The sequence below is a fragment of the Odontesthes bonariensis genome, chromosome 6 (assembly GCF_027942865.1).
Source record: "Odontesthes bonariensis isolate fOdoBon6 chromosome 6, fOdoBon6.hap1, whole genome shotgun sequence".
Lineage (NCBI taxonomy): Eukaryota > Metazoa > Chordata > Actinopteri > Atheriniformes > Atherinopsidae > Odontesthes > Odontesthes bonariensis.
In genome coordinates this window covers 20,524,180-20,812,537 of record NC_134511.1, presented here as the reverse complement: position 1 = coordinate 20,812,537, position 288,358 = coordinate 20,524,180, and the positions used below count along the sequence as shown (strand labels likewise).

At 41.1% G+C, this 288,358-nt stretch overlaps 11 protein-coding genes across 24 annotated transcripts; 4 read left to right on the top strand and 7 right to left on the bottom strand.

Moving 5' to 3' along the window:
• Positions 1-42,469: 42,469 nt before the first annotated feature.
• On the bottom strand, positions 42,470-53,636 carry LOC142382225 (melanopsin-A-like). Of its 2 annotated transcripts, none has more exons than XM_075467850.1 (9): positions 52,870-53,636; positions 49,815-49,948; positions 49,489-49,692; positions 49,146-49,317; positions 48,810-48,971; positions 47,235-47,342; positions 46,913-47,084; positions 45,721-45,867; positions 42,470-45,621 (listed from the first exon to the last, which is right to left on the bottom strand). In XM_075467850.1, exons 1-9 carry the CDS (start codon positions 53,034-53,036, stop codon positions 45,214-45,216), a joined length of 1,674 nt encoding a protein of 557 aa, XP_075323965.1. In that variant the 5' UTR covers positions 53,037-53,636; the 3' UTR covers positions 42,470-45,213. The 2 variants fall into 2 exon arrangements, with proteins under 2 accessions (XP_075323965.1, XP_075323966.1); XM_075467851.1 differs by having other exon boundaries at positions 42,470-45,618.
• A 3,779-nt stretch (positions 53,637-57,415) lies between these two features.
• Positions 57,416-58,647, bottom strand: LOC142382693 (putative defense protein 3). Its single transcript, XM_075468814.1, has 5 exons — positions 58,461-58,647; positions 58,145-58,257; positions 57,812-57,921; positions 57,613-57,677; positions 57,416-57,525 (listed from the first exon to the last, which is right to left on the bottom strand). Exons 1-5 carry the CDS (start codon positions 58,645-58,647, stop codon positions 57,416-57,418), a joined length of 585 nt encoding a protein of 194 aa, XP_075324929.1.
• A 5,075-nt stretch (positions 58,648-63,722) lies between these two features.
• On the bottom strand, positions 63,723-92,277 carry egflam (EGF-like, fibronectin type III and laminin G domains). Of its 3 annotated transcripts, XM_075467846.1 has the most exons (25): positions 91,678-92,277; positions 82,107-82,216; positions 80,947-81,033; positions 79,837-79,863; positions 79,585-79,702; positions 79,337-79,472; positions 75,542-75,708; positions 73,158-73,270; positions 72,774-73,009; positions 71,927-72,114; positions 71,125-71,229; positions 70,899-70,995; positions 69,785-69,929; positions 69,372-69,561; positions 68,710-68,835; positions 68,046-68,289; positions 67,828-67,939; positions 67,400-67,516; positions 67,022-67,202; positions 66,609-66,632; positions 66,334-66,412; positions 65,908-66,051; positions 65,485-65,568; positions 65,152-65,255; positions 63,723-65,030 (listed from the first exon to the last, which is right to left on the bottom strand). In XM_075467846.1, the coding sequence occupies exons 1-25, from the start codon at positions 91,781-91,783 to the stop codon at positions 64,879-64,881; spliced, it is 3,192 nt and encodes a 1,063-aa protein (XP_075323961.1). In that variant the 5' UTR covers positions 91,784-92,277; the 3' UTR covers positions 63,723-64,878. The 3 variants fall into 3 exon arrangements, with proteins under 3 accessions (XP_075323961.1, XP_075323963.1, XP_075323964.1); XM_075467848.1 differs by lacking the exon at positions 66,609-66,632; XM_075467849.1 differs by lacking the exon at positions 79,837-79,863.
• Positions 92,278-99,692: 7,415 nt separating this feature from the next.
• Positions 99,693-102,559, top strand: LOC142382893 (glial cell line-derived neurotrophic factor-like). The gene is made up of 2 exons (XM_075469024.1): positions 99,693-100,357; positions 101,402-102,559. Exons 1-2 carry the CDS (start codon positions 100,141-100,143, stop codon positions 101,971-101,973), a joined length of 789 nt encoding a protein of 262 aa, XP_075325139.1. The 5' UTR covers positions 99,693-100,140; the 3' UTR covers positions 101,974-102,559.
• A 17,335-nt stretch (positions 102,560-119,894) lies between these two features.
• Positions 119,895-127,931, bottom strand: ndc80 (NDC80 kinetochore complex component). The gene is made up of 17 exons (XM_075469023.1): positions 127,809-127,931; positions 127,250-127,348; positions 126,834-126,917; positions 126,284-126,410; positions 125,647-125,819; positions 125,195-125,297; positions 125,004-125,093; positions 124,695-124,788; positions 124,398-124,498; positions 124,031-124,175; positions 122,272-122,477; positions 121,846-121,995; positions 121,522-121,611; positions 121,325-121,417; positions 121,114-121,244; positions 120,449-120,551; positions 119,895-120,225 (listed from the first exon to the last, which is right to left on the bottom strand). The coding sequence occupies exons 1-17, from the start codon at positions 127,814-127,816 to the stop codon at positions 120,097-120,099; spliced, it is 1,926 nt and encodes a 641-aa protein (XP_075325138.1). The 5' UTR covers positions 127,817-127,931; the 3' UTR covers positions 119,895-120,096.
• Positions 127,932-128,444: 513 nt separating this feature from the next.
• Positions 128,445-163,437, bottom strand: nipbla (NIPBL cohesin loading factor a). 3 transcript variants are annotated; one of them, XM_075467853.1, is made up of 49 exons: positions 163,071-163,437; positions 161,527-161,598; positions 160,039-160,182; positions 159,621-159,786; positions 158,072-158,172; positions 157,835-157,937; positions 157,479-157,642; positions 155,849-155,997; positions 155,591-155,681; positions 155,143-155,364; positions 154,699-154,956; positions 153,847-154,598; positions 150,926-151,139; positions 150,626-150,802; positions 149,273-149,446; positions 148,857-149,018; positions 148,647-148,750; positions 148,462-148,548; positions 148,043-148,274; positions 146,856-147,007; positions 146,675-146,755; positions 146,364-146,464; positions 146,007-146,136; positions 145,808-145,890; positions 145,287-145,419; positions 145,002-145,145; positions 141,723-141,809; positions 139,846-140,066; positions 139,564-139,666; positions 139,294-139,392; positions 138,971-139,117; positions 137,903-138,037; positions 137,656-137,754; positions 137,440-137,493; positions 137,252-137,360; positions 136,944-137,074; positions 136,151-136,291; positions 135,964-136,057; positions 135,565-135,719; positions 135,285-135,375; positions 134,528-134,701; positions 133,519-133,709; positions 133,254-133,361; positions 132,701-132,901; positions 132,233-132,379; positions 130,609-130,985; positions 130,305-130,479; positions 129,860-130,057; positions 128,445-129,726 (listed from the first exon to the last, which is right to left on the bottom strand). In XM_075467853.1, the coding sequence occupies exons 3-49, from the start codon at positions 160,100-160,102 to the stop codon at positions 129,364-129,366; spliced, it is 7,644 nt and encodes a 2,547-aa protein (XP_075323968.1). In that variant the 5' UTR covers positions 160,103-160,182; positions 161,527-161,598; positions 163,071-163,437; the 3' UTR covers positions 128,445-129,363. The 3 variants fall into 3 exon arrangements, with proteins under 3 accessions (XP_075323968.1, XP_075323967.1, XP_075323969.1); XM_075467852.1 differs by lacking the exon at positions 161,527-161,598; XM_075467854.1 differs by lacking the exon at positions 161,527-161,598 and having other exon boundaries at positions 154,423-154,598.
• A 1,620-nt stretch (positions 163,438-165,057) lies between these two features.
• On the bottom strand, positions 165,058-177,696 carry slc1a3a (solute carrier family 1 member 3a). Of its 2 annotated transcripts, XM_075467844.1 has the most exons (10): positions 177,373-177,690; positions 176,560-176,896; positions 175,705-175,842; positions 170,482-170,686; positions 170,132-170,174; positions 168,982-169,250; positions 168,671-168,904; positions 168,185-168,379; positions 167,772-167,906; positions 165,058-167,179 (listed from the first exon to the last, which is right to left on the bottom strand). In XM_075467844.1, the coding sequence occupies exons 2-10, from the start codon at positions 176,741-176,743 to the stop codon at positions 166,972-166,974; spliced, it is 1,611 nt and encodes a 536-aa protein (XP_075323959.1). In that variant the 5' UTR covers positions 176,744-176,896; positions 177,373-177,690; the 3' UTR covers positions 165,058-166,971. The 2 variants fall into 2 exon arrangements, with proteins under 2 accessions (XP_075323959.1, XP_075323960.1); XM_075467845.1 differs by lacking the exons at positions 165,058-167,179; positions 167,772-167,906; positions 168,185-168,379; ... (1 more) ...; positions 168,982-169,250; positions 170,132-170,174 and adding an exon at positions 170,184-170,365 and having other exon boundaries at positions 177,373-177,696.
• Positions 177,697-188,006: 10,310 nt separating this feature from the next.
• Positions 188,007-196,712, top strand: LOC142382891 (G-protein coupled receptor-associated protein LMBRD2B-like). Its single transcript, XM_075469022.1, has 18 exons — positions 188,007-188,096; positions 188,750-188,972; positions 189,169-189,278; positions 190,440-190,538; positions 190,687-190,854; positions 190,977-191,187; positions 191,367-191,441; positions 191,576-191,680; positions 191,789-191,969; positions 192,568-192,749; positions 192,871-193,004; positions 193,253-193,358; positions 193,516-193,613; positions 194,051-194,154; positions 194,942-194,988; positions 195,120-195,228; positions 195,849-195,933; positions 196,066-196,712. The coding sequence occupies exons 2-18, from the start codon at positions 188,799-188,801 to the stop codon at positions 196,127-196,129; spliced, it is 2,052 nt and encodes a 683-aa protein (XP_075325137.1). The 5' UTR covers positions 188,007-188,096; positions 188,750-188,798; the 3' UTR covers positions 196,130-196,712.
• Positions 196,713-199,681: 2,969 nt separating this feature from the next.
• golm1 (golgi membrane protein 1) lies at positions 199,682-209,210 on the top strand. 2 transcript variants are annotated; one of them, XM_075467843.1, is made up of 11 exons: positions 199,682-199,858; positions 201,071-201,212; positions 202,504-202,683; positions 202,916-202,970; positions 203,121-203,223; positions 203,453-203,576; positions 204,235-204,388; positions 204,529-204,756; positions 205,931-206,095; positions 206,295-206,393; positions 206,750-209,210. In XM_075467843.1, exons 2-10 carry the CDS (start codon positions 201,084-201,086, stop codon positions 206,390-206,392), a joined length of 1,236 nt encoding a protein of 411 aa, XP_075323958.1. In that variant the 5' UTR covers positions 199,682-199,858; positions 201,071-201,083; the 3' UTR covers position 206,393; positions 206,750-209,210. The 2 variants fall into 2 exon arrangements, with proteins under 2 accessions (XP_075323958.1, XP_075323957.1); XM_075467842.1 differs by having other exon boundaries at positions 204,232-204,388.
• A 4,392-nt stretch (positions 209,211-213,602) lies between these two features.
• Positions 213,603-224,459, bottom strand: naa35 (N-alpha-acetyltransferase 35, NatC auxiliary subunit). Of its 3 annotated transcripts, XM_075467840.1 has the most exons (24): positions 224,362-224,454; positions 223,451-223,571; positions 221,940-222,065; positions 221,815-221,848; positions 221,470-221,584; positions 221,233-221,307; positions 220,760-220,927; positions 220,212-220,278; positions 220,027-220,070; positions 219,863-219,913; positions 219,309-219,392; positions 218,945-219,059; positions 218,431-218,609; positions 218,120-218,179; positions 217,881-217,987; positions 217,610-217,676; positions 216,554-216,652; positions 215,558-215,736; positions 215,246-215,382; positions 215,041-215,108; positions 214,815-214,955; positions 214,576-214,698; positions 214,183-214,263; positions 213,603-214,036 (listed from the first exon to the last, which is right to left on the bottom strand). In XM_075467840.1, the coding sequence occupies exons 3-24, from the start codon at positions 222,058-222,060 to the stop codon at positions 213,977-213,979; spliced, it is 2,175 nt and encodes a 724-aa protein (XP_075323955.1). In that variant the 5' UTR covers positions 222,061-222,065; positions 223,451-223,571; positions 224,362-224,454; the 3' UTR covers positions 213,603-213,976. The 3 variants fall into 3 exon arrangements, with proteins under 3 accessions (XP_075323955.1, XP_075323953.1, XP_075323956.1); XM_075467838.1 differs by lacking the exon at positions 223,451-223,571 and having other exon boundaries at positions 224,362-224,459; XM_075467841.1 differs by lacking the exons at positions 223,451-223,571; positions 224,362-224,454 and adding an exon at positions 223,308-223,424.
• A 211-nt stretch (positions 224,460-224,670) lies between these two features.
• On the top strand, positions 224,671-264,246 carry agtpbp1 (ATP/GTP binding carboxypeptidase 1). 5 transcript variants are annotated; one of them, XM_075467835.1, is made up of 26 exons: positions 224,671-224,798; positions 226,309-226,367; positions 227,197-227,327; positions 234,138-234,205; positions 234,613-234,676; positions 234,959-235,105; positions 235,447-235,578; positions 235,777-235,870; positions 236,044-236,081; positions 236,402-236,610; positions 236,712-236,889; positions 237,945-238,033; positions 238,373-238,489; positions 239,309-240,078; positions 240,221-240,304; positions 241,308-241,397; positions 241,644-241,792; positions 241,957-242,044; positions 242,495-242,639; positions 242,788-242,938; positions 245,495-245,675; positions 245,881-246,010; positions 246,514-246,645; positions 247,588-247,764; positions 248,708-248,859; positions 262,330-264,246. In XM_075467835.1, exons 2-26 carry the CDS (start codon positions 226,336-226,338, stop codon positions 262,496-262,498), a joined length of 3,717 nt encoding a protein of 1,238 aa, XP_075323950.1. In that variant the 5' UTR covers positions 224,671-224,798; positions 226,309-226,335; the 3' UTR covers positions 262,499-264,246. The 5 variants fall into 5 exon arrangements, with proteins under 5 accessions (XP_075323950.1, XP_075323948.1, XP_075323949.1 ...); XM_075467833.1 differs by having other exon boundaries at positions 224,672-224,798; positions 262,327-264,246; XM_075467834.1 differs by lacking the exon at positions 224,671-224,798 and adding an exon at positions 224,834-226,222 and having other exon boundaries at positions 262,327-264,246.
• The last annotated feature ends 24,112 nt before the right edge of the window (positions 264,247-288,358 follow it).

Sequence of the window (288,358 nt, the reverse complement as noted above, 5' to 3'; positions counted from 1 at the left end):
CGTCACAAAGTCTCCGTCCTCCTGCTTCACGACTGCAAAACCTGCATGATTACCCAAATGATCTCTGAAACATGAACCATCCACAAAGTATGTGACATCAGCCCGCCCAAGCGGAGTTGCTTCTAAATCCGGTCTCAATTTGGTATATCTCATAGTTTCTGCTACACACTCATGTGGTTCTCCTTCAAACTCGAGTGGAATGACATCCGCCGGATTCAATGTAGTACACTTCTGTATTCTCACATCCGGATATGTCAACAGATGCATAAACTGCAAACACCTCGCCTGAGTCACAACATACTTTCCCTGATTAATTAGTTCTGAGATGTTATGGTGTGTCATGATGTTGACTGGATACCCCATTGTTATTGTGGATGCTTTCTCATAAGCATACTGCACTGCGGCCAACCCTTGATAACACGGTGGCCAGCCTTGTACAACATTATCCAATTTTGTACTGTAATACGCAATGGCTTGTTTTCTTCGACCACTACACGTTTCCTGCATCAGCACTGCAGAAGCATACATGTTGTGTCTGTTCGAGACATATAAGAAAAATGGCTTCTCATAGTCTGGTATTGCCAGTGTTGGTGCTTTTTGCAAATCCTGTTTCAAACTTTCGAAGGCTAACTTAGCCTCGCTGGTCCACTCCAGTGGTGCTTTCAACCTTTGGTCTTTGGATTGTTTCATGATCCCTCTCAAGGGAGCGCATTTAATTGCATAATCTTCTATCCAATCTGCACTGAAACCTGTCATCCCCAAAAAGATCATCATTTCCTCGATTGTTTTTGGACATGGTGCTTTACTCACTCCCTCCAAGTGTGTTGGGGAAATAGCAATCGTTCCCTGCGAGATTACCCTCCCCAGATAATCTACTTTAGGTTGACAATACTGCAGTTTTGATTTAGAAACTTTGTACCCTCCCTCTGCTAGCCTCTCAAGGATCTTCATAGAGTCCTGATGACATGCCTCAAGTGTTGGTGCGCACAGCAAGAGATCATCAACATAGCGTAGTAGGGTACCGTTCAATGCGAGGCCCTCTAGGTCCTGTCCAAGGAGCTGGTTAAACACATGAGGGCTGTGTTTAAACCCTTGAGGAAGTCTGGTGTAGGTGTACTTCTTACCTCTGTATGTGAATGCGAACAAATACTGGGATTCCTCAGCTAGAGGAACGCTGAAAAATGCAGAACATAAATCGATTACTGTGAAAAATTTTGCGTCAGGAGGCACGTTGGTGAGGAGTGTGTATGGATTTGGCACCTCTGCTGGCCAATCTTCCACAATCGCGTTTATCATGCGCAAGTCATGTGCTAACCTGTATTTAGATTTGTCTGCCTTCAGTACTGGAAATATTGGAGTATTACACACACTGACTGTCTCAACCAACACTCCTTTTCCAACAAAACCTTCTACTGTCCCACTTACCCCCTCCTCTGCTTCTGGCTTGAGTGGATACTGAGGACGATTAGGAAGTTTGACATTAGGTCTTAACTCTACTTTCACTGGGTTAGCAGATTTCACCAAACCAACATCGGCCTCATTCTTAGACCACACTTGGTTTGGGACATGAGCTATCATTTCTTTCAACAAATCATTCTCAACACTTTGTGTCTCACTTTGCTTAGCTGTCTGGACTGATTGGTTCGCCAATGCCATAACAGCCTGCGGTTTCGCCAATGCTGCCACGCTGCATAGGATTTTAATCATCGTGGCATCCTGTGATTGGAAAATTAACGGATTCTCTGTTCGCTCCCACTTTACTCCTAACGCTGTTTTCATCATGGGCCCCACATCCTTTGCTTTGAAATTCTCATTCACCAACAAAGTAACATGTGGAGCAGATTCTGGCACATTGTACCATTTTGAAATAAATGCATTTGATTCCACATTCATGGCTGCCCCTTGTTTTCCAATGATAATGTATTGAGTTGTCAAATTTATCTCAGAGTGTTCCGTTTGTTTGTCCCATGGCTCTTCGAACTCTCCACTTTTTGAAACATCATAATACATTGTACAATGATAATCCAGCGTAGGTTTCCTTGCTTTAGGGCACTGGGCTTGAATGTATTTTTCCCATTTGTTCCAAGCCACTGTTACTGGCTCAGAAATGTCTCCCAACCAATAGATTCTTGCTGTGTCTGCCTGTGTTGACTCTGGAAACTCCAGACCTCTTTTATCCAAGATTATGCCTTGCGGTGAACACCAAATCTTAATTTTTAATTTGCACAGAGCATCCCTCCCCAGCAAGTTAAGGGGAGTCTGAAAAGATACCCCGATTGGCATCCTGATTTCATTTTCCCCTGTGGAGATGCGCACGGGGGCGGTCATTTGTACTAGCTGCTTAATTCCCGAGAATCCTATTGTCTCAATAAATTTATTTGACATGGGGAGGTGTGTGGCATAATGTTGACTTACACAAGTGTAGGTGGCTCCAGTGTCCACCAACATTGGAGTTGGCTCATCCTCAATTAGAACCTGCAGCATCGGTTCTTCATCAGCTCCCACCATTACGACTGGAAACTGACCCTCCCCTCTAGGACTCTGTGGGCACCCCTAATAACCAAAGTTTGGACTCACCCATGGGCCTGCCGGGCCACTTGATCCACCCCGCGGGGACTGGCCGCGGTCCTGCCGCACATTCTGGTTCCCTGGTGCTCGCGGACACCTGTCAGCAAAGTGTCCCAACTCGCCGCAGGCCCAACATGCCCCCGAGGATCTTCGTCTTACGGCTGTGCCTCTCCTGTACCCTCGGTAAGGTCGAGGTTGGCTTTGTCCTCCTGCCCGTGGTGTGTATGGTGGTTGCGTGTAGGCCTGAGGTGTGCCGGGTTGAAAGGGTGCAGAGGGTGCAGAGGGTGTAGAGGGTGTAGAGGGTGCAAAGGGTGGAGGTACCTGTTCAGTGGTCCCCGGTGTCATCAGGGCCTGGCCTCCCACCTTTGGTCCTTCCAACTGCATCTGTGTGAGTTTCCTCTGCAAGTTCCTATCCTGCTCCTTCCGTTTCCGTTCACTTTGCCTGTATTTGTCAATAGCATGCACAACATTATCCCGGAATGCCGCATGTGTCATTGATTTCAACTCTACCACATCCTCCAGCCTCGCTCGAACTGGGTCGGGCATGGCTTCTAGGATAGAGTCTCTGAACACAGAGTTGAGCACTGTGTTAGGTTCAATGTCTTGTTCCAGTTCTTGTTTCCATCTTTCCAACTGGCGTGCAACGTACGCCGCTGGATTATCTGTATCCAACAGTGTATCGCTCTTTAACGCTTTTGGATCCGTTTTCGTAGGATACTCAGCTCGCAGAGCTCCCCACAGTGCAGGTCGATGTGCATCGAACCCAATTCCATCTGCTCGATGGCCCACCATCCAGCCATTCATACTGTTTCTCAAAATGCCCTCCATGGTAGTAGTTCCAAAACACCTTGCCCACACTGCCTTGATGTCTCCCACAGCCAACAGTTTGCCCACAGTTTCTTGTTCAAAAGCTCTTATCCATTTGCTTGCACCTGTGTGAATGTCCGGCAGTCTGGCAACCAGCCCCGCTAGGTCGAGCATCTGCCACGGCACATACTGTCCCTGCATCCCATTCACCAAAATCGGAAAATTACCCGCAGGATATCTCTCTGGTGCATGAATACCTGGTCGGTATCTTAAATTAAACTCTCTGTCCCTGCCGTTTCCCTGCTGGCCGGGTGGATTCTGTTCCTGAACCTGCTCTTCTGCTTGGTTTATCTCTTGCTGTAAATCAACCATGGGATGAGTATGCTCTATCCAATATGAATCTTCTGCCAGTTTCCCCTCATATTCTGCATAACAGTCTAAAACCTGTGGTGTCTTCCTGGCCGTACTACAATGTTTGGGAGGCCTTTCATGTACCATGGATTTTTCTTGTGACGTCCTTTCCTGTAGTATAGACTTTTCTACTATGGGAGTGGTGGTACGATCTAGGTGTAGTGCTTTTTGGTGATCTGAGGCCTGTTCCGTTGCTGAAGCTGAGGCTGTTGGACTCCTAACCTCTACAACAGATAGTGGTTTCGGATAACCTAAGGCCTGGGCTGATGTTGAAGCCGTTGGACTGTTGTGTTCCGTGCAAGATGAACATTGATCACATGATGGTTTTTGATCTGACGCTGCCTGATATTGTGGGGGGTTTCCCCTTGCAACCTGATCTGAACCACCGACAGCGCCTGGCTCAGGAGCTCCCTGACTGCTCGAAGCCGCTGTTTGTGGTTCAGGGCGTACATAAGGTACTTCCTGATTTTTCATCTCAAAGTCTCCTTTTATGTTCATCACCCCTGACAGTGTTGGATATAGTCCTGCAGACTCATGCTGCTTGACCTTCTCCACTACCGGCTGTTCCCCCCTCAGTATGGCTACACCTTCCTTCAAATTCCTTCTGTAACGACGACCTTCAGTTTCAAAGAAGTGCAAAATTTCTAATTCAAGCTCCCTCTTTTTCTGTCTCTTTTTGCTTTTGTTTTTTGATTTGTGGTCGTTGATTCTTTGTTCCATAACTTCACAGACAGCTACGTCGAAAGTGCCATCCTTTGGCCAGGGTGGGAACATATTTTTGGTTCTTTTTTCCCATTTTTGAGATAACTTTTGAATGTCTTTGTAACGTCCTGGATGCCTAGCGCTAACGATTATTGTTGGTGTTACATCCATCGTCTCACCTAGTTAGTTCCCTAGAACCGGGAATAATAATTACAAGAACTGCAAGCAGTGATAACGGCCCTCGCAGCCAAGCGCAGCTCCGGCCTTGCGACCGCCTGACCGCCTGCACCGCCGACCCGACGTGGTCGTCGACGCTATCCCGCGTCTCCCGCGCCCGTCCACCAGGCGGAACGTGCGACGAATCTCCCAAATCGCCTTCAGTCCACGATAGTATGACACCAGTGGCACGTGTTCAAAGTTGGAGCGATATCTCACCTTCCAGACAGGAGTTACCGTCACTTCCTGTTTTGTGAGGGCGGGGTTTAACGACTTCAGAAATGTACCACGCCAACGTGTGAAGCGCTGCTCCGTAATGATGCACAAAGAATATGGTGCAAATCGGATGATGTCTCAAGGAGATATAGCAGTTTACATGATATAGGGGGCGCACTGGAGTCACACTCCAATATAATCCTATTGGGCTCTTTAGAGGTTAACAAAGGTCATTCATATCTAGTTTGGTGCAAATCGGATGATGCTTGTGAGATTTAGAGCCGAACGTATGCAAACGGCGAGGGATTGGAATGTGCCATTAAGCCACGCCCACACTATTTTTTAGGTCCTGACAAGACGCACAGGTGTGCTGAGTTTCATGATTGTCGGTGAAAGCATGGCTTGGGGCTGATGTTTTTAGTTGTTCTAGGGGGCGCTGTGGAGTCATTAGGCCACGCCCATCAAATATTGGACTGCACACCTGTTGGGGGGTGGATTAGGATCGATCCCAGTGAGTTTGGTGCATCTCGGCTAAAAACTGTAGAATTTAGAGCCAAACGTATGGTAACGGCGTGATGTCTGACTTCACCAAGCAGCCATAGCCACGCCTTCAACTGAAAACTTTTGGTGCTTAAAAGCAAGTTAGACCAACTTGTTATCTGTATTCTGACACAAGATCATGTTGATTAGGTGAAGGGGGCCAGAAATGGAGCTTTCCAAGTAAAAAAAGTGACTTCCTGTTCTGAGGGGGCGGGGCTTAGATGATGTCAGCATATGACCACATAGGATTGACATGCATCCAACATGGATGACTCATACCAAGTTTGGTGCAGATTTAACTCTTTACGTGAAAGTTATAGCGTTTCGTTTACACTGGCGAGTACGTCAAGTTCGCCGCTTGGCCAAGCCCCCTAAACATGCTCAAAAACTCAAGTCTTCTGATAACTTTTGTGCCCCCATCCCTTAACTGCATACCGACCAAAGATGAAGTCCGTAGCTCAAAATCCCTGGGGCGTGAAAATTTTCCTGCGAGGTGTGTAAATATGAAAAATGGCCAAAATTTGCCCTTTGACCCAAAATGGCCGCCTCCTTGTACGTTTTAGAGCATACCTCCAAGAGACTTTTGTTCTTGATGTGAGGCGATCTACATACGTACCGAGTTTCAGATCTCTACGACGTACGGTTCGGGCTATCTCACGTTAGGTGGCGCTATAGAGCAGTTTGGCCACGCCCACTTTCGACTCCATTAAAATCATGCAGTTTCACGCGGGGGACAATTTTGGGCAAAGTTACGGGAGTTTTCGAATACGTTCAGGCGTCCCAATTCGCGATTCCGCGCGGAAAAGAAAAAGAATCATAAGAACAAGAACTGCAAGCAGTGATAACGGCCCTCGCAGCCAAGCGCCGCTCCGGCCTTGCGACCGCCTGACCGCCGGCACCGCCGCCCCGACGTGGACACCGACGCCGTCACGCGTCTCCCGCGCCCGTCCACCAGGCGGAGCATGCGACGAATCTCCCAAATCGCCTTCAGTCCACGACAGTACGACACCAGTGACATGTGTTCAAAGTTGGAGCGATATGCCACCTACCAGACAGGAGTTACCGTCACTTCCTGTTTTGTGGGGGCGGGGTTTAGCGACGTCAGAAATATAAAATGCCAACGTGTGAAGCGCTGCTCCGTAATGATGCACAAAAAATATGGTGCAGATCGGATGATGTCTCAAGGAGATATAGCAGTTTACATGATATAGGGGGCGCACTGGAGTCAAACTCCAATATAATCCTATTGGGCTCTTTAGAGGTTAACAAAGGTCATTCATATCTAGTTTGGTGTAAATCGGATGATGCATGTGAGATTTAGAGCCGAACGTATGCAAACGGCGAGGGATTGGAATGTGCCATTAAGCCACGCCCACACTATTTTGTAGGTCCTGACAAGACGCACAGGTGTGCTGAGTTTCATCATTGTCGGTGAAAGCATGGCTTGGGGCTGATGTTTTTAGATTTTCTAGGGGGCGCTGTGGAGGCATTAGGCCACGCCCATCAAATATTGGACCGCACACCTGTTGGGGGGCGGATTAGGATTGATCCCAGTGAGTTTGGTGCATCTGGGCTCAAAACTGTAGAATTTAGAGCCAAACGTATGGTAACGGCGTGATGTCTGACTTCACCAAGCCGCCATAGCCACGCCTTCAACTGAACACTGTTGGTGCTTTAAAGCAAGTGAGACCAACTTGTTATCTGTATTCTGACACAAGATCATGTTGATTAGGTGAAGGGGGCCAGAAATGGAGCTTTCCAAGTAAAAAAAGTGACTTCTTGTTCTGAGGGGGCGGGGCTTAGATGACGTCAGCATATGACCACATAGGATTGACATGCATCCAACATGGATGACTCATACCAAGTTTGGTGCAGATTAAGCTTTTTAGGTGAAAGTTATAGCGTTTCGTTTACACTGGCGAGTACGCCAAGTTCGCCGCTTGGCCAAGCCCCCTAAACATGCTCAAAAACTCAAGTCTTCTGATAACTTTTGTGCCCCCATCCCTTAACTGCATACTGACCAAAAATGAAGTCCGTAGCTCAAAATCCCTGGGGCGTGAAAATTTTCCTGCGAGGTGTGTAAATATGAAAAATGGCCAAAATTTGCCCTTTGACCCAAAATGGCCGCCTCCTTGTACGTTTTAGAGCATACCTCCAAGAGACTTTTGTTCTTGATTTGAGGCGATCTACATACATACCGAGTTTCAGATCTCTACGACGTACGGTTCGGTCTATCTCACGTTAGGTGGCGCTATAGAGCAGTTTGGCGACGCCCACTTTCGACTCCATTAAAAACCTTTGATTTCACGCGGGGGACAATTTTGGGTAAAGTTTCAGGAGTTTTCGAATACGTTAAGGCATCCCCATTTGCGATTCCGTGCGGAAAAGAAAAAGAATCATAATAATAAGAATAGTGAAATCCTACAGATACAATAGGCCTTCGCAGCGCTTAGCTGCTCGGGCCTAACAAGAACTGCAAGCAGTGATAACGGCCCTCGCAGCCAAGCGCAGCTCCGGCCTTGCGACCGCCTGACCGCCGGCACCGCCGCCCCGACGTGGTCATCGACGCCGTCCCGCGTCTCCCGCGCCCGTCCATCGGGCGGAGCGTGCGACGAATCTCTCAAATCGCCTTCAGTCCACGTTAGTACGACACCAGTGGCACGTGTTCAAAGTTGGACCGATATCTCACCTTCCTGACAGGAGTTACCGTCACTTCCTGTTTTGTGGGGGCGGGGTTTAGCGACGTCAGAAACATACCACGCCAACGTGTCAAGCGCTGCTCCGTAATGATGCACAAAAAATATGGTGCAGATCGGATGATGTCTCAGGGAGATATAGCTGTTTATATTATCTAGGGGGCGCACTGGAGTCACACTCCAATATAATCCTATTGGGCTCTTTAGAGGTTAACAAAGGTCATTCATATCTAGTTTGGTGCAAATCGGATGATGCATGTGAGATTTAGAGCCGAACGTATGCAAACGGCGAGGGATTGGAATGTGCCGTTAAGCCACGCCCACACTATTTTGTAGGTCCTGACAAGACGCACAGGTGTGCTGAGTTTCATGATTGTCGGTGAAAGCATGGCTTGGGGGTGATGTTTTTAGTTTTTCTAGGGGGCGCTGTGGAGGCATTAGGCCACGCCCATCAAATATTGGACTGCACACCTGTTGGGGGGTGGATTAGGATCGATCCCGGTGAGTTTGGTGCATCTCGGCTCAAAACTTTAGAATTTAGAGCCAAACGTATGGTAACGGCGTGATGTCTGACTTCACCAAGCAGCCATAGCCACGCCTTCAACTGAAAACTGTTGGTGCTTTAAAGCAAGTGAGACCAACTTGTTATCTGTATTCTGACACAAGATCATGTTGATTAGGTGAAGGGGGCCAGAGATGGAGCTTTCCAAGGAAAAAAAGTGACTTCCTGTTCTGAGGGGGCGGGGCTTAGATGACGTCAGCATATGACCACATAGGATTGACATGCATCCAACATGGATGACTCATACCAAGTTTGGTGCAGATTAAACTTTTTACGTGAAAGTTATAGCGTTTCGTTTACACTGGCGAGTACGCCAAGTTCGCCGCTTGGCCAAGCCCCCTAAACATGCTCAAAAACTCAAGTCTTCTGATAACTTTTGTTCCCCCATCCCTTAACTGCATACCGACCAAAGATGAAGTCCGTAGCTCAAAATCCCTGGGGCGTGAAAATTTTCCTGCGAGGTGTGTAAATATGAAAAATGGCCAAAATTTGCCCTTTGACCCAAGATGGCCACCTCCTTGTACGTTTTAGAGCATACCTCCAAGAGACTTTTGTTCTTGATTTGAGGCGATCTACTTATGTACCGAGTTTCAGATCTCTACGACGTACGGTTCGGGCTATCTCACGTTAGGTGGCGCTATAGAGCAGTTTGGCGACGCCCACTTTCGACTCTATTAAAATCATGCAGTTTCACGCGGGGGACAATTTTGGGCAAAGTTTGGTGAGTTTTCGAATACGTTCAGGCATCCCAATTCGCGATTCCCGACGGAGAAGAAAAAGAATCATAAGAACAAGAACTGCAAGCAGTGATAACGGCCCTCGCAGCCAAGCGCAGCTCCGGCCTTGCGACCGCCTGACCGCCGGCACCGCCGCCCCGACGTGGTCACCGACGCCGTCCCGCGTCTCCAGCGCCCGTCCACCGGGCGGAACGTGCGACGAATCTCTCAAATCGCCTTCAGTCCACGACAGTACGACACCAGTGGCACGTGTTCAAAGTTGGAGCGATATCTCACCTTCCAGACAGGAGTTACCGTCACTTCCTGTTTTGTGGGGGCGGGGTTTAGCGACGTCAGAAATATACAACCCCAACGTGTCAAGCGCTGCTCCGTAATGATGCACAAAAAATATGGTGCAAATCGGATGATGTCTCAAGGAGATATAGCAGTTTACATGATATAGGGGGCGCACTGGAGTCACACTCCAATATAATCCTATTGAGCTCTTTAGAGGTTAACAAAGGTCATTTATATCTAGTTTGGTGCAAATCGCATGATGCTTGTGAGATTTAGAGCCGAACGTATGAGAAACGGCGAGGGATTGGAATGTGCCATTCTCGCCACGCCCACACTATTTTGTAGGTCCTGACAAGATGCACAGGTGTGCTGAGTTTCATGATTTTCGGTGAAAGCATGGCTTGCGGCTAATGTTTTTAGTTGTTCTAGGGGGCGCTGTGGAGGCATTAGGCCACGCCCATCAAATATTGGACTGCATACCTGTTGGGGGGCGGATTAGGATCGATCCCAGTGAGTTTGGTGCATCTCGGCTCAAAACTGTAGAATTTAGAGCCAAACGTATGGTAACGGCGTGATGTCTGACTTCACCAAGCAGCCATAGCCACGCCTTCAACTGAAAACTTTTGGTGCTTTAAAGCAAGTTAGACCAACTTGTTATCTGTATTCTGACACAAGATCATGTTGATTAGGTGAAGGGGGCCAGAAATGGAACTTTCCAAGTAAAAAAAGTGACTTCCTGTTCTGAGGGGGCGGGGCTTAGATGACGTCAGCATATGACCACATAGGATCGAAATGCATCCAACATGGATGACTCATACCAAGTTTGGTGCAGTTTAAACTTTTTAGGTGAAAGATATAGCGTTTCGTTTACACTGGCGAGTACGCCAAGTTCGCCGCTTGGCCAAGCCCCCTAAACATGCTCAAAAACTCAAGTCTTCTGATAACTTTTGTTCCCCCATCCCTTAACTGCATACTGACCAAAAATGAAGTCTGTAGCTCAAAATCCCTGGGGCGTGAAAATTTTCCTGCGAGGTGTGTAAATATGAAAAATGGCCAAAATTTGCCCTTTGACCCAAGATGGCCGTCTCCTTGTACGTTTTAGAGCATACCTCCAAGAGACTTTTGTTCTTGATTTGAGGCAATCTATGTACATACCGAGTTTCAGATCTCTACGACGTACGGTTCGGTCTATCTCACGTTAGGTGGCGCTGTAGAGCAGTTTGGCGACGCCCACTTTCGAGTACATTAAAAACATGTGATTTCACGCGGGGGACAATTTTGGGTAAAGTTTGGGGAGTTTTCGAATACGTTCAGGCATCCCCATTCGCGATTCCGCGCGGAAAAGATGAAGAAGATGAATAACAAGAACTGCAAGCAGTGATAACGGCCCTCGCAGCCAAGCGCAGCTCCGGCCTTGCGACCGCCTGACTGCCGGCACCGCCGCCCCGACGTGGTCATCGACGCCGTCACACGTCTCACGCGCCGGTCCACCGGACGGAGCGTGCAACGAATCTCCCAAATCGCCTTCAGTCCACGACAGTACGACACCAGTGGCACATGTTCAAAGTTGGAGCAATATCTCACCTTTCAGACAGGAGTTACTGTCACTTCCTGTTTTGTGGGGGCGGGGTTTAGCGACGTCAGAAATATACCACGCCAACGTGTCAAGCGTCGCTCCGTAATGATGCAGAAAAAATATGGTGCAGATCGGATGATGTCTCAAGGAGATATAGCTGTTGACATGATATAGGGGGCGCAGTGGAGTCACACTCCAATATAATCCTATTGGGCTCTTTAGATGTTAACAAAGGTCATTCATATCTAGTTTGGTGCAAATCGGATGATGCGTGTGAGATTTAGAGCCGAACGTATGCAAACGGCGAGGGATTGGAATGTGCCATTAAGCCACGCCCACACTATTTTGTAGGTCCTGACAAGACGCACAGGTGTGCTGAGTTTCAAGATTGTCGGTGAAAGCATGGCTTGGGGCTGATGTTTTTAGATGTTCTAGGGGGCGCTGTGGAGGCATTATGCCACGCCCATCAAATATTGGACCTCACACCTGTTGGGGGGCGGATTAGGATCGATCCCAGTGAGTTTGGTGCATCTCGGCTCAAAACTGTAGAATTTAGAGCCAAACGTATGGTAACGGCGTGATGTCTGACTTCACCAAGTCGCCATAGCCACGCCTTCAACTGAACACTGTTGGTGCTATAAAGCAAGTGAGACCAACTTGTTTTCTGTATTCTGACACAAGATCATGTTGATTAGGTGAAGGGGGCCAGGGATGGAGCTTTCCAAGTAAAAAAAGTGACTTCCTGTTCTGAGGGGGCGGGGCTTAGATGACGTCAGCATATGACCACATAGGATTGACATGCATCCAACATGGATGACTCATACCAAGTTTGGTGCAGATTGAACTTTTTAGGTGAAAGTTATAGTGTTTCGTTTACACTGGCGAGTACGCCAAGTTCGCCGCTTGGCCAAGCCCCCTAAACATGCTCAAAAACTCAAGTCTTCTGATAACTTTTGTGCCCCCATCCCTTAACTGCGTACCAACCAAAGATGAAGGCCGTAGCTCAAAATCCCTGGGGCGTGAAAATTTTCCTGCGAGGTGTGTAAATATGAAAAATGGCCAAAATTTGCCCTTTGACCCAAAATGGCCGCCTCCTTGTACGTTTTAGAGCATACCTCCAAGAGACTTTTGTTCTTGATTTGAGAAGATCTACGTACATACCGATTTTCAGATCTCTACGACGTACGGTTCGGGCTATCTCACGTTAGGTGGCGCTGTAGAGCAGTTTGGCCACGCCCACTTTCGAGTACATTAAAAACATGTGATTTCACGCGGGGGACAATTTTGGGTAAAGTTTCGGGAGTTTTCGAATACGTTCAGGCATCCCCATTCGCGATTCCGCGCGGAAAAGAAACGAGAATAAGAAGAACAAGAACTGCAAGCAGTGATAACGGCCCTCGCAGCCAAGCGCAGCTCCGGCCTTGCGACCGCCTGACCGCCGGCACCGCCGCCCCGACGTGGTCATCAACGCCGTCGCGCGTCTCCCGCGCCCGTCCACCGGGCAGAGCGTGCGACGAATCTCTCAAATCGCCTTCAGTCCACGTCAGTACGACACCAGTGGCACGTGTTCAAAGTTGGAACGATATGTCACCTTCCAGACAGGAGTTACCGTCACTTCCTGTTTTGTGGGGGCGGGGTTTAATGACGTCAGAAATATACCACGCCAACGTGTCAAGCACTGCTCTGTAATAATGCACAAAAAATATGGTGCAGATCGGATGATTTCTCAAGGAGATATAGCTGTTTATATTATCTAGGGGGCGCACTGGAGTCAAACTCCAATATAATCCTATTGGGCTCTTTAGAGGTTAACAAAGGTCATTCATATCTAGTTTGGTGTAAATCGAATTATGCGTGTGAGATTTAGAGCCGAACGTATGCAAACGGCGAGGGATTGGAATGTGCCATTTTGCCACGCCCACACAATTTTGTAGGTCCTGACTAGACGCACAGGTGTGCTGAGTTTCATCATTGTCGTTCAAAGCATGGCTTGGGGCTGATATTTTTAGATGTTCTAGGGGGCGCTGTGGAGGCATTAGGCCACGCCCATCAAATATTGGACCGCACACCTGTTGGGGGGCGGATTAGGATCGATCCCAGTGAGTTTGGTGCATCTCGGCTCAAAACTGTAGAATTTAGAGCCAAACGTATGGTAACGGCGTGATGTCTGACTTCAACAAGCCGCCATAGCCACGCCTTCAACTAAAAACTGTTGGTGCTTTAAAGCAAGTGAGACCAACTTATTATCTGTATTCTGACACAAGATCATGTTGATTAGGTGAAGGGGGCCAGAAATGGAGCTTTCCAAGTAAAAAAAGTGACTTCCTGTTCTGAGGGGGCGGGGCTTAGATGACGTCAGCATATGACCACGTAGGATTGACAAGCATCCAACATGGATGACTCATACCAAGTTTGGTGCAGTTTAAACTTTTTAGGTGAAAGATATAGCGTTTCGTTTACACTGGCGAGTACGCCAAGTTCGCCGCTTGGCCAAGCCCCCTAAACATGCTCAAAAACTCAAGTCTTCTGATAACTTTTGTTCCCCCATCCCTTAACTGCATACTGACCAAAAATGAAGTCTGTAGCTCAAAATCCCTGGGGCGTGAAAATTTTCCTGCGAGGTGTGTAAATATGAAAAATGGCCAAAATTTGCCCTTTGACCCAAAATGGCCGCCTCCTTGTACGTTTTAGAGCATACCTCCAAGAGACTTTTGTTCTAGATTTGAGGCGATCTACATACATACCGAGTTTCAGATCTCTACGACGTACGGTTCGGTCTATCTCACGTTAGGTGGCGCTGTAGAGCAGTTTGGCGACGCCCACTTTCGACTCCATTAAAAACATGCAGTTTCACGCGGGGGACAATTTTGGGCAAAGTTTCAGGAGTTTTCGAATACGTTAAGGCGTCCCCATTTGCGATTCCGCGCGGAAAAGAAAAAGAATCATAAGAATAAAAAAAATAATAATAGTGAAATCCTTCAGTTACAATAGGCCTTCGCAGCGCTTAGCTGCTCGGGCCTAACAAGAACTGCAAGCAGTGATAACGGCCCTCGCAGCCAAGCGCAGCTCCGGCCTTGCGACCGCCTGACCGCCTGCACCGCCGACCCGACGTGGTCGTCGACGCTATCCCGCGTCTCCCGCGCCCGTCCACCAGGCGGAACGTGCAAAGAATCTCCCAAATCGCCTTCAGTCCACGATAGTATGACACCAGTGGCACGTGTTCAAAGTTGGAGCGATATCTCACCTTCCAGACAGGAGTTACCGTCACTTCCTGTTTTGTGAGGGCGGGGTTTAACGACTTCAGAAATGTACCACGCCAACGTGTGAAGCGCTGCTCCGTAATGATGCACAAAAAATATGGTGCAAATCGGATGATGTCTCAAGGAGATATAGCAGTTTACATGATATAGGGGGCGCACTGGAGTCACACTCCAATATAATCCTATTGGGCTCTTTAGATGTTAACAAAGGTCATTCATATCTAGTTTGGTGCAAATCGGATGATGCTTGTGAGATTTAGAGCCGAACGTATGCAAACGGCGAGGGATTGGAATGTGCCATTAAGCCACGCCCACACTATTTTTTAGGTCCTGACAAGACGCACAGGTGTGCTGAGTTTCACGATTGTCGGTGAAAGCATGGCTTGGGGCTGATGTTTTTAGTTGTTCTAGGGGGCGCTGTGGAGGCATTAGGCCACGCCCATCAAATATTGGATTGCACACCTGTTGGGGGGTGGATTAGGATCGATCCCAGTGAGTTTGGTGCATCTCGGCTAAAAACTGTAGAATTTAGAGCCAAACGTATGGTAACGGCGTGATGTCTGACTTCACCAAGCAGCCATAGCCACGCCTTCAACTGAAAACTTTTGGTGCTTTAAAGCAAGTTAGACCAACTTGTTATCTGTATTCTGACACAAGATCATGTTGATTAGGTGAAGGGGGCCAGAAATGGAGCTTTCCAAGTAAAAAAAGTGACTTCCTGTTCTGAGGGGGCGGGGCTTAGATGACGTCAGCATATGACCACATAGGATTGACATGCATCCAACATGGATGACTCATACCAAGTTTGGTGCAGATTAAACTTTTTAGGTGAAAGATATAGCGTTTCGTTTACACTGGCGAGTAGGCCAAGTTCGCCGCTTGGCCAAGCCCCCTAAACATGCTCAAAAACTCAAGTCTTCTGATAACTTTTGTTCCCCCATCCCTTAACTGCATACTGACCAAAAATGAAGTCCGTAGCTCAAAATCCCTGGGGCGTGAAAATTTTCCTGCGAGGTGTGTAAATATGAAAAATGGCCAAAATTTGCCCTTTGACCCAAAATGGCCGCCTCCTTGTACGTTTTAGAGCATACCTCCAAGAGACTTTTGTTCTTGATTTGAGAAGATCTACGTACATACCGAGTTTCAGATCTGTACGACGTACGGTTCGGGCTATCTCACGTTAGGTGGCGCTGTAGAGCAGTTTGGCGACGCCCACTTTCGAGTACATTAAAAACATGTGATTTCACGCGGGGGACAATTTTGGGTAAAGTTTCAGGAGTTTTCGAATACGTTCAGGCATCCCCATTCGCGATTTCGCGCGGAAAAGAAAAAGAATAAGAATAAAAAAAAAAATAGTGAAATCCTTCAGTTACAATAGGCCTTCGCAGCGCTTAGCTGCTCGGGCCTAACAAGAACTGCAAGCAGTGATAACGGCCCTCGCAGCCAAGCGCCGCTCCGGCCTTGCGACCGCCTGACCGCCGGCACCGCCGCCCCGACGTGGTCACCGACGCCGTCACGCGTCTCCCGCGCCCGTCCACCAGGCGAAGCGTGCGACGCATCTCCCAAATCGTTTTCAGTCCACGTCAGTACGACACCAGTGGCACGTGTTCAAAGTTGGAGCGATATGCCACCTACCAGACAGGAGTTACCGTCACTTCCTGTTTTGTGGGGGCGGGGTTTAGCGACGTCAGAAATCTACAATGCCAATGTGTGAAGCGCTGCTCCGTAATGATGCACAAAAAATATGGTGCAGATCGGAGGATGTCTCAAGGAGCTTTAGCTTTTTAAATGATCTAGGGGGCGCACTAGAGTCACACTCCAATATAATCCTATTGGGCTCTTTAGATGTTAACAAAGGTCATTTATATCTAGTTTGGTGCAAATCGGATGATGCATGTGAGATTTAGAGCCGAACGTATGCAAACGGCGAGGGATTGGAATGTGCCATTCTCGCCACGCCCACACTATTTTGTAGGTCCTGACAAGACGCACAGGTGTGCTGAGTTTCATGATTGTCGGTGAAAGCATGGCTTGGATCTGATATTTTTAGATGTTCTAGGGGGCGCTGTGGAGGCATTAGGCCACGCCCATCAAATATTGGACTGCACACCTGTTGGGGGGTAGATTAGGATCAATCCCAGTGAGTTTGGTGCATCTGGGCTCAAAACTGTAGAATTTAGAGCCAAACGTATGGTAACGGCGTGATGTCTGACTTCACCAAGCCGCCAGAGCCACGCCTTCAACTGAAAACTTTTGGTGCTTTAAAGCAAGTTAGACCAACTTGTTTTCTGTATTCTGACACAAGATCATGTTGATTAGGTGAAGGGGGCCAGAAATGGAGCTTTCCAAGTAAAAAAAGTAACTTCCTGTTCTGAGGGGGCGGGGCTTAGATGACGTCAGCATATGACCACATAGGATTGACATGCATCCAACATGGATGACTCATACCAAGTTTGGTGCAGATTGAACTTTTTAGGTGAAAGATATAGCGTTTCGTTTACACTGGCGAGTACGCCAAGTTCGCCGCTTGGCCAAGCCCCCTAAACATGCTCAAAAACTCAAGTCTTCTGATAACTTTTGTTCCCCCATCCCTTAACTGCATACTGACCAAAAATGAAGTCTGTAGCTCAAAATCCCTGGGGCGTGAAAATTTTCCTGCGAGGTGTGTAAATATGAAAAATGGCCAAAATTTGCCCTTTGACCCAAAATGGCCGCCTCCTTGTACGTTTTAGAGCATACCTTCAAGAGACTTTTGTTCTTGATTTGAGGCGATCTACATACATACCGATTTTCAGATCTCTACGACGTACGGTTCGGTCTATCTCACGTTAGGTGGCGCTGTAGAGCAGTTTGGCCACGCCCACTTTCGACTCCATTAAAAACATGCAGTTTCACGCGGGGGACAATTTTGGGTAAAGTTTGGTGAGTTTTCGAATACGTTCAGGCATCCCCATTTGCGATTCCGCGCGGAAAAGAAAAAGAAGCCGGAATAATAATAATAACAAGAACTGCAAGCAGTGATAACGGCCCTCGCAGCCAAGCGCAGCTCCGGCCTTGCGACCGCCTGACCGCCTGCACCGCCGACCCGACGTGGTCACCGACGCCGTCACGCGTCTCGCGCCGGTCCACCGGACGGAGCGTGCGACGAATCTCCCAAATCGCCTTCAGTCCACGACAGTACGACACCAGTGGCACGTGTCCAAAGTTGGAGCAATATCTCACGTTCCAGACAGGAGTTACCATCACTTCCTGTTTTGTGGGGGCGGGGATTAGCGATGTCAGAAATATACCACGCAAACTTGTCAAGCGCTGCTCCGTAATGATGCACAAAAAATACGATGCAGATCGGATGATGTCTCAAGGAGTTATAGTTGTTGACATGACATAGGGGGCGCACTGGAGTCACACTCCAATATAATCCTATCGGGCTCTTTAGATGTTAACAAAGGTCATTCATATCTAGTTTGGTGCAAATCGGATGATGCATGTGAGATTTAGAGCCGAACGTATGCAAACGGCGAGGGATTGGAATGTGATATTCTCGCCACGCCCACACTATTTTGTAGGACCTGACAAGACGCAGAGGTGTGCTGAGTTTCATGATTGTCGGTGAAAGCATGGCTTGGGGCTGATGTTTTTAGTTGTTCTAGGGGGCGCTGTGGAGGTATTAGGCCACGCCCATCAAATATTGGACTGCACACCTGTTGGGGGGCGGATTAGGATCGATCCCAGTGAGTTTGGTGCATCTCGGCTAAAAACTGTAGAATTTAGAGCCAAAAGTATGGTAACGGCGTGATGTCTGACTTCGCCAAGCCGCAATAGCCACGCCTTCAACTGAAAACTTTTGGTGCTTTAAAGCAAGTTAGACCAACTTGTTATCTGTATTCTGACACAAGATCATGTTGATTAGGTGAAGGGGGCCAGAAATGGAGCTTTCCAAGTAAAAAAAGTGACTTCCTGTTCTGAGGGGGCGGGGCTTAGATGACGTCAGCATATGACCACGTAGGATTGACATGCATCCAACATGGATGACTCATACTAAGTTTGGTGCAGTTTAAACTTTTTAGGTGAAAGATATAGCGTTTCGTTTACACTGGCGAGTACGCCAAGTTCGCCGCTTGGCCAAGCCCCCTAAACATGCTCAAAAACTCAAGTCTTCTGATAACTTTTGTTCCCCCATCCCTTAACTGCATACTGACCAAAAATGAAGTCTGTAGCTCAAAATCCCTGGGGCGTGAAAATTTTCCTGCGAGGTGTGTAAATATGAAAAATGGCCAAAATTTGCCCTTTGACCCAAAATGGCCGCCTCCTTGTACGTTTTAGAGCATACCTCCAAGAGACTTTTGTTCTAGATTTGAGGCGATCTACATACATACCGAGTTTCAGATCTCTACGACGTACGGTTCGGGCTATCTCACGTTAGGTGGCGCTGTAGAGCAGTTTGGCCACGCCCACTTTCGACTCCATTAAAAACATGCAGTTTCACGCGGGGGACAATTTTGGGCAAAGTTTCGGGAGTTTTCGAATACGTTCAGGCATCCCCATTTGCGATTCCGCGCGGAAAAGAAACTGGAATAATAATAATAATAATAGTGAAATCCTACAGATACAATAGGCCTTCGCAGCGCTTAGCTGCTCGGGCCTAATAACAAGAACTGCAAGCAGTGATAACGGCCCTCGCAGCCAAGCGCAGCTCCGGCCTTGCGACCGCCTGACCGCCGGCACCGCCACCCCGACGTGGTCACCGACGCCGTCACACGTCTCCCGCGCCCGTCCACCGGGCGGAGCGTGCGACGAATCTCCCAAATCGTTTTCAGTCCACGTCAGTACGACACCAGTGGCACGTGTTCAAAGTTGGAGCGATATGCCACCTACCAGACAGGAGTTACAGTCACTTCCTGTTTTGTGGGGGCGGGGTTTAGCGACGTCAGAAATGTAACACGCCAACGTGTGAAGCGCTGCTCCGTAATGATGCACAGAAAATATGGTGCAGATCGGAGGATGTCTCAAGGAGATATAGCTGTTTAAATGATCTAGGGGGCGCACTAGAGTCAAATTCCAATATAATCCTATTGGGCTCTTTAGATGTTAACAAAGGTCATTCATATCTAGTTTGGTGCAAATCGGATGATGCGTGTGAGATTTAGAGCCGAACGTATGCAAACGGCGAGGGATTGGAATGTGCCATTAAGCCACGCCCACACTATTTTGTAGGTCCTGACAAGACGCACAGGTGTGCTGAGTTTCATGATTGTCGGTGAAAGCATGGCTTGGGACTGATGTTTTTAGTTGTTCTAGGGGGCGCTGTGGAGGCATTAGGCCACGCCCATCAAATATTGGACTGCACACCTGTTGGGGGGTGGATTAGGATCGATCCCAGTGAGTTTGGTGTATCTCGGCTAAAAACTGTAGAATTTAGAGCCAAACGTATGGTAACGGCGTGATGTCTGACTTCACCAAGCAGCCATAGCCACGCCTTCAACTGAAAACTTTTGGTGCTTTAAAGCTAGTTAGACCAACTTGTTTTCTGTATTCTGACACAAGATCATGTTGATTAGGTGAAGGGGGCCAGAAATGGAGCTTTCCAAGTAAAAAAAGTGACTTCCTGTTCTGAGGGGGCGGGGCTTAGATGACGTCAGCATATGACCACATAGGATTGACATGCATCCAACATGGATGACTCATACCAAGTTTGGTGCAGTTTAAACTTTTTAGGTGAAAGATATAGCGTTTCGTTTACACTGGCGAGTACGTCAAGTTCGCCGCTTGGCCAAGCCCCCTAAAAATGCTCAAAAACTCAAGTCTTCTGATAACTTTTGTTCCCCCATCCCTTAACTGCATACTGACCAAAAATGAAGTCCGTAGCTCAAAATCCCTGGGGCGTGAAAATTTTCCTGCGAGGTGTGTAAATATGAAAAATGGCCAAAATTTGCCCTTTGACCCAAGATGGCCGCCTCCTTGTACGTTTTAGAGCATACCTCCAAGAGACTTTTGTTCTTGATTTGAGGCAATCTACGTACATACCGAGTTTCAGATCTCTACGACGTACGGTTCGGGCTATCTCACGTTAGGTGGCGCTATAGAGCAGTTTGGCGACGCCCACTTTCGACTCTATTAAAATCATGCAGTTTCACGCGGGGGACAATTTTGGGCAAAGTTTGGTGAGTTTTCGAATACGTTCAGGCATCCCAATTCGCGATTCCCGACGGAGAAGAAAAAGAATCATAAGAATAAGAAGAATAGTGAAATCCTACAGATACAATAGGCCTTCGCAGCGCTTAGCTGCTCGGGCCTAATAATAATAGTGAAATCCTACAGATACAATAGGCCTTCGCAGCGCTTAGCTGCTCGGGCCTAACAAGAACTGCAAGCAGTGATAACGGCCCTCGCAGCCAAGCGCAGCTCCGGCCTTGCGACCGCCTGAGTGCCGGCACCGCCGTCCCGACGTGGTCATCGACGCAGTCACGCGTCTCCCGCGCCCGTCCATCGGGCGGAGCGTGCGACGAATCTCCCAAATCGCCTTCAGTCCACGACAGTACGACACAAGTGGCGCGTGTTCAAAGTTGGAGCGATATCTCACCTTCCAGACAGGAGTTACCGCCACTTCCAGTTTTGTGGGGGCGGGGTTTAGTGACGTCAGAAATGTACCACGCCAACGTGTCAAGCGCCGCTGCGTAATGATGCAGAAAAAATATGGTGCAGATCGGATGATATCTCAAGGAGATATAGCTGTTTAAATGATATAGGGGGCGCACTGGAGTCACAGTACAATATAATCCTATTGGGCTCTTTAGATGTTAACAAAGGTCATTCATATCTAGTTTGGTGCAAATCGGATGATGCATGTGAGATTTAGAGCCGAACGTATGCAAACGAAAACTGTTGGTGCTTTAAACCAAGTGAGACCAACTTGTTATCTGTATTCTGACACAAGATCATGTTGATTAGGTGAAAGGGGCCAGAGATGGAGCTTTCCAAGTAAAAAAAGTGACTTCCTGTTCTGAGGGGGCGGGGCTTAGATGACGTCAGCATATGACCACATAGGATTGACATGCATCCAACATGGATGACTCATACCAAGTTTGGTGCAGATTCAACTTTTTACGTGAAAGTTATAGCGTTTCGTTTACACTGGCGAGTACGCCAAGTTCGCCGCTTGGCCAAGCCCCCTAAACATGCTCAAAAACTCAAGTCTTCTGATAACTTTTGTGCCCCCATCCCTTAACTGCATACTGACCAAAGATGAAGGCCGTAGCTCAAAGTCCCTGGGGCGTGAAAATTTTCCTGCGAGGTGTGTAAATATGAAAAATGGCCAAAATTTGCCCTTTGACCCAAAATGGCCGCCTCCTTGTACGTTTTAGAGCATACCTCCAAGAGACTTTTGTTCTTGATTTGAGGCGATCTACATACATACCGAGTTTCAGATCTCTACGACGTACGGTTCGGTCTATCTCACGTTAGGTGGCGCTGTAGAGTAGTTTGGCCACGCCCACTTTCGACTCCATTAAAAACATGCAGTTTCACGCGGGGGACAATTTTGGGCAAAGTTTGGTGAGTTTTCGAATACGTTCAGGTGTCCCCATTTGCGATTCCCGACGGAGAAGAAAAAGAACTAGGGGGCGCTGTGGAGGAATTAGGCCACGCCCATCAAATATTGGACTGCACACCTGTTGGGGGGTGGATTAGGATCGATCCCAGTGAGTTTGGTGCATCTCGGCTAAAAACTGTAGAATTTAGAGCCAAACGTATGGTAACGGCGTGATGTCTGACTTCACCAAGCAGCCATAGCCACGCCTTCAACTGAAAACTTTTGGTGCTTTAAAGCAAGTTAGACCAACTTGTTATCTGTATTCTGACACAAGATCATGGTGATTAGGTGAAGGGGGCCAGAAATGGAGCTTTCCAAGTAAAAAAAGTGACTTCCTGTTCTGAGGGGGCGGGGCTTAGATGACGTCAGCATATGACCACATAGGATTGACATGCATCCAACATGGATGACTCATACCAAGTTTGGTGCAGTTTAAACTTTTTAGGTGAAAGATATAGCGTTTCGTTTACACTGGCGAGTACGCCAAGTTCACCGCTTGGCCAAGCCCCCTAAACATGCTCAAAAACTCAAGTCTTCTGATAACTTTTGTGCCCCCATCCCTTAACTGCATACTGACCAAAAATGAAGTCCGTAGCTCAAAATCCCTGGGGCGTGAAAATTTTCCTGCGAGGTGTGTAAATATGAAAAATGGCCAAAATTTGCCCTTTGACCCAAAATGGCCGCCTCCTTGTACGTTTTAGAGCATACCTCCAAGAGACTTTTTTTCTTGATGTGAGGCGATCTACATACATACCGAATTTCAGATCTCTACGACGTACGGTTCGGGCTATCTCACGTTAGGTGGCGCTATAGAGCAGTTTGGCAACGCCCACTTTTGACTCCATTAAAATCCTGCAGTTTCACGCGGGGGACAATTTTGGGCAAAGTTTGGTGAGTTTTCGAATACGTTCAGGCCTCCAAATTTGCGATTCCGCGCGGAAAAGAAGCGAGAAAAAAAAAAAAAAAAATAATAGTGAAATCCTACAGATACAATAGGCCTTCGCAGCGCTTAGCTGCTCGGGCCTAACAAGAACTGCAAGCAGTGATAACGGCCCTCGCAGCCAAGCGCAGCTCCGGCCTTGCGACCGCCTGACCGCCGGCACCGCCACCCCGACGTGGTCACCGACACCGTCACACGTCTCCTGCGCCCGTCCACCAGGCGGAGCGTGCGACGAATCTCCCAAATCGTTTTCAGTCCACGTCAGTACGACACCAGTGGCACGTGTTCAAAGTTGGAGCGATATACCACCTACCAGACAGGAGTTACCGTCACTTCCTGTTTTGTGGGGGCGGGGTTTAGCGACGTCAGAAATATACAATGCCAACGTGTGAAGCGCTGCTCCGTAATGATGCACAAAAAATATGGTGCAGATCGGATGATGTCTCAAGGAGATATAGCTGTTTACATGATATAGGGGGCGCAGTGGAGTCACACTCTAATATAATCCTATTGGGCTCTTTAGATGTTAACAAAGGTCATTCATATCTAGTTTGGTGCAAATCGGATGATGCATGTGAGATTTAGAGCGGAACGTATGCAAACGGCGAGGGATTGGAATGTGCCATTCTCGCCACGCCCACACTATTTTGTAGGTCCTGAAGAGACGCACAGGTGTGCTGAGTTTCATGATTGTCGGTGAAAGCATGGCTTGGGGCTGATGTTTTTAGATGTTCTAGGGGGCGCTGTGGAGGCATTAGGCCACGCCCATCAAATATTGGACTGCACACCTGTTGGGGGGTGGATTAGGATCGATCCCAGTGAGTTTGGTGCATCTCGACTCAAAACTGTAGAATTTAGAGCCAAACGTATGGTAACGGCGTGATGTCTGACTTCACCAAGCCGCCATAGCCACGCCTTCAACTGAAAACTTTTGGTGCTTTAAAGCAAGTTAGACCAACTTGTTATCTGTATTCTGACACAAGATCATGTTGATTAGGTGAAGGGGGCCAGAAATGGAGCTTTCTAAGTAAAAAAAGTGACTTCCTGTTCTGAGGGGGCGGGGCTTCGATGACGTCAGCATATGACCACATAGGATTGACATGCATCCAACATGGATTACTCATACCAAGTTTGGTGCAGTTTAAACTTTTTAGGTGAAAGATATAGCGTTTCGTTTACACTGGCGAGTACGCCAAGTTCGCCGCTTGGCCAAGCCCCCTAAACATGCTCAAAAACTCAAGTCTTCTGATAACTTTTGTTGCCCCATCCCTTAACTGCATACTGACCAAAAATGAAGTCCGTAGCTCAAAATCCCTGGGGCGTGAAAATTTTCCTGCGAGGTGTGTAAATATGAAAAATGGCCAAAATTTGCCCTTTGACCCAAAATGGCCGCCTCCTTGTACGTTTTAGAGCATACCTCCAAGAGACTTTTGTTCTTGATTTGAGGCGATCTACGTACATACCGAGTTTCAGATCTCTACGACGTACGGTTCGGTCTATCTCACGTTAGGTGGCGCTGTAGAGCAGTTTGGCGACGCCCACTTTCGACTCCATTAAAAACATGTGATTTCACGCGGGGGACAATTTTGGGTAAAGTTTCGGGAGTTTTCGAATACGTTAAGGCATCCCCATTTGCGATTCCGCGCGGAAAAGAAGTAAGAAGAGAAATAATAATAACAAGAACTGCAAGCAGTGATAACGGCCCTCGCAGCCAAGCGCAGCTCCGGCCTTGCGACCGCCTGACCGCCGGCACCGCCACCCCGACGTGGTCACCAACGCCGTCACACGTCTCCCGCGCCCGTCCACCAGGCGGAGCATGCGACGAATCTCCCAAATCGCCTTCAGTCCACGACAGTACGACACCAGTGACATGTGTTCAAAGTTGGAGCGATATGCCACCTACCAGACAGGAGTTACCGTCACTTCCTGTTTTGTGGGGGTGGGGTTTAGCGACGTCAGAAATATACAATGCCAACGTGTGAAGCGCTGCTCCGTAATGATGCACAAAAAATATGGTGCAGATCGGATGATGTCTCAAGGAGTTATAGCTGTTGACATGATATAGGGGGCGCACTGGAGTCACACTCCAATATAATCCTATTGGGCTCTTTAGATGTTAACAAAGGTCATTCATATCTAGTTTGGTGCAAATCGGATGATGCATGTGAGATTTAGAGCCGAACGTATGCAAACGGCGAGGGATTGGAATGTGCCATTCTCGCCACGCCCACACTATTTTGTAGGTCCTGACAAGACGCACAGGTGTGCTGAGTTTCATGAATGTCGGTGAAAGCATGGCTTGGGGCTGATGTTTTTAGTTGTTCTAGGGGGCGCTGTGGAGGCATTAGGCCACGCCCATCAAATATTGGACTGCACACCTGTTGGGGGGTGGATTAGGATCGATCCCAGTGAGTTTGGTGCATCTGGGCTCAAAACTGTAGAATTTAGAGCCAAACGTATGGTGACGGCGTGATGTCTGACTTGACCAAGCCGCCATAGCCACGCCTTCAACTGAAAACTGTTGGTGCTTTAAAGCAAGTGAGACCAACTTGTTATCTGTATTCTGACACAAGATCATGTTGATTAGGTGAAGGGAGCCAGAGATGGAGCTTTCCAAGTAAAAAAAAGTGACTTCCTGTTCTGAGGGGGCGGAGCTTATATGACGTCACGATATGACCACGTAGGATCGATATGCATCCGACATGGATGAGTCATACCAAGTTTGGTGCAAATTTAACTCTTTACGTGAAAGTTATATTGTTTCGTTTACAGTGGCGAGTACGCCAAGTTCGCCGCTTGGCCAAGCCCCCTAAACATGCTCAAAAACTCAAGTCTTCTGATAACTTTTGTTCCCCCATCCCTTAATTGCATACTGACCAAAGATGAAGTCCGTAACTTAAACTCCCTGGGGTGTGAAAAGTTTCCTACGAGGTGTGTAAATATGAAAAATGGCCAAAATTTGCCCTTTGACCCAAGATGGCCGCCTCGTTGTACGTTTTAGAGCATACCTCCAAGAGACTTTTGTTCTTGATTTGAGGCGATCTACATACATACCGAGTTTCAGATCTCTACGACGTACGGTTCGGTCTATCTCACGTTAGGTGGCGCTATAGAGCAGTTTGGCGACGCCCAATTTCGACTCCATTAAAAACATGTGATTTCACGCGGGGGACAATTTTGAGCAAAGTTTGGTGAGTTTTCGAATACGTTCAGGCATCCCCATTTGAGATTCTGCGTGGAGAAGAAAAAGAATCATAAGAAAAAAAAAATAATATAATAGTAAAATCCTTCAGTTACAATAGGCCTTCGCAGCGCTTAGCTGCTCGGGCCTAACAAGCGCAGCTCTGGCAATGCGACCGCCGGCACCGCCGCCCCGACGTGGTCATCGACGCCATCAAGCGTCTCCCGCGCCCGTCAACTGGGCGGAGTGTGCGACAAATCTCCCAAATCGCCTTCAGTCCACGTCAGTACGACACCAGTGGCACGTATTCAAAGTTGGAGCGATATCTCACCTTCCAGACAGGAGTTACCGTCACTTCCTGTTTTGTGGGGACGGGGTTTAGCGACGTCAGAAATATACCACGCCAACGTTTTAAGCGCTGCTCCGTATTGATGCACAAAAAATATGGTGCAGATCGGATGATGTCTCAAGGAGATATAGCTGTTTATATTATCTAGGGGGCGCAATGGAGTCACACTCCAATATAATCCTATTGGGCTCTTTAGATGTTAACAAAGGTCATTCATATCTAGTTTGGTGCAAATCGAATGATGCATGTGAGATTTAGAGCCGAACGTATGCAAACAGCGAGGGATTGGAATGTGCCATTCTCGCCATGCCCACACTATTTTGTAGGTCCTGACAAGACGTACAGGTGTAATGAGTTTCACGATTGTCGGTGAAAGCATGGCGTGGGGCTGATGTTTTTAGTTGTTCTAGGGGGCGCTGTGGAGGCATTAGGCCACGCCCATCAAATATTGGACTGCACACCTGTTGGGGGGTGGATTAGGATCGATCCCAGTGAGTTTGGTGCATCTCGGCTAAAAACTGTAGAATTTAGAGCCAAACGTATGGTAACGGCGTGATGTCTGACTTCACCAAGCAGCCATAGCCACGCCTTCAACTGAAAACTTTTGGTGCTTTAAAGCAAGTTAGACCAACTTGTTTTCTGTATTCTGACACAAGATCATGTTGATTAGGTGAAGGGGGCCAGAAATGGAGCTTTCCAAGTAAAAAAAGTGACTTCCTGTTCTGAGGGGGCGGGGCTTAGATGACGTCAGCATATGACCACATAGGATTGACATGCATCCAACATGGATGACTCATACCAAGTTTGGTGCAGATTTAACTTCTTAGGTGTAAGTTATAGAGTTTCGTTTACACTGGCGAGTACGCCAAGTTCGCCGCTTGGCCAAGCCCCCTAAACATGCTCAAAAACTCAAGTCTTCTGATAACTTTTGTTCCCCCATCCCTTAACTGCATACTGACCAAAAATGAAGTCTGTAGCTCAAAATCCCTGGGGCGTGAAAATTTTCCTGCGAGGTGTGTAAATATGAAAAATGGCCAAAATTTGCCCTTTGACCCAAAATGGCCGCCTCCTTGTACGTTTTAGAGCATACCTTCAAGAGACTTTTGTTCTTGATTTGAGGCGATCTACATACATACCGAGTTTCAGATCTCTACGACGTACGGTTCGGTCTATCTCACGTTAGGTGGCGCTATAGAGCAGTTTGGCGACGCCCACTTTCGACTCCATTAAAAACATGTGATTTCACGCGGGGGACAATTTTGGGCAAAGTTTGGTGAGTTTTCGAATACGTTCAGGCCTCCCCATTCGCGATTCCGCGCGGAAAAGAAAAAGAATCATAAGAAGAAGAAGAATAAAAAAAATAGTGAAATCTTGCAGATACAATAGGCCTTCGCAGCGCTTAGCTGCTCGGGCCTAATAATAATAGTGAAATCCTACAGATACAATAGGCCTTCGCAGCGCTTAGCTGCTCGGGCCTAATAATAATAGTGAAATCCTACAGATACAATAGGCCTTCGCAGCGCTTAGCTGCTCGGGCCTAATAAGAATAGTGAAATCTTGCAGATACAATAGGCCTTCGCAGCGCTTAGCTGCTCGGGCCTAATTATTATCCCTCCCCCCCTTTTTTTTTTTTTTTTTTTTTTTTTTTTTTTTTTTTTTTTTTTTCCAAACAAATTTTGAAGACCAATTTCTAAATTTCCTAATTATTCAACTCTACTGCTTATTTAATGCTCGGCTAAATTTAGCTTAGATGCAGCTAATTATTGGATTAGATATTATCAATGCTACTGTTAAGCTAATATAGCTCGTTGCTATTTTGATTCCTAATTGGGAGTTAGGTTCTTATTAGCTTATTGTTAATGCTATTGTTTGCTATCCAATGCCAACTGCTGTTGGTTTCCCAGCTGTTGTTAATGAATGCTAGCTTATTGCCAATTAAGATTTAAACCAATATTTGCCTTATTGCTATTGTTGATCAATGCTAATTGTGTTTCTGATCAATGCTAATTATGGCTAACGAAATGCTAACAAATGCTAACAGATGCTAACAATGCTAACTATTGCTAATCAATACTAGCTTCCTTGTTGACCAATGCTAATCGAATGCTAATTATGCTATTTAATGCTAATTATTGCTAATCAATGCTATCGATTGCTAACCAATGCTAATCAATGCTAATTTATGCTAATTTATTGCTAATTATTGCTAATCAATGCTATCGATTGCTAACCAATGCTAATCAATGCTAATTTATTGCTAAACAATGCTAGTTATTGCTAATCAATGCTAGTTATTGCTTACTCTGTTTAAAGTGACTCAGGCTTGGCGCCGCCCCAACCCTTGCTCACACCCGGATGTTTCTGATCCAATCCACACACAATGTCCTCCACCAATCCAGATGATACAATGCACGTCACAGCTACGTCAATTTCGACCAATGAAATCTGAACACACCTCTAAATCCGACTCCAATGAAACACGTCTACGACACGTAACTTCTAACCAATGAAATATGAACACACCTCTAAGCCCGCCTCCAGCGAACCACAATTGTAACCAATCAAATATGAACACACCACTTAGTCTACCTCCCAGGCTGTTATTAACTCCTCCCAATCATAACAATTGGACCAGACATAACAATTGAACCACACCCAAACTCAAAATGGCGTTTGTCACACTTTGTAACAAGTTAAGAAAAAGGAGGAAATACAAACTTTCAGCTGGACAGAGAAGAAATACAATTTAACACAGAAATAACAGTTGCACTATTCTTCACCTCGAAATGGCATTTGTTAAGAAAGAGAAAGAAATACGATTTAACACGCTGTGGACAGGGAAACTACAATTCTTCGCAATTCTCCTCTAGAATTGCGAAACCCTCATTACTCGACTGATAACAACTCCGCAATTAGCACATTACCTAAAGAAAATTAATAATTATTACAGTTCAACCATAAATTGCCCCTGGAAGACACAAGGAAAGAAAATGTGATCACACACGAACATTTGCAGCAGCAGAGAACTGTCAAGGACAGAGCACGCACCCACACACTAGCCGCGGGAGCGCGCAGCACCCTCTGTCCCCCTGAGAGCCAGAACACATTCACTCGCCTGTTAAGAATAGAACTTTAGAAACTTAACACCAATCACAGCAGTACTCAATAATTCAATAATAACAAGATGCACCCAGTGAAATGAAGCAAATCTGAACTTAACTTAAAATACTACGAATACTCAAAAGTCAAGGGATGATATGAGTCAGAACCTTTTCTTTTTTTCTTCTCTTTCTTGATTCACACAAACATCAGATTTCACACACACATTGACAGACAAACAGAGACCGGTCCCACACACTCAAGTCAGTCGGTCAAAAGTTTTGTATCAGTCACCGTTCAAATCTTCACATTTTTAAATTATCAATTTCTTTCATTTAGACTTTTAATTTTTTCAGGAGATGTTGGTGTCGGCAATATATGGAATACAAAATGTGTTTTCCCTACAAGCCTTGTGATATGGTTTCTGACCAAAGCAACAGATGCTGACGTGTACTTTACCAGCTTCGCTGTGACCTCTCAATAATAATCTCCTGTGGCCAATTTCATAAACGAATTTGAATTTTCTTCTCAAAATATCTTTATACTGAGGTCTCGGATAACTCCAAAGAGTTCTAGGCAGATATATAAAATGATATAACCATATATACTTAAAATGTGCTCCTCATAGAACTGGATTTTTTCATTTCAGAGTTTTTTTTTTGAAAGCCTGATTGATTCAATCGTTGAACTTTAATGTTCGCCAGTCAATCAATTATCAGTATTCGTTTTACTCTTGACTAGTGAAAATAATTTTCACGTATGTTTAATGCGTCTAGTGTACCCCGTACTCCCGTCAGTGTTCCCCCCCCCATGCATTGAAGGATGGCTGATAGAACGCAAGAGGTACTATTGGCGATTGCTCAACAACCTGCCCGCCACTTTACAGCTATTAATTAATCCAGTTTGAATTCATCCGATTCACAATTGGCCGGAGCGCAGCGACTATAGTCCTTCTTAATTACCAACAAAAAAATACAACAACACAATCGCACGACCAACTGCTCACAGCTGTCTGCTTTACAACTCACATAAGCTGCTGTTCACCCAATTTTTATCTCAATTAAAACACTTGGCTCCCCTTGGCCCACAATTTCAACAATTTCAACAGCCCCCCTGCGCAGAGGTAACAATGAGATGCTTACCGAATATACTCGTCCTTCTCCCGTGTTCTTTTAAATTTGTGGAGCTGTCGGAGGCCCGTCACCTGTACACCAGCAACAGACACCGCCGCTTTCAGAAAAAAAAGGAAAAAATATGTCGTACCTGCAGGCTTAACGACTGATCTCGGCTGTCGGCGCACAGAGGACGCGTCCCGTCCGGCTCCAGCTGCCAAAATCTCACGCACTCGGGGTCACCATTACGAAACGATTTGAGGAGGTGTGGATCATGGGTCCTGTGGAGGAGACGACCAAATCACCGCCTCTGGACGCCACGACAAAGGGGCAATCTGGTAAGATCATGTCAGATCGGGTCAGAAGTAGTTGTTCACAATGGTTGTAAGAATAGAAAGATTTTTTTGGGGAAGACTAGGGGGATTTGATACCATTAGCACTACAGGACGGAATAATCATGTTAATCCAAGAACAGACGGAGTGTACATGCACAGGTGGAGTCAGGAAAACAGTGTAACTGTGGAAAATGGGTTAAGGCAGCACAGGATATATGGTATAGATGGGCATGGTACACTACGAGAGAACTGACAGCGACGGAGTGTCTCATATGCGCAGACGCTCCAGGAGCATTGCCTGTTGTTGTTCCAGAGCCACACACCTTCAGGGACTGTGCGGTGGTCCGGCAACGGGAATGCTGAGAAGGTAGGTTCACATCGGAAGAGGATAAATGGTTATTGTTTCCTATGTGTGGTATTAAGTGCAGATTGATGTTTGGGCAAAAATAAATTACATAGTTATTTTCAAAATAAGGGAGGGCCAAAAATTTGAGTCTTCTGGCGCGGAATTTAATCATAGTACATCACAGGAGGGGCCTCCCACTGATTATAGAGTAGATTACGATGGTGAGTTTGTATGCTTTTGGAACTCGCGTAGGTAATACTACTGTTAAATGAAAACAAGATTTATTGGGATTTATTTATTTGGATCAAAAATGTGAAAATATAGAAATGATCATTTTAACTCTATATCTTTTTGGGGATCAGACACACCCAGTAGCTGAGAGTTACTGGATGTGTGGAGATCATGTTTTGTTAAATGTGCTACCCAACAGGGAGATAGGTTTTTGGGCACTGGTGAGGAGGAACACATCAGTTGTGGTAGTGTATGACAAGGTAAACGAGATGCTAGGATTGGATGTGGAAGAAGGGAGAGTTAAAAGATCTAGTGATGGCTACATCAGGGATAAGCACGTTTACTTGGATGCAATAGGGCAGCCGAGAGGGATTCCTTTTGAGCTCAAAGCACGCAGGGAGGTTGCAGCTGGATTTGAGGCTGGGTTGCAGGGAATCATATTTAACAAAATGGGGAATGGACTAATTACATATAATACAACCAACAGGGAATTCTTAGCTACACGAGTGAAGGGTTTGCAGGCTTTGGAGAACAACTACATGAGACGAGTATGATGGCTTGGTAGAACAGACAAGTGTTGGAACGGTTACAACAGCCGTGAAGAAGTTCAGAGAACGGAGAGAGGAGCTGACGTGTGATGCTGGGGGAGGTGAACGGTGGTGGACTGGTCTGTTTGGGATTTTGGGAGAAGGGGGAGCGATGACAGTTAAGGCGGGAATAGCAATATTGTTGATAGTGAGGATGGTTTCCCTATTGGTGTGTTGCATTATACCCATTCTGAGAAGGTGTTTGCTGCAAGTGATGTTCAAACAAACAGCGGAAGGAATCTGGAGGCAGATGACCATGCGAGACCAGGTCTGAGGACCAACGCATGGGAGAGCGGGTCAACGTATGAAGGTTACCAACGGACGGTTCACAAGTTTCTTTCTTCGAGGGTGGAACCAAGTATAGTCTGACAGGGAGAAGAGATGCTGAAGATCTCTTTGATTGGGAGTGACGTACTGGCGACCTCTCCTCCCAGAGTTAGCTTAGCAGTTCCAGACCCAGCCGGACGGATGTTCGGCCAGAAGCAGACGACACCAGAGTACGGGAGATGGGACGGGACTGAAAGAGCTGCATTACATTGCATTTTATTACTATTGTTGCGTGATAATCCATAATTTTATGTATTGTACTTGATACAAAACGGTGATTAACTGATTTGATGGTGGTGTATTCAGTTTATGTGTATTATCAATCAAAACTGATCACTGATATGTCCATTGCCAATTGTGTCAGTCAACTGTTCGGAGTGCGACCTTGGTAAAGTGGTCGGTCGCCAAGTGGGGTGGGGCCGTAGGTGAGTTTTCCCAAGATAAGAACATGAGTTACGAAAGTAGCAGCCGGTGGGTTTTTCGCACCTATGCACTGCGAACAGTGGACAAGTGTGATGGCAATGTAAAACTTGTAGTGTTGTTGGATTCAATATCGTTTAATTTAATTTCTCCCTGCGGGAGTGGACCTCGAAGCATTAAAGGGGGAGCCACTGTCAGGAACAGAGAGTCCGGTTGTGTACATTGCACAACAATTGAAGAAATGGAGACAAGAGTCTGAGGGAGAAATCGAGAAGAGCCCAGCTTGGGTGACATTGTTCAGAGTTTCCATCAAAGAGGCTCTGCCTGCCCCAGTTCAGGGGAGGCTGGAGGATGTGGTGGGGCTGAATTCAATGTCACATGGACAATTCCGAGACCACGTGGTGCATGCAGTAAACAAATACAGAAAAGAACTGAAACGGAAGGATCAGGAGAAGGATATGCAAAGGGAACTTGCACGGTTGCAGTTAGAAGAACTGCAAGCGAAGCAAGAGGTACGAAATGAGGCCATGACAGCGGGGGCCGCTGAACAGCCGTCACAGGGGCAAGTCCATCGTCGACCCTGTCAAAGGTCAAGAAGAGGTGCACCAGGAGGACGAAGGTCCTCGGGGGCATGTTGGGCCTGTGGCGAGAGGGGACACTTTGTTTACAGCTGTCCGAGAGCACCGAGAAACCCGAGTGTTCGGCAGGACCGTGGCCAGTCCCTGGGGGGCGGAGCAAGTGGCCCGGTAGGTCCAAGGCGTTCCTCTGGCAGAGGAATCCCAGTATTGGTTTACATTGACATATAGAGGTAAGAAGTACACTTACATCAGACGTACTCAAAAGGGTTTAAAAACCGCCCTCAGGTGTGTCAGTATTACAAAACAAAACAAAGTTTTTAAGTTAAATGTATCACGACTACTAAGTTTCTAAAACTTGAATTTAAATAGGTCACTGTTACTAGGACACAACAAAACAAAGTTTCTGAATTTAAAATTTAAATGTGCCACTATTACGAAGTTCTAAAATTTGAACGGAACAAAGTTTCTAATTTAAATTTTAGCATTGATAGTCTGAATTAGAGTATCTATTTAGCCCATAGGGAATTACTGATATCTCTCCATCCCACTTGGAGGGAGTAAGAAAAGCGCCATGTCCAAAATAAATAAATAAATAACTAATGAATAATAAGTAAAATTAAAATACAACAAGTATGATCTTCTTTTGGGAAGATTATGCAATAAAATGCGCTTCCTCTGGAAGGAATCATGAAAGATCCAAAGATCAAAGGTTGGAAGTCCAACTGGAGAGGACAACCGAGGCTAAGTTAGCCATTGGAAATTTGAAACGGAATTAGCAAGGGTCATCCAAAACGGCCAACACTAGTCTATGAGAAGCCATTTTTCTTATATGTCTCCAATAAAAACCATAAGATTTCAGAACTAATAAATCAGAGTAGGTATGTTGTGACTCGGACAGGATGTTTGCAGGTTGTGCATCTTTTGACACATCCAGATGTGAATACAGAGGTGTACTACATCGGGATCTGCAGATGTCATTCCATGTGAGTTTGAAGGAGAACCACATGAGCGTGGGGCAGAAGCTGTGAGATACATTAAACTGAGACCTGACATAGGAGCAACTCCACTTGTGCAGGCTGATGTCACTTATGTTGTGCATGGTTCATGTTGTGAGATCATTTGGGTGATCATGCAGGTTTTGCAGTTGTGAAACAGGAAGGTGGAAACTTTGTGACGGTGAAAGCTGAGAAGTGTGAACGGCCATGTTCGGCACAGTTGGCTGAACTGAAGGCACTAACGGAAGCATGTTGACTGGTGAAAGGTAAGGTTACGAATGTGTACACAGATTCTGCATATGCTCATGATATTTGCTATTTGTTTGGAGCAGTTGTGAAGCAGAGAGGGTTCAGGAGGTCAGACGGAAGTCCAGCGCGACAGGAGGTCCAAATGAAGGAGCGGATTGCGGTCATGAAAATTGTAAATTGGCAGTGATACAATGTCAAATAATCATAGAGGTAACAAAATGGTTGGTAAAGGTAATATCGCGGCTGATGAAGCAGCGAAAGTAGCATCAAAGTGCCAGCTTTCTGTTTTGGCACCAATGGTGTCACTGGAGCCAGAGGTCGCGCCATCACAAGGATATTGGTCATACATATTGGATAAATAGTCGTAAATTTTGTTTGGTAAGAGAATTGATTCATCTGTTTGTCATTCCATCAGAGATTAGCTCAAATAATGGTTAAGTGTTTGGTTATAAAAGTGCAAGAGGCATTCTGCAGCAGCTGCGAATCAAGCAGCGCTGTGGGGCCGTTTATCATCCACAAAGTCAAGGGATGCATGAGAGGATCAATGGAACCTGGAAAGTGAAATTGAATTGAATCTGTGCTTCAACTAAACTAACTAGATGCTTTGCCGCTTGCACTAATGAGCTTTCGTATGCAGACTCATAGAGTCACGCACTAACACCGCATAAAATGCTAACGGGTCGACCCAGGCCGCCACCTCAGTTCCCACTTGAGCAGGTGCAAACAGAGTGGACAGCTTACATGAAGCAACTAACTGCAGTCCACAGAACAATCTATCTACAGGAGGAGTTCAGAGACTTGAGTCTCAAACAGCTGGTTGAGAGGCCAGTGGTGCCGGGCGACCAGGTGCACATCGAAGTGTTCTGGAGGAAGTGGCTTGTGCCAAGACGGAAAGGACCGTACACAATGGTGCGAGCAACATCAACAGCAGTTCAAGTGGAAGGTAGCAACACATGGTACCATTTGAATCACTGCACTAAGGTTCGGACTAAAGACACAGACGGAGTTGAGTCCGAGGGAAAGGATTAACAAAAGGAAGAGGTTAAGAGTTCTGACACTGTGAGCATCCAGGTGTGGGTGTTGGCCGACAGCATGGGCTCAGGAGAACGAAGCCTGGAGATGTGGGACGGGATCCCGCAGACAGGAGAGGCTGGAAGGGTCCCGTGATGAAGCCACCCCGCAGGGAAGTAACCAGCCTGGGTCAGATGAGTATGATGCAACAATACACACCCACTCAGACCATGCCACGCCACAAACTTTGCCAGCAATACTCACTAGAGCTAGTCGTGAAAAGGCAGATGTTAAGCTTGAAGTTAAGTACGTGGGAATAAAGGTTGGTGGAAGGATGAGTAAGTATGAGTAAGTAGGGGTAGGTGTGAGGAAGTGTGGATCATGGGTCCGGTGGAGGAGACGACCAAATCACCGCCTCTGGACGCCACGAAAAAGGGGCAATCTGGTAAGATCATGTCAGATCGGGTCAGAAGGAGTTGTTCACAATGGTTGTAAGAATAGAAAGATTTCACGGGAAAATCTAGGGGGATTTGATACCATTAGCACTACAGGACAGAATAATCATGTTAATCCAAGAACAGACGGAGTGTACATGCACAGGTGGAGTCGGGAAAACAGTGTAACTGTGGAAAATGGGTTAAGGCAGCACAGGATACGTGGTATAGATGGGCATGGTACACTACAAGAGAACTAACGGCGACGGAGTGTCTCATATGCGCAGACGCTCCAGGAGCATTGCCTGTTGTGTTCCAGAGCCACACACCTTCAGGGACTGTGCGGTGGTCCAGCAACGGGAATGCAGAGAAGGTAGGTTCACATCGGAGGAGGATAAACGGTTATTGTTTCCTATGTGTGGTATTAAGTGCAGATTGATGTTCGGGCCAAATAAATTACATAGTTATTTTCAAAATAAGGGAGGGCCACAAATTTGAGTCTTCTTGTGCGGAATTTAATCTGAGTACATCACAGGAGGGGCCTCCCACTGATTATAGAGTAGATTACGATGGTGAGTTTGGATGCTTTTGGAACTCGCGTAGGTAGTACTAATGTTAAATGAAAACAAGATTTATTGGGATTTATTTATTTGGATCAAAATGTGAAAATATAGAAATGATCATTTTAACTCTATATCTTTTTGGGGATCAGACACACCCAGTGGCTGAGAGTTACTGGATGTGTGGAGATCATGTTTTGTTAAATGTGCTACCCAACAGGGAGATAGGTTTTTGGGCACTGGTGAGGAGGAACACATCAGTTGTGGTAGTGTATGACAAGGTAAACGAGATGCTAGGATTGGATGTGGAAGAAGGGAGAGTTAAAAGATCGAGTGATGGCTACATCAGGGATAAGCACGTTTACTTGGATGCAATAGGGCAGCCGAGAGGGATTCCTTTGAGCTCAAAGCACGCAGGGAGGTTGCAGCTGGATTTGAGGCTGGTTTGCAGGGAATCATATTTAACAAAATGGGGAGTGGACTAATTACATATAATACAACCAACAGGGAATTCTTAGCTACACGAGTGAAGGGTTTGCAGGCTTTGGAGAACAACTACATGAGACGAGTATGATGGCTTGGTAGAACAGACAAGTTTTAGAAGGTATATTAGAAGGGAAAATGGTGCGTGCCAGATGGTTGGGGAAAATGTTGTACATTTATAACCGGGAACACTGCAGCTGATGGAACGTTTACAACGGCCGTGAAGGAGTTCAGAGAACGGAGAGAGGAGCTGACGTGTGATGCTGGTGGAGGTGAACGGTGGTGGACTGGTCTGTTTGGGATTTTGGGAGAAGGGGGAGCGATGACAGTTAAGGCGGGAATAGCAATATTGTTGATAGTGAGAATGGTTCCCCTGTTGGTGTGTTGCATTATACCCATTCTGAGAAGGTGTTTGCTGCAAGTGATGTTCAAACAAACAGCGGAAGGAATCTGGAGGCAGATGACCATGCGAGACCAGGCCTGAGGACCAACGCATGGGAAGAGCGGGTCAACGAATGAAGGTTATCAACGGGCGGTTCACAAGTTTCTTTCCTCGAGGGTGGAACCAAGTTTAGTCTGACAGGGAGAAGAGATGCTGAAGATCTCTTTGATTGGGAGTGACGTACTGGCGACCTCTCCTCCCAGAGTTAGCTTAGCAGTTCCAGACCCAGCCGGACGGATGTTCGGCCAGAAGCAGACGACACCAGAGCACAGGAGATGGGACGGGACTGGAGGGGCTGCATTACATTGCATTTTATTACTATTGTTGTGTGATAATCCATAATTTTATGTATTGTACTTGATACAAAACGGTGATTAACTGATTTGAAGGTGGTGTATTCAGTCTATGTGTATTATCAATCAAAACTGATCACTGATATGTCCATTGCCAATTGTGTCAGTCAACTGTTCGGAGTGCGACCTTGGTAAAGTGGTCGGTCGCCAGTGGGGGGGGCCGTAGGTGAATTTTCCCAAGATAAGAACATGAGTTACGGAAGTAGCAGCCGGTGGGTTTTTCGCACCTATGCACTGCGAACAGTGGACAAGTGTGATGGCAATGTAAAACTTGTAGTGTTGTTGAAATCAATATCGTGTAATTTAAGTTAATCATTGAATATGATTCGAGTAGACACATATATATATTCCTTTTCATGTATTCAAAATGGTCCCGTTGATTGATATTGTAGAATTATTAGAATAATTTAGTGTTTATTATGGTAATTAATTCTTAATTAACTATGTGGGATGATTTTCTTTTATTTTAGATTATTTCTTTATTAAATCACTGATAAGTGATTTCAGGGGGGACTATGTGGGAGAAGGATGTCATGACATGTTCATGACTTCTGGCCTAGTTACATCCTGGGCCTTGTTGACTGGTTCAGAATATTGTTGATAGTTAGAAGGAGCGTGTTTATGATAAACTGCGAAAGCTAGGCGCCTCCGGAGAGGGCCACGTACACTTGTTATGATAAAACGGTATAAAAGGGTGTCACTAGATGAGCTCGTCGGACATTTTGTACATTCTGTATGCACATTTGCTGTGACGGTTTGTTCAATAAACTCCCCAACGGACGGCTGACCAACGCGGGATTCGACTCTAATTTCTCCACAGTTTGAATTCATCCGATTCACAATTGGCCGGAGCGCAGCGACTAGCCCTTCTTAATTACCACAAAAATACAACGACACCATAGCCCGACCAACTGCTCACAGCTGTCTGCTTTACAACTCACATAAGCTGCTGTTCACCCAATTTTATCCAAATTCACACATACGGCACCTCTTGGCCCACAGTTTCCCAAACAATTTCAGCAGCCCCTCTGCGCAGAAGTAAACAATGGAAGGGCTTACCGTGTGCAGGATCCGTCTCTCTCCTGTGTCCTTTTAAATTTGGGGAAGCCGGAAGAAGCCGTCAGCTGTGCTCCACTAACCGAGATCAACTGCGTAATGGTAGGAACAAAATCCCACCTGCCGGCTTGTAACAGCCGATGTCGGCTGTCGGGGCACAGCGAACACGCTCCGCCGGGATCCAGATGCAAACTCTCACGAATTCGGGGTCACCATTATGTTGTGGAGAAAATAGAGACGAGTACGCGGTCGGTCAGCAGTCCATTGGGGAATTTATTGAACAAACTGTCACAGCAAAACGTGCATACAGAATGTACAAAATGTCCACCGTCTTCATTCTGGGACACCCTTTTATACCGTTTTATCATAACAAGTGTACGTGGCCCTCTCTGGAGGCGCCTAGCTTTCGCAGTTTATCATAAACACGCTCATTCTAACCATCAACAAGGCCCAGGATGTAACTAGGCCAGAAGTCATGAACATGTCATGACATCCTTCTCCCACAATCACTAGTGAGCTAAAGGAACTATTGAACAAGAAAAAAAGAGCCTTTAGGGAGAGAGATAGGGAGTTACTGAGGAGCATACAGAAGCAGCTCAAAGTCAAGATCAGAGAGAGCAAGGAGGTGTATAGAAAGAAGCTTGAGAGTAAACTGCAGAGGAACAATATCAAAGATGTGTGGTCAGGAATGAAGAAGATCACAGGCCTCAAGCAGAGGGAGGATCGGATGGATGGAAGTCTGGACAGAGCAAATGAGCTGAACACATTCTTCAACAGGTTCAGTTCAGGAACAAGCTCACCATCCTCCCCTCCTGTTCCCAGCCAAAGAGACATCCCACCCTCCTCTGACCCACAGCTTTCCAGTAACATCTCCACCTCCACCTCAGTCATGGATTCTTCTGCTTCCACTAGTTTGTCTTCAACCAAATCAGGAGATGCTGCTGTCCCCTTTGCCTCCCCCTCCCACTTTTCTGTTTCTAGAAGTCAGGTGAAGAGGCAGTTGGAGAGACTGAACCGGAACAAGGCTGCAGGTCCATATGGTGTCAGCCCCCGAGTCCTGAAGGCCGGTGCAGAGCAGCTCTGTGGGATTCTGCAACACCTTTTCAACCTTAGCTTGACCCAAGAGAAGGTACCACTGTTGTGGAAGACATCCTGTCTGGTTCCGGTACCAAAGAAAACTCACCCTTCAGTCATCAATGACTACAGACCTGTTGCCCTGACATCCCACATCATGAAGGTCCTGGAGAGACTCCTGTTGACCCACCTGTGTAAGCAAACCAGCACATATCAGGACCCCCTGCAGTTTGCTTATCGCCATGGATACACCTGCTTCAACAAACCCACTGTCATCTGGACAAAGCAGGCAGCACTGTGAGGATCATGTTCTTTGATTTCTCCAGTGCATTTAACACAATTCAGCCTGATCTGCTTCGTCTGAAACTCCAGAAGACTCAGGTGGAGGCCTCAACAATCACCTGGATTAATGACTACCTGACAAATAGACCACAGTTTGTCAGACTGAAGAATTGTGTGTCTAACCAGGTGATCAGCAGCACAGGAGCACCACAGGGGACTGTACTCTCACCATTCCTTTTCACTCTGTACACTTCAGACTTCCAGTACAAGTCAGACTCCTGTCATCTACAGAAATATTCAGATGACTCTGCAGTTGTCGGGTGTATCAGAGATGGACGAGAAGCTGAGTACAGAGAGCTGGTGGACCGCTTTGTGGCATGGTGTGGGAACAATCATCTCATCTTGAATGTTAACAAAACAAAGGAGATGATTGTAGATTTCAGAAGAAACAGGGTCAGATCAAACCCTGTTTCCATCATGGGAGAAGAAGTGGAGGTGGTTGAGGAATATAAATACCTTGGTGTTCATCTGGACAACAGACTGGACTGGAGACACAACAGTGAAGCCATCTACAAGAAAGGACAGAGCAGACTGTACTTCTTGAGGAAGCTAAGGTCCTTCAAGGTTTGCAGCAAGATGTTGCAGATCTTCTACAAGTCTGTTGTTGAGAGCGTAATTTCCTCTGGCGTCATCTGTTGGGGCAGCAGCATCAGAACCAGGGACCTTAAAAGACTCAACAACCTGATAAGGAAGGCTGGTTCTGTTCTGGGGACGACTGTGGAACCTCTGGAGACAATAATGCAAAGAAGGATTTTGCATAAAATCAAGAGAATTATGGATAACCCTGAACATCCTCTCCATGAGACTGTTATCGGAAAACAGAGTCTCTTCAGTCAAAGGCTTCTTCAGTTTGGATGCAAAACGGACCGCTACAGGAAATCTTTCCTGCCCACAGCCATCAGCATCCATAATAACTCCTTGATTTAATTGAGTTACATCAACATTTAATTTCCCTCTGGGATAAATAAAGTATTTTTGAATTTTAATTGAATTGAATTGAATTCACAATGCACAGCCTCTGTTTGCTTCATAAATCCTGCTCATAAAGTCCAACAGCGTGTGCATTAACATGCACGCTTGTCTCTCTGGACGGAGGAAGCTTCTGGCCTTCATCCACTGATTGACAAACTTTTCTGAATAAAAAATAATCTGTTTAGTTAGAGATGGAGAAATGTATGTGATTTATGAAAGGCTGCATCTTCAGTTTCATGTTTGGTTTAGCATGTATTCTTTTCGGTGTTGCCTCTCCTCAAATATTATTTTTCTAATATGATAAATCAGGGTATTCTTTATGTGCTATTTCCATAAATATGCAAGAACTCAAAACCATGTTGACATATCAACCTGAATTTTGACTTGTTTGGTTCACTATATGCATTTACAAAAATGCGTGCCACAAATCCAAAACGTGTGATATCTCTCAGTTGACTGCATAAATTCCCGTAAAAGTCAGTACATTCTACAGTCATGACACAGTCAATCCAGGAAATCTCATTGCTTGAAGTGAGTGTGGCCATTTTCCCCTATCCAACAGAAAAACAATACTGTGTGCATTTCCTTCAAATGCGAGCAGAGGTCACCGGAATGCTTTGAATTTGTTTGAGCCCAAATCATTATTGTTTTTTGACAATATTTAATTATAAAAACCTACTCAGCACTGTTTGCCTTTACAAGAGCTTACAAGTCAATGAGGACATGATTAACCTTCTGCACAAAAATAATTGTGCAAAATAGAGTTCTAAATAGGTTTACTAGACTTAAATATATGATTCTATAACCAAACCCCTGTTAAAAAGAAGTACCATGAACTTATACCACTCTTTAGTTCGCCACATGTGTTGACAGTAACATTACTGAGATATTATTGTAATAGCACAAAGAAAAGAAAGCAGTACATAAAGCAGCAGCAGCAGTTTGGCATTTAAAACACATTACAGAATCCGTCCACAACACGTTCAAGAGATGTAATTATATGAAGCTACTGCAAATAGAACAGTTATATTGCTAATAATCAAATGCTCACTTTGTAGCAGTACAGGGAACAAACAATGCTCTATTGTGATGTAGAGATGATGCTCACTGGGTTGAAAAAAAAAGACGACTTTTTCAATCTGCACAATCACATATATAATACATTAACATACAGTAAATGTGGTGTTTGCACTGATGATGACAAAAGCAGTATGGGAAAAGATACATTATTTAGTTTAATGCGCAAATCATTTCTCTGAAGTAGAAGACTTGCTACTTTAATCATTTCAGTTTACTGTTCTAATGTTTCACAATAGCCCTGTAGTACTGTCAACTTTCTGACTGTTGGCTGTGACGTGAACTCTGGACTGTGGTCCCTTTCTGGTATCAGCTGTCAAAATAATGTAAACGGAAGTGACAGGTGTACATGGGAAAAAAAATTCATTAGCAGTGCAGGAAATCCCTGTGAAGAAAGACGAATGTCAGCCTTAGTTAGAAAATGTCAACCCAGCGTCACTGAAGCTGAGGCAGAACAAGTGATGACTTGACCTCATTCTAAAAGTTTAACTCAAGTTGATTTAGAAGTATTTCTTCAAATTATTAGAGTTTAACACAATGATTGTATATCAACAATAAAAGAAAAATGAAATACCACATTCTTGAAACACCCCGGTACCGGGGGCGAGAGGGGAACATCCGGTTTGGTCTGGCTCTGATGAAGTTTCACAAGTATTAACTTTATTTTGATACCAAGATGGATTACACAGAGTTTGCAATTGCAGAAAAATGCTCAATTCATTTTGGGCAAGTCAGTTTCGAGCAGGAACTTAAATTGGGTGTGTATGAAGTACGCCATAAGGAGCTTTTTTCCCTTTCTCTTGTTATCAGTGTGTTTCTTAAATCCCTGAATTAGCCACAGCAACTGGCATTCACTTATGATTGATATTTGCATCAACTTCAGCTTCACAGTTTAAGGATTTGGAATCATCACACCCTCCCTCATACCCTCAGTACTGTTTTTTTTATGGAACTTGGAAAAAGTAAAGATTTAAAGGAGAGGTACGTCTGAATTAAACATTCAGTTTCATCAATATGATTTTTTTTCTCCCCTTTGATGGCTTGTGTAGCAGGATCTGAAACTTTATATCCACTATGGCATGTGACTAGATAGTCCGGTTTTGTGTGTTTCGCTTCACAGTAATCAAAAAAACAAAAGAAAAAAAAAAAGAAGGCAATAATATATCTTGTTTTGTACTCAAGTATCTTTTAACTGTTAACTGAAGTCATACAGCAAAAAGTTTAGTATGCATGATAATGACCTTTTTCCCATTCATATAGTTGTTACTAGATGTAGATATTGAAAAGCAAGATGCTTAATATTGGCATTGAGTGTGTAGTTCGGTGTTTTGTATAATCCTTCAGTATTGCTATCTTATCTGGTGATACAACTGACCTGTACACTATGAAGACCTAAGAAAACAGAGCATTGTACCGCTGGGTTTATACTGCATCTGTTCTTATACTGAAAAATCAACAGTTCTTCCTCAACATGGCCTCATCTTATGTGCTTATTTCATGGTGTTTATAGTTTTAAACTCAATTATGCACAAGCGTCACATGGCAAAAAAACAAATATCGTCTTTATAACACCATGACACTCTTTATGATTCACTTCACATAAGTCCTTTGCTGTTAGTCTAAGGGAACAGTAGAGCATCTATTACAAAGTGCAGTGTCTGAACAACAAGCAACACAAGTCACAAAAGAGAAAATTCCATTGTTTTCAAGACCCACATAACCTCACATCTGTCTTTGACCAGAAGAAAAAACCTCACTTTTTCATTACACTGCTGCCTTGCTGCCAATGAAAAGTTGGAGAGGTCCGTACTGCCTAAAGGAACAAGCATCACAAAACAAGAAATGAATACATGCACTTAAAGCACATCCTCACATCCTAATGTTATTGCTTTACCGTCCTTCAATTTCTTTGTGATACAAGGGCTCAAAATGGACAAAAAAATCTTCCTTTTTTGAGTGATTTGTCCTTCTTCTCTTGATGTTGTCCATGGTAGCCTATAACATCCTTATAAACATTTTCCATTTTTAAGAGAAATAGCAGACACAAACCACTGTGGTCTAATTGCAGATGCAAATGTCCTTTCTTCATTTCCTGCCAGATAATCCACAATACTGGTTAAATTCTTGAACTTCATGAACTTTTCGATTAAAAAAAAATTACTTTGAATATGGCCTGTTTAGCCCCAAGAACATTGAAAATATATTGTAGCAATTGTAATTTTTGAGTGATTTCACAAAAGCATACAGCAATCAATGATATCCCTTTAGGTTCCCGTTTCCCTGCCTGATCCGACAAATACTGCACACTTCATGCCAGACTCTGGTTATATTGTTTCATTTGCCATGGCAGCTTTTCTTCTGCACTTCAGTGTGAAAAAAAAAGAGGCATAACTTTGATTTTCAGGATGGGTCAACGAGCTGTAAAAAGATGAGCAGATGTCCTCTTTCTCTGGTTTGTGTCTCTTGTAGTCCAAAAAAGAATGATACATTTATGCTTCCAGTTTGTCAAGAGAGTAGTTTCACTGCCTCAAAGACTTCTGATGAGAAGTTTAAACTAACAAAAACGCTGTTCTCCATTGCCTCGATGCTGTCCTCTAAGCAGGGACTGTCATGATTGATGAGGCTGCTCTCAGAGGTGGGGCTGATGACAATTATGCGGGGAATACTCTGAGGCGACCTGGGATCAGCGGATTGTATTGTTCCAAAATTCAGGGAATCAAAAGAGTTGCTCTTTTGGCTGTTCAGCCTTTTGCTGAAGCGTCTTTTCTCATCACGTGCATCTGAAGTTTCATTGGTCAGACTCTCGCTGCGCTTCCTGGTAAGGACTAATAGAGGGACAGTGGCGATGGTTAGAGAGCTGGAAACCAGACTGTGATCACGTGAGGTCATTGGATCACTCATGGTGGATGGCTGCTGGCAATGTTGACAGACAGACAGAGAAAAATTTATAATGACAAAAAAAATTATCCAAATGTTTCCTGATTTAACACCTGCTGAACTGTGTTTTCTCACCTTGTTTGGTCTATGAATATTAAGTGTCTTCTGCTCAAATTGTCTTTTATAAGACCTGTATCTGCTAGACTGGCTGTATGATGACATGCATCTGAAGGAATCACCAGATCCCCTACCCAGGGCCTCCATCTCCACATCCTTAAATATCTGAAAATATGAAAATGAAATAATGAAAATTCAAGTTCAAGCGTAAGGTGCCTGCCTTATAAAAACGATGGAAATTCTTGATCACTCTTTACCTGTAACGAGGTACCAAATAAAAACTAGTCATTATTTCTTTATGTTTGCAGTAAATATTGTAAAGCCCAATAACCTGTGAAGAAAGATCACACACATTTTCTTTTGCATGATTGAGAGGATAGACTGCATTTTTTTTTCAGTTTTTTCTTTTTTGCTTGTTTGCTTTACAGATAAAATTTTAACTGGAAATACATCCCCAATCCCAAAAAGTTGGACTCCTGTGTAAAATGTCATTAAGAACAAGCTCGGGAACACTTCCTGAAATTATTGCCTGCAAACGCACTTCACCATGCCATCCACAAATGCAGGTTAAAGCTTTATCATGTGAAGAAGAAGCCTTATGTGGACATGATCAAAAGACTCCGCCGTTGTCTCTGGAGCAAACCTCATGTCAAATTAACTGAAGCAAAGTGGAAATCTATTCTGTGCTCGGACAAATCAAAATTTTAAATATTTTTTTTAAATGATGCATATAGTGTCTTCTGGACTGAAGGTGAGAGTTCCTGCCCGGCTTTTTAACAGCGCTTACTTCAAAAGACTGCATCTATGATGGTGTGGGGGTTAATTAGTGCCTATGGGATTGGCAAAGCCTTACATATTATTTCACAAGAAAATGCTAAACTGCATACTGAAAACTTTTGGTGCATCATGAAATGCAAAGTATGACAAAGAAGACCCAGGACTGTTGAGCATCTACAATCCTATATCAGGCACAAATGGGACAACATTGCTGCCATCAAATTCAAGTTGAGCTAATGTTTTTCATTAGATATTTAAAAGTCTCACTTTCAACATTTGATATGTTGTGTTGTGAAAAAACATTGGTTTATGATCTTTTGGATGTTGGGTTGTGACTCAAAAGACATTCAGAATGAAAAAGACACATTGCATTGAGAAATCTCATGGTTCAAGACACTTGAACAGCAAATTCAGAATCTGTTGAACTTCATACCGTATTTGTCCGGTTGGGGGAGGCATTAATAAAGTTAGTCCTTGAAGCTGTGGACTGTCTACTGACAATGGAGTCCCTGAAAGAGGACTCACTGATGGAATAAGAGAAGCACTCCTTTCGAGGGGTGGGAGACAGAAACCGTAGGCAGGAAAACTTCTCTGCCAGAGTCATCCTGTTAAGTACAGAACAATACAGCAACTTAGCCTGAATATATTCATTTGTTTATTTTGCTTTAAATTTTCTTAATAATTTTATTTCAAACTTTTTTAAATGTATAAGCGGAAGAAAGAGCTAAACAAAAACATAATTATTAATCAGTTACCTGTATTTGTTATGGATGATAGCGTAGATAATAGGATTGTAGATAGTGGAGGCTTTTGCTATGACTGCAGGGACAGCCTTGGAGTATGGAGACAAGATGTTGGCATAGCTGAGTGGGATGAAAAAAAAACATGTAATGCTTCTTCATTGTAGTTCCAAGAATTCCCATTTATCTAGCCTTTTGTAGTTTGCTTCTATGTTACGTGACGCAGACACACGCAACATACCCGCGACTACTCAAGTACACTTTTTTCCCTCCTTTCCTGTATATGTGTGTTTTGTAACATAATGAAGGGATATATTTCGACAGGGATTAGCATGTGCCAGCTGCTCGAGAGGGTTGGTTAAGTCCATCTGATTGTGTTTGCTCATGTGTGTCCATGTGTGTCCAAGACTACCTTCTCCTGACAATGAGCAGGGGAAAGATGTGATTTCAATATTACATAACTACATGCTAACCTAGAGTATGGCCAGGAGAGACAAGTGTCTTAGTGAATGCTGTGATAAGACAGAGGACAAATGAGTAACTTCACCCTCTATTATATTTTTCTAATCCACTGGCCTCCTACTGACAAAATATTATATAAACGCTCCATTCAACAGTATGTGTCATGGTTTTAGTTTGTGACTGCCAATACTACTCTAAGAGGAAATCGGAGAGGTTAGCACTAAAATCAAAAGGATGGTGTTGAGATTTTTCCTTGACTCTTTTTTGTTTTTTTATTTATGTATGTATTTTTCTACATGTTCAAAAGACAGTAGTGGAGGCTGTTCAGTCTAGAAGGTCTTTAGGCTAAAGAAGTCAGACAGAACATGTGATATATGCTTTCACACACGCATGCAGTAACTGTGAGGTCAGGTGTGTTTTGCACTTCTTCTCATTTTGCTTTCAGGGTAAGACTTTTTTTTTTTACCTTATAGGCACTGTCTAAAACATGTGATGCGACCACACGTGAGATAAAAACATGTAATCAAATAGTGTAAATCATATGGCGGGATGAGTTGTATCTTTGTTGTTGCAGCCATGTTCCCCTACAGTATAGGATTGGAGGAATTGGTGGAAAAGTTAACATAAACTGCCTTAGTAATATATCTTTCTACTATTAACACAACCACCAGATCCCCTCACTTTATATGGATCAGTTATCTGGTCCTCTTGGTAAAATATTTGTTGAGAATACAGTGAAGGATGACATTTTTTTAAGTTTCTATATGTCTAATGAGGGTTTTATGTACTACAGCCCTACATTAATATTCCTCTTCATGTAGCCTGAGCACAACCTGGATCAACATAGCCACCCAAGGAAGTTTCTTCTTTTCCTTTTCTTCTGTGCACAACTGAACAAGCATCATGGCCATCAAATGAATGCAATATTAGTCATATATCCCAAAGCAGATGTTTCTTATTTATTATTTCCATTGAATCACCACCCAGTTGAGTAGAATCTCAATGAATATTTATTCCGATTTTTACCCTGATTCACCAACCATTTGTATGTATCTTAACTATCAATGCTAAAAAAAAAAAAAAAAAGGAACCCAAAGAAATTGCATTAAATACATAAAAAATTCTCACCCAGCCCAGGAAATCAGTGTGACACAGGCATATGGGGACCAAGAGAGGACGTAGACTACAATGACAACAAAGGCGATCTTAGCCAGTTTCCATTCATTCCTGATGGACTTCTGTTGGATAAGAGTGGATTTTCTAACGTGAGTCCCCAGACGTTCGACTTCCCTGAAGTTGAAGTAGAATAGAGGGAGCAGTTAGAAAGACATTGTTCATGTAATACTTGACAAGATTTTTTTGATCCAAACTCACACACTGTTTCTAAGGTGCCTCCCCTTCATATTATAATTACCGGATTGGAAAATCTTTCAAACATTGTACTTAAAGTAAGACTCATTATACCTGCTAGTCTTCCTTATAGACAGGAACATCCGAAGATAGCAGTAAAAGATAATCCCCAGTGGAATAAAGAATACAAAACAACACAGCATCATTGTGTAGCTTCTGTTAGCTGTTGTGTATGTAACATAATCCCATGTGCAAGATGTCATCAGACCTTCGGGGATATAGGAGCCTAGAAGGGCAAAAGAACATCAAATAAATGAAGGTTTAAGTCACAGATGGCAACATTTTAGATCAAATATTAGTGGCAATCAAAGTAGTTGCATATAGGATAAGCTTCTGTTGATATATGCGGATTTTGTTGCTGCAGGAGGATGAATCAATATAAAGTAGGGAAACTCACTCCAGCCAACCAGAGGAGCCAGACTCCAAGCAAAAGAATAAAGCCAGACCAGAAGGATGGCAATAGTGGTTCTTCGTTTGGAGCTCCAGTGTATGGTCTGCAGTGGCTTGGTGATAACCAGATAACGTTCAATCGAGATGGCCAGCAGGTTTATCATGGAGGAAATACCAAACAGGGCACCACAGAATGCATACATCTTACAACCTACAGGACAAACACACACAAACATGCAATCTGCTCAGCAACAGAAATAAATGTTATGCTACGTATTAACAGTCCAAAAGTGAGCACAGTTTATTGTCTGAGAAAGCAAACATGAGAATTACCCATCTCTCCAAACACCCATTCCCTGTAGAGGCTATTGATGAAGAAGATCGGAGACTGTGTAAAAGCCATGAGGAAGTCACTAACTGCCAAGTTCACAATGAAGTAGTTGGCTAGGTTCCGTAGCTTCTTGTTGCTACACACACAAACACAAAAAAAGAGTTACAGACGTATGACCTTGAATAGACACATATTGTAGAGCACAGTTGCAATGATGACGTAAAGTTAATTAACGTTTTCCAGATGAGAAAACACAAATGAGTATTCATGAAGGCCCACCTTCAGTTGCCGGTTTGAGATCTAATTATAGTCTTATGATTTTACCTCTCTGGGTAGCAGACGATGTTATCAGGCTTTCAGAGTGAATGGCAGATAAGGAAAATCTCAGTCAAAACATACCATGCTCAGTTCAAGGCATTGTTTGAATGCAGATACATTTTTGTAAAAGCTAAAAAGACAGTTTAATCAAAAGCAGGTGTTCTCCAGTTTTTCTGGCATATTTTGTGGCTTTGACAAAGGCTTCACCACTTTTGGCATATATCACTTTCTTCTTTGTACCTCTAAAAGAATATGTATACACACCTCGTGCCAAAAAATGTATTTTAATGTCTTGCAACAAAACATGTGGTTTCACTAAAAGCTACCAAATATGATCGTATAGAGGAGAACAAAAATGTATAGTTTTTACTATTCTACTATTGTACTGTGTTTAGCCACCTGTTCATTACATCCCAGTGGAAAAGTCATTTAGTCTTGATTAAAAAAAAGTATAAAAGTCAACAAAAAAAAAACTTTTGTATAGGAAACTTGCTGCTATTTCATTGGATCAGCGTGATATGTTGACATATTCATCAAAAGTGCCAGCAAGGTGGTGGGGAGTGTTCATCACAGTGCTCTTTCTGCATGAAAAAAATGTTACGTGCACACAACCTTTAAGGTCCAATTTGCAGGATATAGTGATCTCTAGCAGATAAATGTCCAAACAATAAACCACTGAGTACCTCTAAAATACTGCCAAACTTAACAAAGGGCCTGCTCTGTATCCAGAGTTTGTTCTAATTCTTTAATTGGTCCAAATATCATGCTCAAGAAAATATCCCCATTTGACATATTTTTGTGACCAGCAGAAAGCAACAAGCATCTCCTCCCCTCTCTTGGTTACTTTGGTGATGTGTCGTGCCCCAGGTGGACATGATGACTGATGGATACTCTACATGTTAATATACATGACAATAGAACATTATTACTGACATTTTCCAGGGAAACTTGAGCTGTCCAAATCACGATCTTATCCTAAACCTTACTTAGGAGTTAGCTGCCAAAAAGTAAAAGCAACTGAATCCAAACTTCCTGACAAAAATTGGAGAAAAAAAACACTCATAGATAAAAGATAATGGTGTTCAACAGGAATCTAAGACAAGTCTTTTGAAAAGTGCATCGCACCAACATTTAAGCCTACACTTAGATGTTAAAGACGTTTACTGGTCTTTTGTTCAAAAGGGGAATTACTTCACTAATTAATCATTTCATTTCAGTTACTCAGTGTCTTTTGGTAGGCAATGTTTGGTCCCTTCTGACCCCCGTCTTTATTCTCATTGAGGATTAAATGATTAAATGGCAGCCAGTGAATCGTGTTTAACCCTAAACCTGATCACTCACTGTGACAGGAGTTTCATTTTACAGGGAGCTCAGTATTAATGAACTCTTAAGTAGGTCAAGATCATTTTAGATATTTCTTTGAGACCGGGTTGATTTTGTTTAAATTCATAACTTGTGTATATAGGGCTGTTTAAGTTTTAGCATTGATGGTATGTAATATATTTGAGTTGGCAAACTCTGTGTAAACTCTGTCTTACAAGCTTGACTGAGCAACACGCTGCCCTCTGCCCCTACGGCTCTTTACTGATTATTACTGTTTCTGTGAATCCTGAATTAAAGCTAGCTGCTCCCTGAGCCAGAGTGTATACTAAACAATCAAGTTTGCTAAGTGAATACGTATTTCTCTGATTTTGGAGATGTTTGGATATATCACAGCTGATTTTTTTTTTTTGCTTCTGCGCAAAACGAGAGCTTTCCCCTTTTCCCCAGAAAATGATCTTACCATTGACATCTTTTCAATTTTCTCAGAACCCATGACATTATGAGGATTTCTGATTCAGCGAACTCAAATTATTAGCAACGCAACGGAGACTCCATCAAATCCCTCTGCAGTGATGGACAGATGGAATATAAGAGCTCCTGACAATCCCCAGAACACACACATCACACATACACACTGACCCAGTTTCTGAGGAACATTTAATGTCAGTAGAGAGATATGAGGTCACAGTTTCTCGATATTACATGACAAATAGCACATGAACTCTCTCCAGAATTTCCAAAACATGGTGTGCTACCAAATTTACCAAATTACCTAAATTAATTGTTTAGGTTATGTTCATGGTATATTGGATTCATACCGAAATGCACATTATCTTTATGCTAGCAACATTCTTGTCAATTTACTATACAATATTGTACTGCAGCTGAAGAGGCAGGGTTGGTTTGTTATTATTCAACAGGGAGTCTGTTACTTTTTATTGTGTAGTTCATGTAGCCGGGTAGCTACTAATACCTTTCACCCAAAATGCTAAAATACAAAAGCTTTTTTGCGTATAATTGACAGCTTTCTGGACACTTATCTTGTTTTCCAGAAAGTAAAATAAAATCTGGTGGGTTTCTGAAAGTTGAAAAATGCAAATACCCTTTTCTTTTTTCCTAAATCAAAAGAAAAAGATATCAATAAAGATCAGAAGCCATGAAAAGAACATTCACAAACATAACATGTTGGCGCAGATATGTTTATCTCTCAGATGTTTATAGTGCCTCAGACATGAAATCATTCAGCAGATTTCATAACTTTTCAACAAGTCTCAGTTTAAATGTGTGATCTGTGAAAAAAGTGTAATGTCAAGATTACAAATGTTTTGAATGATCAAAGTGAAAACCCTACAAAGAGCAAACACACACACGCAAATCATTTTAAAATTAAAAAAAGAAGAAGTCAATGTGACTCACCTGTAGAAGGCAAACATGACCAGGGCATTGCCAGTGATGCCGAGTGCCCCAATTACAAAGACAAATAAAGCAACAATGTAGTGAGCATGGTCTGGCACGTCCACCTTGCTGAACAAGCTGCTCTGGGTTTGTGCTTTCTCTGGCTCCATGCTCTCAGTGGACCACATGATTCAAACACCTCTGCAGGACTTCCAACCTGGCACAATATAATAGTTCAACCACTCTGTAATCCACCTCTTTTTGCCAGTGTCCAGCCTCCATAGATGCAGAATTTCAATAAAAGACACAGTGGAGATATGCAGTGTCAAGATGTCCAGATCTGGTTTGAAGTTTCACTCTATGGATTGTGTCCCTCTCATACTAATCCATCCCTGCAAAACAATTAAATATATCGAACCAGGCAAGATTTACTTTTGAAAATATGTAATGTCAAATCTAACTAATTCCACATGTTTGCCTCTGGAGAAGAAGCTGTAAAAATGAAGGCTGATGAGTGGACAATTATACAGCTTGAAAACCAAGTTGTATGTGGAACAAACAAGATGGCTCCACGTTCACCTCAATGTCCAGTGTTATTAGATTACATCCTCTTCATCTCCATATGTGCACCACCAGTCAGGTCTTCCACCTGTAGTCCTCAAATATTTCCTGTCTTGTTACTTATGGAATTGAGATGACATCCTCTAGTACATTAAATCCTGCACTTATTCCATACTGCGCTGTCAATACACTCAGTCAGTCTTACAAGTGTTTGCACGCAGCCTCTTTATCCATCACATCAGCTGCGCTTCAAGCTCTGAAACAGTAGCTTGTCTCTGGTGATCTTGTGAAGCAGCGACTCCTAACATCTCATCTTTCCCTGCGTGTGCATCTCTCCCTCACTGTCCCACAGATGAGCTGCCTCTCAGGCATCTCTCTATCTCCCACCCCCTACCCACCCTGCATGTAAAATGGCCCAGCCCTAAGCTCTAACCCTTTAACCACCACATTCTTACATAACTGACATGCTGTGCACTACAAGTATCAACAGCCACTTAAGCTCAAAAGTCCATCAGTCACTCCTGCTACTGTGCAAATCCTTACAGTCACTTACACACTGACAAATGTAAAACCTCTTCAATGTACGCCTCAGAAAAACCTAATTTTGTCAGTGGTGCACGAGCTGCTGCAACATACTCAGTGCGCTTAAGTTCACTTATGGAGTAATGGAACATAATCAACTACCCACTCTGTTTATTTGACCACAGCCCAACTCTTAAAGCACTAATCATGATCCAAATACACAAGCATGTCTCTAATATTTCCTACATTCTCTTTAGCAGTAGATACAGATTATTCATGTGAGCAGAGTTCAAATCTCTTTTCTTTTTTTTCTTCTTTTTAAAGCTGTATTACATGATTTGCCACCTGTTTGTGAAAAATTGTGCATTCAGTGCGTACAGCCACAATGAGGAAGGTTTCATTCAATGAGTATTGCGTTGAGTTCATTTGGAAGAATTTTGGGGATCACGTGAAGATGTTGTTCTAAATCATCATTCTAACAACTGTCAGAAGGACAAGGCTCAGCAGAACCCACTGGCTGGCTATTGCTTTTTATGGTGCTGGACATGTTGATAAAAAGAGATGAAGGGAATAGTAGGAAGACAAAAATGCAGAGCTTAGACAGAGATGTTAACTAAGCCCCTGCAGCAAGGGATAGCCTAAATCTGAACACTGTGCATGCATGTGGACGGGTGTTTGATCTGCGTTGAATAAGAACTTCCATGATACTCTATGAACTTGAGCATGTGTTGTGAGCGCATGTGCCTTCTATGTGTCCTCTATGCACGCTCGTCCATTTATGCATGTTTGTGTACTAATATGTACTTGTGGGCTATCTGTCACAGAGTTAATAGATGGGCAGATGTTTCAAAGGATTACTGTTGTCAGTCTTGTTGGCCCAGTCTAAGCTGTGGTGTTTCTGTTTACACATCAGCACAACTGGGAAATATCCATAAAGACATCTGTCACTACAGTACAGAAAGCTAGGTTTACATGGATTTTACATGGATTTCTGATTACGTTAATCTGAAAATATTCACTTGATCTTTCAAAGCTGAAAATAACTTGCTGTGTGTACTGTATGTTAGAAATCTCACACACATAATTTTGGTAGCCTTTTTATTAGGTAACTCAGTTAAGATGCGACTTGCTTTACACGGTAAAAGATGAAGCTCATCAATAACAGCCAAAAGTCTTTGCAAGACACTTCAACCAGGGAGAGATAAGAAAAGAATGAACAAAAGAAGGTCTCTGCCACCTGTGCATGAGAGAGAAAATGCTATTAAATAAAATCTTAGATAATAAACAACCAAAAAATGAGCTTACATGCATTAACAAAATGTTCCACTGCTACATAATGTCATGTTTTTACAATAAAGCAGGCACTAAGATTTTTATCCACTAAAGCGAGTGAAAATGTTTCCCTTCTCTCTGATATGCCATGTTAGTTTCCTCTTATTGCTAGATTTACATTGCTTCTCCTCTCTTTCACTGCATTTAGACAAATGACCTTGTCTTGATGGAAACAACAACAGCATTGTGGGATACATAGAGCCCAACATAGACTGCAGGGTTCACTTTTCCACCAGTCAATGAGTCATTTACTATTGAACTAGCTGGTAACACTGGTGCCTGGGCTTGAATCCCTATTAAGTATATAGCCAGCTTCCAGCATGCAGTAGAGAGGGACTAATTACAATTGAGTGGTACATGCAATCTGACAGGAACTGCAACCTCAGGCCCACGAGTCAGTTGAACATCAATACTTCACCAGATAGGAGCAAATATTTTATGTTGCGGAGCACCATCAAATCATCAAAAAGAGTCATGTGACCTCCCTTGATTATTCGCTCACTCGTTATCCCTCTCAAGATGTGACTTACTTGACCATAAACATCTGATGGCTGTAGAAAGCATATAAAATTGTATTCTTTTTATTTTACTCAAATAAAGAAGAGCCTGAGCTTTCTGTCAAATCTTAATTACGTTGTTACATCTGTTTCTTAAACATTATGCAAACAAATAAACAAGCTTAGACCTTCAGGACGGACAACTTCAAACCCAACATCTATTTTAACATTTGAACAAATAGCATTCATCATAGGATAACATTATAAAAAGCACAAATATATCGACAGCCCCCCTTTGTTTGTTTCAATTATCCCAGGTAAGGGGTTGAAACAGACGAACATCCTTTAAGTGAAATGACTCCTGCATTTTAACTTTAGCTTTATGGTTTGCTGGCATTACTGCCATTTGATTTGTACTGTCACTGAGCTCATGGTTCTATGGCACACTGTGAATGAGGCGGTCATCGACCGGAAAGATTCTTCCATTTCATCTTCCATCTGAACCGTAGTAGTTATTTGTATACATTTATTTGTAATCATTGGAAGTTTGTCACTCGGAACTAGCTGCAGATTTAAAATAATTTTTAAAAAAAGTAAAAAAAAATCCACATATATTTAACAGGAAAACAGGCATCACATCTTTGCACCTGCGCCTTGGGTTTCAGGTGTAAGGTAAAGCTGCAGTCAGAGGTGGAAATTATGTGTATTCTGTCCAGCTTTGAATGTGACATGTGTTGCATGTCTTAAGCCTCTTTGGTTTTTCTGTGCATCATCGCTCTAGGAATCTGGGTTAGAGATCAAACCATGTGGAAAAAGCAGGTCATAACGTGCCCCTCTAAGTGGAATGAAATTTAGTCGATAACAAACCACTGCCGTGGGAAGCTGCATCTGGCACATAATCCTATCCCTTTTTCTTTTTCTATTAATCCATCTTTTTCTCTCTATTCTTCTAACTATCTCTCTGACACTATATTTAATGCATTTTTTCCCCTCATCATTAGGAGGGAGGAGAGTTTAATTTGACCAGCAGAAATGGATGCGAGCACAAAATGCAGCAAAGTTTCACAAGATTTTTCAGATATGTTTTGTTTTTTTTCTTATTTTGAATGTAGTTTTGCTGGGATGTTTTTCCATCCTAAGATTACTGAAGTACTGTACTTTGATAGAAAAAATCAAGGAACAATTAAAGAATCAGAGGGATTTCTAGATATCATACAATTAATCATACTGAACTAAAGTATAAGTATCATAGAAGTTGATGAGTCACATCAGGACAACCATATCTTGTTATATTCATACATTTAATTTGTATTGATAAATCATTTTATTGCTTTCATTGCATTTTATTGAAGTGCTGAAATGCTTTTAAAGATACAACAGGAAATGCATCATAAAAGCTGTGGATGTGAGTGGTGGATCCATTTTAAATTCATATACATTTATCATCTTATGTCTGTGGCAGGTAAATGAACACAGGTGTCTTGTTGTATGATATGAAGCGTGAAGGCTCCATTAACATCTATGTTCTCAAAGTTCTAATGCGCTACATTTGGATCAAAATCTAAAAAAAAAGATGTATACAATGTGTAAAACAAATCAAGTATGATAAAGCAAATTAAAAAAAGTCAGAACCATATGCAGTAAAATGTTTCTCTTCACCCAAGAACCTTTAACACGAATGCACATATCACAAAGAGAAGAAGAGGTTCATTTCTAGCCATTCCTTCACTGGCATCAGTAGCAAGGTGGAGACCATCCAGTTTCCCTGAGAAGCAGAAGACAAGTTTAAATAAACCCCAAAAATTGTCTCAACATATCTTCTTTATTTGTCACTGTGCTGTACTGTACCTACCACTGGTCAGTGTGTTGGACCTCACATTAACCCAGAAGACAGTGCGCTGCTGAGCTACAGTGGCCCTTAAAAGGGAAAGAAAGAAAAAATATTTTCATACTTTGATAGTTTACCAACTAAAAAAGGAACCACCTAATCTATCAATTTAAGCAAATATCTGAAAAACTACAAAGCCCATTTAAACAGATCATTTATTTACATGAAGTAGACAGGACTTGAAGTACTGGGTGGCATCCAGTTGTATACAGTGGAGTTTCCCTTCAGGTTGGTGTTGGCGTGAGTCACAGCCCCATATGGGCTCTCTGAGCACTGTGGACATAAGATATTTACCCATAATACATTATTTTTAAAAAATTTATTTATATTTGCATACATTTTGTAATTTGATTTAGGGATTTTTCAATGCGTCCTGCTTGTAATTTGGGTAAGAGCATGAGCAGCAACTTTTGCAGTAGTTTGAAAGCTTCGAAGCTTCATCAGCATGCACACAACATCCCTTCCGGTTAAACAGTGGATAAAGTCAAAAAGGCACCTGAAGGAATTTTGTGTCTGGAGGAGGGAGCCTCCAGGTCCCAAGTGCATTGGTGTTGCCTTCTGTTCGAGCTTCTAGAAGCACCCCTCTGTATTCAGGTCCAATAATAGTCACTGTCCAAAACACAACAAGCAGTAGTTATCTTGTTCTTGCATCCTATGAGTTTTTGTAAATGTAGCAGTTTTACACGTTCAGTTGTTCTGTGACATCTGCAGACATCGCAGAAAAATCCATTTGTTGAGCTGAGTTTGGTACTTAATGTCTGTCAAACATCTTGACAGAAACACATCTTAAACAGCAGGCTTAGGCATCTCACCTGTGATGGGCTTGCCTGGCTGAAATGTCCCCATGTTGGTGAGAAGAGTATAGGGAGCTGGTGAAGGCTGAGGCAACACTCCAGCGTGGCGAGGCAACATATCCTCACAGGCCCCAGTGGGAGCTCCATTGGGATAGGCATCAACAAAACAGAGCACTTGAAAGATAAATAAACCAGGCAACAACATCTCCATCAGGCTGAAAGGAGAGCTATGAAGAACATGACAGAATTGAGTTGTGAGATGAACTTTTAAAAAAAAAAAAGAACTGTTGCTGAGTCACACAACCAAAACATTAGCATTTTTTCTGGCTATCACATTGTATAACCATGAAATGCGGTTTCTGCATGCTGTTGTGATTTCTAGAAAAGAGGATTGAAGACACACAGTGATTTGAAAGATAACAGGAAATCCGCCTTACAACTGTGTCAACGTGGAAATAGTCAGAAAGCTTCACCATATAAATTCAAGAGATCAGAAAGTCTGATCTCCTCGTCTTGTGACTCTTCCCTTGAAGCAACTCGTCTGCTGATATTGGGATGGATTTTTGCCGCTCATTAAAAGCTTGACAAAAAAGTGATAGCAAATCAACAAAAGATTAATTAATCAAGCTTTATTCACTGAAATAGAAAATCAGCTCATTCAGAAATGCAGAATTGAATAAAGTACAAAAGACTAAGCAGACGTCTACACAAAAGAAGGCTGTTTAAGGTCTTGTGTACAGATAAATCTTAGTTTTAGATTTGTGACAGTGACAGATGGGCATTTGTAAGGAGACAAACCGGATGGAAGTATAAATATATGTACTAGTTGGAATATTCTCAGGGTGTTTTGCCACTCATGAGATACACAAATTGAATTAATTCACTCCTGACAAGGAGGAGTAGTACTCCTCTAAAGTACCCTTCAGTGACATGCTGATCACTGATTTGCATGTTTGAGAAGAAGGATTCATGCTTGATACATCTTTCTTGCTTTCTTGCTCCTGCTATCATCATGGCAGCAAGGGAAATCTATAGGAACAATTTAGTGTATTAGATAATCACTCAAAAAATACTTGCAGTCTCACATACCACAATAGTAAGTACGATGTGAAACCCAGACCATCAAACTACAGTTAAAAAGAATTGATATTAGTTTGTATCTAGTGATATTAGTTTGACCAGCGAGAACTGTTTGTCTCCTCAGGGTTGTTCTTCTCTTATGGATAACCAAGCCTTATGTTAGCAAATGGTGCGATGAGCACCTCTGTATTTTTTCTCAATTTGAAAAATGTGAAAGTAGAGTTGACTTATTGGAACATGCGAGAGCAACAATGCTTTCCAGGGGTTGAAAATATATGTTTCTTACACTTGCATTTCCACAAAAAGAATGAAATTTGTTCTGCCAACAAAATAGGAACTGTTTTCGGTTAACAACAACGCAAATTACAAACTTAGATTTTTTTTTTTTACATATCTTATCTGAGCCTAGGGATGTACTTCTTTTGTAGACTTACTCTCTCTAAGTTAAGCAATGACGTTTTGTTCAACCTGATTATAGAATTATTGAGGGGATGTTACATCAGTCGTAATTGATTTCCTTTAATTTAACAGTGCATGAATGAGCCATTGTTGCAGGGTATCTGGGACTGAAAATAAAAAGCTGGTCGTCGAGACATATCCCATCCCAGCCAGCTGCTACTGCAGTAAGGGGATCACAGGAGAGATCTGAGGAGAAAGGTTTCCTCAACCTGGCATAGAAACACATAGGCTGCTGTCTCTGCAGTCTTTATGGGCCACATGTATGTTTGTGGCTCCATGCACCGCCCTCAACTGCAAAACCTCACAGCACTTTTCTACGCAGAGCCAACACACCATCCCTCTTCAATTCTGACATAACAATCGGTGATATTTTGTTGAGGTGACATCAGAGTGACTCCACACAAAGCTTTGTTTCCAGAGAGGTCTCCTCCACTGAGGAATGGATGAACCAAGATAAAAAAAAAAATCAGACAAAACATCAATGGACTGTCGGGACTGCCTTTCTAAAGAAGAAAAGCAGTCCTCTGGCTGTCTGTTCAATGAGTCTGTTCAGAAAATAACATTTTATAGGAATCAAAGAAGTTGGACGATTGCTGCACACCAACTTCCATCTTGACCATTTTTGCTTTCAAGTAACTTTCATACCAAAATGTTGGTTCAATCACTGTTTCCTTGTGCTCTCACTTGCTGTTCCGTGACTGTTTTACACATTACAAATGGGAAGGATTAGTCAATCAACTTTACTTGTTGATTAAAGTTAGGCATTAAAAACGAGGTGGTTACAGTTAGGAAAACATCATGGTTTGTATTATTTAAAAAAATTTTCCAAAAATTTTTGGAAATTGTTCTAGATCGCATGAAAAAAGTAGAGATTTCAGTATTGACTAATGATCAATAGCCGTTTTAATTATTAATGCTGGAAACAAATCTCTCATTTTGGAATGAATGAATTACCATTCAATTAAACCTAAGAAAATGCTTGAATGATAGCTTATCTTAAGGTTAAATCTCCCTGCTCCTTCTTCATGTTAAATAAATCTAATGAATACAAGGGATAAAAAAACAAAAAAAAGTCTACATAGAAGTGAAAGGTGTCCCTCTGTGATTTAGACTCAACTATTCAAATGTGGTTCTATAATTAGAGCAGCATGGAGTCATAACGTTCCTGGCAAATGTAGTATGATTGTTATGGTATTTGAGTCAATACCAATGTCCTGAGTGATAAAATGGATTAGGATTAGGTAACTGTCTAATAACAGCATTAATAAAAAGGGAACATTCAGAACTACAGTGTAAAGGTGGATACAATCAAATCTTAACCCATCACTTGTCATTTCTTGATCATTATCACAAGTGAAGTGAATTGGACAGACCTGAGCAAATCCCACTACAGTCGCCTTGAACCTTAAACTGTGATAAGATGTGGTTGCCCTCGATATGACTAAATAGCTTGATCTAAATGGAACTACTAAATTCTAGTCGATCTCCGCTAAGTTAATTTGTTGTGCGAATACTATGAAGTATAATGTGAGTCTAGCTTCAAATATAGAGAAGTGTTACCCTGAAATGCCACACTGGAAGCGAGAACACAACTATGCTCAATTTTTGCTGGATTTTACATGACAGGACAGAAAAATAACAACAATGTAGGTAAATCCAATGTGTTATCTGGCCTCCAACAATTCGAAACGAAAAGGCGTTAAGACATGGTAATTTTATTCAAGCTGCAAGGTTATGTAGCTTACATCACACTGATATTTCAAATCAGAAATGCTTATATAGGTAACCAAAATGCATCAAACAGTCGTTTTCAAACCACAACAGAATAAAGTTGAAGTCACAGGGCTGTCACTAAACAACTGGTTTGTTCAGAAAAGTAATGTCAAAACGCATAGCCTTTCTTATGATTGAAAAGACCTCCAGAGAAAACAGTAATGACATAGTTTGAAAACACAATAAGCTTTTGTGTGCTGTGATTTAAAAAGTCTCTATGCAGTGTGGCACAAAGTCCAGCTTCTTGGTCTCAGAGCTGCTGTTTTTCACTTATTTGGTGCGTTTTTACAAGATTTCACAAACGTCACCGTCCAAAATGTAAGTTGGTCACAAGTCTATAGTTAATTACAAGAACATTGCGAGAATAAATCCCTTTATTATTTTTGACAGTATTTTCTCCACTCTCACAGTTTTCATATACTCCAAACAGACCTGAACAAGCACAGAAATTAGTGTTTTACTGCCATCCTTCAACTACTGTGTTTTTCTTGCCACTTGTCAATTGTGATAAATCAGATATGACTCGCAATCCACATATCTATCTGTGCATAAAAATACCCTCAGCTTGAAGAGTAAGGGTGAAAGTGATGGCATCACACAGCTTGTTGTTTTTTTTGGATTCTGTCAAACTGTGGACAAGTGGTTTCCTTTTTTTTGCCACTGAGGCTCGCCGATTACATATTTTTCTGGAGGAAAATAGATTGTGTAATTCAATGTAAAAGGAAAAAAACAGGCAGTAGCTTCCATTTGCTTTGCTGCTTAGAAATGACAAAATAAATACACTGTAATTGAGGGCATAACAAACACAATAACTATAATAAGCTCAAGAACTCAAGAAATTAATCTCATTGAAAAGAGTAAACTAAGCGAGTCGTGCTATTTGACTGTAAGGATGTCCATTCCTTAAATAAAAAAAGTTAAGAGCACTACTGTAGCATTCATGACAAACTATGACAACATTTTGGCAGACGAGTTATTTAATCAGCAGGCTTCAATGTTAGCATTTACTTGCAGAGTCTTGTTTTTGATAGCCTCAGTGTAACTAACACTTACAAATATAGACTACAAATTAAAGGTTATTTTGCAAAGCAGGCTCAACATTATTCAGCTCAGTCTATGTGTTTTACTAACTTAACTGCAACTCTGGAAGAAAAATACTTTCTGAATCAACTATTATCAATCTTTCATCATGGAGGAAAATACATGGTCTTGATAAAACTCCTCAAGAAATGGAAAAGCAAATTTTTCTTTTCAGGGGATTATTTAAGGGGATGTTAAGGCTTGACATATAATGTACTTAGTTTGCACACTCAGTCAGGGAGGACAGTCCCTGTTGGCTCCTCCAATTTCCGAAATGCAGTTAGTTGAAGCAAAAAGTTGAATTTTCTGTCTTCAAAGGTTGACAGTGAGCTAATGCTATAAACAGACCTTCATATACATATGTAATCACACTACAGATACATCATTTTTGTACAGTCAGTGATCACTTATTAAACTTCAAACTCTGTCAAGACTACTTTTATACTAAGACAATAGTAACCCCTGTAATCATACTGAAGTACGTTCACATTTCACAGTTACATGGTGTGTTTTATCAGATGCACCTGTCTTAAAAAGCTTTTCAGACTTGTAGACCAAGGATCAACTATTTCTTTTTAATTCATTCTTGGTTTTGCTATGAATTCAAACTTTAAATGAAACTGGGTGGCTCTCATGGGCTAACCCATTCAGAATGTTTCTTCCAGGAAGTCAGCACTGTCAGACGCCCAGTTTGTAGGATGTAGGTACACCTAGGTACACGGATTGCAAACAATTGAATGCCTCAAACCCCCTCTTCTTCCTCGACACATTTGCAGTGAAGAGCACAAAGGTCCCTGGTAAGAACCAATGATTGGTTTGTCTGTCCTCTTCCACTGTTGTCAGTGCAATAGGACAGACAACAAGGAGAAGGATTGTTCGAAGACGACAAAAACACAAGATCTTTTATTTTCATACTATTCTACACCCATCAATATGTCGTTGTTGTTTTTTCTACACACATCTGTCAATTGATTGCCCTAAATATTACAAGCTATAACTTTGAAATATCAAATACTTCATACAATTTAGATAAGATATTTGCAATATTCTCCATTTAAGGGGTAACACTCAGGCATGGAAAAACAATAATAATTTTGTACTAAAGCATGTAAATACTCAATTAAAAGTAAAAGAGTTTTTCTCGTGTGATGATGAGAAAAAGCAAATAATCTTAAAGGCTTGAGTCCACAGTACTGTGGTTTGTGTCAGATGACAGAAACAAGCCGTCATGCATAGATTTAAAGATTTAGGACGCCCAATATCAGACTTTCATGTGACCAACTACTGAGAGATCCGAATAAAAAAAGCAAGTAAAGAAAAAGAAGGTAAAAAATATTCTGTGCAGCTGACATCTTTATCCTGCAAAACTAGAAACCCTGAAAAAACTGACATCACTCAGAGTTTAGAAACATATCTGTCTATACATTGATAAGACATCACAAACAAGAGTACAAATGTCACAACTAAGAAAACAAAAATCCTCTAAGGTGAAAACCAAAATCCTCTAAAAAAAAGAAGTTGACCTCTGTTAGCTGCTCTAGGTCAGGTTCATGGTGACTTTTGATCTCTTGGATCACTCGGTTCTTCCAGCAATCATAGAAAGGTTCATAGTAGAAAAGATAAAGATAAAATTGGAATCATCCCATGAAAAATAGTCTTTCAAAAGGCTTTTTGCAAATCCCCCCATTATCCATAAAGCTAAGCTTTTTGCTCTCCCTTCAGAGAAAACTTCTGATTTGAAACATCTTCGAATAACTTGAGGTAATTTTTGCTGTTGCCTCGGATCGTAAAATTCAACAACATTAACTTCAGCCTTACAGCTTGGCAGGTCAAAGCTGCATACAAGACAACATAGAAACATTCCAGTGACTTAAAGTGGCAAAATTGTTCTTATATCCAGTTTGACTTTAAACCACATTGGGTCTGGGGTAGTATATTTAACAAAGAAATAAATTCTTTCGTTTTTAATTATTTGGTGCTGGTAAGTTAGATTCAAGATCCAGTTGGAAACACACCCACTCTGAAAATGGACTGGAGACATTCTCTAGTTAGAGCAAGTGTTGATGTTCTTGCCGTCAGCTGCGTCCTCAACCAAAGCTAAGTGGTAGTCAGTGGAGAGGGTGAAGTGGGACACACAGCCCACCAAGCCTCCAATGTACTGTCTGTTTGTGTGAAGAGCTATCTCCTTCATGCCACCTTCAGGTGAAGAACAGAATAACACCAGGAAAAAAGAGGGTGGAGACGGTTAAAATTCCAGAATCAAAGGTTTGTTGAGGTTTTTATCAACAGTACAAACAGCTCAAAGAGTCCCACCCACCGACATATAAGGGTCCATTGATGTTGAGTTGTCTCATCTTGCCAGGTGACCTGCCTGTCTTTGCTCCATAATCATCAACAGTCAGCTTCCCTGATTGGCCATCCCTGAAACGACAAGTAAAGATTGTGAACTTAGTAGTAAACAAAGATTTTGTTATGTATAAAAACAAGATACTGGCTTTCTGTGGCTATTTCGATTTCCATATGGACAGAAAGATGTTGGACAGTCAGAAAGTGTTTCTGAAAGTGTTTCTTTCTCAACAAGGACAAGACATCTCCATCTGACATCTATTTCACAGGATTCTTTGATTAAAAATACTCTTTTTAGGCTTACCTTACAGCCTTGACTCTATGCCACTTTCCATCGCTAAAGGTCCCGTTGATGACAATGTTAGCCACACCACTGCCTAAGTTATAACTATATCAACAGAAATGCACACAAGCAATTTAGTCACACCAGACTCACATGTGTATGGCACAGCCCAAACAACTCCCTTTTAGATATTACTGTGCTTCGATTTTATTTATTTTTTTTAGCTTTGTGTCTTTTGGCTATTTAGTCCCTTCTGTGGTGGGATCAGTCTCCCTTTCAATCAACTTAGTCCCCTTTGGCTCCGAACTATCCTCTTTTGTCAAATCTCACAAACTATGTGACAAGCTTTCTTATAACCTCACAATAATAGAAATGATTTGATACATTTCTGTACTCTTTCTATGACTGCTCATCACGTTTTATGCCAACTCTAGAACAAAACACCTGAAGATAAGAGCCCCATCCTGAAGCCCCATTGAAAGGAAGTCACTGTTGGGTCTTATCGGACTGTCTCCTCTCCAAAGCAACAAGCCATCCTTGGCTGAGCTCTTAAAATGCATGAATAGGTTCGTCCTTGATCCAGACACTCTGAAAACAGAGAAAAAAAGGAAAAATTAACAAGTGATGCAAGAAGATTAAGTTAAACATCAAAGTTGAAAGATTTTTTTTTGGTTTCTGTTTACAATTTTAGCAGAATTAGTGTGAATAGTTTGTTGATGTGCATTCCTTTTTGTACATACAGTAGGTCAAACATGATTAGCTTTTAGTTTTTTGCAGACTATAAAGACTGTAGGGTTTAGGATTTTAAAGAGAGCAAAGCTCCTTGACATAAGGGCTAATAAAGTTATTTAAACACATTTGGCTACCAACCTTTTAAGGATATCTCTGTTGTCATAGGTCAGGTAACTTCTGCCAATAAACTGTGGAATCTCTATGGCTTCAGTCACAGCTGGTCAGAGGAGAAAAGCAATAATTTCATACCATCACAAGGTGGCAGCATCAGCACGTATCAAGTGTCGACAGTTAAGCTGGAAGACTAGATTTGACTATGCGGGGACAAATCAATGAGGGGGAAGAAGTATTGCCAGCTTTTATGTGCAGATCGTTAACGTCTGCTATTTTAATTCACAGGAAACAAAACTTACTGTTTAAACAGTAATTCCCACACTCTGTTCGATGAAAGCATTAAAAAAAAAAAGAGAAGGCATAGACATACTTCAGGGAATGGGTTGTCCAGTTGATCATTTTATATGACATGACATAGTATGAGAAAAACACAGTTGATCCCAGAGAAGAGGAAATATAATGGCTTAAAAACATATGGAATATTACACCCAAACCATCTATGTCTGTTTCTTCATCATAAGGCATAAAAAAAGAACGACATAGAAAAATGAATTAAATGCTCTGCTACTAGAAAGTTTACCTAACCTTTAAATCAATCACATAACTTGCACTGTTTTAAGAAACTAGGACTGTGTTCGCTGACTAAAGCACATGCAATACAACTACAGAAAAGAGAAGGCAGTTTATGTGAATTAGAGAGGCTACCGCTGACCTTTCTGGCAGTGCCTCCCATCATACCCCAGTGGGCAGTCGCACTCATATCCATCCCACTTTGGCCTGCAGGTTCCTCCATTGGCACACGGGCTCTCCACACATGGATGAGCAGAGTTTGCAACATTAACTCCACCAGCAGAGCCAGCTGTGATTGGGATGGTGCGGTCATTAAGAATCAGCTGAGGATGTGAAAAGAGAAGAAACACAGGGAAACAAGAAACTCTGGTACATCGGGAAATATAAACAGATTTATCTGATGCTCAATCTGCATTGTGTGAACCTATATGGCAGTCGCCTGCCTTTAATGTACTAAATCTGTGAATTTCCTAAAATGCAGCTGTGAATGCTGGTGTTAGTCACTGTAAGAAGTATTCACCTTCTGAATAACTCCAGTGAAGGGCTTAATTACACCTGCAGTCCTCTTGGTTTTATCATATCCTGGCACTCCGCCAACATAGAGAGGCGAGCTGCAATTGATCTGAGTAAAAGCGCCCTGAAAAGTAAATAAAACAGAGGGAGATTAGTTATGGATTATTCATATCAAACATTCATAAACTGTTAATTTGATTAGATTTGAATAACAATTATTGAAAGCAACATGCACATATATACTGTATATTCAAGGATATGCTATTCTGGAATTTGTTTTGCTAAAGAATTCACATGTTTGATCAACCTTATTACAATTTTCCAATTGCAATAATGCACATTGCGCTGTGCTTTCTGCCCTAGCAAATGTAGAGTGTTGAAAGTGTATGTTTATCTGTCCATCTGAAAATGTAATACAGTTTTCAGATGACATACCTCAGCGATTCCCTCCATTGGCTTCTGGGTGTCCACTTGCAGGATACCGCTCTTTGCTGTGCGAGACACTCTTAGTTCATGCCATGAGTTCAGACTGATCTGCTCCTGACTCCTACAGTACAAGGCCATCGCACATTTAGTTTTGCACATTCGGTAATAAAACATAAAGGCAGAAGAAAAAGCCACAGAACGAAATAAGAGTGGATCGGTCTCAGTACCTTATAACAGCTCCTCCAGAGCCACAGTCAAATCTGAACTCGACATATCTGTCCACCAAGTTTATAGACAGGAAGTCTCCACTACCCGCATCATCACTGTACAGCAGCACCCCATCAGGCATTGACGGCCGGAATGTCATCTCAAACTCCATAAAGGAGAGGTAGCTCTGAGAGGACTGAGGCCATGGGATGACAGTGTATGAAAACACTGTTTCATTGAAGAGTGGTGAAGTCAACAAGAAACCTGAGGAAATGAGAAGAGGACCATGAGGAAAATAACATGGAGAAATAGGAATGATATGAAACACCACTGGAACGGAAGAGACATAACTATTAAGATGCTTAAGCGTGAGGTGGAGGAAAAAGTTGTCAATGAGAACAGAAGGAAATCAGTAAGGGACGAGATGGGGAAGAAGAAAGTGGCAAGTTATACTGTTGGTCTAATGCAATACATGCAAATCAGTACCTTCAGTATCAGAGATAATTATCTCCATGTTAACCAACTATCTTCATTCTACCCTTCAAGTGTTAAAAAAGAATTACCATAAAAGGTCTATACTAACGACAGCCATTACCTTCTGCTATCAAAGTGGTTAAAAACTGCAAACAAGGCGTGCGTGTTCTTTTTCTGGTTATGATAGAAAGGATAATAAAGTCAACTCACTTTCTTCACAAAGTGCTCCCCTGAAACCAAGAGGGCACAAGCAGATGTAGCCATCAGCACGGTTTGCAAAGCAAGCGCCACCATTGGCGCAGCTGACCTGGTCGCACACACTTTCGCTGCACTCACCTGATACATGAGGACAGATTCAGCAAATTGATCTCTACAGATATCTAAAAACACATGTATGCAAAACTTTATTGTTTCTATAAATGTTCCCTATTCAGTCACCACGTATACAAAGATTATAGGGTCTTTTTTAGTTGTTATTTTAATGTTTTTTTCCTATGTTTTAACAGCTGTTTTTAAAGTGATAATTCCCCCCCCCCAAAAAAAATTCTACCTTCTGCATCAGAGACCAAAATGATCATTTCATACTGTAATCAAAATTCTATGTTTCTGGCTAGTTACTGAAATAATCCAAAGTAGCAAAACCAAATGGATGAAAATGATCATCCTTTTTAAATAATAAGATTTACAGAGGGCAGTATAGTGAGGAAACATTACCATCCTAATTCAACAGTTAAAATATTTTTTGTAAGAAACTTCTGTTCAATTTTTTAAACGCATTATGGATAAGGAGAATAAAAATAACATTATATTACACGTAAAAAAAAACATATACCCATTCATCACATAAAAGTCACGCATCCTGCATGTCTCACCTATATCAGCTCCACTCAGTGCTCTGCCAAGAGGCCATGGTCTGATGTCTGTAGCCTTGTTGTTGATGGTCAGACTCTGAACGCAGCCCACAAAGCCACGATTTGTACCCGTCGCCCTGACCAGCCAGTAAGCATTTGGTGATCCACCCACATACAACGGGGAGCGGAAAGTAATTTTAGTGTACTGACCCTGAAAGAGCAACATTGAAGAGAGCAAAATCTGTGTCATCATCAGTGACGGTAAACACTTTTATTTTCAAACCAGTCTAAATCCTGGGAATCCAAATTTCCAGAAATGGATGACTCATTCTTTTTTTTCCCTTTTACATATGACAGGAAAGCCAAGGTTCATGAGTATGCTATAATATCATCATCACGATTTTTCGTAAAATATTCTAAAATGTTCTTTTTACATGTGAGCGTCCAGATACGGGGGTGTCGTTGTCCATACGGAGCCATCCACTCATGCCATCTCTGAAAACAGTTGCCATGTGCCACTGACCAAGAACGATCCGACTCTCGCTGACTATCTGGGCTGCTCCCGTGCCACAGTTAAACCTGAAGAGGCAAAAGACAGAAAAAGAGAAAAATAGCCTTTACAAATCATAAAGAACACTGTAAATATCTGAAATAATGTGCATCTTCAAAACCTTTTAACACAAATTTGCCCCACAAATGGAAACTAAGGCTCAAGTTACAAAATCTGCAAGTCAGCATCTCTACAGCTGACTAATTGTGTTTTTAACAGTGCAGAAGAACAGCCAACTAGATGGCTCTGAGCAGCATTCATTTGAATAAATTACAATATCAAAGCTTTGAGAATGTGTCTCACTTTATCCCTGATTAAAGGGATGTTGCTTCATAGAGCTGCTATGTCCTACTATGAGTGTGCTGTTAGTCTCTTTTGGTGCTATAAAGTCACCTGATAAGTAACTAATTATTTCCTCTTGCAGGAGATAAAAATGCATGGCATGGCAATGCAAAATGGCATGAAAGCTTGAGGAAAGTGTCAAAAGCCTTGGCTGCCATGCGTTAAACAAATGACACAATTTTATCTAAACTGTATCATTTGTGGCCTAAATTCCATGTTACAACATGTTACCTAGAATATATTATGCCTCTATTATAAATAGAGTCAACTACTGGATCCTGTAACTAACAATGCTGCAAATTAAGTTATGGAGTAGGCCTGTGATGTCATCAATTGTATATACAATTACACTAAAAATAACTTTTTATTGTATGCCACTACAAAAATATGAAGTTACTTTGTGCATAAACTTGGTGGCCGGAATTGAGTGACGTATTACACAAGTTACACCAAAACTGTAATTTATCAATAAATAAGTTCTCTACTGGTTGAAATAAAATAAAAATAAAAACGTGCTGTTGACATTACAAGAAATGTATTACTGTTACAAAGCATAATAATGGGACAAGATGGGCTAAAAGGAAACATCAGACCACTGAAAGAGGAACAAGAAAATCACTACAGATTTTACAGAGCAAAGTCACTACAACCATCACCTGTAGTGAAGCTTTCCTCGAACCAAAGCCAATGAGGTAAAGTCTCCGCGGCCGTGTTCATTCTCCCCGCAATACAGTAGCAAGCCATCTTCAAAGTCTGCCTGTAACAAAGAAAAAAAGTTTCATGTCATTTTTTTTTTTCATTCACAAAGTGAAAAAAACCCTCTAAAACTAAAAGGGGATAACCTGAGTTTTAGAATAAAACCGAGCGAAATAACCGAGCAACTTGCCTTGAATTCCAAAGTTATCTGAAACGTCTGGTAAGAGTTTTTCAGTGGTTCAAAGGTCACATGAGAGTAGCCGTAGAACCTGGGAAAGTTCACTGTTACCACTAAGGAAGAACAAAATAAAATGTCACAATTAAGTTACAGCAACAGTTTGAGTAGAAAGGAAGGTGGATAGTGCCACACATTTGCCTCAGTACGGAGTTTTTGCCTTTTTCTCTGTTAAAGCTTGTGCTTGTTGAATTGTGTACTGGTGTGTGGGCATGAGCACCAACTTCGTGTACCCTCTCAGAAGCAGGCGTGGATGCCTCAGTTTCTCCTGCACACCTGACTATCATCATTCATCCTCTACAGTATTTAACCTGGACGCTCCTTCCACTCATCCCGATTGTTTATCCACTTCACCCAGTGGATAAACAATCAGGCGATAGTGTGATCAAGGCCTCTCAACCATTGCGACTTGCTTTTTAACCTGTCCTTTCCATTTATTCGCGTGTCCTCTTCTCCTCTGCCACAGACCCAACTCCGGTGTGCCTGCAGGCGTACTCGCTGAGAAACCCTGCTGTGCTCTCGCCTTCAAGCAACGCTCAACTACAACCTCGTGTATTCACCCGCACTACCTCCTCGACCTAATCCCCAAGGATGTCTTGCAACATTAAAAGACGCTTTTTACTAAATCCCTCTGTGTGTGTCCCGCAATTGATTCCTTCTTGTGATTGTTAGGCAGCATTTTTGCTTTATCTTTGCTTATGTGGAAAAAATCGAAATCAAGTGAAGCAGATATTCAGCTATTCAACTTCTCACCCTCAGAGCAAGTGTCCCCTCTCCGTCCAAGGTTACAATGGCAGCGCGAACCTCCACTGTCATAATCACTGAGACAGAAGCTGTCAGGAGGGCACACGGTGTCCTCACAAGTCATGTCGTACACACGAGGTACCTCACCTTGCCAGGGGGAGATGGTTGGTATGGCTGTGGTTGCGGGCAAAGGGGTGCTGTCGTATATACAAGTGGGAGGAAAGATAAGAAAGTGTGTTGAGTTCTCTGAGAAGAATAGATATATATATATATATATATATATATATATAATAAAAACTGTGCCTAATAAGGCTAATGTTTTAGCGATCAATCATCTTTCATGCATTTAAGTTCTGAACTTCTGAATTTAAGTTTATTTTATTATACCATTTTTTTCTTTTCAAATTGCCCTTTTTTTGTTTTTTTTATTAAAGATGATCTATCTCCACCATTTTAGATAACAGAAGGCGAAAGGTTCACCCACATGCAAAAGCTTTGAAGGCCCTCCTTTATTTGCCTCCGTTAAGGACGTGCTGTATGTCACAACCACACTGACAGCTTAAATTGATGTGACATTTCATGACTCCAGTCACTGCTTTTGTCAAATGATTAAGTGGAGGAGGATGAAAAGAAGAAGTTGTCGATGGCTTTAAAGAAGACGCAGAAAGCTAGGCGAGATGAAAATCTAGTAATCAAAGGACAAGAAGAGCAGCGATAAGGCTCGCAATTCTGTTGAGATAAAAATAGGAGAGGCAATCGTCTCCTTCACTTACGGATAAAGAGCACTGAAATGCCATCGATCTGAAACAGATAAACTAAAACAGGAACCAAGGTGAATAAATAGGAGACAGCTTACCTGCTAGTTGTAAGTGGGACATTAGTTGTGCTACTGGGCTCTGAGTTTGCTGAGAAAACTAGATCTGAGAAGTCTGGGAAGATGGACGAGGTGGTTGTGGAAACTGGTACATCAGTGATATTTGGAGGGGCTATAGTGTTCATTCGGTAAACAACATTTTGACCAGATGATGGACCAGAGCGTGAACGGAGTTGGGACTTCCTGTTGTCCGGACTTATACCTGGGAATGGTTTCAACTAGAATGCAGAGGTGTAAAGAAAGGGAAAAAAAAAAGAGTATTTTTGATTACGTTTAGTTTGACTAATTTGTGATAAGTGTGTCTTTTCCTACACATTCAGCAGCTTGTATGAACTATGCATTATTTTTTGTGTATTTCAAACCAACCTCTTCAATGAATACGTCATAATCGGAATCATCAATATCAAATCCATCTTCATCTTTGATCCTGGAATCTGTGATGTAATGTCCAATATCACCACTGCCAACATCTGATGAACCTGTTACAAACAGCATAAATGAATATTACATAATCATGATATCATGCTGGTGATATGAGCGGTATTAAAGGGTGTGAACATACAACTTATATGGCCGTTTCAGTTGGAGGACTTGTTGGAATACAGAACAACAGAGGTGCAAGTTTGTACTTTTGCTCAATATTTCAGTCACACAAGGTACTGGTACCAATGAACATGACCCAGTCTGAGAGGGTCAGTGCAGGAGATGCTGAAAGACTTTTGCTGAATCTTTGGTTTAGTAGGGTTTGCATTGTGGCTTTCCTATTATAAATGGTCACGAAGGGAAAAATGTGATCATGTTACACTGTCTATGGCGACGATCATTAGAAACTTAACAATAATGATCCAGATGAGTGAATCTACGTATTAACCTCTACCCAGGCTACTGCACCGCATTCTGAAAAGTGTCAAAGGACAAATGACCCACTGCTGAACCTTTTGTTTTTTCACCAGCCAAATTCATTAAAACGTTCTTTTTTTTAACAATATAAGTTTATCCGACTTTTAACCCTGTGAGCAGGCGTTTAAAAACACTCAAATGTATTTGACAGGTTAAATGGTATCGATATTCTGTGCTTGTTACTAAAAAGCACCAAGATGACATGCAACAAGCATGCTGTGTTCAGCATGCCCGCCTCCTGTGCAACTCACTCTGAGAAAACTTAATCTTATCTTACATAACAACCCCCACCACCCACCCCCCATCCTCCTTGCTCTTCTCCATTTGTCTTAATTACATCAATATAGTGAATGCCTAATGTCAAAGGGTAAAAAATATTCAATCAGTGATGTTGCGGAGAGATATACGACCAACATTCTTTATGGAAATTTATTTCATTTATCAGATGCATCATTAAAAGATGCAGAGATTAAATTGCTAATAGGCATTGACTAATAACATTAAATCCTGAACAAAGAGTGCTAGCATAAAGAGAGCAAGGGGGGACTAATCTGCTGTTGTGTAACTCATTACACATACGAGAACTGTAAAAGAGAGAGAATTCACTCAGTCCTGCCCTGGTGTTCACTCAAGCAGTGGCCCACTGTTTGCATGTGTGTATGCATCCATTAGTGTGGATGGGCAGAGAAGGGGTCTGGCATCCCATCCTTAATCCTGTCTGATGAGACACGGACATAACCCGCTTTTATCCCCTGCTGAGAAACTGCGGTTCTCTATCACTTCTGTCAGTCTGTTTCGCTGTGACCCTCTAAATGGCTCATCTCATCTTGTTTCATAAAACTTTCATTGACATTATTCTAAACAATGCACTTCTAACATAATTGCTGTCCCTATCTGTCTTCCAAAGGACTTAAGGCACTCAATTCAGTCTGTGCAGTTTTTCTTTCTTGCTTGCTTGCACAGCAGCGTCGCCACAGAACCCTGGATAATGTAACTGTGCTTACAGGGCTGCTAAACTTCCATTCTTATACATATTCATACTCCTGAAGCCTGATATGCAAAAGATTCCCTTTGCAAAAACTCAGGAGCACAGACTGCCCATGAATATGTCATGATCCTTGTTCCGTCACATAAAAGTAACACATGGGTATTTGTGCAGAGCACACACCTGTGTAAATGTGTGTGCTTTAAGATCAATCATCTCGACCACTTACATCCTGCTACATTAAAAACATCCAATGAAAATGATTCTGTTGCTCTGCACTTCCATCATTGAAGGCTCCTGTTAAGAAGACCCACTGACACACTTCCTGTTGTTGCCCTACATCCAAGCATATTTGAGACTCACTCAAATTCTGTATATTCTGCGGGAAATTAATGGAGAGATCTATGTCCACTTTATCTACTTTTAAAAACAAGCCTGTTAAAGGTCAACAAATATTAAAAACATTGCTAAATATGTTACGGATTTTTTTTTTGGGGGGGGGGGGGGGACTTAAAAAATGTCAATCGCACTGAATCTTGAGTGGGTTTCATGTTGTGACAATTCATCAGCTTAATTCTTTTTGGTGTGAAATGTAAAACAGGAATACATCTTGTTGTACAGAATTATGTTCTAATTAACTCTAAATACTGTCATCATTGTCAATTACAAGTTATCATTGTTGCACACTGCTGAGGTTTGAACAGTGTGGTTTAATATGGTAAATCCTGTAATTATGGTAATAGAACAATAATGTTGAGACTTAGCTGAAATAGTTTGTTTCAAAATGTGGTTGAAAACAGACCGGGTGGGTGGGACTAGTCTTTTGGTTGTCACAAAGTGCTCAGATATCAACATTTTGCCTTACCAAGAGTGCGCACGGGGATGTTGATGTTGCTGGGTGGGCTGCCTCCATGCACATTGACTGCTCTGACAACAAACTGGTACTCTGTTTCTGGTATCAACCCTTTTAAAACCATGGAGTTGGTCTCTATGGGCTCTCGGATATATGTCCATTCCGTGTCCATTTCTGGCCTGAAACAGAAAAAGTACATGAAGACATAAAGAATAGAATAGAAAGCTTTTATTGTCATTGAATGACTTGCAAACAATGAAATTAGGAGCGCTGCTCCGTTTGGTGCCACATATGTACAAAAGAAAAACAACAATAAAATAGGAAGCAGAATAAAAGTATGAAACATAATTGCACTAGCCAGGTGTATTTCACGTACAGGTAGGGGGGGGCAGGGTGATTGCACATAGATTTATTTTGCAGATAAAGGTAAACAAACAGAGAACAGAGATTCAACTAGAGAAGCTGATTTTACATTTTGTCTCATATTTCCACTCATATTAACACATCTATATGGGTTATTTCACAAAACTTAAATGATGCTGAAGTGAATTTCTTTTGTCCTAAAAATCCTTAATAACTGACCAAACTCACTCCAGCTAATTGTTCTGAAAATGATGGCTTGTTGTGAGGTCATTTTGGAATTCAGATTTTATCACTTTATTGTATTGCTACTGCTGTTCTATCTCTATTAAAACAATCTGTGTGGTTCAAAAGACTGCATTTATTAAACACACTGGACCTGATAGTTCACGATTCATTTTCGAGTGCATTCAAGTCTTCAAATACCTACGTCTAAATACTTATTTCAACAAGTCTTCTTTCAGATTTGTGAAGAAAAACATGCAGAAGATTTCCCTACATTTAGTGATTGTGTGTTGGACGTTGAAATGCTAAGTGGCAGCTCTTTAATGAAACAAGGTCTTGTTTGCATTTTCACCTTGCCATAAAAATATCATTGTCTTACAAAAAAATACTAAGTCTTATGTTATTTACCAACTCAGACTGTGTTATGTAGATAACTCTTGGTCTTCCAGAGGGGGGGGGGGAATCCATACAGAGTTCATTTGTGTAGAAGCCTTGGGGCAGCTATCTGTTGAATAGAGTCATCTTAAACAACACTCTGTCTTCAGTATGGTCTCTTTTGATGTAAGGAGTGAAGGATTTGAGTCTGAGATGGCCCTTCTGAGTGGAAAATGCCTCGGTTGCAAAAACAGAGTCTGATTCATATCTCTCACAGTAAGAGACAGTTTCTGCCTCTGTTCATCTTTGTTTCTTTCTCTTTGCTCAATTACAGAGTGATAACTCTGCACCGTAAACGGCAACACTGTTTTTCATACTTATTTAGTTTTACATCCTCACAACAGCTTTTTCCATTTCTCATTTTCTTTTTAAAAAAATCATCTGCATGTTAATGTCTGGCAAATAATCAAAGGACTCCAAGTCACTTCATCTTTACCTAAATGTCTTCTTTTTCTTTTTTTTACTTAAACTTCCTTCCCTTGTCTTCACTCTTGTCTGCAGACAAGAGTGAGTAACAGGGGAGGTCCTTTGTGTGTGCGTGTGAGGCTGAACACTACTAGAGAGAAAGAAATTCATTCTCTCTCATGTCCCAACTGACCTTCATGTCAAAACAGAAGTAGTGACATTGAACAGACCAGCAAAGATGCATGAAAATCAATGCAAAAAAAATAGGCTAGTCTGGCTAAAGGATTAAGTGTAAACTTGTACTATACAAGCAAACAATAATGGTCATTAATGGTTGCCTGGAAACTAGGCAATATCGAACAAATAATGCCATGAAGCTTTGCCATCATCAGTGGCTGACAGGCATCATCATGGTGAACCATTACGACAGAGATGGAAACATGGAGAAATAAAATAAATTACTCGATCACTTTGGCTAATTCAAAAAGTCCATATTGGTCACTGCTTAATTAGAAAACTGTTTTTTCACCTAAGAAAAAACACAAGGCCGCCATAAATAAAAAACTTTTATCACTTCTTGGTTACTTGGTTATGGCTAGAAAAAAGACAATGGTTAAAACTCACATTTGTGGGCATCATTTAAACACTTCACATACAAATGTTCTAATGACCACTACAGGTCCTATAAACCTAAAAGGTAATTATAGGTTGGAATTCTCTGCATGATCAAATTAATCATGGGGTAGTTTTTGGAAAGATAGTCTTGCCTAATTGCAGGAATGCTCATACTATGTTAACTACGCTGTTTGGGGAAAAATACATTATAATGTAAACATTTTGCAATCAATCAAATGCTTTTTTGAATTAGAAATTTCAAAATGCTGGGTAGTGTTCAACCAGGTTATTGGAGTCAGAGAGCACTGGGTTTTTGACTCAATCAACCAGCTGAGATAGCATCTTTATTCCCCCAATGCCGGTTAGTCCATATTCACTACGGACCTAGGAACCTTCGACAAGCACTTGTAAAAAAAAAAAAAAGTTGTGAATAAAAAAAACATTGTTTTTTCACTGTTATATTACTGTGTTGTTGTTATCTTATTATTGACCATTATGCCTGGTGTTGCAAATAAGCAACATACCAAATTACATACCAAATTGACTCCAAATTGACCAGGATGCCTGTTGTCGCAAATTTGCAACATACCAAAATTTCTATTTATTTTTTGTGCAAAAGTGAAATTAGCATTATTTACTATCTACTTAAAGGCTAAAACACACACAAAACATTTTTTTTATATACAGTTATATAAACTCAGGCGTTAAGGGGCTAACCTCTGCTTGTACAGGAAATCTGAGACTATTCTGACACATTGCGGCAGCTGTTTCATAAGGACTTTCTGTTTCAATTATTGACATTTAAGGGGATCTGATGGGGATAAGGCAAGATAAAATCCATAACAATGTTTTCATTAGTGTAGGGTCACGTGAAAATCAGAGCTGTTATGCATTTGTTGTTGTAGAACGAGTCACTTACATCTACAGGTGAAACGGGTTGACTCTGCCATTTTGCACAGCATATTTCTACAGCTGCCCATAATCGACAATCCCAACACTGACCCTGCAAAAGCTTTTTCCTCACTGTTTTGACTCATTGCACCAAGGTAAACTAATAAACTATGTACTAATATCTATTCTATTTCTTTATCCTATCTTTTAGCTTGTATATATATTTTTTATCTTCTACTTTATATTTTACTTCATGTTTATTGCTGTTTTGCACCAGGGATAAGAGGGAAACACTATTTCAATTCTGTGTATGTCCTGCACAAATGGCAGCATTGACAATAAAAGTTGACTTGACTTGACTTGATTTTTGGGGGAGTGTTTTGCAACACAGACAGAAAGAGTGTACGTAATTTTTTTGCATCTTTATATATAATAAAGTCAAACAACAAACTCATCAAGCTGTATGTGAGTTTTAAGCTGCAGGGTTTTAGGAAAAAGCTTTTGAAAAACCCTGTCCAGTTTCGTCCAAGGACAAATGGTTTATTGGCTGAGAAAAAAAACCCAGAAAGCTTATAAAATTGGTCAGCTAGTTTCTCCTTTTCTTGCTCAACCACTTGTGGGAGAAGGCTCTTCATTTAGGCCTGCTTTTTCCCTGCAGGAAAAGGTCACTTTGCTTGTGCTTTTACTTGTGCTTTTTTCCCTTCATACAGGTAAGTGCCTTTATAAGTAGGTTCATTGATGTGAGTGGCTTGCCTGTGTTGAGTGTGTCTGTGTACTAACAGCTGAAAAGGTCTTTAGACGAACGTGTAGAAAAAATGTACAGCTCTATATATTGCTTCTTTTTTTTTTGTAACTGATCACTGTGTTGTTACTGACCTGATGTAAGCCACCAGGAAGTGAAGAACGGGCGCACTTCCTTCGCTCTCTCCTTGCTGCCACGACAATGCCAACTCCGTGTCAGATACAGCCATCACAACAGGCTGAGTTGGTGGTGAAGGGGGCATGCACGTTTCTGATGGCAAAACAAAACTTAAATTCAGTTAAATCGACAAATACTGAAAATGCAGCTCCAGAAACAGTGTTACCAACAGTGAAATTGCTTCCTTCTGCTCATATATTCTCACCATGTGAAGCAGTACTGATGTCTCTAGGCATGCTGGGTCTACCCTCCCCTGCCCAACCATATGCTCCAACGCTGACTCTGTACTTAGTGTTCACCTTTAGGTTCTCAATGTCCACGTCCTACAAGTTGCATGTAGGGGAATGGATGAAGTTTAAAAACGAATATTAAAACAAAGATAGAAGACAAATAAGAAGACAAAGAGAAGACAAAGAAGACAAATATGGATTAACTGAATCGAGCAAATGTTACTCACAAAGCTTGCTTGTCCGTCAAATTGCCCCTTTCAGTAAAGAAGAGCAGAGTTTTACATCAGAGTGTGTAAATGTAAACATGTAAAACAGATATGTTGCAGGAGGTCTTTCACGTTTAAACAGGCAGTAATTGTTTGTCAGATGAAGTCCCAGTTGGCTGTAATCTTTTCATGGGATTTGCTCCCATTAAGAAAAACTTATTTTCGTTTTTTCCACCCCAAACAGTTCAAATAGTGTTAGGTCACACACTAGAGGAGAATACCACTGTATGGCTACTTCTTAGTTATGCGTGATCAATAATCCTTGGTAAAAACTTTCACCAAGTCTGTGAATGAGAGATGATGTTACGTGCCACAATTTTAAACATGAGATCAAAGAGCATGAGGAAACTGATCGGTGGTTGTCCAAGCTGCTGTGAATAACACTTTGAGGGGGCTCTATAAAGCACTTTGATGGAAGGTCTTCTATAAATAAATCTCTTTTTCTTATTATTATCATTATCATTATTATTAGTAGTAGTATTTTCATTATATTTTATGTTCTCATCATCAATGTCAGTTTCGGGCAATCCTACATGCCTATGAACATAAATTTCATATATGGCCTCCTCAGTCTCACAGGAAATCATGTAAAAGGTGCATTTGTCTACATGTCCAGAACATTGTGTCACAACAAAGGTGCAGAACATGTATGACTGGTATCCTTTACTACTTATATAGGGAGGCAGTCATGTGACTTGATTCCAACCTGTCAGCATTTTTTTTCCATTTATAGTCAAACAAAACCATGTGTTATTTATTTCTATGTTCAAACATGTATTTTCTGATATCTAAACCTAATAAAGTATCTTCTTACTTAGCATTTAACAGCCACTGCTGACATTCAAAGTTAAAAAAGTGAATTCACTGGAAAATATAAGGTTGAACTGGGCTAAAACTGGCAAGTTAGTGATTCTACATTGCTGAATATGAATATTAAAAAAAATATATAAAAAATATTAAAAACAGTGCGTTTGTGGAGTATTTTGTTTATTCCTATCTCAGCATTAGCTCAACTGTTTATGACAAAGATGCAACACTACAGTTTAACATCTTTGTGTATGGCCTACTCACAGTGGTTAGCATGTCCAAACCAAGGGGCACCTCCATCAGGGATGTAGTACCAACTGGGCGGCCATTCTTCATCTCTGTGTAAAACACCTGCAAAACACATGCGCAAATTTTTATTCGACTTTTGCTTTTTCTATTGTCAAGATGCAACAGTGACAATTTAAATCTGGCTCTCAAAGAAGAAATACTTTGAAGAAACTGTTTATGAACGTTGACAAACAATGGGCTAAATGAACTCACATGGTTGTTGTTAGTTTTGGGGAAGCTAGGTAGTTGACTAATCCTCTTAGTGCAGACATATGGTCAAAAGTGGTGCACACTCAGTCATACTGATCCACAGTTTGTTAATGGTTGATTTGAAACAAACACCAGGGAGGAAGGAAGGAAGGAAGGAAGGAAGGAAGAAAGGAAGGAAGGAAGAAAGGAAGGAAGGAAGGAAGGAAGGAAGGAAGGAAGGAAGGAAGGAAGGAAGGAAGGAAGGAAGGAAGGAAGGAAGGAAGGAAGGAAGGAAGGAACAGAGACTTTGTTCTAGTAGGTTCGTAAAAGAACAAAGTAGTTAATAGTAGTGATCAAACAAAAATCATGATTACTTAATTCCACTGTATGTGTAAATTATGAATTTTACATATATATGTGTGTATATATATATATATACATATATATATATTAGAAACATGGTATTTGAAGTAAAGCTTGTGAAGAGGAGAGTACATCCACTGACTCATAAAAGATGCATGACCACATTTTTCAGAGCAATAGTGCACCTGAAAATCATTCATTTGGCAGCAAAGGGGTTCCATTCAAACAGCAGAAATTTTAAAACATTTTATCCCTCGAGGCCGTTTCCTTTGACAGTGACTTTGATGGCCACTTGGATGGCAGGAGTAAGGAAGTAGCTGCTATAAAGAAAGAAATGGGCATGTGCTCAGGAAAAAGAAACTAGACGAAATATGATTCGTTCGCTGCTTTGAAACCTCTGTATGCTTTTCAAAACAAGCACTCAAAAACTCTGTGAGTAAAGCTTAATACTTTTCTTCCAGCATGTTTTTTCCAAAAATCCATCATAATGAAATGGCTGCCCTCCAACAAAGGACAAAAAAATAGACTTTTCCTATGCACACATCACTGCCATGTGACTTTATGCAGCATCTTTTTGGGGCCACCTTGTATCCAGTGATGGTGCTGACATGTCTTCGGGGCATCTTCCATCGTACACTGAAGGCGGTACAGTTGATCGTCTCCAGCTGGATGTCTAGTGGAGGACTCAGGCGATCTGGTTTACACAAACACAGACATAACAAGTGAGGAAAACAGAAGAGTTCCATGGGGAAAAGAACATTTGTAGGTATGATAAGACAGCTGTGATGAACTGTTTATCTTGTCTTTTGGATGACCGAGATGTTATGTGATTCCTTTACATCTCTTTGCAAAAACAACCTGTCAATTTGTAATCAGCATAATTTACTAAAAGCATTTGTAAAAGTATAAGTAAACTAAAACTTAAAGTGATAGCTCGCCTCTTTTGACATGAAGCTGTATGACATCCCATATTAGCAATATCATTTATGAACATTGACTTACCCCCCGCTGCGTCCTGTGAGCCGAGTTCCAGCTGAGTTTTGGCGTCCACGAAGGTAGTCCGGCTAGTTGGCTGGGGCTAGAAAAATAAAGCGTCTTGCTTCTCAAAACAATATGCGTTCAAAAGAGTGACACATTTGCATCACAAAATCGTTCTCGATGAAAAAGTCAGACCTCACATCGCTTGGCGCTATTTTTGCCTACCTTGATATCAATGCGTCAAGCCACCTAGCGATAGCCGCACCTGTTACGGTGTTTGCTGCTCGGAAGCAGGGGACTGCTCGGTCTGCACAGTTTACATTGGACGCATTGATATTGGGAGGCAAAAATACCGCCAAGCGATGTGAGGTCTGACTTTTTCCATCGAGAACGATTTTGTGATGCAAATGTATTACTCTTTTGAACGCATATTGTTTTGAGAAGCAAGACGCTTTATTTTTCAAGCCCCAGCCAACTAGCCGGACTACCTTCGTGGACGCCAAAACGAGGCTGGAACTTGGCTCACAGGACGCAGCGGGGGGTAAGTCAATGTTCATAAATGATATTGCTAATATGGGATGTCATACAGCTTCATGTCAAAAGAGGCGAACTATCCCTTTAAAGCTATTTTTTTCTATATTCTAGATTAACACTAGATACCTTAACTACTTTTGTTTTAAACATGTTGCCAATTGTGACAAACTGTCAGGATGGTGTGGTGGAGAAGGTGGACACGGATGCGGACTTCAAAGGCAAAAGGGTGATTTATTTCACAAAAAAAACAAAGTAACAAACAAAAGGCGCGGCTGGGCCGGATTCAAAAATCAAAACTATGAACAACAAACAAAAAGACTTGACATGGCAAGGGATAAATAAATACTTAGCTTGCAAAAAAACGACGTGGAACATGGAAAACTACGGGACTCAGGTCAAGGCAGGTAACAAACACAAAGCTCCGACAAAAACGACAGGGGAGGCAGGAAACTAAATAGAGGGCTGGGAGTGATTGGGGAGTGAGTGCAGCTGAGGAAAAAACACAGGTGACGTGAGTGAACTTAAGGAACAGAGTGAAGGGAAACTAAGGCAAAACTAAACATGGACTGACAACAAAAGCATAACCTAGAACATGAAAACTAAAAAATGAGTCCATGGGCGTGACACAAACCTGCAGACAGACAAGTATCAAACTGTACACTGACTGCCCAGCACCAAACAGCAAAGTAAACGACCCCACAGCAGTCAACAGTTAAAGAGCCTGACATTTCCATAAGGAGCTTGTACCAAAGTGATCAAAACTGAAATTCAATGGGTGTGAATACTGGACTTAAATGCACCATGTAGTCAGACAGACAAGATCAAATGAACTCTAAAGCTTTTGTGTGTTTGTTGGATGAATAGATTGATGTTGTTTAGCCGACAGTGTTGTGAACAGGCTGTTCCTGATACTTCATAAATGATACAAAATAAATACTTGCAGGTAGCATTAAGGAATAAACGGAAGCAACAGACAGTTACACTTGCAAAAAAAATGCAAGCAATAGTGATTGAACAGTATTATCCCAAATCTATGTGAGAGGTAGAAAAATGAACCAGTCTGAATAATATAACCTGTAACTTAAATAGTGGGCTTATTACATTATCTGACTCTGACCTCAGATGTAACTATTTACATACTAATGACTGCCTGTAACACAACAAGGGAATGTAATTGCTCATCCAGTGTCCAGTAAGGCCCTGAAAATATCTCAAGTGGTTTTAAAGTTTAAAAAAAGAAAAACAGTTATAGCTGTAGATCGTCACTTTGCCTGACCTTGTGAATGCTGTATGCATCACTAGGCTTCAGTGGAGTGACATGACCAGGCAAAGGACCCTCAAAGAGTGCCATAGTTACACTATTTCTGTTTTACATACTCCACAGTTCAGCTGAATTTTGTGGTTTGAATTCATTTGAATGAATTTATGTTTCGAACATTGTGAGTATGAATATTTTAGAATTGAGCTCGAGTATTGAAAATGAGACACAACTGACTTTTCTTAATTTACTGCCGGAAGGGCAGTTGGTATTAACATTGGCGTTAAAAAGGGGCAAATATAAAAGTGCAGTAAAATGAAATCTCATGTCAGCACGGCTATTTTCCACTTTCCTTCATGATCTTTATTTTTTGTGACGTTCCTTCTCCTCTCCTTAAAATGACCCCTGTCTTTTTCTCCTCAGTCCTCTCTTGTCTTCACTTCACCTTGTTACTCATACCTTTCCCCCCCATTCTTCCGTCTGAGTGGATAATGCAATATGTCAGTTAAATCCCTTGATCATTCATATCTCCCCACGGGTGTGGTCCACTGAATGCATGGGTGAGCTTTGCTCACAGATTTTGAAGAAGATCTTCTTAAATCAACATACAGCAGATTTAAGTAATGTACAAAATACATTCTGGCAGGATACACATCCTAATACTAATCATGAAATGGAACTGATGTTGCTTATCAATATGCATCCTGGAAATCTTGTTATAAACCCCTGAAGCTGGTGGATTATCGCCGGTTCATAAAACATTTGTGTGAATCGTGTTCCTGCAGCCTTGTGGAGCCTGCAGAAGTTGTTTAGACATTCTAAACCCTGTTGGGTGTTTTGATCTTTTCTTGACAGAACTAAGGATTAAAACAAGATTTGAAAAAAAAAAAAAAAAAACAATAGCCAGCAAGCTTGATGTTAAAATATTGTGGATAAAAAAAAAACACATGAAATATTTGGTAAGGCAGAAGTATGACTCTCCATCTCTGAGATCATCCCCTGCAACTCAAAGAGTATCGTTCAGTGCACTGGAACACATCCGACTCACGCAGACCTGAAGGCAGCAAAACAAACTATTCTGAGATGGCAGTTTACTACAGACGTATTGTCACTTTTACCAAACTGGTAACCACTGTGTGAATATTGTGTATTCATACAACAAAGTCATCTGGAACAGTGTTCATTATAAACAAAGGAGGATGGTGGCCCTGTGATTAGTAAAACTGGGTGTTTTCCTTCAGGCCAGACTCACCAAAAATAGTAAAATAGGAATATTAATCCACACAAACAATACATAGTAGTTTCACAATAAAGGCTTAAAAACTGTGAGATGAAAAGGTTTTAGTAACCAGTTCTATTGTGTACGGCACTGGTGCGTTACATGGCAGCAACCATAATCAGTAACAAACTGAGTAGTCTGTGATAATGTATAGTTTTCTAAACCTAATCATGTATTATTTAAGATCTAACCTCAACTGTGTCCTTTTTACTGAGTAGGAATTCACAGAAGTACAGTGGAAGTAGAAGAATGAAAGGACTTTGGAAAAGACTGTGTAGGACAGAATTTAAACCAACAATCTGTCACTTGAAGGGAAAAGGGTGATGTGGTTCTAACACCACTCATCAACACCTCCTTCCCACATTCATTGCATTTTTGTCCTATTAAAGAGTGGCATCTGTTGACATCATTACGTCATGAGAATCAACATCATTGCATCACAACAGGGATGGAATTGCGTTCAGAGAGCTGTATCGCAGCAGAGGACTGAGAAAGGAAAACTAAGCTAGTTTACAATTTCTTAGCCCGTACTGTGACTTTGCTATGTATTTTTCCATGGATCAACGTGCACACTTTACAATCTGTCATGAGATTGCGTTGTACTCTTAAACAAACCATCACTGTCCCACTAATTTACTAATGCAGATCATATTGCATGTTGGTCAGTAATGTGCTCCAACATGTTTACGCAGTTTGTGATGTGTGACAATGTGCCGAAGCCAAAAGAAGACTAGACAGATAAAAAAAAAAATGCTCACGTAATATGTTTCTGAGGTTTGCTAAAAAGTAAAACGGTCAATTTTTTACTATGGTTACTGATATGACAAGCTATGTAATTGAGAAACTCTTTATATAACAAATATATTTGTCCTTTCACTGGAATAACTCCAAATGACATACTGGCTGTCACATATACTGATGTCAGCATTTTTGCAATAGTCAATATTCATTTAGAATTAATCCAGTCTTGGTATTGTCATGCCATGGACTCATGCCATGTGTTTTATGTTTTAGATCATGTTTGGTTTTTAGATAATGTCTTTAGTTCTTAGTTTAGATCATGTTTTTGGTTCAGGTCTTGATTAGTTTCATTATGTCACCCTCCACGCCACGCCACGCCACGCCACGCCACGCCACGCCACGCCACGCCACGCCACGCCACGCCACGCCACGCCACGCCACAAAGCTAAGTCCTTTTTTTCCATAGTATGCCAAGTGTTTTGTTTTGTTGTACTTTTTCCACAGTTCAGGTTTTTCTATCCGGCTCAGCCGCGCTTTCTTTTTGATACTTTGTTTTGTTAAATAAATCAAGTTTTACTTTTGGAAAATCCGCAACCGTGTCCTCCCTTAAAAACCCCCCACCTGACAGAAGAATCTCACCACCATGGACGCGGCGGATTACGCAGCCTTTTGGGAGCTGGTTGGGGACTTCTGGTGCCGCTCAGGGCCGAGCAGCACCTCCTGGGAAAAGCTGAACTCTGCAAATGAAGTTTTGGACTTCTTCTCTCAGAAGCAGGTACTCCAGCACATGCCTGGGGCGTCGGCTATTTGGGAGGAGGTCAGGACTGTGCAGCGCACTGCCTCGCTGGAGGTTTTCGGCTTGGAGCCAGAAGAGGTAGCTGCGCTGTACAGCTCCTCCTCCTCCTTACCTGCACCGCAGCCCCAGGACCCAACCGTCCCAGAGCTGGCCCCGGCCCCAGCCGTCCCAGAGCTGGCCCCGGCCCCAGCCGTTCCAGAGCTCGTCACAGAGGCCGCGGGGCCTGAGCTCGTCACACAGATCAGCCCACAGCCATAGCTTTAGAGCAGACCACAGCCATAGCCACAGATCAGCCCACAGATCAGCCCACAGCCACAGCCACAGCCACAGCCACAGAGCAGCCCACAGAGCAGCCCACGGACTCCTGCTTTCGAGCCCCTCCCTCCCACCCCCAGATATTGGGGATGTCTGGGATCCATCCCTTAAGGGGGGGGCTCCCCCCTCGCCGTCGGAGGTCTGGGGGCCCACCGGACCACCGCCTCCTGTTGCCACATCGACAGATGTCTGGCCGCCTGCCAGACCACCGCCTCCTGCTGCCACGTATTTGGGGGTCTGGGTGCCAGCCAGACCACCACCTGCTCCTGCTACCCCGTCTGCGGTCTGGGCGTCTGCCAGACCACCACCGTCTCCTGCCGCCATGCCATGGGAAGTCTGGGCGTCCGCCGGACCACCGCCTGTTCCTGCCGCCACGCCATGGGAGGTCTGGGCGTCTGCCAGACCACCGCTTGTTCCTGCCACGCCATGGGAAGTCTGGGCGTCCGCCGGACCACCGCCTGTTCCTGCCGCCACGCCATGGGAGGTCTGGGCGTCTGCCAGACCACCGCTTGTTCCTGCCACGCCATGGGAAGTCTGGGCGTCCGCCGGACCACCGCCTGTTCCTGCCGCCACGCCATGGGAGGTCTGGGCGTCCGCCAGACCACCGTCTCCTGCTGCCTGAAGCCGGTACGAGCTGCATGCCTGGTTGGCCACTGCAGCCACGCCGCCGGATGTCTGGTCCCCCGTCGGATCGGTTTCGAGCCCCTCCCTCCCACCCTCAGATTTTTTTGTTTAGGGTCGTCTGGGATCCGCCCCTTGAGGGGGGGGCTCTGTCATGCCATGGACTCATGCCATGTGTTTTATGTTTTAGATCATGTTTGGTTTTTAGATAATGTCTTTAGTTCTTAGTTTAGATCATGTTTTTGGTTCAGGTCTTGATTAGTTTCATTATGTCACCCTCCACGCCACGCCACGCCACGCCACGCCACGCCACGCCACGCCACGCCACGCCACGCCACGCCACGCCACGCCACGCCACGCCACAAAGCTAAGTCCTTTTTTTCCATAGTATGCCAAGTGTTTTGTTTTGTTGTACTTTTTCCACAGTTCAGGTTTTTCTATCCGGCTCAGCCGCGCTTTCTTTTTGATACTTTGTTTTGTTAAATAAATCAAGTTTTACTTTTGGAAAATCCGCATCCGAGTCCTCCCTTAAAAACCCCCCACCTGACAGGTATTGTGAGATTTTAATCCCTTAGACTCTTCAATACTGTTCTGCTGGTCTCAAAGTATTTGCATTTGCTTTTTCAACAGTTGTGCTATCTTTTACTCAGACACCTCACAGAATAAACCTCTCTGATTCTGTATCTCTACCTGTAGATTCTGTCATGTGTGTAGAAATGGTGCTCTCTACAGATCTGAGTTACCCAAAAGTGAATAATCACTCGACTGTATGCTGCGGTGCTCTTTTCAAGCACAGTGGTAGGAATGAAAATACACTGAGTTTGGTGGGTTAAAATGCCATCTTCCAAAAAAAGAAAATCAACAGTGTCTCGTGATGATCAAATTTTAATTGTCTTTCACCAAACAAAGCTCCATTTGAGTGGGAAATGGTTCAAGGCTTCATTAAAATCCCAACATTTCTTAACTTCATAACCTTGGAACTTTAGATATGCACTCCAGTTAGTGTAAAAAATGAAGCTTCTGAGTTATTCTGTAAATAATTTTAAAGTTTATCTAAACTGGGAATGACGCTATCAAAGTACTGAAAAAAGAAAGACCACCTTGGGGAGGGATGTCATTCACTTTGAATTTTTTTCTGATATCACCAGCTTGGATGTTCAAGGCTGATGTGATGCATGTGGACACTGAACACTGCTGACATTCTCCCCTCCCTGAGAACCAGAACTGAGAGACCTCAAAAGAAGAAAAAAAAAGAAAAAGAAAAAAAAACTGTACAAATGTCACTGCCAGTCATGAACACAAGGCTGTGGCTGCCCGATGTATGGCAGTCTAAACTCTGGCGAGTGTACCGCGCCGACAGACAGATGTAAAAGTCAGCCCGCAAAGGCCTGAAGGTCCAAGAGTGTGAGGGAAGGAGAAATTCAACAGTCAGAAAGAGTGACAGGGAGGGAAAAGGGAAGTGACGGAAAGAGAGGGAGAGTAACAAAGGGGAAGAAATTGGGACAGGGTAACGAAAAAAAAGATAGAAACAGACAGCTACTGTGTGGGGAAGTCAACCTCGCAGGGTTTCTGCCCAAAGAGCACATTTCCAAGTGTGAAAATGGTTGTCCTGTTGTTCTAAAGCTGAATTTCCTTCTTCTCTTTCTCTGACTGATATTTACTCATTCTATATAACATTTATGGTCAAAATCTTCTAGATGAACAGCAACTTGATAAAGAAATTCATTTTTTCATCAGTTCTACAATATTTGGATAGAACCCATTTTTGCCCTGAGTTTGCTCCGTTGAATGATGCTACATTCGCGTTGGTTTATACTGACCTATGGAATATGGAATTAACTGTGTGGGAGATATAGTCAAAGAGATTCAAACATCCTGGGACAGATATAAGAGAAGTTGATCAAAAACATCAGATTTAGTATTCTATGGAAAATCCTATGAGGTGAAGGAATGTCTGATGTGTTTCACTTTTAGACAACAACGCTTGGATAAATCTCCAGCAGGTCTTCATGGTAGCCACTGTCAACTCCTTTGTGGAAGAAATTCTCTGCCTTTAGTCTAGTGTCCATCAAGTGCAACACACAGCTGAACCGCACTTCAGTTTTGGCTGAACATTTGGGATTGCTGAAAGATGAGGCCATACGCGCCTCATCCAAAGCAGAATCCCCATTTTTTTGCAGATCAAGTAGCATGCTTTGGATAATAGGTTCCTCCTTACTTCACTCACTATTCCTCCAATCATTTTTTAAATATGCTGATTTTCATTTAGCATACTTACACTGTACTAGAAAAACGCAAATTGTTAGTCTGCCCAAGACCAGACTTATCAAAAATACATATACACATGCTGTATGATTGAATGCAATCAAGGTTTTCAAAGCCGGGCCAACACAAACAGATAATGCAGTTGGGGTTTAAATCACTCCTGGGTGTATACTCTTTACGACACTAAAAGGGGCCTAGACACTCCGCATATGTTCTTTGTGTTCTTCTCATATGTTTTTGTCAAAATGATAAAGTGTAAGTGTCTATCAGTACAGCCAAATTCCAGTGAAAGCTGCTATAAATGTGCCATCTTTCAATATGTAGTCTTCAAATATAAAAATAGGTAATTTGGTCATTCAGACAAAAAATGAACTCTGATTACATTTGAAGACTACGTTGTCCTGAGAGCAACTGCATGTAAATTGTAAAAATGACATTTGTGACAGTAACACTGAGTTGTAGACCTTCCATGATAGTTTCCCAATCCTAACCAGGTAGTTGCACTTTCTACCTCTAACCAAGTGATTTTGTGTTCTAAACCTCACTAGGAAATTATAAAAGTGTTTAAGTAAAGAGTCATTGTGTTATTACCTGAACTTAACTCAGAAGAGAAAAAAACATCTGTCAACGGTTGGTCTTGAAGAACAGGACTGAAATCACCTCTTTTTTAAGGACTTTGTGACTTGTTAAGGAAAATACTTGAGAATTACATTTGCTCTGATGTGGAAACACTCATGTGAATCATATTTCCCTCTTACTGCCTGTAGGGGCTGTACTTCACTGGAGGCCATTATGGGTTATAATATAGGATTTGAACAAATGACTTGTAGTGGTTTTGATTGAAAGACTTTGGGACAAAAATATGTGTAACAGTCCAAATTGTAACAGTGTGGAATAAACCTATGTCCTCCCCACAATGAGGTCCAATGGAGTATTTGTAGCTGATTGTGTTTAAAATGCAGTTTTGTGCTGCTTTCAGTGCTACTGAGAGGGGAGCTTTGTTTTGAGAGGTCTCAGTGGCATCTTTCACGGTGAGCAATAATCTGAGCAATAATCAGTCATGCAAGCCTTAAATATTGCAAGTTGATAGGGTATATTTTTCTTTCTGATGATAAGTATCTTAAAAAGTTGCTTCGTGCTATAATGCCAAGAGACAAAATATTCCAGCCGGTCTGATGTTAGTTGAGTTTATGAAACATATGGAAAGTTGATCACACACAAAAACTACATTTAACCAAACGTGTCTTCTTCACGAAATTATTATCAGTATCATGCTTATCGTGGTAATAATCATCAAACGACCATTATGATTATAATTACAACGATCAAAGCAGTTTTTCAAAACTGTTTTTCTGTGGATGCACTTACCGGATCTCCGAACATTTGATCTTCTTGCACCAAAGCAAACACTGGCTGTGCATATTGCAAAGAAGAGTAGGTACAAGAGAGTCCTTTGTTTACATGCAGAATCCATATCTTCTTTGTGCCGAAAGTTTAAAACACTCAAATGTCCATTTTAACACACATTCAAAGGCGGCCGTAACTTTATTTCTACCCGATTCCCTCGCCTGCAAAAGTTACTTCGAAGAAAAGCCTTTTTTTCTAGCCAAATTTTGGCACAAACGCCATCCAAAGACACACGGAATCTGCCCGAGAGGAAAGGGCAACAACGGTTTGACACTGATAAGATTACAGTCCGCAAAAGATCAGTGGGATGAAAACATAAACTGACGAAAAGATGGGTTGGTGCCCAGACAGGTGCTCCAACACAGGATGAAAAGTCCGACAATCTTCGCGTAATTTGCGATCACTAACACTTCTCAATGGTAGCCACGATCATTTTTACGCATGAAGATCGCTGTCATGTCACGCCCCGGTCTGCGTCTTAGAGAGCAGATAAACGGGACAGCCAAGTGCATGGAGCTAGGGGCCATTTAGAGCTAAGAGGATAATAAGCGTCTAATCCGCGCACTGGACACAGATGGAGTGCATATCTTGACGCAGAAGCAGGGGAGTAGCAGACAGCAGACTCTGTGTGTTCGATTGTCTTTGCTTGCAACAATGTAGGCTAAACTCAATAACTGAAGCGTGTCATGGTATGAAATAATAAATGATAACAAAAATTAATAAAAAAATTGTGTCAGTCACAAATTTAAAAAAAATATATGATCAAATAACCTTTACTGTATGCCTTAATGTGGCATCTACCTGCAAAAGACAAGACTGTGTGTATTTAAGAAACTTTCAGAGTTTGCGTAGGTGTTTTCACGACAGCTCAGCTGAATTATTTTTCTTATTAACCAGCAGGATCTTACCACACAAAACCTCCACTGAGGCGTAGGCTCGAAGCACAGCTTTCTTGATTGCCTGCTGCATGTAGTAGGCTGGCGTGCAGCCTACTTGCTTCCTCCCGTTTGAACAGAAATATCTGCAAAGCTACAAATGTACAGTTTATAACTCTTTTAGATCTCTTTTTCCTTTTTTTGCATATGGATTTACAACAACAAAAAATCTAAATTTTGCTGTTACTAACGATCTAAATTAATGCATTCACAAATATAAAGCTTGACGAATTTAATTGGGGCTCTTCAGATTAGTATTGGTGCACGTGTACAAGTGAAAGGGGCCTGGCAACAAAGACGTAAAAGAAGATCAAAAACAAAGTTGGGCATATTCAAAACTGATTAAACATATTTGCAGTGGAAAACTTCCCCACCGCTTCCTCTATAACATATTTAGTCAAGTTGCAGTTTCATCCATTACTCGTCACATTTTTACATTTGTTCCATTTTGTTGTCCATTCTTATCACATAATAGTCTTATATTATAGGAGCCATAGTGGAACCTCCTACCGGCGGCCATGGAGTCACAGTAATTTGTTAAGCCATTTTCATTTTCACTCTGCTGGTCACCACCCTCTGCTTCATTTTCTGAGCTAGTAATATTGCACTTTCATTTAAGGGAAGCATATAAAGAAGAGTGATTACTCGTGCCATCCGTTTGTGCAGAGCAATTTGAAAATCCTTTTATCTCATTTTGATCCAACACATTTGACCTGACAAAATTAAGTCTTTCCAGGTAGAAATACAGAATAAAACTTCAAATGTAAAGAGTGACTGTATTTTTACATAGTCACTGTATTATTGTTTCTTGTTTTTTTCATGAGAGCTCATAGCAAATCATAACACTCGTTCATCAAAACACTTAAAATTGGATAATCCAAAGGTATAAGTGACAGCATTTATATAGCACCTCTATCGAAATCACTTTATTGTAATGGGAAATTAGTTTTTTTTTTCTTTTATGTGTTACACTTGGTTTTCCCAGAACTGTTATACAACAGAACTGCTCGAGCAAATAATGCTTAACGTCATATGGTTGATTTTCCAACGTGCTCTGCACTCAACATGGAATTTGAACTGTCTGGACAAATATGCGTACATGGTCAACACTGTATAAAATGACCAATCTTAGCATCAGTGGGTTGTCCAGACACTTGAAACCCCCACGGTTGAATGAGGCTGCATCCTATTCGGCCGAATAGTGAGACTTGGTCTCTGACTCTGTTTGATGATAATTGCTGACTATTGCTAGTTGTTCATTCTAGTTTGATTTGTTATTCTGGGGTTATTATTCTGTAATAAATTCCCTAAATCTTAGGAGACTTATTGTTGTCTTTGCTACCTCACCATAGAGCAAACAGTTTTTGCCTCTACTTTTATATTTACACACTCACACCCAAGGGTCTGGACTGGCCATTAGAACCAACCTTGGTTGAGCTGCCAAGAGACACTTTGACATTTAGAAAGCCATCCTTGAGCACAGGCCTGTTTTATTACCGCATGTTTGAAAAGAGTGTGTGACAGGGTAGATATTCGTTCAATCAGCTGTTGATATGCTGATCTTTAACGGTTTACCAACTTTGGGAATGCTCTGCTCGCAAAACGAGCAGTCAAACTTGAGATGGGATCATCAATAGAACCAGTGAGCTGAACCACCTGCTCCGAATACTATCTTGTTTAAATGTGTTTTATCAGGTGTTATCTTTCCTACAGCAAGAGCAGAGAAAGACTGTATACGTCCACCAAGGCTGAATATAAAAATCCTGGATCCAAACTATGGATCTGGATCAACATCAAGACTTAATCAGTTCTACTTTAGCCCATGCTTCACCTCTTGTACGATTTCCATACAAATCTAAAACTCCATTAATCCTCTGTCGCTCTATTCTACCTGAAAATGACACATCAAAATATTTGAAAATAGAATGAACGTGACCTTGGAATAAGAGTGAGTTGAAGGAAAATCAATCCAAAATGGCTGTTCTCAGAATTCACAAAACTAAAGCCTGTCTGACTGATGTTTCCCTCGAGGACTGCAGCTGATTGAAGTGTTGACTACATTCAATAAAAGGTTGTCTTTCATTTTCTTTTCAGTAATGACATTCTTTGGAGGAAGCTGTCTTATGACAGAAAGTAGTGGCAGCTCTATAAATAACCCTGTCAGAGAAATATCAGATTTCCGGTGTCATCCTTGTATGCAGAGTGTACCGATGATCACCATCACCATTGCGCTTTTTATAATCACAGGCTTCCAAATAATACAGCATCTATTCAGTCTGACAAAAAAATATGATCAGATCGTTCCAGTTTGTTCACCTGATAACCATCAACCCAAAAATTACACAATGAACCACAGCACAGCAGAATGTCAAATAAATAAATAAAAAATCTCATGCGTGCTATCGTTTTGAATCATTTCAGATGTTTTGTCCTGGAAAAGTTATTCTCACTCTCACCTGATTGTTACTTGTTCTGAGGGTTTTGAACAAAATCATTTTTGCATACATGTTTGACCACAAATGCCAAACATATGATGTTGCTGAAATTTTTCAATTCTGTGTAATCATTTATGGTAGTATCTTACATAACCAAAAATACTTCCATAAATGGCCTCAAAAACTTTACTAATATATGACTAGACTGATACAAAAGCTTTGTTATTCTTTTGATAAGCTTCAAGGTTTACAGTTGCCAAAACATTAGATGGCTAAAACCCACAAGACCCATATGAAATAGATAGAAGCGGCTTCACTGAAACATTTTGGTGTCTCACACATTTAAACTCAATTTAAGCTTCTTTTCTGTTGTGACAAAAGTTACGTTCTTGGCAAAAACTGACAATAAGTGCAATAACTGAGTAAAACCTGTAAAAGGTGTCATATATTGTAGTGTGAAGTGGCTGAGGTTTATAGTCAGCCAACTACTGGACACAAGCAGAACTCAATGGTTCCATCTCCTGGACAAATATAGAAACACACAGAAGAAACAGAAGAAACAGACAAAAGCAGACGCACTGTGGATTCCAGGAAGACAAAGTAATGTATTTTGAATTTATGCATTATATTCAAGCTGGTCAATCTAAGACTAGGAAAAAAAAGAAAATCTAATTTTCTACACTACATTAAACACTTAGTGTCGCATTTCTGAAAGCACGTGTGAAAAAAATCAAATACATTCCTCGGAGCCATAAATTAAACGAATGAAAACAAAGAAAATAGCCACAAATATTGACACTGTCCACCACTATTTAGTGTTTATGTGTTTATAGAGAACAGAAGATCTAAACAGCGTCTTCTAGTGGTCACATTTTAATCCTGCGTGAACATGTGTGAGAAACATGTTGAGGAAACAACATATCTGGGGTCATTGCTGTTACCACAGCTTTTGCATTAGAATGTGCCGAATATGATGTTCTTTCTCTTTGATTCCTCAAGTACGATAATCGGACCCTTTCATTTAGGTCCAGAAATATTTGAAAACTGACAAAGTTTTTGATGTAGTTGCTCACTAAAGCATTTTCAAATGACATTTATGTAATAAACATGGGCCTTAAAGTGCAGCCTCATGCTTTAATTTGAAGGTGTTCTCAGCCAAACTGGATGAAAGGTTTATGAATTACATCCCTCTAATATGTGGAAGCCTGTTTTTCAGGAGACCAGAAGTAAATTGACGGATCAAAAGCAATTTCGTGTGGAATATTTCCTCATCATTAAGCAGGTAAAGGATTTGAAGCTGATTCCAAGTGTGATATTTGCAGTTTGATAAATGATCAAGGGATGCGCTCATTGGTAAAGAAAAATGCCTTCACAACATCCAGCCAAGTCCTTTCAGGAGGTAGACAGGCATTTCATTAGTCTACAAAAAAAAAAGGAAAAGAAAGGAAAAGCAAATAAGAGACGGTTCACCACAAGGTTATACACATTAATATGTCTCAAAATTAGAACGACCAGATTAGATTCTGCCAAGAAACATTTCATAAAGCCAGAGCAGTTCTGGCACAGCATTTTTTTAAATGATGAAACTATCATCAACCTACACAAGAATGACGAGCCAAAAAAAAAACGGATGGAGGACACTGACCCAAAACTGCACAAGCAACTCAGGAGTTTTTGAAAGACAGCTTCACTGAACATTCACAACAAAGTATCATTAATGCTTATGTTTCCTTTGTCCAATTACATGAATTCAACTATTGAAGAGCTGCAATTCATAATCCTCTCCTCCAGTTAAGATGTTGAAACCGTCAAATTAAAGCTGAGACACAGCACTTTAAGACCTTGTTCAATATATAACTATGCTTTAGATATGTTTCAAAAACAGTTATCCAAACTGTGTCAGTGTCCAGATATTATCTGACTTTGCTTTGGCCTCACAACTACCAAGAATACAGTAATATCACACTAACTTGTGATAGACCAAAAGTAGATGGTTTATTTGCTTAAACATTAGAGCTGATACTGACCTCACTTTAACATTTCAGGGTTACCTCCCTGCGGTTCAGCTCAGTGGACGTCTACATTCGCAGCTCCTGTAGTCTGATCACTCTCATCCTGAGGCTCCAGCAGCATCACAGAGCACATGGTGTCAGTTACTTTCCAAACACGTGGGGGATCGCTAAGGTGCCATGCCATGCATTAGCATAAATCCCTCCACCATCCAAATCTGTAGTGATAGTAAAATCATCACAAAGGAAACTTTTTGCTACCGCATGAAAACTAATTCAAGCTCAACTGTGAGGGTCAGAGAGTAATCTTGGCCAAGATTTCTGGCCTGCTAATGATATGCTATGATTCAAGATCACTTCTCCACCTAAAGGTTTAGATTCTATATCGCAAGATAAAGACTTCCCCCACCCAGAACGTGTTTTTGTGTGGCTGCTGCTTCTTGGCTGCATGAGACCTTCACAGTGCAGAATGATGTTCAGTGTCACGTAGAAGACTGTTTTCAGATTTTTCTGCTGAAAATGGAATGTCCCTCTGAGCTCACCTGAGAGTTCAAGGTGCGACCTGGTCCTTCTCCAGTGAGTAAACTTACCAATGTTAAAACTTGAATGACGCTTAAGGCATTCTGGTAACGTTTCAACTTTTAAAGTGAAAAAACAAAAGCTTGATTGTTGGATGTCAGCTATCTGAGATCAAACTTGTCTTTTTGTTGTAACACGTGTCCCACAGCAACAGTTGCCATGGACAGCACTTGTATCTTTGTAGTGATGCTGATTGATGTTTTTTGTCCCTGAACAAAGAAAGCAAGGCCATTTTTTAATAATGATCAGACTATTTTCCTTACTTGTGAAGAGAGTTTTGTTCTTCACCAGCCACAAGTCATTCTAAGGCTGCCGTCTCATATTAACTGACCCACAATTAGCCTGTTACATGTGAGTAAAACAGAACCCCACAATGTCTGACTGATTTAATTGCTTCTCGGCCCCCGAATAGCTCCCATGTCTTTACAAGAAGGGAAATGAAAATATGTTTGGAGTATTTTCTGCTTGGCAGGAGTAAAATTGCTCGAGGATGAAATATTTCCACACAGTGAAGCTGGCAAGACAGTGGGGGAAAAAAAAGTCTCTTGTGAGTTTTAGCCGGCAAAAAAAATTGTTATTCCGTAAAGCATGGAATTTACAGTATTGTCAGATGCTCAAAGAGTTTTGTGTGTGTTCAGTGCGGTCAAGTAATTACAATACAATATGGCTGACGCTTGCACTTCAAAGGTCCTCAAGCTGTGTATGTTTGCACATCTGCACATACGGCATAAATGCCTTAAACTGGGCTGGAGGATAAGATTTTGAGAGAAAAACATTATGTGCCTCTGCCCAGTGACATATTTTATTCACAGTAATCATTTTTTTTAAAAAGGGAGAAAAAGAATAGAGTGGCCATTGATTCATGTCAGATTTCATTTCTTCTTGTTGGTAATTATGAGCAGCAAAAAGTAATCAAAGGTCTTCTGTGCGCAATAGCACAGCAATTAGTCTGCTCCATTTAATATTATTCACTCTAAGTTGAGATCATTCAATTTTGCTGTCTGAAATCCAGAAACATATCGAAATGTGTTGTTGGTTCATTTAGGTTATCTCGTGAACCGTGGTCTATCTGGACTTTAAATAAAAAATAAAAAATAAATACACGTTTATGAAGATTAAACGATCGGAGGTCAATTTTAAATCTGGGTAAAAAGGCTTAAAAATTTACAGCTGTCTGAGAGCAGTTAGTTTTAGTGTCTCGTAAACAACTTTTAACCACTCTTGAAAAGGAGAGCATTTGCTGTCAGATTTCAAATCTGTTTAACTCATCTTTGCTCTAATTGCAGTCATTTGAAAAGTTTCACCGACTGCTGCTGCAGTCTGTGGCTGGTTAGGATCTTAAGAACGCTTTGTTTAACAGTTCTGCTCACTACACATATGGACATGCAACTCCATAAGCTGTTTCCTGTTTGAAATATAATAAATGTAGAGTTTGTCAAAATCTCAGTGATGCAACAAGAAGGCTTTTTGGGGGGGTCCAGAAGCATGACAATTGTATTTGTATTATTCACTGAGTCGTACGTTTTAGTGAATCTCGTTTAAATTCCTCAGAGAAAATATACATTCTTTTCTAGAAACTATTTGCAAAATCGTCCAAGTGAAATTGTGGTCGATATTCATTCAACGTTAGGAGTTCGATGCAATCTAAATGGAAAACAACTTGATTTCAAGCTTTAACAAAAATCAATCAGTGGTGTCTTTCCACTGGCTGATTAGAAACACATTTTCCATCCAGTATCAACTAAACCCAATTAGAGAGGTGAGGAAAGTCTTGTGGAAAGTGTGAAATTTCTCTCTCCCTCTCGGCCATCTGAGTACACAGACTGAAAGTCTGAAAACATTACAACTCTTCTCTCAGCAGATCTGCGTATCAGGGTCAATCGTGCACATGGACTTCGTCTCTCCGGGTAGTCTGTCTGGGAGGAGACAGGAAGAGGCAGAGGATGGACGACCAGACGTCACCGCTTCATCATATTCCTCTCTCCTCCCTTCTCAGCTCAGTATGGATGGATGTTGAGTGGGAAAAACCCGAAGTCGTTGTATTCTAAAATTAGAACAGAGGATACCCAGTGAAAATCTGAACGAGGAACTGTAAACTGGGAGTATTTTTTTTTTTTTTTTTTTTGTCCAAAGTGTTCATATCTGTCCGTTTGGCTGACAACGTCAGAGGAGATATTAGATTTTGCGTTGTGCGGTTCTGTCTTGATTTCGGATGACTTGGATGTTGCCCCAAGCTGCAATGTGTGCGCCAAGTGGGCTTTGGAGTGATCCCGTGCAGTTTGCGGCGCGCATGCTGTAACAGACTGAACATTAGTATTTTCAGAGGCAGAAAGCAGAGCTGATGTGAGAGCGGCCCACCTTTCTCTCTGCAACTAAACCTCTTCAGTATGCTGCTGATCTTTTTTGACAGATGATACCTGTTGATCGTGTATTGCGCCATGTTCTTTTGTCGGACAGAATTGGACAATGAAGTTATGGGACAGCCTGACCACTTGTTTGATTCTGCTGAGTGCAGTGCGCGCCGGCTCGCTGCTCAGGAGCCGACAGCAGCCCACGTCCACCAGGAGGAGAGGGCGCGCAGTGGAGAGCCCGCTGGAGATCCCACCGGTTCAGATCCGCCTGTCTGTTAATCCCCCGAACATCAACCGCGCAGATACAGACTCACTGAGTAGAGGCGAAAAATGTAAGAGTTGTTGGTGATTGTGGAGTACCAAAAGTGACAAAAAAATTTAAAAAGTAGTGATTTGCTTGAGGAGACTTGCAAAATCTAAAATAGTTAATTCCTTGGATAAATAATAACATTATCTGACCAATCTCAGAAAACTGGTTTAATCGCCTGATCAACAGAACCCTCTGCCTCCTAAATGCAGTTACAACATCAAAGTGTGACAAAACACAAAAATGTGGAACTACTGTATTCATTTGCTCAGGTGTCCTTTGTAAATGAAACTATTCTGATAAGTGTTAAACATTTCCTCCAAACTCGCATTGCATTGCTAGCTGAAATATGGACTACACAGATATGTACCTTCAACATATCTGTAATATTTTGCTTATCTGTAAATGATCATAAATGTTGAAATGTATAGGCCATGTGCTGCCAGTAATGTGCTTCCAAGACACTGTAACAGAGCAATTGTGTACATTTATGTAAAAAAAGAAATTGCACTCATGGCAAACATTCCCATGTGTAAAACAAACATTTTTTTTGGAGTTTAGGTACCTAATCTGCCTGGTTAGGTTTAGGGATTAAAGCATTCTTGATAAAGTTTTAAAATATCCCTGCCCGTTATTTTGCCAGGAGGAGGCATCTTTCAATCACTTGTTTTGTCCATCTCAAGCCTCACTGCATTCAATTTGCTGTAAAGAAGGGACAGAGAATTGTCAAAGGTTAACGAAACAATCAATGTTCTCGCAGGAATGAATACCAACTCATCAACTGTTAAATAAATTGTAAATGTATATTCAATCTGTTACTTATGGCCCTAACTCTTCAGTGTGGCTTTTGCACTTTTAATGCAACACATCCATTCAAACATAGCTGTCCGATAGACATAATAATGGGATCTATGTAGAATGAAACACCTTGTATGGAGTTTCTCTGCTGAACGAAAGAAAAAGCAGTATTTACCCATTCTGTTTGCTCAAGTATTTGAGAGGCATAATGTTTAATGTTCTTAATTACCAGCACAATGTAATAATGCCATGTTTGCTTAATGTGTTTCAGACACCATGAAGGAGCCCCTCCCAGATGACTTTGAAGACGTGATCGACTTCATCAAAGTAACCATCAGCAGGATACGCCGCTCCTCCTCATCCTCTGTGTCTCCATCTGCCTCCTCCTCCACCTCCTCTCCACTCAGAGAAAACTTGAGCAGCAGGACTCGACTAAGACGGGAGAGGAAGAAAGGTGCAAAGGAGGACAGTGGCAAAGGTGGGAGAAGAGGCGCTAAAGTGGGGGAGATGGCTAGGAAGAATAGAGGAGGAGGTAGTAGAGGACGAGGACAGGGCTGCGTGCTCAAGCAGATCCACCTGAATGTGTCAGACCTCGGGCTTGGCTACCGCTCCAGTGAGGAAATGATCTTCAGATACTGCTCAGGACCCTGCAGAAAGTCTGAAAGCAACTATGACAAAATCCTTTTTAACCTTGTTCACAACAGGAAGCTTCCCCCCAAAGACACTCCCCTGCAGGCTTGCTGCCGGCCAATAGTATTTGACGATGACCTCTCGTTTCTGGATGACAGCCTTGTTTACCACACCGTGAGAAAGCACTCAGCCAGAAAATGTGGCTGCGTGTAGGACTGAGGACAAGGTCCCCTGCTCTGTGTTTTCTTGAGTATGATGTTTAATGTGTTTTTCTGCAGACTTTTTAATGCCGCGAGGAAACTTTACAGCATGATGTAAATTACTCGAATCCACCAAAAAATGGATCAATAAATTTAGAAGGTGGCGTCACCCAAGATTTTACCTCAAAGCCTTTTCTTCACATCCCCTCCACCCTCTTCCTCAAGAAAAAGATCCATCGTTTCCTTTACAGTCAACAGCTGAGATTACAGATGAGCTCACAATGATCTTTATATCTACATCTAATGTTTACATGGATAAGCAACCCAAAAGACTGAACTCAATTGGACTCATATATGATGGTTGACCCAGCAAACACAATCTGTCGACTGTAGAGCACATATGTCAGACGGAAAAAGGTATTCACATATGAGATGTATTTATGAAACGTAGAAATGATTAACTTATTACATATTTATTTTTGCTTCCATAAAATGAATGTTATTTATTACTGTGATGTGATATCTTAGAGTGTGCTAGATGTTTAAATCAAACTGATTTATTTTAAAAGAAGAGCAACAAAAGACCACTTAAAGAGCAATATAACCTTTTACACATCAGGATCTGATTTTAAAGGTGACCCCATGAGTTGTCATGACAAGGTCAGGTGGACCTCCCATGTTTCTCATCACAATATATTCTGTATGTGGCTTTGAGCTCTAGCTTAGAAGCAGAATGCATTTTCTCTTTAAAAATGTTTAATAAACATTCTTTTAAAATGAATTATACTTCATTGTGTTTTTAAGAAAGAATAGAAACCAACCCGACATACCAACCTAATTCTAAAAGGATCTGTTCTGATGGAGGTCGTTTAGATATAAACAGAATGCAGTGGTCCGGAATTTCAATGAACACATCTTTTATTCACAATATAACAAGTATTATATGCTTAATGTTTAAACTAAGACCGTTTACCAATACATGAAAAATATTAGAACATCATCAATGTGATGGTGGCAACACAACTAAAAAAAAAGTTGAGACGGTGACAAGAAAAGGCTGAAAAAGTAGACGGTGCGAAACAGAAACATCTGGAGGAACATCTTGCAACTAATTAGGGTAATTGGCAACAGGTCAGTAACAGATATAAAATAAAAATAAAAAAGGCAAAGTCTCTCAAAAGTAAATATAGGCAGAGGTTCAGCAATCTGAGAAAAACTGCCTTCAAATTGTGGAGCAATTTAAGAACAACGATTCCTCAGCACAACACTGTGAAGACTTTTATTATTCCATCATCTACAGTACATTATATCATCAAAAGAGTCTGGAGTCTGGATACATCTCTGTGAACAAGGAACGCTGCCATAAATTAAAACCGGATGATCTTTGGACCCTCAGTCGGCACTGCATTAAAGACAGGAATGACTCGGTCATGGAAATCACTGCACGGGCTTAGGGACACTTCAAGAATTCATGATGAGCACAATTGACAGAGACATCCATAAATCCCGATTAATGCTCTATCTTGCAAAAAAGAAACACGTGTGAACGTAATCCCAAAATGATTCTGGCTTCTCTGGCCCAGCGCTCATATAAACTGTTCTGTGGTCAGATGAATCAAAAATTTAAATTCTTTTTGGAAATCTTCTGGATTGAGGAGGAGAGACTATCCAGTTTGTTATCAGCGCTCAGCTCAAAAGTCTGCATCTCTGATGGTATGGGGATGCATTGGTGCTTATGGAACTGGCAACCTGTGGAAAGACGCCATCGATGCTGAAAGGGATAGACAGGTTTTAGAGCAACATGTGCTCCCATTCAGATGACATTTTTTTCAGGAACGGCCTTGCATATTTCAGCATGATAATGATAAACTGCATACTGCATTCATTACAGTTGCGTGGCTTCATAGTAGAAGAGTTTAGACCTTTTACCAACTGAACACAACTGGTCCATCATGAAACACAAAAAAGGAGATGATGCTTTTCATGAAATTGTGAAGTGTTTAACTTTTCCAATTTAATGCCCTATTGTGAATAAAGTGTTGGCTTAGCAGATTTACAAAATAACACGTTCTGTTCTTACTTTTACATTTTGCGTAGTATCCCAACTTTTGGAATTGGAGTTGTACATGTGCATTTAGCATATAAGCAACACTGAGGCTTACTTATAGAACCACTGCTACATGTCAGTACTAGTGATAAAAAAAAAAAAAAAACGTCACAAGACACCATTAAAGGAAGGCTGTCCATAATATCTTAAAGATAGTCTGTGACATTTAGGTCAATCTAATGAGGCAAATACATGTTCTATTTCATAAAATCAGTCAGTTCTTAAAAGATATTCTAAATCTAAACTACTTACATCACACCAGCCATGATGCTCACCGTTGACTCATGAATGATCAATGATAATTACATTATCATGATTGCTCAAGATTAAGATGCAAATGGTTTGGGCCACACTCATCTACAAATCTGGCCTTGATTGGGATCTCAAATACATGTCAATAAGGTTTGATGGTTGAACAGGTGAACTGGATGTCATGTAGATGAAAGCTGTCCACAGGCAGATATGTAGTGCTTTTGGAACAACTAACAAACTACCCAATGTGGAGCTCTTAGAGAACAACAGACCATAAAGGGCTTTTTTTTTTTTCTGTTGGCATTGTAGTAGCTGGCTGCAGATGGTCGGCTTGGGTTTTATCATTGATGTATTGGTTGTCAGAAAACAAAGGCAGAGAGAAGACAAAAAAAAATCTTTACCAAGGCGCTCCTCAAAACCACATTTGTCAATGTTCCCCCTGCAGTACATGAGTGCAGAAGCGCTTTTTGCCTTGTGAAAACAACACCATCTTTGCTTGTGCACCTGCTAATGATGTATCTTTAACTGATCACCAGCTGTCGACCAGCAGCTGATGGCAGAAAGTTAGGAGGAAGGTGCACTGCAGCGCTTGCTGCATGGCAAACAAAAAAGGGAAAACTCATCATAGCATTGCTCTAAACTGCTAGAAGCAGTCAAAGTCTCAACAGGGATTGTCCAAAATCCACATCAAAACTTTAACAGTGTTAAATCGTTTTAGTGTCATTTTATGATATTGTTTTCTATCTTGTGATAAGATGAATAAACTATACTAGAGCATTGTGTCTATGAGGTAAAAGAGCTGTTTGTTTTCTTGTTGTTATTTTCATTCCAAGTTAATTTCATGTTCCTGCATCATAGTTGAATAAGATCCTCACAAATAAAAAACAAAAGATAAAACTGTAATTTAATTATAATATAATGATTAATACTTAAATTGTCAGATTTGACTGTTGGTAAATAATGCATGGTGCAAACTTTGACACGTGACCTCATGTTTTTGTCTTGTAAAAATCCACCTTTAATGACTGTAGCCTAAGAAGACACTTTGGTTTCCATTGTTGGCTCAGAATCTTTTCTGTTAACGTTCACCTGACAACAAGGCTGTAACTGAAAGACAGTGGGAAATAGTCATTGTATTTTTGTCTTTTCTGTGTAAAAGAGGAACATCAAAGCACCCGGGCTGATCTCTGTTAACAACTGAGAAAACAAGATTCACAGAATTTGATGTCATCAAGTGACAGAAGAAAGCGTTAAACATAGATGAGAATATGTGACCCATACCTAAAGTGTAGTCCACACACCAAAGGGTAAAAAGAAGGTGAGACTGATAGTTAAAAATGAAAGAAAGATGGATCAAAGGGGAATGTCAGAAGATCTGACAGCATAAAGAAAACAACTGGATGAGTGAGAAATTAAGTTAAGAGCTGGTGTTTGAAGAGAAAGGGAGGACAATGGGAAGACAGTATGTTTAAAAGGTGGCAAATATCCAGAGAAGACAATGAATACAAAGATGTAGGAATTGGAGAATGTGACGGGAGAAGCTGTGCCTTGCTTAACTAATGTGTGGGGTCGATATGTGAGCTGCGCCTGCTCTCTCAAGTTTCACTCTACTGTCTCCTCAACAGTGAGTCACTACAACCTGGTCCTTCAAGTACTGGGCAAAAAAACTCAGCTCAGCAAGTACTTTTCCATTTTCTTTCTTCTTACGTATCTAATCAATCCTTCAACCGGCCTTCTGTGATTCTGTGAACAAGCTCAGAGCCGTGACTGATGTTGTTTGACATTTGGGATTTCATCTGTGGCTGTTTCTGCCCTTGAGGCATCCCTACGAATTTTTGGGTCATGAAAAAGTTTATTTTTATTTTTTGTATCAATTCCATTTAAGCATGTTAACACGATAACATTATTATGTCAAAAATCCGTGGTTAGTAACTTTGGTAATAAGTCAGCGATGCATATCAGTCATTTCCCAAATAAATGTGACCTTGGCCGAATCTTTCTCTGAGCTTCCTTGATTTTTGTTTAGAAAAGGAGTTCATGGAGTGAGTCAACACTTTCACCGAGCTTAATTCCTCATTGTTCAGCTCATTTTCTTAGTTCCAAAGCCACAGACAAATCTGTTTCACTGCAGATTCAGGGTCAAAAAGCCTCATGTATGAGAATCTATAAAAACCTAACAATCACAATGTGGTTTTCTAAACACGTCTCAAAAATGTGCTCTATTGAAAACTTTTGGCAAATTAAACATATTCCTGGGCCTCGTTTGGAGAATGTAAATCACAAGATTGTCCGTCTATCATCTGTATAGCTGCAGACAATAAAGGAACCCATTAAAGCCAATGGACAACTTAAACACAAGGTCATTTTCAGGTGAGTCTTCTGCTCTTTTGTCCACGGCGACAGAGGAGCTCGTAATGAAGGATAGTGTTCCTCTGTAGTGTAATACAACACAAGTGTTTGCAGTAAAAGGGATGGTGTTCCAAACAGGTGCTGAATACTGGCAGAAATCTACTTTGGTGATACATGATACGTGATGAAACTGTTGATTGCTGTACTCGCCTGAATAACAAATATTAGGTATGATTATTTCTCCTACCTGTGGTGGCATCCTTTGCAGATACATTTGAAGGCTCTGTAGCCAAAGCACAAAGTATGATTAATTGGTCAACTTAAAGCGTTGAAATGACATGTTGGCACCTGGAAACTAGGTCATTAGAAAGTCAATGAGCACTTTTTTACAGTGGTGTAAACACAACTTTCCTGCTTCAATTGTGCATCAACACCCACCAAAACACCTCCTGTATGCAAATATGGGATGGTAGTGAAGTTCGAAAAATGCAATTCCATCATCCAAAAGACTGGTTTGGACTTCCCAGTGTCACGTCAAGACCAGGTGAACCTGATTTCTGCTCTCATCTGAATGAATCAGTCTCCTGCCTTTTCTCAGTAGTGCAAACGTCTTCACCACAAGTCACCAGAGGAGAGGTAGTCTCTCTCCATGTATCTGCAACCTCATGTTATGTCAGGATGTGGTGGTCATGTCACATACTTGCACATATTTCAAACTGTTGGTGAAATTGTCACAAAACATTAGCTGTTCGCGGCTGATCTTTCTCTCAATTTTTCCTGCCTGTTGCTCACGCTTTCACAGAACATTAGCAAGTTGCCTAGCTTTAAGAGCCGAAAGAGTCAACTTTAGCTGTTTTCACACGGGCACTGCAGTACTGAAATGATCCAGAGATGCTCTAGAGAGAAAACAAATATCTAGCCAGTCCACATATAACATGTCTGGAAGATCATCAGCTGAGCTGATATGCAAACGTAGCAGCTATACTTCCAGAACATGCCAGGAAGAGATACCATTTCTTTCTTATTTATTTTATAGAAATCTTTTATATTTATTTATAGAAATTAAATGCAGATACATGCGGATACCTTCCCTTAGTACTATGACAAAAAACTTAATGTAGTACTTACTGAAAATAACCACAGAAACAGAAAACGCTTTTTCACCAGGAAAACTGCTTCTTTTGTGTCTCAGCCTCCAGGCTGGCGATGATTTCAGGATTTACGGTATAAGAAGTTTACTGTGGCAGCTCAAACTATCAAATTGGGTGATCAGCTTGTTTACAAGAGGAAACAATTGTGGGCAAAACCTTGTCCGCTACTATTGTGCCAGCTGGCCTGGGAAAATATACTAATTTTACCCAAAATCTAACTATCATTACATCAAACATGAGAAAACGGCGAAGAACAAGAAGCTCTCTATGCGGCTTCTACTGCAACGAGTCTGTTGGTGTGACTCAGGCTACATGACGAGACAATTGCGAGACAACCACAGAGGGTGAAAGGAGAGTCATCAAAGATGAGAACGTTTCAGACATATGACGACAACACATTACCAGAGCTGTCTCACCCTGTTTCGCAGATCAAAAAGAGCTCCAAGACCTGACACCTTCTTAAAATTACAAGTGCTAAAGTGAATCTTCTAATCAGAAATACTCAGTTCACAAAGTGATTTTGGTGTCAAAGTTCGGCTACATAAAAACATATAAAAGACAACAGAAACTTTAGATAGATTGTGTGTTTTTGTGACTGACACCAGAAAAGGCCTGCCGGCCCGTCAGAGCTCATTGCTGTGATTAAAGAAACACTGCTGTGCTGTCATTGGCTTGGCTTGCAACATAAAGCAGAGACGGCGGGGATTAACGTGGGGCTCTAACCGCGGTGCACTGATCATCAACTGGCACTACCACCAGAAGTTGAGTCTGGACCACAAGCCGCAGGCCCCCCAACTCATCACTATTACCACAAGCGCACACACACACACATACACAATGACAAGCACTTTAAGTCACAGCTGTTGTCAACTGCAGATGAAACACTGATTCAGCCAGTGGCAAGAGAGAGGGAGGCAAAGAGGAGTCAGCATCATCTACTGACACTGTAACATCAGTGGTGTATTGTGTGAGATAAGCATTAAACTAAACAAAATGAGAGAAAAGCCCTTAAAGAATGTTCTGAATGAGGCAAAGTTTAAAACCTTTATGGCGTGCGGGAGCTGGTGTCAGCAGTAAAATCTGTAAAGAAAAAGGACATAGGAGTACATAGGATATTTCTTCAGCTAATGCTATTTGATGTAATGTATTGACATTTTTCTAGATATTTTGATCTGATTTCATCATTAGTCTTGTGTTAAGACGCAGGGCCTGGGTAGTAATATTTCAAAACCTGACTTTAGCGGGAGGAGTGAATGTAACGTTATCATCTGCATGTTGTTTCGTGAGAGGTGTCAGATGGTTAGAAATATTAAATATTCACGTGAAATCTGAGAATGTGCTTTACAACGTCCTGCCTCACACCTGCGCCACATCATTGTGTGTGCATATGTGTGTGTGTTTCAGACAAGACAAAGTAAATCTCTATGCGGGATAGAGGGAATCGTGTGCTTATGCTTGATCGTGTTCTTATTCCTTGCATACAGTATGTGTACAGCTTCTGACCTTGTTTAAAGCCAGAATGATTTTGAAACCGCTTGTTATAAATTGGCAATTGTTTCTTCTTTTTTTTCATTCCTATAAGAAAAATGCTAAAAGTCATGGGAGTGAGGGTTGGTCAGACCCTGTGGACATAAAGAACATAAAGAAACTACAAACTCTGACGGCCCTGAAATGAGACATCATTTTGGAAAACACATCCACAAAACAAAAGACATATTTTCATAAATTTGGGTCTCTGAAATGTATGTTTTACTGTTCTATTTTCTGCACTGTTGTGTGTTTTTTTTTTTTGTTCTTTTGTGCTTATTTGTTGTTTTGTTATGTATTCTATTGTGTTTTAATGTTTTCTGACATGTTCAGTTTTATCTTTTCAAGTCTTTTCTTTTCTTGTTTGTATGCTTCCTGAAATGAAGCGTAATCTGTTTCATTGTAGTGTTTTCTCAAATGTTTTATCTTACTCTCTTATCGGGTTTTGTTCTCGTAGTCCTGCAGTTTATGGCCTATAGACAAAAAAAAAAACCTTTCGCTCCAAATCTTCTAACATCCTCACAACATTCTTCTTCTTGGTCTTCTGAGACGACTGACAAATAGTTCAGAATAGTCATGTAGCAAGACTTCCATCATTTGACCTTTGCTATTCTGTTTCCCCCAAAGTGCACTTGAGAATCTGAATCTTCTGAATTATTTCTTTCTGGCAGAGGAGGCGAAGCTGAAAAGACCGGCCGGTTGATGACGTCGTTCTGTGTGTGATAGAGTGTGATGATAAGAAATAACGCACAGACAGAGCAAACCTCAGCACCGGCCAGAGTAGAAGCTGTCCACTCTGATGCGACACACCACATCAAACAAAGCGGCAGCTGCTGAAACGACTGATCCTGAATGACACAGCGGAAAATGCTCACCATTTCTCACACAGCGATGTTACTTTTGACCGCATTTTGGCAACACTGTGCGTGAAACATATATTCCAAAGCATTGTTTTCGACACGGAGGCATAATTAAAGGTTTTTTTTCAACCTTAAATCTAATAAAAGTGTGTTAGTGTGTTGGAAAGACTGTTTAAATGAGTGCACTTCATAGACCTCATATATCATAATCAAAGAGATGTCACATTTCAGGGTGGATAATCTTAAAATGGCAAGCATGGGGCAGCAGAAACAAGCTGTGGAAACAACACAGACATATGAATCACCTTTTATGTTTACATAGCCAACATTTCCATGCGTGTGTTGGTTAACATGCGATGAATTATTATGATCAATATTTTGCAAACTACTTGTCCTAACAGTCCAAAGGCATTCAAGCAAAAAAAATCTCCTTTCTTCTGCATAGAAAATTGTGCACTGGCAGGTGATTACAGTTACAGTTGTTCCTCTCTCAATGCTTGGGGGGGAGGCAGCCCACTCGGACGGCAAACATTCTCTCATTTTGCAGCAACAGCCACTTTACATTTACGGTTGCCCCACAAAATCAGCGTCGGTGGCACACTCTTTATCGTGAGTACTGATTTTGAAGCAGAAACCTCTGCGGCACATTTTGACACCTCTGTTATCGTGGTATCTTCTCAAACTCATCAAGTAACTTTACACCGATGTGCTTACATGTAAAAGCCCTGTTAAACAAACACTTTGAAGTATTCGTGAAACATTAGCTCATCACCTAGATAAACATTCTCATTTCTGTTGGAAGATCATGTGAAATAACCAAAAGCATTTTTGTCAACTGCTGTTTTGTAGGTCAAGATGAAACACTTAGTCCCAGAGGGTCTGGCTGTGGTTTAGATTTCCTGCAACATAGGGAAGATTGGTGGCCAGCAGACAAATAATCTGTATACAAATCTGATATATCTGCTGTTGTGGGTGAGTCAAAACCTATTAAATCATTGAATAATCCTGAACAACATCAAACGTGAACATTAAACATCTGTAACAGCTACAATATTCTATTCTATAATTAAAATCTTGTGCTTTAAATCATTTTATTGTCTCCTTCTAAAACAGACCCCATGTGGTATAAAAAACATAAATGTGGGGGTTACGTGACAACACACTGGAGCTGATCCCTCTGGGGTTGTAGGGGTTATGAATGTTGGAAAATATATGTAGCATACATAGTCAATATGCCTGTGTTTATTCCTCTCATCGTTTACACATATGGCTCTGAAGCACCTCTGCTAAGGTACAGGGTGGAACTGCTCTAATCTCCTTTGTAAACACAGCATTGGTCCTGTGTGAACATGTCTGCGTCCAAGACCCCAGGAGGCAAACCAGACCCACCATTCATCTTCCCCTCCAAAGGACACAGCATACCTCCCTGTATCCCTTTCCTGCTCCTTATTTTCCCCACGTCCTTTCATTAACTCCTACATCTCTACATACCCACCCACCCCTTTCTTGTGTCCCCCTGACACTCCTTAGCTTCATACATTAAACTTCTGTTTTCTTGTTCTTTTTGCTTCCTGAGAAGAAGCGCAAAGCTCTGCTGGCTGTTGGCTGCCTCGTGCGTTTGTGCACGTAAACCCACATTAGACTTGTATCTGTGTTTGCATGTTCCCTGGTGCTGAAGGGAGGAACTTCCTGTTTCTTCCATAAACACCTCAGTGGTATGGAAAGGATGTGTAGTGAGTACTTTAAGCTGCTTCCCCCTCTGTAGCAATACTCACATCTCTTAAATGTGACAAATCAAAGTCAGTGAGATGTCTTGAATCAGTGTTAAAACAAAAAGGAAGGATCATAGGAACTGAATTCATTTAAGAACTGAGGAATATCATTCAGGTTGTAGGTTACTAACTTACCTTTGATGGATGATAGAGTGGCTCACAAGTTAAACTGGTCAAACTTGGATCAATCCCTGTGAAAGCAATACACCCTGCTAATCAATGTCCTAACCTATAGCTTCATTCACTGATGTCTTCACGTGACTCCCTCTCCAGGTCAAAGTATCTTTGCTGATCCAAGGATTGCGTTGTTGTGGAGAGAGATGTCTGATGGATTTGCTGGGATCCGTTGGAGCCACTCCCCAAAATTTGGGGGTCACAGCCCCAGAGTGCTGCGATGACCACTGGCACTACTGTTGCCTTCACTTTCCATATCTTTTCTATTGCATTCTTTAGCTTTTGGTATTTTGTGAATTTCTGGTGTTCCTTCCTTGATGTTGCTGTCACTTGGGATTGCTCCATCTGTCACTACTGCACTCTGTAGTTTGTTGACCAACATAATGTTCGATTGGTTAGCCATAACTGGTGTATCAGCTTGGAAATGGAGGTCCCGCAGGGATTTAGCTCTGTCATTCTCCACCACTTTTGGAGGTATCTCCCACTTTGCCTTTGGGACTTCCAACCCACATTTAGTATGTTCTTGTACTTAGTACTCTTGTACTCGTGTTCTTATGCACCATTCCAACCACTTGGTTTCCAGCAGACTTTCAGAAGGTAATTTTTCTCTTAGCCTAGACAAAATGCCAAGCATCCACTTTATCCACGATCCTCAATCTTAGGCCAGCTGCCCTCTGACCTAATGTCAGGCTCCCGCTTGCCATGTTATCTTTGCGGTACCTCATCAATCTTTAGTTGTGATATCTGACTCAATTTCCAAACATTAACGAGTACTGGGTTGCAGTTCATACAATGCCTTTTACCAAAAATTACTAACAGGCACAACAGCTGCTTTTCACTCACTTCTTCCTTGTATTCTAAATGTTGTTCTGTCATCGTAATTTCATGCAAATTTTTGTAAAACAAGACTGCTAACATTAGCCGCTACATTACTGAAGTAAAGTATATATATCCAGGAAAATAGGCATTTCCTTACCTTGAACACTAGGGAGCAGATTACATATATTATGAATTAAACACACATATGTGAAAATGGTGTGAACCAGACTTGGTTGGCAAACACTCATTTTGTGCCAGCTTCACAAAATGCTCTGGGACTGTGTTGTGGCCATTTATGTTTTGTAAGTCATGGGTTCTATCGGTTTGGTTTTCTTTGGGATATTGGAATATACTTTGGTTGATTTGGAGTCAAGATCTGGGGTTCATTTTTGTATTTGAGATTGTTTAAATTATTTTGGTGACTTTTAGACCCGCCCATTAATCAGACAGATTAAGAACACACCAGGGGCTCTTTTTTGTTGGTCAAATGTCCGGTGTGAGGACGGGAGGTGGTGGTTGAATGATTTTTTTGACCACTTTTAGATCTTGTTAAATCAAAATAAGTTAACTTTCGTTTTCATCCAAATTGTAAGAATTTTTTTGTTATCGTTTTGTTCATATTTTTTTTTGTTGTTAAAAAATAAACTACATACATTTTTTAACAATCAACTGAAGTGCGTGCAAGAACACAACCACCTGCTGCCACCCACGGCCTTTGTTGGAAAATATCATTTGGAAACTTAAAAGGCCGCGACAGACTATATCCTTGTTTTGGTTAATACGTGAACAAAAAACAGAGACAGCAGTGTCCAAGGACAAAAGCAAACAGACGTTTTCAACGTTTTTTTAAATGCGTTGGTGGCATCTAGTTTTCTGAAAAACAATCAAACTTGAAAATGACAATCCACGTCTTCTTTGTACTGCACGTTTAATTTGAGTTTGCAAAATGCTGGAACGTCTTATTACCTTTTTCTGTTCTGCATAATGTAGCCTGTTAATAGATCAAATATAAAAACTCGGCTCTTTTTCTCATTTATGCTGTGTATTTAGCAGACATCTAGAGTTTTGTTTTATGTGGTGAGATTCACTTGTAAATCACTTCTGTGTCTCATAGTTGACGCAGTTAAGCCCTTTTTTATGGTTTGTTATCTCCTTTAAATGACCATGCTTCTGTAATATATCAGTGTGGAAAGTTTCCTAAACTATTTTCTCTTCACTCATTATCTGAACGGGACACGCAGCGTTTACCTGCAACGAGCAAAAACATATTGAGCGTAAGTTAAGGATGAAATTGTAAGGGTTCATTATCAAACTGACAATGTGACTCGAATATATGTGCACACACGTAAGTACAGTGTCTTTTAACAAAAAAGTGTACTTGTGAAACAAATAGAAGGATTTTTTTAGCATGCCAATAGCTGCCATACATCTGATTATGCTTTTCTACATAATTCTGCAGCTCATCAGGATGCTAAAACAATACAAGCTTTCAACCAAGTAAACCAGCATTCCTCCAGCATGTTTTTTTTCTTTTAAGTGATATTTATAGTCCACAGAGATGCACTGGAACATGTTAGAATTTGCCAGAGTGGAGAGTTATTAGTGGAAGTAAGAGGTTTAATTCCAATTCAATTATAAACTGTATTACAACAAAATATTGTCATTATTAACTCCTTCTCAAATCCAAATCTAGTGTGTAAGATCTCAAAAAATACCTACACCGTTATGGAGAAGCATCTGATTCCCTAACGGACATCTGTTTCCACCCTCAGGTGAACAGACCCTGAAATAGATCCATTTAGACAAGAATATGACTCACAGCAAGCCACCAGTTCAAACTTCTAATTCACAACCTCATTATAACCTCTCCATAACCTTTCAAACTCTAAAATGGCATTCTCAGGACCTCTCCCAGTGCCTTAATAACCCCCATCCAGGTCTGAGAGAGTGAGACAAGCTGATGGAAACCTGATATCTCCTGCTCACTCACTCTGCACTTCACTCACACACATCATCCCCCTCAGATGAAAATCTACATCCCAGAATCATCTGCTTGTAAGTATTCAGACATTTTAACTAGCTCGCCCTCATGCTCACAGGGACACACACACTGACGGTTAACTGTTGCGTGTTTGGGCGCTTTTCACTGCAACTGGAAAGAAGACATGGCCTGTTTATTTGCCCTTTGATTCGCTTAAGTTGTCCCATATGGCGAAAAGTGCTCTATATCACAGCGAAGTGGGCACATATTCAACTGACATCACCGGGACAGGAAATAAAGCATTCACCTCTGTAATGTGTCGGCCATGTTCTAACCTTAAAGGTATAGAACAGCAATAATAGAAGATAAACATTTCTGCTCACCGTATGGAAAAACAAAGTCCCTACTACTGACTGCTTTGGGAACCAGCCGAATAAAGAAGTAATGACTTCTCCCGGGTTTCTTTGATCTAAACTTCCTGCGCTAGACAAACAGCATTTAACCTAATCTCATTTAAGCATTTAAAATATCCCCACTGCCAAAAAATAAATAAAATCCAGTGGTCTCAAGCTGGCCCTGATTAGCAGCCCTAATTTAGACTTTTTTTCTACTGCATTCGTCTCAATTACTCAAGTCTATTCCAGACGTTGAAAGTAACCTTTTTGTATTCATCATGTGTGAAAGAAAAATCCTATTTTTTTTTGCAACATAAATGTTCTTATGTGGCTTCTTTATCTTTAACTTTAAAAGTTAAAGATAAAGAAGCCAGGAGCAATTCATCTTGATTCTAAAACAAGCTCTCTGATCAGGGGTAAGCCACAAAACGTGCTCTCATCAACAAAAGACTCCTGTGTGAAGCTCTAGAAAGTTTCCAGCTGTTTTGTTTCTCTTTCTTCTTGAGAGGCTCTGCATGACTGAGGCATCACCATGGGGAGCTCTTTATGTCTTGTTTTCTGGCAAAATCTGTGGTGGATCCTGAATTCTGTGGATAAATTGTTTTGACATAAAGGAATAACACTGAGAAACTGTTATGTTTCGTGCCTTATAGTTGAATTATGAGCAAGCTGAGATGGAAAAACCTGCTGTGTGTAAACCGGTCACTCACTGAATCTATTATTCAACAAAAGACACCCTGATTAAAGCACTTCACACTGAGTTCGAACACTCAGTGAACTGTCAACATGCAGTGAAATCACACAGGAAGCTGCCATAATATCAACACTGCACGCTGCCATCAAAGGAAACATAACAAGAAGGAAGCACATGCATCAGAAGCTGTCATGACACACCTGATGACAGGGGCAGATACAGCCAAGTTCACACAACAAGTGCTACTCGAGTTCACTGGAGACTTATATGAGGGGCTGCCTGCTTTGCCCAGCTTTTTGCTCAAAGGTTTTGAGCAACACTGATTCTCTTATCACCAGCCGACCACTCACATGACGCGTCCTCACTGTCGTAGAGCTCGCTGAGCGTCTTTTTCCTTTTTAAAGAGAAATCACAGCAATTATGTATTTTAGTATTTCACTCTGTCAGTCAAAAGTACACTTTAGTACACCAACGCTTTTGACTGGGGCGGCATAAGACGTATATCTGCACCCTGAGGTGAAAAATGCATCTCAAAATAGAAAAAAAAATCCCATACAGAAGGTGATATTTTCGATAGAATACATGTAGCATGACAAAGAACATGAGTCACGCATTTCAAATAGATAGGAGAAACACTTGTAATCATCAATAATAGAACAAAATATTAAATACAAACAAGAAAACACAATGCGGCACATTTTAGTTCACCAAAAAATATGCTGTCCAATGATCTAATCTGTGACGTGAACTTTAAGATTTTCCTCTTTTTTTTTTCTTTTTTTTGAGTAATGTCATTGGGCTTTGTCCAATATTCTGTTTTGTAAAGCAAAAAATAAATAAATCCAACAGTGCACAACACAGCAAATATTTGACAGCCACAGAAGGAAGCCCGTGTGCTTCTGTTACTGATGCTGCTATCAAAATAATTAGCGGCTGCGCTTAAGATAAATGATAAAGTTTAGAGTTGGAGTCTTGCGGCAACAGTTGGGTTACTTATTTCTTTGTGTGCTTGGCACACAGCTATAGCAGGAGTTGATGTGTCTGCTAAATCTGGAGACAATTAGTTGCTGGAACAGAAATCAAAATGCCAGAGCGAGTCATAATGTAGGCTTAAGGAAGACAGAGCTCAGCTAGACAATGGTGTTTGGACAGGGAGCTTGAGAAAGAAAAGAGAGAGCTCACTTTCCCTTTTTGTCACCTTCTTTCTCTTCTGAGATTAGCCCGTAATACGACTGTACATTAACACCTCAGTGATCTACTGTGTCTGCCTGTGTCCAGTTATAGAGCGGGGACCATCATCACTATGAGTTACAGCTCACATGCTCTGATCCACACCATCGTATGCCATCGTGCCTACATGTTGTCTCTATTAGAGGCTCTGTGGGAGTCACACACGCACAAGTACACGCAAACCTACACACACAGTCCCCAGTAGAGTTACGTTTTTGCCCTCGGCCAGGTCATATTGACTTCCACAGCGTGAGAGCAGGTACATACAGTGTATAAAGTATTCATGGAGCTCTTGTGTCTTTAAATGCAGTGACCCATGACAAAGAACAGGCCCGCACAGGCTGAGGGCCGCAGGAAACGCCAGATCAACACACATTCGAGAAATAACCACTGTAAAGAAGCATGAAAACCACCATGTATGTGCATTCCTCAGAAGGTACAGAGGTCCACAAATCATGACATTCATTTACTCACTCATACAAAGACAGGTCTTCTGAAATGGCTTTTATGGATGCCACCTGTCCACATGGGATCTGGTAAACACACTCTGGACTGTTTAGTTTAATTAAGTCTGTTCGGCGGTTAACATATGGCACCGGCCTTCCTCCTGTCCTTTAACTTCCAGCATAGCCGCTCTTCTCTTCTTCCAACACTCCAGTCAAAGCTCAGACACTCACACAAGGTCCAGGGTGGTTTCAGCTCGTGGTGGAAGTTATCCATCACATTTTCATTCCCCCCCCCTCTCTTGTTGGAGGCCCTCATAGTCACCTCATCTCTCCTCATCACATCTGCCAAAACATTTCTCTCTCACGCTTACAGCTCTGACAGTTTTCAAACGCTCCCCTGTAAAAACGTCTCGGACATTATTGTACAGACATAAGGTGGAGTTTTACAGTTTAGCTGTCAGACATTCAGTCTTCGGTTACAGAAGTTGTTTCCTGGTGTGTACGTATGATGTTGGAAGGTGGTCATTTGTGGATACGCCTAACATTTTTCATTCATGTTTTATCAGATTATTTTCTGGATTGTGTATTATGTACTTTATTAAGTTATGCAATAAATTTAATTCACAAATAATTAACCATCAGTTTAGACGAGGGATCACACTACCTCAAATTTGAATTTATTAGTAATTCCCCACTACTTTTCCGGGAATGGTTGCTTGTTTTTTTTTTATCAAGTTAAGAGGATCACAAATCTGACACGATCGCACAATAATGTAAGTAAACAAATTACAGGAAGATGTTTCTTCTTTTTACAGCTGTCAGATTAATGACGTCTTGATGTTGTTTCATCACGTAAAATTATCTTATTTCATTATCTATCATTATTTCTTTTCTTTTTTTTTCTTTCAATTTTGCAACCAGGAAACAACCAACAAGACAAATGTAACAGTGTTAGAGTTCAGGACAGATGCTTCCTCTCAGGCGGAAAAACATGAGAGAAATGGGGAGAAAAAAAAAATGCACTTCTGTGAAATCATAAATCAACACCACTGTGTCCAACGAGAGAAGCTGAATTAGAAACCAGATGTCTTTATTTAGAAGTGTTTCACAGGTTTTTTCAAACCCTGGATCAGTGTTTTTTTCCCCAAAAAAATCTGAAGTAAAGCAGAATCAAAGTCTGGATTGCAAGCAGAGTGCCACTGGACATCTGGGCAAGATGTGAATGCATAAAAAAATTCTAGTGCTCGAGGAAAAGTATGCAGACTTCATTGGAAACAGTGGAGTGGAGGAAGCATTGTGGACTGATAGCGTATGTCACTTCCTGTTTGTCTTCTCACTGCCACCTTTGAGTGGATGAAAGCATTTGCAAGAAATGTCCCTGCCAGAAAAAAAAAAAAAAAAAATCCACTCCTAAAATAAAAGCTCAACTTACTCAGTTACTTACTTACTGCCGCTTTGTGGGATTTTGCTGATATGCAGAAATTTAAAGCTTTAATTGGCTTTCTGAAAATAGAAAAAAAAACGAGCCTGAACGGAATTCCTGCCGTTTCTCTGTTAATCAGCTTATTGCCTAAACGAACATATAACCAAGAAGGAATTTATAAATCCACATCTTATCATCTTTGTAGGATGAGATGAGCCGAATACAGATGTGTAAAACATTTCTTCCCCTAAGGCTTACAATGTGAGCTAAATTTAAGAACTCCAGTTTGAAATGGTTAGATTTGCCTGTGACTAACGTGGATGGAGTGGTGGTATTGGCTGCTGTCCACTCCCACGGCATCCAAACAATCAAAAACAGCTCATTGGCACAGCATGTGGTGACATTCATGCAACAGCCTTGAGACATTAACAATGTAGAAGTTTGTAATGAGACCTCAGAAGAAAAGTGAGTCATGATTCCAAGAGCTGATGACACCACAAGTTATTTATGTTGTTACTCTGTCTGTTTTTCATACAGACACTTTATCACCTAATAAAACTGAAAATAATTAATGTCAATTAGCCGACAGGCAGCTTAAAGAGTTTCAAACGCCAGTGAACGTGTGCTGCCATCTAGTGGTGTCTAGTCTGTTCAACTATGCATGCACCAAACTTTTACATCATTCTTTTAAATATGCAGTTCAATAACAAAGAAACTGAAAAATAGAAACCGATGTGTTTAAAATTGAGTTTTATTGTGAAAGTTGAATGTCAACAATCTAAGGTTATATAATACATTTCCAAAACCTGTTAAGAACAAAAGAAAGAAAGTCAAAATCGTTACTTTTTTTTTTTCTCAAGACAGAAAGAAAGAAGAAAGACAGAGTCAGGAGGGAGAGGGGGGCAGCAAATCCACACACTCCATTGTCCTTGAACTCCTCTTCCAGCTGCATCTTTTTACAAGCCGTTTGCTTTGGACATGAAGCTCTTCAAAGTGTCCCGCAGCTTCTTTACAGCTGCCTCGTCCTCTTTGACAGCCTTACAGCAGACGCGCTGCACTCTTCTGTGCAGATCCTCCAGACACTTCTGTTGTACAGGAAGCACAGGACACAGCAGTGAGCAGAGAGCAAGCCGCAGCGCTGCGAGCTCACGACAACAAACAGCTTCCCCACACGTACAGCGACACGAAAATACATTGCTTTCAAGACGGATTTGACAGCACATTAGTCTCTTTGCTTTCAGAAGCGTGTGCACACTTGGAACTGCATTGAAGTTCATTTTCTTTCAAACTGAGAAGTAGGAAAGTTACCTCAGTAATTGACAAGTGATTTGCAGCTGTAGTAAATACAGAAGCAAGGTTGCTGGCCACAGTTCGCCTCTCTTCATTTGTCTCTTGCAGCACCAGGTGGTATCTTGAGGGAAAAAGCACAAGTCTTTAACAACAAGCTATATAGATCCCATCGTCTGTCACAACAGCAACATAAGAAGACTAAAGTGAAAACACATTTACATTAAGGGCATGAATTAGAATGAGTATGACAGAATTGTAGTAGACTGTATGCCCAGTAAAAACAAGATAATAATAAATAAATAAAAAATTATAAAAAAACTTAATAAATGTACATATGTATTGTCAATAAATCCAAAGGTCTAAACAGAAACAATTTAATAACTGAATGTAACACTTTAATGCTAAAAAGAAACCAGTAAATGTAACGTATTCCTGACTGTGCGGTGACTACTCAGTCCAAAAAAAAAAGACATGAAGGTAAGCGAGGGCCCGTATTTATTACACAACTCAGCTACTGTGTTAAACAGCTCTAACGCAAACCCGATTCTATGAAAAATGTGTCTTAAAAAACAAAACAAAACAAACGAAACCACTGTACCACCAATAATTATTCTTTTGAGGGGAAATACGTAAAACTAGTGGTACGACGCATGCCGAACAATTCTAACATAGTCTTTGCTTACTGTTGCTGCGCTGTCTTCAGTTGCTGCACGGCCTCGTCATAACCATAAGTAACTTTCTTCTCGAGAATTTTGCGATGGTTTTCCACCGACTCCATCTCTGTCGCCCACTCCTGCTCCTCCCGGGCCAGCTCCTACAGAGACCCACACATGCCGTATGAAGCACCACACGCACAGCGCACCAGTTTATTTTCAGGCCGAATGTGAACTATACCTGCATGTCGCAGTCCAGCAGTTCATCCAACTTGCGGATCTGCTCTCTCAGCTGCTTCAGATCATTGGACTTGTCCATGATGTTGGAATTCACCTGGACAACACGAATGTGATAAATATAAAAGCCGCAACAAGATCTGGCAGAAATGCAGCCATTCTGGAAACATGAACAATGCAGCCTTATGAAAGTGGTCATACCTGTTCACAAGACTCATCCAGGCTGAGTTTCAGGTTAGCTAACCGGCTGTTTTCTTCCTCCACGTCGCTGATCAACTTTCTAAGAAGCATCTACAACCGAAGATCACAAAACCGTCACCATGCACAATAAATAAATACATTTTTTGGGACCCACAATACAGTTTACACTCAATTTCAGATTTAAAGAATTGAATCCAACAAGTTAAAATTAACTAAACATGGAAATGAGACGGGGAGCGTAGGCTGGTCTTCTTCAACCTGAACTAAATCTGCTATTATGATGACTCAAACGGTCGTGTTAACTGGATCTTAGGCTGGAGCTACCTGTATCTGTGTTTTGTGCTGAATCGTGCTGCTGAGTCCAGATTCAAAGGGCCTGATCTCAAAATCATGACCGCAGGCGTTCTCTGCAGACTGAGGTATCAGCTTCAGTTTCCGTGCCAGCTTGTGGTACTCTGCCAACTTAAACTCCGCCTGGAATTAAGGGGAACAAATCAATCAGTCAGTCAATCAAACAAGGCGCAGAGCAAACAAACAAAAAAAATTAATAAAAAAAAAAAAAAAAAAACGGTCAAAATGTGTGCCACTATATGAGAAACATTTGATGATTTCAGTACAGTATAAGCTAAGTAGCACAAAGGGACAGAAGTTAAGATTTTCTTGACACGACAAAGACAATCTAAAAATCGACAAAGCAACTTGGATCTATCGAGTTCTCCTTTGCACACATCAGAGATGCAGATACAGTACCTTCTCCTTCACTTTTGCCAGAGTGATCTCTTCATTCCACTTGTGCTGTTCAGCATCCTCAAGAGACTTGCTGAGGCTGTTGATGGTCTGTTGGAGTTCCCTCTTCTCCCTGTTGATCCGCTCTACATCAGCTGGAGTGAACTTCTGGTTCTGCAGGAGTAGTTGCAGCTCATCCCTCTCGTGCTTCAGAGTATCCACATGACTGACTAAAAAACAAAACAAAAAACATCATATTAGCGTTAGGAGGACGACATGAAATCAGGTTTAATCCTCCAGTGAAACGGCTGTTGTGTCCTGTATGTACAGGTATGTTTGCACATTTTTCACCCACAATAAATGAGAGGTGGCAACTTGGTTGCGAATAATATTCCCACCTGCCGCCTAGGAATGTTTAGAGAAGCTAGAGCTCCAGCAAAACTGAAAGTATAAACAGTCAACAGCTTTATTGTTTTGACCAACATGTTTTGTCTTATGGCCTTCATCAGGGTGGGCGTCAAACAGACAAAAACACAAACCAATCGGAAACATCCACACTGACATATTGACCAATGGAGACTTAAAAGGGTTTGTTAAGATAGCTTGAAACCAATTATTCTCCCAGTTTTAAAGGAAAATAGCTCTGCTCTAGGATTTGTTAAAGTAACTCCTTAAATCCTCTGAATTCAAAGTGAAGTTACAAAAAAACGCATAAATTAGGATTAAAAAGGGACATAAAAAAAAATCTCAGCATTTTGGGAAGAGGTAAACTTGCACCAGGAACCTTTTCTGCTGCCGCTTCTGGAGAACTTTCACAGATCGCCCGACCCTGCTGCTGACCAGATCTTCGTTTATCTGAATATAGGTAAACCCGTAGTACTTTTGCACTTAGATTCTCTATAGTTATCGCTATAGCACTATGTTACTTGGTTGTAACTTCATGGCAGAGTCGTAGCTGCTGTTCTTGTTGTAAAAATATCACTGTAGGGAATTTAGATACATCTCTAGGATGCATCATCAGTGATGTTCCTGGGGTCATCGGGGGTTTCAGGTCTTTCAACATCAGACCCCGTCACACACAGGTGACCCATCCCGTGGTTGATCCACGTCCCAGATTGCATCCCAGCAGCACTTATCCACGGTCTCGCCCTCTTTACCCAAAGCCATCATGTGGCTTTTTCTGCGGCTACAGTGATGGAACGTATGGCTCCCCTCTTGACAGCTCCGGTTACTTTAAGCCTTGCCAGAGAGCTTTGCAGATTGAGCGGTCGGCAAACCCCCGGCAGCCCACTTCAATTGGTTCTGCGCTCCTCCACCAGGTCTTGGTCTTTGCCAGTTTCCTCTCATGCGCCTCCTCCATGTGCTCTTCCCACGTCACCGTTAGTTCCCACATGATCACCTGCTTGGTGGTGTCTGAGTGAATAAGTAAGTCTGGGCGAAGTCTTCTCTGGGTGATGTGTTCAGGGACCTTCAACTCTTTTCCAAGGTCCACTTTCAGCTGCCATGGTGTCTGGTGGCTTATCAATTAAAAACTGGACTGTTAAACGTTTCAAATGGGGACTCAAACTGAGGAAACATCCCAGCAAAATGCGAGTTCAGTCCGAAATAGACACCCTTTTTATGATAGTGCTGAGTGTACAACAAACCCATGACACACGTGGAAAGTGGAGTTGCTGTTACTTAGAAACTATAGAGCTGGCATCTTCACTGTGATCATGTTTTCAAAGGATAAAGAAAGCCAGACTGACGGAAGTGAAATGAACAACGTTTGGCCCATATTTACCGGTGGTCTCCAGCTCATCAGTCAGTTCTGAAGCTTTGTTCTCGAGGGTGACTTTAAAAGAGTCCAGGCTGATCCGATAACTCTGGATTTTCTTGAGATCTACTTGCAGCTTCACCTTGTTCATCCTCTTGGTCATCAGACGGTCCTGACCAGGACGAGATAAATAATTAACAAACTATGGAAAAGCACTAAAACTGAATATCACAGCAACAGCTTCAGGAGGCAGCAGGAAGGAGGCATAAAGATCTCGCTCTCCTTTCACAATTTAGTTTACAGTTCATGTTGTACAGTTACCCACACTGTATACATTATCTGAACTGTCTTAATTCTGAATGAATGTGTAAACAGTAAAGCGTGTCAGTCTTACTGTTTGATTCTCTTTCTCCAGTTGTTCAACCTCCTCACTGAGCGTTCTGTACTTCTCCTCCATCGAGGCCAGCAGGGCTTCATCAACATTGTAAATCTTCTCTGTGAAGATGCACAAATACACTTCTGGTTGATTTTCCCACACAATGTTTTTTGATGAATTTTATATGTAAATTCAAACTGCAAAATGGTCGAACAAAACATTTAAAAACGCACACAAAACGCCATTCGCTGTAAGACAAAAAAAAAAAAAAAAAAAGAAAAAAAAAAAGAGATTTCCATGGAGCTGCTGTCTTACTCAATTTGTTGAGGAACGCTTCATCCTCATCTTCAAACGTGTCGTTGCCCTGCATAAACTTGGAGTATGTTTCAGCTGTGTAGTCCAGGAAGAGCTGCGCAAGAACAGAGTGATTACAGACATTAAAAACCAAGTGACAAAAACACAGAGAAATCACAAAACTGTATGTATATAAAAAAAAAAAAAGATATAACAAGAAACAAAGTCCTCAGCAGCAGGTGTATACAACACCCGCTTAACACATCTCTCTGCTTTTCTTCTTAACAGCGTTTATATGCCTCATGCTTTTATTTAAAGCAGCCTGAGCACCTTGTTATACTCAACGCCCTCTTCAACGTTGTCGTTATCTTCACCAAAGTCACTGAACAGCAGGTCCTGCCTACTCAGACTCCAGTTTATCTGAAACGCAGACACTCGGAATATGAAACCCACTGAGCAACTGTGACACTCAACAAACGAGGTTTTAGTAACGGTCAAGAGCTACTGTATTTGCTCCTCACCTTGACATTATCAATTAGCCACATTAGAGCACCCAGGGCCTGAGGCCAGGTATGTGGCGCGCCGACAGAATACATCGAACACTTGGACAGAACAAATGGATACCTTTAACAAAAAGCAGGGAGAGAGATCAACACAGAGTCAGAAGAACAAACGCTCACAGAAAAGTGACACAACATTCATGACCTGCCATATTCGGTTGAGTTTTTTTTTTTATTGTTCTATTGTTCTTTGCATTCACTCTGATATCTAAATTTCTGCATTTATATCTAATATAATTCAACCAATCTTAATTTTTCCACGGCCCTAGACTGGCTTTTAAATACACAAAGCTCTGCTCAAATGTGTTTTCTATGACCCAAATGTGTACAGATTACTTCACTGACTGCACATGACGCATAGCAATAATAATATACGTGCAGCACGTGTCAACAGTTAAATACAGCATTCTTACCTCAGGGCTTTAAGGATAGCGGGAACCTCTTCCTCAACTTTGGAATTTGGCATCTCAAATGTTGGTTCAAGCTGGCGATAAATAAACTCGAACATCTTCACAAACTCCTTGGTGGAGGGTGACTGAAGAGTTTTGGCTGACAGAGTACCTGGGTAACCCTGCTCCGTCAAGAACTGGAGAAAAATAAAGAAAAATCAGGCTGGACTAGATTATATTAACACTTTTTTTTTTTGTGGTAATTATCACACGTTTCAGGTGACGAAACGGCAGCACTGACGTCATTCAATCTATCACAAAACACATCGGAAAACACATTAAATACCAGTTTCCCAGGATCTGACATAGAACATAGAGCTCTATCAATGTGGAACCAAAGCTGACGGAGCTTTTTGAAAACGGACAGCTGGGGAGCATATCCGACTGGGGGTTCTCATGTGTCGAAAATGTGTCCATCAAACAAGTCAGACAAAGAGGTGCTCAGCTGTTCAGTAAAACGAGGTGTTATTGCAGTCTGTCAGAGTAAGTGGAAGGTTTTGAACAAACACACACATACTTTAACATATTCAACATAAAAAGTGCAGCAAACAATCAGTCCTTTTTCATATCTGTAGATCATACAAACAGACATGTCTTTTACCTCGTGCAGCTGCCTGATGCACTGCTGAACGAACGATTTATCATGGAGAGGTCTGGAATCTTTGATCTTCTCAGTTCCTCCAAAGCCGGACATGAGGCTGTTGCGAGGCATGCCGGCCCCACTAGTCCTGCAGTTGATATATGATCATATAAAATATCAAATGTAAATAAATATAAATGAAAAACTCTTTAACTCTACTTCGATCTCACGCAGTGCACAGTAAAATTGTACTCATAGCAGGGTAACACTATGTTTGTAATTCACAATGATTTTGAGAGAATTTAGCTTCAGCAGATCAATCAACTGTGAGCATCTGCTTTGCTCGTTTCCTGACTTGTTACTATGATACACAACAAATAAAAAGGAGGAACAAACATGTTACTGTTCATATGCACAGGATAAACACTGCAGGGTTAGGACTATAAATCATAACTGGCCAAATTCATCAAGCTATGTTAGGCTCATGTTATGAATGTTTACATATACTTTCTTATTGTTGTGCTGCTCACTGTATTGCTTATCTGTAAGTTTTGAAATGACATTCACATACCTGGCACCAAAGAAGCTTGTCCGCCTTTCAGAAGTACCAGATGGGGGTTTGGACATGCTGAGCTTTCCAAATGAAGGCTGTTTACTGCGGAAAGTAAAGGAAGGCCCTCCACTCAGTGATTTTCATTTGAAAAAGCCGGAACAAATGTTTGTCTTTCATCACCGCTGACCATGTTTTCACATGTTACCACTTGTGGAAAATAATCCTTGGTTATCAAGTCCCTATTCATCATTAAACACATAAAATCAACACGAACCCATAAAGTTTTACATTTCATTTGCCAATGTGGTTCAAACTCTCTAGTGATGATATACGGATGTAATAATAATCTGTGTGTGTGGTTCGTAAACACAAGAGGAGACTGATTTATCATAATGTCCAGATATATAACATGTGAAGTGACGGTGGGGAAAAACCTCTGAGGTGTTGTGTACACCATGCTCATCCTGTTGCTATCTTGAACCCTCATCGGCAGATCCAACGGTCTGCTGAGAGTAGCTCGGCTCATCCTTCCACTGGACAAAATCATATTCACAAAAAAAAGCACTGCTCATTTAGTAAATTGTATTCGCGTCGTGTCGTAATACATAATATTAGTACGACAAAGTTGGCTGCAGATATAAATGTCAGTGGACGCTGTCAGAAACCAAGCATAAAGTAGCTTAGCTACATAACTAGCAATGACGCTACTATGAATTCAAAGTCACTTATCGCTATCTTAAGATATTATCAAATTGGTATATAATTGGTAAACAGACTAGACGTAAAAAATTGTCTAAAGGGTTGAAATGGCATTCAAAAAGGACTGCGGTTGCTGCCTTCGTTAAAATTAACGGTTGCTAACGTCGGTTAACAGTAACAGCGACTGTCTGGCTTCATATAAACCGAGTAAGCTGGGTCTTAATATTTTGACAAAGATAAGCTTGTTGAGAGATTAAGTATAAGTGTCTTTTTTATAGAAAAATGCACACATACCGTTCCATATTTTGTAGGTTCCAGTTTGCTAGTGTTTACGAAATGAACCGACCATCAGCGTATATTCGCAAACCCCGCCAAAACAATACAAATGCCCGATGGTTGTGACGTCACAAAAGTACGGTGAGCCCTTTGGTTCAAAAATGTTTTGCTGAGTCGTCAACGGCGTCGGATAAATACAAATTGAAATGCAAAAGACAAGCTGATAAAAGGGCGTGACTTTAGATTTCAATGTGACTCTGTTGACTTAAATGCGTAGTTTTGACTCATCTAAAAAGCTATGAGAGAAATAGGTATTATTATCTCATAATATTCAAAAGGCTTGAAAAGTCCTCTGGCAAAGCAATGGTTACTTATGCCTTATAAGATATTAAAAATGTATCAGATTGATAAATCTGAAAACGATACCAAAGTAGAATCACAAAGCAGGAAATGCATACGCATTGTAAAAACTAAAACCACAACCCGCCTATTTGTTTTGTACTAACGCTTATTAACTAAATACTTTAATATCACTGTAATTTGTAGGTTCTTTTACTCACATAATTAATCTCGTTTGTCATATCAAGTCTATGCTGATCACACTTTCTTCATTTCCAAAGTGAGACGTTCAGATTAACACTTTGAGCAGACAAGTGACAAAGAGAAGTAGAAAATTTATTGCAGTATTTGTTCCACCAAAAGGGTATGAATCCCTTTTCCTCTTATGACTAGGGTGACCTAATACAACAAAATCTACATTTACAAAATATCCTCCTGCAATAGGCCACATATACTGCATGCGTAGTTCGAAATAGAATAAATTATATTCAGAGGACTCTGCCATTGTACAGCATGGACAAATAAACGTGAACAAAAATAAAAATTCCTTTTTTTTTTTTTTTTTTTTTCTTTTTTTTCCCAAAATCTAAAAGCTAAAAGGAAAAAAAAAACATCAGGGTGCTAGTAGTATAATAAACTCCAAAAACACTTTAATAAGAACATCAAAAAGACTAATTTCCAACATTCACTTAAGGTTTTATTCTTTTTTTTACAGCTTTTTTGTATTCAGAGATATAAACATTTTAGTTTTTTGTTGTGTTAAACTATGATACAGTGGGAGTAGAAATGAGCGACTAGAATCTGCTGCACAACAGCGAAGGAGCTCCCACAACAATGTTGACAAAACATTTCCCTCCAGGTCTCTTCTGATAGCCTTTTAAGGGATAATTTGGGTGAATTATTCCTTTAATGCCTTCAGGATTCTATCCTCTGAACATGTACACAAACAAAACATGAGCAGTCCCTCTAATATAAGTCTTATGTTTTGTGTCATTTTTGCAAGAATAACTCATGTAAAAGTATGTAGTGTCAAATATTCTTGCCCTCGGTGTTCTCTTACAAAAATGAGGAAGGAGAAGGGCAGGGAAGGAATCCAGTGAAGTTTGGCTGTGTTGTTGAGGGTGGCAGGTTGAGGAGGAGGAGGAGCAGGGAAGAGGGGGATTTTGATAAGTAGAAATGGAACAGGGGAACAAAAAAAACAAAGAACAAAAACAAAAAAAAAGGAAAGGAGCCATTAGCTAGCCCCTCCTTCCCGCGCTGCATATAGTGAGCGTAAAGTCTGTACTACTTTGTTGCTCAGTTTTTGGTTGCTGGTCAAGGCAATCTTCTTGTAAATGATGTCAGACTCCTTAATAGTGTCCACCCAAGTCACCAGTTTGCGGCCATCACGTTTCTTGGCATCTACCCAGGGCCCCGAGTAGGAGCCTGCCATCCAGTTGATGGTGTACCCATTTGAGGTCTTTTGGAGGACTCGAGCTATTTGTGGTCGGTCTTTGTATTTGGGGCAGCAGAGGGCGATCACATCCATTGATTCCACCGTCTCACTCATACGCCCGGGATCCAAGGAGTCACCCGCTCGCCTTGACTTTCGAGAGGACTGCCGACAGGATGGGGCGGAGGGGAGAGACAGCTTCAGTTTTCCTCACATTTTAAACCACCAATGCTAATATCTAAAATTAATTTACTACAAAAAAAGAAAAAAAAAAGTATGTGAACTGTATTCATCTCACCCCTGGGGTCCTGTCATCACCATCACTATCATCGTCGTCCGTCTCTGGTCCCGCCTGATTTCGAGGGCTGGGGCCCGACATGGGGCCAGAGCCTCCCAGTAGGGCGTTTATGGCTTTGTTTCTGATGCTGGCGCTGGCAGATGCTTCTCCCTCCTCATCCTCTTCATCTGGGTCCAGATGTTCCATCAGTACCTTGAACTGCGAGCAGTGAAAGAAATTTAAAAAAAAAAATTAATAATTGAGTAACATTTAGGAACCAATTGTGGCCGGTTTAGGTTTCCCTTGGAAACGTAATACTAAAAAGGCAGCTATTAAAGAAGTTTGTTTGTTTTACATAAGTTAATGTAAGTAGATGCAACAAGAACAAAAACCATATTTTCTGAAAGACAGAATAGCAATCATTGATGTACACAAAACAATTGTCCAATGAAGCTTTATTACTTACATCAAGGTACTGTTTGACTATCCGCCTTTTAACATCTTCCGTCAGCGAGGCGTGAGCAATGTTGTTGGCGATGAAGTCGATGGTTTGGCGCGGGTGGAAGTGGATGTTGTTTTTTCTGTTTACTGCCTTATCGTACACTTTGGCTGATTCAGTTGGAGAGTACTTCTGAATTTTACTGTTGAAAGACAAAGCATATTTCCATTTACTCGGGTTATGGAATTCTAAACTTTATTGAATTAGTCAAATGAATTGTTTTACTCTTTTAAACATATCCTGTGTATAGGTTAAGCGTAGGAGATCCTACCTGTCAGAGAAACCATAAAGGTTCTTCAGATGTTGTTTGAGAACAAGTAGAAGCAAGATGCCTTGAACAGCATTAGCAAAGTCCAAGAGTCCCGAGGGATTTTCTGGGAGAAGCCTCATTACTTTTTCGGCATCCTCGACATCCAAATCCTCCAGATCAGATTCAGACTCTGAGCTCGCAACAGGTTTTCTTGTCTTCTTTGGCCGTCGTACCACATCGCCATCATCATTATGATCATCATCGTTGCTGTTGCCGTTTTCGTCCTCGTCACCCCTGAGAGAATCACAGTTCATCTTGTCCTGCTCATCCTCGCCATCAGAAGTGTTTTTCCACTCCTTTACCTTCTTCTCCTTACGTCTTGGCTCCTTTAGAAGGAGCTGCACAGACCAAGCAAAAAGAAGAAAAGAATTAGAATAAAATTTACACTTAACACTCATTATTGTATCATTATCAGCCTGAACGGACCATACAGAGCAGAGCATGTGAACGGAGCGGCGCGTGGAGCGGACGGTGGAGCGGAGCGGTGAAATATGGTGAGAGCGGAGAGCGGTTTTCAATTCAAAAGCCGGAGCGAGGATTTTGCTCCGCTCCAGTTCGCTCCGATGCGCTCACAACATCAATTAAAAATGTCGGATTATAAAATTTGTAAAATAACATTTTTGATTTAATGTAGTCTAGTGTAATAAATTAATAATTAAATAGGAAACGCGGGGCAACATGAATGGAGCGAGATGTTACGTTCACAGCTGGGGACAAGCAGCCACGCGGGCCTTGTCACCCGTAGTAAATGAGGAAGTGAGCAATTCAAGTCGAGGGCGCAACGGTGTGTTCTATGTGTGGCGGAGCTAGCATTAGTTGCAGAGAGAGTGCGGATAATAAACAGGGAAACGCCCGAACTGTAGGGCCTACAAACGCTATCGAGCGTGGATTGTGTATTTCGTCTGGAGTTTTGGGACACGGGAACGCTCGGAACAGGTCAGGTACCGTGAAGACATATTCCCCTTTCTGATTGTCTGAATTAAGCTGACTGCTCAGGTGCTAGTTCTAACCGTGACCCTCGTTTCCTCTGCTTTGCTTCCGTTTCTGCTGATGCTCTCGCGGCCCCACACACACCCACACACACACACACACACACATGCCTCTCCCTCCTCCTGCCTAGCCCAGCCTGGGCTCTCTATTTGCTGTGTCATGTGATGCATATTTAAGCTGAGTAATCTGGTGGGCTTCGTCCTGATGTGGTAGTTTTCTACCTGGCGCCCAACATTTTCTAAACATTATTTTTTGTACGTCAGAGTGGCGATAATTTAACAACCAGTTAAATAAGACAATACACCGGTCACATCATTAAATCAAACGCTGTGTGTCCCAGGGCCCTGTCATAATTACATGAAGTAAAAATGTCAGAAAATTCCTTCTCCTGAAAATTTGAGCGAGCGTGGAGCGATTTCGCCTGAGCAGCAGAAAAATTAAGGTGAGCGCGGAGCGTCCTGGCGCAACTTTGAGCGGGGAGCGAATGAGCGAACATCATCCTGAGCGGGGAGCGGGAATTGCGCTGCGCTCCGCTCCGTTCACATGCTCTGATACAGACGCAAGCTATTTTCCCGAACTGAAATGTCATCCTTACCTCTTTGAAGGTTTGCAACAAGTTGCTACCAGAAACAGAGAGCGTGATGTCTATGTGGTGCATGATGAAGAGAGGCTCTTCCTGGCTCTGGTATGGAAAACAGGCCAGGTTGTCTGCGATAAACAGCAGCATGTTTACTTCCGTCTTCTGCAGAGAGACAGAAAAGGGAAGAGTGTGAACGACAGTCGGCACCTAAAAAAAACTCACATTTCAATGAAAACTTTTTAGAATTTAAGTGTTAGCACAGATTGTAGTCAAATTAAAGATTGAACTCCATTAGATTCATGGCATCTTCAAAAATCAGAAGCATTTTTTTTTTTTTTAAAACTACTGTACACTACAATTTCCACATTAAATGCACTGCCAATAAATCTGAAACGAATACAAGTTTCATTTTCACGTGACATGAAATTGCTAATGAAATACCACTTCACACTTATGTGTAAAGATGAGTGCAGGTTGACTCACATTACTGTCATCAAAGAGGTTCAGCAATGAGATGAGAAAAGCCCTGCGATGCTGCCGGTTCCCTCGGATCATAGAATAGAGGTGGGAGCAGAGAGCTGAGTGGGTTTCGTCCTGTCTGAAGCCTCTTATTATGCTTTTCCGAGAAGAAGCAATGGACTGCTGCAAGCTGTATGACATCTTCATCCCAGCAACTGCCTTCATCTATGATCATGTGTGATGAAAGAGAATTATAAGAACACTTCTTAAGCGTTTAACACGCCCAGAATATTTTACTGAGACATAAACAAGTTCAGCAGATGTTTTTGGAATTTAAAGTTAATGTTAAATTTTAACAGAGTAAATATTTATAAATCTAATCAGTTGATTGATCAGCTTGCATATTCCGGGCTTAGATGCTGCAAGATGACTGATCATCCATAACTAGTACGCCTTTTGGAGGAAAAGGGAATAAATGACTGTTTTATTGATGAACTAATGAAGAAGTTCATTAAAGCCACTGAGTTTCAAGACAAGTTATTAGCTGTAAACTGACAATAAATGAGCACCAACTCACATGGATGAATCCGGTGTATTTCTTGTCAATCTCCACCAGCTGCTGATCAGATTTGTTCCTCATGCTGGGCTCTGGGTCTGTTCCCATTGCAATGAGGTAGGGTACACACTGCAAAGACAAGACAAGCAGCGTTGTTAGGTTCACAAGTTAAATGGAAATAACTGTGGGATCAGACTATAGAACAGGACATAAAGAATATTTTGTAGCCAGAGAAAGTTTAATGTGAAGACACCAAACAGAAAAGGTTTTGGGTCTCTCCTCTTACCTGTACAGGATGGATGAGACCCTGGTTGAGTGTGAGCGCTATGACGTTGAGAGCAAAGTGCCGTACACTGGACTGAGAGTGGAAGAACGCCTCCAACACCTGTTTTAGATAGAGCTGCATGATGGAGCTGCTCATCCCTGAAGAAATGTCTCCCATCTCCTTCAGATCCTCCTGCTTAGACAGTTTTTTCCCTACAAAAGGCACAGACGGTGTTGTTACAAAATATTTATTCATATCGGAGTCATCTTTGATTCAAATTCAAATTTTATTTGTCACATTAAAATCATAACAAAGAGAGGGTTCTTTAATCTAAGGAACAGTTCCTCTCTCAGGCCAAAGAAGAGATATTGATCCATGCTTTTATCACCTGTAGAATAGATTATTGAAATGCTCTTCTTTCTGCTCTTCTACTAAAGACTATAAATCCATCACAGCTGCCACAAAACTCAGCTGCTCGTCTGCTGACGATTTATCTATTAATTACTTATTGAACACATCTATATTTTTGTACTATCAATGAATTTATTTTAATATTTAACCCATGTCTTTTATACAGTCTTTCTCATTCAATTCTTAGTGTTTTTTTTATCTCATCCATTTTTATTCAAACTTCCAGTGTTCTCGTTTCCCAAATACGGTCATTCTGTGTATATTTGTGTGCATGTCTCTGTGGGACTTGTGATTTGGTGAATTGGATGTTTTTTTTTTTTTAATTTTATATATTTTATTAGCTATGTAAAGCAATTTGTGTTGCATCTTTTTTTTGTATGAAAAGTGCTTTAGAAATAAAGATTGATTGATATACTTAAACATAACAAAATGTATTGTTAACAGACCAACTTGGACATGCAAAAATGTACAGTCAGCAATCTATAAATCACTGTACATTGTGGATCCTTGACACCAGAAATAATAACAATAATAATATGTAATATTAAGGGCTGTAAAGCACAAGTGCCAAATCAAAAAGTTGTTGTACTGAAGCAACGACAGCAGCAGCTTCACTTACATTCTCTGTCTGCTTCCTGCATTCGTGTGTCCTCCTCCTGAAGGTATGTCTGCAGGTTTTTGAGGATCTGGATTTTAAGGTTGATGGAAGAAGATCTGTCGGCCAGGATGCCGTTGTACAACGTCTTCACCTCAGGCATAAACATCTGGCTGGGATGCATGATCACAAGGAAACCTGAGGGAAGTAAACAGCAATATATGACGTGAGAAAAGTAAACTATACAAACTACGTCCATATAATTTCCATCTGCTATAGCATAAGAATGGGAACATGTCTGTGGGTCAGTGACTCAGCAGCACAACATCTCACCCTGTTAATCTTTCTAAAAAGTTTTATCCTAAATAAATACGGTAAACTTTACATCTAACTAGAATTCCCAACTTTTTCTTGTATGCCTTCAGTAGCAATTAAAGTTGCAGCTTACAGCCAAAATTGTGTTTTAGTGTGTCACCGTGACTTTGGTCTTTGACCCTTTAATATCCTTCATTGTCGATCAATTTCTAAAAAAAAAACTTCAGTAAAAATTGACAATGGTGCCAAATTTTAATCTATTCCTTCCAAGTATTCTCTAAAATAGGATGGATGCTGGGGGCCCAATGAGCTTGATCACCAAATTGAAGTAAGTTTCTACTTCACTCCAAATGAAACTGCCTCAAGCCATCTCTGAGAAACTGTGTCCACAAAAATGAGACAGAAGGCCCAGCCATTAACATAATGCTGGCAGCCATGGAAGAACCGATAAAAACAGTTGTCTTACCTAAGCCAATGATGGCTTTGGTCTTGACCTCCTCATCTTCATGTTTGGTGAAGTATATCAGCAGCTCAAGAACCTTCTCCTTGATGACAACCTGGGAACAATATAGAAAAAGGCCTAATTATGAGACTTCTGGGAGAATTAGGCTACAGTGACTTATTCCTCTAAAATAGTTCTTTAATTTCTTAGCCCTAAACTTTGATAAATGGTCTTAGAGCGTTTTGTAGCTTTGTCCAGCTGACTGACAGATTTAAAATTTTGAATATCCCCACTGTTAATCTACCTTGTTGGTACCCTTGAATTCTTCCAGATCAAAGTCAAAGTGTCGGGCCAGGGCACCCACAGTGAAGAGCGACCGCAGCAGAAAAGGCTTGTTTGCTACCAACGTTGTGCTGTTAGGATCTTCCTGATGCTGAATCTTGAGCTTATTAAGTGCACCTGGGATGAAACAAAAAAAAATAAAAAATAAACAAAAAAACAGACTTGAAAGTTTTTATAAAATGACAAATTTGATTAATGGCCAGTCTTATTGCTTATTCTAAAGTTGTTATGAGTCTTCTCTACGACTTGAGTCTTGGTCAAATATATAGAACATAGGAATGCACTAGTCAGCTAGCTGTTCCTCATCATGATTAGGTTGGCAAATCAAAATCTGTATCAAGTTGGAAAGTGAAAATCCCACCATAGAATTTGTTGAAGCAAGCCCACACAAACTTGTAGTTGTGTGTGACTTTGTTTACAACTGCTCCGAGACAGCTCACGCAGTGCTGGACCACCTACAAAAAGGTAAGAAAACCATCGGAAATAAATCAATCGTATGAAATTAAAAACAAACCAAAAGACATTTCTAAAATGTCAGCAACACGCACCGTCATTCCATATTTGATGATGAGTTTCATGAGATCTTCTTCGATTGTGGCGAGGAAAGTTTCACTGGGGTGCTCCATTAAGGGAACCACAAGCTCCAAGATCTTTGCCACATTACAGATGACCATGAAGTCATTGGCAGTCTGCAAAAGAAAAAAACTATTTATCTAAGAGTTACTGCTGGAGAACCAGATCAGGAGAGTCAGATCAGGCACCAAAGATGGCTATAGGGGATGATGTTAGACTAGTTACTACTGTTAGCACTAAAGTCGGTCCAACACAGACTTGGACATAAGGTTGCGTGATATGAGAAGGAAATGCATGGCCCTTTTTCCCCCAAAATGCTTCCAGTGCTGGTTTGGAGCCAGAACCTTAACTCAGTTATTTCTGTTTTGACCACCAAACTTCTGGTTTTGCTGGTGCTACACAGTGGCATTGTTTTGTCAGAGCAAAAGAAAACACTTATGACAGGAGGTGCAGGTGGGATTATGGAAATGTCAATGTTATATCAATATTAATATAAATCAACATTAAATCATTGGTTTGCAGGAAACGCTAATCAGAATCAAATAGAGGGAGGTCCAAAAGATTAATAGGACGAGACATTTAAAGTTGACACGGCTGTGGTGGGTCTCTCTCTGTGGAAAACCAAAGTACAACTTTGAAGGCTCAAAGGGTTTTAACATTGTATATTATCCCCTTAACTGTTAACCCCTGGACTTAAATATACCAATGAGACAGAAATAACAGAAGGGAAGAAAAATAAAACAGCACAACTGAGTAAACGCCACTTACGTTACACTTTGTGGTCAGGTAGGGCTGCATGGTCATGGCATGTTTGACCATGAGCTGGGCTCTGATCTTGCTGAACAAGTACAAGGTGGTGATACACGCCACGAGCCGTGTTGAGTTCACCCCCTTGTTTTCTACAGAAAACAAAAGAAGAAAATTCAAATATACAGAAACAGAAGTATAGAAGTTCAAATTCTATCTAATTCAAAAGAAAAAAGTGAGTCAAGTAAAAGTTCAGACGGTAGCCTAAAAGAAACTCAGAGGCTGGGTAATGATACAAGTTGAAGATGCCAAACAAAACATGTTCTTACCAGCAAGAGACTCCTCATATTTAAGGATGTGTTCTACCAGATTATCGACGAGCTGAACACAGGCCTTTTTGGCTGGCTTGTACGATGCGTCCTCTTCAGATTTGAGAAGCTACACGAGGAAAGAAAATGTTAGTTTTGTGAGACTTTAAACAAAAAGATCAGATTTGCAACAAAAACCAAGGACTTACGTTTTGAAGAAGCTGTTCAAACCAGTCATAGCCAGTGTCCCGACATGCTGCGACCTGAAGCAGATATCAGACAGGTAGATCATTGATACATGTCGAAGTTTAATGTAGAAAAAACACAAAGGGTTCATCAGAGACAAGCCTTTTTTTTCTTTTTTAAATTGAGGTATCATATTTCTAATTACATACACAACAAACCAGTCAGACATTGTAACTTACAACATCAGTGATGTTGAGAATCTTTCTGGTCATCGTCTCTTTGTCATGGCCTGGTGTAGGAGTAAACCACAACTTCTGGAATGTCTCATTGACCAATTTCTGACAAGAAGAATGCATTTAATTTATTTTTAATAATCTTTCCAACTGCACGTTTTGTGAAAAAATGTTGCAACACAGGCAGAATTATTATAAAAAACATCTAAAGAGGTTAAATCTATGAACAGACAAACAAGCAGCAGATCCCAACCTTGATTCCTTCTTCGTCATTGACTCTGCGGATCATCTTCACACACATCTCAGTGATCTTACTGAAGGTTGGTTGCTCCAGACAAATGTCTCTGAGGATCTTAATCACCCGCTTTCTTACGCTGATACCAGTGTCCTGTGTATCAAAACAAGGCAATTCTTAGAAGCATGGCTGCAAAGTTTGTTAAAGCATTACATAAAAAAAAAAACAAGGCTCTCATTTTCATATCCAAAGCACCGCATTAGGTGAAGGAGCACTTGTTTGCCAACAGATGGCAGCATAATACTGTAATGAGAAGTGAACTTCACATGAACCTCCTTCTCATTTCCATGACAACAGACACAACAATGCCAATATGTTCACTTCCCAGATGCTATGTGCCAGGAATGAGTGAAGCTTATTTGTTTGACTGCATTTCAACGTAGGCAGCTTCTATCGGCTTAGCTTGAATCAAGGTCTGTATTGGTCTTTGAGTCTGAACTGTTTTTGCTTTTAAACTGTCTTCCTAATTACTTCAAAAATACTGAGTTCTTCTCACTCAATCCTTCTAGTACTTCTTAGTAGCATTATTTTTCAAATAAACATATTTTTACTTTGAATGATTTTTGTTATTCCTTAAGATTTGAAACAAAAATAATAAATAACAATACTACTATAAAAAAGCAACTTAAAACTAATTTTTATAGAAGCTTGGAATACGAGTCTCCCCTCAATAAAAAGACCAGAACTCAACAAAAAGCTTGTTGTGTTGGAAGCTCTGCATCAACGGCCATTGGAGTGAAATAGCTTGAAAACTCACTGAAAACCAGTTCACAATACAGTGATCAAACAACAGTTCATGTGTTAGCTGCAAAGATATTTTAGTAAGTTGCAACTGTATTTAAAGAAAAACCATCATCAATGAACTGCTTGACTGACTTGACTCCTTATGACTGTTGCGATACATTCAACAACTTAAGCATCACAAAGGCACACTGTTGTACGGCCACAATCAGGGAATGAGCAGAATGTTCATTTGCACAACATGCACACAACATGCATTAACATCACTGCGAGTAGGCAATTTACCAGTATCCTCTCGATGAGCATATCATAGTACTGCTCAGTGAGTTGGGGTCTGCTGAGCACAAATTTGCCCAGAAGCTCCACAGCTGCCTCTCTCACACTAGTTGAGTTGTCCATCAAACGACCATGGACGCCTCGCTGCATGTCAGACTACAGAAGTGGAGAGCAACAGCAAATCAGTACAGAGAAGCACAAGAGAAGATTAAGAAGTTCTTGTTTTCTTTATAGTAGAAAAACTTATGAGATCAGAGGATCACATCTTGGATATTGAATTTAACTGCATCCTTTATCTAAAAGTATCTTTGAAATCATAGATCCTGACATACCCTGGCCAGTATGCTGGGGTCGACAGCCACAACCTCAGACAGACATTTCATGGCTTTAGTCCTCACAGCGATGGCACTTTCCCCAAGAACTCGTAAGATCTATAAAACAATAAATAAAATAACAATGATGATGAAAATACAGCAGCCTATAAATAACCAATAGGCACTATTACTACCAGAAATATTACATTTGAACAATAAATTGTTTAACTTTCCGACTCTTGTTGTTCACTTAAGGAAAAAAAAAAAAGAAGAAAATTCTTAGCTTACCTGTGTTAAATAAATATCAAAGCTCTGGGCGAACGGCCTCATAGAGGCCAAATAACGCACGATCAGACAGGAGTCTTCATAGTCCACAGTGTCAGAGTTCATTCTGGAGAAAAGGGCACAGTTGAAATTCAAAGTTTGACACAGGCACACAGCGGTACTTCGACTGACACACGTCGATGAGTGTAAATGAGACAAATAGACGGAAAAATGCATTTCGGAAAGAGCAGAAAAGTCCAAAGTTTGTCGTAACGCACAACGCAAAGACGTCAAAACAATTCTTACTTTAGTGTGGTGAAATGAGATGGTGTGGTCTTGATTATGTTGCGCAGGAACTTCTTGCGCTTCTCTGCACGCTGCATAATTTCACCAGTAGTTTCCAACTCCTTTGCATGTTGCGGTCCATCCGATGAGTCGTCATCCTTTGGATTCTGGTTCCGCATGGACTTCTCAGCCTCTGTTGTAGCATCACGGAACCACTGGGCCACATAAAACTTTCTTGCAAACTAGAAGATAAACAACGTTCAGTGTTAGATTGAGCTGACTGCCAATAAAATATTCTAATCTACCAGTAAGTGACAATGTAAATGTATATATATATATGTATTAGTGGTGGGCATAGATTAATTTTTTTAATCTAGATTAATCTCACTGAAATCTTGAAATTAATCTAGATTAAAATGGCTCATTCAGGGTCCGGCAATCCGCGGGGTTCGCGGAAACAGACGTGTAAACTTTGGTTCCTATCCAAACAATAGTCGTTTAATCCTGAGACTGTTGCAATTGCTGTGTCGAGTGCTTCAATACAATAGTGTAGTAACCCCACGCATACCTTTCTCACTGCAATTAAGTTTTATTTCTGATTTTATTTAGAATTTAGTTTCTTTTTCACAGCTGCCTCTGCTATTCCTGCTCTTCTCAGGTGTACCTAATGTAGTTTTACATCATTTGTAACGTGATGTATATCTTGAATAACAAATTGTAAATAACAACACGTTTATTCGTGCCCCTGCCCTCACTTTCCTCATGTTTTTTACTCGCGTGGGTGCTGCACAGCCGCGGGGCCTTTAAGAATTTAACATTCTAAATGTGAAGTCACAAGCTACCAAAGCTACCAAAGCAAATTCTCAAGCAAGCTTCTCCAGCGAGGTCGCTCTTGGTGTACACGCAGCAGGCAGACCAGCTTATTCACATGCATGGCTCCAGCAGTTTCTCTAGCTTCGCCAACTTCTCATATTCAGCACTTGTTGGGAGGGCCAGGTGGTGCTGCTGTTGAGATAGCGTTGTGTGCAGTGCGTCTCTGTTGCGCCACACGCGCTTGATCATCTCGAGGGTGGAATTCCACCGTGTTGGAACATCTTGCACGAGTGGCTCCTGAACTTGCCCAAGGGAGGTTTGCTGGACTTTCAGCTCATCTGCGTTGGCCGGACTGTGTTTGATATGTCCCACCATTTGTCGACACTTGGCAAGTGCAGCATCAAAAACCCCTTCTCGCAGTGACATTACAATCGCTCTCTGTACAACATGTGCAACACACGGCAGATGCTCGAAGGGCAGTATCCTCCATGCGGCCACCATATTAGGAGCGCTGTCTGTTCCAACAGAGCAGATTTTGTCAACTATCCCCCACAGATTAGCGACCTCCATAAACTGCCTAGCACAGGCTTCTGCAAAGTGGCGTTCTTCTGTTTTCATCACACCTAACGGCAGACAAAGTACATCGGCCTACACCCGAGCTAAAATATCAAGGTAAAAGTCATCACAGTTTGCTTACCTATTTTGACCCAGTTCCCAACCCAACTTTGAGAATAGATTAACGGCGATATTTTTTATATCGCCCGATAAGACTCTCAAATTATCGCAGCACGTTAACGCCGATAACGGCCCACCACTAATATATAAAATATATATATATATAAAACTCGTGTATGTTACTTCTCTAATATGAAACAGACAGAAATATTTGTTGAACAGTTTGAGCAGAAGGAAGTATTATCTGACAGCCAGAAATTTCAGAGGTTTTTCAGTGTTCTGCTTGCATTAGTCATCACCTAAAGGAAGGTGTATCCATATATACCAAATGATGAACTAACAGCCAGTGCAAGACCCAGAACATGCAAAGTGATTTCAGTTATCTACACTGGCAGATGCTGTAAACCCACCACCAGTGAAGGATCCGTCTCAGCATTCTCTTCCATATAGTCCAGTAAAGCCTTCTGCAGCTGCTGGGTCTCATCGTTGCCTGCAGACTATAGAATAACAAATATTAATTACACATAAAGCCATACGATGTGAAATCTTAAAATGGATTAAAAAAAATTTGAAAAGAAAACCTTAACTGCAAGACACATGTCGTGCTTGTCAATATACCCTATTTTTGTCACCACATAAAACGACCACCAGTCAGCCACAACATTAAAACACCTGCTTACTGCAGACTATTCCCCATAAAGCCAACAAAATGGGTCTGACCTATGGACTCCAAACCAGATCTCAGGAGGTGTCCTAGTATAACATGCACACAGATACCAGCAGCAGATCTTTTACTTCCTGTAAATGGCAATCTGAGGACATCCTGCAGATGGTTACTCAGATAATCAGTGAAATCAGGAAGTCAAGTCCAGAACTATTCCAGAAACATTTTGGCCATATAGCAGGGCTCATTATCCTGCTCAAAGACACTGTTGCCATTAGATAATACTTTAGCAATTAAAGGGGGACCACGAACAGTCACACTAAACATGTTTACATGATACCAAAATAAATAAATGAATAAAAATTGCTGGTCCGTCCAAAACCAGAATTTTAAAATACATGGAAATATATTAGTCCAACATTGAGATGCTCAAAACCAGACCAATACACCCAGATACTGAGGTTCGAACAATTTTTTCGTAAAAACAGCAAAGCGTATATTAATACTAGTGTTGCACCGATACCGATACCAGTATCGGGCGGGGCCCTGATCGGCACTAAAATGGTGGTATTGGTATCGGCGAGTACCAACAAATAGGGCAGCGATACCATTTCCGATACTTGTATGACACTTGAACGTCTCCCGATACTCGCTACACTGTGTTGTGATCACTGTGCAGCTATCGCGATTGGCCTGCTCCAGACCAATGAGAGCGGGCCAATAGCCGCTCTTAACCAATGCCGGGGCAGCTTTTTCTATGTGTGAAGAGCAAGACGTCTGGCAACATGGCACTGTCAGCTGGGGAGGGTGTCGTTCGCAGTCATCTAGAGCTGCCGGCAACAAAGACAGCTAGCCAGGGGGAGTTTGCAGCGCGAGTGTGAGGAGGGGAGGCTGGGTGCTTCCTGTAGTCAAAACAGGGTCCACGATAAGAGAGTGCTGGGCAGCCATTGCTCCCTGTGCGGTCGTTACAGCGCACTACCAGCTGACAGCCAGTTACCGTCTTCACCGTCCAGCAAAGCCCCGGGAAGTTGGACAGCGGCACAAGCTCAGACCCCAGGGGAGGGTCTCGCCAAGTGGGCGAATTAAGTATTCCTCTCCTTTTAACTTCGTGTTTTAGTGTTTATGTATAGGTCGGCCTATTGTTATGTGGTATTGATTGGTGGGGTTGCGTGGGAAGGAGTTACGGGTCTGTGGTTAAACGGGCGCCATATGCTGCAGGTTAGCCGCGTGTTTTGTGGTGTGTTGACTCTGTGTGCTGTGTTTAAAGCGTGCCTTAAAGCTAGTGAAGCTAGTCTGACTTGTAGTGGGTTTTCATTCCGTGTGTTGTGTTAAGGGTTAGCCTGTCGTGTGTGTCGCAACCAAGGAAGCCTGCGTTCCCAATCCTTCTCTCTCTCCATTAGATCGGAGCCCCCCATCCCATGTGTTTTATGAACTTGTAAACTAATAAAGATTTTACATTTTACATCCAAGTAGTATGCAGCTCATATATATATATCTCACTCTGTTTGGAAAAAAAAATAAATAAATAATTTATATATATATACATTTTTTTTCCCCAAACAGAGTGGTATCGGTATCGGCCGATACTGCACAGCCAGGTATCGGTATCGGGGCCAAAAAATGGTATCGGTGCAACACTAATTAATACAGCTGAATTCCAGTTGAATAAAGCTGCTCTTATTCACATGTTTTTCGGTTTCTTTCGTCAAGCAGGTGGCTCAACATGTCAAACATTGTGACTGAAAATAAGCCCATTAAGACAACATGTGAACTCAAAGTCATTTAAGTAATTTCACTCTGTCACTCTGTTTTAATAAAACCCTTATTTTTATAAGCACAGCATCACCCGACAGAAATCACCATTCAAGACATCTGCCTGTTGAATCCAGCTATACCTACATGTATGATCTCCCAGAAAGAAAGTTAGAAGGATAGAGTTACTTAAAACGTTTTCTAACGGTCCCCAGCATCACAGCACTGACCATAATATCTTCGGGTTAGTAACTTGACTCTGCTCCCATGCATGTATATACGGGACTTTTTTAAGACCATAATCAATACAATTTAAGACCCATTTCACATCCATACTGGCAAAAAGGAGGCTCGGAATTACTTGCAAAACAAAAGTCTTTTCCACACTTAAACGTTTTTGCTATCTCAGAATCAGGGAACATGGTCTGGAACAGCTCATCAATGTTCTCATTGCCAGTATATGACTGGTGCTTAGCTACTGTGTGAAGAGTCCAGAGCACCTCCACTTTTAGTGTGGGCGTATACCCAAACGCTGTCCGGAGGTCAACTGGAGTTGTAGCAGACTGGGTCGCGCTGGACCTTGATGCTCCAGATCCTGAGGTGGAATAATACTGCTGCTGGCATTTTAAGACCGCTTTATGCTTTTGCGATTTGGCATGGGACTCCAACGCCTTGATGCCCAATGTGCCAAGTTTCAAACCTTTCTTGCACAAGGTGCAGTGTGCTTCATAAATATTTCCATCAACCGATTTCAACCGTGAGGTAAATTGTTCGTTCTGAAGCCACAAATTGTCAAATTTGCATTTACCCATCTTAAACAAAGCGTTAACCGATTAGCCGCTCCTCAGTCACAGCGCCGCTAGCAACTACGAACAACAAACTATACAGCAGGTTGTACTCGATGAATTCTGACCGGGCTGCACAGGTACTTTAGTTCCGTTATAGCGTCCTCAAAAAACATTTAAAAGAGAGACGTTTATACATTTGTTTTAAGTAAAAGTCACGTCAATACATTTTTAAGACCTTTCAAAATTGTATTTAAAACATTTTATGAGATTTCAAGAGAATTTTAGACATTTTAAGGCCTTAGATTCAAATGATTGGATTTTAGACTTTTTATGTTCTTATGGTCCACTTTTTATAACGTGGCTTTTTAATCAGTTTTCCTGCTTGAAACTCCAATCCTTGACATTCATACAATCAATGATATTCAGTTCAACATGTTTTAATGTTATGGCTGTCAGGTGTATGTGTTAAATGAAAAGTTTTGCACCTGTTGTAGGATACGATCAATTGATCTCTGGTCCATCTTGCTTGTGACAGCGTCCTTCCTTAGACGGGCAGCCACTGTGCCCAGGTAGTCTAAAGAGGCCACTCTCAGAGCCATCTCCGTTTGTTTATTACTGAACTGGTGTACCTGTTCAGAGCAAAAACAGAGAGAAAGACAGACGGACAGAAGGACCGTAAGAAAAAATGTCAGCAAGAAATGCATCTAAATAAATTAATAAAGATTAATTTATTACATTCCAGTTTTAACAAAGAACTTAATCGTACTGACCAGCAGTCTACCAAGCAGACTGAGCAACAACTCTGCAGCCGGCCACTCTGGTTTGTTCACTGTTGAGAGCAGGTCTTGGACAAAGTTCTCAAATAATGGCCGATAATCTTCTTCTCCTTGCTTGCTGCCACACCTGAGGGAGGGCAAAGTGAAACAGAAGGAAGTGGGTAGTGTCACAAATAGAAATTGCTGAACAGGATAGCAAATTAAAGCTACCAAACCCTATGAAGTTTGGTGGATGGTATCCTGTTATGTCTGAAATGTCACGCATCTCATGTATTACAAGCACCACAAGCTGGTTAATGGTGGTCTGGCTATCATTTTCTATAACAATAGATGGTGACACAATTTGTACCAGTAATCCACACAATAAATAGCTATGTCTTTAAAGAAACTAAACATGGTTGGTGAATTACTCTGCACACTCAGAAAATTATACAGTTAAGTTGGCAAAACACATTTACCGTCATCTTAAAAGTTCATAAAGCATTTCCGCTCATGTACAGGATGAAACTAATTACTTTTTGAGGAAGACTGAGAGGAAGTTCTGTGCTGTTCTCATTGCCGTCTCGTATGAGTTGGTTATCAAAACATCCTGATCCACCTAAAACAGAAAAGAGATTCTTAAAAAAAAAATGTTTTTTAACGTGGCGTTTGCATTCATGAAACAATTATACTTGCACATGTGTGATGGTTCGTTGTTAAAGTGTGTCCTCTTACCTTGCTTTCATACTCATCAAAAATATCCCTGTCATTGGGGAGATGGACCACACACTGGATCAGCTGCAGCACCAGAGCAGTTACCATCTGGATGTACATTGGCTCTCCATCCTGGTCTGAGCTGTTCAGCCTAAGGCACAAGAGTTCAGAGTAACCGTTAAATTGTAATTATGGGCGATATTTAGGATAATAACGGACTTGGGTTTCAGAAAACATCGTTATACTGGGACAGCTTCACCTTTACCTTCAATAATTCATCCACAAAAACGGCCCCTACAATAACCAGGCCTCAAAATGGGTGCATTGTCTTTGTAACAGTGGCCATAAATCACCATGGACAGAGATTAAATCCGTTACCTGAAATTCCTGAGAGAGCGTTTGCTGGTGGGCAGTCTGGCTAAAGAGGTAAAGATTTCCTCCAAGATCAGCTGCCGATGCTTCTCATAGCGTGAGAACACCTGAAGAGACAGGAAACAATCTTTAATCACTCCCTTTACTTTTGTACAGTTGTTAAAACACTAAGAATATAAAAAAATAGATAAATAAGGCAGAGGGAGAAATGCAACAATAAAAATGAATATGCATTATTTCAGTGACCCTACATAATGGGTCCCCAGCATCATAAATAAAGATAGATAAATAAAGACTTTCGGTACACCAAGACTCACCGCTGTAACTAGTTTAATGGCACACAACTGCAGCTCACTGACATTCTCCACAAAAAATGGAGTGATTCCCATAGAAGACACCTGAAAATAGAAGGTAAAACGAGTAATCATTTGGTCAGCAAAGCGCTTTCTGAGACGGATGAATCAAGAGCAACGTTGTCTAGAAATGTTTAGATTATACCTGGAGGATGGTTGTGTCTGTGAGAAGTTGAATCTCCAGGAGTTCAGAAATGTTGCTGACAATGTCACACACTTTGTTGTACAACATGACAATGACACGTTGCTTGTGTGTGGAGCATTTAGCACGCTTTGCCTTGGAGCTCAACAGACCACCTAGACAAATAGGAGAAGCCCAGTTGAAAAAAGAAAAAGAAAAAAGGATGTTCTTTGATCGTGAACAAACAGTTACACACATTTGTCAAAGCAAGTGTTATTATATACGAAAAACCAAAGAAGTCAACTAAAACTTCAAATTCTGTCAAACAGCTTGCTTTAAAGGGACGTTCTCCTATATAACTATCAACAACAACATCAAAATCACAAACAGGTGGAGTGACTAACCCCCCTATGGCAAAGACACTCCCTGATGGCCGTACCTTCACCGAGCCAGACAACTGGCCCCATGATACCACAAGGATCATTTCAGGAAAACAACAACAACAACAAGCCCAAGGCACTGGTCCAGCCTCCATATCCCAGTGTGATCGTGCATAAACGGAATGTACTGAAACATTTCCCACCCCTCAACCCAGGGGTTCCAACACATTGAATGCCAATGTTCTAGTGCCATACACTACAAAACACTACTTGAGCTCTCAGGTCCAGGCCCGACTGGACAAAACTGTTTTGGAGCCATTAGGGGGCGCCTCAGAAGGCAGATCATTTTAATACCATAGCTAATCATCGTATTTCGTACCAACAGTTCTCTACAGACATTTCTTACAAATAATTTCATGCAAGTCTACAATTCAGACTTAACTCCAATACCCCCCCAAAAAATAAATAAATAAATAAATAAATAAAATCAGAGAACCGCGAAGACTCATCCAGATACTTTAAGTTTAATTTATCAAGACATTAATTTTTATTATGTGTATTAATGTTTACTTCCACCTAAGACCAGGCAATCAGGTCAAAAATAAGATAATTCATCATAAATATTATCATTCTAACTCCAAGGAAGCCGTTAGTCTCGTTAAGTTTTCCTTTCATTTTTACATTCAACACTAATTTCCATGGAACGTTTTGATACTGCCAAATACTACAAGCTATCAGTTTAGTTTCATTTGGATCACAACAGTAAGACGCAGGTTTAATTAAAAAAAATGAAAGTTAAGTGATAAAACAAAGTTTGGCTATAATGCTCACCTCCATGTGGGTCCACCCTGTAGACAGGATCATACTGTGGGTACAGTGTGTTCTGAAGGTGGAACTTTGTGTATTGAAGCACTCGCTCGATGACGTCTTCTATGTAGACAGCCTTCGGCATATGCAATGAAGTCATGATGTTAAGAGCTGTCAGACAGGCGTCTGCAGACTTTGTGACTCTCTCCATTATCAAGTCTCTCCAAAGTCTTTCCTCATCTTCAGCGTCATGGTCCTGAGGTTAGAAAGGAAAGGAATGTGACTGCTCTTTGGATTTAAAAAAAAACAAACAAAAAAAAAAAAAACAGTTTATAATAATTTTCACCAAGAAATCTGAAGCCCTTCCGTAATTACTGCTATTACTGCCAAAAAGTATGCTGCAGAGAATAATGAAAACAGAGGAACTGGGAGAAGAAACCTACGTGGTTCATCAGTGTGGTGAGCTTGGATCCATCCAGGATATTCTTTTCTAGGATGTTCAGGAGCTTCACCAACTTGTCTGATGGAATCTACAAGAGCAGAAACGTTTATTAGCCCCACATCTGATAGAACGTCACACCTCCACAACAATTCACGCAACATTTTCACAGCAAAATATATACCATACCCTGCTGGAGATGCCCATGGCCTTAATTTTGGCAGACTCACTGCCCAGCTCATTTAACTGGTGTTTACCAAGCAGCAATTCCTGAGGGATCTCATCATCATCTGCTGCTCGAAAACACAAAAGAAAACATTAGAGAATAATGACAGTAAAATAAGATTTAAGTGTACACGCAAAGTTTGTCGTTTAAAGCTGGTAAACACTAATATTAACCCATGGTAGTGAAATCCACATCCTCCAGATTTTCCAGTATGTTGTCAATGCTTGTTAAGAATCTCTTGAATGTGGATGAGTCCATAAGCTCTTCTTGGGTCAGCTTGGGTTCATATGCTTTCCGTTTCTTCTGCTTCTCCTTCATCTTCATTTTTCTGGCAACTGAAACAAATTTAATTTTTAGGTGTGAATGTCCTCTTTAAAGTGCTAGTTTGAAAGATTTCAATTTGTCAAATAAAGCTGGTATTGACTGAAATTTTGTTTAATTTCCTTTAATACATAACAGACTTTGATGTCATAGTCACTTCTGTGTATAAACTTAACTACTCTCTGATCTAATGCACCAAAGAGATGTGAAAAACCAAACCCTATGACACACAACTCAAAAGCATAACTTTAACTGGTTGAATACATACGTTCACTCATGCTGGGCGGTGGCGAATCTTCCTCAGAGGAGTCACGATAGCGGCTGCCCGAGCCTCGTCGGCTGTCTCGTTGCCCGCTTTTCCGGTGATCTCCCGACCCACGTCGCTCTCTTTCTTCCATGTCCCAAGATCTGTCTTTGTCTCGTCGCTGTCGCTTCCTTGCAGCTGGGGAAATAGAGCAAAGAAATTTGATCCTGAAGATGATCGAGCTGACATACAACAGTAAACTGGTAAACTGTAATTTAATAATCAGCTAATTCCTTATAATGTCTAAAGGCCCATTTCATTTCAATGATCATTTTTCAAAAGAAAATTAGGCTACATTTACACTGTCAGTTAAATGTTACCCAATTCCGATATTTTGCTCTCATGTGACACAGATACGATATGTTTTTTGAACATGTAAATAGGACAAGGACGCATGCATTTGGATATTTTGAGATCGGATACAGGCCTCCTTCATATGTGGAAATTTATCAGATACGAATCGGATATGTGAAAATGCGACCGCCATGTAAACAGGCAGATCGGATATTCTTACACATTGCGTTCCACACGTCAACATCGGAGGACGGTCTGTAGCTCGTCAGCTCGTGGAAGCTGTATGTACCGATGCCACAGCTCGTCTCGCACGACTTGGCAGAAGTTGTTTACAATCAGGCACACTGATGCGTTGCTAATGCCAAATAGGTGAGCCAATGTGCGATAGCCTGCACCTGTTGCGAGCCAGCAAAGAGCGACACCGACACGCATTTTCAGTGGAATCGCCCGACGAAATGTGGTGTCTTGGTAGGAGAAGAATGGGGACAAACTTTCACACAGCATACCAAAAGTTTGTCGGCTCATTCTAAAATTGCTGACCCACTGCTCTTCATCAAAGCCCGCCACAACATTCTCCCACCAGTCCTGGGATCGGTCTCGCACCCAGACACTCCTCTGAACAACTGAGGAGGCAATAATTGCAGCGTGTGCACAGGATGCAATAATGGCCCTTTTCCTCCTTCTCTGCCTTAAAATCCTGCCAATGTTGGGCGAACTTCTCATATACCGCAACACTAGCATCACACCTATGTCAACGTCGTCCATTTGCCTCAGCAGTAGAGTTTGGTAAACACTTAAGTAGACATGCGCGATGTTTCAGGTGATAGGCAAGTGTAATCGCGTGAATCAGAGATGAGTCACATTATTAAAGTATGTAAAACCACACGTTTAAAAAAAAAAAAAAAAAAAAAAAAAAAAAAAAAAAAATCGGATTTAGGCAAAAAATCAGATCTGGGCATCAAGACTTGCAGTGTAAATGTAGCCCAAGTCAACAAAAAGTGACAAATTAGTTAATTTACTTACACTCTCCATTTGCGTCAAAATCATCGTCTGAGCTGACCTCAGCATATTTGGGCCTCTCATTTACAGTGCTTCGTTTCCTCTTGTTCATCTTCACCCTTTCACACAAGGGCATGGTTGACTCAATCTCTGCCAGCAACTCTGGGGGCAGCTCTTTCAGAACTGCTGGGTCCATGCCACCTGAGCATTCAACAGTAATAAATCAAGTTATTTTGAAAAAGAGAAATGCATCAATGTCTGTGTAGTGTATAACAATAAGATGAGAAAAAGTTGAGTGAAACTGCCTGAAGTTCATGTTCTTACTTTTGCCAGACTTTCCTGATGAGAACCTGTTCTTTCCAGACTTGCTGTGCCGTATGATCCTCTGGATCTGGTCAACTGAGAGCTTTTTTAGGACCACGACAGGCTTGGGCCGCTTTTCAAAATCCTTCACCAAACCTAGCCTCTCTAACTTAACCTTAGGTTGACCCCACATTTGACCCTCAGTTGACCCACTGCCATCCTTGTCACGATTGATCTGTAAAAAAAAAAGAGAGAAAAAAAAAAGAAAAAAAACAGCTCACAGTTATGCCAAGTTCAAATATCTATGAAATTCACTTTTCACAGAGCTTTAGAGAAATTATCAAAATTTTGTTAACAGAACAGAAACTCAAGACGCTAAAATACCAAACAATTATTGAAACCAACATGAGATTAGTGATTTTGATGTTAGTTCCCACTGACCACAGAGCAAAGACAAAGATATATTCCACTGTGTTTCCAACAATGTCACATCTTAAGTTAAAGGGCCAGCAATGAATGCATATAACACCGTCTCCTGCACCTAAAGGTCACGTACTAAAAATGCATACAATACACTCAAAGCCTATACGAACACTGAGAAGATATCCATCTCTGTGTCTTATGAAACAGGGCAGTTTTAAGTACCTGATAAAAACTAAAACAACTTATCAGCAATGCGGCCTATACTAACAGCGCTCTGTTCAATGTAGCTGGGGTGTTGTGCTGCAGATAGAAACTAACAGCCATTCTGTATGCTGATAACTTATTCCAAAAATTTGGTCAACGCTAACCAGTTTTTTTTAATATGACGTTTCAACGATGTCTGAGAAACTTCATCTACAAAATTCTCACAATATTCCTCAATCCAATAAATTCAATTATAATGCAAACTAAGCGCACTCTAACGTTTCAGTGTCACATTCTCTACCAATGACAGGCAAGCAATAACAAGAAGAATTAAGGTCTCATTGCTGGAGACAACACTGTATCTACATTTCACTTTTCCTAATGTATGACTGTTGCACCAAAGCAAACAACAGGTAACTTCAAGACTCTCCTCTAAAGGGCGCACATCTGGTTTATTCAGGATGTTGTCATCATTCATTCATGACTAATAATTCCACTCAAACTACATGTAGGACTTCTGAGAACAGCAATGTTAACCCCAACTAACCCTTCTGTTCACTATACATGCTGCCTCTGGGTCAAATTCTGAAGAACTCTAAAGTCAACTACCACAGCTATGCAGATGACACACAGACATATCTCGCACTGTCTCCAGATGACTGCAGTCCTATAGAGTCATTGTGCGACTGCTTAGAGCAAGTCAAAAAGTGGATGAACCAAAATTTCCTTCAGTTAAATCAAGAAAAAACTGAGGTCATTGTGTCTGGCAACAAAGAGAAGAGGTTTGTTGTCAGTAAACATCTTGAGTCACTGTCTCTAGAAACTAAACACCAAGTCCGGAACCTCGGCGTGCTGATAGACTCAGACCTGACCTTCAACAATCATATCAAATCAGTCACCAAATCAGCCTTTTATCAACTTAAGAACATATCCAGAATTAAGGGTTTCATGTCCCAAACAGATCAGGAGAAGCTGATTCATGTTTTCATCTCCAACAGACTTGACTACTGTAACGGTCTTCTGACTGGACTCCCCCAAAAGAGTCTCAAACAGCTGCAGCTCATTCAGAACGCTGCAGCCCGAGTTTTAACCAGAACAAAGAGATCACATCACATCACCCCAGTTCTCAAGTCTTTACATTGGCTCCCGGTCAGATACAGAATAGATTTTAAAGTTCTGCTGCTCGTCTACAAATCACGGAATGGTTTAGGTCCAGAATACATGAATGACATGCTAGCAGAGTATAAACCCAGTAGAGCTCTGAGATCTGCTGACTCAGGTCAGATAGTGGAGCCCAGAGTTCAAACTAGACACGGTGAAGCAGCTTTTAGCTGTTATGCTGCACACAACTGGAACAAACTACCAGCAGAACTGAAATCAGCCACAACTGTAAGCACTTTTAAATCCAGGTTAAAAATATTTCTCTTACGGTGTGCTTATGGTTGAGTTTATATATTTCTTTTTCCCCTCTTCTTTGATTGCTTTAATTTTTATTCTATTTTTTTTCTCTTTAAATTGCTTGTTTTTATGCTGCTTTATGCTGTTCTTTTAAATGCCTTGTCTTTATGTAAAGCACATTGAGTTGCCTGTGGTATGAAATGCGCTATATAAATAAAGATGCCTTGCCTTGCCTTGCCTTACCTGTTTAGGTTGACTGTGTTGGTGTTTAACCACCCATTATGACTTTAACATCACCTGTCGGACAGTGTCATCTTGTTTGACTGAATATTGCAACAATATTTTGTTAGATTTATCTCTTCTTTGAACTGACCCTATCTGGAACGACAAACTCATTGTCAATGCAAGTGAACAAAAACCACCATGCTAAAATAAGAACGGACCGTGACGCACTGCCACTTGCATCAGGCGAGTAGCTGACATGGAAGTGGCTGAGGGTGTCACTGAACACTGCTGACAACAGATGAGGAATTTAACTTCAAGAGGAAATTTTGTTGTTTTCAATCCAGAAGATTTCAGAAATGATTTACCCACAGTGGAAGATTTCTTTGAGGCATTTGATTCTGTTTGCACACCAACTAATTTCAATAATAGCAACAATAATAAAATCAAAACAAACCAACAAAAAATCTACTTTTTTTAACAGATGATTAAGTGTGAGTTAATGAGTGATTGAATTCTAAGACCAATACCAGAAATTAAGAAAAAAAAAAGAAAAAAACGTAGGTTTTAAAATGGGGAAAACAAAAACAAGAGTGAGCACGGGAGTGATTGGTTTGGTGAGATTGCAGGCAGTGACAGCTGAATGATTGGTAGGTGGGTGGGTGGATATATTTGGTTTGGGCAGCCCAGATCACCTTAGGGATCTGGAAGTTCTTCAGTGCTCCGCTATGCCCTCCCAGGAGCTGAGCAGGGAAAGAATCGGGAATTTTAGGACCAGCAGCGGATGAGGCCGGTTTGGAACCATCTTGCCTACTGCTGCTCCGACCAGGCTCTCCAGTGGAAGAAGCCCTGAAGCCAGACCTATCTCGATCACTTCGAGAGCGAGGGTCAGGAGACCGCCTATCTCGACTGCCAGTCTCACTCCGATGCCTCCTATCCCTGTCAGATTCGCGGTCCCTGTCTCGTCCATGCTCCCCTCGATTTGATGATTTTGGCATCTCTCCATGTCTGTCTGAGGACTTCTCATCATGTCGGTGCTTTGATGACTCCCGACCATCTCTCCTGCTGTCATGTTTATCCACCCTGTTCTTGATTACTTCCGGTCGTCCATCTGGTTTCAACCGCAGAGCTGTGTCAGAACCCTCCATGGCAGCTGGCCCACTAGCTGGTTCTTCAGGCCAGCGTTGGGCCTCAAGCGCTGGAATAGGAGCAGCCAGACAGGGGTCGAGCTGGCCATCAGCTCGGCCTGCTTGTTGGAGGTCGATGCTCACCATGAGGGGAGGGCGGCTGGCACCATTGCCAGCTGCAGTGGCCTCTTGTGGCGTCAGTTTGCCTGCATTGCCCCCTCCTGTTGATCCACTGCCTGGGGCCCCTGTGGGACCACCTGGTCCGCCTGCACCTGGCTCCAAGGGGAAAGAGTCCTGTTTTCTCTTCTTCAGAGGCTTGTCTATAGAAAGAGACGCATAGAAACAATATTCAATGCTCAAGTCCATGTGTGTCTCAACTTTTTAGGGCTACTTTAATGAATATTAACATGTACAACATACCCTTATCTTGCACCTCCTTGGAACACCTTTCACTAGCCGCCTCTCGTTCTAACCTCTCAATTTCAGCAAGAGCATCGAGCTCCGCCTCGCCATAAGGGGAACTGGGAGGCTGAAGAACGCCAGCACCACCTGCTTGCTGGGAGACGTGTTGCTGTTGCAGTCGGGCTGCTAGATTTTGCTGGAGAACAGGAACGTGTTGAAAGCCCAGCTCTGCCTCAATATTGTCCGAGTTCTGATCCATGCCCGGCACCACATCACCTGAGACACAAACCAAAAAACATGAATTTTTTGTGTTTTTTGTTACAAATACATTTCCATGCAGCATACCTCTTTGTTAGTGTTGCAAAACATTACAAATGCTGTAAAACTGACTAACAATAAATAAATAAATATACATAAACAAATGACTAACCCAGCTACAACTGAACTAACCCAGAATCTTACCTGGGGGATCAGATTCATTTGACTTGACCCTGGACAGCTTGAGGGTGAGCTTTGTAGAGTCCTTGTTTGGAGAACTAACAATGTCATACATATCTTTCTCCTCCTTCACTGTCAGGGCTTTCTTCCTTTGCTGGAGTTGCAGCTTCTGGTCAGGTCCTCCATCCCTTGGTGAGGGTGCATAAGGAGGCGGTGACTGGAGAATCAGCGGTGGGCGAGAACCCGCTATGAGGCAGCAACACCAACAAGAGAAGATCAAAGTTATGAGGAAAAAAAGGATCACTGTAATGACCAGTGGCACTGCTACTGAATTAATGGTCTCAAACTATTCAGGTGGTGTATATTCTAATTATTATTATTTACAAGCAGCTTCTCCCTCAATTAAAAAAAACCCCAAAAAGTCAGGTAAGGTGTATGCACTGTAGTGCCTCTTTGACTTCCGTGTCCTTACATATGGGTGTTCCCTCACTCGATGCTGGAGAGCAGCCTGACTGTGGAGACCTCAGAGGGAAAGATGGATTCCTCATGGTGGAGTCCCCCTCCTAAACAATACAGAAGTCAATCATAATAGATTAAAAAAAATATAAAAAATTGTTTCTTTTGTTTCAAGACAACTACAGAGTTTCAAAAAGAAATAATGAAACTGCAAATATCAGAAAATGAATCTCTTGAGTATAAATCTCTTTTTACTACTGTTTGTCAGTCATACCTCATTGTCCAGTCGTGGCACAATATTCAGGTAGTCCTCGGTACCGTGTCTGTCTGAGTGGTGGTTGGGAGCGTTGGCCATCTGCCCCGATACTTTGCCCTCATGGATATTTCGTATCCCACCAGGTACCATCGGGCTTGACACAGACACTGAAAAAATTGAAAACAAAAACATTCCTTTAAAAAAATAATTTACTGGTAAACTGATACCAACAACGATGATTTTGGCTAGAAAAAAAGATGCCATCACTTTTATCTTGGAGATGTGTCTCGACTCTGCTTATTAAATTTAATAAAGTGTTAATTCCTCGAACATTTACATGACCCAGGATTTTACTGGAAACGTGTTCAGTTTTACTGTAAAATTTGCCACAGCTCTTCCAAAACCTCAGCATAAGCTCAGTGAGACCCATACATAATCGTCAAAATGTATTACGATCATTATTAGTTAAAATACTACACTAAAGAGATGTCAATACATCCAACTTACTGGTGATATAAATAATAACATATCAATTGAAAAAATGTTTCAGCCTTGGTTGAACAAAAAAAAAAAATAAATAAATAACTTGTTCCTATCACTGCTCATCTACTTTAACATGAAAACAAGTGTAATTCAATACACCAGAACAGGATCCCGAAATGCAAAGTAGAATAATCCGAACTAATCCTACTTAAATCTAAGAGCCCCAAACTTTGAAGTTTCCATTTCTTACTCTAGAAGTGTTTTTGAATGCCCATGGATTGCCAATTTTGAGTTATGCATTAGGGTTCCTCCAAACAACTTATGTTCAACTGTTAAAACATTTGAGAACTTCCAACTTAAACTTTTGAATCAAATTAGACAAACGAAAACAGAATCCCGAATGCATTGGCTTGAGGCAACTGCTCTCTGTGAAGCAACCGAAGGAGATAAAGTCAAAAACTTGGTTTTGTAATATAGTCTGACATCAAAGGTTTAAATGCTCATTCTATTACGAGTAATAGCCTCTTTCAGGGTTGGACCTTATTGTTAACCCACTGCTGTCCCTACTTGTAATTCACACATCCCCCACAGAGGAAGTTCAGCCCCACATTGCTGTGTCCTTACACACATCAAGTCAGCATACCAGAATCAGCAGAGTGGCAACGGGAATGTTGGTTCAGATGGAAAGTTCTCCGTTGTCTGCTTGATGTGTGTGAGCACAAAACAAGGCAGGACCATTTTGCTTCTGCTGCTACTTTCCTTATACAGACGCGCATCAACCTATTTTCGCACATGACATAATGCACAACGAAGGTGCATCAGGCACAGCTTGTAAAAATGCCCATGTGAAAGAGGCTACTGTTCGACCGGTTAACCTGTCCAGAGATGCTGTCATGTAAGAAACTTCAAGAGCACAGATGGAGATGGAGGAATCTTCACACAATAATACACACTAAACAAGGTCTTAAGTATGCGCGCACCTTTTAGAGTGGCTTTGAAATATGGCAAAATGAAAATGATTAAAACACACTTAAATTCCCTGATAATATGCAGTCAAAAGTTTAAACTCAGGTACACACACACACACGTAAGGATGCACCGATCCGCATTCCAGGACTCCTTTCATGTAAAAACATGACCACCACACTCACACATACAGTCTAACCTTGTTGTATTTGTTGGTGTTGATTGTAGCTAGGTGGTTGCTGGTGGGGATACTGCTGTATGTAACCAGGAGCAGGGCTCTGGGGAGTGTAGGGGCTTGGTACTGGACTGCTCTGTTGGCCCATGTACCGGCTACTAGAACCAGTCTGCGGCGCCACAAATCGGCTGGATGAATTATTAAAGAGAAAAGGGCAGCAGAAGATAAGCAAGCAAGAAACAGAGAAATTGTATGAACTCAAGTTAAATTAATACGATTATTCAAATTCAAACATATTTATTCGACAACTGGTCCAACAATTATAATACTTTGAAAGTTCTGTTAGATTACAATCAGTTCAATCTTTTAAAGGAACCCACCTTGATGGATTGGGAGAAATTGCTGCTGGCTGGAAGTTTGCAGACTGGGCAGGGCTATGCATGGAGTTGATCTTGAACGGCGGTACCATTGGCTGCTGCATAACTGTTTAGAAAAATACGTATGAAATTGATGTGAAAATCTACACATAACTTGTCTTAATGATTTCATTGTTTTATAACCATCAACCACATAAATAATAAAACATAATAAGGTTGGACATGTTTTTGTCTCCATACTTTTCTCCCTGAAGATGCCAGGGTTCCTGGCCAGCATGGTCTGCAGCAACAGTGGTGCGTCTCCTTCTGGCTCATCGCTACCCAGGTTGTCCTTCAGCTCTCTGAAAACACACACACACACACACACACACACACACAAAAAGATGCGTGGGCACACTATAAAACAGTTAAACAGATAAGTGGGTAAAACAAACAGTCTTGAAAAATGTTTAAGTATAAATGTAAACATGCAATGCAGGCTAAATAATAAAAAAAAATAAAAAAATATGACAGATTACGTAACCTGACACTCAGATTTAATTGTATACCTTTTACTACAAAGAGAGAAAAGTAAAAGGCAAATACATTTTTGGTCGTATAAATTCTTCGTCATTTAAGGTGCACTGCCTCTGTAGCACCAGCTCAGACTAATGCATTCCACCAAAGTTCTGCCATAAATGATACATTTCCAAGGCATATAAATATTCCGTGTTTCTAATAGGTTTAAACCTTACGCTTTTAGAACAATTCCACCCTGTACACACAATTCAAATAAATACTACAATTTTCTGGAAAATCTTAACTTTCTGTCAACAAAACATGAATATGTAATATTACTGTCACTGCTGTAGGATAAACAGACTACATTCCCAATGGATTCAGTCATTAAATGTCGTCTTCTTCTTGTCTTTTTTTTTACACACACTTGCATCTAGCAAATTAGCCAGTGAGGAAAACAATAGCTTTTAATTCTAGTATCAATTTAAGGTGCAGCAGTGGCTCAGTGGTTAATAACCGGAAGGTTGGCGGTTCGATTCTCACTCTCGCCACTCAAAAGATTGGTGAAACTGACAGCTGAAGGGGTGTCAGTCCACCTCCTTGCTATGGACGAGGTGCCCTTGAGCAAGGCAGCGTACCCCCATGCTCCCCAGACGCTGTAATTGGCTGCGGTGGAGCGGTGTATGGCATCTGACTCTATGAGTGTGTGACCCTGTGCATGTGCATGTGTGTTCAACAGGTGCCAACCTCGATAGGTTAAAAGCGGAGGACAAATTTTGTGTATCCCTGTAGATGACAATAAATCTGATCTTAATCTTAATCTAGGATGAGTCCTTCTTCTCTCATTAAGAATACATATATTTTATGTATTGTAATTGGTGATATTCTTGTCACCTTTATTTCAAAGTCTCTTTGAGATCAAAGATTTCTTTTCAAAGATCGTCCTGGCCAGGACCACAGCAACAACACAGACATTCGATACATGTTAACAATTATACTAAGTTTTCTTAAAAACACGAGTGAAATAACAATGTCCTTGTAAACGATTAAAAAAAATAAAAACAAGATCAATATTATAAGTAAAAAATTAAAAAAAATGGTGCTGCATGTTCACAAGTACACAGCGACATTTATTCCATGACTAGAGTTTTACTGCTCAGTTTTAAAGCCAACTTTTTGTATCAAACTTCGGGCTCCACAACAGACAACCATTCCATACTCATGTTAAACCTGTCACTCTGTTCATCAAGACACAATTCCGCCAAATGGATGCATTTATTCATACACTCACATGTGCTCTGTGGAAACCTGGTTGAGGCCATGAGCTAGCTGGGAGGCCAGATTCTCATCTCGACAGCCCAGTAGACAGGTAACTTCCTCCGCAATCCTCCCATTGAATAAGAGGCTCTTAGTCGTGGTGGCAGGTAGAGGGGAGGGAAGGGGCAGCTGGTTCAACACTAAGATGAGAACAGAGTTTTTGAAAGAACAGATTGGTAATGAAATAAAAGCGGGAGAGAGAAAGATTGAGAAAAAAGTGAAGCATTAGAGGATATGGTGTTGTAGGAAAGTAGAGAAGTACATAGGTAGACAAGACAAACAGCATGAAATCAAAACTGACTATTTATATTTGTTCAAATAGAATATTTCTGATTTGCATGTCATATACAGGAGACTGGAGCAAAAACTGTGACAGTATGTTTGACACTCACAGTCTGTAAGGCTAGCGATCCCAGCAAGAGTGGTGATGGGAACATGAGGCATATCCCCATTCATGCTGAAGGTGGGGGAGTGTGTTAATACACAGGTAGATCAGGGGGTCAATGGACGACACCCGTCCTCACATCTCCTGGCACCTTGGAGAGAACATAGTGAGAGAGGAGGTCAAAAACAAAATCTGGGATTTTTATCGGAAAGACATCAAGTTATAAAAGTTGTAAAGAAAGACGCACAACAACCTTTGCTGTAGATTCAAGATCCTTTTAGTTTTATTTGTATTATGTATGTATACAGTTTGTCTACCTTCATGTTGATAATACTTTATTCTACATGAGGTTGTTTTTTTTTCTGCACAGCAGCATCATCTGCATACACAAAATGTGATGTTTCTCACTACATAACTGAACAAGATTTCACTCTATGCAACAACATATCAAGTATGATGCTGAGCTATAAGTGGGGATATATCAGAGGACTTTGCATTCAGTAAAAAATGTGGTGTTAAGAAGATATCTTACTCAAGAAATATGTACATTTCGTTCAGAGTCAAAGGTTAAAGAACAAACTACGATACATTCCTGCATCTCAATAACACTTTAGCTCTCTATAGGTGTGTGTTTGTATCACTCCATACATTTTCTAGAGTCAGTCAAAGTTTCCCTCAGTGAGGGGTATTATGATTCCTTCAAACATAATGACAGAATGATCATCTCCCCCCGATATATAGACAATGTGAAAATATATTAAGGTGTATCTGTATCTAAAATATATTACGAAACAGATGTAAATGCAACAGCATAACCCTAGCTTTCAAAGGATTGGCCTAGTAGTTTTAACAAAAGAAATATAAACTCATGTTAAACTACTAGTGACGAAAGTTCCTGAATACTGCAAAACACCTGTCACATGTACTCTAGTGAACAAGCCTAAACATTCTGCTTGTGTAGCTATCTTGCCATGCATGGGCATAGAGCACACAGTTTCAAGCTGAATTAAAAAATATTATGTGCAATTAACACTGTTAATATTATGCTGTTGCATAGGTGATTATATTTCATACATATATTTTAGTAACACAAGTATGAACTTTGGCTACCTATGTGTGCCTACACTAAACATGTTAATGTTAATTCATTTCAAGTTATAAACCCCAAAGACCACATCCTAATATTACCCATATGCACAAGTTTAGGGCCCTTTGTTACAGTTGTCCTAAACCCATTTGCTTGTTAGATGCCATTGACCTCTCAGGATGCAGAAGGTGAAACAAGCTTTTTGTGGGAAATATTCAGAATATCCAAGCATTCCTTACGGAACTTATTGTTGTCAAATTCATTCTTTCTGACTGAACATTCAGATTCATATATATGCAGAAAGAAATTTACAGATGATCACATGCACCACAGTCAAACCCCATAAACAATCAACAGTGTCATATCATGACATGCCAGTGACAAAGCTAACTCAAACTGTAATAATACCTTTCAGAAGAATTCTGTGTAGTCTCTGGTGGACTCAATGACATTTCAGATAAAAACTCCTACACCTTCAATCTGGTGGGGAAACAAACGGCTCTGCATCACACTTTGAAGCATAAAACTGCAATTCATTCTCAGTTTGGACAATGATATGTCTAAAAAGCTAACACAAAACTAACTAACACCGAACAAAATAATGACAAACATGCAATTCTCGTTTGCCGTTATTCTTCCTGCTACACAAGCTTCAAACAGGGAATGCAAAAGCGTGCAGCACAACTTCAAAGAATAAGCCACATATCTATGTAAAAGAAAAGGAAAAAAAGCAACCTCTGCATTTTATTAGAGCCATGTAAACACAATGCTGCAACCTAATCAGAACTGAGAGCAAGCGACCATTGAGCTCAAACACTTGGGGTGGAAATGAAACGTATTCTGCACCACCTAACTGTTACGGAGAATCAACAGATGGATCATGTAAACAGTATATTAGCAAGCGGTAACGTTAGCATGCTCAGCTTGTGTGGTTTTCCTCTGCACGCAGGGGCTTGGCTCTTGGCTGACAGCTGTGAGACTGACAGGCAGGAGGCAGCACAAAGGAACAGATGCACTGTGATGGTGGCGGCAGTAGCGGGGGGCTGAATCCTCCAGGAGTAAACTGCTACTGTGTGCAATATGCAAACTGAGTAGCTAGAAGCCAAACCAACGCCAATAACATGTCCACCAATCTCAAGCAGTAAAGTAACTATGACTGATGCAAAGTAGGTTGTTCTCAGTCAAAACATTTCCAAACAGGCTCAAAACACAAACTACAACTAGCCCTGCCAAAGAATCTAGTTCCCCAAAACACAACGCAAAATGTCAAATGTAAAACTATTGATAATCCTAATGTGCAGTTGACATTACAATCAATTACAACGTTTCATCTTTGCCCAATTGCAAAGCTGAAGCTAACCACAAGCGAAAAAAACAACACCGCTATACTGCTGAGAAGTTGTTTACCGCTTGGACCCTTTGAGCTAACCGCGAAGCTACTGTAAAGCTAAAAAAATTACTATCCATAACAACCTAACATTTGCTAACAACAATAGTCGCGTTTTAAAAGATAGCTAGTTAAGCTAACTAGCTTTAACAGTTATTAGTTAGCTCCTGTCGCTGTTCCTCGTTCAAATAATGGGAATTAAAAAATAATACAAGGAAGCGCTAGTCGTGGTTGATAAATGTTAGCCAATTTCCACTGAGCTCGGAAAAAATGTGATGGGTTTGAAAGTGCATGTACAGTCAACGGCACGGGTTGCAATTCCGTGGCAACGGCCCAATCCTCGGGCTCGACAAATGACATCCAGTTGAGGCCGTGCGCCTCGGTAGAGCGAAAACACACCTAGCTAGCTTGGCAGGCTAATTCGCTAGCTTCCGTTACCTCCCGGTCAACGGTTAACGACGCCGTTGGTGGTCTTGCAGCAGAGCATTTATAAACGTTATTCATAATAATAATAAGTGCACTTTTAAAATAAAGATTTAAAAAACACATATGTGATCATATTTACCTTCGGATGTTGCGTCCAAAGGGAGGAGAATGTTTCAGCTTGGTTTGTGTCCGTATCTCTAGCTCCCCCTTTCTTCTCTCTTGCAGCTCCTCCAGAAGGAACTCGACTGGCTCGCCAGCTAGCTGATGAGCTAGCTTGGTAGCTATCAACAATAATCCGGGTCGGACTGATTCGTTCTTCTTCCGTCACTCAAGGGTGAATGTTTCAACGTAAATTCATGGGGAAACATTCGTCTTTCGGAGTTTTAGTCGGTCTACACCGACATAAACAATGTTTGCAGCCAATTTCGACAGTATATGAGAAATATGACGGTTGTTGCGATCATCAAGAGGCTCTCCTCTCGTAGAACAAAATGCCGACCGGAAGTTCTGTCGTCTGACTGACCAAAGATCTCAGGAGTGACTCCCTCCATCGGCGCCAAACAAAATGCCATGCGACATTACGTATTTAAGCCACTAGGAGGAGTTGTAAGACAAGTTTATACGAAATGGCCCAATGTGTACAGTACTTGTAAATATTGTGTATCATTGCAGTTTTTTTCTTCTTTTGAAATGGATTATGTGTAATTACCACAAATACAAATCACTTAAATTCCCATCCTCTTCCTTATATTCAGAGTAACCATTAGAATGATACGTGTAAATTCCATGAGGGACTATAAATGTACCAGATACAATGAAATCTTTATATTTCTACAGCTATATTATTGGAGGTAGCTAGAAGGAGCACACTGTTCTGTGAAAGATTTTGTGGGCTAATATATCAGCATGTTAATAACTTTCAACATAAAATTGCAAAGTATCTTAGGATTTCATCATCTTCAGTAGATGATTTAATCAATAATTCAATAAAAGCTAGAGAAATATCTAAACACAGCTGGGAGGCAAGGCTGGAAGTCAATTTTGAATGGTCGTGATCTTTGGGTCCTCAGGCCAAACTGCTTCAATACAGTGTAAATCACTGCTGGGGCTCCTGAACACACTTTCATCTTCAAAACAAGTTAAAAACCCTCCCATAGAAAGAAAAAAAAAAAACCACGCAAGCAAGATACCGAAATGGTGCTGTTTTCACTGGGCTCGAGTTTGTTTCAGATGGACTGAGCGAAAAAAGGAGAAAAGCGTTTATAAGTTGTTGTTTTTCTTTTTCAAACATGCCCACCTCATTCTCAGGCCTAAAAAAGAGAGTGACCATCCAGTTGATCAACATAGTGTTCAAAAGTCAGCATCAGTGATGATACAGGGGTTCAGTATGCATATCTTGCACATCTGTGAGAGCACCATCAACTCTAAAATATATGCGTCTTGTGGAGCAACATTTCATACAAATTGCAACAGCAAAAGTAAATAATTTGTGGTGCTGAACTAACCTATCCACAGCAGAGCTGTCACCCACTAAAAATATTGAGGAGACAATGAAATTAGAAATGAGACAGACGATGTCCTTGACTGTTCAGCACCTGAAATCATACGAAGCAATAAGGGAAATCCGTTTTTCCTTTTCACCCTCAACAAGCGGTCTCAGCCCTGCACCAACTCTTTGGCCACTGTGTTCCTCAGTTACCTTTTAACGACCTTTTCTTTTCTTTCTAGAATGTAGGCTTTAAATGATTTGCATATCGTCAAGTTCTGTTTTATTTACGTTTCGCTCACTTTGTTTCTAAAATTGTGTTGCAAGTCTTTAAAGATCGTTTGTGAGACACTGAATTAATATTACCACATCACCCGAGTAAGCAGCATTTTATCATAGTCTCAGTTTGAGTTGGAGAGCTTTAAAATGTGTTTCAGGTAAAACAATACAGAGAACTGTACACAGCTGTCGTATGTTTTGTTCAGAAAAGCTGGGATTTACTAAACCCTCAAAGGAAGATGCTTTAAAAGTGAAGTATGATATGTAGTGAAGCTGAAATAAAGAAATATATATAATTATGCAGATATATATGTGTGGAAAGTTGCACGCCAACAACCAAAATGATAATGATGAAAAACAGTCGTTTTTATCATCTTTATGTCAATGCAAGACAAAACTACATTATTCAAATCGTGTGCATGCACGTTGAACGTAAGAGGCAAACAGTCAAATCAAGGGAGGCACCAACAACTGTAAACAGAGAAACTCTTCCATTTCCACCAGAATGAAAAGGAAAAACAGTTGATTCGTTTAATCAAACAGTTTTTTGCATTTGCAACAGAAACTAAAATGACAGTTTGGTAGTTTTGCCATTACATTTGGCAAGAGTGTGGTTGTGTCACCTTTGATTATGCAAAGCTCAAGATACCATTTCCAAAACCATTTCAATCTATAATTAATATACAAATTTATCTACATTTGTCTGTACAAGTACATCATATTCAGAAAAATCTTCTATACAAAACAGCAGCTATGCACTATTTGCTCTTTGTGTTGAATTAGTTTTATACAAAACAGCGAGCTAGTCAAAATGTCTCTGAATCACTGAAATTAAATCTGTTATCTAACACATATTTAATCAAAAGAATGCTCTAGATTATTTTTAAACATTTTTTAGAGGAAGCTGATTTCAGATAACAAAACATCAGAACCTAGTTCGTAAAAAGAAGAATTAAATAATCAGTCTGCTGTATTTAACCAATAGACCTGATGCGATACACGCATGCCTTTATCTCACAAGCCTGATGCCATGAGTACATCCAGTCAGAATTTGGAAAGTCAGCAATATTCTATTAAAGCTGGAGGTTTAGCCTTTTAAAATATTATTGTTTAATGTTTTTCATTTCTTTGGTGGCTGAGAAAGAAGGTTTCGATAGACAATTTTCCAGAAACCCCCTCAATGTTTTGAAAGTATTCATTGATTTTATTTGAATGAAACCTTAGGTCTGAATGGGCTAATGTAACAAATGATTTCTGATGACATTCAGTTGTTTCAACCAAAGTGTTTTAGTTCAATGCCCATATCAGATGACAGATCTCTTTGAGTGAGAGAAAATGAAATCTTACAGAAATTTGGCTTATATTTTTGGTTATGATTCAATGGCTTAAAATTTGATTCAATCACTTTATCTATTTAACTATTTTGGCCACACAGCTGAGGAAATTTGCACGAAGCAACATGGCTGAGTGAGTTTTGGTGAAAAAAAAAGGATAAGACAAAGTTGGAGGATACATGAGAAAATAGTTTGCCAAAGCTTGTTTGCCTTTTAGTAGCCCTTATTGCTTTGGTCAGTTAGGGGACAAAAGCATTTGTACCTGAAGCAAGAACATTTCATTCCCTAATTCAGATGCAATACATGCATCACATTGTAGAAAGCCACAATTACAAGAACATTGGTTTGAAATAGCCCTTTTCCCCAAAACGAATATGGTAAACCAGTCAATGTGCATGATGTCTGAAACATTTTACCAGTCTCCAGATTTATACTACAAATGCACATAAATGTTTAACCAGTGAAATACCACAAAGGCAATAACTTCAAAGCAAGAAACCTCTGTACCTATGAGCTATATTCTTCCGCGTTGTTAATATTTACAGCAATACTGGCCTCTAGTGGGTGATATTAGTTATCACAATGAGAGAAGTTGGATACAGATTGCAGGCCCTCACCACTGTGCTCTGTAATTCAGTCCTCATAGTAAACAGCTGCCACATGTGGTAATTATGTATTCCAAGGAGCATCGAATCACAAACCCGTGGAAAAGCAATGTAATCATTAACCATTTCCAATCTGGAGATTGTAAGGAAAACACCACACATTAATGGAACTCACTAGGCTGAGATATGTTCTAGGTGTAAATTAAATTAAATTGAAATTTTCAGTTCTGTGAGATGGAGATTAGACAATACAAAAGCACTTAACTGAGAATTTTGTTCAATTCAGTGCTACGATTTTCCAAAGAATGTATTCAGCCATGAGCAACAATGTCATCCCTACATCTTGGTCTCACTGTTAGTGGGCCTCTCATTCTCACACTCGTTCTCCTGGGAGATGAGACGGTACGGCTTTTTGTCTGCCTCCTCCACCACCGAGTTGCCCATCTCCAGGTCCTTCTTTTTGAGCTCATGGCGAGACAGGTGTTCAACTATACCTGCACCAATGGAGTCTCCGAGCACATTGGTGGTGGTGCGCAATCTGTCCCTGAGGGAAGGCAGAGAAGGGGTGAGGACAGGAGTCAGAGTGTGGAAGGAGAAGAAAACAAGATAAACCAATGACAGAACAAGAAAAAAAGATAAAAGACTACACTCAGCTAAACAGTTATACTAAATACACTGCACATTTATTCCATATGGACTGTGTGTAAATGTATAAACAGGAAAATATGATTTATAAAATGGAGGCACGAGTTTTAGACTCTAGACTAGAGTATACAAAGCAGTGATTTACATTGGCGTTGGCTGCTGACTGAATAAAAAACAGATGGGCTGAGGGACATGGAATGTGAAAGGAGTATCTCTGGAAGTGGTCCTGTAATCCACCCACGATTGTGCGGTATATATAAAAAAAATCTATTGGGTCAAACTTAATTGAATTTGTATCACAATAGACATTATTTCCTCATGACATAAGCCTCTTTCTTACAAACTGAAATCAAAGCATTTTCCATCAGTACACGTTGTTGCAACTTGATGAGTATAAGTGAAGTTACTTTGGGAAAAATTCAGATTCAGTTTTGCATAGATTTTACTATATTAAGTAAGGTTTTCTGAAGCTCCACATAGCTGATACTTACAGGAACCAGTCAACAGCAATTATCAGTGAGATGTCATCTGTGGGCAGGCCCACAGACGTTAGCACTATCACCATGGTGACCAGACCTGCCTGAGGTATTCCAGCTGCTCCAATGCTGGCTGCTGTGGCTGTGATACTGAGAAGAAACGCATGAAATGATCAGAAAATGAATCACAATACTTCACTTTTTTTAAGGCTAGTGTAGTAGAAATGTTTCTCTGTAGATGCAAAACTACAATTCAACGTTCTGAGCAGACAAGCTTCAGACACTCAAATCCCAGAAAGGTTCATTTCAGCCGCGCAAAAAGATGTTAAGTGAGTAGTGTGATGATACAAATGACTGCATGAAAACCATATTTTACATACTATTTAATCAGCCAAAGTACAAATAGAAGTGCAGCTTATATGACATACCTGATGGTGAGAATCTGCCCAAAACTAAGGCTATAATCGTTGACCTGAGCTATAAAGATGGCTGCCAGGGCTTCGTACAGTGCAGTGCCATCCATGTTTATGGTGGCACCGACAGGTAGCACAAAACGGGTCACACGTTTGTCAATCTTGTTGTTTTCTTCCAAGCATTTAAAAGTAATCGGCAATGTGGCAGAACTGAGAGCAGAGGAAGCAAGAGAGCAACAGAAAGAGATATTTAGGTTGTCAGTTAGAGGTAACACTCCTCATTTGCTGACATTCTCAAAAGATCCTTTCACCTTTAACTAAAGTTTTTTTTTTTCAAATCTGCAATATGTGAGCTGTGATGACACTGATCTGTAAGTACATTGTATTCATTGTATACATTGTATTGTCTCTCAAGCACAAGTATTGGGGTATTTGTTCCCTTGATGATCATATGTAGACTTTTCTTGTCTATCTGAGTCAAAGTTCATTCAAATCACATACCTAGAAGATGTGCCCAGGGCAGTGATGAGTGCCTGCAGCAGCCCAGCAATGAACACAAAGGGGTTCTTCCTGGTGATGACGAAGTAGAGTGTTGGCAGGACAACGAGGGCGTGAATCAATAGGCCACTTATGACTGTCACCGTATACATCCCCAGCTGACCACCCATAGCTGTAATGTCCTCCATCTCCACAATCTTACCAGCAATCAGGAACAAGATACCAATAGGGGCGTACCTGAGGATAGATGGGGTTTTACAAATTTGCAATAGAATCATTTAACTCCTCTGATAGATAACGGTCCCAACACTTACCACATTATTATGGCAACCAGCCTCATGATGGCTTCATTGAGGCAGTCAAAGAAGTCTTTTAAGGGCTGTCCCTGTTCCCGCATGCTCCCAATAATCAGACCAAAGCAAATGGAGAACACCACCAGGCCAAGTGCATTAATTCCATTCACTGTTCCTGGCACTGGGATCATCTCCTCTTGGGCTATCTGCTTGCTACCATTCAGTGTGAATATTGTGTCATTCACCGTCACTGTCACTTGGACAACTCTCTTGGCATACTTCGTCTTGAACTATAGTTTAAAGAAAGAGAAATACGTTTAGTAATTAATTCCGGGTTCATTAGCATTTGATTAAAACATCTATTCAAGAATAAGGTCTGACATTTGGGACTGCTATAGCAGGTAGCTTGAAAATGTGAAGGAAAATAATCTACAAAAATTGTAGATCTACAAGAATGTCAGAGCACACGTTTTTTGGTAAGAGATTATTATTGTAAAACTCCTTTTTGCATTCTTTGGTTGCTATGAGCTGATTGTACAGAAATGTTCTGAGGGGACTTTTTACAAATTGTCTTATTTCTATAAAAAGATTATCGTCTCTAATTTCTAAGAAAAGCGTTAATGGAAAAAAAAAGAAGTAAATGAGAAAATTCAAGTTCAGTCAAGCTAACAACATTCTCCATGCCAAGTTTAACCCAATTTATTTTCTTGTGGGTTTGATCAACAGGGCTATGCTAGTATCGTTGGGTGATATTGATGATGCTGATATTAGTTTGTCCTCTTTAGGATAGCATGGGCCTGCAAGCAAAAACATTGTTTGCTGCCATGATGTCACGCTTTCAAGTAAACTTGGAATCTCTGGTGAGATTTTCAAAGTAGGTTGTAAATTCAGAAATATTTTTTGTTTTCAAAATCAAAAACTAGTTGAAAAATAGTTGTATTAACCGATCAAAATTTGGATATTAGCTGTCTTTATAGACTAAAATTAGATACATTTCCCCAACAGAATTTCCCACAGGCGTGATCATGGTAATATGAGCATTCAGAGGATGAAGACAAAAGTTTACTGAGCTCTCGGGTACAGATGATGACAGAGAAATTGAGACCGTCAAGTAACATAGCGCTAAATGTCACTACAGGTCAATAAAAAGAGAATATCATGGGAAACTTACCTGCTTGGTGCAAGCTTCCACAATGTTAGGAGGAAACATGTTTCTGGAAAACACGACAAGAGTAAAAATCTTTTTTACCTCTGAGTGATTACATCAACACTTCTTGAAAGAAAATGGATTGAAAATCTTGGGGTATTGTCTTATAAAGATTTCCGTTTGGGAGCCTTTTTGGAGCACTTTATAACTTCTAAAGATGCAGAACCTTGGGGTCACTCTCTTTTTGAACTTTTCCGTCTGAGTGAACAATTTCAAAGAAGGGAATAAAAGTGGAATGGAATATTAAATCTTTATTGGCATTATTTTGATTGACATTTTTAGCCTTGTTTGGGTTCACAAACATTTGCAGGTACCTGATAAGGTCCAGAAAGGCATCAGCAGCGTTGATCTGCTCTATCTGCTGCTGGTTGGTGAACTCAGCCTTTGATCCTTTCCCAGGGTGGATAACGAGCACCATGACAATACCAATGAACACAGCAATGACAGTTGTGGTGGTGTAGTAGACCACTGCCCTCATACCCATTTTACCAGAGGCACGGCTGTCCAGAGCGGCTATACCTGAAAATGCCCAATCACATAAACGCACATATATAATTACTGTCGGTTTACCAAATTAGTATCTATTCACTAGCACCTGCTCTCTGACTCTGATGCTTGCATGCATGGGCAGGCTTTCATTCTTGAGAAGTCATGTAGAGGGAGCAGCAAGTTTACAGCATGTTCATCATGTACAGTGAGTTACGTTACTGTGATTATTTTCTTGCCAGTGGACATCTCCCTCACAGCTTGCCCTCTGTCACTTCATGACTATACGTTTTTTTACAATGTCACACAATCATCTTTCTGTGTCGTTGTCTGACGTTCCTTAAAAAAAATGACCATGTAGCAGCATGAAAAGGGTGATGTTATGTTTCCAATAAAGTGTCGGACTAAAGGATACAGAAATACACTGTTCTGTCATTGCCGCTGTCTCTAAATATATGGAAAAACATCCCCACCATCTTTAGTCATGCCTTGATGACCTAATTTGTATTGATGTGTTGCTAATTTCACTCCCACTGTGGTAACAGTTAGCCTGGGAAAAGGTAATGTAATTATGGGTGGAATACACCCATCTGGATTATCTGAATCACTATCTGTGACAACAAAAAGTGGCAAGAAACACAATCTGACTCTAGCCTTTACTGCTGGAAAAACGGCCCCCATTGTACAGCACAAAGGGGAAACTGCTATAATCTGTTTTCATACAATACATCAATACACAGATGAAGGGAGAAACAACCAGACATGTTCTTCTGGAAGAGAAGTTTTGTGCATGTACTGGATAAAAAAATAGAGTTGATATTAGTCAGTGCAAATTCTTTACTTTTTGTTTTTAGAAAAGTCCTGTTTGTCCCCTACTGTGACATTAGTTTGTTATGAACACAGTGTGGAGATATTTCAGTCACAGATTATGCAAACATATCATCATCACATGCAATTATATGCAAACTTGCATATAATTGCAGCAAAGGCTACTATGCATTATACAAACTATCATCTAAAATAGGTTGCGAGTTGCTGGTTCTGATGAAAAGCCACAGATAAATTCTCAAAGAAGGAAAAAGAAAGTTTGAAGACTACCAAAGAGACAAGTGAGAGAGTCATGGAGACTGAGGGCTAAATTATACTAAACTAATAACATCAAATATACTATAGAGGGATAACAACACCAAAAGAAACCAGTCATGACAAGAGCTGGACTGCCTAAAAAGGCATGACAATGGTGCTCTATTAACAAAGTAAGTGTGTGTGTGTGTGTGTGTGTGTGTGTGTGTGTGTGTGTGTGTGTAGCTATTTGATTCTCAGATACTTTGAAACTTTAGGAGGGCGGGTCGTTTGGTATTAGGCTTTTGGTAAGACTGAAGTTCAGGGTAGGTTTGAGGTTAAGGCAGGGTTCAGGTCGTTGTTAATTGTGAGGTTGAGTTAAGGGGTTGTAGGATGAACTATGTCAATGAGCATCCTCACAAAGAGCACAAATGTCTTGGGGTGTGGGTGTATCCTCTGGCCCATCCTGGCCCTCTCTGTTTCTCTTGTCTCAACATGCCTAGGACCTAAGCTTTTTGTCCAGTTCTTTCTGATCCTCCCCTCCTCGTCTCCCCCACCTACATTCCCGTCTCCCAAATTCTTTACATCCTCTCTTTATCACCCCTCCATCACATACTCTTGTTTCAGGGTGCCCCTATGTGCCCCTCCCCTGATCTTCTCCCTCTCCTCAAAAATCTTGCCCCACTCCTCTCTTTTTCTTACACACTGATCTTATTGCTTCAGTTCTCTTTCATTATTCACCCTTTCCCTCCCATCTACCCCCTCCGTTTCATGTTTTCTTCCTATCCCCTGTCTGACGGCCCTGGGAAAACTTATTGACTTAGGTGGCCCTACACATATACACAATGATCTCCAGCCTGTTGTCCAGGCAACTACTCACACCGCCTCACCAATTCAATCTTTTCAAATGAATGAAAGAACCAAGATTGAAGGAGCGAAAGTAGAATGACTTTCTTTGTAATTTGGGGGAATGTTCATCAGACAAAAAAGTAGGCCCACTTCAGGGGATTGGGGGTGAAACACAGGACATAGCTACTGTAAGAGGTCTTTCAAGAAGCCATTTAACATTAAGTGATCCTGGACAATAATTGACAAGGTAAGAAAATATCTCTTCAGTCTCTGGAATCTCAACATTTTGAGCCCAATGTATAATCCCAATCAAGTTAGCATGGCATGGAAAATGGAAGAAAAAAAATGCAACAATTGCAACATTTACCTTGACCTTCATTTCTTTGCATTACTTTGCAGAAATGAACATCCAACCAAATATCATCACAGTGTCTAACTTTTGGAGCACATGGCATCCATTTCATCCATGAAAGATCTGGAATACTGATCGCTGTGTCCACAATACACATTTCCACTGTGTGATGGTCATCTCAGATGCCTCTGAGCCAAGAGGACACTGTGGACACTCACAGTCAAATGGCTGAGAACAATATGTAGTTGGTTGCAAACACGCATGGAGCGGTAAGACTGACATGGGTTTGAGTGAGTAAGTGAGTTTGTATAAAAGAGAGAGATAAAATCAGAGACAGATCGAAATGCGACTGCGTGGAAGATCAGCGACTTTGCTGTTCTTTGCTTTAATTTCATCAATAAAACACTTGTAAGCCCCTTTCTCATGAACCTTGATCTTTGGGTCTCCTGCTCGTCCCACCTCCAGCTTTGCTTTCCCCAGAGTTATACCTTCAGGGGCCCCACTGTATTCAGCTCTGACTTCCTCTGAGTCCCACTCTGTACTTACTCAAATGACTTCTCAGGGCCCCTCTGGTTTCTGCTCAAACTTTTTGATACTCAGTTCAATCTCACTTGCAGACTGGATCAGCTACGAGGCAAGTCTTTTCTACGTGGGACAGCCCATTTCAGATAGAAGCACCATTCAGTCTTGGAAGCACGATAGTCATTTTGCACAGGGACGACATGTATGCAGAAACTGGCTTTGATCCCCAAGAATTTCTCATCTCAAAGTCCTACTCTGAGTTATTCATCCTTTATGAATTCTAAGCTGGAATATATTGGTTGTTATTGGTGCATCCAGGTGATGGTGTGGAGTAAAACAGATAAACATAAAGCTATGGTCTGCCAAACTGCTGATGGTTTCAGCAGAAATATGACAGATGAAAAAGTCACATCTAAACACAATATGCTGCATGAGTGATTTCTTCTTGGATTTGATATTTTGAAAACTGAAGATCCTTTTAGATTGTGTTATATATGCAAGCTGTTTATGTCTGTTCTTGTTACACAAGATATATAAACTTTTTTATAATAACTTAAGGCCTACAGAGTGTTGTAAAGTGGTTTGCTCTGCCACATCAGCAACAGACAAAGATTGGATTGTCACATATTTTGTTTTTTTTATCACCCGTTTCAGAGTATAGCCTCATTTTTAGTGAAATAATGTTCATGCCTTGTAAAGTGAAAATAATGAGTTATGCAGCGCAAAAAGTTAACCAAGATTTCCACTCAGCTTTGCGGTGAAGACAATAATGATGGACATGATATGACATGACTCGGTAGTGACTGCTTTTATGATACCCAGTAGCTCTAGTTTTAAAATCCTGACTTCAGTTCAGGCTTGGACTCCAAACCAAAAAAAGACAAGACAATTTTGCCGTAATTGGTTTCAAATCTTTTTCTGTGATTTTTTTTAAGATAGTGTGTGATTTGAACGTAGCCGCTTACTTTTCCTAGTTCAGAGGAGACAAGATCTTTTCCCAAAGGCACATACACACATGACTTGGCTACAGAACAGCCTTCTGTTGATTTCCACATGCTGTAGCTGTGGTCACGTGACATGATGTCAGAAGACGCTGCTGATACGCCCCATTGCAGCACAAAGCAGACTATTATCGAACAGCCCGTCTCTCTCGTCCTCAGAGGAGACTGGGTTTTTATCCCTGTCAGTCACGGCAGATGCAGGGCATTTGGACCTCCCATCCCATGTTTGTCAGCAAGGGTTACATGAAGTAAACCATCTGGCACTTCAGGCTACTGCTGACTAGCGGTTTTGGGCACGTATAAGTAGAGGCCATGAGCCATAATAAACTTAGAGGCATGTCATATGTTTTTCTGAAACACTGACCAACATTCACGTGAGCTGCAAGAGGTAAATGAACTAAAACAGAATAAACCCCTCTTCAAAAATTCTGAATAGCTTCATTAAAAAAAAAAAACCCACACAAAATAACTTGCACTGCTTTGGTCGTGTTGTGTCACAATGAAAACTAATAATACAAAGGTCAAGAATGCGACTGAGAGCAGAACTGCGTGTTGAAACATCTCTCTTGCTCATGAGGTCATCCTAACACCGTCCACCACTGGGCCTGAATGCTACAAACAGCTGGCTCACTCCACCAATCGTGAGGTACATGTTGGTCAGTTGGAACCACAAAACAACAAGCACCTTAGTCACTCTCCCCGTCTTAAAAAGAAAACATAGGCTACGTGCCAGACAAACATCCAAAATCTAATGCAGAAAGAGTTGACCAGTACATAGATATTTGTGTAGTAAGATTCAAGTTAGCTAAGAAAGCTGTTGGGCCATACTGAGCAGGCAAACAGGCATGTGTGTGGGTGAGAGAGAAAACGTGAGAGATCAGATGATACAGTAAAGCGCTGTGGTCATTTGATGTAAGTTAAGAACAAAGCAGGGGGAAGCATTTTTTTCAGATGTCTGAGATCATTTGAACCAGATATAGTCAATGACAAAAATGTGTTAACTTGTTGTGATGATATAAGATTATACATTTAGCTAAAAGAAAAAAGAAAAAAACACGAGACTCATACATAGGAGTCAGAGTGTGTTTCAGTTTCTTTATAAGTGTCTGAAAATAAGAATTCTTGACAAAAATTTGAAGCACAAATCTTCCTCTGTGACCAGAAAGACGTAAATGAAATGCAAAGTTTTCATACTTTCATACTGACGGTGATGCATCTGATTCCTTTGATATTGTGATTGCACAAAAGTGTGTCGATGCACATACCTGTGATGAGACTGGAGACCAGTAAAGGCAGCACCAGCATCTGGAGCATTCTCATCAGCAGCTCGCCAGGGAAAGAGAAGAACTTCACTTCACGGTAAGACATTTTGTACGGACGCAGGACAAATCCCAGGCTTGTACCTGTAGTGAGGGTCAGATGTGGAGGTGAGCTCTTCATAACTCTGTAGGAGAGCTGGAGCAGCACTACTAAAGGCAACAAGTATAGTATGTAACACAGTATGGGGTACATGTTAGCAATTGTCGGCCTTTTCAACGACTGTCATTCCTTCTTGAAATTATTCTAAGATATGATTTTCTTGTTCAAATGTGTGCAAATTCTTTTCTTATGTGTCAGAGATGTCTGCTCTCTCAGTGAATTATTTGCTCACTCGATCACTGTTCTACTAAGAAGTCCAGGTGGCTGACCCTGCGGCCTGAGGGGACGAACATCCTCAATCTGACAGTCAGTCAAACATTTCTGTCATGGCATAGTGTAATTCTAGCAGGGCTGCAGATGTCCAGGCAGAGGGTGGGCCTGCTTTACTTCCCACTGGGCAGAATTCAGAGGTTAATGACAAGAGGTCGAAGGTCAGCCAGAGGGTCATGTAAAGGCCAGTCTGCTAAGTTCATCAGAGCTCCCTCTGTTTGCTCATCCGGCACATTTGCTCTTTCCCTCGTTCTCTCGTTTCCTTCTTCCGTCCCGCTACGCAGCTGTTGATACAGCAAATGGGATGAGGAGAGGAGTAACAATCTCTGGTTTGAAGTCTACTAAAGCACCTGTAGAGCTCTAGGTCCTATGCTCGACAGTTACAGAAAAAAAGAAAAAGAAAAAACATTACCTGATACAATGTTACTTACCCAGAATGACAGCAGCAATGGTTAGTATTACAAAAGCATTTCTCATAAAGAATCCCTTTACGTCATTTTTTGTGATGTTCTTCACTCTTTTCTTGGCAAGCTGAGATCGGGACTGGATCCCAGCCCGGATCTGTTGGAGACCACTCTGGGTCCTCTGTGGGTTCTCCCCTTTGCTTTGAGTCATGCCTGCGACTGGAATCTTCAGAGCTGCTATACACGTGCAGGAACTTGAACTCCTCTCAACTGAGATGAGCACGCTGTAAAAGTGCTGAGGTTTCTCCTGCTTTTCTCCTCCCTGTCACACCTCTCCTTTGGATAAAGGGTTACAAGTTGCCTGCTTGAGAGAGAGGGACACAAGGTAAGTTCCCATAAGATACTTAGTTGCAAAAAAGTTTATCATGAAAGGTTTGCAACCAATCTTTCATATCACATAAAACATTTTTGTGAGCAGTTCTGATTAAAGCCCTTTTAAGATATACAGCAAATTCAAAGCGAATTTAGGTATTGCCCCTTATATATACAGTAATGAAGTAAAAAACACGTAACACCACCCCACAGATGATGTTTTACATTTCTGTGAAGAAATACTGAATTCTGAGTGAATAACACTGGTGTTTTACTCAGAGCGGAGAAGGATTGCAAACTTCCTCTTACGTTCACAAAAACACACGTGTACAGTTTGGTTCAAATTCCCAGAGTCCCAGATCACGCCTCACACACATACAAACTCTGCTCCTGGTCAATGGATTGCAAGTAAATGTATTAGCACACATATGAAATAGAAAAAGATGAAATTAGAAGCTGTTCTTGTACCTCTATATTTGAGCAGTAACTTCTTTTGGAGGAGTTTCTCAGATTTTCAGGGGAAAGTGCGGACTTAAAGCTCGATCCATGTGAGAGCGGTAGAGTCTCTCCTTGGCTCTGAGCTGGTTGGTGTGAACAACCAGCAATGAAGAGACACTGCTGAGAAAGAGAAGAAGGGAGGAGAAAGGAGGGAGAAGCAGCGGGGATGTGGGATCGAAAGAGCCAGTCAGGGAATGGAGGCGGTGCTGTAGTAGAAGAAAAACTAGAGTTAGTCAGTGAGTCACCCAGTGTGGGCTTCTGAGGAAGTGAGGCGGCGACTAAAAAGTGAAATAAGGTAGGGGGGGGGTTCTGCTCTGCTTTTCAGACAGAGCAGAACTTGAGGAATAATGAACTTTCCAAGCAGGAAAAAGAAAAAAAACACCTTTTCTTCTGCCCCTCTTAGCCATCCTTTGAAATAGTTTTTCACGCTTGATAAGTTCAGCCTGATTGGATATTCCTGTGGAGAATGAGTCAATAGAGAAATACAAGTGGACCATCCATCAAATATATGGAGGAGGAATGATACATACATTTGATGTTGGCACGTCTTCAGCTAATACATTCAAGTCAGACTGGCTTTGCCTCTCTTTGCTGTGTTCTAGTACATCGCAGGCTTGCAGCTGCAAAGTCCAGTTGGCCGTATTTTCAGCAAAAAGAAAGTTTGTTAATATAAACCAAGAAGGTAAATATTTGCCAGTGCCAGTGGTGGAACTGGTGCTTAACTTCTGCTTATCAAAGCAACAGTTTGTGGACATCGTGACACGTGTTTGTTCTGAGGGTTTTTGGGAAATTGATCTGACAGCTGTGGCACAGCAACAGTTGTCTACACAGTGTGTTTTTAAAACATTATGACTGCCTCGAGAAATCACAGCTTTAGAAATGAATTACCTGGAACATGTTTCGGCAGTAAAATACAGCAATTCACAGTGTGGCATGTGCGATGAGATTTACATAAACATTGTTTGCAAATGTTTGTGTGAATGAGTCCCAAAAAGAGAGGCAGAAGTGAGGGCACATTTTATGGCTGGAAGCAGAGGAATCCACGTTTGGCAGAGATGTTGTGAACAAAGCCGTTTCAGCCGTCAGTCCACACACACTCATGCTTCATTTGAGCTGAATGCGTTTCGGAAATCTTTTCTGTCTGGTTCTGGAAATCAAGGATAACATCAGCAGTGTTTTGTACACATACAGCAGTAGCAACACTTGCATGGATGTAAGGCAGAGTTCACGCAAATTAGAAACAGTTTTGCCACTACGGTGTGTTCTTATGTGGATAGTTTAGATCGACTAGGAAGTGGGGAAAAAAGAGCGGCGCATTATTTGAGTATTTAGTGTTTAGTGTTTTGTGAATTCAAAACGTAGTTTTACAAATTATTTCGCTCATCAACAGAAAGTAATACCTCCCTAATATCAAGCAGATCCTCCTAATGGTTGCCAAAGTAGTTGTCTTGTCAGGGTATGGACAAAATACCGGTACATGGAAATGTGGCAAACACTGTGGTGGTTAGCAATAGGTCCTTTGAGTTCTGTGGTTTGTGAGATAGGGTCCTAGATTGGGCTTCCTTTCCGCAGATCCCGTTAGACTTGTATTCAATTCAGCTCAGTTCAGTTCAATCCATCTATCCATTTTCTATATCCGCTTAATCCAATTTAGCGCCGTGGGGGGGCTAGAGCCTATCCCAGCAGCCATTGGGCGAGAGGTGGGGTACACCCTTGACGGGTTCCCAGGCTATCACAGGGTCGCATAGAGACAAACAACCATGCACGCTCACACTCACTCCTAGGGACAATTTAGAGCTGGAGAACAAGGAGAGAACCCACGTGTACACGGGGAACACATGCAAACTCAGCACAGAAAGGCCCCAGTCAGGATTCAAACCAGGAACTCTCTTGCTCTGAGGTGACGGTGCTAACGACCACACCGGATTGCAGACCCAGTTCAGTTCAATTCAGTTGATTTTCAACTCAGTTCTATTTATATTGCTCCAAATCATAACAAACGTCATCTAAAGGCTCTTCAAAGATACAGTCCAATTCAAATAAAATTGTATCCAATTAAATCAAATTCATTAAAATCCAAAACAGCTCAATTTGAATATTGCCAATTAAAAAAAAAAAGTTTGCCAAGCTAAGGAAACCAACAGAGCATTCACAATGTGACAATAGAGAAGAAAACTCCCTTTAAACAGGAAAAAACTCCAGCAGAACCAGAACCAGAAACCAGAAGTCAGCCATCTGCCTTGGCCTATTGAGACGACTGGACGAGTGGTGACAAACAAGGGTTGAAAGAGGGGAGTTTTCTCAAGAGAAATACAAATTAAAAACAAAAGTAATATCATGTAAACATGGAGAGTAGAGAGAGCAGAGTTGGGAAAGGTGCTCAGTGCATCACGGGAGGTCCCCCAGCAGTCTAAGCCCATGGTAGCATAATGAAGGGTCATCTGAGCCAATAGGCTTTATCAAAAAGTAAAAGTTAAGCCTAATCTTAAAGGTAGAGAGGGTGTCGGCCTCCTGAACCCAGACTATCCGCTGGTTCCACAAGAGAGGGGCCGTGATAAGAGAGGTGTTTTGTCTCACATTCTACTTTTAGACACTCAAGGAACCAGAAAGTCCTCTTTTGGGAAAATTCAGCATTGTGGGAGTTGGGAGGCTGGGTGAATGCCGCAGACTATCTCTCATGTTCTTTGACCCCTTTCTCGCACTTTTTCTGGACCCCACCGCTATCCTTCAAGGCGAGACCAGAACTATAGGGGAGTGGCGTTGCCATGTTAGAGGAAGATGTTTAGGTAGATGGTACATGTCAAAGTAACATTCGTTTGAATAGCAGGATGCAGGTTTTCCAAGCAAAACACTGCATTGTAACAAGATAAGCAGTGTTGCCTCTCCTGTAAGTGGTCATAATGCCATATCTGACTGGTGTATAGCCCCCGTGTCACAAAATATAAGCTTCAGTGTATACTTTTACCCATGTTAATGTGTTCACTTCGTATATCACGTTACTGCAAGTTAACCTCTAGTTTATACAAAAGGAATGTGAACACTGAACATGTGAGCACAGCTTTAAGACTTCATGTGTTACTTACCAGGGTTGGTGGCTCAGTCCCCAGTTCATAGATTCAAACTTCACCACAGCTTGCAGGCCAGTGTCAAGTTCTTCTATTTCCAGTAAGTGCAGCTCATTTCCAGAATAGTACAGCAAAAACATAACTTAGCATTTTGTGTATGACACCAAATAGGCCTATGGCAGGTCCAAACTTGTGGCTTTCTAATATTACACATCTCGAAAGATTTAATTTAGTCATCATCCTCTCCACTAGGAACCACATGGTATCTGTCACACAGCCATCCCAACAACAACCATAACACAACAGACTCCTTTGTTCTCAGAAGGCAAAACAATGGGGTCGGTGGAAGAAACCGAACTTCTTAATTAAAGAAAGAGATTTTGCCATTCAACATATGCAAAATATAGGACTGGGACACCGAGCCAGATGGAAAGTCTGCAGCTACTTTTTGTGTTAATCACATCAGTGTTGTTGCCATGAACACTGATCACTAATGTCTAAGCATAAAAACTTTCTGTGCACACTTAACAGGGACATGTTTTAAATGCTCCTACCTTCTCTTGTTGATAGTAGTTATTAGCCTTAATGTACACTAAGTTTTTGTTAAATATTTCTTAGCTTAATGCAACAAATAAAAAAAAGGTGGGAAACATATGGCCTAGCTCTGCCCAAAAGTTATGAGTTCTGCCATCCACAACACTTAAGATGAGCCAGTAAAAAAAAAAAAAAAAAAAAAAAATAGATGAGCCAGTAGATAAGCTGACTCTGCCTCTTTTATTGTTTCATGTAACCATTTCTTTTGGAATCACACATCATTTCTGCCAGATTGGTGTGAGACATAAAATGTGCAGAATGATCTCATTAAAAGATAGGGTAGGTCTCCAAGGAATCATAGCAGGTTATTGCAATATTCCATTCGTAACATTAAGTTGAACATTGTGGTGATTGTGCAAAATGTGTGAAAAAAAGGTATCATTTGATTTGAAAATATTGTGAGAAATTTTTGGAGAAAAAAGTTTTTCTTCCCCATCACCATGTTTGATTCAGCAGTTTCTCCTTCACGTCAAACTATTTACCTGCTCCTCTCAGGAGACTGCAGCGCTTCAAACATTTAGAAGTCTTGACTCGGTTGAGGCGATTATTGGTGGAATGTGGAACAAAATGAGTTTATGATGTTAAATCCTGACATGACTGTGTCGATTCATTGCTGACTGTTGTAGGATGCTTTTCTCATCGTGTTCCAGGGGGAACATGGGACAATGACAGATATGCTGGTAGAAATATTAAATTAAAATAATGTTTGCGTTTGGCTTGAAAAGATGAAACAGCTATTGCCAACTCCCCTTAATCAAATTATATGAAAATCTGGAGAGCAACTTTTAGGCAGTGTTTTCGAAGAGCTCTTGGTTTGGCAGTGTGTAACCAGCACACAAACCTTCCCACTCTCTCACACACACACAAGCATATTTCTTACACTAACACACACCAGCTATGCCCTAAATCTCAGCACCAGTGGGCCTAAATGTGTGTAACTCTACCTGGTCCAAGTTGCTCTACCAAACCTGTAGTTTCAGATGGGAGTGGTTCACTCCCAGCGGAGTGATGTATCCAGGACAGGTCACAAGATCTGCAGTCTACAGTGGCCCCCTAGGGACACACAGAACTGGGGCCACATTGTTCATTGGCATCATTGTGCGAAAGGGTTTCCCATGGATCAAATGTTACAGACTTCAAACTCAGGGGTCTCAGCGCACTCATAGCTGCTCAATGAGCACGATGGGAGACGAGGCCATTCACACACAGTTTCTCACTGATCTGAATGAGGCCACGCTGGACGCAGTCCCAGTTGCTCATCGTCTGGATTCAGGAGAGAGAGTGTAGGGATGATGGTGAGGAGTGCATGAAGGGAACTTGACAGGAGGGAAGGAAGGGGAGAGTTTAACAACAGCAAAAGAGACAGCGAAAGTCTAGACACTCAGTAACAGCCGAGGTAAACAGAGATTATCACACAGAAAAGCAAACTACCTTTGCCTACAACTTTAACAACCTTTCCATTCCGCATGACTGAAGTGATGAACCAACAAGCAGCGTTCTGATTTACTGCTGTGCAGATATCAAATTTTCAGTGTGCAGTTAATGGGAGCCAGTGACATTCTGTGGTTATGTCCAGCTGCTCAAACATTAATTGGTAATCTTGAAAAAAAAAAAAAAGGCTAATTGTATTATGAGTTTAAGATCACAGAAAAATTGCATCCAATCCACTATCTTTAACCACAATTTTACCACGTTATCCTTCAGCCCTTTGTGAAAAATAAAACTAATAAACATATTTTACCCTCCAACTAACCCACACTGTAAACCCGGATTTTGTTTTCAATTAAACGTTTTAGTGTTCATTACTTATTCTATTATGTTTTGTAAAAATCTATGTAATTACTAAATCAAATTAGTTCTTTGGATTAGAAATTTGAAAATATACACTGCAATGATCATGTTAGGCAGAGATTACATATAAAGTTACGTTCTGTGAGGGAGGGGCGGAGCCTATTTGAAGTTCGACTGAGAGTCAAGACCTGTCCTGTGTGAGAGCGTGACCTGCTCGATTTTTGGAGAAAACTGAATTGTGTATTTAAAAATAAACTGTGGATGTTTTAAAGTAGTTTTAGCTACACTAAGAGCGTGTAAAGCAATTATTAAGATCGGTCTGGTTGCTAAACGTTTGCTAAAGGTTAGCTTAAGACTGCACCAGTCTTAATTCATTATTGCTGCAGTGAATTATTTGTGTTAATTGTTAATTTCAGTGTTTTCTGAAATAAAAGAACTTGAACAATTTAAATGTATTTTTTAATTTCTTCCTTCCCATACAATTTTCTTTTTAAACAATATATTGTGGCGTGCTGTGGGTGTGTTGCCGCATTGCATTATGGGTGCTCTCTGTTCCCCGTTATGTGCTGTATTTAGTGCTGTGGTAGAGTTTGTATGGGTTTATGTTTATGTTCTGTACGCAGTGACGGTGTAGTACAAGGTTTTTGTTCGTGTTGCATTTTAACTAAATCTGCACCATAACTGAAAGTGGTGAGACAGAAAGTTACCCCCACTTGTTCGAACATATGTGAGGTGATTGTAATTCACTATTGTTCCTGTGAATTGTCTGTCAAGATAAAAGTGCTTGCTGCACAAGAAAGTCTGGACTGAGACTTTTCCTGTCTCCACCTCTACCATTGCTACAATATTTTATACAATCTCTAAATCAAAACAGTATCATTCATTAATTAAATTAGAAGACAATACATTACTTATATTAACAAATGATGTTAAGTGTTGCTTTTATACATATTTATGTGCATTTGACCTAAAATGATTGGCTAGACCTCAGAAAATAGATAAGTTATGTGAACTAATGGTTTTGAGTAAAGACTACTAATGTAAACTTGAATATGTCCAAGTTATCTATGCCAATACAACTTAAAAGGTTTAGTTTCATGTTTTGTAAAAACTTAAACGGGATAAGGCAACGGGTTTCCACGCGATTTTCTAGTAAACTCAACTAGTTCGGGTTAAGAGTGCAGTTACATCCTGAACTTTAGAAATTCAGTTTTGGTCTTCAGCTTGATTAGGAGAAATAGGACAAGACATTCCTTGTAAACAGAAAGACAACAATAATTTAGCTGATATTACAGTCATAATGTCCAAAACCATCTAAACAGAGGCACATAACTCAAAATCCACAGCTTCATATTAACTTGATATGAGAAATTAAATTACAGAATGAAATTGATAGTAAGGATATAACTGATATTAAAGTGACTTGTGGTTGATATCAGTGGTCATGTTGTGAGGATTTGTTAATGTCCTCTGGTGAGCATAGAGGGTTTCAATCAAAGGCAACAAGTAACAATTTTCCCTTATTCACAAGGGTATAATTTCTAAACAGCTCAATTTCTTAATGAAAGAATTGAGTACCCTTGCTGGGTTGACAGGGGTCAGTTTTCAGTATAATTAATTTTTTGAAAGAGTGATGCTTTGGTTGTTGTTTTTTGTATCTCAAGAGGCCTGTGCCTTGTGTTGCCAAGGGGAGTGACCAGAAACCTGACCAGGTCTTTGTTGAATCTGTGTTTGAGGTTCTCAAAGATTTAAATATGACACCTTTCTTTTATATCATAAAAAAACTGGCCAATGAAGGCTCTACAAAAGAAAAATAAGAGAATAGCATAAACAAGAGAAGCCAACCGCATGAATATGCCAATAAAAACACATAAACTAAATGTTTTATTTTTAAATTATCAACATGAAGGTGCTACAAGTTCATTTACTTATTAATTTATCAATCAATTTATTTTTTCAGTCATTCATTCATTTAAAATTCAATTGTCTTTTCTTCCTAAGCTGTAAAATATTGAAGAAGTTTAAGGACAAATTCACTACCCCCATCTGGTGGTGGCATCTGCAAACAAAGAAAAAGGGGAAGGTCTTATGTAAAGATGTGTTTTTAAATGGGCAGTTTGGTTTATGTTTGCTCCAAGGACCAGAATTACTGCAAGTATACAATAGCAAGAGATTTGAACGACTTTATGCCTTCAAATTATAGAGGCTAAATATTGTTTAAATTACTCAGTTCAAGTCTCTCTTGGGTTCTCTATCATATGTGTGTAGAGTGTATCTAAAAAGTCCAATGAAAAGAACGTGATCAGTCTGTATAGTTCAATAAAAGAGGGACGGAATCTCATAGAGGCAGGTTTATCATTGAGAACACACAGAACATAAGGACATACGTTGTGGACTTGAATATCTATACACCTGCTTTCTCTAATCCGAGCAAGGGGGCTGGATGAAGTGAGATTGCAGGCTGACAGATGGCCTCACTAAGCACCTGTCAGTGGGTTTTATCTGTACAGTAACTGTGCGGATCAGGCCAATCAGCCTAGCAATGCAGATAGATGACAGAAGCAAATCGGCAGAGAAAGAGAAAGGACTAATGTGTCATAGATATCAAAGCCAAAGGGACAAAGCAAACAGTATTTTGAATCACAATATTTTGTGATAAAATATTTGGGTTTATTTTGGTTTGGATGTGAAATCCACGCAGCTTCATGGATCAAATGGAGTTATTTGCCAGTCTTTTAGAGGACTGGCCAGAATCTCTGGACATTTTTGGGTCAGTTTGGATGGATGCACTGGGTGTATCCAGGGCAGCGGAAGACTGGACTGTTTGTCTTAATCTTGTAGAGCAACTATGCCTGGATCTGCTGGGTCACATGGACTTCTTGCTGGAGCACCGTGCAGTGTGCTTCAACATACTGGGCCCGCTGTATACTGACGACTCATACATGTGGCTGCTCCTCCATTCCTGAAGTGGACTTAAGATGTTTTTCTTTCTTTCTTTCTCTTTTGCTGCATTGGTCAACTTTGCAGGCTGACAAGGAGGTACACTTTCCACATTTTGACTTTTGGTACGATTTGACGAATTCATTGATCATATGGCCTCTTTAAGGACTCAGCTGAGAGGACTTGATTGTACAATTATGTTTCATTTCAGTATTGAATCATTTCTTTTCATAATGAACCGAACTGTTGAGCGTATTATGATAATTAACTGTTGTACAGTAAGCTGATAATGTTAAACACATACTGGAAGTTGTTTCTGCAAGTGTAAGCAACAATAATGCATTTGATATTCACATGATCAGTTGATGCAAAGCAATTTATACTGAACAAAAATTGTACACGATCAATTGTGAAAAGTGTCTGGGAGCATGGTCTCATTCCCAGGAATAAGTGTGTGTATAACATGACTAAAATGCGTGCCCTGTTGTTGTGTGCAAATTGCTTATAACTGCACCAAAATTGCACGACTGTTTTGTGTGTCATGTTTCACTGAAAATGAAAATAAACCGTTCAAATGGGTAGAGGCTGCGCTGTACAACTATACCTGAGCTTAATTTCCATCTTGATTATTCCACACCAAGATTGTGCTGTTTGATAAGTGCAAAATGTTCCGTTCAATAAACCAAAACATTTTCTTAAGTTTTTTATGTCCAACATGACCTTAAATGCTATTTAGTTAACTATTTAGCTACTGGAAAAAATATGTGGTCAATAGAAGTCAGTGAATACTCTGCACCTTTGATTTGAATTAATCATATTTATGGGTATAGAAAGTATTAGATATATACTTTTTGTAATGGCTTTTGGCAAAAACAGTCACGTAAGTATTGTATCCTAAATCAACTGCAAACACCTTATTTTTTTTATAGTATTTAATTATTAATAAATTTCATTAATCTGTAAAAATCACAAGTCTGAAAAGGAAAGATTATTTCAGTTTGGTTGTTCCACATAAACACAATTTTAACCAATAAACAGTGGTGTATATATTTATTTTAGTCAATCCACAATGTCGATGAACCTCAAGTTCTGATAAACATTTCAAGTCTTTCAAAAAGATTAATTTGCCATTATAGTCAGCCATCTATTCAATAACTACCCTGAGGTCTCCGTCCAGTACATTTACCCATTGACGGAGTAAATCTCATGTATTAAAGAGACCACATGATCTCAGAAGGCGGTAAGACGGTTAAAAGGGTCAGGTCATTGTTGTCTTTGCTGGCTGGCCAAACAGTGACATAATTGGATGCAAGTGATGGAGCAGCATTGGGCAGTACAAAGATCATGGCTTTATTTCATGTACCACAGTACCACTACTTCAGGAGGATAACTTTTAGAAACTGAAAACGGGTTCAAGAGTTGATTCAATCCATTTTAAACCTGTGCAGGTCCAACTAGCCCACACTGGTACTTTCCTCCACCCCACTGGTGCCTGACTTATTGACCTTCTTTATTAGTGACACAGCACGAGGCCATCATTGTTCCCTCAGCCCATAAAACTTTTGGAAAATCAGTCTTCTTGAAGTTTGAGGCACAGTCTTAATGCAGCACGTTGTTAATCTTACTTTGTAGAGGTCCTGTTCAACCCTTTTTTTGACTTCGTCTTTGAACTGCAAACGTCAGGCTGCAGTTCTGGAAAATAACTGAACTGAAGGATAATAGTTTTGCTTGCTTTTATGTTTGCTTTTCTGAAATCGCTAGCTGTAGTTGAATTTTTTTCTTCTCCTTTTAAATATATTTTTTCTATATATTTTTTTGTGTGTGTGTCCAAATGTCTTTGGACTGTCATACAACCTCGCAACACTTGTGTTAGTATTGAATCCATATGAAAGGAACATTACAGCCTTTTTGTATGCACATGTCAGTAAAATATATTTTAATTGTTCTTTTTTTCCCCTAAAGAAATTAAGCTGCATATAATTGTTTCTGCTGGCCTATAATGACTGAATCCATACAGAATATAAACTATGTAGCCATAAACAATGATGAAGTCAGGCCCCCTACTTGGACAACTGATAAACCAGATAGCTGGTGGGTAAATAAATACAGCATGTCACCGGTTTCCCGTTTAGCTCTGCGCCTACAATACCCATAGTTCCTTGCTTCGCTAGCTTGACAGCGTGTTTGTTACGCGATGTTGATTCAAAGGTTGTGTTTATGCGTTGGGACTTTGAAGAGCATTGACAGTGAAAGCAGAGAGATTGGCTGTTAACAAGCTTAGGCCAGAGAGAAGATTTGCCAAAGGTAAGACTCACTTCGCCACTACGAACTGAAATCAAAGTGCTTCTTGTAGACCACGACGCGATGTGTGAGGGGTCGCTTTTGGTTTTTTTTGTAGTCCTCTCCGCATCGTGGAAAAAAAATATTAGTGCTCATCAGAAGGTGGACCCGATGATAAGAAATAATAGTAATAAAAAAAAAGTGTTTGAAAGCGTTGTTAGCAACATGTTCAGAGGAGTAAATAACATGCCGCGTGCAGCGTAGCAATCGCTGATTCTATATTCCAACTTTCAAGTTTGATGAGCGGATGCCTTCTCGGATCTAAGCTTACTACACTTACTTTCTCATCCCTAAACCTGTCCCTGAGTGTTCAGGTCAAGCTGTTCCACCCAGTTCTGCATGAGATAAGAGCTGACATGTTCACTTCGTTCAGCCTTGAGTGGACCTTCTTTTACTTGTGTTAAAAACTCGAACATGTTGTGAAAAAGCAGAAATGTTCTCTGTGCACTATACAAGTTTGTGTCTTAAATGCCTTCATTTTATTATTATTTTTTTTTTTGGGGTGGGGGGGGGGGTTCAAATCAATGTTTAAAAAACATAAATAAAAAGGGATGTTATTGTTAATGAGCTCCTCCTCCCTTCTCTGTCTGTGTGTGCTTGTCTCTTGGCCCCTCCAGGCTCTTATCATGAGCTCTGGACATCACATGTGATCATTCATTCATCACCATGAGCGGTGCTGCACTGTCTATCGTGGTGGTAGTTGTTTTCCTCTTGGCCCTGTACCTCCTCCAGCGTTATGCGGATGTGCGGAAGCAGCAGCGGATGGTCCTGTTGGGGACGCTGCTTTCCTGGTTCCTCTGCTTCCTCATCGTCTTCATCCTGCCACTTGATGTCAGCACGGTAGTAGACGCTCGAACATGTTGGTTTTAGAAGTCCTCGAGATGAAAACAGAATGGACAGGACGAGTTTGTGTGTGCTTACAGATATTTGCTGTCTTACTGAGGTTCAGCTGTGCCTTTTTGTATACCTCTCTTCCTCTGGTGACTCTCATTTTCTCTGTATTTGCCTAACTTCGTTAACTCTGCCTTTCTCGTAGACCATCTACAACCAGTGTGTTCATGACAATTCAAACCGCACTTTCCCTTTATCTCAAGCAACAAAATCTAATCAGACGAAGGCCAGCTCAACTCATCACGCTCCTTTGAGGTAAATAAAATATTGTTGGATTTATTAGATTTGAGGTCACTCTTTATTAAGTTTGAGGCACTGAGTTCCTCCACTTTGTGTTCCAAATCCATCCAACACAACACACAATTCATTCCCTTTCTGATAAATGCAGATTTATCTGTCAAGACACTCTACTTTTGGACTCATCTGTTTATCTTTTGCCTCCTGAGATTTTTCAGTGTTATCATTTTTCAGTCCGTATTTGAGTCAGTGTTTGAGCTTTTATTAACTTCTCCTTCTCTACACTCAACTTCTCCCACTGTTCAGGAGGTTTCTTTCTAACGTGTGGATTAGGGATACACAATATTTCAACTTGACAATACTCAATATTTTCTGACTGATTTTGACTAAAACGCTGATACGGATATGAAAAACAAAACGAAACGTAACAAAACAAAATTCAGGCTCAGGAGGCAGGCAGGTGATGAAAATGAACAATGTTGATTTAATAAAACCACAGGCGCTGGATGGAAAGAGAGTCGTGTTTGATATTCCGCGTTTTTCCTTAGAACCAGCTCGGAAGTTTTGGGTTATCCAAATCACAAAACAAATTGCATCAGTTATTAGAGTATTCAAGATTGTGAACTGCGTCCATGAGTGTGCCAGAGTGTAGTGGGACGTCGTCAGAGGATATATTTGAGGCTCCATTAGGACGTCCGCGTACAGACCTGATGATATTTGACAGAAGCCATGAATACAGACAATACAGACAGGGCACCACTGACAGAAATATGTCTTCTTGGAAGACAGCACTCCATTTATGTGTTGGAGGTCAGCATCTCAGAAAGAGAAATGTTCCTGCATCCTCACACACACATTCTCATGATGATATATAACAAAGTATCACAGCTTCCAGTGAACCAATTTGTTGGGGCTGTGAGGACTTTGTAAATGGCATATTAGAAAACTATTTGCTGTGGATGCTAAACTTCTGCACATGAATGGAGTGACCCCTCCTGGAGAGTGCTGTGATAACTGAAACCACATCAAAATATAACTGTGCGGAGTACAATCGCAACTAAAACTATCTGAGATTTCATGCACATGCTGTGTTTTAAGCGCGTCAAGCAAATGAAGCGGCTATGAAGGGATTTATCCTTACTTTATGGAACTGTGTGTTTGTTTGTGTGCTTGCTGTAGTGTCTCAAACAAGTGTCAGAGGCCCTGGAGTTATATCCCAGATGGTGTTCTGCCAGTCTTTTGGAGAGTTGTATACTGGACTTCCCAGTTTCTGACATGGTGAGATCCTCCACCCTCACTGACTCATTAACACGCAGTAACACTTGCTCAAACCTAGGCTTTAAATGCTTTATGTTCACCTTCTACTAAGAAAGACAGCTGTGTCTGGTGTATTGAGTCCCCCTCTCCTCTGTGTGTGAGTTTCCAGGCTGCTGTTGCCCTTCATGCAGTCTTATGCGCGGTCTGGAGCGTTCTCCAGGGTTGGAAAGATTAAGACGGCTCTCATTGAAAATGCTATTTATTATGGCACCTACCTCCTTATCTTCATTTCCCTGCTGATCTATGTGGCTGCTCACCCAAAGTGGAAACTCACCTGGTATGTCATGTGGACTGAAATATAATGCAATGCAAAGGAAATTTGCCACTCATCGCTCGTGTTGCACTGTGGTTGTATTTTCTGAGCTGAGTGTCTTGACCATCTTTGGAAAACTTGCACAGGACAGAGCTCCAGACCATCGGCATTGCAGCAGCCAATACCTGGGGCCTCTTCCTTCTCGTGTTGTTACTAGGCTACGGCCTGGTGGAGATCCCACGTTCTTATTGGCTCTCATCCTCCCCCGGTTACTTGCTGGCCAAGACCTACTTCAAAGCAGCAAAACTGGCGACTGAGAAGGCAGCGGCAGAGGAGAATCTGGCAGATGTTATGGAGGTGATGGTTTCCAGATACTGAAGAGTATACATTTCTGCTAAATCTCAAAGCAATTCAAACTGCTTTACATAAACAAACAATGGGAAAAAATGCTTTTTTTAAAAAAAAAAAAAAAAAAAAAAAAGTTTGATCTGGTTTCTATTTTGACTTGAAAAAACACAAATATCTCTGCCTACCAGGAAGTTGCAGGCCTACACGAGTCTGTCCGGTACAACCACAGTCTCAGGAAGTGTGTGGACACCGTTTTGACAAAGGTGAGAGGTGTACGAGGCCATTTGTTCACTGAGTAACACCAATCTTTCTTTTCGTGAGTATTGTCCATGTGCAGCATCATGTCACATGTCCAGCTCAGTGGAACAGTCTTCATTTGATTGTCATCTCATTTCAGTGTCCCACTGAGTACCAAGAAGAGATGGGAGGAGACGTGGAAAGCTCTCGCGGTGAACACAGTGCTGCTCCCACCAAACAAGGCCTGATCAACCTTCATAAAAAAGTAGCTCATTTTGAAGTCCTACTAAGATTTTGATTGAAATGACGCAGATAACATGGAAACTGGAATGACAGTTGCATGCTGGCATTGCCTCGTCCGTGTGCGTTTCAGGTAATCGTGGCAGTGCAGAGACACGGTCAGACGCGGGTTCAGTGGTCTATCTTGTTAGATCAGGCCTTTCATCTCGAAGATGTAGCTAAAAGCCAGAGCAGCCCGCTCCGAGTCTTCACCCACAGCTTTCCCTTAGGCCACAGCTGTTGGATCTGGAGGTTCGTCTACACCCCCACAGTAGGTGAGTTCATTCAGTGCCAGAATCTTATGTTCACAGGTGGAGTGAATGTTCCCTTTTTGTCACATTCACTCAGCTACTTTAATAAAAAAAAGAAAAGATAATGGCACTTCTGATTCAGTCCACTTTATGAGAGATGTTATGTCACTACATTTCCGAGATGAACTTTCATCTTTCCTTACTTTTTAGCAGTCTGCTAGTGTTTTTTCGTCTTGAAAGTTTTCAAGTACACCAGCATGAAACTGAATCCATCCCTAAATGCCTGATAACTCTGCTTTAATACAAAGGTGCAGATTTTGCTCCGATCACTTTTTTTTTTTTTTTTTAACTATCCTCTTGACATTTAATCTTATCATCAGATTTAGTTTGATAGCTCATTGAAGGCGTTTTTTAAAAAGACTCAATTTATCTCACTTTTGGTTGTTTTGATGTAAATGAGACCGTATAACGGTCACACAAATCATGTGTCCAGTCCCTCTCTGTAATATTCTTTGCCCGTGAGAAATTTTTTTATCCCAAATATTCGACATGTTTGACTCAAACGGCAGATTTCGTGCTTCTCCAACATTGAAATTCACCTGTGTGCGTTTGTCTTGCGCAGAGTGGTACTGGGAGTGCGTGCTCCGGCAGGGTTTCTGCAGGCTGCTGGCACTGCTCCTGTGTCTCCTCTCTGCAGCTGTAGTCTGGTCCGAGTGCACCTTCTTCAGCACACGGCCTGTCCTCTCTCTGTTCGCCGTCTTCATCCAGACTGCCGAAAAACAACATAACTACATTTTTATAGAGGTAAGCGCTTTTTTCTTTTTGTCGTTTTTCTGTCATCTGAAAATTGACTCGACAGACGAGCCTTTTCATGTGAAATCTCACCCCTTTTCTCTACCTGTCGTTTTTTTGTCCCTTCCACCAGATGGCGTGCTTTGTCAGTATCCTCTTCATGTGCGTGTGTGTGTACTCCACAGTTTTTGGGATACGAGTTTTCAATTATTATTACTTGGTACCTCATCACCAGACGGATGCCTACAGCTTGCAGTTCACTGCCATGTATGTATGTCATAAACACCACGTATAGAGTTAGTTTAATCATCCAAAACTGGAGCTGGAATTTGAGCACTACTCTGAGCACGGCGTTTGCTTTTTCTGTTTTACTTATTTAGTGAGATTTATATAAGTGTGAGATCTTATTGTTACCAGAGTTGAAAAGGAAGAGTGGACTCTGGTTTGGTCTCACACTGGGTTTCATTACAGTATCATGAGATCAAGTTGCTCCCCTTTTGCTTGTCTCCACTCAGGTTGTTTTGTCGTCTGACTCCTCCTTTGTGCCTCAACTTTCTGGGCCTGATTCATATGGACTCTGCCATCTCACACCAGGACAGAATACAGACATCCTATACTTCTGTTGGTTCACGTACCTAATACATATTCTCACTAACGTATATCTGAAATGGAGATATAACAGCATGTGGGGGAAAGAAAAAAAAAAAGAATGTGCCTGATTGGATTAAAACCAATGTAGTGATGCACTCTTTTCTGTCTCTTTTTGTTTCCCTGTCAGATTATGGGCTCTATGCGGCTGCTGCCTGTCATATCTGATGGGTTCTACATCTATTACCCCATGCTCGTGTTGCTGCTCTGCTTTGCTACATTTTACAAGTAAACTGACTAATACTAACAACTAAGCACTAGTAAATTCAAATGTTGTTCTGTGTGGCTACTGGAGCTGGAGGCAGACTGTCTGCTGATGTTAACCAACTGAAGTTGTATCAGTATTGGTTTACTTTGTGTGTCCTTCATCATACAATATACGACTATCAGATCAGAAATGATTGGATTTTTTTAAATGTCTAATGTCTCTTTAGTCACCTCTTTGTCACAGAAAGAATTGCATTAATGTAGAATTGTGTAAAGTGGTCCCTTTCTGATATGACCAATAGAACTGACTGCTTTACGGTACTGCACATACTGTCTGATTGGGGAGGGGGGGGGGCAATCTGCTCATGGCAACATCTTTATTTGTCTAAATCATTTTTCACCTTTTCACTAATGTTTATAAGTAGTGTGTAATTGTGTGTCTCTGTCTGGGCTCGTAGTCTGGGCTCTCGATGTCTGAACCTCCTGGGCTTCCATCAGTACATTACTGATGACGACTTGACCTCTGACCTTGTTGACGAAGGCAAGGAACTCATCAGAAGAGGTAGTTTTATTCCAGGTTCACTAACTTGCGACAGTATTTTTATGTGGGTGGATGTGTTCACTATAAGGTTTCAGATTTTTTTTTTTTTTTTTTTTTTTAATGATTCCTCTCAAACAAGCTATATTTACTTGGCCCGTTTGTGGACTTTTAATTGAATTAAATTATTTCAGGTGGTCATGGCTCTGTGGTTAGAGTGGTAATTCCTTAACTATGTGGATATAAAGAGGTCAGATTATGTCTTTTGGGGGTTTACTCCAGTGTTGCGTAGCTTTTTTCGTGAATGTAAACAGTAAGCAAAGTTTTTAACCCATACCAAAATCCACATCTAAGAGTCATTTTCCCACCATAGAGGGGAGTGATCCTGTATTTTATGAGACACCTTATTTATCATTAAAGATGTTCCTCCCCTACTTTATCATCATCACCATGAAGCACTTTCGCAATAATGTCTGCCTGTTGGCTACTTTTGGCACACCTCAAAGACTAAACGGTGACTGGGCCACCTTTTAAAGATACAGGGACTAAAATGGAGCATATCGGATAAAGGGTGACAAGATATACTGTGGCAATGAACAAGACCAGAAAAAAAGGATCTGTTTGTGAACATTAAAGCAGGTTAACTTATTCTACACCTCCAAAGTAAAAGTGTGAACTTGTAAATGTGCATAATACAGACTCTTTGAATAGATGCATTGGTAAAATGTGCCCTGTTGATCTTTTTAATTGAAAGAAGGAAAGCAACTGCACACGTTTGTAACCGTGTGCGCGACAATTTTCTCTTTTGTAGAAAGAAGGAAAAGACAGAAAGCAGAGGATGGAGAAAATCGAAGATGGGTTAGAAGTTTTTATTCCATCTTGTCATTTTTTTTCGAACAGTTTTCCCCACAAACTCTTTATTGTTTTTACTTGTTTGTGTTAATTGCACTGAGGTAATTATGTGCCTGTTTTTGTTTTTTCTGTCCCAGGCCTGGAGGGAACGGTACGGAGTCCAGGCAGCTTGGGGGCGGACCAGAGCTGGTTATACTCAGTTAAAGGATAATCAGAACAGCCCCGTAACTGAGATCAAGAACAGTGGTAAGGATTTCAGAAAACACGGCACCCTTTGAATAAAAGAGTTTTGTGTTGCCCACAGTTAATGCTACTGATATGACAGACTGTATTAAATGGGAATGCCGTGCTGTAAAACAATTTGTATGCATGTTTCTGTAAGTTTTAAGAGTTTACTGACCTCTGAATTTGCCACCCTGTATGAGTAAAAAACTTTTTTTTAATAAATAATAGTATGAAATCTTCCATTTCAACAATAATTGCAAGGCACAGGTAAATCGAGGCTTTAAAATATGTGAAGCTGGGCTACTTAACATTAGATTAGATCAACTTTATTGATCCCACAGTGGGGAAATTCAGTTGCCCGCAACTTTCTTGTGCTCCCACATGAATGTATTTTTAGCCTCTTTAGCTTATAGAATAAGGGACTGAAGTTATCGCAACGTTGCCGACACACCCTTAAACGGCCACCAGTCAGAAGAATCCAGTATCACAATTGATATGATTGTTACTATTATCATTATTGTTATTACTTTGTCCTGACTCGAAATTAATCTATTGTTGCTTAGGATTACATTCATATAACCAGAGGTCTACACTCACAATATTGTGTTTACCTTCTCCTCTGTCATACCCATCAATCACAGTCTCCAGAAGAGATGGAACCCACGACGAGCAGCAGGAAAGCTTGCTGCAGGACTATTCTAGTGAAGATGCTTTACCAAATAGAAGGTATGGTTTTTTTCTTAAACTTGAACATCACCTTCAAACTGAAGGTACAGAATGTTATGTCCCACAGAGGTGAATCGGTTGTATCCAACAGACTGAATCTGTCACTTATCGTGTCTTTGTTTGACTCCGTAGAACTGGAGGAGGGCGCTACCTGAGCCTGTCACCTCCTCCGACGGGCCTTTTTGATGATGTCTGATAGGCTGAGGAAATTGGGAGAGCAAAAATCTGAAAATGCCAGAAATAAGATACGTTTAGTAGAATTTCTGTTTTCTTTAGGGGAAACCTGAAAGCAAAAGATTAAATCTCAGGAATTAAAAAGAAAGCGTGTACCTCTGATACATGTATATCAGGTAATGGATGAAAGTGACAGCGTTACCTTTGAGAAAGGGGTTTTGTACAGCAACTCATCTGGTTTCTGTCACTAGTTGATACAAAGAGATAAAATAAATATTTTTTTTTAATCATCCAAAGCCTTCACCTTCTCACATGTGTACAACTGTTTTGTTTTATTGGCAGATTATACAGATTATAATTTATACAGTTAGTATAATTCTCTGTTTATGTGCCAGTTATGAAGTTTTTTATTTTAAGGAATAGCTCTCTGTGCCTAAAACAAAATGTAAAGTGACACAATATCAAAAACCTAAACGTATTTCATGTTGAATACTTTGTATTTATGGACTGAATGTGGACTGTATTTGTACAATGAAACAACGGGAATCGTTGTTTTCTGTGAGACTTTGTAACTGAATGATTAATATAATCGTGTTACTCATTTACTTTACCCTGTGTTTGATTGTGAACTACCTCAAATGTTATCCACCAGTTAAAGTCAAACAATATTTCTTTAAGATATTCTGGTTTTCCTTCACACGTGAAACTATATTATCTGTCCATCCATTATCTTCTGCTTACCTGAGGTTACGTGGAGGAGGCAACAAGTCCAGAGGTCCGTTTCACGTAGCAGGTTTAGTGAAAACTCTGAGTAGGTTAACCCTGAAATGAGGGAAACCCTGAGTTTTCCGTTTCACAAAGGGAGGTAACTCAACCCAGAGAAAGAGGGGTAACTCTAGCCTGTTTCACAAAGAGAGGTAACTTAACCTCTCGGTCAGTTATCGTAGTAACAGACTCTCTGAACCTAACCTGGTCGGACCGGGTTTTATTCAAGAAACCTTGAGTTTCTTTCTGTCTCCGCCCTCTTTCAGCCACACACGCCATTTGATTTCCTCATTCATTCAGTCAGCAGAGCGAGTTCTTCTATTTCTAGAAGTCCTTTAGGCACAGTAGGAGGCGACTTTTTTCACGAACATGTCCTTTTACAACGATCCCGTGGATGAAGGTGCAGCATTATTGCGCAGAGAAATAAATATTCGTCGGAGATGGTTATCAGACCGCGCATAGATTTTTGCATTTACAGACAATTATCTTTTTGAGCGGCACCATCAGAATGTGTTGGGACAAAATAAAAAAAAGACATAAAAGACAAATAAATATTTGTATGAATAGGCTTAAAAAAGACATATATAGGCCTATTATATTTTATAAAGGCACTTTTTTCATAGGGGTGGACTCCCTCAGCCACTGGCCTTCCGTTAGAGGTGGCGGTGCTGGGCACCACCCGTTTTACGGGCATCTGCCTTCTTTCTGTTGGCTCAGTAGAAGTCTGTGTTAGTTTAAATAGGCTTAATTATTTAACAGAACATGATATAGATGATGACTCTAAATTTTCCTTAGGAGTGAGTGTGAGTGTGCATGGTTGTTTGTCTCTATGTGGCCCTGTGATGGACTGGTGGCGCAGGGTGTACCCCACCTCTTGCCCATTGACTGCTGGCATAGGCTCCAGCCCCCCCGCGACCCGACTGACGGATTCAGCGGTGATAATGGATGGATGGATGATATAGATGAGAATACATAGTTTATGTGTGTGAAAACAGCATTATGTTGGGAATAAAATAACTGCACAGTCAAATAGCCACTTAAAGGCGGGGTAGGGGATCTTTTTCTGGAACATTTTTTTACATATTGCTTGAAATACTCTTCACACCCCCATTGCAACCAATTAATTAAAAGTTTTGACACAAATATGAAAAGTTTTAGTGGCCTCTAGAACGTATAATCTATTAAAAACAGTATCCAATCATTGTGAACGGACCGTTCACAATGATTGTCCTACCCTACCTTTAATGGTAGGGTAGGACTAGGAGATCCTGGATTTTGAGTCCAGCGAAGCTGCATTTTGAAAATACACAGGTAAAAAGTCCCAACCCTTTTCTTCACTTTCCCCCCGAAGGCACGCCTCTAGAGTACATGAACGCGCACGAGCACGAAGGTGCACGAACGCTGTTCTGACAGCAAGCATCGATCGTTACCGTATTTAGTATTTAGTTTATGCTAACTATACGTTTAATAATGCTAGGTGCTAGCCAAGCTGGCTCTAGTTTAGCTTCCTGCCAAGCTTCTGGACGCGTAATTCGTTCACGGAGCAGGGTACGCGCACAGGGAGAAGGAGGGGGAGGGAGGAGCAGATTGCAGTTTGATAGACGGCATCAGAATCCAATCATTGTGAACGGTCCGTTCACAATGATTGGATACTGTTTTTTCTAGATTGTACGTTCTAGAGGCCACTAAAACTTTTCATATTTGTGTCAAAACTTTTAATTAATTGGTTGCAATGGGGGTGTGAAGAGAATTTCAAGCAATATGTAAAAAATGTTCCAGAAAAAGATCCCCTACCCCGCCTTTAATATTTATTTTATAGTATAAAACGTGATCAAAATGAGGTACCTCCATGCCGAGGTCTCACCTGTTTGAATAATGTTTTTATATTTCATCTTAAACTTAAGATTTCCAATTCGAGGTTGGTGAAAAACGTAGCCCCTCCTCCCCGTTGCCAAGGTGACTCGTCGAATCGGGGCTCCATTGATGCTGGCTTTTTAAAGTTGTGGTGCACGCGCTAAACTCAAGGTGAACTTACTCAGAGTTGATTAACCTCACTCAAATCAGCGTTTGTGGAACCGAAAACTCAGAGTTTTCTTTCTCAGAGTAGATCAACTCAGAGGTCAGGAATAGACTCAGAGTTGGTTGAACCTGCTACGTGAAACGGACCCCAGGAGACACTACATCATGCAGTAGAAATTACTCGAGTAAATGGCTTGAGAGATTCAACTGAAAAGTAAAGACAGTGTCCTCTTCTTTTATGTTTTCACGTCTTCGTGGAATCTTATGACTCTACATGTTCCACAAAAAACACATTCATACTGAGACAAAACTGTGGTTACAGTATAAATCAGTCCTAGTGCAAAAAGATAAAAGAAAACCAGGGCTTACACACAATGAAAAGCAAGAGTGTGAATATATAACAACATCAACAGACGGATTTACGTGATTATTTTAATAGTTAATTTGATGGCGGCAAGTCGTACAATGAATATAAACAAACGAGATATATAAACCGAAAAACAACTTCCCGGTGTGAGCATCAATGCTGTTTGCGTCTTCTTATTTGCAAAATAGGATGTGTTGCCTTCCCGTGCTCTTCGTAAAGTACGTCATTTATACCTCACCATCGAAAGCAAAGAAGACGCTGTGACCTTTAAATATAAACATCAGCTTTGCAGCAAATGGTGTTCCATTATGTAACTATAAAACACTCCTCAAAATGCATCTTGCACTTACGATTTTTTTCTATTGTAATTGTAACGTGACAGGGAAAATTCAAATTTTCGTACAGCAATCAGAGGCATCACTCGACTGTCTCAGTCCCATACAGAAGACCTGCTTATTTGTATGGCAGTAATGAGTACGGGCTAGATAGCAAGCGTTGCTATTTGTAAGAGAAACGTGGACTGGTTGTCAAATATATCACCAAGTATCACTCAGTTTACTGGACTAAATATCCAATTCTGATTTTTGACCAATATAGCGGGTAAGTACATTGGTTTGCTGCTAACGTTGGCTAAAGCTAATGCCAGCTGGGGAAGCTGCGTTGCTAACGATGCTAATCTTAGCTTGCGGTGGAGAGAAGCTACGCTGATTGCTCACGCAATGAAATAATAAAAGTTATTCTTAGCTCAGTCTAACTCTTTGATGCTCTGACAGTCGAACATTTGATAGTTTCTCTGTATAATTTTCGAACATGATAATCCCATCATTGTATCGACTGTCACAACACAGCTGTGATAGTCGATCTTTATCCAGACCTGGTTTTAGCAAACGGTGGAGGAGGATTCATTTGTGCTGGCTGTTTTATGTAAGTTTAATTTTGAGTTATTACCGACATCTTTAAGGGTATAAACAAGCTCCAGATCTGTGCTGTGATTGCTTTCAAGAAGAGGCAGGTTTTCGCATCCAGTTGGTTGTTTTTGTTATTTGGGTGGAGAATCCTTACCTTTTTACGTGACTGCTGCTGAGCGACGGGGTAAAGATTTGCTTTCATATCTGCGTCACTTTCTTACATTTCCCGACCCAGATAAATGTTTAGTTTTCATTTTTAGCAATAATACGTTTCATATAGTTTTCGGCTTTCAGTTTTATGGGCGTACCATAAAACGGGCGTACCGTGTGACAGCATGCGTCCATCTCTCTTACACGGGATTTTGCGCCTTCGTCTGGTCATCTTCATGAAAATATAACCCAAGCGTATGTACTGTCCATGTGATAAGTTATGCGTGTTGTTTAGACGGACAGTATGCAGTGCCATGACTGGACGATAGGATGTTGCACCTGTGAAGTGAACTTAACAGATTGTGGAAGGGTTTCAGGTGTTGCATTTGATCATCTATGGATTACTGGAAATGTCCTGCTTTGCACTCTTCCCCATACATTTGAATGAAATCAACACTTTTAGTAACAAACAGCTCTTCTGCTTTCTGTTGGTCTGAATCTTCACCTGTGTGACCTTGTGAAGCCTCATGCTTTAAACGGCCAGATGTGTTGCAATGGTACTATCATTCCCTTATGGTTAGATAGTGTTTCTTGCTTGCATTAATGGTGTAAACTTCGCCTGACCGTTAGCTTTTTTACGTGAAGTAACGTGTGTTCACAAATTTCTTTTACACTGCACTCTTCAACAAGCAAATAAAATAGATAATAACGGCCGGGACACTTGATTATTGCTGTGTTTTTTGTGTGTGTCCAGTTTGTAGACTGTGATGGGTGCGCTGGGTAACGGGCGTCGTGGAGGAAGATCCCCCCCTCTGATGATTGCGGCTCTCATCGCCTGTATCTTGGTTCTGGGCTTTAACTACTGGGTCTCCAGCTCCCGCAACCTGGAGCTACAGGTAAGCTCATTTTGTGGAGAAAACTAGTTTGACCACTGCTTGCATGTATTCAAGCACAACAATTGGATAAAGCCTAAGCCATGCAGCTTGAATAGATAGAATTTCAGAGCACATGCCTGCAGTATAACAATGGCAGAGTATTTACGAATGCATTCGTCTATACATTTGCTAATAAACGGACAAACCGGTTACCGAATGCCAGTCAAACTCAGTGTGTCATATCATATTGTGAAAGATGAGTTGCCTCAGTAAATTTAAATAAAACAAACAAACACTGAATTCAGCTGAACGTGGACACGTACAGCAACAACACAGCTTGTGTGAAGCTCACCATCACAGGCTTATCTGTCCTTCATGGTGACACAGCTGTGTCAGCATGAATCAATGTGCATTGTAGCGGTGCCTTTGCAGTTCACAGCGACGAATCAGTCAGAGAAACTGCAGCTTACCCAGAATGCTGCTGCTGCTGCTGCTGCTGCTGCTGCGAAAGTGTACCACATGACACCAGGCCTTAAACAAGTCAGCATCGATCACGAGGTATAGATTTTTACATTCATATTACTCGCGAATAAGCACTACAGTTTATGACCTAAATGACTCCATGTAACAAAACCCCTTTCAAGCCATCCAGGACAGGTTTACTCTGTACTCCCAGGATTAAAACCGAGTGAGCTGGTGACACAACTTTTAGTTTCTGTGCCCTGCACCTGTGAGACAAGCTCCTTAGTTACCTGAAACTAAACTCATTTAGATTAGTCTGGCTTTAATTTCTTTGTGTCTGATATTATTGTCTGTTAAGTGTTTGGTTATTTATTTGCTTGCTTTGCCTTTTTATTGCAGTTGAAATGCTTTTTCTTATGTTTCTTTTATATGAATGTATCTAAATTTGTATACCTCATGTCCGCGTGGTGCCATATGGATAAACTTCCCTCTCCTTGATTTACAGAGCAGGAACGACTTAAGACCTCACAAAACATTTCAAAAACTGTTTTGTAGAAACAATTGTGTAACTGTCGCCGATATATATATCAGTGGGATAAGTGACATGAAGAAGAAATTCCCAAAAGATAAGCAGTGTGCTCACTATGCCAGTTCGTTGATTTAAAAAAAAAAAAAAAAAATGTATTTTTTTTTTGTTTTAAATAATTTCATTCTAGTGATATGGATGTGGTTATAATCACTCGTGTCCTCTTCTGTTTAAATGGCACGAGTGGAACCTGAATGAGTGACATAAAAGTGGCAAATGTCTTGAGTCGATCTTAACCCCATCATTTCTGTCTCTGTGACACAGACCAAGCTATATGAGCTGGAGGGCCAGGTGCGGCGTGGGGTAGCTGAGCGAGGAGCAGCGGAGATTAAGAAGAATGAGTTCCAGGGGGAGATCCAGAGACAAAAGGAGCAAATCAGCCATATAGAAAGCTTTTACAAGAGACAGCTGGAGGGAGCCCAGAACACCTGCAGCCAAGAGAAGGTGAACACCACTCAGAGTTTAAATTGCTATAAAAGATGGCGCCAGTGGGCTGAAATATCTTATTAAACTGTTGCTCCTCAACTGTAAAACGATGGGGAATTTAGGCTTTCCTCTCGGTTGTGGCTCACATTAAACAGATATCGTTAAGGGAAAATTTGATACAAGCTGTAATGCAGCTGTTTATATTGATATTTCCTGCTTTTTTAAAAGAAAAAAATATTTTTTGCTCTAGGCCATATTGCAGCAAAACATTTCATCCAGCGCCAAAACTGCACAGGAACTCAAAGGTAACACTTTACATTTAACAGCTATTTCCCAAAAAACTGTGTTGCTCAAACAACCAGCAGGACTCTGTAGAAAAAGGAAGTACTTTTTCTCAAGTCTCTTCAGATGTTTTTTTGTCTTTGTGTGTGTGTGTGTGTGTGTGTTTACTGCAGGTCAGCTGAATCAGCTGAATGATGACTTGGGGAAACTTCAGAAGGAGCTGCAGAGTTGCCAAGGCAACATCAACACCCTAAACAACAAACTCACTTATGACATGTAAGGGAAATACTTCTTAATACATTTATATTTGAAAGCAAAGAAGCTTCAGTTACATTAGCGATAGCTCTCCTGATATAGATAATTAACACAAACCTTGCTTAATCTTTCACTCGGGTTTTTGTGTCACCTGCTTGAGAACTGCCATTGCCACATTATGTGGCTGCAGGCCAGTTCATATATTTCAGCCAGGTTAACTTCAAATGTGTGTGTTTGTGCACCTGTTTAGGACCCACTGTAACTCCCAGGTGCTTTCCCAGAAGGAGCTGTGTGAAGAGAGAGTGGCCGCTGCTAAACGTGAAGTTCAGAAGAAGATGGAGAAGCTCATACCAGCTCCAGGTGTCTCTTCACAGGTAAGTGGGCTTTCCTGTCTGACAGTAAAGCACGTGCAAGGTTTAGGTCCTGATGGGATGTCATCAGTCTTTCCGCAGGGCTCAGATCAGGGCAGGAGGACAGAGTCGAAAATGAATTTTGATTGTAGACTGTAAATCCAGTTTAATTATTGTCCATTTGTGCATTGTAGCCAATTGGTGCTCCAGTAAGAATATACCGGTACCTAAAAGTGTTTCTCACAATACATCCTGTATGTGATTGTGACTCAGCAAGACAAACTGGTGACGTGTTAACACAACCCTGCTGACACAAATGATTCAGCCCTTTTTTAAGGTCTGTTTCAGCTTAACCGTAGCTGAATGTTTGCTGCATGTGTGGAAGTTGCGTTGCCACTGGCTAGCACGGCCGCATCAGTTAGAAAGTCACTCTAATTCTACTAGACGAGAGCTTCTGATTCTCACTAATGAATTGCATTAGAATCAGTGAGCTCCAGCCTTCTTTTATCCTTTGTCAGTTGGTTGTCCTTAGCTCAGAGGCACCTCATCCAGTCGCACACTGTTGGAAGATGTGCAGGGATTTTTGTCGTTAATATCGTCTGATTCTCCTTGCCTTATCTGTCTTTTTTTCTTGTGCTGTGATTTAATTCAACATGGTGTGTGATACTTGACCCCAAAGCAGGGAAATGCAGAGGCTGAAGCAGTAAAAGATGAAAGAACATACAAGACTGGTCAAGATGGAGCAGTAACCGTTGTGAGCCACACACCGAGCCTCTCTCAGCTCAAAGGAAATGACACATCGGAACTGCTGACCAACGACATTATCCCGGACAAAGGTAGAAGAAAAACGTGAATGTTTTGGTTCTTAGACTACTTTACTGAAGTATGAATCGAAGCGCATGCAGGTAAAGTTTCGTGTGCTGATGATTTATGCAATCTGACCTAGCATTTATATGCTGCCTGCTTGTTTTTCCAGGTTCTGATGTCTCAGTTGAGAAGCCTCCAGTAAAGGATCTCTCTAAAGAAGAGCCCCAGTTTGTTCCCTCTGCTGCTACAGTGATGCAAGACATATTGCAAACAGAAGAGGAAACTATCAGAACAGATGAGGTTGAGGAAGAGACCAGCAAGCCTTTCAAGAATAATCTGACTGAGGATAAAGAGATCGAGGTGATGGACACCAATGAGGATGGCACTCAGACAGAAGGTAAATAACTCACCTGGAATTGTACTTTCCGACTAAACAGGTTCTGCATGTGGTGAAAACAGAGAGGTTAAAGGGATACGCCACCCCCAGGCCAAATTAAGTGTATCCCCGCATTCCCGAGACATAAATAAGTGTGTGGGAGCGTTTTCCTGGCGACCCAGGCATTGTCCGAATCTCACAGCACTGACCACTGCTTGGTTGCGCGTAATACCTCCATGCTAGCGTCGCCAATCGAAATATTTCGCCCAACGTGAATTAATTTACTTGATTTACCTTCTAATTACTGTGTGAGTGGTGTACTTTCACATCGAGTGCAAATGACTGTGTAAATCAACACGGAAGGCTTGGTTTGCTCATGTCGGTTTGGGAACTAGTTTCCGGTGCGGAAAACACAGCCGAAGCACAATCCCCGCTACGTCATTGGGAATCCCCACCCCCGACTTCCTCAAACAAACCAGCGTGAAGCAGCCAGTCCCAATGACGTAGCGGGGAGTGTGCTTCGGCTGTGTTTTCCGCACCGGAAACTAGTTCCCAAACCGACATGAGCAAACCAAGCCTTCCGTGTTGATTTATACAGTCCTTTGCACTCGATGTGAAAGTACACCACTCGCACAGTAATTAGAAGGTAAATCAAGTAAATTAATTCACGTCGGGCGAAATATTTCGATTGGCGACGCTAGCATGTATGTATTACGTGCAACCAAGCAGTGGTCAGTGCTGTGAGATTCGGACAATGCCTGGGTCGCCAGGAAAACACTCCCACACACTTATTTATGTCTCGGGAATGCGGGGATACACTTAATTTGGCCTGGGGGTGGCGTATCCCTTTAAGAATATCATAAGCTTCCTTTTCCACCTCACAGCGCAGGGTCAGACTTGGATGTCATGTCTTAACTGTTGGCTGACATTACAGTTGAATGGGGTTTAGCCATTTTCAGTCCCGGTTAATATGTTGTTATTTTTTATCTTTTTTTTTTTTTTTTACTGGCATTTAAGATGTGCAGCTGCAGTGTCGGTCTGTACAAAACTGGAAAAAGTTTAAAAAAAAAAAAATAAATAAATAAATGACCATGGTCTGGCTAAACAATGTGACATTGTGTTGTCAAAACTAAATCTTGAACTTTAGTGGAGATTTTGCGCAATCTGAAAGCTAAACGGCTGATTGTTCTTTCAGAGGCTGACCCTGGGATGGCGGGCATACTTATCGGTCAAGGGAAGGTAGATGAGTCTCCCATTGACCAGAAGGTTGAGGAGCCAGAGGAGTATGACGCAGATGAGCAAATAGTGGGTGGAGTTGATTTGGAGAAAAGGCAGAAAAACAAACAGGCTGAAAATATCGGTACGTGTGTTTTATATTGGATGAAACTGGGGGAAAAAAATCAATGAAACAAAGGAGACTGAGAAGTCTGTGAATTCAAATTTGCAGTAGAGTTTGTGTGAGATACGGTCATTTACTTAGAATTATAAAGAAATAACACTGTCTAACTAAAGGATACACACCTGCCTTATGTTGACCAACTCATCATCTCATTTTATAGACAAGGATATGGAGGAGGAGTTGGCTGACTACAACGGGGATGATGACAACGAAGGAGAGTTTGAAGCAGACAAACAAGCTGCACTTGCTCAGATTTAAGGTATACTCTCAAATACGCCATAATTCTTTCCAAATGTCTTTTTAATTACTTTCTTATTCCTAAGTTCATATTTACACGGTGCACTGACTCAACATGTCACACATTGTCATGGTGCGATCAGCTTTGGGCAGATTTTACTTCAGAAGAGTTCAGTGAGATCTTAAGTTGTTCTCAAAGATCAGTCACTGCTCATGCTTGAAAACAGCTCAGCATCAATTTGCTGTAACGTCGACGCATGCTGTCACAAAGAAGAAGAAAATCAATTGAGAAAGCAGAAAGCAGACCCTTACGTGTGCAGCAGCTGTTCCCGTTAGATGTTCGGAATGTTTTACTGACAGAAACAAATCTTCTTGCAGAGATGAACTTCATTAAGGACCCTGCGCATCACATCAGAGATCTGGACCTGTTGCGCACCAAAGCTCCGTTCAGCAGCCAAGTAAACCAGCTGTCTCCAATGGAAATTTCCTCATGAAAGACTGCTATGTGTTCAATTTGATCTTTTCATTTTCTCTCTGGAGTGTCTTTCGTTTGTCATTTTCGAACTTTCTCATCGGCTATTCGGTTCCCTTCGAGAATGCCAAACACGACTGAAGACATCTGAAGACTTGACACCATTCGGCTGGAAAAAAAATAGAGCACCTCTGCATGCCTGATCAAAACCTTCTGATTTTGACGATGTGTTGACATGTGCTATGGTCACTCGATAACAGCTGTGAGCTGAGCTATGTGCAGACCCTGGTAGGGTTACAGGGTGTGAAATGCTGTCGCAAGTTTAAAAGATATCAGTGATTCCAGGTACACAACTCTGCCAGCAGAGGGTTCTGCAGCACAGTCCACCACTCTGTGATCCAACAGCACGCTCAACAAACTATCTCCTCAACAAATTCTCTTTTAGAAGTGTTCTGTCTTTTTGTCAGTAGTTAGAAAAACTTTCAAATATCTGTCAAATGAGAGCTTACATGGCTGCGGAAAACGATGATTGGTTGAATTCCACGGATTATAAATTCCATGTTATTGACACTCCACATAACCAATAGACAGGTGTTCATTATTAATGGTGACATATTTTATTATTATTATTATTATTGTTATGACATTTCTGGACCATGACTAATTATTTCTGAGGTGACACCGTTGCAATGTTCTGGCATTTTAGCGGCGTATCTTCCGAGCTGCATTTCATATCCCAAAGTGTGGCGAGGTGGGAGTTTCGGCAGCCATCCACGCCGAACATAAGTAAAGCAGGAAAAATGTTTTATAACGAAAGGAACTGCTGGGAAAAACTCGGATCGCATCTTTAAATTTGACGTTTTGATGAATGCCTTATCGATTCCGTTTTTGATTTTTTTTTTAAATTAATTTGTACATGCTGTGTCTGGCCTGCTGAATCAAATGTTGCTGAGAATGTGGAGCGGGAGTTCTGAGAATTGCTGTGACAAAAAATGAAGGACGTGTCCACAAAGCAGGATCGGTGCGTAGTGCTTTGTTGCTTCTTCAAGCCAGTAGATGTGAATTGTTTAGTAGTACTTCTTAGATGTACGTGTGTTCCATGTAATGCTGCACTAAACTGGGAATTGTTGGATGAGTGCAAATTCATCAGAAGTAACGTTGTAGAGGGATCATTTGTCGCCTTGTGTTATATACAAGACAGATAATGTGTTTTATTTTACAGGGGGATAGAGTTCCTTCTGTTACTCACAATTCAATTTCCATAACGGTTTGATTATCCTCAATAGTCCCTTCTGAGACTTTATAATCTAGTATAAAGTCTAATCTAGTAGTGGGAAATGATCTAACTTTAAATGCTGTTATTTGCTTATCTGAAAGCTTTCCGTGCTGTAGTTTATGGTTGCGTTGCCGCTGGCTGTTTCAGGAGAGAATTGAAAGAGGATCTCTCATTTGGTGTCAAACATTTTGAGCCGCTCTGTTTTAACGCTAAGGTTAAAGTTTGGTCCTCTGTAAAAGTCCAAATCCCGAGGTGTCGTTTGTAGCTTTTTATTTTTTGTGACGACATGCACAAAGCCTACACTTTTTCACTTTTGATACGAAGCTGCAGCCACAGAAACGCTTGGTTTAAAGTCATTATGGTCTATTAGCTTCAGTGCAAAAACAGACACGATTATTATGCAGAACTCAAGTGTTGAACCACAAAAAAAAATAACTTTTACAATGTTTGAAATGAAATAATACACACACACACACACACACACACACACAAGGATTATCACACGTTTAATCATGTAAATTAAACCGAGTAGTTCACTCTAACAACATTTTCTGTGTAAAATAAGTGTTACCTGATTTTTATCATTTTTTTTTTATTTCCTTTTCTTTTTTCTTGATTTATTGTCTTTATGGAGTCTGCAGGCCGTTCGTTTAGCAGCTTTTGGTTTCGATCCATAAGAAATGAACTTCTTTTCATATTTACATTTTCATTTTTCTGTATCCGCGTCTGTACAGTAACCGTTCAGACACTGAATCAAAACGGTGCTCCCGGCCCACAAGAGCTCCCCTAATGCTTTGCCGCACCTAAGAGATGAGGGGAAAACCCTTCACTGATAATCAGCACTGGCTTTCTTTTGAACATCAGTCCCGCAGCAGCTCTCCTAAAGAACTGTCCTCGTGTTTGTGTGAAATGTCCCCTTTTTGGACCCGAACGTTGTGTACGTGGTGAGCAAAAGTTTTATGATTTTTATAAAATGGATGACTTTCTTGTTGATTTGTCGGGATGTTGTGTCCTATTATAATTGTGAACTGAAAGATTTAAATAATCATAGCCTTTATTGATGATGGAGAAATAAAAAGTTTTTAATAACACTATTGCGTGCGTGTCCATTCTTCCGTTATAATCTGAACTGATGCTGGTTTTGAAGAAGAAAACGGGAGAAAATAACCTGCTAAGCCATGACTATGACAGTTTGTACACTGTGTACAGGATTAATAGAAATATAAACCCTCTTTTCAGGTTAGTTCAGTGACAGCTGTGATGGGGAAGTTACAAAGTTGTGTTGTAAGCATTGAAAATTTAGCCATCAGGAACATTATTTTAAAACAAACTTCCAAAAGCCTTTCAAAGAATACATTTTGCATATCTTTTGATCAACGTATGATCTAATCCATAAGCAAATAAGAAACAATGTGCAGTCAAATAAGAGCTAACTATATTTAAATAACTATAGTTATCTCATATTCAAAGAACTCCAAAGGAAGGAAAAAATGGCATTTTAAAATGTATTGTTGGTTTAACACACTTCATGTCAGTTTTTACCTTTGAACATTGAACAGTTTGAAAGTTTGGCATTAAATGTTACATACTAATTTACTTTGGAATATGAAACAGAGTTGATAAACTTTTTTTTTTCTTTTGGAAAACCTCTTTGTCTGCGCCCTACACTCCATAATAACAGATGATGGACACCAGGAAGCTTTCTGGCTTCTGACGTCTTGAAAGTGTATCTCAATAAATGTTACAAACTGACCCTCCAAATGTAGACCAACCAGTGCTGAGTGAACTGGATATTTAACAGTCAGTCTAACAGAATCACACAGAGCACCTGCAGAGCAGGTTTTATTCCATAAACTCTGCTCATGCTGCTTTGAGATTAAATCAAACATTGTCCTGTTACATGCTGCAGAGAATGAAGGCGACAGGAAAGCCGCATCGAGAAACTTTTAGACTTGCGTTTGTGAAAAAAAACAACAACACAATAGTCCTCTATAGATGTAATACAAGTCAGTTGTTTGATTTAAAATGCAAAATGGACTCCAGAATACTACAAAGTTTATGTCCAACATTCATCATCAAATCAAATCATACAAATGACCAAAAACAAAAAGTCTGAGACACTAATTGACAGGTCGCTCTGCAAAGTTTGAATTGAAACAAACAAATGTCTCACTTGTGGCTGCAGACTTTGCTGTTTGCTCGTAAATGAAAAGAGATGAAGACACTGAGCAGAAAAAGGGCTTTTTGTCGAACATGAATATGCCTGCTAATATAATAGTGCTCTGATCTGGCTCCTCAAATTCAAAAGATTGGGCATGGCACTGGTGTGGAGAACAGTATTTCCTCTTCCCTCATTACCAGTCCTTCCAGCCGCCCCGATCCACCATCTGTCCCACCCTAACAGTTCATTTGACTCCCATAATAGGTGTATGAAACAACAAGATAAGCAAGCTTTGGGGGAGGATACCAATGTTGTTCGGAGGACCAGCCAATAAAAAGAATCCTTCAACCTCTGGCACTAAAGAAGACGCATCGGGCAGTCAACCTGAAGGGATCCACATCCAGAGGAACCATGATGAAGCTTTGCTTTGCCCTCGTTTTGTTGCTTGCTGGTAAGGTGTCTTTTTTTTTTTTTGTCTCCAACTATATTCAGGTCTTTCATTCGGGTGAAAATTTTTAGCAGGTGTTTAATTGAGCTGCGGTAGAAAACTTAGAAAAAAGTCAGAAACTGTTCAGTAAAATACTGTAAATTCGAAGCCACTCAGAATCCAGATGTTAACTATGGCTGCTTTTCGATGTTCAGTTAGTCGTTTCTAACACTGAACCCAAAGATTCTGCTGTCATCTCACACGGTGTCTGACACTCCTCTTCTGCGTGTCAGGTGCCGCATTGGGGGACATTGAGAAAAGGATAGTTGGGAGTAAGGCTTGTGACAAGCACAGGCAGTACCATGTCCAGATAGAGTCTGCCCAGAAGGGGAAGTCCTGTGGAGGCGCTCTACTTAACACCCGCTGGGTCGTCACTGCCTCTCACTGTGCAGAACAGTAAGACACTTCTAACTTTGTGACATACATCGATTCACTCTGACTTTGATATTGGGAAGTGATGGAAAATAGTTGATTACCTTATGGGCAAACTGTTGGTACCATTCAAAGAGAAATACCGACTGCATTCCTCTAATGTTTTGCGTTATTTTCTTTTCCCACATCACGTGTAACAAGACATTCTTTTCTTCTTCTTTATTTTTTCTTGTGGCAGGCTTGTCAAGGTGACACTTGGCTTAAACAATGATGTGTCAGTTTTTACAAAAGCCTGGTCTTTCTTGAAAGGATCATCCAAAAAACTTGAACAAAATATCAAGCCCGATCAGCAGTTTACCTTTAAAGATGAAGAGGGCAAATCCCATGACATTATGCTCATAAAACTGAATGAGGATGTGTCTGCTAAACTTCCCACCATCAAGCTGCCTTCACTCGAGTGCAAAAGACCAGAGAAGGGGCAGAAGATTGAGATCGGAGGAATGGGACCGAAGAAAGCAGGTATGACGGTGATAAACAATCATGAACTAGAAGTTCAGTTCTTTGACAATAAAAGTCACATTTCTGAACTTTCAAATCCCCAGGGGGGATGCCCGAAAAAGAGGTGAGGTGTGCCAGCACAGAAATGTTTGAATGTGGTGAGAATGACAAACCTGCTGTCAAGTACCACAGTGATGAAGCCACCACCATGTGTGCCTTCAAGGCTGCCGTGGAGGCCTGCTTTGTAAGCAAACTGTTTTAGTTTATATTTCCATTATCAGTCTCATTCCTCCAATCTTTATTTCATCACATATAAAGCAACCGCACTTCTTATCTGTCTTTTTAGGGCGACGCAGGCTCAGCTGTGGAGTACAACGACCTCTTACACGGCATTCTTGTAAGCGAACCTGCAGATAAATGTGTAAATCCCATTGTAATGCTGGATGTCTGTTACTACAGGAAGTGGATTGATGAAACCATGCGGAATAAATAAGTGACTAATCCACGCAGGGTCTAATGAAAAATCACCCGCCTGATTTTCTTATATTATAGCTATTTATTCTAGAATTAAACTGAAATGATTAAAAGCCCAGACCACATACACATATTAACTTAAAGTGAATAATTAACATATATTTCCCTCAAGCAAATTATGCCAAAGTGCATGTTTGACGACGAGCTATTTCTAACTATCCATTTTCTGTCCAAGTTCCTTCTTTACTTTTCTTTCTCCAAATAAAGATTTGGCTGCCCAGAGTCCATGTGTGCTGTTATCATTAATATCTGAAAAAAAACAAAGGTTTCATTTCCATAACTGTAATGACATTTGAAATGCAGGCTGTGCTCTCACTTTGTAAGCTGCATATGATGTCATGCTGACGATGCTGTCACGTCACAGAACAAAGCGGCGTCCCAGGCAGACATACAGGACAGAACGCAGCATGTCACTTTAGTAATGTGTGCTAACTGAGCACAAGAAAATGCCAGAATGCCTCCCAACACATTTCGGTATGAGAAACAAATCACTACTCATGCATCATGCTTATGTTATTTTGGCCCCACCCTTCTGCATTTCAATTATTCGAGTTATGGCAGGTGCCCCCTTTCATTTGGAGTAGGGGCCATCTACTCATCCAAAATTACAAGATGACCACTACATCCCAGTAGCAAAAAAATGACGGGCATCTTACCTCTGTGGAATGGAGGGGAAGGGGCATTGGACTATATATGATAGTTAAAGGTGTGCTGCCTTGCTCACTATTCATTTAGAGCTACACTCAACACAAGAGTAATATCTTGATACGTGAAGATAAAACTGAAAAGGTGAGGAGGTCTATCATCATGGAGGGTATCCCATTCAGTACCGATTCAAACGTTCATTTATTCTTTTTTAACCATCTTTACGTTTTTTAAACTTATAATTGTCACTAGCGTATTAATCCCATCTGTAAATGTGTCTAGGCTGCACAGTAAGCTCTAAGTTTCTTTTCAATGTTCCTCCCAGAAAATGAGCCAAGACTAAATGGGTGTAAAAAAAAAAAAAAAAAAAAATCACAAGTTATTCCAAAGATAAAAAATGAGTCCAACCAACAGAGCACCAAGCATAACAGTTCATACTTTACAACGTGAAAACTACACCACTTTCTGAAAATTCCACCGATCTATAACACAGATCTTACACAGATTTATCACTTACGGTTATAAAAACTATTTAGAAGGCCCTAAAACACATTTGTCTTGACAAATCACGGAAAAATATAAAATTCTTTCCCTCAAGGGGATTAAATAAGTGACAAAAAAATATGCTAAATATGCTCTTGCAATGTGTGACGGCTGTGGCTTTCAAGCTCTGCATCTCACTCCGTCGTTGTTTAACAGTGACGCCGTCCGCTACTCACGAGTCTGTTATTTCAAGGTGTAACAACATACCGCAGTCTTTTTAAGATACAGCACAGCAGATGTAGAAAGGTTTCATAGGATTTAATGATATGCACCCATTATCGTTACAGCATTCTTTTCAAGCCTGCACAGGACTGTCCTGGGGTCAGTATCCACTGCTGCCACTTCTTAGCAATACTGCACCTTGGCTTGCTTTGGACGCGCACACACAAACTTTCAAAGGTGCATGTGTGGATATTGTTACTTATTTAGGTCCAGTTGTGAGTTCTCTGGTCTGGTTTCTCATGTTGCATCTCGTTCAGGTAGAAATAAAGCAAAGAATCAGACGCTCCTTTACATCACAACAGCTGGGTGCGTCACTGTTCAGACACGGACGGGGTCAGGGCCACGGCACACTTATTCAGGTGAGGCAGACGCTCATCCCGTGGACCAGGGACGAATCAAATGATCTTGACGACAGGGAAGTACTTGTGAGCTGAGAAGTCAAACTCTGGAAGCACCTGAGTGTGCAGGGGGAAAAAAAGTGCTTACATCAGCAAACTACATACAATACTGAACAGCTTACAGTGCTGGACAGGTGCTTAAGTGTAAAAACAAAATCAAATCAAAACAATACGAAAAGAAATGAAGGCGTGTTCTGTGTTACCTTGGTTTCCTTCTTGTGTCCTCCAGCAAGGAGCTTCATTACTACAATGTTTGGTTTGGCCACTTTCAGTATGCGGTTAACCTGTTACCAAATATCAATAACTGGTTACTGTTGGTCATGAACAACGAAAAAAAAAAAGAACAACAAACAGATCTACCATAAACTCTTCCATGATTTTCTAAAGATATCAGGTGTTTTACGATGGCCATTAATAATCCATTTGTCTTTATAATTGTATAGTTTAAATGCATGTGCTACGATGAAACTAATCTACAAAAGCAGAGCACAGACTGACATGAATGAATTCAGGAACTAAATTCGTACTCTTGAATCTTGAATGTACAAAACATCAAACTGTTGTGCTGTAATATAATCCATCAGTAACTTCCTGACCTCAGGGTCCGGGCTGGGCACATTTTCTAGGATGAGCTTGGCCTGTTGAAAGTGTTTACTAGCGGCCATGTAGAGGTCTGCAGAGCCGGGTGGAGGATTGTACTTTTTCAGATCTGACATCTCCTACAAAAGGCAAGAACAGGAGTAAAGTCAGTGTGGACGAAGGAAGAACATCGAAGCAGACGACAAAAAACGAGGGCTTACTTCATTAATCACAGCCACACGCACTATAACAGTACCTTGAATTGGATGTAATGCACAGGTGGGGGAGTAACCACACTGTTGAAGGGGGCGAAGCGGTGCTCATAGCGAACTTGCTCGCTGTCCAGCTCAAACTGGGGCTTGCGTACCTTACCATCCATATCCAAAGCTACCATGGTCTGAGAAGAGATACAGAGATAAGAGGACAAATTATGCCTCAGTGTGTCGAAATGGGGAGACGTGGGGCCACTCATTCTTACCAACCTTGTACATGCCAGCACACATATTCTGGTACGCCTGACTCATTGTAATCTCCTTGCTGAGAGCACGAACTGCAAAACAATTCAAAACAGTATCAGCATCTGCACTTGAGCTACACCTACAAGAGGTCCAGTCACCTCTGCATAGAAAAGAAACTTTTCCGAGCATGTTCAAAGAAAACTGACATCAGGGAATCCAAGAAAAGCACCTTTCTTTTTCTTCTTGGCCTTTTTGCTGCTGCGTCCTTTCAGCTGCTCCTCTAGAATGCGCTCCTCCGCCATCTGAGAGGAGTCAGCTCTGCTTAGAGTGGACATGAGCCATGCATAAAGGAACTCTGACAGGTACCTACAGGGGAAAAAAAAGAAAGAAAAAGAAATCCATACATTAATTCACAGATGAGAAAAAAAAGTGTATAAATGAATGCTGTAGACGGGAGCTGATATTACTCTAACTGTAAATTTGTGTCTTTCAGCAAGAGCTAGCAACGGATACCAGCCGTGAACAACATATAGGCTCTTACCAGTAGATGTAATAGTATTCATGCATGCTGTAAAGCTCCAGTTCAAACCCGCTCAACAGATACTGGATCATGATCCTAAGGTTATGGTAGAGTATCCAAGTGCCAAGACACGCTAGATGCTGTCGCTGAGGCTCAAGTTTCATCAGTAAGCTGTGCAATGCTGCATCCACCTTCTCGGCCTGCAAAGCATACAAAACGACTTCAGCAGATGGTTCGCAAATGATAAACTCACAGCCGGCCTCTGTATGAGTGAATTAAGTTCTACAAAGGCGCAACACGAGTGACAACCTGACGCAGCAGCTCTGGACATACAGGGTCTGTCTTTTGATTTTTGAAACATTTATCGATGTTGGTTTGGATGCTGTGCAGCTGGGATGATTTCTGCTGGTAATCCTGGCACATTTTTACAGCTGTTATGATGCGTAACCATGCCAATGGTAGATTTGTTAGCGTGTAGGAGCAGCAGTTGGACTGTTCCAAAGCCTGGGTATTGCTAAAATCCCCAAATTCAAGAGGAGATGTCTAGGATGCAGAGCAGGAACAAAAAAAAAAAAAAAATAGAGGAGAGAGTTTAAACTATTTTGTCCCTTGATTGTCATGGGAAATGCGAGATTACTGGTATAGAAAGTAGACAAGCTTGGGGCCCTGAGGAAGACGTCGGATGGCTATATTATAGACAAAAGACAGAGAGGTAGCAGGAAAAGGAGGAGGGATTGCAGATCTTGTTTACAACAGATGGTGTAATCCTCGACATTCCACTGGGGAGTAGAGTCTCTGCACCCAAGATGCTGAACTGTTGGCTGTGAGTTGCTGTCCATGTTGTCTACTGAGAGAGTTCACCTGTGTAACCTGCTGACGCTGCATGTGCCATCATCAGCTAAGTTGTTGCCAGCTAGAAAAAAACAACACCCCAATCCATTTGTGGTGATCTCTTAAGAATTCTACCACACCCAAAGAAGTAGCCACAGATATAAGGAAGAAAGAGCTGCAGCTCACCTCATCCTGCAGTGTAGCAAACTCCTCAAGGATGTGCCCCAGCTTGTCTCGCTGTCGGGCTCGGTTGTGTCCATGGATCTGGATGAGACTGCAGAAAGGCTGTGAGCACATATATAAACACACAATTTCATTTCAACTGTAACGCAGTTTTTAGGCTAATTTTAGGCCACTGCATAAAACTCCCACTATTTCTTCATGAAGACAAAGGATGCAAATTTCTACTCTTAAGAAGTAATTAGTTTTAAAAAGTAATTACCACACTTTGATTCTAAAGTCAGACTACATTAGACTACACTACAGACTACACTGCAAAAAACAACAAAAAAAACAACAAAAAAAACAAAAACTGGCAGCTTTACCTCAGCACACAGTTTGTTGTATGGCTCTGCAGGAACACCCCCTTTACAGCGTTTAATCAACTCCTGCATTTTAAAATCGAGCATGTGGGGCTCAACACATATCTCAACAAGCTATAGGAATTTTGTTTAGAATCTTAAAGAAAGGTGGCCACTTTACAGTTACTGGTAGCATTTTTTTTTTTTCACCGCGTAAACCAGCAAAACGTTCACTGATTTTCAGAGCGACAGCTTTAGCTGAGTTGAAAGTCATTTTAGGGCCGTAGCTCTGGTGGAATCACTGGTTTGGTGGAGCTGTGCTCGGCCTATAGGTACTTCTGCAAATCATAGACGTGGAGCTTTTTGTCTACTGAGAGGCATGATCAGAAGTATCAGTTTGATTTTGCTTGTTCTTTTCACCCACAAATTAAAAACAAAAAACAAAAAAAACAATTAGAGAACTTTTTCTCTCTCTCTCTCTATATCTTTCTTTTTTTTTGGTAGCAACAAAAAGCAAAGGCTGAAATGCTAAAATGCCAAAATAGGACCGGAGTGTTTATTTTACAAAGAAGCTAGCCTTGGATTACTTGAATTGTAAAACTGACACATTATGTTACAAGTTGGCATAAAGTCATCTGAGCACTCTAATGCATGACTTTGTAACCCAAAAGACAAAGCAATCTCTACGTGCACTGAATTTGAACAATAAAAGGTAACATACCCGGGAGCAGTGGGTTACAAAAGAGTCAATATAGTCTTTGGCCTGATGGTTGTTGAACAGACAACACCTGGAGGGGAAAAAAAAAAAAAAAAATATATATATATATATATATAAAAGGGTTAAAGTGATTATGTGACAACAAATGTGTAAACCCCTCTTAAACCCTAAAACACAGCTGAGCTGGTGTCAGGGAAACAGATCCAATAAGGTCCAAAAATCAACCAATGATTACAACAATGCTGCTTAATCGTTAAATCTGTGGTGGCCTTACTTGTAGGAGAGGACAGGTGGGCTGACAAAGTATCTTAGCGCATCTTTTATCATGTCCTGCATCAGATGGGTGCCAAACACTTTCTTATTATCAATCAGGAACGTTGTCTGAAGTTACGGAACAAAAAGGTCAGTTTAAATTGCTGCACTTATTTCTTTAAAATCACAGCATAAAGCGTAATAATCATCTAGAATTTTAGAAACAACGTAAGAGCAGTGAAAGTGACTCGTCAGATGTACCTGGAGAAGAGATCGGGAGAGCACACAGGGCGACTGCTCGCTGAATTCACAGAAGAAGTCCTTGTAAAAAGCACAACATTTAGGTCAGCATCAGAAAGCCTTTATCATTGACGGTATCCCGAAAAGTCATATGGAGCAGTAGAAAATCAGAAACAGTTACAGGTCTGTCAGAAAACATTTGTAGGCTTGTTTTGATATATACACGGTTAAAAATATGGAAGAGATATGGAATCATCCTTGACATGTATTAGAGGACATGAACAGAACATAGCTTTTGCAATACTGAAAAAAAGTTAAAGAAAGGTGTTCACCAGTATTCCATGCAGATTTGTGGTGTTGATCACATCACACACGGTCTTGATGCGCTCTATTAGCTTGCTGAAGTAGGCCACCATGTCTTCCCTCTTAATGATCTTGGCGTAGCGAGGAAAGGTGGGTGGCAGCAGTCTCTGGTTAACCAGGGGCTCAAAACCCATCATGATGGGGTGGTCTGTACATATTTACGGGAGATATTAAAAAGAAAAAGAGAAAGAAAAAGAGAAAAAGGTTACATGAGTGTCGCGTGTTGAGGCACGTACATTTAATGTGAACTGTACTGTATCTGCCCAAGTTGCCACGGTGATAACTAAAGTGAATGAGTGGAACACAGAAGATATATAATGCATGTGTTCTTTTCTTTCAATTAGATATCATTAGATAACTTTGTTCTTTCTTAAATAATATTCTAAGCCTGTAGTCAGTTAGAGTTGTTCATTTGTAAAGTAACTCCATGCCAAACTATGACTGACTCGATGGTTCAAATGTGTGTGCATCAGCGTGTGTTACCTCCTTTGGTGGTGTCATTTTGTGACTGAATGCCGTGTTGAATACTGGAATGAATAGGCGATAGCAGGTCAGCCGCCTGAGCCACAAGCTTCTGGGCTTCACCTACCGAGCTGGTCTAATAAAAGTGCAACAACGCAAAGAAAAACAGTGCTTATATGCACACAAACGTCTGCACATTGCATTGATGAGTAGCACATGGATGTAGTAAACTGCACAGAAACATGTTTCAAAGGTTTAAGCAGATTCAGTTTAAGATTAATGATACTGCGATCCAGTGTATGAAAAGCTTTAAGACATTTGGTCACGTTTAACCTGTGCGGCAGCCCGTAACTTGTCGGCGGCAGCACGAGGGTTTGTAAATTACCTCTTTCTTGGTGAATGCAATCAGGGCAGTCAGCAGAAGGCGTGTAAACTTGATTCTGTTGAAAAGTGCCAGGCACTGCTGGTGCTGGACATATAAAACATGGGACAACATTGCAGAGCTATTAATACATGCATTCCCGAGCTGGTCTTTTCATGAGGAACAAAGAATGATCAAAGGATTTCTATTTTTGGTTCGACCACCCAGAAAAGTCCGGTTTGGAGTCAGTTTTTTTTTTTCCTTTCTTTTTTTATCATTACTCTTGCGAAACAGTTGTCAATTCCAGAGTAGCGTCTTTAAAGGTTATCCGAGTCCCACACTCTGACAGAGGAGAAAATATAGAAACTATAACGGGAATACACTGAGCATTTGGGGGCGGGGGGGGGGTTAAATGTGGGAATACTTAGATTGATGCATAAAGACTAGAGAGTACATAATTTATTACATGTAGTTTTTCACTTCCTTTTCATCATCACAAATGTTACTGAACAAAAGGCCTTTAATAAAGAAAATGTTCATTTAAATTAGTTTTAAACTTAATGAATAGTCAGACTTACTTCCAGCTCAACTTGCGGGTTTCTCTGCTCACCCTGTCGGCTGCGTGTGCTCTGAAAAGCAATAGATAAATACAAAAAAAAACCAACAAAAAAAAAATTGAGTATCAGAACACAATTTATATCATTGGTATCCCAGAGAAACTGCAGTGATAAATAGCATATACCTTAACTTTCCTCTGTAACTCATCCTCCACATCTTTCAGCATACCTGGTAAGATGAACACAAAAGAGACGCAGAGGGAAGACATGACAACAGCTGTCTTTGCTCTTTTGAACTAATCGCTTTAAGAGGCATCAGCCGCCTACAATAAATAGAACACTGCAAACGCAACAATTGCAGCACACCTACCCGTTACCCGCAGGTCTGTGACATTGTTGGCCATCTTGAAACCATAGGTCATGGCTTGGAAATCCTCCTACAGGAGAAAAAAAAAAGAAAAGAAAATCATTCAGACATTTTAACATGTCACTGAGTGATTCACAGTATTTCACAATTCTATCACTATTCAACAAATGTAACTAAAATATTGACACCTTGGTATACAAGATGTTGATTCCAGCTCCTGAAATACTTCACTAATCTGCATCTTTCAACAATCTCTTTTTCAACCTTGATTTATAAAGCGACAATTTTCCTGATAAGTAATAGCCTGATCACATTCAGTACACAAGTTCACACCTGGAAGCTGCCAAATACAGCCACAGCCTGGCCTGCTTGTCATCAAGCAGCTCCAGCGGAGCTCCTCTGCACTGCCGCGGTGTTCATGATAAAGTGACAAGACCTGTTGTTTTTTTTGTTTTTTACAGTGCAGTTTTTCTGCTGCTGGTCCAGGGTTTGAACCTGCAACCTTTTCTGGACTTCAGGCTCACACAGACAGACTGTAGAAAACTGCTCACCTCTTCAAAAACAGCTGCCTTGTTGATTTTTTCTCGTGCAATGTCGCACACCTTCAGCATACCCAGGGCAAATGCTTTGAGAGCTGGCTCCTCAATCAGGTCGGGGTTATGGACGTAAAGGCAGGTGAACACTGTCTGGGCCAAGGAGTGACCCTCCAGCCAAGTTATCTTTACATATAAAAACACAAGACGTTTTTTATGACATACATGACATTGTACGGTCCTCTGGAAGTGTTAAAAAGACAACACATATACCACCTATAGATAAAACAAAATCTATGGAAGGAAATAGGAGATTCAGCTAAAACAGTGTACAAACAAGCTTTTTACATTCGAGGGCACCTCAGATAATATTTGATGGGTCGCCTTAGCCAGCTGTCTAAAGTAATCCAGTTATTCTGTATGCACTCATAAACCTCCTTTTACACAAAAGAGATCATTTCCCATAAAGAAAAACTCAATCCAAAACTCACCAAACAGCAGAAACTCGTGTCAATGATCCCAACGAGTTCAGGCAGACTAAGGTCTTTGACCTTGATGGCACCTTCCTGGAACGAACATTTCACAGTCGGACAAATTGCTTCAAACTATTTGGTCAATTGTCCTGCTTTATAATCAAGAAAACAAACGAATGTAGACAAGGGAATCAGATGTGTGAATCAAAATATATTAAAAAAAAAAAATCTGACTTTGTGTTTTAGTTGCAGTACCTTAATAGCTTGCTCAAAATTGAGCACCTTCCTGTTGACCTGGTTACCAATCATCCCTGCATCCATCTTTGGATCCATCATCTCTATAGCTGACATGGCCTCAAACAGGCCAAACCTGCACCACAGCAGAAAGCTTAGAGACTCGAATTCTGATGTCTAAAAAGTATTGATGAGTCGATCCAATGGCAAATATAAGCATGGCTAAAATTCAAAAGTGAATTCTTCATCCAAAAGAATGAACCAGAATAACGTGTTTCACTACAAATACTCTCATCTTGTCAATGCTTAAGAGGGTAATCAGGTTCACTCAAACATTCTATCATTAAAGAATGTCTCCATACTCACAGCTTGTCATGAAGCAACTCTCCAAGGTTCAACTCTGCATAAAAAAGATGAGAACAGAGATGAAGGAAGGATATAAATAAAAATGAATGCTTCAAGACTCTCCCACACACAGACACAACCTTTACCTTTGCAGGCACCCTTGAACTCTTGAGTGATATCAACCCAGTTGGCATTGTTCTTCATCTTCTCCGGGATGCCCAGCCCCCACCCAGTATCATCATCCTCAACTGCTGACTTCATCACCATGGTGACTATGAAGGACAAACCAAGAGAAACAGGACAAAGAGTTCAAATATTACAAAACCATCATAAAAAGGTACCGGTGGTCCTAGATCAATATGGGAGTAAAATAAAACACATCTTATAGGTAATATGAGTAACTACATGACCTAAGAATTATTTCACTATAAAATGTGGACACTAATCATTATCTAAATTAAACAACATTATCTAAATATGTTATTATCTATATATGCATTTTAAACTGGCGATAGAGTCTATGGCAGAGGTCAACAGGGGGTTCGCAGAGGTACTGCAGGGGGGGTCGCGAAATCTTTGGTTAATTAGACGATTTTTAACATTTTTTTTTTCAAACAGTTTTTTCTCACAAATTGTGTGCAAACCTGTTCCATCCACAGATGGTTTGAGGATTCATTGTCCCATCTACATGCATGTTTAAAGTTAATATCTGTGGATTATTTGAATAGCTCAGTGTTGTATGCAAGATGTTTGTTTATGAATGGCAGTGGCACGGCCACCCTGTACCTTGCACATGTTTAAAATAAAAACATGAATATATTAACCTGTGTATTATTTGAATAGCTTAGTACAAAAACAGAGTAGCTATGTTTATACACGGCACTAGGCCCCGTTAAATATAAAACACAATTGTATGCCATATAAATAGTAGGGGGGTCCCTGCTCCAACTCTCCATCAGTTTGGGGGTCCCTGGCCTGAAAAATTTCCCTCCATTTTGCCACACAACAACAGAGGATCTCTAAAAGAGATACAGGCCAGATCAAATGGAAACCCTCTTCTTCAACATTTTCAACATGATAAGTGTATTTTTTTTTATTTTTTTTTAAAGTTTTACATAGAAAACCAAAAAAAAAAAAAAAAGAAGCATCATGAAAAACTTTTCAACCCAAAAGATCTGACCTCTCAGATAACTTGTATCAAGGCAAGGCAATTTTATTTATAGAGCACAATTCGTACACAAGGGAATTCAAACTGCTTTACAGCTACATAAAATCACAACAATGCAATAAAATCATTAAAAAGAAATAAAAAATAAAAAACCCATAAAAAATAATCATTAATTAATTAATTTAAAAGTGAAGAGTGCAGATAAAATACTTTCAGGTGTCATATGCGCAGCTAAATAGAACTGTTTTTAGCCTGGATTTAAACATCGTCAGAGTTGAGGCCTGTCTCACATCTCCTGGAAGACCGTTCCAGATTTTAGGAGCATAAAACTGAAACGCAGCCTCACCTTGTTTATCAAAGATTCAAGCCTCAATTCAATTAGGCTACCAACAATCCAATGAATATCAGCTGTGGCATCCAGCTACTTAGGACTCTCAAAGGACAATTGACGCTAATAGAGAGAGAGAGACATATGAGAATATACTAAACTGTTTTTTCAGTTGTTAGAAATCCAAATCAACTTTTGTTTTGACCCAAGGCCGTCGGGAGGATTCAGCACACTTTGAATTGGTGTTGCAATGCTCTACTGTGCAGCTTCAAGTGGTTTGACCTTTAAGAAAAAAAAAAGTCAAACCAAAACCTGTTCTGCATTCTCACCACAAGATACAGAGATACACATTTACAAATTAACATCTAAACAAGCTGGTATGTAGGTGCATTTAGGAACCATATCCTCTTGGCTGACTTAAAAAAAAAAAAAGAAAGAAAAGAAAAGAAAAAAGGCCAGTTTACAGACAAAGAATTTTATGAAAAAAAAATGACTCTGCATCTGTTCAGCAGACTGATGTTTTGATCATGCTCTGGTCTTGAGCAAGCAGAACATTTTCAGTGGAAGAGATAAAGAACTCTCGCCACGCATCTGTTTTATTAGTTTACATTTATATAATTACGTTTACAGCATGGATAAGAGGCTCAACTGCTGCCAGTGATGTCAGTGTGTGCCATGATCTCATTTTGATCTATTTCTCCTGATCACATGCCGTTGAATAACCAGTGGTTTAAGGGACATTGATACTGAGAGCTTATCAACAGCATATGTGTTTGACATATGCATAACCAACACAGGTGTCATGAGTGACCTAACAATTTTACGGTTTAAAACCGTATAAAAACACTAATGAACGATACATGGTTCCAATGTGGTAAAATATGTGACTTGATGTTAGCTTCCTATCTCAACGTCAAAATAGCTAGCTTAGAATAGCGTGTACAAACAAGCCAATGTTGCCCAGAATGTTTCATTTTCGTCATCATCTTGATAGGTCATTCCTTTTAAATTAGTATACAGAACACCGTTATTTAATATATGGATACATATTCGTTGTAAATCAGAGACATACCTTAATTTCTTGTGCTAATCATGTAGCTTCTAAAGATCCTTTTGGAGACTGTAAAGACCGACGCACACATTTTACGTCATAGGCCACCGTTAACCTAGGAAATGTAGTCAATATAAATATTCTTTAAGGTCTAACTCTCAACGAAGTGCTTGTGGCTCAAAAACTGGCCAATGACAATATGAAACCATTAATAAATTTTATCATAGGATGCACTTAACTGTCGGTTTCAATGTAAATGCGTTTAAAATAACCCACACAGTGAGACGTCGCTACTCTCGCGTTATTCGCTGGTAGACCCTTTAACAGACAGTTTTGTCTGCACTCATCACAACATCATCAGCAGGGCGTTTCAGGCAACGGCCATAAACAGTGGCTGACTCCCTTATCTTGAAACCGGGCCTGCTTAAACGGGACAACAGTTACTTTTTATTGTACAGGTTCGTAAAATGCAGATTTTTTTTGTTGTTAATTCCCAAATTCAATTTATCTAAGATCGCTGTTTACTCTGTATTTAGCAATACTGTTAGCATATGTCCCGTTAGCTAGCCTGCTGGTGCAGACAGGCGGACGTTAATGAGTGACTAGTCCAGCAGGTGCAGTGGTTACCAGCTTCAGCTTGGTTATATAAGTAAGCATCTTGTTTAAGGAAAAAAAAATTAAACAAACACTTGGAGTTTTCCTTGCTAATAATAGCCCATTGACAGTGAATCCCTGCGTGCCAGTGTAATGAGAGTAGAAAACATGCTTCCCTAATGGGTTCAGCATTGTGGAAGTAGACCGTTATTCCAGTCAGTCGGTCATCTGTCCTGTGTCAGCCAACCTTGATAACATGCCTGCTTTATAGCCTTCTTTGAGAAAAGCGTGGCCTATTGCTACAAGTGTTTTCCCTCTCTTTACCCTTACATTACCCGATCACCTGGTTGTACCTGTTTTCTTAGAACAGAAAGTGATAGCATTCTAAGACTGCAAGCTTAGAAAGTCCCTGAATTGATCTCTTCACGTTAGCTAATATAGCTCAAACCCTTGTTTTCACTGAAATAGGTTTGTCCAAAATGTTTTGCATTGCTTAGATTGCTCTCAGTCTGACCTGTCATTTGTTGCCATTCAGAATCTTATCATCAAACTCCCATTAGGAAAAAAGGAAAAATCCTAATCTTATTTTTGCCTTGAAGTGTCCCTGTGTTGACTTACTGTCCTAATCATAGCCTTGGGAGTTCTGACATTTTTTCCAGAATGATGTTCGAATCATTATTTTGCCTTTCTCCCCCCAAAAATTAAGTTGGAACAATTTTTCCTACAGTCCTGACCCCTCTAGACACCCAAGACCTATGGCGTGTGTGGCAGCCTCTTTGTTTTATGTAAAGTCATTTAAGATGTACTGTTTTTCTCCTAGTAGCTCTGTCCTGGCACAGCTGATATGCACTGTATGTCAGCTGCAGCAGTGAAGCCATAAAGTAGTCTCACAGTATATGAGGGTTGACCATCATAGTATAAGCCATATTTGCTCATCTATGATACTGGTTGAAAAATGCAAAAGGGAGGCTCTTTTACATGTGCACCTCTCTCCTACCTGCCGTTCAGACTGGCCTTTAAGTTTCAATTGGAATAAAGCGTTTGGTTAACAAAAACAAAAAAGTTTTCATATTTCCTGAAATGATTATCATACTGGGAATATTTCATACTTTAACAACCCTACTCTACACAGCTCACTAGTTTGATACAGGTCTGGCACATATTTATAGAACAGGACATTCAAAGCTGGGGACAGTTAAGCTTTATTGTCAGCTGGTTTTGGCATACTGTAGTTGCTCGACTGCCTTCAGTGAGTGTCCAGTAGGGATTAATCTGAAGTCCGGTAAAGGTTAGTCATCCTTGTGTCTAAATGATACAGAATGTTTATGCTTTTCCTCTTTCATCAGTGCAGGCTTTCCTTTCTTTCCCTTGCAGACGACATGACATTTTGAGGTGGTAAAAATGAACAAACCAAAAATGGCCACAGAGAAGGGGTGAGTTGATGCAAACACATGTGGAGGTAGTGCTATGCATGCATCTGCTTTTGTGTGGAAGCTACTCTGTCACAACCTTCTGCTCCACTACTGAGACCACTATTAATCCTGTAGCCTGTCGTACTATGTGTTACTTTATGTGAGAAAGAGGGTATGTCTGCGTTTGTGCCAGAGACCACTGTATGGAGATAATTGGCCACTCCAAAAACAGCCATATCAATTTGTCATGACTAAAAATAATTTTTGTTCATCTATGTGACTGTTTATTTAGGTTCTACATCTTTTTTTATTCTTTCTGTCTCAACCACTCTCCCCCTATCTTCATCTCACTCTCTCTTTATAAGGGCATGCAAAATTTTGCTCCACTGGGTTCAAGCAGAGTTTTGATTCTCTCTCCAGTGTTTGCCCCCACTGTAACAACTGACCCCTAATCTCCTGTTTCCAGCCGAGTGCCAGTGGGCTAATATTATTAGAAAAGGATGGGTCACTACACCATAAATAGCAAAGCACTATGAAGCAGCCTTAATCGTAAGCTTTACTAGAATAAATAACTTTTAGCCTGTTTTTAGACATGGATTACTGGTTTGTGATTGTTTTGCCGTATACAGTACTCATTGAGCATATGAGGTCATGTGAAAATCATGGGATGCTTTTTTTTTTTCTGCAAAAGTAACTCAATGCTTGCTGCTTTTGCCACTTGAATAATAAAACCAATCCACCCTTCTCCAAGCATAGTGGTGCATAGGATTACAACCATTACACTAGACAGAAGAAGCTTTATGCCGTTGCTTACGATATTCCTAAAGGTAAAATGTCTCTGTGTTTTCAGCGTTCCCAGTAACTCCAGGGTTCTCATGCTCCTGGGCCAACTGGAGAGGATGAATGGAGAGGCCTTGGTGAGGGATGTTGAAATGGCAAGACAGGTCACCACAAAGATCCTCCATCTCATACAGACACAGGGTGAGAGCATATACCAGTCAAAGGTCTTTGCTTTGAATTACAGTGATGAAAATTCAAGACATAATTCCTTAATATTCACGATTTTTTTTTTTTTTTTAAATGTTTAAAGTCAGATTGTCGTTTAAAGTTACAATGAGAGGTGGCATAAAAAGCAGACTCTGATAGACACGTGCTGTACGATCCCAAGGACTATTGCGCTGTTTTATAATTGCATCAGATGCAGCAGAATCAAATGCTGCTTCCAATTTACACAGTTCTTACTTTCTACTCAAAGCTTCTACTACATTAATCAGCTTGGTGGGCAACACTTCAGTCACACAGTTACTGTTAGCTTATTATAAGCCATTTTGGGCACGTTTTTCTGTCAAATATTGTCAGTAGAGGGTGTTTTGGGCCTGTTTTTGAAGAGAAGTATCTTATCTGAACATGCTCCCTATATGTCTTGCATCTCTTTCCATTTTATCCCAGATTTAAAAAAAAAAACAAAAAAAAACAAAGGTCAGAACAATGTAGCTGGGAAGTTACTGAGACGTTATTTATGAGACGTGCAAAGCTGAACCTGTAATCAGATCAGATCTGGTTCACTTGCACTACAGTCAAACGCATAACTTTTTGTTTGCTGATGTGGAAAATAGTTTTGTCATTAGTGCTTTCATACACATTTACTCAAAAGCCATTGTCAAAGTGAACTAGTTTATGTATATACTGTAAATGTGAATATGTACACACACCCATAAGCACACACTCGAAACAGATATGTCTAATGAGCCCCAGAAATATCCTGATGCTCTCCATACGGGTGGAGGAAGAAGAAAAGTCTATCTGAGAAACCAAAAAGGGAACTTTTCCATTTATGTCTCAATCACAAAGTCGGATCAAGACCAAACAACAACGTCCTGCTGAGAATGTTTTAAGGGGAAACAATAGTGGATGCTACAAATGACATAAATGTCATATGTTTGTTCGGGAGCACGTTCATTGTTCACTGTTCATTGTTAACTACATCCAAAATGCCTGTTTTCTCCTCCTGTTACAAGATCTTTACACCTGTCTATGCTGCCCCCCTTCCTCCACTGTGAATACAGATGATTTGGCAGATTATCCAAATTTCCATTGCTAAAAATACAAAGGACAAAAAGGGCAAAATACAAAGATAAGACAACACGGATCAAAAGAAATGTGAAATATCTGCATCTTTCTAATCTTGGTCGGCACTGTTTTCATCAGTAAGGTTTAACCTAATTGAGATGGCTGTTCAAAGACCAGTTCTGTTTGTTTCGCCCTCATGAATACAGTTTTAGGCTCCTCAACGTTGGTTAAAAATGTCTTTTACTGCCATAATATTGAGATATTGAAAAGAAGAAGATGATTTCAGTAGGTTTATTTGGGGAAAAATTGCTAATTGCAAAATATGTTGAATGATTTCTTTTTTCTTTTATTTTGAGCGCACGAATAAAAGTCTCAGTTGAGCCTCAGGCCATCCTGCTGCAAGGAGGGAGGTGCAGACGGGGCCAGAAGAAGGACTTTGTGAACCCCTGTCTTTGTTTCTCTGTATGAGGGGAAAGTGCTCTGATCGCACAGGAGGCTCCATTATCACTTATATGAATAAATAGACGGACTCATTGTGTTTATTTTAACAGTCGAGTCTTCCTTCATGGTGTTTTCCCTCTTTTCCTCGCTCTTTTCGCTTTGCATGCAGATGCTGCACAACGGATTTTAAAAACAGTTTTTAAGATAATCCCTGATATCACAGATGATAAGAGTGAATGATTTTCCCTCAGGTAAACTTCACTTGATGAATCGTGGAGAATAAAGAGAAGAATAATTAAATTAAAGGTTTTCGTATTGTCTCGCCCTGTTTGAGATGAAAGGTCACCTGCAATAGTCCCACGCGTACATTGCAATGCGAGTGTAAGCAGCAAATCCTTTAAGGTCCTTGCTGCCACAGTGCGGTATCTGTGCACTGACCAAACTTATGTCCTTTACCTTTATAATGAAGGATTTTGATTTTATAATTTTCATAACTGCAGCTCCTTAACATGTGGAACCCTCCAAATGTTTTTGGATATTTACCTCAAAAGCTGTTGACGAGCTATCCCTTTATTTTATTTTAAATGTATTCATCCCGTCAGATAACAGAAGTTTTCGAACATTTTGTAGCTGTTTCATTGAACTCACAACTTTCGGTCAGTAAAAGCTCTCAATGCAAGTGAAACGGGCAAAATGATAATCTTCCATCAGGGAGACAGTAGGAACGTAAGGATTGGCCAAGTCAATATCTCAGGGCATTCTGTGAGAAACGCCATACTGGTGACCTCTGCAACATGGCTGACGAAAAATCTCCTCCGAAACGTCCAGTCAGAGAGAGAAAACTCTACAGGAGGGAGATCAATCATTATCCAGATTTGTTATAATAAGAAGACTTCCTCAGACCAAATACAGAGCCTTGGCCACAGAGTGGAAACCATTCATGTCTCAAGTAAATTAAAGCTGAGTGTGTTCTTCAGTCCATATTTGTGATTTTTTTTTTTTTTTTTTTTTTTTTTTTTTTTGTGAAAGAGAGTTACAATAAGAAAGCCACACTTTTAGTAAAACTATAATCTCATAGTCTGTGATGGAATGTTCATCTTATGTTGAAGCTGTTTTAGAATGTAAGGTGGAGATTGGACTGTGAGGCCATTCTGGTGAAGATATGAACTTTAAAAATGATTGAATGTAGCATGTAGATAGCAGCCGTTTAGTCCAACATTGATTGGAACGAGTTGCTCAAAATAACATAGCACGACAAACCGAACACCTCCAAAATAAACACACAGCGGAATCGCCAGCTCACTGAACTAGCTTGGAAATAAATGCTGTAGCCGTCAAGCAGTTGAGATTATTTGATGTATTAAACTTCATTTGTTTTAGCTCAGTGTTGCTGATAAAATTGATAAAGAGCCAAGTCTGTTTAGTCAGAGATATTTTATGTAAGTTTGAGTTGCCCTCCAGCAGAGATTAGTAGCAGGCTCTAAGGATCTGATAAGCCTACCTCTGCTTAACACAACACGGCTCAATTTCATTGTCATTCTCGCACTTGTTGTCTCCAGTCAGTCAGTAACAGTCAGTTACTCCCACCCCCTCCGCACACATGCACACATCCAAAAAAGAAGGAACTGACACTTTATTTTTCTTCTGCTGCATCTGTACTTGCCTGACACATTTAATCAGACATTAATATGTAGTACTGGTGTAGTCAAGTTGATTAATTCATTAAAGACTTGTTTAGCGTGTTAACCGTGTAAGTGGAGATGGGTCGGAGATGGACTGATGCGGAGTCTCCCAGTCTCGGATTACTCAGGAGGACTGTTGAGAAGGGCGATGTCGCGGCGGAAGAAGGCAAGCCTTGGTGCCATGTACGTGTTGAACACAGTGAAACACGAGTGTGTTCCTGTTAGCAGGGAGCAGCTACTGTAAGCTTTGATAAATGTAAACATCAGTTTCACATTGTTGCAGCGGTCTAACAGTCACTAAATGCATTTGTCAAACTGGCAAGGTTAACTGACAGTTCTGAAACTCGCATAGGTCATTTATCAAGCAAAAAAATGCCAAGCATTCTCAAGTTACTACCTCTCAAATGTTAGGATTTTCTGGTATTCTAAATTTGACAGCACTGTAAATAGCACATCTCTGTATGTTAGACTCTTGGCTGCACACAACAAACTTTCTGAGGATCTAATATTTGGCTCTTGGAAGGTATATAATAAATACTATAGTCTAATATATACTCTTTTGTGGTTTTAATCAATTTAAGGGGGCGGAAAAATCTAACATGGACACGTTCGTCTAAAATTAGAAGCCGATGCTTGCAGACAATACTTAAATCAAGACCCCCGTTGTGGGATTTGACTGTTTAAAGAATCCTATGTATGTCCGTGCATACTTGTTGCTGTGGAGCCAGTGATTTGTCAGTAGGTGGCATTTTCTGAGTGGATTTTTGTGAATGAGAGCACATTTCAATCAGTCCAGCGTTTGTGGAATGCTTTGTGTGACGAGTTTTCTGCTGAATCATTAGTTTGCACTTGCTGACACACTTTGAGCTTCCCCTTTGAACTTCTTACCATCTCACTTTCTTGAATGTCATCCTCCTCTTCGTATAATTTGGTACATTATTTTTTCTTCAAAGCAGAGTTGTAGTTAATCTAATATGACTGATGGGCGCAATGGAAAAGCTTCTGTCTGTATCGCTATCCATCATGGTTATACAGCTGTTCCCCTCTCATCTACTGCTTAGCTATCTGTCAGAGCCTCCCCTCCAGCCACAACTTGAAATGTGTATGAGCGTGACGTTGGTTGGAGGGAGGTGGGGGGCTGAAGGGTTGGGGGGTTGGGGTGGGGTATGTGACCCTGTTCACAGTAACTATACACTCCAGGAGAGACTTTGGTGTACTCTCGTCTCAAGTTCAGAGTCTTATGGGCTTATGAGGCAGTAAAAAGATACCTTAAAAAAGAACAGGGGAAAGTTGGGATGTGCAAGTGGAGTAGGCTTGTGTCTGTTGCAGAGCTATGCAATGAAAAATATGGTATGATTTGGTGGAAAATGAGTTCAGTCTTAAAATAAAGCGGCTCTTTCTGTCTTGCATTTGCTTCCAGAAAATTAGCGTTTCCACTCATTGGATAAATATGCTGTCGGTGTTCCATCAAAGCAGTCTGTGGTTGAGTTTTGGAATTGTGCAAGGGGAGGTGCTTATTTATAAACAGAGTGTGTGGAAAATGGTAGACGAGTAGGGGGATTGGGTTGACCAGTTGAAGAGATTACTTTTTGCCTTAGAGGGATTGGAACATACCAGCGAAGCTATAAAAGTGATTTATTGGTTGGTAACATATTCTGTAGAGTGTCCGACTCTGAGGCGTTTTGATTTACAGGAGACCTAAAGTCTTCAGACTGCAGTGGAAGTCAACCTGACATTTTGGAGAATAGGACACCTTTTCATTCAAAACCTCTGTGCACTTCCAGACTTTTGTTTTGACATGGAGTATCGCTACACCAGGACACACTGTTACCCCGTTGTCTCCTCGGACCCACCAGGTAGAGTCCAGATGAGAAAAGATGGAAGCAAATTTTTAACAATTTAAGATAAATTATGTCGGACTTGTAAATCTTAGAATCCTCCAAGGTATGGATTCCCATAATTGGATTGCAATCATTAACTATGCTTGCAATTCAGTGGGTGCTTATGCTTCAACTATTTCAGATATTTGACTTCGGTCGGGTCAAGTGAAAGCGAGAACAAACATACCGCAGTTCATGTGTGATATTTAATGTCAGCTTTAACAAATTGCTGCAGTTGCTGAAGAAGATGTAAAGATGATGGGTTTTTTATAGGGCAAAACTGAAATGCAACAGGTTGATGAGCAGGGATTGAAGTTTAGTTTCTCTTATTAATGTGTGCGTTCTAACATGCGTGTTTGAGTGTTTACTGTTCAGGTGTTGAAATGCTAATTTGTTTTGAATCCCTTTTAAAAAGTCTGGCATGACAGTAATGTTTAGAGGTTTATTGTCTCCATCGCACTGAAGTTTGTGCATAGATGTTTGCTTTCACATTCTCAGATATGCACATTCGTGTGTGTGTGCATGTGTGGGCTTCGACAGAAGACACGTCCCTTGTCTATGATTTAATCCTGGCATAATTTTAGGAAAGAGATCACAAGTCGGTAGAGCTGCACACTTGACACATTTCATCCCCCATATACACCCGCTAATGACGCATTGCATGCAGTGCCAGATACTTTAGCTCCCCAGACACACAGTTTAAGATCCCCATCATGGAATATAATTTGCCATTTGGGTTTTTGTCTGCTATTTTTGCACAATATGCTACCTTGCAGGAAAATCTGATTTACAAGCCTGATTTAAGTATTTTTTTCCTATTTTTTTTTTAATTAATTTTTTAAAAATATTTGCCGTATTTTTACTCTTCTCTAACCTTGTTAGTCATTTGGAGTACAGACTTCGGTAACTGCTGTTCCATTTTTTTTGGGTTTGACCATTACTCAGCCGTGTCAAAAAAGGTCAGGAATCTGTTTTCTCCTCATTTATAGGCCAAGAATTGGGTTTCTTGGGTGTGGATTGAGGCATGAAGCAAGGGAGCCTATCTGAAGATGTGTACCTTTTTCACATCTTATTGGGAGCCCTTTATTAGTTCATGTGTGCAGAAGCATTGATAAAATGCTAAAAATGTGCATTAAAGGTTAAGCATATGAGATCTTGAACACTAATAGCAGCAAACAGCTCTCTGCTATGTAAAGATACAATGGATTAACAGTGTCCTTACCAGGGAATGAAGTCACTCTCCCTCTTTGTTGTAATCCGAGCCTCTCTAAGTTCTATGTTGTGGCAACCAATATGGCAGCAGGTCGTGTTTGCATGCGAGTGCTTCACTTGCAGCGAGATGCGTTCAGCTGTGAGCCACATTCCAGACTCTTCGGCCCCCCCAAAAAATGATGTTCTCTGCTAAATTGGTAAGACAAGAGGGAAAAGACCAATGTCAACGTTGCATTAACCCCACAAGCTGCTTAAAGGCTTTAAAGTTTGGTTTTAGTTTTTGTTGAGCTTGTTTTGGTCTCAGAATCCAGTGCTCTCTTTTGACTGTCATTGTCATATGTTACACCTTAGATACAGTTTAATAGTAATAAGTTGTTTTCACAAATTACAAAACTGTCAGCGACATGTGGAACTACTTGCTGTACCAGCCCTCACCCCAGATTTTGTTTGACACAAATGAATTCATTTGTATATTAACCGTCCATTTGCTTTGTGGTGTGTTACAGAAAAGAGTGGAAAAGAGGTCATGTCTAAAGGTTCCACTGGAATGGAGGTCATCCTGGCGTCACTGGAGGTCAGCTCATGCATCACAACTTGGCTAACTGGACAGCAACACTCACAAGGCCTAGTTTTTTTTTTGTTTGTTTGTTTACATTACGGCACAAAGACAAAAACGTTAGACTGTGTGTTCCTACGAGGGTGTGCTCTTCCCGCATTGTTTTTTTACCAGCCTGTAGATGTTTGAGTTTTGCTTGAACTATGGCTTTATTCATTGTTGTATCAAACGACACCGCTTTAGACTGCAAAGGGCTCATTTGCCTGCTTTCATTACAAATAGCAACAAGGCTGCCGATGTCACACTTGATCACCCAAGTTTATTGACATGAAGTAGATCAGGGCTGGAGACACTGGCAGAGGTTGTTACAGTTTGCTGTGCTGTATATGTTATTTTAACAAGGCTATTATCTTTGACTTTGACAGAAGTCCAGGGATGTCCAGACATCCCTGAACATCCTCTATATTCTTACTGAGCTGCTGACTGTGGGTGAGTAGATTTAAATTGTTTTTTTTTTTTCTCACAAAATTAGAAATCAAGCCTGATAACATCCACTCTCTTGCTTTAAAGTTTATTTGTGGATGCATTAAAATTTGAGTTTCAAAGGTAGTACATATGCTTTTTGTTTTCCTTCCAAAAAATGCTCAAATGATGGAAAATTGGGAATGTAGCTTAGACCGATAGTATCAATATTTCGCCATGTGGTTGTAATTTTGTCCTAATTTTGGTTTCATGACTATTAATGCTGTCCTATTTGTGGTTCTGTCTTAGGGAGAGGTCGCAGGGTTGGAGTGTTTGTGTCCAAAGGAGGAACAGGGATATTATTCCAGGTACTGATCACTTCCAGTAAAGAGTTGCCTCCCAGTGAGGAACTCATGCTGCACCTTCACTCCCTGCTGGCCAAGGTTGGCCAAAAAGGTATGCTTTTACTCCACCAGCAAGCACTGATGTTTCCTAAACTTTGTTAATGCTTTCCATTTGTCTGTTTTCTTCCACTGATTTTTGTTGCATGTCCAATATTTATCGTCAGCTGAGTCTCATCTATACGCTGTTTTTAACCGTTTGCCTGCTTCTGGCTGCATTTTTTTCGCCAGCCATTACAACCCCTTGTTGGTCAGGGAATAGCTCTTCATAAGCATGGACTTGATTATAAAGAGTGCTCCTAGTAGTAAGAAATAATGGAATAAAAAGATGAACAAAACATTGAAAACCCAATCTTTGTTATCTGCATACTGATATTTCACTTGTGTTCGTTGTAGACAGAAAGTTTGGAGTGAAGGCACGTTTGAGTGGAGCTCTGAACGTCACGACCAACCTTATAAAACAGAATCTACAGAATACCAAACTGCTTCTGCCCTGTCTGCAAGTTCTCAGGGTATACTGCACCAACTGTAAGTAAACTCTAAACTTTATAATTTCACCTATTTGTCTTGATGCGGAGGCAGATTAAAGTCTAGATAGACAGTTGTGCTACTAAGAATCTTAAATATACAGACTGTAGGTATATGTATATGAGACTGTAAATATACATGCTATGTTAACGCGTCGTTTTGGTGATGTTTTTTTGTTTTTTTTTAATCTATGTAAAGCGGTGAATGCCATTTCATTGGGCAAGAATGGAGCTGTGGAACTTATGTTCAAGATCGTTGCACCATACAGCAAGAAGAACACCAGCCTGCTCAAGTAAGTTTTGTCCTCCTTTAACTAGTTAGCATGAATGCTGAGTTCTACTAAACTAGTGACATCCACGGGTTTCTTCTCCTTGGCCTTTTCCCGACACTTATTTAGCATCTCTCAGTGACACTGATGTTTTTGACAGACCTTGTGACCCATTTGCCTTGTTTCAAAATCAACAGGGTAGCTCTGGACGCACTGGGAGCTCTGCTCAAATCCAGTGAGTAATTTGCTTTGTAGCCTTGAATTTATGCTCTTCACTAGCATAGTTATCTTTTTTATCAGTGTCATGTCCGTGCGGTGTAGCTCACCTCTGCCTTTTCTCATCCCCATCTTCCATACCTTTCTGTTCAGCTTTGAAGCAAACACTGTAATTGATTGGATTTCATGTTCTCTGACTCTCCACACTGTCCTCTATATCTGTGTGTGCTTTACTGTTTTGATTTTCATTTATCGCGCCTCTTATCATCCCATCCAGCAGTGACAAAGCGATATATGCGTCAGTGCTTCATTTGCTTTTTCATATCCTCCCTTGTATAGAGACTAATGCTCGCCGTGCAGTGGATGGCAGCTACGTACCTGTCTTGCTTGCTCTGTACCTGGATTGGCATCGCAATGACTTGCGACATCGCCATATGCTGATCCGCAAAGGGCTGCTGGTCTGCCTCAGGAACATTACTAATATCAAAGTCGGTAGGAAGGCGTTCATCGAGGCAGATGGGATGAGGATTCTCTACAACTCATCCACTGTGAGTGAGAAATTGCATCTGAATAAGTAGCAGGTGGCACACGCACGTGAACATACTGAGATGTAGCTGCTCTTTACTCTCCGTGTGGTTTTTGTTTGTAGGAATGTCTCCCGGTGCGGACTCTGGACCCTCTGGTCAACACTTCAAGTCTCATCATGAGGAAATGTTTTCCTAAGAACCGCTTGCCTTTGCCTACAATCAAGTCGGCCTTCCACTTCCAGCTGCCTCACGTACCCGCGGGAGGGCCTGTGGAACAGCTGTACAGCCAGGCTCCTGGAGGTGAGGACACGGGACACATTCACAAACATACACACAATTTGCTAGTGTGTGCCTAGTTTATCAAAGCTTTCATGACCATAAAATGCAGACACTATTTTATTGCAGTCGTCACTGCTAGATTTAGTCCTTCATACCATAAAGGTACTCGGATATTGCTTATATCCCTGGATCAAATAACTGGTCAATGGCAACACTCTTGTCACTGCTGCACACAATGTGACTTTCAGGAAGAACAAGCCATCAGCTCTGCAACAAGCCCTTAAAGAAGGGTAAGACGTACGTAATCCTCAGATTACATAGATTCACTCCCTATGGCTGTCTCATTTATCTCACGTCACTGTAACTTCACTAATCTAACACATGACATGTGTTAGTAATGAAGACGCTTCATTCACATTACACAGAGCTTGCTTGCTCACTATTAGGCATATATACTTGCAATGCTCTCTAATTTTCTTCCTACATCGTGTCTACAGGCTGTCTGGTGAAATGTTTGATCTCGTTTCCTCTTCCTTCCAGCTAATCTTAGATTAAAAGTTTCCTGCTACAGTCTATATTTATGTATAGTACTAAGCTGACATAAATTGTCATTGTAGGTGTCCCCACACACGAGTTATTTTCCTTTGTTCGTGAGGAAAATAACAATTGTTACAGTTATACATACAGTTATGTACTGTACTTTGTGTTACATTCTAAGTCCTGAAAACATGGTACCGATTTAGCTAAATCAATCTGGTAGCTAACTCACCTTTACATAACATTTACTTGTCGTAAGATCATCAGCTCATTTTGGAATTTGTATTTGAAGAAATGTCCTCGGAATTTCTTCTTTTCTCTTGATCATCCATCTCTCGATCGTGGCTGCTCACATCTTTATTTTATTTTAACATTTCTTTGTCTCCGTCAGAAACTCATTTCCGAAGATCATCTGAGTTCTTCTATTTGTGTTGTTATAAACAAACTCAAAAACACATTTTAGATAAACTTCCAGCTTTGGGAAACGCATAGGAAAACTCCACATCGATAATATCTGTGTCTCTATGCATTGTGCCCAGTGGATGATGTGGTCGATGAAAGTGACGATAACGAGGATGCAGATACAGATACTGAGAATGACGAAGATGAGAAGGATAGTTGCATTCTGGTAATAATCTACACTTACTTTTCACATTAGAACATTGTGTTTTACACTTGCTTTTCAAAATGTGAATTCTTTTTCCTTTTTGGTGATACTGCTGTTCGTAATGATCAAATCAGAGAAGCACTGCGATGTGTAATATCATTTGTAAGATTGGCAATTCTGCAAAATGCTATTTGTGTTCACATTTCTTTTTAATTTCCAGCAGAGGGCAGTCATAAATCACTCACACACTCATATCAAAATGCCAGCCAAGTCTGTCATCAGACTCAGCAGCCTGTAAACACATGCAGGCTGCATAATGGGCAGTCTTGCATTTTCTTTTCTTTGTGTTCTCTCATTCAGAATGATGACATAGAAACAGACCTTGACAAATTACATCCCAAGAGGAGCATTAACCGTCCATTCGAGGAGTTGAAGGCCTACGAGAGATTCTTCTCTGAGTTATCTGAAGACTTTCAGGTAAGTGTTTGATATTGATTTATTTATTTTTTTTTTCATCACTGAAGATAGTGCTTATTGACTCTAGCTGTATCTTTGAAGCGGTCGTCATGCTTGGTTGTCGTGCAAGAACCAATCTTGACACCCTTTTCCGCGATTGTATGAAAATTAGAGACGGGTAGAGTTTAACGGTTTGCAAATAAACTTTAAAGTTTCCATTTTTATGATACAGTGCAAGGTATGGGGGGACTCAGTGTGGCTGCTGTATCCTGTTGTTGACAATCTGTAGACATTTATGCAGTTGATATGTTCTTTTTCTTTCTTATATTTAAAATATTTGCATTGCTGATAAAGTACTAAAGAGCTCTCATCGCCCAAACGGAGACGACACACCCAATAGTGTTAAACAAATGTTCTTATACTTGTTGGATTTTATCAGAACCAAACAAACGTACAAAACATGATATCTGCACTTTTTATGGGTCTATGGTCACCCTGCTTTTGAACCCCCAGTGAAGGAATTACTCTTTGACAAAGTTTGACAGTATATTCTATATTTAGATGTTAGGTTATATTGGTCATAACAGTAAGCCACCTGTCTAATTTTGTGTAGACCTTGTGCTGCCAGAACAGCTCTGACTGATCAGGGCACGAACAAGCGAGCACAGTGATGTTGGGAGCAGGCTGTGAATGACTGGTTTGGTTTCAGCTTGAAATATGTAGTGATGTGATTGGCTCACAGGCAGCTTTCCAGTCTGTACACATTGATTGAGATCTACTTTTATTGGAATATCATCTTTCAGAATTGACTCTTTATGTCATTATATATTGTTCCTCCAGGGGTATAACTTTGACTGCTCAAAGAGCACCTCTACTACATCTTCATCAACATCCTTCTCATCGTCAGCATCATCTCGGTCCACTCGGTCAATCGTGGTGCCCACAGCTGCAGCGCCGTCCCCAAAGCACATTCCCATACCGAACTCGCATGAGGATTATAACTCTGTTAAAGGACATCGCACTCGGCCCTCTCCCTCTCCCTCTGCTCCCACATCTACCCACAGTGCTCCTCTAACCCCTCTAGAGCTGGATACAATCCACCTTAATAAGGACAACACCAACATTCCTACTCCAGATGGACGTTCCAATCTGTCCTCATTCAGCAGGTCCCCCTCTCAAGGGCAGATGATCGACCAAGAACTAACGCATCCATTGGAGTGTGTCTCTCTAGATGACGAGGGGGGGCCGAATGCAGAAGAAGGATCGGAGGGAGTCAAACATGGAGACTCTCCAGTCAATAGTACGAGGCACATACAGTCCCCTTTACTGCTTGGAGGTATCCCTACACGTCGTGTAGGAGGAGGAGGCAGTAACTGGGGTTCAGATTGTGGCTCAGAAGGTGCTGATGATGAAGGAGGGGAAGGTGCGGTTCTGGAGGTGCCAGACACGGCCCTCCTCCTCCCACTGCATGACCCAGACCTTTACGTGGAGATGGTGAAGGGAACGCATTCTGTCCCACATTACGCTGAGGTGGCCTACCCAGACTACTTCGGTCATGTGGCACCAACATTCAGTGAACCTCTTCTGGAGAGACTTTATGGCGTACAGAGGTGAGACATTTTTATTATTTTATTTTTATTTTTTTATCAGACTGGTGTTTAACAAAAGCAATTTTGGGGAGAATTTAAAGTTTCCATCAGAAATGGTGGCATAAGAGCAGCAGAGTAAAACTTTGTGTCTCTGACTCTGCAGGTCCAAGATATTCCAGGACATTGAGAGGTTAATTCATCCTAATGACATCCTGGATAAAGTAGTTTATGATCTGGACATTCCCAGGTGAGTTTCCCGTGGATACCTTTTATCTAAAGCCCCTTTCACACTGAGACCCGCTACCTTAGCGGGTCCAAATTGCACCTTCGACCCGCGTCGAGCAATGTGAACGCTTGGCGTGTTAGGTGACCCGTGTCGCCTGAAGCCGAGTTCAGGGGGCGTTGCCTAGTGGCAGAGCGTCACACGAAACACATAAAATGCTGGGTGTGTACAATGACGTAGGCACAAGCCATGCGTCGGAGGTAGGGTTAAATACAGAGTGGCTTCCTCCCCAGATGCCCTGGCACATGTCAAAATATAGCCAGTCCAATCGTCCTCTGCCTCTCCTGCCGTTGTGGTCATTAACCGCATGGAACTTTTTCCTCATGGCCTTTAGTTTGTTGGTCACCTGCGTCTTGCTGCGTGGGAAACCGCGCTCTCCCATCTTTCTCACCAGCCCTTCCAGCAGAGGTCCATCCTTCACCGGCGTCCCCAACATGTGGCGGTAAATAACGTCCTCTGCTGGGAGGCTGAGGAGCTCGCGGAGCTCCCTGTCTCCCCAGTTGGCCATCTTCAAAAATGTCTCGAACTTGATGTAAAACAGAGTAAAACTTGTCCTCACCTGTCGCTGTTGTTCTGAATCAGCTGTCCATTCTGTCTTTTAAACTCCTCACGTCACGCCCACGTCCGACCCGCGTCGATTGCGTTCACATCAAACTCGGCTCGGCAAAAAGACTAGGGTCCGACGCGGGTCGAAAGGCGAGTCGAGTTGACGCAGCAGCCCGGGTCGGCAGTGTGAACGCAACAGCGGACACGCTAAATTCGTGGATTAAACGCGGGTTATTCCTCAGTGTGAAAGGGGCTTAAGTCAGTAGAGGAGAATATCAGTGCTTCAGAGTATATATTTAATCAGGATCTCACAGATAAAAGCTACAGCTTTGACGAAGCTGCCTATTTACTCTCCATGTTTTTAAAATGACTTCTCAACACGATCTATCGTTTCTTCTGAATTTTCGTCTGTCTTTTTCAGTTGTCCTGTGATTGAGGACAACGGTGAGTCCCTGAAGTTCAACTCTCAGTTTGAGTCGGGCAACCTCCGGAAGGCAGTTCAAGTTAGGAAGTAAGTGGGAAGTATCTGTTCTGGTGAAGAGTCGAGAGATAACCACTGATGAATGTTCCAATCTTAATTAGATGAACTTTCTGAAATGAGTTCATTTAAAGCTGTAGTCGGTTATCACTATGTTCAGCATATGTCTCAGAGCGATGTTAGACATTTTGGATTATAACCAACATATTTTTCAAGAGTAATGTTTGCGGGTGATGTTTGAATCCATATTTACATTTTTATCTTGTCGTATTTCTGCAGATATGAATATGACCTTGTGCTGAATGCAGATATCAACAGTAATCACTACCATCAGTGGTTTTACTTTGAGGTGAGCGGCATGCGCGTTGGAACTACTTACCGCTTCAACCTCATCAACTGTGAGAAGTCAAACAGCCAGTTTAACTACGGTGAGACAAACATCAGCATCTGAGTAAAAACATGAAGTTACAAACAAGCATACAGGCGATGTGTGCGTGATCGTAGCTATTGCATTACATTGGAGAGTCGTCAATGCAGCGGAGTTCACATTTTTTGTGTGTTTGCTTTTGTTTATGTGTGCGTTCATGTGCAGGCATGCAGGCTCTGATGTACTCTGTGCAGGAGGCCATACATGGCAGGCCTCGCTGGGTCAGAACAGGAACAGACATCTGTTACTATAAGTACGTAAACACAGATTGTAACATACATGTTGAGGAGAAATGCCTCAAAATAAACTTTAAAATGAGTATTTCAGTTGTATAGGAGAAGATTATTTTTAATACATTACTTATACACCCTATATCGTTACACGTTTCATGTTGTTCAAGAGTGCACGCTTCACTGTAATGTATCTTTCATAGCTTGATGAAAAATTCAAACGTTTTTGAAAAACCTCCTTTTTTTTTTCACTGGATACAATTTTTCAATGAAACATAATTTAAGAATGACTTCTTTATCAACATCACATTAAAATCTTAACACTTTAGATTCTGTGGAATCGATAAAAATTGTGTAGTGTCGCTCTAATATACAATACAATATTACAAACAAGTTACTGTCTGATGCTGTGATTTGGGTGCTTCTGCACACGGTTCAACTGTTGCTCGTTCAATGTTACCCCCTCTCCACAGGAATCACTTCGCAAGGAGCTCCATTGCAGCTGGTGGGCAGAAAGGAAAGTCCTATTATACAACAACCTTCAGCACAAGCTTCAGCCATAAGGATGATGTCTGCTACTTCGCCTATCATTACCCTTACACGTACTCTACTCTTAAGGTATTGTTGCAGTAGCGCGGTGTTCCCTGCACGCTTGAACATTTGCTTCTGGAAGTAAAACAAAACGATAAAAGCTAAGTGGGAACACCGTGTACCAAACGGTGTTCGTAAGACAGAAATGAAAACTACAATTTTTCATTACATACAGATGCACCTTTCCAAACTGGAGGATTTGAGGACACCTCAGATCTATCTGAGACAGGACGTTCTGTGTGAAACCCTCAGCGGGAACAGCTGCCCACTTCTCACCATCACTGCCATGCCTGAGTCCAACTCCAATGATCACATCTGTCAATTTCGTAAGTAAATTTAATGTGGGTGTCCGTTCCTACAACGTTTTACTCCCTGATGAGATACTGGGAAAGTATAAAGTATCATTAGCCCCCCTAGCTGCCTATTTGCTCAGTGTTACCATGATATTGGCGCTAAAATTCGTTTGTACGTCTAATGGCAACAAAGCACACACATTTTAAACTGTTCTGCTCACCGCTTGCAGTTCAGATGCGCGCTCTTTCAGTCATAGAACAGCCTTTCAGCTTCAGCCTTCCCGCAAAGCCAGCGTCATATGGGGTCTCCTTCACTGCAGCGTGGTCCATGATGTGTAACAAACAAATCCAAGCCTTTTCCCAATCGTGTTCCTGGCCTGGAAAAACAAACCCAATCCACAAATTGCTGGGTCTTTTGAGAAGCTTAAAAAAAAGATATCACAATGTTTTGTTGTCTAAACTCTCACAGCTTGATTTCTCTACTGATGCTTTGTCATGGATGGAATCTTATTTAGTTTCAAGAAAGCAGTGTACAAGAATTATTGACACATGCTCCACCCTGTCTAATAGCACAACTGGAGTGCCCCAGGGATCGATTTTAGGACCAATTTTATTTAGTCTATATATTAATGATTTACCCTTGATTTGCCCAGACGTTAGTATGCAAATGTATGCAGATGATACAGTTCTTTATGTCCATGCCAAAACAAGACAACAAGCTGCGTTAAAACTTACATCAGCCCTAAACAAAGTGTCAGATTGGCTAACATACAACTGTCTTACTCTGAATGTTAGCAAGACAGTAGCCATGTATTTCTCCATCAAGAGGTTTGATGTAAACCAGCAACCTGACACCTTTGTTAAGGGGGAGGGCATAAAAACTGTGGACAATTTTAAGTATCTGGGTGTTATCATTGACTCTAATTTATCATTTAAAAAGCACATTAAGAAGACATCAAAATGTGTCAGGGCTAGTTTAGTGAACTTTAGGCATATTAGACCCCAGTTGCCACTTCCTGCGGCTAAACTGTTCTTACATTCAATGATTTTTTTCACATCTGTCATACTGTTCTACTAGTTGGTCACAGGCAGGTGTGACCACCATACAACCATTAGTCACTCTCTACAAAATGTCTCTTAAGGTTCTGGACAAAAAGCCAAGAAGGTATCATCACTGTATTATAATTTCAAAGTACAACTTACTGTCCTTTGATAGTTTTATCTGTTTTGCTGATATGTGTTTAATGTATAAAATTATTAATGATCTTGCACCACCACCTCTTAAGCAATGTATATCACTCTGCAGAGATAAATTAAGAGTCTCAAGGTCCTCTGTGAGAGGTGATTGTTATGGGGGTTACAGGAAGACTTATTTTGGTCAATCAGCTTTCTCTGTTAGTGCAGTTAAAAAATGGAATGTAATTCCAGTTCATATCAGGAACAGTACAAGTTTTAACCAATTTAAACGATCATTAAAGACATGGCTAAAGGCTGATCAAAGATGTGACCATTAATCAATGTGCTGTATTGCAGTAAGCACTGCCATATGGTATGTGTATCATTTTGTGTGTGTATTGCTTGTCATATGATAATGTGATTGTATATGGTTTTATGTTTTAGTATGATGTTGTTGCTGCTTCTAGTGTGTGCCTTGTAGTGGCAACAGTAGGGCATGTATTGTCTATGTTTTTAACGTGTGTGTGTTTTAGTTCCCTGCCCAGGGACCACAGATGTAAATTAGCTTTTTAGCTAACTCTGGTACTAGAACTGTCTTGTACATGGCCCCTGTCAAATAAGCTAATAAACTAAACTAATATCCCAAGTAGACTTTAATCTCCAGAAAGGAAATCCTACCTCTCGCTCACTGTGACATGTGTGAAAAGGTTGTAGAAAAGAAGTCTTGCGAGCAAGAGTTTGAAACTGCTGGATAAAACGAGTTCCTTCCTCATGAAAATACTAAAACCTTTTTTTTTTTGTTTTTTTTTTGTTTTTTTTTTTTGTTTAGCTTTAGGTGATGTTTAAGGTGATAACACATCGTTTGTAGATCATGACGATTTTGTATGCCAGCATGGCTACAAGTCCATGTATTTTAGCCAGTTGTCTTAATTGCATTGACCATAATATCCAAACGTGTAATTTCTTTGTCATATAAGCTCTTACTGACATATCCAGACTTATTGAGTTCAGCACAGAAGTTTATTCTTGACTGCAGGGAAAAGTCCACGACTTTCTCAGCAAATGGAGCTCTCTCAGGCACAGAGTTTGATTGACTTCAGATTATTTGGTCACAAGTAATTTGTCATGACTTAAAGCTTTTGGCCCCTATAAAAGAAGAAGAATTTCACAAATGAATTATATGAAATGTTCCTTTCTGTTGGTCCAGCAACATTAAGGTGAACAATGTCAAATAAGAAAAGCCTTCGGGTATTGGGGAGTGCGTGCTTTCTCAAATAGATTTTCAGCTCTCTGTTGTTTGCTGATGCTTTTTCCCCGCTGTGGAAAACTTTAAATTGAAGAACCCTTTTTCCCCTTATTCCATCTTCCTGTGTATGTGTTCATTCTTTGCCCTCTCTCTTTCTCCCTCTGCAGGGAATCGCTCATTGATCTTCTTGTCAGCCAGAGTGCACCCCGGAGAGACCAACGCTAGCTGGGTAATGAAGGGCACGCTGGAGTTCCTGATGGGCACCAGCCCGCTGGCAGTCAGCCTGAGAGATGCCTACATCTTCAAGATAGTCCCCATGCTTAACCCTGATGGAGTTGTTAATGGAAAGTGAGTACAGGAGATGGAACAGAATTAACACCCTCACAACTCTCAAGAATACACTCATGTGCCGAACCTAGGCCTGCACGGTGTTCACAGCTTTATGTACATTAACACACATTAAATCTTGTCTAAAAGGTTTCTCTAGCTGTTACTCTGTTGTCTTCCACTCTGTATCCTTCCCTTCCCCCTTGCCGTCTCCTCTCTGCTGTAGTCATCGTTGTTCTCTGAGTGGAGAGGATTTGAATCGCCAGTGGCTGAATCCCAATCCTGAGCTCCACCCTACCATCTACCATACTAAGAGCCTGCTGCAGTATCTTGCGTACATACAAAAGGCACCACTGGTATGACCTCAGATTAACTGGAGTTGGATTAGTTTGGGGCAATTTGCACTTTGGAACAGAATTTTTCATTAACCTGTTGTTAACCGCCGTGCCATTTCTCCTGTTCAGCTGCACAGTTTATTCGGCTGCATGCCCACAATATTAAACACCAGATATAGTTTTATGACAGTTTTATGACGACACCCTCTGCTGGCCTCTGTGTTGCACTTTGTTTGAGCAGGTAGGATGTAATGGGATTTTTTTTTTAATGAGAGAAGGGAAAAGGATGGTTACTAAAAAGCAAGCACAAAGCAGGGTCAGCAATCAAAAGCATTTATAATGTTAATTTCTTTTAATAGTAATAAAGACCCTTTATATTAGTTTGTGTTTAATATTTCCTGAACATTTTCTGTACCTCTTAAATTCCTTTAGATTTAGTTGAACATTGCAATATATATCATAATTTCCTCTTCTACACTTTATTTTTTCTGTGTGCGTTTGTGTGTGTGTGCATGAATGCACAGGTGTTCTGTGATTACCACGGCCATTCCAGAAAAAAGAACGTCTTCATGTACGGCTGTAGTGTGAAGGAGACAGTATGGCAGACCAACATTAGTGCAACTTCGAGTGACTTGCAGGAGGACCTCGGATACAGGGTGAACACACACACACACACAGGCACACGCGCACACACACACACACACACACACACACACACACACATTCAAATGGCTTTTTTACAACCCCCAATTCCAAAAAAAAAAAGAGATGCTCTGTCATATGTAAATGAATAGGTTTAAATTTAAATGATTTAATACTAAACTAATGATATCGGCTCATCTTGAATTAAAGGGCAGCCATGTATACTATTGAGTAGCATCCCCTCCTCTCTGAACAACAGTCATCTGGCAACTGAGGAGACCAGCTGGTGGCCTTTTGGGAGAGGAACGTTAATCCATTCTTCTCCGATATGAGATTCTAGCTCAACAGCTTACACTTAGATTTGGTTTACTTTACCTTCCAAGTTTTAGTAATTCACCTTAAATTATTGCTCTGGAAGGCAAATTGCTTTTTCTTTCCATTTTTCAGTCAAACCCTTCTGCTAGACAGCGGATACACCTGGTACTCCGACATTTCTGTGGCCTCGTTTAGGTAGCAGATGTGACATATAAAGAGAGCTATAAGGAGCACAATACATTGAATTAGAAACATGTCATTTTTCAGAGCTCAGTTCCAGCACAACTTTGCTGATTAATGCAAACTGAAGATTTCAAACTTCTTTAATTTTTTTAAATTTTTTATTCTGGAACATCTTCTGTGGAAAAAAGCTAAAAATGAACGATCAACCCCTCCCCCAGTTCCGATGCTCCATGTTAAGTCCTTCCATAACGGTTTTGAGGAGCAGAACAGCGAGCCACTTGGCTCGAATCATTCCGGGCCAGGAGTAAAAAGGGTCTCCCAGGATTTACGGGGGAGACCTGATGCTGCAGCGCTGCCCTCACAGCTGTTACTTTAGTTCATTGTAGCTGCGGTGAATAAAATACAAACCTGCACACATCTACACAAACCCATTACAGTTTTCCTATTTTTTTTTCCAGACGCTTCCTAAGATCCTGTCCCAGATTGCCCCAGCCTTCAGCATGGCCAGCTGCAGTTTTGTTGTGGAGCGCTCCAAAGAGTCGACTGCCCGTGTAGTTGTATGGAGAGAGATTGGAGTAAAACGCAGCTATACTATGGAGAGCACTCTCTGTGGCTGTGACCAGGGCAAATATAAGGTATGTTTATTTGAGCTGGACACATAACAGACCTGTTTTATATAATCTATTTTATTGCAATAAGCTTGTAATTAAATCTTACCTTTATTTTGTTGAGGTTGTGTTTCTTAATATGTGTGTAGTTAATTTCCGGGCTGACGAGAACGAGATTCCCCTTTAAATCTCCAAATGTCCACCAGGTGGTAGTGTGGTGCTATTTTTCCTCTCCCTCTCTTTGACTAGTCTCTTTTCTTTTCTTTTGCTTCCTTTTTGGCTTCATTATATCCCTCTCTTCTTTCTCTTCATGTCTCTCCATCCCAGTGGATCGCTTTCCTACTCAATTTTGCCAATGTCAACATTTAATATATTCGGAGTTCTTGGATGCCCCCCTCATTCTGTGTGAAAGTGTTTGTCCAGATGTGCAGGAACTAATGTCCACTGAATTGTGGCTGCATATCTTTGCTGCCATGCCAAGTTTAGATGTTCCTATTTCTGCTCTTGGGAAAAAGAAACATGAAGGTTTTTTTGGTTGAACTAGAGGTTGGCTTTGTGTGTGGCTGCTGCTGTGCAAGTTTTCATTCACTTGTATGAATTCTTAACAGCTCCTTGAGCTTAAATATTGAACAGTGTGGATTTTATTAGGGTTGTAGGTACAGGTGCATATATCTTTGAACGTGTGCTTCCTGAAATTTAAATATATTATCATGTTTCTGCATATGAAATTTCCATACCAAGTGATTTTCAGCATTGAGAATTGGTTCCATCCACGGACTGCAGACTAGCAATGAAAACTCCACAGCAGCTATTTCGAAGTATGTCAGAGTTAAAGCCAGTTATTTAGGTGTATATATATCTGAAAATCGTAAGCACATAAGGTGATTTACAAGTTGTTGTTTTTTTCTGGTGAACACATGCTCTTTTTTTTCTTCTTCTAAAGTCTTTTTGATGTTCACGTTTTCTCTAGGGTCTTCACATCGGCACCAGAGAGCTGGAAGAGATGGGAGCTCAGTTCTGTATGTCCCTGCTGAGGTTAAAGAGGTTGACGGGACTCCGCAATCACCAACATCTGCTGGATTTGGAGAGCGATATCATTGGGACGCACACGAAAGTAGTCAGGTCTGTCTTGAAGAACTTGTTGGAAAGTTACACGTATGTTGCCACTGTGCTGTAGTGCAGGCAGTTTGGCTGTCCTTACATCTGGCTTTAATGTTTTGGTGCTTCAATCAAAAGTGGACAGCTTTAGAGTGCAGGTGTTAACGCACGTAGGACACGTTGAGATCTGTTCCCTTGGGCTCCGTTGGGCGTGGATCTGGAGACGCATGTGCCAACATTCTCTTTGACAGGTTGAATGCTAATGTGTCCTGGGCCATACTGAAGAACTCACCTGATACACATCCATGTAAGCAGTGGGTTTTTCCTTGCTGGTTTAGTGTTTGCAACAAAAAAAAAAAACAATCTGTGTGGAATGCATCTAATGTACTGGATGCATCATTCACAGAAAATTCCCTGCACCACATTTGTCTTAATTTCAGCAATGACTCTAACGAAACAACAATGAGCTCAGAAATACAGCTTTGAGTCAGTGTTGCAGGTCCTTGGGGCTGCTGGTTACTCAGTGCTCTTTAAAACGGGTATTTTGATGTTACACGGAGCCTAATGTGAAGTGTTTATTGAAGCGGGGAAAGTGATGTTGCACAAAAGACTCAAACAGCCAAGTGAGGGAATTATTTCAGCCAGTGAGGATATTTTTTATAGTGAAAAAATGTCTTTTTTTTTGTTTTGTTTTTTTGCAAGCTTACAGACGATTAGAAAAGGTTAAATGGCTCATTTTGCATGTCTTTAATCAGCAGAGGTGCGCTCACTCAGAGCTCTCCATCACCGATCAATCATTTAACCTTTTTGCTTAATTTACCTCTTCTTTAAAGTATATCAATTGCCTTGTCTTTTGAAATATTCGTCAAAGTACCACTTTACAGTGCAACTCAAGCAGAGCTGAGACATGTTAATATCTGTATCTATAGTAACATTATTCAGGACGCTTAATATAATTAAGGATTTTGCAGGAATTGTCATTAGATCTTCTGCTTTAATGTTTGTTGCTCACAGTTGACTGTGTGATGTTACCAACCGGATTAGTTGCATTTAGGTTAAAGACTTTATGAAGCGTCAGAAGTGGTCGTGGACGTCTTGTAATTCCAGGAGTGAAATGAAATACTGAGCTCTTTACATATGATCAGACCACTCGAGAGGGATGTAGCTCTCTAAAGATCACATGCACAACATTAAATCAGGTGATACAGCACCTCAGCACTTTGGTGAGGGCACTTTTATTCTCATTTGTGAACCAGCTATAGTCTGTCAGGAATGTTTGTCACGGTGTGACCGTCAATCTGTAGGTTTTCTGAAGCACTACCCAAGAAACAGTTGAAGACCTGTAAATATGCAGGGCTGCTGTGAGTGTAACCATTGTCTGCGTTGTGTTAAGCTTTTTTGAAGAAGGACCGACACTCTTAACTTCAGGACTGGACTTTTATTGCCTGAATATTGATAAAGCATACGACTGGTCAGCTCACGGTCAAGCACAGCACTCATTCGGCACAGCTTAATTAGAGAAAGTTAGCAAGTTTAGCTTAGCCTTCGAGCCAAGATCGCTAACAAACATTACAAGATAAAAACACATTTAGTCAAATGCAATGTTGTTGCCATCTTACTGAGCATGATATACAAATAATAATAATGCTAACTGCATTATTACATTAAATACAGTTTCCATATAACGCTGTGCTTTGTGTAACAACCTTACCATGGGCTCAATCCTCGTGCACTGGCACTGCGCATGTGTCACAGCCCACATTTATGTACTAAGGAGAGCCCTGCCGACCAGTGAGCATCCAAGATACATGAACAACAGCAAATATGATTGGCAGTCACTGTGGAAGTGGAATCAACACTATACACCCGTTACACTCCCCCTAGCTGAATTCCACTTATACACAACAATGACCAAAACAACACAAAAAAAACAAAAAAGAAAAAAAAAAAAAAACATCTGAGTAGGTGAGCAACACATTGGGCACCAAACATAAGTACAACCCAGAACAACAAAACAACAGAGATCACAAAGCATCAATACAATTTGAAAACATCCACAGCAAAAAAAAAAAAAAGTATGACAAAGTGAGCACCTCCGTGAAGTCACATGCAGCCCAGTCAGGAGACCATTCTCTGAAAGAATTAGAGGAGAAAGAGGCCGGCCAAACCTCCTAAACCACCTCAGGTAAACATGCCTGTTACATGTCTAATTCCCAATGTGACCCCACAGACCCACAGTAAAAACAATACCCAGGGACATAATCATGGAAAAAAAAAAAAAACCTGTCCCATCTTGACTCCACGCATGGGAACCAACCCAAGCCACACAGGAGTGAGAAAAGAAGAAATAAGAAAAGCAACTCACATCTCAAGTGTAGAAGTAGTCATACAATCAACATCTTATCCAGCAGTAAGAAAGGTACATCACCCTTTCACATCATCCAATAGAACCATAACACTCATTAACACATAACAAGCGAATATACAAAACCTCAGTACACCCCTGCAAACCCTATGGAACCGCCTATCAGTTAGCCTTTATTTTCTGCTCCATCATCTCAATAAGCCTAACCACAGGCTTAAACAATCTCCCCGCTCTAGACCTAACGCCTACTGAAGCGTCCACTGGTAGCACTGGAACAGCTGCATCACATAGTGTAGGAACGTGGTCACTTGACTCAGCAACATCAGCCAACGCAGGGCAAGATCCATCACCCTGACCAGATCCTATGTCACACAACTCAGAGACTGGTGTCCGGGGATTCTGAGATTGAAGCTCCACTGACACCAGAGAAGGGAGTGGATCACCCGGACAACTAGGTTGGTCGGAACCACCATCTTGTGACTGAGCCAGAGATGGTTCAAGATGTGTATCATGCAGGACATCGTGACAATGGTCATCAACCTCCAGACTCTGGTCACTAGACCCCTCAGACGGCAACTGAGAAACCCAGACTTTAGTCCTGTATTCCACTGCATCTGTCGACATGTCATCATCCATAACAACATCGCCCCCTATTGCATGTGGGTAATCAGAAGCAGAAGACACAGACAAGTCCTGCTCATCTTCAGAACCCGGGTCAGGCAACGGCAGAAAGTTGACCGGTGTTATCAGGTTGCGGTGAACCGTTTTCACATTACCAGTCACGCTATGCTGAACCTTAAAGGTGTGACTGTCAACATTAACCCCAATGACAAGGTAAACGACATCCTCCCAACGATCAGCAAGCTTGCGCTTACCACGTTCACCCTTGTTGGCCAACAATACACGATCCCCGACCTCAACTGGGGCTCCCCGGACCTTACGGTTGTACAGTTCAGCGTGTCTCCTCAACTGTTTGGAAGCTGAAACTTGTGCAACACCCATAGCTTCCTTCAGACTCCGTTTCAGAAACTGAACATACTCATCATAACTCATGATCTCAGGGACGTTCAAGACAGAGCCAAAAGCAAAGTCAACAGGCAGCTTAGGCGTCCTCCCAAACATCAGGAGAAACGGGGCATACCCTGTGGTCTCGTGGATGGTGCAGTTGTAAGAAAATGTGAGAGATTTCAGCGCCTGAGGCCACCTCTGCTTTGACCTTGGGGGCAGGGCCCGAATCATGCTACCCAGCGTCCTGTTCATCCTTTCACATGAGCCATTGCCCATCGGATGATATGGCGTCGTGTGGGATTTCTGAACACCGGCAATCCTCAAAAGATCAGCAATAAGGGCACTCTCGAAATTAGCCCCCCTATCTGAATGAATGCGCTTCGGAAACCCATACACACAAAAGAAGTTGTGCCACAACTGGTGGGCTACAGCTTTGGCGGATTGGTTAGGACACAGAAACGCATTAGCCATTTTTGTGAAATGGTCTGTGACTACAAGCACATCTATTGACCGGTTGTTAGAATCTTCCGCACACCAGAAGTCAATACAAACAAGTTCAAGAGGTTCCGACGTCACAATGTTCTCCAGCGGTGCCCTAGCTTCCGGTTCGGGAGTTTTGCTCAGCACACACCGCCTACAAAGTTTCACATGCTCCCTTACGTCCTTCTCCAGGCCTGCCCAGTAGAAGCGTTGCCTCGTAAGGTACAGGGTCCGTTGTTGGCCCTGGTGACCAGCTTCATCGTGAACCCCCTCCAACACTCTTCCTTTCAGAGAAGCGGGGACCACATACAAGAAAGACTTGGTCTTCGTAACAGGGCTCTTTGACACACGATACAACACGCCCTTCTGCATGCAAAGCTTTTCCCAACTCTTTAGTAGATGTAAAACATTAGCTGGTTCTAAAGCACGCTCTCTCCTAGATGGTCTTCGTCCCCTTTCCACAAAGAAGATCACCCTGTTCAGCATTGTGTCGGCTCTCCTTATCCATCAGCTGGTCATGAGACAGCACATCAGTTCCAACTAATTCCACCGGTAACACTGCCTGCGGAAGCTGTGGCAGCAACAATGCATGGGATGTCATCGAACCTTCCTGCAACTTATGCGACTGCAGAACAGCTGCCACTTCCTGACAAGACAGAGCCCCAGGCCGGACAACAGCAGCACACTGGCAGGCGACAGAAGGTCCTACCACAGAGGTCCTCTCAAACGGGTGAGTAGACCACCGAAATACATCCTGCACCTGGTCATTACAAACAGCATCAGCTTCGGCCAACAACGTCTTGTAAGCCACTCTTGTCAAACGGTGAAGTGCACTTGCATGAACAAAGGGCTCCCTGCTCAGGGCGTCTGCAACAATGTTCTTGGGACCCGGAATGTATTTGATGTCGAACTGGTATGGTGCAAGCTTGGCAACCCATCTCTGTTCGCATGCATCAAGTTTAGCTTTGGACAAAATATATGTTAACGGATTATTATCCGTCCACACAGTAAACGGGTGTCCCCTTAGCCAATGATGGAACTTGTCGCAAACTGCCCATTTCATAGCAAAGAACTCTAACCTGTGTGCCGGATACCTTGACCGTGCCACTGTCCCCCCGTCTGGCACCTGCGACAAGACAGCTCCAAGGCCCTTGCTTGACGCGTCCACTGAAAGAAGAAAAGGCACCCCGAAATTTGGGTGAGCCAAGACAACTTGATCCAGCAGAGCCTGTTTCAACAAAAGAAAGGCCTGTGTACACTCCTCTGTCCAGTCAGCAGCCACCATTGTCCGCTGGAGAGGGCGACACTTTCTTCTCTTTTGGAGAGGAGCGGTTTCGCTATTGAGGAAAAACCCTCAATGAACTGTTGGTAGAACACCACCATTCCCAGAAAAGATCGTATCTTCCGCTGTGAAGGAATCCCTGTTCCGTCTTCCATAAGGTCTGTCTCAGATAGGGCAGTAATAGCCCGCACCTTTTCAGGATCAGTAGCAATGCCCTCCGCACTCACAATATGGCCAAGGAACCTCACAGATTTCTGTAAGAAATTACATTTCTTTGGAGCAAGTTTCAAATTGTGCTCCTTAAGACGGTCAAAGACCATTTCGAGACGTTCCAAGGCTATATCCTCGGTCGGAGCAAACACTAGGACATCATCCAAGTAGCAAAGGAGACTCAGAAAATTCTGATCCCCGAAGATCGACAGCATCATCCGCATGAAAGTTGCCGGACTATTGCACAGACCCTGCGGTAGGCGGTTGTATTCATACAACCCAAATGGTGATGTGAAAGCCGTGTATCTCTTGTCATCTTCATGAACCTCAACATTGTAGTAACCAGATGTGAGGTCCATGGTAGAGAAAAAGGCGTTGCCACCCAGTGCCGCGAGAGCATCAGCCTGATGGGGTAATGGATGTGCATCCTTAATGGTGCGGGCATTGATCCAACGAAAGTCGGTACAGAGTCTCAGGTCCCCAGACTTTTTCCAAACGAGGACCAAAGGTGAAGCAAAGTCACTACTGGACTTTCTTATGATCTCTCGTTCTTCCATCTCATTCAATACCTGTCTGAGTTTCTCATACTGGGTAGGTGCTATGCGTCGGTATGGCAACCGAAAGGGTCTCTCATCACTGAGTTTAATTCGGTGAACACAGCCCTTAGCCTTTCCACAGTCCAACTTATGCCTGGAAAAGATGGACTCGTACCGAGCTATCAGCTGGACAAGTTTCTCTGTGCAAGCAGAAGACACATCACAAGAATCCACATCAATGTCAGCCAACCCCAGTTCATGTAAAATTGAGGTTGGTCCACCATGAGGCCCACTGGGACCTCCATTCTCGTCACGACAGTCTGGGAGGCTTGAATCCTCAGACGTCAGGCGAGAGTCTTTCCCATCGTCAGTTACAGCATCACCTGACTCTTGCACCTGTTGCTGGACAACACATTGTGCGCTATCACACATATCAGGGCAGTCAAAGTCTTCCAACTCTACACAAGGGTAAACATCTGCAAGCTTGGTATTTTGTTTCAGTGTCACAGGCTTATCAGAAGGATTTATCACTTTAAGGGGCAGCCAACCATCACCATGAAGCAATGCCACAGTCCTCCCGATCAACACAGACTGTGGACGTGACCTAGCAGTAGTAGGCTCGATGATGACAGCACTACCAACTGCTATGTTGCCAACATGCTGAAGCCGAGCCCAAACCAAATATTCCCTTAAAGGTTCAAGAGTCACAGACTTTTTTATCTGTACCGTGCCCACCTTTTCGGGGATGTCACTGCCTGACCACACCTCCACGTTAGCCAACAAGCTCAGCAACTTGCGTTGCTCAGCGTCACTGTTCTCAGGGGCAGGCGTGTGGCTTAAAGTATCCCTTGAAGATTTCAAACACCGAATCACGTATTTCAAAAGATTACTCCCCACAATGAGATCATCATTTTGTGTAGCTACCACTAACGTTGGAACAATCACTGGAAAGCCAAACAACTCAATCTCTAGGTCACAAACTCCCAAAGGATTAGTCCGTGACCCTCCACAACCAACCAAGACCACATCTGTGGGTGCCAGAGAGAGGCTCTTCATCACTCCCTCTTGTGACAGTCGCTTCCAAACTCTGGAACTCAAGCTGCATGCCATTGAACCACTGTCGAGCATAGCATCCACCTCCACTTTGTTACCAATCAGTACCTTAGCACGGAAGAGCTCGTCATAAGGGGCAACTCTCTGTGTGTTCTGTAAAATGACTTTACTCTTTAGTTTCAGCTCCTCACATACGCTATTGTAAACGGATTCCAAATCATCATTTGTTGTGCTTGGGGTTTCGATTACTGGCCCAACATTTGCCCCCCCAAAATGTTGGCCCACTAGTTTCCCTCTTGCTGGGTGGTGGTTTTACAGGCAGCCCCACCTGCTGGCTGAGGTATTACTGACTTTGGACAATCAGCACGTGTGTGGCCAGAAGCATAACAGAGGAAACAGAGATGGTTAGACCGACAATGAAAACGAGTATTGTGCCCCCTGTCTCCACACACTTCACATGGCAGCGAGGTTCGCACTCTGTTCCTGGGGCCCCCCTGTGATTGGCGTCCTGGTCTGTCACAGTACTGAGCCTGCTGAGGTCCCTGTCTGAGAATGTTCTCCAACATGCTAAGAATACGGTCTAGAGGCTCTGCAGGCTCCTGAGCTAACTGGCATAAAGCTGGGCCTGTGTTTACATTACTGGCAGGCTTACCAGTAGGTAATGAAGAATGGAGGCCTGGACTAACAAGACAGAACAAGAAAGGGGTTACTGCGGACGCCTACTCTAACCACCTCCCTCGCCTTCCCCATTAGCCTGTTCATGACTTCTTCAGCCTGCTCCGTTACAGGTATCGCCTGAGATATGTCATGACCACTGTCTCCCATTCATGGACTGTATAAGCGTCGATGCCGTTCCCTTTAAAGCATACTGGCTCTCTGACATCCGACTTCACTACCCAATTCACGAGAGAAGGGTCTGCCCCCCTCGATCCGGATGCGTTACTAGCAACATTCGTACTTGTGCCACTACTAAGCTGTGATGCAATGCAGGAAGCAATACTCTCTCCTATTGACATTCCAATTTCTTTAGCTATGCTAGCAATAACATGAACTGAAGAATTGCTCACATTTTCGCCAGGTAAATCGTGCCCAACACAGCCAATTTGGGGTGAGGCAGCAAAAGCATCATCAGTATTCGAAATGTCCTCGAGATTCGGCATAGGGGTGGACGTGATGGGTGGAGACTGGAACCTCGCCCTACACACAGGTGTTATAGGAGTGTACATGGACGCCCCTCTCCCCCTACCAACACCAGCACCGAAGTCCATGGTTAGCACGACAGGCACAGGAAAGACAGAAAAAAAAAAATAAATAAAAAGACAAAAGTGTCTGAATATATGCACCTATAAAAAAAATTAAATCATGTGACAAGCAAAACTTGTAAACGAAACCAACTCAAACAAAGTAACAGAAAATAGCAGTCATATGATCAAAATCACTGATAATGATGACAAAAAAAATTGAGACTGAAGGCACACAGCCAACAATCCAACAAAAACAATTAAAATGCACCAAAATGAGTTGAAATAAACAAAAACAAATAAAATAATGCTCAAATCACTCACAGGTGACAAAATGTCAAAACCTCACTTCAGTATGAAAAACAGTGAAGAAATTGACCCCTGCTGTCACAAAAAAAAAAATAAATAAAAAACTCCCGCCCACCTGCTGGCGAAAGGGTGACACTGCACCAAACAAACAATGGCTGCTTCAATGACGCAGCTGCAACCACGGTAGTTTTCCCCGGGAAACGATGATCACTCTCCCGACGTGAAGAATCCTGGAGTACGGTCGCGGCACCATTGTAACCGTTGTCTGCGTTGTGTTAAGCTTTTTTGAAGAAGGACCGACACTCTTAACTTCAGGACTGGACTTTTATTGCCTGAATATTGATAAAGCATACGACTGGTCAGCTCACGGTCAAGCACAGCACTCGTTCGGCACAGCATGGGCTCAATCCTCGTGCACTGGCTTGTGTACAACAACAACAGGTAGAAATAAATATATAAACAAAAACACATGTACCTGAATATTGATAAAGCATACGACTGGTCAGCTCACGGTCAAGCACAGCACTCGTTCGGCACAGCTTAATGAGAGAAAGTTAGCAAGTTTAGCTTAGCCTTCGAGCCAAGATCGCTAACAAACATTACATTACAAGATGAAAACACATTTAGTCAAATGCAATGTTGTTGCCATCTTACTGAGCATGATATACAAATAATAATAATGCTAACTGCATTATTACATTAAATACAGTTTCCATATAACGCTGTGCTTTGTGTAACAACCTTACCATGGGCTCAATCCTCGTGCACTGGCACTGCGCATGTGTCACAGCCCATATTTATGTACTAAGGAGAGCCCTGCCGACCAGTGAGCATCCAAGATACATGAACAACAGCAAATATGATTGGCAGTCACTGTGGAAGTGGAATCAACACTATACACCCGTTACATGAGCATCATTGGCATTCTATCAGTTCTGTCACACAGTGGAGGTTTTCAGGGTCACATCGAGAAGTCGGTGACACAGGACTGCACACTGAGGATTAAATGCACATTGAACATGTAAACTAGCTTGCCTGTCGGCGTGGCCAGAATACATTTGCATGCTGTTATGCACCTAAGTATCAGTGCAGTCAAGGGACACTGAATGTGTTCTTAGTTCAGCTGTATGACGAATGTTAATCTCACCAGTCGACACAGTTTAATGCACATCTTTATTTCCACATTTCTTTGTACAGGAGTATAATCAGTGATTCTTTCACTCATTTTAAAGAATCGGTTTTAGTTTTTCATACGTTTTTTTTTTTTTATCTATGACGACATCTTCTTAGTACAAACAAACATTCTTCAAACCAACTGTGCCTTTTATAGCCCGTGCCTTCCAACCGCCAAACTGTGTGAATAATAGAATCAAGTTGAAATGATAAAAGGTTCCCTCCTTCAAATTACGGCCAAAAAAAATGAACTCATAATACATCCAAAAGTAATACAAATGTTTCTTCCAATTTTGGTATTTTAACAGATACTATTTAATAAAATCCGTTCTTTTAGCTTCTGTCATCACACTCATGCAAATATTACCAAGCTAAATTTCATGAAACTTGCCCACAAAGTTTTGGAGGGAATCCAAATTCCTTTCCCGCCATCCACCTATTTTTCTATTCCCGCCTTATCAAATTCAGAGTTGCAGGGGAGCTGGAGCGTTCCTCAGCTGCCCTCCAGGAGAGATGAAGGGTACACCCTGGGCAGGTCGCCGGGCCATTGTAGGACCAAAAAAGGCGACTATGCATCCTACACTCACTCCAGTGCTCATTTTAGAATCACCAGTTGACCCAACATGCATGAGTACCTGTAGAGAACATCCAACTCCCCACAGAAATGCCCCAGATGAGATTCGAACCTTCTTGGTAACCTCCGGCATTGCTAACCACCCTGCAGCCCTCCCTGTCCTGTTGCTGTCTAGTTTAAGCGACCGTAAGCAAAATGTCAGAAAAGAGTGAGTCTTTGGCATCTCTTAAAAGTTGATACTTATCCTTTGACTGCCTTTTCTTATTCAGAGTAGGCAGTTTAACCATTCATTCTTTTAGAAATATATGATTTTATTATACAATCCTAACAATTTGCAGAGCGTTGGGATTTAAAGATAAATCCGACTCTAAATGTGGATCCAAATACGTGTTCCTTCAAAAATGGTAGCTACGTCAATGTTTCCTGAGTCTACATCCATATTTTAAGAAATGCATCAGATGGTACAAACAGTGAGTCATCACTACTCTTCTTCATCAGAAAAATTGCCACAGAGCTTCACACGGTATCTAATCGCCTTGACTGAAATTACCAGTCTAGAAATATGTGGTCCACACATTTTGGATTTGACTTTGTTCTGCGATGTCACTTAATTATTAAACTTGGCCAAACGCAGGCTGGGACTGCCAAGGTTATCTTCATTTCTTTTTATTTTAGAATGTCAACGGTCTCTGAAAAGATTTGCGAAAGCGGTTGATTCGGAAGAATGGCTTTATGCATAAAACCACTTAATGCTCACATCTCTTTCTGCCAGCATCTCGCAGTCTCTTTCTTACTAACCTATCTACTCTCATATTGATATATTCATTCATCATTCATGTGTCTGATCATTAAGGGACTCCAAAAGTGTCTGTGTGAGTACCCTCTGGGATTGGTTGCCCTCATCCTCTGGATTTATGGTTTTATGCGTGGGGCTTGGTATGCCAGCACTTACCGTTTAATAGGGCAAACAACGATTGTGGACATTTGGAGGCGCCTCTCAGTGTTCGTAAATGGGCGGCTTCGGGGATGAGTTTGTTTGTTGCGTGACTTTGAGGAGGACAGCGGGATGATGGTTTAGAGTCGCGGAGGTTTCCGATAAGTGAGGGAAAGCAGTTGAGGTTTTAATGTTCATGCATGAATTTGTACGTTAGATGACTGCAGCTGCTTAATCCTGAAAAATAAGCTGGGTTTGATATTTCTGTAATGGCCTGTAATGGTTGATACACAACTTTCATAATTCGTTTGTACAATATTTTGTCTATCATTACACACAAACACACACACACACACACACACACACTTACCGTACATATGCACAATTTCTCTGTATCTCTGTCTCTCTTATGCACTCACACTGTTGGGAGATTGGAGGGAGCTCTTTGTCTGACCCCCCCCCCCCCAATCGACTGTCTCCCTGGGATCCCATTTCAGACCATTAACACCATTAAAAACCCACTAAAGCCACTAAAACCTCAAAGAACCAGCAAGCATTTAACCATTAAGACCCATCGGGAAAAAAAAACAGCCTAACTACCTCATGAGCATCGTTTGTTAGCAGTCTCGATTTTGTTGTGATGTAAAAAATGCATCTTACGCTTCACGTTGCTGTATCTTCACTGCCGACTTTTTGAAGTTTTTTTTCAAATGGACGTTTGATTTGGTTTGAACAAAAGTTATTTTCTGGTATAGAAACAGTTGCTTTCTTTATTAGTGGATGGATTGATTGATCAGAAGCAATTTGGACAGTCTCGTTCGTTGGGGAAATACCAAAAAATAAATAAATAAATATTTACTTTACAAGCTAAAGAAAGTATTTCTTTGTGTATTTTCTTTGTGTTTTGAATTCATTTTGCATTTAATAACTTTATCACAGCACCAAAACAAAAAGATACTGCAGTTCTACTGTAGTTAATACCATAGTTTCCTTTTTTTTTTCCTTCATGAAATAAAAAGACCGTGTTAATGATCTTGATCAGTTTAAAGGGATATTTCTTTGTTACGTGGGGCTTGTGTGAAGCCCTGATGAGTTGACCGTCTCTTGCCTGCAGCTGCTTTCTGTATCAGTCAGCAGTTTGCTTTGTCACTACACTTTTTCAACCATGGAAAGTCTGTTTAGCAGCATGGTCCACAGCGCATTCTAACAACCTTGTGTCATAACGCGGAGCGCGTTTTGCAAATCCGCCGTGTCGCTGATGCAGAAGTGACTAAGTGGGAAAATCCTCAATACAGTAGTTGCACTAACTGCTATTAAAGCTTCGAGGTTTGAGTTGTTTTTAGATGGAGAAAAGATTTTGCCACGGCCTCCTTCTGAGTAGCTTTCAGCTTTTGCTCATCTTATAGAAAACCATCCGATTCTCTAGAATAAGAACGCTCCAAGTCTGAAGAATCGGACGGTTAAAGGGATAGTTCGCCTCTTTTGACATGAAGCTGTGTGACATCCCATATTAGCAATATCATTTATGAACATTGACTTACCCCCTGCTGCGTCCTGTGAGCCGAATTCCAGCTGAGTTTTGGGGTCCACGAAGCTAGTCCGGCTAGTTGGCTGGGGGCACAAAAATAAAGCATTTTGCTTCTCAAAAAAATATCCGTTCAAAAGAGTAATACATTTGCATCACAAAATCGTTGTCCAGGAAAAAGTCAGACCTCACTTCGCTTGGCGCTATTTTTGCCTCCCTTGATATCAATGCGTCCAATGTAAAACTGTGCAGACCGAAGAGCAGACCGAGCACTCCCTAGCCACCTAGCGATAGCTGCACCTGTTACGGTGTTTGCTGCTCGGAAGCAGGGGAGTGCTCGGTCTGCTCTTCGGTCTGCACAGTTTTACATTGGACGCATTGATATCAAGGGAGGCAAAAATAGCGCCAAGCGAAGTGAGGTCTGACTTTTTCCTGGACAACGATTTTGTGATGCAAATGTATTACTCTTTTGAACGGATATTTTTTTGAGAAGCAAAACGCTTTATTTTTGTGCCCCCAGCCAACTAGCCGGACTAGCTTCGTGGACCCCAAAACTCAGCTGGAATTCGGCTCACAGGACGCAGCAGGGGGTAAGTCAATGTTCATAAATGATATTGCTAATATGGGATGTCACACAGCTTCATGTCAAAAGAGGCGAACTATCCCTTTAAAACACAGACTACCAACAAGTGCCTCACACAAGCCCACGTCAGAAATACAAAATATTCCTGTAACATTTAGTTAAACGCTCATTATCTGTGACACCTGCTATAATGACTTTTGTTTTTTCCGTTTATTCAGCAGCTGCTCAACTACCTATGTGTTGGAGGAGGATGAGCCGTCCTTTCTGGAGGAGATAGACTACAGCGCAGAGAGCAACGATGAGGATGCGGAGCCTGAAAGCGAGCTTGCCGTTGAAGTTAACGAGAATCTGGATCAGCTGTCGGACTCTGAAACTAATCACAGGGACTAGTGCCGAGGTGCTCGTTCCCTCTTTACTTGGCGGTTTGAGCTCATAACTAGCCAATGCATGGGTTCTTAGTAGATCTACAGAGAGACAGGGCCTTTCACTGTTTCTGGTGAATGAATAGCTTAGAGTTGCACCTGAACTGTTTGCTCATTTCTGAGATGAATTTATTTAGTTCGCCCAATATAGGCGACACTTGAGGTGCATACTCCATCTGCCTTTCTCTTTATTTACACTGGTATGAGCAACAGTAAGTCGGGGCGGATTTCAGTGAATGTTCTCACCTTTTAGCACCATACTATAACCCTCATAAGCCTCAGACACCATACAGCCTCTGAGATTCACGTGTATAACCAGAGTTGCAAACTGCAGGCACCACCCATGCTAAACTTGTCACAGGGCTGGTGGCTTCTTTAGTGTTTGAAACCCCGCTCACTTGTGACACAGTTCGAGTGTTAAAAAAGAAAGAAAGAGAAACCTTCAAGTGACTGAAGGGAGCCGGGTCTCCTGCTCTGACCAGCTTTAAGGAACTACCAACCTGCCTTCTCGTGAAACTTGTCGCAGATCTCGTCAGTTATCCAGAGTCGCATACGCACACAAAAAAGGTACACAGCTGCACCTGAGCACAGACTCCACCCTTTCTCCTCTGAAAACTATTTACGTCACCTGAATGTAGAATGTTCACGTCTTCAAGAAGACAGATGTTGTACAGTACATGAAATGCAGATGTAAACCCCACAGGTGTGGTTGGTCACATACAGCTGTTAGACATTTAGATGGAATGTATATCCACGTGTACTGTCGGTGTTACTATTGTTTTAATAATAGACGGTATTCTAAAGCAGTAATGAACAATAAGCATGAGCCGCAGTGAGCAGAAAACCATTTTAGCACTTGAACAAACGCAACAGGCGTGAAACAAAGATGAACAAACTGTAACGAGTAGTCACCTGTGAAGTCCTTCAAACCCATCCCAAAGCTGATGGTCACATTGCTGTAATGTTTTAAAGATAATACAAATATTTGCTTCCTTTTTATCCTCTTCTCGTGTGTGTACACTTTGTTGATAGGCTGAGGAGAGTCCCATGCAGACAAAACAGACGGTGCGGCGTATGAGGAGTAAGAAAAGAGTTTGGCTTTTTCTTTCAAGTTCATTCAGTTCCGTTTCTCTTGCATTTGTACATATGCGCATGGCTGGTTTTTATTTGTGTTTTTCTTAATTTATTAAGTTTTTTGGATGCATCGTGTGTGTTTGTATACGAGTCGGTGTGGGTGTAAAACGCGTTTGGAGGAGTATGAGTTATTCCATTATTCAGCTCAGCTAATGCCCTGAAAGTGTTTCTTTTCAATTTGATTATCCACTCTCCTTCTCTCCTTCCATTCATTTTCCATCTCTCTTTTAAGTCCAAACCCCTTTCACTCTTCTTCCTCTGTCCCTCCTCGGTCCAAGACTTTTCATATTTTCTCATGAATATCTTACAAAACTTGGACGGTTATAATTGTGGTTCCATGTGTGCATGTGGAAGGGATGTCCTATGTGTAACATATGCGAGTTCATGTTGTTTTATCGGGATCGTGTGTGCTACTATATTTATGTTTGAAGCCATTTATGTTGACGCATTACTTGGCTACTTTAATTTGTTTTGGTTTTTTTGTGGTAAACAAGCAAAGATGGCGTCTAATTTCAAATAAATTGTGTTGGAGAAAATTGAGGCTAAGAGTGAAAGCATGGGAAATAAAGATTTAAATACACACAGCTGCTGTATTGATTCTGCTTACCTGAACTTTATACTGAAGAATATAGTCTGTGTTGTCAAAGTGATGATTTTTGGTAAAGCCCAAGCAAAATGACCATTTAATTCACCGAGCACCTGTTGCACCTTGGCCAACAAGACAGTAGTTCCCAAGTCAGCAAGTGACATCACTGAGGCATCCATTATAAATGTTGCTTTCAGATGTGGTCATGTGTACCGTCTTCTTGGTAGGGGTCCATATCAAAGCCCTCCTCATATTTGACATTCACAGAAATGATTGAGGCCGTGGTAACTCGACTGAATGGTTTATAGAAGTCATAAAGTGTAAATGTAAGCAAATAGATATTTTCATTTGATAGTGATATGAGTAACAGTTAACATAGGGATGCTCTGGCATGACTGGTGATCAGGGTTAAGAAGTTGGATCTTACTAAACAGCTGCCATATTGAAGCACAAACCAACTTCAAGTCAGAATCACAACATTCTGAGTTTCATATGAAGCAAGAAAAAAAAAAAAAGCTTTCCTATCAAGAGAGAGATATCAGTTAACTCATGCAACTCATGAGGGATTCACTTTTTCCCAAAGAATATTATTAAGTGTGCGTTTGGAGCATTGGATGATTGCAGTAGTTTTTCCTCTCCACAATGAAAAGATCCCTTTCTTAAAACAATCAGCGTATGCGTTAGGAGACCACAGTCTTCAGTAGTCTGTGTTTGACGAAATAACTAGTGGTTTCATTTTGAATTCCCTCTGTATCACTGTTTCTCCACTACTTTAAATCGCAGACATACCAGCAGAAAAAAAGTGATACAACTTTAGAAGATTTTCACTCAAGCTCCAAATGTAAGCAGCTGAAATTTTTTTTTTGTCCTCAGTGACATGCTCTGAAATCACTTCATGTGCGGATTTATTCATGGCTGGCATGTAGAGGAGCAACAATGACCGTAACCAGTAGTTCAATCAGCGTGTGACTGGTGTTACAGGTGTTACTTTGAAAGAATATGAACCTACACCTCTATCCCACTCAAGTCTTTGCCTTCTTTCCCTTCACCTGTCATTGGGAGACGTCTCATCTCCGCTCGTGAAGACGAAACATACATTTTTCCTCAGGAGAGAAAACAAAACGCAAGAAAGAATTTCTACTATTCAAACTGTCTTTTTTTTAGGTGAAGAAGAAATATTCAGCTGCTCCATTTTGCCGAGAGGAGGTTTGGAAAATCTCGCGTCAGTGATAATAAAATTACAATTAACCTGACACGTGTAGCATTGCACGTATCAGCACCACTGCCTGGTCACATCTACGAAGCACTTGGTTTGAGGGGATTCATTTCTAAGCTAATAGAGCATTAGTAGACACTCGATCACTTCACGTTAGTGGCACAGTTGTATAAGCATTTTCTCAGCAATGTACCTCTGCCTCGTAAGTATCTGAGTAACTTAATCTTTTTGCTTCTCAGGAAGTGAAATGGATGAGAAGGGGGTGACAAAAAGTCAGTGGAAATGTCCTGGAAATAGGTACTGAATGATGCTCAGTGTAAATGGATCTAAGTGGACAAGAAGATCCAAAGAAGAGAGAAAGTCACAGCAGAGAGATGAGAGTGAAAGCAGAGAGGAGGACGAGGGGAATTTTGGAGAGGTGGAGAAGAATGTTAATTTGAGGAGGGCAGCCGAGAGAGAAAAGCTCTTTTCCTCTCTAAGCCTCACGCCCTCACTTCCTGTCCCTGTTGTCAATCAGAGCAGCTGAAGTGCATCACACAAAAAGGCCACCCTATTCCCTCCAGCCATCGCCACAAACACCCGCACCATCCAACCAATTAAGTGCACTGGTCAAAGGGTATAAATATTGTGTGTATGTGGGTGTGCATATGCACAAGTCTTGCAGGATTAATGAGGATATAGTATTTCTATAGGTTTCTCATGTTCATCAGCGACCCCTAATTAGAAGTCTCTCTCCCTCTGCCTCTCTCAGTCGCATCTATTCACGCAGGCACCGTGCCCAATATCCATCCTCACACTGATGAGCTCATTTCTGTAGTCAAAGTGTGGCTCTGTGGGCGTCTAATAGTGTAGCCAATTAGTGCCAGAGTCTGACTTGGCAGCTTCTGTACCTTACTGGTGGTCCCACAGAGGGACAGAATGGCTCCCTGAAAAGGTACAAGTCCACAAAGAACGGCCCTACAAAGCCGTGTGTGTACAGGCTGCATGTCACAACAGCACACATGGTCAGGGTAACTGTGTGAGTGTGTGTGTGCTTGATCTCATTGTAATTCAGCACCAGAAATCCTCAAAGAGCATAAGCAGTTACAGATGATTGGTGCCGCTCAGCAGTGAACACTCTCACACCTATTTCAGCCTGACACCAGCTGCATGCATTTTTTTTCTAATGTTATCCATTATGTTTTTTCCTTATATTGATTAAAAAAGTAACAAAATATTAATTACTCAACTGTTTTTCAAACCAAGACGGAAGATCAGACATAAATAATTGAGGCTTCTTTTTCTTCAATTTTTTTCCCCTTTATATAAGAAACGAGGGGAAAAAGCCCGATCTGCTTTGATTGGTCAGCTCCAGCTCAGCCTGCTCACACACCAACCACCATTCTACATAAGTTCTGTAGAAATTCATGAAATTCAAGAGTTGAATAGAATATTTCATTAGATGCAAAGTTGGTATATGCTCCTGAGTGCAGAGGGAGGCATTATTTTCCAGGACGGTATAAACTCTAAAACACAGACTGTCATACTCCCCAAAACACGCACGAGTCGTATGTTCATGCGGGCGGATACGAATGGCAATTCCTGTACCTTTAAACATGCGTGTTTAAGTGGTCTGAGAGCCACTGGATTCACTTGGAAAAACCGCATCCATGAGAGTGATGATTGTAAAAGGAATGTATTTTTGCCCAAACCATTGTTGTTTTCTAACAGTAACTGGGGCTATGTAAACCCAACCAGGAAGTAACAGGTATTTCAGTCAAGTGTTATCAAGTTACTGACAGAACGTGACTTCAAAATGAAAAACAGTTGTTCCTTTCAATCTCCTTCACTTAAAGGTGCGATTCAAAGCAGCGTGCATAGCTTGGCCTTCCACACCACTTCCTTCCACCTGATGAGGACTTTGTGGCTATTTAAACAAAAGATTTGAGCCTGACAACTGATCTGATAATGGGATTGTGGATGCACTGATGCACCGATGGCTGCATCAGTAGGCAAAGTGGGGTTCAGTGTCTTGCCCAAGGATGCTTCGACAAGTGACCCCCGGATTCGAAAGCCGGAGTCGAACCACCGACCTTCCGATTGGTAGGCGAGCTACAGCCACCCCTATATAAATTTCACACCCTGACAGCCATACAGTGAACAAACAGTTGTAACAACAGCAACATTACACACATCATCCAGCGAAGAAGCACAAACATAATCAATGCAAATGCATCAAGTAAGGGATCTTTGTTCAGATCCCACAAAATGAATGGGAATTTGTCGTAAATAATCAGTTTGATTGTTTCAAGAGGATGTGAGACGCAACAAGTAAACAACAGAATTAATCAATTAAAATATAGATGAGTGATGAGAATAAGGCAGCATTGTGAGTGAGGCAGATGAGGCGCAGCAATGTAGGCCTTGTTTCTCAACTTGTCTGAAGATGAGAGTGCAATGAAAGTGCAGCTGGTAACGATGTATCGATGCTGTGGAAAATGTGTATTGAAATCATCTCAAATATCCAGAACTGATGTTAAATGAAAAATAGATATTTTTGACGACCCTTGACTGTGTCTGGTCCAGCAAGCGCACCAACACTTGAAGTTTGAAGTGTAAACCAGGAGGCTGCTGGCAGAGTTTTGTTGCTGCTTCAGTCTTTGAGGGCAGTCAATTTTTTGAGAGCTGCACTTTGAGCTGAAAACTGTTGCACAACTTTGCATTAAACGCTTATAACATTTCCAGCAGTGATGATAATTCCATTTAATTTTCATCTCCATAACTCATCTGTAGCTCTTTGCATGTCTCCAAATTTTCAAGTGAGACTTCCTTTTACATTTCTGTTCTTGATATTTTAGAATAGATTGTGTATGAGAGGTCAAACAGGGAATCCAATCTATATGTGTTCTGGATGAAAAAATCACATTGGTGCTTTTCTCCACATAGGACTTTTATTAATACATAAATGTGATCTAACAAAGGTAAGGGGCAAATATTATTCATGTACGCTGTTTATATTGCTTGTAATTGGAATGAAGTAAACATCTGTAAAGTATTTCAACATAAAATTGTTTTATTGTGTTGAATTAAAATGCAGCGGATCCACCAGACCCACAAACAATGCCTGAGTAACAAAAATATGAACAGAACACAAGGGTTAAAAGGTCAAGAAAAAAACAAGTACATAGCCAAAAATGCTAAAATATCTACATGTTGGTCCTGTGGTAGTTTCTCAATAAATGGAGATGTTCCGTAAATGATATCCCTCACCAGGTACCTACTTGGGATCATGTAAACTCTGAATCCAGCTTACTGTGCACAGTCAATGAACACAACAGCGCAAACATGGTGGGATCTGTTCGCTTGTTTGTGCAATCAGACAACAGAAAAGGCGGCTGGTAACAGACTGACAGGACACAGCTTGTCACAGATAACAGATGCAAACACATCATGTTAAAATCAAACGCTCCACAAACATTCTTACAGAGGCTCACGTTGAATTGCTTCCTCTTTAGCATTTCATTAGTCCTCGATAGTTGATACACACATACACACACACACACACACACACACATAATTGGTTACATCGGGAGCAGAGCCAACTTGCACCTCTCGTTGCCGTGGTAACAAGAGAGACTGATTTTTCTGGAAGCACTTACTCACATCACGTCTGTTATTCACTTGTTTGTTCATTCATTCCTCCCTTTATACAACACTCTCTTCCTCCCTCTCTGGGTGCTTTTCAACCAATTTCCATTCCCACCTCTCCTCCAATAAGATGTCCTCGAGGCATGCATATGCAAATGAGGCGGACTTGACACCAATTAAAAAGAAGCGAATAACAAACAGCACTGTGTCCTCAGCAGCTGGACACATGAGATGCACCGATCCGCTGACGCAACATCTAATGTCTGTATAATTTACTCTGTCCAGGGGTGCAAAGGACCTGACTATCAGATTGTCTTTCTTTTCTCAGGGTGGAGATAAAATCTGAGAGATCTTGCTTTGTTTTCTTGTTTTAGAAGCAATAAAACACGATTGATGTCATAATTTTGTTATTGGTTTAACTCAGCACTTTTTTTTTAAGGTTTAATCTCAAACAGTTCCCAAGCACTGATATTTTTGCTTCTCTCATCTCTTGTTTCTCTTCCTCCACTTCCCCCATCGCCGCCGCCACAGCTCCCTCCAGGGTGTATCAGGTTTGCATTGGCCGACAAAACAGGAAACAGGAAGTATAAGTATATACTGCTCCGTTGACAGAACTCTGGAGATGCTAGATGGACAAAAACACACACACGAACACACGCACACACATCTACAATTAATTACCTTGCTGTGATACTGCACACATGTCTCTGGTAGAGTGCAAATGAAATGACTTCATTTTGGAATATTTACAGGTGGTTAAAAAATCATTTGCATCTTGGAAATTTTAGAAATAAACATTTTTCGTCTTTCAACAATTTAGACGACTAGTGTAGAAATGAATATATGTATCAACAGCATTGAAGTATCTAACATCACACATTGACTTGTCCCGTTTCCTCAGGGGACTTTACATGTCAAGTAACATATGCAGGAATTTGGGGAGAACTTATTCCAGATCCTTATACTTTAAAATGGTGGATAGAAATAGCCTTTCATATCATCAGGACTTTCATATCATCTTTCTGCCAGTTCAAGTCTGCATGAAAAGAAACCAAAGAGACAGCAAAGCTCTGATAGTCCTGAGTCAGCGTCCAGCCAGACACCAGACCAACGCGACTTCAAGACATCAATGGATGGACGCCGACAAGGTCAACAGTCTTAACCTTCTGCTTAAGGGGCCTGCACACTATGCATACGATTGCATAAAATGTGGGAACACACAAAGTGTGTTAAGTTCATGGAACACCAGGATAGAGACAGCACAGTGCACGGGCTTGTAAATGTTAAACAGAGTGAGTGGCTATGATAGATCCAGAGAGAGAAACACACAGACAGACTGGCACACCGTCTCGGGAGTGTGATTAATATGCAAACTGAAATACGTCTGTTATATGAATGTAGCACTCTGCATACAGCTCCACTACTTAGACATATTTTTTCCTTGCAGGGGGACCAACAAGGCAAGTGTACTGCAACTAAATAAAATAATGCAACGGGACATTATCACATGCACTCGACAATGTGTGTAAGATATGTACTCATTACTGGAAATAAACAGCAATGGCACCTGGGTAGAGGGAGCAACAAAAGAATGAAAAAAAAACAACTATATTGTTAAAGCTGCAGCGGATGGGGTGAATGATTTTTACAAAATAATGACATTTCAGAGAATCCAAAACCCCCCCCCTCCAAAAAAAATCAACAAAAAGAGTGTAACATATCCAAAATATCAACAAAAGAGCAGAAAGCAGAAGGCAAGGAGAAAATAGTAGGAGGCAGCTACCCTGTTCAGCATTAACAACAAACTCTGGACACTGATTCTCTCTACATGAACACATCAGGAGCTCGATCAGACATTTACTGAATTTGTAAAGTCGGTTCACTGTTCTCACAAGATTCTTGAGATTATAACCAGAAAAGGATCCATTCTGCAAGGTGCCAAGCTTCTCGTTTATGGCCAAAACATAAGAGTTTTTTCCATCAGCATCCTATAATGGCAGCCACATATAGGTGTCAGCCACTGTGGCTCCTCTTAATTTTTTCAACTCTACAGTTTGTAGTTTGTAAAGCTAATTGAGCAGTCATCTACACTGGCCCAGAGGGGGTTAACAAAGAAAGGGCCTCTGTAGATGACTGAAGAAAGTCAGACACAGCACATAAGCAACAACGGAAGTGAGCAGCGTTCGGGTCCTAACGGACGGACAGAGGAAGAGCAGGAGAGGTGTCCAAGAAGCTTAAGAAGTTAGGGAAACACTAATGCAAGGCAACGTTTATTAATGTTGGTTTGCTCTTTTGTAAATGAGCAATGTTCTTCACTGTGTAGTGTTTATGTAAGGGACAATGGAGGGTTAGGACTCTTCTAACTTCTCACTTCCGTTGTAGCCTAACTTCCTTTGTGGCTTTTGCATTGTGTTGACCCTTCTGGGCCACAGTTGTCATCTGTAAAGTATTATCTTAAAGATCCCTCCCTTTTTTCAGATGGTTGTGTGTAACAAACTTCTGGTGCATCAGGTTAGAAAATGGTCTAAATATCCATTTCAGATTCATGGTATCAACATAGGGAGCCAAACTTCCAGGCTACCCTGTCTCTGAAACTATCTCCATGAGGATCCCCTGTTGTTCTCAGGCCAGCAGGGAAATAAAATATCTCTAGTGAGTACTGGATTGTTCCACTTACATCCACCATGCCAGGTAGACTTCAAACAGGAGGTGCTCAAAGGGCATTTCTATGAGGGCGCTTGCAACACCTCCACTGGAGTTGCTCTAAGTGGACAAGGAGAGCTTCTACTCTTATCTGCTGTAAATTTATTGAAGTCCTCCAGACTTCTGACTTTGGGCATTAGTCAAGGCCCCTAAGGGGTAAGGATGGAAACCAATTGTTACATCAAGACCTCTGTCATATAATCATCCTTCTAATCACCTCTAAGGTATAGGGTATTGAACTTAAACGATTTAGCTCTCACTGTTCTAGGTTACTCACAGCCCTCCTAAGATATATAAAGTCCTCCGCTTAGAATACAAATAGAAATGAGACCATCTAATATTGTGTCAGACACCACCTCAACTACACCTTGAAATCTCATCCATGAAAATCACAAACAGGGCTGGAAACAAAATGCAGCCTAAGCAAAGTCCAGTGCCCACTCTGAGTCAGTCTGAGGATGCAAATACAAATTTAACTCAAAGTGTACATTCAAACTTTCATGCACCTTGCAATACTTGCATACTTACAACATTTGCATACTTTTCACCAGATCTACTGAGCCGTGTGTATTTTTACTCCCACTTTTAGCCATGAATGGGTGCAGACACTCCCTGTTTTGGTTATTTGCATATAAAAATACTGTCTGCACGACAGCTAAATGGGCATGATAATTAAAGCAATAGTAAAGAAAAAGCTCGGTTGAGATGGCAAAAAAAGAGACTACAAATCCTTAAGTTAAAATTACAGTAGCTGCTCGATGTGCAAAAAGACGAGTGTTTACTATCGAAACGTGGAGGTGATACATGGTGGACTCAAAGAAAGACGACCTACATTCTCTATAGCTATATGGCTCAATCTAATCTAACAAAATCAATTATTTTTATATTCTCATGAAGTATGAATAATGTGAATATATTCACGATTATTACAATGAAGTCTCCACCAACAGACTCCAATAAATATTACATACTGGATTTATGAAGTAAGAGTAAAGTGAATTCAGACATTTTTGTGGAAACCTATTATATGTGTTAGACATAATTGCATAAAATTTGTTAAAAGGCCGAGAAATGTGTCTTATCTAATTGTGGAGATGTCTTTTTTTTAATAGATTTTCTGCTCAGGATTTTTAGGGCAGATTATGTTTCCAAGACGAGCAAACACAGACCCTATGTCTAACACTGGACCTTTTACACACACCTACTAAGGCATTTGCCGCAGTCTAACAACTAGCTAGCCACTCAGAGAACTGAAATATCAGGAGTAACTAATGCCTTGGACACTCAGTGATTATTATAATCTTTTTTCAGATCTATGATGGTAGAGATCTCAGGGTCACTAAACCTACCAACCTCAAAAGTGACCTCGTACTTTTACAAACTTTCACCAGAGATAGCTGAGGTGAATGGAGGCACAGCTACAGAATGAGTTTTATTCCCCCCGCTGGGGCTCACTCTGCACCAATGTATGGCTACTGCGTCCTTGGCAGCTATATATCTGCCATAAGAATGTAGTTAAGTTGCACAATTTATCGCTGTTTGTAACTGAGTGCACAGTTGGGAGGTGACTGAAATGTTTGATATATTCAGTGTGCGTTTATGACTCCCCATCTGAGCAGTTTACTGTTAATATGAACCTGCTCTATTTGCCCTGTGGTGAGGTTCACTTGAACTGAGCTCAATGCTTATTGTTCCAATGATCTCAACACCTAATTCTTATTTAACTTGATGATTATTTTAGTCATTCATGTCTGGCTGGATGGTTAACAATGCAATCGCCTGGGAAGACTGTAGATTTATTTCTGCTCGACTCAGACTTAAAAGATTTAATATTAGTTTGTGCTGCACATTTATATTTTTTGTTGTATTGTCTGCTTTCATTTTGTGTGTTATCAACTTGGGGATGATGTTTTCTTCATTTATTTGTATTTGTAATTGTTATATTTGAAATGCAAAACAGTTATCTGAGAAAATGTTTTTAACTGTATGACTGCATCTAAATTGCTGAACAGCAAAAAGAATGTATTGTAGTGTACTTTAAGTTTCTTTATCTTTAAGAAGAAGAAATAGATGATGACCCAATGTTAAGCAGACGATGTCTCAGCACATGGGAATTTAGTGTGACAGGTGATGGACAGGCTTGTTCAGGACCTGAGCATCCCTGACCTTACCTATCAATCAAAGCAAAAACACTTTTTCCCCCCTTCTTTTTTATAGTCAACATGACAGTTGTCGGGGAGGTGCATTTTGGTTTGCGCCGGTATATTCCTGAAAACAGTGCAGCTACATCAGTTCTGCCAACCCTTTGCTCTTTTCCCATGCTGTCAATCAAAACATCTCTAAAAGGCTAAATCTGACCTCCTGCATGACCCCAGAGATTCCGAGTGGCTGTCAAGTCTTGTGTTAAGGTAAAAGGAAGCTTCCAATCCCATCAGCGAAGACGTTGTGTGACACTTCTCTGAGATTTACAGCGTCATTTAAGGATTGAGAAAGACTACTGAGCTGGACAGAAGAGCTTTTATTGATGGGAAAGGCATAGATGAGTTGAGTGAATTCTTGACTGAAAGAGTTTCTTGGAATGTTAAAAGCAAAGTTTCACTGGAGCCAAAAACATCACTAAACATGAAATACGTTTACCACACAAAAGAATATTCAGAGCTGGATCGTAGTTTAGGCGTGAGTCCATGCAAGTCAACTCATGAAACCCTCCCAGTTCACATCATGTATTTCCTTTAAAAGAATGTCAGAGGCATTGATGAACTGTATTAACTGTAGTTCATAGATAGATAGATAGATAGATAGATAGATAGATAGATAGATAGATAGACTTTATCCCAAGCTGGGAAGCTCACATGCTTTCCAGAAGCACACAAGTAAATAACAAAGCCACTACATGATAAGCTCACATAGTCAAAATCCTTTTAAAATAAATAGTCAATGAAATAACCCAGTAAGTGATTGTGAAATAGAAACATTTAACTTTTTCGTAAATTAGAAAGCCTCTACCCCTTATGTTTAAGGGTCTGGAAAGTCATGGCTTTACTGAGCTTATGTTATCCACAAATACAGGTTAAATTCGGACATTCTTGCCTTTGTGGCAGACATCTGTTGGGAGAGGAAGAAACATTTACTTCAATGCTGCATTTGTAGAATCAAAAGTTAATGATTTCAATGTATCATCCCGTTTCAGTGTTAACTGTTTTTTTTTTGAGGTCTTGAACACAGCATGCAAAGTGTTTACTTATTTGCACCTGTGCCTTAGTCATTCTAATTACATCCATTTATGGCTCTCTTTTCCTGCTTCTCTAGAAACAAACGATAAGATTTGATTAGTCCTCAATGACCCTCATCAGAGCCAGTCCACCTTAATAATGCTTGCTTCAATCAAAGGGAACAATAACCATATGCAAGTGCACACAGATGCAAAAACATTGACCGCCTCCAAAGGACTGCACACACAAGCACTCACACACACACGCACACACACACACCCACACACACACGCACACACACGCACACACATACACACACACACACACACACACACACACACGCACACACACGCACACACACACACACACACACACATAAATACACACACTCACATACTCATTGGGGACACAGGTCTCCTCAGGATTAGTCAATTATTAAGTGATCTATCCCTCCAAGACACACTGTTATTGATTGATTATCACTATAGGTTTAATAATTTAGTCGTTTTAATAGCAGAGATATGGAACAGATGAGAAAATGAAGATGTCATGTAGAAGCAAAACAAGATATTCAACAGTTAAAAGATGAGAGGCAGGAAAGAAGAGCCAGATGACAATGAATCTGTGGATATGATAAGATTTTCCTTCACTGTGGCTAATAATGATGAAAATTATATACATTTTCTTCACAATCTTCCTTCACTTAGTAAAGGCTAAGTAAAAAATAAATAAATAAAACTTCATAATTCTAAACAATACACATTATTTGCTCTTTATTCCTTGCATCATACATATGCCACCACAATGACTCTGATTCTGCTAAAGCACGAAGTTGCAAGCAGCAGAACAGAAAATGCTTTAAACAGAGATGTTTGCTGCGAATAAGATACAAATTCTGAAATATGGAACGCAATTTCATTAAACTAAATGTCAAATGAGAATTATTCTACCTCTGTTTCAGAGGTATGGTAAGAATAATGACTCAAAAAGCATGTCTGGAGACCATTATAATTCAGTTAAGATATTCACCTCTGACTCCTAGGATATAAAATGTCATCATTTCATCCTGTGAAATTTGAACTTAATAAGCTTAAAAGGGTTTTCTTTTGTGCCATCACATTGACCTCTGACTACCACGTTCTAATGAGTTCATCCATGAGTGCAGTTGGACATTTATGCCAAATGGATAGGAGTTTCCTGCAAGTATTCCCGAGAAGTCACAAGAAAGGGAGGGATCATTGACATTAACCATTTACCGCCAAAATCAAACCAGCTCCTTAAATTTCGTATCAGGTCAGATTTACAGCATTTAAAGCAACTCCACATGGACGGACAGACAACCTGATGACATATTAATGTCCTTTATAGTTGTCAAGTGAACCTAAAGACAATGGTCTTATTAACTAAAAGCTTATAAGAACTAATCATGAGACATATCCATTGCAACTAGCTTCAGCCAATATGTTTTGGTGTTTTTTTTTTCATTTTTACATTCGGTGCATTCAGTGTTAAAAATAATCTGAGTTGACCTTAAGTAAAAAAAAATAAAAATACACTCAACTGTTTTAATTAGATACTGGCACCATAACTCGCGTCAGCTACAGTAAAATGAATGTCAAAACTAAACTCCAGATATGAAGTTCATGGAAATCGTCATAGAGACAGGCCGTTCTAGTGTCATTTCACCGAACCGATACCCTGTGTTATTTTTCTGAAATTGCTATTTTGCTGCTTATCTATTATGTGTGTGTTTCTTTTGAATAGACATTGTTTTTGTGCATGTGTATTATATTCTCCCTCTCTCTGTTTGGCAATCCATGCTTTTCTTGTGGACCACCATTTCAGTTTTGAGGATTTGTAGGCTCTCATGTCAGACAATGAAAAGTGTTGTGTGAATTGTGAAAATAAGAAGACACCAGGTCAGTTCCTCTTTTACCTGCACTATCAGTTCATGACATTTTGTCCAGTGTGTTTCTCCTTGTTAAAAATGCATGAGCAGGCTGTGCAGCAGAGGCTCTTCAGTCTGGAGGAGCATTGCTTATCTGAAAAATTGAAGGGATTTCTGCCTCACTGGTTTGTTGAACCAGGGAAGAAATGGCAGATTGGCGTCCTGGTGTTGTCAAGCAGTGGATTCTGACACCGTTAGAGCTGAAGGAAAACATGTTGGCCCTTGTGCAAACCTTTGTTTATTGCTCTAATATCATCTCACTGTGTCGTGATCGTTTGTCTGATAGAGGAACTGCAAACTCCAAATGTAGCTCAGAATTTACTACATGGTTCAAGATTCAAGTTACACAGCGCTGTGGACCTCTCTCTGCCAGGCAGTCTGATCAGAAGAAGGGGTACCACTCTTTTGCAAAATAAACTTTTATATTGCCATACAAACATGATTATTATTGGTCCAAAAGTTGGGGAGAAGCCGTCGTTTAGACTTGGCTTTCCCTGATTGGTCCAATTGGTCCGATATCAGCCTCGTACCCCATCTCTGCTCCATTCAGATGTCTTCTCCCTGTGTGGGAAAACTCCTCCCTATGTCCCTGTGTCCGGTACTTTTCCACTATAGGCTTCATCCCACCTGTTTTGACTCCCCCTGCAAGCACGTAGCAGTTTCTCTCAACACTCAACTCAGTCTCTTCCCTGTTTTAACCCTTCACACCGAGCGTATCAACTCTGTATGAGTGCAATGCATAAATATATAACGTAAAAGGTAATATTAAACCTTCAACAACTGTTAGTACGAAGAAGGGTAGTTACGTAAATGTTCTGTCATAACTTGGTGTATTCATTGTGCAATTTGGCAATCCGGACACATGATAGACACATGCTCACTGTCAGAAACGAATCATGGTTTGGATGAGGGTGGGTACAGCTGTGTAACTTCTGATCCTTTTCATGTTGCTTTCATCTGAGTGCGGCAGACCCTGCTGATGGTAGTGGATTGCTCTTGACAGCAGAGTGAAAACAATCAGGAGTTTTGAATCTCAGATACAGATAATCATGTGCACGCTTTCATGCTGATCATGGGATGTTTCTGACGGTGAATGTGGATTTGACGTGTCTCGATTCAGTCGTTTTCACCCAGGGTTTGTAAATTGGTTTGTGAAATACATAGTGTCTTTGTCTAGCAGGTGTGCATATTGAGCAGCCACTCCAGATTCCAAATGAGGCTGCTTTTGTTTCTTAACCTGAATTTCTTTCAATTCTATGGCATTGTAGTGTTTAGTATGTGTCACAGATCCTGCAACAGAATGGAAATCATCCAACAACCAGCCCCATTTGTTGGAGAAGCTGTGCAAATTCTGCCAGTTTTGGGGACCAGACCTCCAGTTCATGGCGGAAGTTCAAGACAGGAGCCAGGAAAGAGTACAATGTAAGCAGACATCTCTGCAACACTACATATTTGTCTTAAACATTGCGTAATTTTATTTTTAGCTTATTTCTTATCTTTTTCAACTAGAAATCCTAAAAAACATGCCCCAGTTATCGACTAACACGTCAGTGTTCTGTAGGGCAATTACAAACAACACATGTTGGATAGGAAAAATGTTTCGTCAATTACACACAAAACAAAAAGCTCAACATTGTTGAGTAAGCTGTGAATGAAACAATTTGAAGCATCTTCAACGTTTATCAATCATCGCTTGTCACTAAAAAGAAGACTTTGACATTAAGTCCACTTAAAATACAGCGGCAGAATTCAAGACGAGGGAGTTGAGGGTTAATGTCACAGTTAGACAAACGATGCTGTTACTCAGCTGGAGCCACAATGCTGGCATTTTCTGTGAACACACACTGATTTCTCTGTGAACACACACTGATGCGGCACCGATCTACCTCTGTTTAGTATGTATGAATTACCAAGGAGCAATAGCAGCTTAACAGGGATGTGTTTTTTACATCAATAAGGTGCAACCACTGTGCGAAAAGGGCTTGTGTCTCTATCTAATATTTCACTCCTTACAGCTCTGTTTTAAGCTTCTGAGGGACCTATTTGGATCTTTAGTTGATAAATGCTCCAGCATGTTTTCCAACTTGTTCCTAAAGTGATCTGCTCCCCTTTAGACTTTCGTGCAGCATCGTTTTGTTCCCAGATATCAGTAATTACTTTGGCGAGTTCAGTGTTGTTATAACCAATGGAGAAGATGGCCAAACATAAAAAATTATGCAATTTCCAGACACGGGAGTCTTTTATTGAATGGAGCTGTTATGGATGTCTTCTATCCTGTGTCAGTAAGACTTGTTTTAATGTCATGGTGGTTTAGCCACGGAGCTGTGAGCCAAGTCCACTAACTGTCCCGCTGAGGCTGCAGAGGTTCAAACCCCAAATACACCACCGCTCTGCTTTTCTCTCGTTCCCTGACCACAGGTCCCAGCTGCTCCAAACCTACTCAAACAAATGAGATTCATCCACAAGTCCTACAATTCATGAAGCAGGTACCATTTGGCCCTTAACACTCACCACACTCACACACGTCTGGATACATACATACATACATACAAACATACACACACCAGCGCTTACCTCCTCCCTTGGCAGCAAAAGAGTTGCTTGTGTGATTACATTATTGATTGCCCTGGATATGTTTTTTTTTTTTTCCTTTCCTTCTTAAAAGCATTTAGCAATCTGGCAATTAGTTAGAGCTTAATGTAGGCTGTCAAAACAGTACTATTGATCCAATGGAGCAAGGAGGAGAGATTGATCAGTCAACTCATTACGTTGCTGGCGCTGCCTCGTCATAAACACTCCAGATGAGACTCCATCAAAAGCCCATCCCTCGTTCACTGGCTCTGTCCTGCTGCTTGCTCTATTGCTCTGTGGCTCCCTTGTGTTTTCTGTTGCTGGCTCCTGTTGCTTTATTGCACTGTCTGCAAATGGTTTGCCTTTTATTGTTTTGCTTGTTCTCTTTCTTATTTGTTATCATTTGATTTTTTTTGTGTGTTTAGATATTTTCCCTACCCCACTTTGTCACTTTCTTTTCCTCCTTTCTCTGTCAGTTTATTCACATCTCTTCATGCAGTTTTTCACTCTTATTCTCCAATGTTTTATAGCATGTTTATTTGCACTGCTCACACGACGCTTATAAAATCCTGTCTCAATGCAAAACCTGAAATAAACAAGCACTTATCCATAAAATCTCAGGAGAAAGCAAATGAGCCCTAGTTCACTGCATCAGTTAAATCAGTTGTTTAGGCAGTCACATAAAAATCTGGCAGTTGCAGTCACACTGGATTCAATTTGCAGAAACATACGGCTCAGCAGTCATTTTATAAAGTGTTGTTCTGTTCAATGGACAGAAGGTAAGGCTCATTAAGTTTGCACAGGCCGCGGAATAATAAGGGCTGACATTTATGCAGCACTTCACAGGTAGAATTTTGATTTAATTCAGGAGATCTCAGAAGAAGATTTAGATTGGAATTTAAGGTTAAAATGAGGAGACTGGGGGACAACTTTCTCTAACAAAAAGGTAGGTAACGTGAACTCATGGTAATATGAAAATAAGCACATCCTCTTTCTCATTTATGGCATGTAATATGTTTTATTTCTATTGTCATTTAAAATCTTATTTTGTTCTCATGGACAAGCAAAACTCAGAATATAGTGTAGGAATACGGTCTCATGGCATCCATCCAACACGGTGCTTTCTATTTAAACTTTACCATTCTTTGCTTTCAACTAAGTGGTTATGTGTAGACATTAAAATAACTGTTAGGTTTTGACAGAAAAACTAAGTGGCTAAGAAAAAAAAAAAAGATGGTTTGCCTTAAAACAGACTGCTGTGCATACAAATCTCCAGCTACAGACTTGCTGCATGACCAGTCCTGTCCTCAAAATAGACTTGAGTACTAATCATGCTGATTGTCACCAAAAACAAATCAGTTTCAGTCCATCAGCTTGAATAAAAGTAATACAGTTTGTAACAATTTAAAATGGCTGTCCAAGTGTGCAATATATTTTTGAGAGTTTTTATTTCAAGAAAAAAAACACAATTAGGTTTTATGGGGCATAACACTACACCGTCACTGGTCTTGTGGTGGCAGGGCTTCAGAGCTCTGAGTGAAAATGCTTCTACTGGCAGCAGAAAAATGATTTAATCAGCCTGTTTAGCAGGTGTAAACGTAGCATTTTCTATGTAAAAATGTATGAGAAAAGAAAACTGTAGTATCATATAATTCAGGACTGAAGTTGAGTTTTTGGATCAAGTCTTGACATCTTACCAGAGTCTGTGTTAGTGATTCTGTCTTCATCTGTTGTTTTTACTCTCTCTGTGTATTTACTTTCTCCTTTCTCTTTGTCTTCCTCTTCAGCTAGCACCATCTTTCTCTCAGTGCACCCACTTCCTCTATTCCCATCTTCCCTTGTGCCCCAACAAGTGTCTTATATTTCCAATGATGATTTAGCTCATAAATCTTGATAAAGCCACTGGCTGTTCCGTTTCGGTGGAACAGGAAACCCTTGCAGGAGAAGGAGGAGACTGAAGATGAGGGATGGCTCTTGTTCATAAATTTGTCCTGTTTTTCGATGTCATACATTTTGTCCTCTGATAGAGACCATTTTCGCATATTCAGAGCAACTTTTTCAAAGAATTCCACGTAGGATCTGCAGAGAGGTTGTTAGTAATATCTGTATTTATGCAGAAACCCTAATATTTGTATCTGTATCTAATCCATAATGATTTTGTTTTAAACTATACATTAGTTTACATCTATAGTTATTTTCCAAACGCCAAATGTGTAGTAACTGAACTATTCAACAAGAAATCTCGAGGAGAAATAAAAAGGTGAGTACGCAAATCCCGTCCGTCTCTTCATAAGTATCTGTAGATACTGACGTGTTCTACAGAAAATTTTTCTTTCATATGTTCAATTGCTGCAGTTTTCACTTTACTATATTTCTTCACTGGTAGGCTATTCAAGGTTTAGGGAAACTAGAGTCCAATGTTTCCCTCTTAGCTCTGTACGTGGTTAGGTGAGTCTTAGACCTAAGTTTCAATCATCTCAATAAAGTTTTGCTAACAAATAATTGTTGGTTCTTGCAGTAGTACTAAAAGAATCGTGTGCCTTTTTGAAAGAACCTCCTTAAATTGATATATATATATAAACGTGGCTAATCTTAGCTTGTGAGCAAACAGTTTACTTGCGGGCTGGATTAACTAGCATTTGCAAGTCACAATTGCATCTGGAGATGGTCTGTACTTTCTCTTAAATTTTCTGTTTAATTACCCTATTTCCCTTATGAACAAATGTGCACCATTTTTCTTTTACTTTGATGAGTCAGTGCCTTCAATTTTACAACAGGAACATATGTGCAACAGCAACTGATGTCAGCACAGAGATGGAGTTGGCAACTAACGACCTGCTCCCAACATAATAAAGATTCTCCATCCTTTTTTTTGTTTGTTTGTTTTTATCAGAAGGGGCCAGGAGCCTATCCCAAATGCCATCAGGCGATAGCCTGGGAATTCCTATGCTCCCTTGCGCGCAATTTCATTCACACTGCAAAGGCAGCCTGGAAACCACCGCCCTTATTTTTGCCGGAGTTAGGGAACCAATCACAGAACGGGGGGGGGGGGGGGGGGGGGGGGGGGCAGCAAGACGATGACGACGTCTATGTGCGACACCGAAGCTTGTAGAGTATTAATCCAACATGGCAGCGGACACAACGTTACCGTTCGATGCAGCCTTAGAAAGTGTTTTAAGTAGCTTAGAACGCAAGTTTACTTTTAAAAAAGAGCAACGTTTGGCGTTGAAAGATTTCATTGCCAAGAAGGATGTATTTCCTCGTCGAATTTCTGTCGCTCTACATACGTCATCTGGTATAAGTGATACAATTGGCTATGAATCGAGCGCAAAGCAGCATGGGAAGAACCAGACGCCATTTGATAGACATTCGTAGCGCCCAATAAACGGCTCGAGGCATTCGTAAACCACGCCTCAAATACGAGAAAATGCACACCTAGTTCCCAGACCACCATCTCATCGAGATGTGGACGCGTCAGCCAGGCTAATCAGGCGAGAGGTTGGGGTGCATCCTGAGCAGGTCACCAATCTATAGTAGGTGAAGTACAGAGGCAAACAACTATGCACGCTCACACTCACTGCGATCAGTTTAGAATCACCAATTAACCTAACATGCATTTTTTGGACAGTTGGAAGAAGCCAGAGTACCCAGAGAAAACCCACATTTGCATGGGGAGAACATTGCAAACTTCACATCTGGACCCCAGGGAAGATTTGTCTTTGTGTCCTCTTCAACATGACAAGAGGTTTGTGTGTATTGTTGTACATGTGCAGGGCTCACGCAGATCTGTTTGTATGGTAGTGGGGGAGCCAAAGAGCAAAGAAATTGCAATATCATGTAGTGTTACTTTAAGGGAGTTTTACAAACAGCTCTGAAGGAAAAAGTGTTTCCGATTTAAATTTTTAATTACACATGAAATGTTTCTGATATCTCTTACTTTCACTTTGACCTTCTGTGCTTTTTTTGTATTGTTGGTGTTCTAACGTTTTGAAGAAAAGCTCTTGTGTCTCAGTAGGATCTTCCTTATAAAATAAAGAACATATCATTCCTTCAATCTAACCAATATCCTTTGTAGACATGAATTATGTGTACCAACGGACTTATAGAATGTTATTGGGTTCTTGCTCAAATTCTTTCCACGTATGTCACTTCTTGTCTTGAGTTGAGTGGAGGATGAAGGACCAACTAGGAAGCCAAGCAGGCATCAGAACCGGATGATATGTTCAAGCTAAACCAAAAGCGCTTTGGAAGCAGGGAGCCCAAAGGCTGAATATTAAACTTAACATATCATAAAAGGCAGACTGACAAGAATGCAATGACCAGGAAGATGATGGTGTTAATGAGGATCTGACTGAGCAAAGGAAACCACAGATTATTTGTACTGAAGGAAAAATAAATTACTCAAAGAAAGTAGGTATTTCAAAAAGACCTGTGTGTGTGTGGGTGTGTGTGTAGCAAAACAGCAAAACAGAAAATCTCAAACATGAGCTTGACAAAGCTTAACACAGAGATGATGGGAATCAGATCAATGTGAAAACACTAAAACAGAACCAAAAACATAACAAAAACCCACGAACATGACACGTCATATTAATCAAATCTATTGGGGCTTGATGAATTGGATAGCTTTCTGTTCTCAATTTAACATTTAACATTAGCTACCTCATCTGTCAACATGTCTCATATACCATTTTTATTGTTTTGGCTGACTCCCAGCATGCTTGAACCAGTCTAAAGAGAGTGAACACATGCACAAATAACACAATAAGAGGCTGAATGCAGTTACAACAACCATCTTTGTCATTCATAACAAGTGTTATCTCTAAGTTACACTTAGAATCATTGAGTGAAGAAGTGATGATACCTGTTGGTGTCATATGATATGCAATAAAGTATATCTCTAACTGCCCCCAGGTTTTCTGTTAGTTAACTAAAACTGATACCCTTTACTAGCCACAAAAAAACAATCTTTTTTTTTTATATATATATTTGACAGTTTGTGCCATTTTTCATACATGGCAGAAAACTTGGTACTGAGAAAAGAAAAATACAGTGTTGCTCTAAACTAAAGCCAGTGCCTCAGCTTCTTAAATACAAACTACAATGATATAAATTCTTAGCTGATATCGTTTGTTTAGCACAAACTATGAGTTATTTTAGTTGGATTAAAATAAATAAATATTCAGAAGGAGCAATGTTTTTTTTTTAAATATGTTTTTTTAATCTTGTATGAACGAAGAAGAACTATGAATCATTTGTGGGGTAGCACATCCAAATGAATATTCTTCCCTCTGGTTTAGATGATGTCACCATGCAGGTGCAACAGTGAGGGATTAACCACTCATGACTACTTGTCAGTGCCCTAAACATCTCTAATTGCTCCATGTTGTTACAAATCAGCTCCGGCATGCCTCTCCTGTGCCCCCACTGAACCATTGCTCTGACATGTGCCTGTGTTTCTGTAATTAAGACAAATTTCTTCCCCACTGCTTTTTTATCTTTTGGAACAACACTAATGCTAGTATTAAAGTTCAGTTAGGTCATAGTGACAGCATTACTGAGGCTTTTGATGTGCAGCATGCCTCATAATCTCCAAGCCTTGGTTTGACAAACATTTCCTTGGCTGGAAAATGTTGCAAGGTGCTGAGATTTCTTTGCGTGATTCCAGTGTTTTGGTTCAGGTGAAAAATTCTCCTTTTTAGATGGTGACACATCTAGAAGGAGGCGGCTTTGTCAGAGTCTTTATCAAGCTTTGAAAAACATTGGTTTAAATTGGAAGGATTCTGTCAAAAAACATATTTTTCGAGTGTTTTTTTTTCTAAATCATGAAAAGCCTTTTCACTTCTTAACATAGAATGTGGGCAATATAATGCTTAGACAGACTGAATTAGGACAGTCTCCCTAGCTGTCAAATTGTATATCAGATTATATCAGAGCTGCCATTACTGTCATAATCTCTTGCTTGAAAATTATATTTGTCTCCGATGACATGCAGCTAAACACTGTCATTGTATAGGTGCTCAATTCAATTATCAATATTAGTTTTTTGCTTCCCTGCTATAAGAATCCATGGCAGTGCGGAAGATGGGACCCCTGCCAGTGCCGTCCTTGGCAAGGTCTCTTTTCTATAACGAAGTTTGATGGGGGTGAATGAGCTTTTGTCATAAGATGGGGTTGTCATCAAAATAAACAATTTAAATTTAAACAATTAATCACAAATATCTTTGAAAGCACCACACCCATGATGCAGATTTTGTGTCACTGCAATATATTGGAGAGTAAAATTGTTGGGTAAACATGTTAAAAAAATGTCCCCACAGGAAATGCTGTAAACAAAATATTTGTAGATCTTTACGATCTTTCACCGAAGGAACACGGCATGCCATCAAAACCTGCCATTTGATATAATTTCTCTTTGGGATTAATAAAGTATTTTTTTCATTTAATTTATTGTGAATTGTTGTTTTTTTGTTTGTAGTGAAGATGTTTGAATTGGTAACATGCAAATAGTGGAATGGTGTTCGGTAAAAATCTATCAGCAGACTCATACCAACAGTTAACTCTCAAAAAACTACATGAGGCACATTTTTCATTTTAATGAAACATTTTGTTAGTTTCAAAGCAAGTATGCGGGGAGCTGTATTAACATCAAGCCTATTCTCTCTGAAGCTAAGACTTGACCCTTAACTGACTGCTGAAACAAGCCAACAGAATTCAGGTTCTTATTGCATATTTAAACACATAAGTAAATCACTTATAATTAAGTAAGTACTAATTGAGATCAAAGGTGTAAAAGTATAGCCTTGAGGCAAAAAAAACAGGCGAGGTGCTGGGACAGAGACTGACCAAAACACACTACAGATTTACAAGAGGGTCGTCACTTCGTCCTCTGTTTGTTGATGTGTCTTTGCAGCCATTTTTCAACATGGTGTAAGCGTGTTCCCGTTGATTAAAGGTTTTATTTATTTTGAAGTGCCAAGTGCAGGAGTTCTCCACCATTTACCAATGAGAGCACCCACTAACTACAACTTTCTTTCTTTGCACTCACAGGTACTTTATTGCCTTCCTCTACATCCTCCTTTCAAAAAACACAAATCCTGACTGTGGAGTGAATTTTGTGCTGTCTTGTGCATTTCTCATTTCCTATCCAAGGCTGTTTTTATTAGGAGATAAATTGTAGACAGAGGTTTATGTGGAAAGAACATATTAATTCATCCGCTGCTTAATTGCTTCTGGGATTTAGGTGAACCTTGCTGTCCAATTTGCTAGTACAATTCCCTCGAAAAGCCCTCGGTCTGCTTCTAATCTACAAAACAGGCACATACTCCTTTTCTCCCTAAAAGACAGTGGATTTATGTTGGGATTAACAGAATGGGAGAGATGTAGTATCAATCAAACACTCTGGCTCTATAACAAAATTCACTTTAGGAAATCTACCTGTTTCTCTGCAATGCCCTAAACTTCTTTGAGGTTTTCAGCTGTTTCTTGCAAAGCCCCTTAAATGCCATTTTTTAATTCTCCTTCCTGTTAGCATTAGATGTGTTCCTCACAAATACAAGCTTAAACAGATACTCTAACCTTCAGCGTACGCACACACACACACACACACACACACACACACACACACACACACACACACACACGCACACTTTTCAGTATATTCACATGCAGGAACTTTCTTGTGACATCACACTTTTTATTAATTACATTGTATCACGACAGACTGGTCCACCTTCAGAGTAAAGTCACATGATCATCATTATCATTACCATCATGAGTCACCACGCAACTTCATGACTGTACAAGTTCTTTCAGGTATGTGTTTGTATGTGCGTGTATGTGTGTGTGTGTGTGTGTGTGTGCGTGCTCACCAGCACAGCACAGATGGGTGACATTAAAACTTTTGCTCTCCTGTATCAAACAACCTGCTTGCAAAGACAAACATTATCTTCATCGGTTAAAATATTTCAACTTTTAATTGCCTTGTGTGCTTTGCAATACAGATGCTTCTTGAGTTTTCATGAGCATTATTAGGCATAGAAATAACATTTTGACACCTTTCATACAGGAACCCAATGTGGTGTTTTGTCCTGTGCCTCTATAAACCAAATATCTACAAAATATCCTAAATCTTCCTTCTGTTCTGACACTGTGGGAGCAGCGAAACCTTTTAAATCCAAAAGACAAACACCACAGGGAAAAAAAATGAATTAAAAAAAACAAACAGACACTGTAGATAGCAAATCACAGTTTCATATGTCCCTTTTCTTTGCAGAAAAGCATTTTTCAAGGTACTACATTCTTCAAGGCGTTGGGGCTTCAGAGGCATCCAAGCACAAAGGTAATCTCAGAGATGACCTTTTCAATATTTCAGCTCTATTAACTAAAACTATGATTTTCAGGTTGTGAGAGAGGGGGGATTAAATGTGATATGGATCATCTCACACGAGTTGTAATGTGTTTCTATTGTATTTTTTCACTCAGCTAGGTCACATGGTTTAGCCCAACCTACATAAAACCAAGGCAACTGGGGAATATCTGTTAATATTGCTGATATATACCTGTATTAAATTCAAGCCATAATAGGTTGTCCGGAGAAGGCTGATTTTGGAGTTATAAATAAAGCAGTTGATTGATTCCATAAATCTTAGCTGCCATAAAACCAACCACAGTACTACACGGCTGGGTAAATTCATTTATCATGTTTTGGTGAACAGAAACAAAAAATCCATTGCTGAATCCAGAGTTGAATCTCGTTGCCTTTGAGCTTGGATTTGGCTAAAGTCTGAACACAGCCTACGGATCCCCCTGACTCAGTCTGGCATCAATCA

Excerpts from the sequence above, each read along its gene's own strand:
- LOC142382225 (XM_075467850.1), bottom strand. The coding sequence starts at position 53,036 with ATGTGGTCCACTGAGAGCATGGAGCCAGAGAAAGCACAAACCCAGAGC. Across the intron at positions 45,868-46,912 it reads CCCCCAACCGGACAAATACG|ATATTTAAGGATGTGGAGAT; the intron begins GTATGAAGTTCA and ends TCATATTTTCAG. Across the intron at positions 45,622-45,720 it reads ATATTCATAGACCAAACAAG|CAGCCATCCACCATGAGTGA; the intron begins GTGAGAAAACAC and ends CAACATTGCCAG.
- LOC142382693 (XM_075468814.1), bottom strand. The coding sequence starts at position 58,647 with ATGTTGTTGCCTGGTTTATTTATCTTTCAAGTGCTCTGTTTTGTTGAT. Across the intron at positions 57,922-58,144 it reads CAGACACAAAATTCCTTCAG|TGCTCAGAGAGCCCATATGG; the intron begins GTGCCTTTTTGA and ends TTATGTCCACAG. Across the intron at positions 57,526-57,612 it reads GTCCAACACACTGACCAGTG|GGAAACTGGATGGTCTCCAC; the intron begins GTAGGTACAGTA and ends TCTGCTTCTCAG.
- egflam (XM_075467846.1), bottom strand. The coding sequence starts at position 91,783 with ATGGATTCTGCATGTAAACAAAGGACTCTCTTGTACCTACTCTTCTTT. Across the intron at positions 73,010-73,157 it reads ATGACGTATTCATTGAAGAG|TTGAAACCATTCCCAGGTAT; the intron begins GTTGGTTTGAAA and ends TCTGCATTCTAG. Across the intron at positions 66,413-66,608 it reads TGGGAATTACTGTTTAAACA|CTGTGACTGAAGCCATAGAG; the intron begins GTAAGTTTTGTT and ends TCCTCTGACCAG.
- LOC142382893 (XM_075469024.1), top strand. The coding sequence starts at position 100,141 with ATGAAGTTATGGGACAGCCTGACCACTTGTTTGATTCTGCTGAGTGCA. Across the intron at positions 100,358-101,401 it reads ACTGAGTAGAGGCGAAAAAT|ACACCATGAAGGAGCCCCTC; the intron begins GTAAGAGTTGTT and ends AATGTGTTTCAG.
- ndc80 (XM_075469023.1), bottom strand. Across the intron at positions 125,820-126,283 it reads GCATCAGGCAGCTGCACGAG|TTCTTGACGGAGCAGGGTTA; the intron begins GTAAAAGACATG and ends ATTTTTCTCCAG. Across the intron at positions 121,996-122,271 it reads TGGCAAAAGTGAAGGAGAAG|GCGGAGTTTAAGTTGGCAGA; the intron begins GTACTGTATCTG and ends CCTTAATTCCAG.
- nipbla (XM_075467853.1), bottom strand. The coding sequence starts at position 160,102 with ATGAATGGGGATATGCCTCATGTTCCCATCACCACTCTTGCTGGGATC. Across the intron at positions 159,787-160,038 it reads GATCGCTAGCCTTACAGACT|TGTTGAACCAGCTGCCCCTT; the intron begins GTGAGTGTCAAA and ends TTCTCATCTTAG. Across the intron at positions 134,702-135,284 it reads CAAAGCCATCATTGGCTTAG|GTTTCCTTGTGATCATGCAT; the intron begins GTAAGACAACTG and ends TACTTCCCTCAG.
- slc1a3a (XM_075467844.1), bottom strand. The coding sequence starts at position 176,743 with ATGACTCAAAGCAAAGGGGAGAACCCACAGAGGACCCAGAGTGGTCTC. Across the intron at positions 168,380-168,670 it reads GCCCTGGGCACATCTTCTAG|TTCTGCCACATTGCCGATTA; the intron begins GTATGTGATTTG and ends CTCTGCTCTCAG. Across the intron at positions 167,180-167,771 it reads ATTGCTGTTGACTGGTTCCT|GGACAGATTGCGCACCACCA; the intron begins GTAAGTATCAGC and ends GCCTTCCCTCAG.
- LOC142382891 (XM_075469022.1), top strand. The coding sequence starts at position 188,799 with ATGAGCGGTGCTGCACTGTCTATCGTGGTGGTAGTTGTTTTCCTCTTG. Across the intron at positions 193,005-193,252 it reads AGCTTGCAGTTCACTGCCAT|GTTGTTTTGTCGTCTGACTC; the intron begins GTATGTATGTCA and ends GTCTCCACTCAG. Across the intron at positions 193,359-193,515 it reads TACAGACATCCTATACTTCT|ATTATGGGCTCTATGCGGCT; the intron begins GTTGGTTCACGT and ends TTTCCCTGTCAG.
- golm1 (XM_075467842.1), top strand. The coding sequence starts at position 201,084 with ATGGGTGCGCTGGGTAACGGGCGTCGTGGAGGAAGATCCCCCCCTCTG. Across the intron at positions 203,224-203,452 it reads AACAAACTCACTTATGACAT|GACCCACTGTAACTCCCAGG; the intron begins GTAAGGGAAATA and ends GCACCTGTTTAG. Across the intron at positions 203,577-204,231 it reads CTCCAGGTGTCTCTTCACAG|CAGGGAAATGCAGAGGCTGA; the intron begins GTAAGTGGGCTT and ends TTGACCCCAAAG.
- naa35 (XM_075467838.1), bottom strand. The coding sequence starts at position 222,060 with ATGGTGATGAAGTCAGCAGTTGAGGATGATGATACTGGGTGGGGGCTG. Across the intron at positions 220,071-220,211 it reads CACAGACCTGCGGGTAACGG|GTATGCTGAAAGATGTGGAG; the intron begins GTAGGTGTGCTG and ends TCATCTTACCAG. Across the intron at positions 217,988-218,119 it reads TCTCCCGATCTCTTCTCCAG|ACAACGTTCCTGATTGATAA; the intron begins GTACATCTGACG and ends CCGTAACTTCAG.
- agtpbp1 (XM_075467833.1), top strand. The coding sequence starts at position 226,336 with ATGAACAAACCAAAAATGGCCACAGAGAAGGG. Across the intron at positions 226,368-227,196 it reads AAAATGGCCACAGAGAAGGG|CGTTCCCAGTAACTCCAGGG; the intron begins GTGAGTTGATGC and ends CTGTGTTTTCAG. Across the intron at positions 235,871-236,043 it reads AAGAACACCAGCCTGCTCAA|GGTAGCTCTGGACGCACTGG; the intron begins GTAAGTTTTGTC and ends CAAAATCAACAG.